The following is a 217,708-nucleotide window of genomic DNA, read 5'->3' as shown; positions in this document are numbered from 1 at the left end:
ATGGTCAATTTAGAGCCACCAATTAACCTAACCTGCATGTCTTTGGACTGTGGGGGAAACTGGAGCACCCGGACACGGTGAGAACATGAAAACTCCACACAGAAAGGCCCTCGTCGGCCGCTGGGCTCGAACCCAGGACCTTTTTGCTGTGAGGCGACAGTGCTAACCACTACGCCACCCTGAGATGAAGTTGACCAGACAAAACATGAAATATCATGGGTTCACACTCAGACTGTCTGCAATGAAATACAAGTCAAAGTAAATTTAGAAATCACTGCTTTCTTTTTTTTAGTCCCAACTTTTTTTTTTTTTTGTCTGGTTTGGAATTGTGTGCAACAACCAAAGTGCAGTCAGGGAAATAAACTCAGCAGCACTTCCAAAGAGACAACTTGTCATGTGAGTCACGTGATAACATGAGTGACAAACATGTGAGCAAATGAAAACGGTTCAGCCCGCCTCTTTTCTCCAGGGGGCGTGGTTTATACATGCTGTAACGATTGTGTTTTTTAAAAAAGTGCTACAGTGTGTGTCACATGGTGACAGATGTGATGCAGGGGTGTTTCATTTAAAGTGAGTGAGTTAGTAATGTGTATCAGTCTAATGGTGATGTAGTGAATTACTGTAGGATATGAAAACGAAGCCATTGTTCTTGTTGTCAAGGAAGGAAGGAAGGTTGGGTGGGTTGCCATGTCCGCTGAAAAAGCACTCTTAAGCAATTTTGGAATGATTTCAAGTTGAAGGGAAAAGTCTGAGCTCTTATATTCCCCTTGATCAACACACTGTGGTTGATGATATCGGATCATTTCCTGAATCCAGTCAGTCAGCAGTAGAAGCAGGGACTGTTTCACTCCTCTGCTGGGTTTGAGAGGAAATACTGTAAACAATGAGAAGTCTCTTACAGTTAACATCAACTTTGGACTTTCAGAGAGATGTTGTTTCGAGACTTTCAGCAAACGAAGAGGCAGGAAGAAGCCAGAGAGGTGAGTGTGTGATGTTTTGGTGGTAAAAGTTGATCAGAAAAGTGTCACAGTGCTGTAAGATTCCTGACAGCTCAACACACAGGGACAGACCTGAATTTCCCAAGTGTTGAAGCTTTCTTTCCTTTAATGAAACACAGTTCCCAGCACATCATGCTTTCTCAAAGTGTTGACTCGTGAAAGAAGCAAACAACAACAAAACCAGAAGGGCTTTGGGTAGAGTGGATACCTTCACCAAGCCACATGTTATTGATTGATTTTTTTATTTAGTAAATTCAATGTAAATACATGGATGACACAAAGTGAAAACACTTATTTCCATTGTGGTCCATAAAATCAAGTGACAAAATGAAGGGAAAATAGAGAATGTAAGATAAGAAATAACATGAGGAGTATAAATAAATATAAGTAAATATGATATAAAAAGAGGGGGCGGCACGGTGGTGTAGTGGTTAGCGCTGTCGCCACACAGCAAGAAGGTCCTGGTTCGAGCCCGGTAGCCGGCGAGGGCCTTTCTGTGTGGAGTTTGCATGTTCTCCCCGTGTCCGCGTGGGTTTCCTCCGGGTGCTCCGGTTTCCCCCACAGTCCAAAGACATGCAGGTTAGGTTAACTGGTGACTCTAAATTGACCGTAGGTGTGAATGTGAGTGTGAATGGTTGTCTGTGTCTATGTGTCAGCCCTGTGATGACCTGGCGACTTGTCCAGGGTGTACCCCGCCTTTCGCCCGTAGTCAGCTGAGATAGGCTCCAGCTTGCCTGCGACCCTGTAGAACAGGATAAAGTAGCTACAGATAATGAGATGAGATGATATAAAAAGAGGGGGAGGCATGATGGTGTAGTGGTTAGCACTGTCGCCGCACAGCAAGAAGGTCCTGGATTCAAGCCCAGCGGCCGGCAAGGGCCTTTCTGTGCGGAGTTTGCATGTTCTCACCGTGTCTAGGGGGGTTTCCTCCGGGTGCTCCGGTTTCCCCTACAGTCCAAAGACATGCAGGTTAGGTTAACTGATGACTCTAAATTGACCGTAGGTGTGAATGGTTGTCTGTGTCTATGTGTCAGCCCTGTGATGACCTGGTGACTTGTCCAGGGTGTACCCTGCCTTTCGCCCGTAGTCAGCTGGGATAGGCTGCAGCTTGCCTGCGACCCTGTAGAACAGGATAAAGCGGCTAGAGATAATGAGATGAGATTATATAAAAAGAGGGGGCGGCACGGTGGTGTAGTGGTTAGCGCTGTCGCCACACAGCAAGAAGGTCCTGGGTTCGAGCCCAGTAGCCGGCGAGGGCCTTTCTGTGCGGAGTTTGCATGTTCTCCCCGTGTCCATGTGGGTTTCCTCCGGGTGCTCCAGTTTCCCCTACAGTCCAAAGACATGCAGGTTAGGTTAACTGATGACTCTAAATTGACCGTAGGTGTGAATGGTTGTTTGTCTCTGTGTCAGCCCTGCGATAACCTGGTGACTTGTCCAGGGTGTACCCCGCCTCTTGCCCATAGTCAGCTGGAATAGGCTCCAGCTTGCCTGCGACCTGTAGAACAGGATAAGCGGCTACAGATAATAGATGGATGGATATAGAAAGATAATACTGTACAAAAGTACTGAGTGCAGTACACTAAGTACTACACATCAACATCAAAATCAAATCACTTGAACCTAGGACAATACTAAAGTTGGACAACAAATTTCATGAAATTCCGTTCATTACTTTTTGAGTTACGTTTGGAACGGATAAAAAAAATCCTGGATGAACAAGAAGCTTTTATTTGTCACATGCACACTTAAGCACACAGTGAAATTCATTCTCTGCATTTAACCCATCTGAAGCAGTGAACACGGAAACACACCCGCACCCAGAGCTGTGGGCAGCCATACTACAGCACCCGGGGGGCAGTTAGGGGTTAGAGGTACCTTGCTGAAGGGCACTTCAGCCCAAAGCCACCCCATGTTAACCTAACGACATGTCTTTGAACTGTGGGGGAAACCGGAGCACCCGGAGGAAACCCATGCAGACACGGGGAGAACATGCAAACTCCACATAGAAAGGCCCCTGTCGGCCACTGGGTGCGAATCCAGAACCTTCTTGCTGTGAGGCGACAGTGCTAACCACTACACCACCATGCCACCCACATCCATATCAGGATTTGCATCAAAATCTAATCACTTGTTCCTTGACCCATAGATCACCTTTTACTCAAAACTTTATCACTACCTTTTGAGTGACGTTGGAAACAAATGGAGGCGAAAACAACAAAGTTGGTGGAAGTAAAAAAAAAAAAGTTATATTATATAGACACACACATTTTACTGGGAAATACACCACTTGTATTTTTCATACAAGCTACATCCAGGACCTGGAGAACCAAAACCATGACATAAATCTCTATATGTCGCTCATGAGGAAGTTGTTGAATTGTTTTGATAAATTTGGGTACTTTTTGTTTGTGAATGTGTCGAAATAATAAAAAGAAAAATCACATGTTGGCTTGAAGATATGAAGTTTATCTTCTTGTGTTGGAAACTTGCATATTTATCAGTTATTCCACAAAATCGAGTCATACATGAGCTGATAGCTGACATCCTGAGTAGGACTTTAAACTGCAACTGGTGGTGAGTTTCAGGTCCAGGAGGACTTGAGTATTGGGAAAAGTGGAGTTACCCCATAATCACCATTGCTCCCAGGCTGTTCTGACCCGGAGTGGTAGCACCTGCCTGGGTTCCAGCTATGGGTTAAATAGTATGTCACCAATAAGGCGCTGGCAGCAGGGCGCTTTTCAGTGCAATGTGGCAGATGAACCCAACAGGGTCAATGGCGCACCACCAGATGGCATGTGGAAGAGCCGCTCAAATGGCCAACGGATGGCATCACTCGGCAAGTCAGTTGTCACTGTGGGGCAACTTCCATACCCCTCAGGTCTGTGGCACTTTTGTGCACCACTTGGCATCAGGTCTGGAGGTCCAGAGAGGCAACACGATGGGGGCACGACATCATTTGTCTTACCTTACTGTGCAAGGTGCTTCTCTAGGAGAGGAGAATAGTATGCAAGAGCTCATGAAGCCAGACATACCATGGTGGCTCGGCCGGGCTGATTGTGCTGCTGCTGTAGACGGCTCTGTCGCAGGCCTCGTGGCCCATCTGCGTTTCTGTGCATCCTAATGAAGCAGTCATCATTGCTAGTGATGGACAGCCAACGACGATGATGATACTTGAAGTGCGCAGTGCTGAGTCAGCTATAAGCCTTGTATGACGAGATTGAGTAGAATAACACTTTTATTGTAACCACATTCACTGGATTTTGAGAAACAGAGCATTTTTATTTTTTGCAAATTCAATAAATAAAAACTTTACACAAAATGTCAGACAAAATCATTTCCACTTAGAATGTAAACAAACCAGCGAAATGACAGTAGCAATTTGTGAAAAATGCTATAATTTTGAAAAATAGAAAAGATATGTTCTTCCCATCAAATACTTTCATTCCATATACAGGTGCTGGTCATATAATTAGAATATCATGAAAAAGTTGATTTCTTTCAGTAATTCCATTCAAAAAGTGAAACTTGTATAATGTATACATTCATTACACACAGACTGATATATTTCAAGTGTTTATTTCTTTTAATTTTGATTATAACTGACAGCTAATGAAAACCCCAAATTCAGTATCTCAGAAAATTAGAATATTACTTAAGACCAATACAAAAAAAGGATTTTTAGAAATGTTGGTCAATTGAAAAGTATGAACATGAAAAGTATGAGCATGTACAGCACTCAGTACTTAGTTGGGGCTCCTTTTGCCTGAATTACTGCAGCAATGCGGCGTGGCATGGAGTCGATCAGTCTGTGGCACTGCTCAGGTGTAATGAGAGCCCAGGTTGCTCTGATAGTGGCCTTCAGCTCTTCTGGATTGTTGGGTCTGGCATATCGCATCTTCCTCTTCACAATACCCCATAGATTTTCTATGGGGTTAAGGTCAGGCGAGTTTGCTGCCCAATTAAGAACAGGGATACCATGGTCCTTAAACCAGGTACTGGTAGCTTTGGCACTGTGTGCAGGTGCCAAGCCCTGTTGGAAAATGAAATCTGCATCTCCATAAAGTTGGTCAGCAGCAGGAAGCATGAAGTGCTCTAAAACTTCCTGGTAGACGGCTGCGTTGACCTTGGACTTCAGAAAACACAGTGGACCAACACCAGCAGATGACATGGCACCCCAAACCATCACTGACTGTAGAAACTTTACACTGGACCTCAAGCAATGTGGATTCTGTGCCTCTCCTCTCTTCCTCCAGACTCTGGGACCTTGATTTCCAAAGGAAATGCAAAATTTACTTTCATCAGAGAACATAACTTTGGACCACTCAGCAGCAGTCCAGTCCTTTTTGTCTTTAGCCCAGGCGAGACGCTTCTGACGCTGTCTCTTGTTCAAGAGTGGCTTGACACAAGGAATGTGACAGCTGAAACCCATGTCTTGCACATGTCTGTGCGTGGTGGTTCTTGAAGCACTGACTCCAGCTGCAGTCCACTCTTTGTGAATCTCCCCCACATTTTTGAATGGGTTTTGTTTCACAATCCTCTCCAGGGTGTGGTTATCCCTATTGCTTGTACACTTTTTTTTTTTTCTACCACATCTTTTCCTTCCCTTCACCTCTCTATTAATGTGCTTGGACACAGAGCTCTGTGAACAGCCAGCCTCTTTAGCAATGACCTTTTGTGTCTTGCCCTCCTTGTGCAAGGTGTCAATGGTTGTCTTTTGGACAACCGTCAAGTCAGCAGTCTTCCCCATGATTGTGTCGCCTACAGAACGAGACTGAGGCTACATCCACACGACAACGGCAACGAGATGTTATTTTAAAAAATATTGCGTCCACATGGGCAACGATCAGTAAAATATCAGGTCCATATGGCAACGCAACGCTTGCTGAAAACGATGCAATACACATGCCACACCTCTAGGGGCACTGTAAGACGGTCCCTTCGGAGACACCAGAACAATAGAAGAAGTAAGGACGCATGCGCATAAACTATTATGCGCGAGACTTCATATTAGCCACAAAGTCAGAAAAATCTGTTCGTAAAATTACATTATAATGACCAAATACAATGAAAAGTATTTTTCCAGTCTCACCTGTGAAAGGTAATCCCATGTGATCTCGTTTGGACGGTAAACCTGTTGGTACAGTTAAACGCAGCACATGAATGAGGCATCTTTATTCTCCGCTTTGACCCATCCAATATGGCGGCGAGGATGACGTATGATTCTACGCGGAAGGCGGCGTCTTTAATGGTCCGGAATAAATTGAATGCTACACGTTGATGGATTAATTTGTTCTTCTACGCCCTTTTTGAGGAATGTATTGTAGGACTTAAACCAACATCTGAAGAGGTGAGATCGCTCCTTTTTTTCCCCTATTTTTGCTGGCGGGATTGACTCTGCCCTAAGGGCTGTTCTCTCTCTCTCTCTCTCTCTCTCTCTCTCTCTGCACCATTGCACAATAAATATTCACAGTGAAAATATTTTGTAAGCGCGTTTCATGAACCAAGTTATAGGATTTGTTGACAACTCGCATCGAGTTCGTTACACTTCTACCTGGCGTGAAGCACTCACAGTCATGTGGTTGTAACGTCATCGTAAACAAATCCGTTCTACTCATCCAGACCACTTCGCAACGGCAACGTTGCCAGATCTTTCCACTCTGGAGCCCGTTCTCAAAAGATTGCGTTTTGGGGCACCCAAAACGCCAGTGCCGTGTGGACGCCAGGCCGAAACGATAAACAATTGTATCGGATTCACCTGAATCCGTTGCCGTGTGGACAGGGCCTGAGAGACCATTTAAAGGCCTTTGCAGGGGTTTTGAGTTAATTAGCTGATTAGAGTGCGGCACCAGGTGTCTTCAATATTGAACCTTTTCACAATTTTCTAATTTTCTGAGATACTGAATTTGGGGTTTTCATTAGTTGTCTGTTATAATCATCAAAATTAAAAGAAATAAACACTTGAAATATATCAGTCTGTGTGGAATGAATGAATATAATATACAAGTTTCACTTTTTGAATGGAATTACTGAAATAAATCAACTTTTTCATGATATTCTAATTATATGACCAGCGTGTGTGTGTGCGTGTGTGTGTATACACTACCGTTCAAAAGTTTGGGGTCACTTTGAAATGTCCTTATTTTTGAAAGAAAAGCACTGTTCTTTTCAATGAAGATCACTTTAAACTAATCCGAAATCCACTCTATACATTGCTAATGTGGTAAATGACTATTCTAGCTGCAAATGTCTGGTTTTTGGTGCAATATCTCCATAGGTGTATAGAGGCCCATTTCCAGCACCTATCACTCCAGTGTTCTAATGGTACAATGTGTTTGCTCATTGCCTCAGAAGGCTAATGGATGATTAGAAAACCCTTGTGCAATCATGTTAGCACAGCTGAAAACAGTTGAGCTCTTTAGAGAAGCTATAAAACTGACCTTCCTTTGAGCAGATTGAGTTTCTGGAGCATCACATTTGTGGGGTCGATTAAATGCTCAAAATGGCCAGAAAAAATGTCTTGACTATATTTTCTATTCATTTTACAACTTATGGTGGGAAATAAAAGTGTGACTTTTCATGGAAAACACAAAATTGTCTGGGTGACCCCAAACTTTTGAACGGTGTGTGTGTGTATGTGTGTGTGCATGCATATATATATATATATATATATATATATATATATATATATATATATATATATATATATATATGTATGTGTGTGTGTGTATGCGTATGTATGTATGTATGTATGTATGTATGTGGTTTTTTTTTTTTTTGGCAGTTACTTTGGCAGCAACTTAAAGGTGCATTACCACCACCGACTGGGCTGTTTCTTTTAAATACTTGATGATGATTTTTTTGGGCTTTTTTTTTCGGGTAGAGTTATTATTTCGTCCTCAGTTGGTTCAGCAACACGCTCTGCCATTTTATTTTTCTCTACTCACAGTATATGAGCTGATAGCTTAGTAGTAGAGTAGCCAATCAGAGTGCGCGATTGCTCATATACAGTGAATGTGGATAGAATATCCATCTATCCATTATCTGTAGCCGCTTATCCTGTCCTACAGGGTCGCAGGCAAGCTGGAGCCTATCCCAGCTGACTATGGGCGAGAGGCGGGGTACACCCCAGACAAGTCACCAGGTCATCGCGGGGCTGACACATAGACACAGACAACCATTCACACTTGCGGTCAATTTAGAGCCACCAATTAGCCGAACCTGCATGTCTTTGGACTGTGGGGGAAACCGGAGCACCCGGAGGAAACCCACGTGGAGAGCATGCGAACTCCACACAGAAAGGCCCTTGTCGGCTGCTGGGCTCAAACCTAGGACCTTCTTGCTGTGAGGTGACAGTGCTAACCACTACGCCACCATGCTGCCCTGTGGATAGAATAATTCCTGATATTTCACTCTGAGGTCACTCCCTGTGTTTTCCCACTGACTAGACGCATGTTGTCAAAATGGCAAACGATTCAAAATTAAAACTTGTGTATTTTTATTTATTTTATTTTTTGGAGGGGGAATGTGTCCATATAATATAAAGAACCTTACACAGTGGTGCGAAGATGTGTTTATCTTCTTGTGTTTTGAAAAATATTTAATTTGTTCACTTAGCACACTCGTGAAATATACATTCACCACTCAAAGATAATCTTTATATCTTTACGCCACCGTGTAATATCCTGTATTTATTTTTTTCGCGGTCCAGTTTCCATCAAATCCTGCACTCTGATTGGCTGGCAAGCGGGTCAGTATCCTACGATACGGGCCCCAGTTACGGACCCCGGTTACGGACCTCTGGCGACTCGCTAGTTCACAACAACAACAAACATAGTATAATTTTTTGTCAACATTTATCTTTTTTTTTTTATAAGATTTATTTATAAGATTATCAAAAATCTTATTAATTTTTGCCAGCATTTCTCAGGAGAATAGCATTAATTTTACAGCATGGATAGCGATAACGGCAGTCTTCACAGCGAAAGCGAGTTTTACTACCCTGAGGAAGAAGAAATAAAAGAAAACATTTCAGGAGAAAGCTAAAAACCTCTAACTTGCTAACGCCAAGCAAAAACATGACTGAATCCTGAATGACTCCTATTTGTATAAATAGGGGACTACATAGGCGGCAAAATGTAGTTTTTTTTTTTTTTTCCCTGCCATGGAAGTGCACTTGTATACCAAGGAGGAAGCAATTTGCATTACAGCTGTGAATGAGAATTCAAAATGGTGGCTCAGTTTTCCCTTTCGGGCGCTCTCGTTTTCTGTTAGAATTTGGTAAAGAAGAAAAATGAATATATTATTTACCAGCTTAAGGTCGGTCTGTATGGTGAAATACCGTGACCTCGGCCTTGAATACTGACCTCGGCCCAGAGGGCCTCGCTCAGTACTTTCAAGATCTCGGTCACAGTATTTCACGATATGGACCTCCCAGCTGGTAAATAACATATTCATTAGGGTAAGACTTTTAGGCCTTTACTTTCATCCTCATTTACATGTCTCAAGCATTATTAAAGCATAGTATACATACTTATTGATGACATCAATAAATCACATTTAAATAACACAATGTTTAAAAATCTTACCCAAATCCATCAACGTAGTCTAATGTTATGTGAAAAATTGTGTTACAGCAGTAAGAACAGGAACGGGTTTCAGTAAGTTTTCAGTAAGTTCATCTGCAAACTTTTCTAAAATTCAGTACAACCCAATTAAGAAATAATTACAACAGAGCTGAAATGTAACATTTTATCATTTATTACATCTGATAGATTAGATTAGATAAAACTTTATTGATCGCGGGAGGATTAAAAAGTCAACATTAACATTAATCTGTAAAATGATATGAACACAGTAGACAGAGTAAAAATCTCTGCATGCAGTAGTTTTGCTGAGTAACATGCTAATATTTCCCAGTCTGCCTTATTTTCCTGGTTCTTCAGACGTTTCATAAAAACATTATTTAAACGGAGATGTGTTTCATGCATCCGTTTTTGCCTTCATAATTTGGGACCTCATGATTCAGCTAAAGGATTAGGAGAACATGATTGAAAATCATTAAACTATAATGTATGTACTAATCTCATTTCCAGACAAGTTGGGATGTTTTCCAAAATGCAGTAAAAACACAAATCTGTGATTTGGTTAATTTACGCAAACCTTTATTTAACTGACAAAAGTACAAAGAAAAGATTTTCGCTGACCGCCAATATTTATTAGTTTGGTCCTGTGTTTCCTTTCCTTCGCAACATAATGTCTTTTCTTCTCGCTTTCCATTATTGTAGTCAGTCTTTCACGTTTCATTCGCACACTTATCTCATCTCATTATCTCTAGCCGCTTTATCCTGTTCTACAGGGTCGCAGGCAAGCTGGAGCCTATCCCAGCTGACTACGGGCGAAAGGCGGGGTACACCCTGGACAAGTCGCCAGGTCATCACAGGGCTGACACATAGACACAGACAACCATTCACACTCACACCTACGGTCAATTTAGAGTCACCAGTTAACCTAACCTGCATGTCTTTGGACTGTGGGGGAAACCGGAGCACCCGGAGGAAACCCATGCGGACACGGTGAGAACATGCAAACTCCGCACAGAAAGGCCGTCGCTGGCCAGGGGGTTCGAACCCGGACCTTCTTGCTGTGAGGTGACAGCGCTAACCACTACACCACCGTGCCGCCCATTCGCACACTCATGTCCTCTATTTTTCTCTCCTGCTTCAAATTTGTATCCCACAATGTCTTGCATGAACGGGGAAAGCCCACCACATGATGCATGATGTAGTATCTTGTATTGGGTCATGGTGAAGCAGGAAAAAATAGTGGAGAATTTAGGGCCACGTGGCCGTAAATTCATTAATTATTCTGTTAAAAAAAACTAATAAAATTGGAAGTCTGTGATTTGAATTCAGTAGCTTTCAGTCCACTAAACAAAAATAATTGGGTGTTGGGGAAAAATTCTTTTTATGACCTTAACTTAAAAAATCTGAAAGGCAGTCTACCTTTAAACAGCTTCAGTGTAATTGTTAGTAACAAAAGTTTTGACTTGCACTTATCAGGCAAGAAAATAAATGCTACTGTGTTTAAATGTTTAATTGTCCCATTTTACCTGAATTCGCCTAATTCATGATTCATAAAGCATATATGAAAGATGATGTGTTTTTTTTTCTTCTTTTCTTTTTGCCCATTTTGTGCTGTAAAGAGAATGTGCAGGTTGCTGATGCTCAAATTCTTAACATTGAGAGAGATGAAGGTGTTGTGTACTGCTGGACAGTAAGTATCTTTTTTTTCCATAAAATAATTTGAATTACAATCATGTGTTTCCACAAATAAGCAGAACATACCGTCAGGGGAAAAAGAAAATGCACCCTCCTTCAATGTGTGGTCCTCACCAACTTCTATAAACAAACAGATAACCTTAGGTGACAACAATAGAACACAAAACATTTCTATATGTAGTCCTTTTTTTTTTTTTTTTCCCTTTCCAAAAAGTAAACTCCCATTTAGAAACCAGGTAGGGGGAAAATAAGTATATGCTATAATTCAGTAACCTGTAGAACCACCTTCAGCAACAATAATTTAAAGTAAACATTCATTTACGTACAGCTCTTTTAAGATCCCACCTCAGCATCTCAATGGGGTTGAGATCTGGACTTGGCCATTCCTACATCTTGATTTTTTTTTTTTTTTTCTTGAGCCATTCAGATGTTGATTTGCTGGTGTGTTGGGATCACTGTCCTGTTGCATGAAATGTTTTTAGCCTAGCTGAAGCTGCTGGACAGATGGCCTCGTATTTGTTTTAAGAATATTCTGCTGTAAAGTGGAATTCATCATTGTTTCAATGAATGCAAGCTTCCCAGGTCCTTGTGGCCGCAGAACAACTCCAAATCATCACCTGTCCACCACCATGCTTCACAGTTAGTACAAGGTGTTTGTAGTGATATCAGGCTTGTCGTATTCGAGTCCGACTTGTGCCCTAATTTTAAAGACTTGTGACTTGACTTGGACTTGAGCACTGATTACTCAGGTTTGGGCTTGTGCGCTAACTGCATTCATAAATTGGAGGCGAGGACTCTGATTTTTTTTCTTAATTTTTTTGTAACATGCCATAATAATTTGGCATAAGATATGTATATCTACATTAACTTTTATACTAATTCCGTGCAAGAGAACACACATTCACCTGTTCATACGTCATGTTCAGGAACAAACTAACGTTAATGGTGCTAAAATGCCTGGAGAGAACGTCCCTAGGATTGTCCGCTTTGCTTATACAGGCTTCTCGTGCAGTGGGAAAAAATGCACTGCTATGAGTTCCATATGGAGAAGAACTATCGAGGAGACGACGGGGACGACCTCGAACTTCAATCATTATTTGGCAAGACTCCACCCAGAGAAGGAAGTGACACGCTATGTTCATTGGTCTGTTGATAGTGGGCAGGGCTTGCTGAGCGATGAACAAGCTTTTTATCTGTAGCCTATTAACTAAAATGGGGCAGTCGAGCAGTAACGTTAGTCCAACACAGTAGCAGAGACGGTTTCACATAAAGGCAGCAACAGCCACCGTCACATGGTTCGGTTGGAGTCTTGTTCTCGGACTTAACTCGGATCAACAGTGGACTCGACTCGAAATTTTCTTTAACGACTTGGACTTGACTCGGACTTGAACACTGGGGACTCAAGACTGGACTCGGACTCTAAGGCCCTGTTTACATTATTTCGAATCAGCGGATCATCAGATTAACGTTTTTAAAATGATTCACGTACACACACAAAATTTCTGTGCCCGCAACAAAACCGTTCCCCGTGCACACAGCAACGCCAATACACGGATACGCTAATCACATGACAATTAGACGGCACGTCACATGATCCCAGTGCATATCGGGCATGCGCAAGTCACTCACCACTTGCAAGCACATAAAGTGTGTGAGAGATTGAGTGAGTGAGCGAGTGAGAGAGAGAGTGAGCAAGAGAGTGAGAGAGAGGAGAGAGAAAGAGAGAGCAAGCGAGCGAGAGAGTGTGAGAGAGTGAGCGAGCATAAGAATCAAAATTTGAAGTTCTTTATGGAAATCAGGGACGCCGTGTCATTGGGACTAAAGAGGAGAAGGTTTTTCAGCAGTTGCGTCACATGACCAACGTGGCATGACCAATGCCAGCGAATCAGGAAGGTGGATGTCACAGTGACGTTGTCCAATGACGACGTCAGCTAGAGCTCAGCACTGCGTATCCTCGTTCCTCAATGTTTACACAGCACCGGATCACATACGAACTGGGTTGAATACGTGGGCCCTGGCGGATTCAAACTGTTCCGCCTGTGGAGTCGTTTCCCGGCGTTTTAATGTGCATGGACAGTGCATCCGCAACGACAACGATACGGATACGGTCTAATGTACACACCACCTAAGTTTAGTGACTCGACTACAACACTGGGTGATATACTGTGTTTGGTTTTTGCATGATAGTGTGCATAATGACCAAACATCTCATCAGTCCAAAGGGTTTTTTTGTTTTTGTTTTGTTTTAAATTTATTAATTAATTTAGTTATTTTTTTTTAATAGTTTGTTCAGATGCAATTTTGCAAACCTAAGTTATGCTCCATATTCTTTTTGGAGAGAAGGGGCTTTTTCCTAGCCATCTTTCTGTGAAAGCCATACTTGTTCAGTCTTTTTTGACTCTGCTTTCATGAATATAAACATTTAATGTGCTTACAGAGGCCTGTAGGTGACATGATGCAGCTCTTGGGTTATTCTTTATACAACCCCGATTCGAAAAAAGTTGGGACAAACTACAAATTGTAAATAAAAATGGAATGCAATGATGTGGAAGTTTCAAAATTCCATATTTTATTCAGAAGTGAACATAGATGACATATCAAATGTTTAAACTGAGAAAATTTATCATTTAAAGAGAAAAATTAGGTGATTTTTAAATTTCATGACAACACATCTCAAAAAAGTTGGGACAAGGCCATGTTTACCATTGTGAGACATCCCCTTTTCTCTTTACAACAGTCTGTAAACGTCTGGGGACTGAGGAGACAAGTTGCTCAAGTTTAGGGATAGGAATGTTAACCCATTCTTTTTTTTTTTTAGATTTTTTTTGGGCTTTTTTTCACCTTTATTGGATAGGACAATGTAGAGACAGGAAATGAGTGGGAGAGAGAGACGGGGAGGGATCGGGAAATGACCTCGGGTCGGAATCGAACCCGGGTCCCCGGATTTATGGTATGGCGCCTTATCCACCTGAGCCATGGCGCCTTATCCACCTGAGCCACGACGCCCCCATGCTCTAGAACCTGGATATACCTTTCAGCATTGATGGTGTCTTTCCAGATGTGTAAGCTGCCCATGCCACACGCACTAATGAAACCCCATACCATCAGAGATGCAGGCTTCTGAACTGAGCGCTGATAACAACTTGGGTCGTCCTTCTCCTCTTTAGTCCGAATGACACGGCGTCCCTGATTTCCATAAAGAACTTCAAATTTTGATTCGTCTGACCACAGAACAGTTTTCCACTTTGCCACAGTCCATTTTAAATGAGCCTTGGCCCAGAGAAGACGTCTGCGCTTCTGGATCATGTTTAGATACGGCTTCTTCTTTGAACTATAGAGTTTTAGTTGGCAACGGCGGATGGCACGGTGAATTGTGTTCACAGATAATGTTCTCTGGAAATATTCCTGAGCCCATTTTGTGATTTCCAATACAGAAGCATGCCTGTATGTGATGCAGTGCCGTCTAAGGGCCCGAAGATCACGGACACCCAGTATGGTTTTCTGGCCTTGACCCTTACGTACAGAGATTCTTCCAGATTCTCTGAATCTTTTGATGATATTATGCACTGTAGATGATGATATGTTCAAACTCTTTGCAATTTTACACTGTCGAACTCCTTTCTGATATTGCTCCACTATTTGTCGGCGCAGAATTAGGGGGATTGGTGATCCTCTTCCCATCTTTACTTCTGAGAGCCACTGCCACTCCAAGATGCTCTTTTTACACCCAGTCATGTTAATGACCTATTGCCAATTGACCTAATGAGTTGCAATTTGGTCCTCCAGCTGTTCCTTTTTTGTACCTTTAACTTTTCCAGCCTCTTATTGCCTCTGTCCCAACTTTTTTGAGATGTGTTGCTGTCATGAAATTTCAAATGAGCCAATATTTGGCATGAAATTTCAGAATGTCTCACTTTCGACATTTGATATGTTGTCTATGTTCTATTGTGAATATCAGTTTTTGAGATTTGTAAATTATTGCGTTCTGTTTTTATTTACAATTTGTACTTTGTTCCAACTTTTTTGGAATCGGGGTTGTAGCTCTGAACATTAAACGCTCTGACCTTGGGCTGAATTTGCTGGAGTGCCCACCTTTGGGAAGATTGGCAACTGTCTTGAAGGCTGTCCATTTGTAAACAAGCCTTCTCACTGTAGAATGGAGATGGCCTTATAACCCTTCCCAGATTGATGTGCAGCAACAATTGCTTCTCTGAGGTTATGGCTAATGTCCTTTCTTCTTGACATGATGTAGACACAAACCTGAGTGCTCCAGAACACCAAACTGCCAAAAGTTCTACTAGTCACACTTCTTGATGATGAACTAATGTTGTGCATTTCATTAATAACACCTGATTGCTAATTATGGTTGTGTAAGTAGGAAGGATGTACTTATTTCTCCCACATGGTTTCTGAATAATTGCTTACTTTTTAGGAAAATTACAACATATATTAAAATATGTTGAAGTGTTTTTTTGTTTGTTTGTTTTTTTAAAGTGTTATCTGAGGTTATTTGTTTGGTTCTCACCAACTTCCATAAACAATCAGCTGTTATTTAGACCCTGATAAATAAGAATTGAAGGACTTGAAGGGTGTACTTTCTTTTTCCCATAACTGTAAGTGAGAGAAGCTTGGACACCGATAAGGTGTGTTGATGCCACTAATAGTGTTTCAAATGTATTTCACAGGGAGACACCAGGAACACCAGAATCGGCAAATATGACCCTCATACCAAACAGAATAAGGTACATTGGATGTTTTGGCCTATGGGACACACATAAAGCTGACTAAGGCATTTTTTATGACTTGAAGTAAAAGTCCTGGAGGAATTTCTTTATGCGCACAAATAAAGATGGTTAACACGTTCAATGAAAACTTGGATAAATAAGTGTAGAAATACATTTTGCAGATTTTCCAGTTAAGCGTACTGCATGATTTAAGTGTTAACAATCTTGTCATGCTTTGTTGAATGGATAAAATACTGAGCAGGCCAAATTGACATCAAGTTGCAAGCGGGAAAGCTCCAAGTGACTTGGAAAGAGGGTTCATTACTGGGGCAAAGATATCAGGAGCTTAAAGCATGAAGACTGTTCAGCCAGGGCGGCACGGTGGTGTAGTGGTTAGCACTGTTGCCTCACAGCAAGAAGGTCCTGGGTTCAAGCCCAGCAGCCGACGAGGGCCTTTCTGTGTGGAGTTTGCATGTTCTCCCCGTGTCCATGTGGGTTTCCTCTGGGTGCTCCAGTATCCCCCCACAGTCCAAAGACATGCAGGTTAGGCTAATTGGTGGCTCTAAATTGACCGTAGGTGTGAATGTGAATTGTTGTTTGTCTCTATTGTCAGCCCTGTGATGACCTGGCGACTTGTCCAGGGTGTACCCCGGCTCTCGTCGCCTCTCAGTCAGCTGGGATAGGCTCCAGCTTGCCTGCGAACCTGTAGGACAGGATAAGCAGCTACAGATAATGGATGGATGGATGGATGGACTGTTCAGCCAACTAGCAAGAATGTCAATTCAAAACATGATCAGCTTGTTGGGTGGGGGGGGGGGGAGTCTGTCAACGGCTATGTAGATACGGATCTTAGGGATCATATAAGAGGGTTGTAGTGCATAAACCTCCTTATTAGAAAAACAAATACACATTTGAGTGTTTGGTGGTGCAATAACTATAGCCAGTGGTCTACAGAGATGTGGAAATAATCACATGATCAAATGAGTCATCCTGCACCATAATCTTGATATGTGGGAAGTGCTTGTATGACACACACACTAAGCGAATGGTACAGGCTTGACCCCTACAGTAAGGAAATGTGATGGCTCTCTTATTCTGTGGGAGGCATTTTACTGGTATGATCTGTCTCTTTTCAGGAAAGGGCCACTGAAAATCAGTATACAATCCCCTCTATGTATTGAACCCGAAAAAGAAAATTCAAAAGAATTTGCCTTGTTATACACTAAAGACATTTGTATTTGAGATGAAGGATCAGAATTTCAGCTTTCATTTCCTGTTATTTACATGTAGATGTGTTAAACAACTTAGAACATGGCACCTTTTGTTTGAACTCGCCCATTTTTCAAGTGATCAAAAATATTGAAACATGACTGACAGGTATTTCTTAATGCCCAGGTTTGATTGATCTGATTGTTTAAACAATTAATAGGTCTATATGTCTACTCTTGGTTTGAACCCTGGGTTTTATCTGTGACACGAGCGATTGCTCTAAGACAACGAGGGAGGCTCAGCCTCCTCTAAAAATGATGAACATCGTGTAGGATGAATTGCGCTAGGCTTATGTTATAGCCGACCTTATAACATTGCTATTTCAGATCCAGAATCATAGAAATATATGTGCTCAACCAACTACAGTGCGAAATCATTCCGTTATAACTTTCCCCAGTTCGCCTAATGTGTGCGTGAGTTTTTCCCCCTCGTGACACCGCGATGCAGCCCAGCCTCAGTGGACTTCAATGGCATTTGGGAGCTATGTGCTTTCAATATCAAAATGCAAGACGATTATTGGACAAATACTGCGAAAACGCCCGCCCACGGACTCCCAGCCTCAGTGGACTTCAATGGCATTTGGGAGCTATGCGCTTTTCAATATCAAAATGCAAGACGGTTATTGGACAAATACTGCGAAAACGTCCGCCCCACGGACTCCCAGCCTCACAGTGGGAGGGACATGGCAAAGCTTTCCACGGGGAGATTGGTGATTGGTGAAAGCGGCCGGATATTTTCTTTGATTGACAGCTCGTTTCAAATATAGACAGGCAGCGGTGAATTTCAGTTCAGTCCCATGCGGATTCGCAAGTGCTGTGGTGTATTGTAAGAGATCAGCTTACATTTCGATTTCATTCATTACATATGGTTTCTACCAGCTTTTTTAGTTTGTATATATTTTCATTGTAAATAAAGTGTAAATATAGTGTTGTCAAGTTTGCTATCTTAGTTCCAGAAATTTCGTTTATTTGAGTGACTGAACTTGAACTTGAGGGGGCTAGTCAGCTAGCAAGAAAGCTGCGCACGGATGCCAAGCATTGCTGATTTAATTTTGGCGAAGCCATTTGTCAGTCTTCCTTTCAAGGAAAAAATTAAAATTAAAGAGCAGGGTAGACCAACGCTTCAAATTGACTTGGTGAAAAAGGTAGGGAATAATACTCGTTCCTTTCAGCTCTCCTGGTACGAGAAAGTGAATTGGCTAACAGCAAGTGACCCACATCAACAACAGTAAATAGGCTACTTTAGTAATATGTCATGGATGGACCAAAAATATAGAATCTATTTAAAATGTTTATGCTGAGTATATTATATTGGAATATATATTTTTCTGGATATGAATTAAACACAGCTACAATTTGGAAAACAATTTTAAACAAAAACACAGCCGAGAACATTTCACACTACAGACCTGGATTAAAAGTGAAGGGTTATCAAAATTGTCAATAAAACATTTCTCAGCCAAAATAAGTAAAATATAGGGAAAGTGTCATTGAATGAAATGTGTGGCACCCAGCTCTATGTTTGGCTCCCCAAGGTCAGTGCTTGTGCCTATTCCAGAACACTCTGCTGTTACTGCTGAGGTTCCTGACAAAGAGCTGCTTTCAATAATGATCAATTTTTAAACAACATGCCACAATTTTAAAATATAAAATGTTAAAATATACCCCCCAACACCACCATCATGTATATTGGACAGTAGGCTAATGGGCCAAAAGAACCTGTTATTTCACAGTTTGTGACCCTGCCAACAATCAGCCAGATCAGAGGCAAGAGTACGGGCAAAATTTATGTGTTTTTTCTTTTAAAATCTGGAAATATCGTAACCGACCACCCTCCCCTGTTTGAAAGACTACCAGCCGCCACTGATCTGTGAATATTGCATTTGTTGTTAAAGGATAAACCAACATGTAGACCAGAGAACTGTCTATGGGAGAAAAGCAAGCCATTTCGAAGCTGAGAAAAGAGGGAAAATCCATCAGAGAAATGCATTACACAAGCATTGAGCATAGCAAATACAACAATTTTGAATGTCCTGGAAAAGAAAGAAACCATTGGTGCACTAACAACCAGACACTGAACTGGTTGGCCATGGAAACGGCAGCAGTTGATGACACAGTGTGAGAGCTGTGGAGAGAACCTCCCCCACCACCACCACTATCCCCCCCCCCCCCCCCCCCCCCCCCCCCCAAAAAAAAAAAAAAGTCAGTGACATCACCAACAACCTCCACAGGGCAGGGATAAAGGTATCACAATCCACTAGTTGAAGAAGACTTGGAGAAATATAGAGGCCATACCACAAGATGCAAACCACTCCTCAGCAGTAAGAATCAGAAGGCCAGATTGGAATTCACAAAGAAATACAGAGATGAGCCACAAATTAACTTCTGCCAAAGTGTGGAGAAAGAAAGTATCTGCTCTTGATCCAGAACAGATGAGCTCATGGGTCAAGCAAGGTGGAGGTAGTGTCATGGCTTGGGTTTGCATGGTTGCTTCTGGACCAGGTTCACTAATCTTTATTGATGATGGAACTCATGATGGTAGCAGCAGAATGAATTCAGAAGTCTCCAGAAACATTGTCTGACAATTTACAGAGAAATGCATCCAATCTAATTGGGAGGAACTCCATCATGCAACAAGTCAATGACCCAAAACGCACTACCAACACAAGGGGGGGAGAGACAGCGGAAGGTTTTAGACTGGCCAAGTCAATCACTATACCTGAACCCAACAGAGCAGCATTTTACCTCCTGAAGAGGAGGAGACTGAAGGGAGAAACCCCCCAAAACAAACAACTCCTCAAAGAAGCTGCACTACAAGCCTGGAAAATCATCACAAAATAAGAATGTAATAGTTTGATGTCAGTGAGTCACTGATGTGATGCAATTATTGCAAGCAAGGAATATACAACCAAATATTTAACAATTATTATTCCATGAAATCGAGTCATACATGAGTAGATAGCCGATAAGGCGCATAGTGTAGTGACGAGATTGAGTGAAATAATAGTTTTATTCTATCTACATTCACTGGGTTTTGAGAAACGGAGGATTTTTGTTTTTTTTTTGCACATTTGATAAATAAAAACTTTCTACAAAATGTCTGACAAAATCATTTCTGCTTAGGCGGACTTCTTAAAAACTTATTGATGGCTGCACGAATTGACTAGTGTTGTTGAGTTTTGCTCTCAAGTTTCCATCAATGAAGATTTATAACCTCAACAAAACTGACCTTCATGTTAAAACTGTTAATGTTATAATCATGTTGTCTGTTGTTGCCTAAATGAGGATGGGTTCCCTTTTGAGTCTGGTTCCTCTCGAGGTTTCTTCCTCATGTCATCTGAGGGAGTTTTCCTTGCCACCATCACCACAAGCTTGCTCATTGGGGATAGATTAGGGATAAAATTAGCTCATGTTTAAAGTCATTCAAATTCTGTAAAGCTGCTTTGCAACAATGTCTATTGTGAATGCTATAAAGTGTTGTCTTGCTGTCGGGCTGAGGTATTGAATAGCTTTAGACGTTTATTTAATTCTTCCTTGGACATTTCCGTTCTGTAATTTTCAAACTTTGAGCTTTTGAACCAGTCTAAAAAATTCAATAAATTTTAATGCTTAAAGATGAAGAATGTAAACAAACGGGCGAAATGACAGGAGCAATTTGTGAAAAATGCTATAATAATAATTCTTGAAAAATAAATTAAAAAAAGATAATGTTCTTACCGGGGCAGCACGGTGGTGTAGTGGTTAGCGCTGTCACCTCACAGCAAGAAGGTCCGGGTTCGAGCCCCGCGGCCGGTGAGGGCCTTTCTGTGCGGAGTTTGCATGTTCTCCCCGTGTCCGCGTGGGTTTCCTCCAGGTGCTCCGGTTTCCTCCACAGTTCAAAGATATGCAGGTTAGGTTAACTGGACGACTCTAAATTGACCGTAGGTGTGAATGTGAGTGTGAATGGTTGTTGTGTCTATGTGTCAGCCCTGCGATGACCTGGCGACTTGTCCAGGGTGTACCCTGCCTTTCGCCTGTAGTCGGCTGGGATAGGCTCCAGTTTGACTGTGACCCTGTAGAACAGGATAAAGTGGCTAGAGATAATGAGATGAGATGTTCTTACCATCAAATACTTTCATTCCATATTTAATTACTTTTTTTGGGTTTTGTTTTCGAGTAGAGTTTTTATTTCATCCTCGGTTGATTCAGTAACACGCGCCACCATTTTGTTTTTCTCCACTCATGGTACATAAGCTGATATCCTAGTAGTAGAGGAGCAATCACACGCTCTGATTGGCTAATATCCAGTGAATGTGGACAGAATAATAATTATTTACTTTAATTGAATGAAGGGAATCTGTTTCAGTACAGTGCCAGAAACTTGTAGAATCTTTGCCAAGGGACACTGAAGCTGTTCGTGCTGGAAGAAGACATTACAAAGGCACTTTGTTATTGTTTCTTTTCACCCATCTTTAGTTCCTCTACATGCAAAAGTCTATAAATACAATAAATTTACAAAACAAAATTTTTTTACAAACTCTTGCACATTTGCAAAATGACTCATTTTTCTTAAAACGTTTCATTATAATATTCTTGTTAATGACTGTGTCAACATCAGTGACCAAACTTGAGTAATTTAATGTAGTATATCATGGAAATATGTTGCAAAAATGAAAGCTAAATACTGCATTGTGTTACTTATTGCTGTATTTTTCTCCCTTTTCACAGCTACTGTACACTTTTGACAAGCAAGTGTATATAAGCAGCTGCTCTCTGAACAGAGAAGAAACACTGCTGGGTAGGTTTCTCACTCTCAAGCGAATTATCTGCTTAGTGGATGAAACTTAATGGCTGCTCTGAAGCTCATTATGTGTTACAGCAGAATGTCTATTTGATTTACATAGCTTCACTATTAAAAATGTTAAATACGGTCTGTTATAAATTATTATCCATACAGGACACTTTTTCGATGGAATAAAAACGTGTTCTATTCCCTTCTAGCGGGTTTCATTCATTTGGTTTGATAGCATCCAATATTATCATATCGCTTATCCTACGCGTATTACATCACTCTACCCAATGGAGAATGAGTATGGTAACATGATGTCACATGTCAGGGCTGATGCGAATATTCAGTGAGAGAGTTTTTCTGCTGTGCATGCGCACAAGCATTTCTTTGTTCACTGGGAAAGAGAGAGACACATTGAACACCTGAAAGGCTCCCAAAACTTCATTAGATATTCTTCACGTATATTTCCAAGCAGTGTTGAACTGTTTACTATTAGAGCTGGGACTTGAGCTCAGCCAAAACTTAGCCAGACACACCAAAAAAGCAACAGGACAAAGAATTTTGTAAGGGATTAGCGGCAGGCTGCCAGGTCGCTCCATTGTGTGTAGTTGTCGATGTTGATTAATACTTAAGTCTAAGGTGAAAAACACTCTGGTGAGTGTGCGTGGAAGAAGAGTCTGGAGACAGAAATCTTAGTTTCTCAGTTGTTATCCTGTGCTACTTGTTCTAAATAACACTGGCTTGACCACTTTATTAGCATTCGCTAACACTACTGATGAACACTACACCAGCTGGAGGGTGATTTCACTGCTGCACTGACTATGCTGACTTGCGGTTAAGCTTGCGTTGGCCTTCGAGAATGCTGATATGAAGGAGTGTGTATGTATTATAATAATAATAATAATAACTAGCGGCCTTGACGGGCCCTCGCACGTGTGGTTCTTGCATGTGTGGGTTCGCAACCCAGGACATTCCAGTATGTGTGTATGCATAAATATTCATATGAGTGTGCACAGAATTGTATATGTTATATCATCAGACTCACGATATCCAGTATTTTGTGAAGTTACAATAAGTGATATGTGATTGTAATGCAGTTTAATGAGGTGTAGTGTTTTGTTTTCATCACAGTGGGTTACAGGTCACAAGCCTGAAACTCGTAGGCTACGTTCACACTGCAGGCTGAAGTGACTCAAATCCGATCTTTTCGCCCATATGTGACCTGTATCCGATCTTTTATTGACAATATGAACGACACAGATCCGATTTTTTCAAATCCGACCCAGGCCGTTTGGATATGTGGTCCTAATTCCTATCCCTATCCGCTCTTTTCATATGCGACTTCAGTCTGAACCGCCAGGTCGCATTCATCCGACTTACACGTCATCAACAAGCCACAAACGTCACTATTCTGCGCTGAAGTAGGCGGCGGGTCTCTCAAAAAAAGTTACAACAACATGGCGCATAATCACGGGCGCAGATAGAGGGGGGGACGCGTGGGATTCGTCCCACCCAGATTTAAATTCACCTCGTTCGGTCCCCCCCACTTATAGGGAGGAAAAAACGTCTATGCTGTCTTTCTTTGTATAAGGCAAACCTCACGGAAAAATCAAAAGACTAATTACCATTCGGTTTATTGAGGTGCACAGCAGTGTATACATAGTTGCAACAACTCACATAAAACAAAACAAAGACTGATATTCGGTTGGTTGAGCTGCGCAGACTGCACAGGTTGCGAGCTCAAGCTTGGTTGCTATGGTTACTAACAAGTTTGACAGGCATATCGGGGTTGGTTTGCTGGCAGCTTTGTCCCCCCCCAGTTTTTTGTCCCCTCCAGTTCAAAAAACGTATCTGCGCCCCTGCGCATGACATCAATGCGAGGGAACGCTTCGGGCTGTGAAGGTTCTGAATCTTCTCAATGGAAGGACGCAGAGGTTAGGGAGCTGATTTCCATTTGGGGGGATGCAGCTATTCAAGCTAGATTGGATGGGTCATACCGCAACCGGGCGGTTTTACTTCCGTAAACACTGGCCATGCTCACTGCATGTGACGTCGTCGTATCCTGCAATGCGCATGCGGAACACTTTTAGGTCGCTTTTCGTTCATACTGAGGATCACATACAAGTCGCATATATTTGTTAATGTGAACGACCTCACAAAAAAATCGGATTTCACAAAAAAATCGGAATTGAGCATTAAGCCTTGCAGTGTGAACGTAGCGATATTGTCACACCACATTTTGTTTAGGACATGCCCAGGCATGTGACTTGTAACTGTGTGTGTGTGTGCGCGCATGCAGTGTTTTCATATGTCTGCAACAAAATGCACAATGATGGCAGGTCACTATTATTGTGTGTGTGTGTGTGTGTGTGTGTGTGTGTGTGTGTGTGTGTGTGTGTGTGTGTCTGTTTGTCAGAGGGAGAGGGGGGGGGTGAAAGACAGTGTGCTCATAGATGTTGCGTGTGCATGTGAGTGCGTACTTGTGAGAGAGAGAGTGTGTGTGTGTACATAAATATGCATATGACTGTGTGTGTGTATGAGTGTGCACAGAATTGTATATGTTATATCATCAGACTCATGATATCCAATATTTTGTAAAGTTACAATATGTGATATGTGATTTGTAATGCAGTTTAATGAAGTGTAGTGTTTTGTTTTCACCACAGTGGGTTACAGGTCACAAGCCTGAAACTCATATTGTGACACCACATTTTGTTTAGGACATGCCCAGGCCTGTTATGTTTGTAAAGAGATTTAATGAATCAGAATCAGAATCATATTACAAGATATCAGATTCAACATTCAGCAATATCTTGGCGTATTATATGTTATAATATTTCAACATATTACAACATATCAAAAATCCCTTCGCAATTCAACTTCAGTAATATCTTGGCATCTTGTTTGCCAAGTTTGACATGAATCTGATGAACCGTCTAGGAGGAGTATGTTAAAAATAACCATGTGTCATCATCACTCCAAATGGCCTTATGATATCATCACTCCAAAGTTCTACCCATTCATTTCAATGGGAAATGGAAAAAGGGACGCTATGAAGTCCCTGGGCCATGCTCGGGGCCAAACGTCTGTGGCTGAGTAGCGGTGACAATGACTGATGTGTGTATCAAATTTCATGAGTTTTCGTGCATGGGAAATGCCTCAAATAAGGCCAAATGCAACAGAATAATAATAATAATCCTTCGAAAAACAATAGGGTCTTCTCACCGTACGGTGCTCGGGCCCTAAATAATATTGGCTGGCTTTTTTTCATGGTATGTCAGATATATTTCATTCAGCTACTCATCTTTGACTCATTCAGTCTCATGCTAGCTGAATGGAATATATCTGCTATACCACAAAAAAAGCCAGCCAATATTATTTAAATATACAATTTTACCTTTATTTGTTGGCAGATGTATTTAAACCAAGTGACTTTCATGTAGTGGAAAAATAGCAGAAATGACACATGATAAATGGCCTTGACTCTGAAAAGACTAGCTCCCAATTGTAAATGCAGCTGTACAGGCGAGTTTCATTAGATTAACTGCCAACTAACTTTATTTAGTTTTAGAAAAAAGGTCTGACTTCGTACTTTGTGAGATTTTAAAACCACAATTAACAAAGTTCCAAAAAGGCCACATTGTGGGTCCTCATCTTGCAGATGCATCAGTCACAAATTAATGTTTCAAGGTGAATGGTTGAAAGTAATGGCCAAATGGCATTAGCAAAGCAGAACAGTCAAAGTCCCTCTCACTTCAGAATCTGGTCTTCCCAGGCAGTCTCCTGTCCCAGTACTAACCAACTCTTTAAGGTGTATGGGTGCGGCACAAATCTCTGTAACCACGAGAGTTTGACTCCCCACTCATATCTATATTGCAGCATGCCTTGCCAGATGGTAATAGGCACCATTTTTATGATGGTCTTTGGTATGACCCGACCGCAAGTAGAACTCATGATCTCCTGGTCGAGAGGTGGGCACACTAACCACTAGGCCAACTCATGGTCAAAGCAGAACAGTGGTCTCCCAAAAATAAATGAGAAACATTCTGATCCAGTCTCTATAAAAGCTATGTGGTGTGAGTCACAAGCCTGAAATTCCATGAATGGTGGCCATTTGGAAACATTTTGTAACAAAGGCCAATGCCTTTGTAAAGAGTGGAAAGGTCCAAAGAGCACCAAAGGACTGTTCTGATTATATTTACAACCCCGATTCCAAAAAAGTTGGGACAAAGTACAAACTGTAAATAAAAACCGAATGCAATGATGTGGAAGTTTCAAAATTCCATATTTTATTCAGAATAGAACATAGATGACATATCAAATGTTTAAACTGAGAAAATGTATCATTTAAAGAGAAAAATTAGGTGATTTTTAAATTTCATGACAACAACACATCTCAAAAAAAAAGTTGGGACAAGGCCATGTTTACCACTGTGAGACATCCCCTTTTCTCTTTACAACAGTCTGTAAACGTCTGGGGACTGAGGAGACAAGTTGCTCAAGTTTAGGGATAGGCATGTTAACCCATTCATGTCTAATGTAGGATTCTAGTTGCTCAGCTGTCTTAGGTCTTTTTTGTCGTATCTTCCGTTTTATGATGCGCCAAATGTTTTCTATGGGTGAAAGATCTGGACTGCAGGCTGGCCAGTTCAGTATCCGGACCCTTCTTCTACGGAGACATGATGCTGTAATTGATGCAGTATGTGGTTTGGCATTGTCATGTTGGAAAATGCAAGGTCTTCCCTGAAAGAGACGTCGTCTGGATGGGAGCATATGTTGCTGTAGAACCTGGATATACCGTACCTTTCAGCATTGATGGTGTCTTTCCAGATGTGTAAGCTGCCCATGCCACACGCACTAATGCAACCCCATACCATCAGAGATGCAGGCTTCTGAACTGAGCACTGATAACAACTTGGGTCGTCCTTCTCCTCTTTAGTCCGAATGACACGGCGTCCCTGATTTCCATAAAGAACTTCAAATTTTGATTCGTCTGACCACAGAACAGTTTTCCACTTTGCCACAGTCCATTTTAAATGAGCCTTGGCCCAGAGAAGACGTCTGCGCTTCTGGATCATGTTTAGATACGGCTTCTTCTTTGAACTATAGAGTTTTAGCTGGCAACGGCGGATGTCACGGTGAATTGTGTTCACAGATAATGTTCTCTGGAAATATTCCTGAGCCCATTTTGTGATTTCCAATACAGAAGCATGCCTGTATGTGATGCAGTGCCGTCTAAGGGCCCGAAGATCACGGGCACCCAGTATGGTTTTCCGGCCTTGACCCTTACGCACAGAGATTCTTCCAGATTCTCTGAATCTTTTGATGATATTATGCACTGTAGATGATGATATGTTCAAACTCTTTGCAATTTTACACTGTCGAACTCCTTTCTGATATTGCTCCACTATTTGTCGGCACAGAATTAGGGGGATTGGTGATCCTCTTCCCATCTTTACTTCTGAGAGCTGTTGCCACTCCAAGATGCTCTTTTTATACCCAGTCATGTTAATGACCTATTGCCAATTGACCTAATGAGTTGCAATTTGGTCCTCCAGCTGTTCCTTTTTTGTACCTTTAACTTTTCCAGCCTCTTATTGCCCCTGTCCCAACTTTTTTGAGATGTGTTGCTGTCATGAAATTTCAAATGAGCCAATATTTGGCATGAAATTTCAAAATGTCTCACTTTCGACATTTGATATGTTGTCTATGTTCTATTGTGAATACAATAGCAGTTTTTGAGATTTGTAAATTATTGCATTCTGTTTTTATTTACAATTTGTACTTTGTCCCAACTTTTTTGGAATCGGGGTTGTACATATATAAGAGAAATATCATCTTGTAATATGTTCTCACTCACTTTTAGTAACTGCTTTATCCTGGTCAGGGCCGTGGTGAATCCAGAGCCCACCCCAAGAAATTCTGAGCCTGAGGTGGGAATACACTGCGAACTGGCCTAGTGGTTAGTGTGTCTGCCTCTTGACCGGGAGATCGCGAGTTCTACTCGCAGTCAAGGCATCCCAAAGACCATCATAAAAATGGTACCTACTGCAGTCTGTCAAGGTATGCTGCAATACAGGTGCAAGTGGGGAGTCAAACTCTTGCGGTTACCAGAGAACTAGCCCCTCACTGTAATCCTAGCTGTATAATAGGCGAGAGGCTGAGGGCTATAGAAGCAGAGATTGGCGCCGCCCAGTGCGCCTTAAGGACTTGGTTAGTACTGGCTCAGGAGACTGCCTGGGAAGACCAGGTCCTGGCACAGGAGGAACTTTGACTTTTGAAGTGGGAATACACCCAACAGAGGTGGTCAAAGCAGATGAGTTCAAATACCTGGGGTCAGCTGTACACAGTAATGGCAAGTGAAGAAGAGAGTGCAAGCAGGTTGGAATGGATGGAGGAGAGAGTCAGGAGAGATCTGGGACAGAAGGTTGCCTGTAGGAGTGAAAGGGAAAATGTACAAGACAGTAGTAAGGTCAGCTATGTTGTATGGTTTGGAGACCGAGGCACTGACAGAGTTGAAGATGCTGAGATTTTCACTGGGAGTGACAAAATTGGACAGGTTTAGAAATGAGAATATTAGAGGAACAGCACATGTCTTGGAGAGAAAGTGAGAGAGGTGAGATTGAGATGGTTTGGACACGTACAGAGGAGAGATCCAGGGTACACTGGGAAAAGAATGCTGGATATGGAGTTGCCAGGTAGAAGGAAAAGAGGAAGACCAAAGATGAGATTTATGGATGTGGTGAAGGAGGACACGAGGATGGCTGGTGCTGCATAAAAAGATACGGAGGACAGGAGGAGATGGAGGGACATTATCTGCTGTGGTGACCCCTAACTGGAATAGCTGAAAAAAGAAGAGGTGGGAAATACACCCACATATGGACAGTTTATCTTAGCCAGTCTACCTACTGCCATATTTTTTGGCAGGTAGGAGGAAATCAGAGGAACCCACATGGACATGGAGAGAACATGCACACAAGCTTCACACAAACAGTTATCCTAGCTCAGGATTGAACCAGGGACCCTGGAGCTGTAGCTCAGGATTGAACCAGGGACCATGGAGCTGTAGCTCAGGATTGAACCAGGGACCATGGAGCTGTGAGGCAGCAACACTAGCTGCTGTGCCACCATACTGCCCATGCATGCTACTAAAGTTATAGCCCCTGCTTAAAGCCATGCTTCAGTATTTGTGCTTGGTCAGCTAATGTCTAGCCCCTTTGGAGGTCAAGGATGGACACCAGTGATGTGCCAGCTGTTTTGGCCCTGATGCCTTAGTTTATGGTATTAATTATTCAGAGCTGATAAAATGGTTTAAGGCAGGGGTTTTCAAAGTGTGGGAGAGTCAGCCCCCCCTCAGAGAGCATAAAAACAACAGCACCCCCCCCTACAATTTTTGTTGTTGCTATACTTCATGTTCCATTCGTATTTAAAAAAAATGGTTGTTGTACACATTTAAATTTTTTTCTTTTACACATTTTAAACAAATGAGCTTTTTTTAAAACATCTTTTTTTACACATTTTAAACATCTGTGCTTTTTTAAAACCTCTTTTTTTGCACGTTTTAAACATCTATGCTTTTTAAAACATCTTTTTTACACATTTTAAACATCTCATAGCATCGTTAGCCAGCACCTCTTGGCAGACAACACACTGTGGCAGTGGAGCATCTTCAGATCCAGTCCATGAAAATCCAAACTTTAAATAATCATGGTCATACTTCCTTCTTTTTTTGCTTGGCCCAGAGTCTGTCTCCTCACTCACTGTAGCTTTAGGTACTAAAAATTGATCCATTCTGTTTCTGGCAAAGGCTAGCTGAAGTTCGCTAAATGTCCGCAATAGTAACTTATTCTGGTTTATTTTTCCTCACGTTGCGCCCCCCCCGAAGAACTCTGGCGCCCCCTTGGGGAGGCGTGCCCCACACTTTGAAAAGCCCTGGTTTAAGGCATTGTAAAAGCATTCTGTATTGATGGCCACCTTGGCTGGGGATTTCTCAGCTGAACGTGAACTGACAGCTGCAGCAGTATCTACGAGTGAGCTGGGTTTGGCCTTTACTAACCACAGGCAACTGGCAGGCTCCAAACAGTCCATACTTCAATGGGGAAAGCATTCAGCTGTGCCACACTTGAGCTCTGTGTGTGCTTACAAGTGGCTTGGATTGGCTATATACATGTCATTGTCACTAACAGCACAGCATCGGTGGCTAACCAGATGCAGTGCTGTGTTCAAGCACACGATGGCAAAACCAGACTCTCACCCTTGAGAGGCAACCTGGCTTATTGACTAGGCACCCATATACAGTTCCCACCACAATTTTTGGCCCCACTTTATAGAGATTTGTAAAAAGGGTTAGAAAAAAAATCCACCTTTTAGTGAAGTTGCTTCATCTCATACTGAAAAAATGAGAAAAACCCAACCTTTAATTGAAATCAGTTTATTTAGAGAAAAACAAATCCTGCATCAAGAAATAATTATTTTCAACAAAAACACATGCCACTATTATCAGCACCCCTGCGTTTAATACTTTGTACAAACTCCCTTTGCCAATAAAATGGTACTGAGTCTTTCTCCTATAACATTTTATAAGGTTGGCGATACAGAGCAGGGCATCTGAGACCATTCCTCTTCATACAATCTCTCCAGATCAGTGGTGGGCAATTATTTTTTCCATGGGGCCACATGAGAAACAGAAAATTTTGTGGAGGGCCGGACCAAAAGGCTGAACTAAATTCTGCATAATATTAATTGTATTTCTTTATATAAAGCAATAAATAACATTGTTTTTACAAGCTGCTAAGACTGGTAAGAGTATGGAATAAACGAGGTTGCCTTACAAAAAATGTCATTTATTCAATCAAATTTCCCAAAACAATGGTTAACAAAATGTGAACGTTTGTACCACTTTTTTTTTCAGTCACATTCACCCCAAAACACAATAAAGACATCACAATATTGTCTTTCTACTCCAAATATCAAGCAAGATACATCATATTATAATAATGATGCCCACATTTGTAGTCTAATCACCTCATTTGGTGTTTTTCAGTTTTTTATTTGTTCAGTGAGAGAAATCTAGTTTCTGTTGGTCTTTAACGAGTGCATCAAAGTCAGGTTGAATGTCTGAGGTGGAGATGCGAAGCACAGCTGACAGATGATCATCAGTCGATTTGGTGTAGGTATCAGATCTACAGATCGGCTCGGGCTCCGGCGCCCCTGCTGGTGACGTCACATTATGTTTTTGGCTGGACCGTTTGAAGGATGACGTACAAGTTTGTGGTTGGTCTGGACAAATTACAGAAGTAGTTATCGCGGGCTTAGGTTTCGTGGGATTTCATGTCATGCTCATGTCGCGCGCATTGCGTTTTTGTTGAACACAACTTCAAAATAAAAGCAATGCACATTCAGTCCATGCATGAGGTAAAATTAGAAAATATGTTTATTTTGTAATTTCTACTTAACCTTACGCGGGCCGGTCAGAATGAACCAAAGGGCCGGATGCGGCCCGCAGGCTCTAAAATGCCCAGGTCTGCTCCAGATCATCCAGGGTCCTCGGCCCTCTCTTGTGCTCTCTCCTCTTCAGCTCAGCCCACAGGGTTTCAATGGGGTTCAGGTCAGGGGACTGAGATGGCCATGGCAGAAGCTTGATTCTGTGCTCAGTTAACCATATTTTTGTTGATTTTGGACATATGCTTCAGATCATTGTCCGGGTGGTCCAGTGATGATCCAGTTTAGTTTCATGGTAGAGGAGCCAGATTCTGATTTAAAATGTTCTGGTATTTCATGGAGTCCATGATGCCATGGACCCTAACAAGGTTTCCAGGGCCTTTGGAGGAAAAAACAGCCCCATCACAGACCCTCCACCATATTTTACAGTTGGGATCGGGTTCTTTTCATTATAGCCATCCTGTTTTTTTTACACCAAACCCACCTTGAGTGTTTATTGCCAAAAATTAAATTTTTGTTACATCGGGCCATAGAACACCGTTTCAGTCAAAGTTGGAGTAGCAGTTCAGAAACTTTAGGTGCTTACATTTGTGGTTAACTGACAGAAAAGGATTTTTTTCTGTCAGACCTTCCAAATAATCTGTTTGCATTGAGATGGAGTCTGATGGTGGATTTGGGGACTGGGAAACCCCAAGATTTTATTTCTTCTAGTAATTCACCAACAGTGATCCTTGGGGATTTTTTTTTTTTGTCTTTCTTACCCTCCTCCTCACTGTACATGGAGACAAAATAACCTTGGTTCCTCTTCCAGGCAAGTTTGTAACAGGTTCTAATTGGTGTCCACATTTTTATTATTGCCCTAACAGTAGAAATGGACATTTTTCAGGCATGTAACTATCTTTTTTTTTATAACGATTCCCTGACTTATGAAGGTCAACACACTTCTTCCTCATTTGGTTTGTGTGTTCTCTGATCTTTCCCATGTTGATGGATGATTTTAAAGGGAATTTGGCCTCTGTGTCCTCTCATATTTGTGTCCCAGTTAATCAGGAAGTCATAGATTACAGCTTGAAAGTTCCTACACACTCCAATCAACTCAAACATATACAATTTAAATGGGAAACATAACGTGCTTCAGTTACGTTGTGTTCACTGTAATTTCCAGGGATGCCAATAACCATGACGTGTTTTAGTTGAAAATAATTTTCTTCATGATGGATTTGTTTTTGTCTGAAAAAATTTATTACAGTTAAAGGTTGAATTTTTCTGTTTTTTTTTTCAGTATGAGATGAAGCAACTTCACCAAAAGGTGGATCATTTTTCCCCCTCACTAATCTTTCCAAGGGGTGCCAATAATTGTGCAGGGCACTTGTATGAGTCCTAAATGGACAAATACCAAACTCCTGACATTCGTCTGACTTAACCATGGGTGATGACTAAACTACAGGGGTATAACTGAAATTCTGCCATCAGCAGAGGCTTTGAAACCTGGCAAAATTTCAACCCCATTGAGAAACCATCTATCCCAGGGTAGTTATTTTCCCTGGACAGAAGCACAATCAGAGAGATGGATCACATGGTCAGAACAAGGGATTCTGTTCCACACGCTTCCATAAGGACAGTGGTCTTTGTTTACATTTATGGCATTTGGCAGATGCCCTTATCCAGAATGACTTATATCATTTTATACAACTGGACAGTTGAGAGTTAAGAACCTGCTCAAGGGCCCAGCTTGGTGGTGCTAGGATTTGAACTCATGACCTTCTGATCAGTAGTTTTAACCACTGAGCTACCACTAAGCTTGTTTTTGAGGTTTTTTTTTTTTTAATGCCCGTCTGTTAGACAGTCACATCACTTTGTCTGTGTGATTCACCCTTTGTGCCCTCATTGCTCTGGAATGCTGTTCCCTTCAGGCTTGCTTTTTCAGTAATTGGGCATCATGAGTCATGGTTGACTCTCCACGCTTTCTCTCCAAGGGAGAGCCATAATACTTGAATAGACTTTGAGTTCCAACTCTCTGAAAGTAGGGTCCCCCGAAAAAAAACCCCAGCACCTTTTGACACCTTATGTGACGGAGTTACATAAATTACCAGGACAGCAGGAGATTCTCTGTCTTACATGGAGCCTCTACTAATGGGCTCACCAACAGTGAACCTCACAGATGCCCCTTTTCCACCAAAGCAGTTCCAGGGCTGGTTCGGGGCCAGTGCTTAGTTTGGAACCGGGTTTTCTGTTTCCACTGACAAAGAACTGGCTCTGGGGCCAGAAAAAACAGTTCCAGGCTAGCACCAACTCTCTGCTGGGCCAGAGGAAAGAACTGCTTATGTCAGCGGTGGGGGGGGTGGAGTTGTTAAGACCAACAACAATAGCAAGACCGTGAAAGGTCGCCATTTTTAAGCAATGAGAAGCAGCAGCTGTACAAACGCAAAGTCAGCCACTATTATTGTTGTTGCTGCTTCTTCTTCTCTGTGTTGTTGTTGCTTCGATGTTCGCGCCAAGGTTTATGCAAACGCAGCGACATAACTGATGTATACAGCGACGTAATGACGTGGCTCCCCTTAGCACCCCGAGCTATGGAAAAGCAAACTGGTTCTCAGCTGGCTCCCAAGTTGAGCAAGTTGTGAACCAGCACCAGCACTGACCCCGAACCAGCCCTGGAACTGATTTGGTGGAAAAGGGGTAAGAGAGTGACCTATTGGATCAGCACCATGGCAAGTCTATATATGAAGAAGATTGGTGATGCAGCACATCTGGGAAATTTTGTCCAAACTCACCTTTTTGTTAACGCCGATCCCTTGGGGATAAGATGCAGTGACTCACAAATGACCTAGCAGTCTATTGGATGCATTTCCACACCTTTCCTCAGGTAGACCATTTTATACTTGCATTACATCTCTCTGAAGGCAGACTCGTTGTCACAGGTGAGGGTAAAGGTGTGGTTTTGTCTTGGAAAAGATGGTCAAATATCCCACCACGAACCACCATGAACTTCACTGAATTCACAACCTTTTATTCATATGCAAAGAACCTTCACTGCTCAGCTGCTGCTCACAGGTTACGGTTTATTTGCCGAGATCTCTGTATTGTACCTCTACCGTATATTGATGTATTCTTGGTAATGTAATACCTAGTAGTAATAACACATGTCTGTGTTTTCATCAGCTGTGAGTCTGACATGGTCAATGCAGGGAGGAGAGGATCATTTTAAACCAGGTATTTAACATTATCTCAAACCACCACACACACATTGCAGAAATGCACACACAGAATATATACTTACAAGCACAAAAATAATCATAGTCTTGCACTTTTCTAATGAAGTTGTAATTAATGATAACTTTTACATTTCTTACATTGCATTACTGGCATTTAGCAGACACTCTTATCCAGAATGACATACAACATACCCAGAGCAGTTGGGGGTTCAGTGCTTTGCTCAAGGGCACTTCAGCGATTCCTGCTGGTCCAGGGAAGGTCAAACTGGTGACCTTTTGGTCCCAAAGCTGCTTCTCTAACTGTTAGACCATGGCTTCCCTGTAGCCCTGAATTGAAAGTAAATTAAGTACATTAAAAGAAGACGACACAACAACTGTTCAATGGTTCCTTCTATAGTTCAGGGTCTCTAGCTTTCTAAAACCTTCTTCAGGAATTACTAAGTTGTAGGTCAAGGTGAGACACAAGTTTTAACCAATCCATTACAGAATGGATACATTCGGTATAACATGAGCAGTTCATATCAACATGAATGTTGACGTCTCCAAGTAAAATCATAGCAGGCCTTCGGGATGAGGCCAAGGTTAGAAGATCATTAAATTTGTACAGAAGTGTAAACACAAACTGAATTAACAGCTTTAAGATATTCTTAACGTATCCTAAAAGTTTATGAAATTTTAAATATTCAGTGTATTTAGTTATAACTTTTTAAGAATTCTTATAGTATAACTTTAGGTGACTTTCCATGACTTCTTAAAGATAACAGAATGCTGTTAAAAAGAACATTTAAGATGTCACTTAAAGTTACTAGATTTAACATTTAAATGTACTGTCTTAGTCACTACTACTTGGAAGAATACCAATAAGAGGTCTTAAAGCTAGATGGCCTTTCGATTTCATAAAATCAGTGAAATTTAGTTCCCTCTGAAATTTGGTCATTGTGATATATGTTTATTTCTGTAATATCTCACAAAATATCAGGTCATTCTGTCAAAAGTCCTTCCTGCACCACATGGTGCATTAGGCGGAGCCGATCTCTGTTTCTGTAGCCCTCGGCCTCTCACCTATTACATAGCTAGGGTTACAGTGGTGGGCTAGTCCTCTGGCAACCACGAGAGTTTGCTCTGTGGCTGGAAAGTTATTTAATTTGAGGGGATTCCCGAACAAATAATGTACTTGAAATTGCTCGCTTCGTGCAGTCAAGCAGACAGAGGAAGTCCGTGTGTGCGTGCGAAGGTTTACCTTGACCGTGCACTGGCAGTTACATCATTCTGTTGCTAAACGAACAGCTGATCACACCAAGGTGCTTGCTGACCGCTGATATTTATTAGTTTGGTCCTGCGTTTCCTTTCCTTCGCAACATCAAGCCTTTTCTTCTTGCTTTCCGTTACTGTCGTCGGTCTTTCACGTTACATTCGCACAATCATATCCTCCATTTTTCTCTCCTGTTTCAGATTTGTATCCCACAATGCTTTGCATGAATGGGGAAAACCCACCATGCGATGCATGATGTAGTATCTTGAATTGGGTCATGGTGAAGCAGGAAAAAATAGCAGAGAATTTAGGGCCATGTGGCCCTAAATTCATTAATTGTTCTATTTAAAAAAAAAAACCTAATAAAATTGGAAGTCTGTGATTTGAATTCAGTAGTTTTTGGTCCACTGAACAAAAACCTAATAAAATTGGAAGTCTGTGATTTGAATTCAGTAGCTTTTGGTCCACTGAACAAAAATAATTGGGTGTTGGGAAATTTTTTTTTTTTTTTATGACCTAGGCTTGAAAAATCTGAAAGGCAGTCTACCTTTTAAAGTTACTAGTATATTATTTAATGAATTTAAAAAAGTTCAGTCAAGGTACTTAAATTTACCACTAAATTTAAGGGCAGGCCTTAAAGGTAACTGAAATACACTACTGAATTTAAGACTTCTTTAAGGTTTAGGTTAAATTCATATTTTCACCTAGTGAACCTCTGCATGATATTAAGAGGATCCATAAGAGGGTAACTGATCCAACATACACAGTTGGGGAAGCGGATTATAGTTTATTCCATGAGCCAACATGTGCTTGTGGTGAAGAGTAGTCCATACAGTGTAGTAAGCAGGATCCCACTGTATAGTGATCATACCTTGGTCACCATGAAATGCCAGTTGTACCACAAAGCTAAAACATGACCGAGCCGGAGTATCAGTGTTTTAAGTTTTTATGTTCAATTATTGAGTATATGATCTATATTGGTTCATGGTATACAACATACAAGGGGCTCAAGTTGGTCTGGCTGGGGGGGTGGGGGGTTAGGCTCAAATATTCATTCGGTGTCCAAAATCAGCAAAGAATCTACACAAAAAGCAAAAGGAGACAATAAAGAAAATAGGAAAAGTCAGGGAAAAGGAGAAGTGGCAGCCAAATGAACATAGCATACTCTTGAATGGACATAATATTTAATGGTATTTAGCAGGTGCTCTTATCCAGAGCAACATACAACATACCCAAAGCAGCCTGGAGAGCAGTTGGGGGTTAGGTGCCTTGCTCAAAGGCACTTCAGCCATTCCTGCTGGTCCAGGGAATCGAACCAGCAACCTTTTGGTCCAAAAGCTGCTTCTCTAACCATTAGGGCATGGGTTCCTCATACACTGAGATGAACAACAATTCACACTCACGTTTACATCTATATAGTCTGGCTGTTAAGCAACAAAAAACCCTGGAAATGTTTGTTTTGTGATAGAAGCATGAAATTTCACACACTACAGTGGTGCTTGAAAGTTTGTGAACCCTTTAGAATTTTCTATATTTCAGCATAAATATGACCTAAAACATCATTAGATTTCCACACAAGTCCTAAAAGTAGATAAAGAGAACCCAGTTAAAAAATTATACAAAAATATTGTACTTGGTCATTTATTTATTGAAGAAAATGAACAAATATTACATATCTGTGAGTGGCAAAACTATGTGAACCTTTGCTTTCAGTATCTGGTGTGACCCCCTTGTGCAGCAATAACTGCAACTAAAGGTTTCCAGTAACTGTTGATCAGTCCTGCACACTGGCTTGGAGGAATTTTAGCCCATTCCTCCGTACAGAACATCTTTGACTCTGGGATGTTGGTGGGCTTCCTCACATGAACTGCTCGCTTCAGGTCCTTCCACAACATTTCGATTGGATTAAGGCCAGGACTTTGACTTGGCCATTCCAAAATATTAACTTTATTCTTCTTTAACCATTCTCTGGTAGAATGACTTGTGTGCTTAGGGTCGTTGTCTTGCTGCATGACCCACTTTCTCTTGAGATTCAGTTCATGGACAGATGTCCTGACAGTTTCCTTTAGAATTCGCTGGTATAATTCAGGACTCATTGTTCCATCAATGATGGCAAGCCGTCCTGGCCCAGATGCAGCAAAACAGGCCGAAACCATGATACTACCACCACCATGCTTCACAGATGGGATAAGGTTCTTATGCTGGAATGCAGTGTTTTCCTTTCTCCAAGCATAATGCTTTTCATTAAAACCAAAAAGTTCTATTTTGGTCTCATCCGTCCACAGAACATTTTTTCAGTAGCCTTCTGGCTTGTCCACATGATCTTTAGTAAACTGCAGACGAGCAGCAATGTTCTTTTTGGGGAGCAGTGGCTTTCTCCTTGCAACCCTGCCATGCACACCACTGTTGTTCATGAGTCCACTGATGGTGGACTCATGAACATTAGCCAATGTGAGAGAGGCCTTCAGTTGCTTAGAAGTTACTTTGGGGTCCTTTGTGACCTCGCCGACTATTACACGCCTTGCTCTTGGAGTGATCATTGTTGGTCGACCACTCCTGGGGAGGGTAACAATGGTCTTGAATTTCCTCCATTTGTACACAATCTGTCTGACTGTGGATTGGTGGAGTCCAAACTCTTTAGAGATGGTTTTGTAACCTTTTCCAGCCTGATGAGCATCAACAACGCTTTTTCTGAGGTCCTCAGAAATTTCCTTTGTTCGTGCCATGATACACTTCCACAAACATGTGTTGTGAAGATCAGACTTTGATAGATCCCTGTTCTTTAAATAAAACAGGGTGCCCACTCACACCTGATTGTCATCCCACTGATGGAAAACACCTGACTCTAATTTCACCTTCAAATTAATTGCTAATCCTAGAGATTCACATACTTTTGCCACTCACAGATATGTAATATTGGATCATTTTCCTCAATAAATAAATGACCAAGTATAATATTTTTGTCTCATTTGTTTAACTGGATTCTCTTTATCTACTTTTAGGACTTTTGTGAAAATCTGATGTTTTAGGTCGTATTTATGCAGAAATATAGAAAATTCTAAAGGATTCACAAACTTTCAAGTACCACTGTAGCTCAAGTTGATGCATATAATAATTCTAGATATGGGGGCATTTGATTCATTGTGGTTGCAAGAAAGGGTGTTCGGATCAGTGTAAATGTATGAAGGCTAATCTTCAGCGTACAGCGTTATGCTTCTGTGGCTGGGATTGTAATTAGTAATGATGAGAGGTATTTTTTTTTTCAATATTTTATCATCACATGATCATATGAATCCATATTAACAGCTAAAACTTTGACCTGCACAAATGTTCTTCTGGCAGCTTTTTTTTAAATTTACTTAATACTATATCCCTATGTCATGTGACTAATCACGCGATTTCTTTCAAGAACAAGAAATTCTCTATTTGTGAGGTAGACATTCAATCAGTTTCATTTTTTATCAGCAATTTTATAAAAATACCTTGAAAACAAAAGAAAATTCGTTTGGCCTCGTTTCCATGTTGGGTCAATTTTGCGCGTGCGTATTCCAGGGTTTAGAAGCCGAATTTGAAATGCCCCCATATCTAGAATTATTTCATAGATTAACTTGAGCTAGTGTGCCAAATTTCATGCTTCTATCACAAAGTGAACAATTTCTCACCTTAACAGCCCAACTATTATGGGAAATTTGGAGGAGAAGAATAGTCAAGTCAACTTTGTCAAATATGCTATACATGCTCGACATACAGCACAGATGAAATTTCAGTCCTCTCTGACCCACGGTGCAAACAGGCAATGCAATAAATAAAAATAGAATAATTGAAAAAACAAACAGTATAAACAGTATAAACACTGTAGATAAGAACTAGACATAGACAATATAAACTGTAAAACACTCTAGATAAGAACTAGACAGACTAAACACTCATAAACAAACGATATAAACAATATAAACACTAGATAAGAACTACACATGGACTAAACACACACACGTAAATTGGTGCAAATAAACAGTCAAGGGCACTTGAGGTATAGCAGGTAAACATGAAATAAGCAGTATAAACAATAAACTAATGGCTGTTAAGGCGAGGTAGTACGGAATAGTGCAAATGAGCGAGGTAAAGTGAAATGTGCAGTCCCTGAGTTCAGTGTGTTAATGAAGGTGTGTGTGTATGTATGTGTTTGGGGGGGGACTGTGAGGGTGACATGTATTGTAGTTCTGTCATGCCCAGTTAAAGATGTTCAGCATCCCCAGGCGCTGTAGCATAGCCGCCCACTGCTCTGGGTATGTGTGTGTGCTCATTGTTCACTTGTGTGTGCACACGCCTGTGTTCACTGCTTCAGATGGGTTAAATACAGAGGAGGAATTTTGCTGTGCTTGAGTGTGCATATGATTAAAAAAAAAAAAGCAAACAAACAACAACAACTTGTGACAGTAGTTTCCACTGAGTGTGTATATCCTGTTATGACACTAAATCTATACCTCAATCTTTTTTCCTCCCATTTTCTCCTAGTTTCAAAATACCTGACTCTCCTTTTAGAAATCCATCCAATTAACAACACTAAGGTTATAAAAGCTGTGGATTGCAAGGTCAAAGTTCAGGTAGGCTGCAGTCATTTTACTAATTACACTAGAGCAGTTAACATGTGATAAATCTTTTTATTCAGGTGACAAATTAAAGAAAAATAACGACAATATAAAATTTAAAGTGTAAGGCCACCATGAGCTGTCGGTGCAGCTTTAGTGTGCTTTGGCATTGACTTTACAAGCCTGTAGAAGTGCACTGGAGGAATGAGCTCCATTCTTTCAAAAGATATTCCTTCAGCTGTTGTTTTGATGATGGTGGTGGAGAGCCCTGTCTAACACGCAGGGATGGAGAATAAAATAAGTCTTTATTGTCATTGTCACTTTTCCAAAGGTACAATGAAATTGAAGGTGCTGTTGACTCATTATGAGTTATAGAAAGAAAAAAGAAAAAAAGAAGGGGGGGGAAGGGGAGAGCAAATAAAGTATGTATAAATAAATACATAAATAGTAAAGTATACAGAGTTGCACTGGTAAAATGGTATAAACAGAATATAAACAAATCTATTGTATGGTTCTATATGTACATGGATTGCACTGATAAGAAAATATATACATCTATCTATACTGTGTGTGTGTATGTAATATATATATATATATATATCACACACACACACACACACACACACACACCACCACCACTATGTCCGGTTGGTTAGCCAGGATCTGTTTGTCAGTCTGGAAGCTGAAGTCCCACAGAACCTTGGCCCTGTTGTATGGCCCATTGGGACTTGGGTACTTCTATTCCATACTGGTTGCAGATGTTCCTGTATACTATCCCAGCCACTTGGTTGTGCCTCTCCATGTACGCTGATCCAGCTAGCATTTTGCACCCTGCTACTATGCGCTGGACTGTTTCAGGGGCTTCTTTGCACAGTCTGCATCTTGGGTCTGATCTACTCTGGTAGATCCTGGCCTCTATGGCTCTTGTGCTTATGGCCTGTTCTTGTGCTGCCATGATTAGTGCCTCTGTGCTGTCTGTCAGTCCTGCATTATCCAGCCACTGGTAGGATTTCTTGATATCAGCCACTTCCTCTATCTGACGGTGGTACATGCCATGTAGGGGTTTGTCTCTCCAGGTTGTCTGTTCCTCCTCCTCCTCTGCACTCTCATCAGGGTTCTGCTGCCTGAGACATTCACTTAGCAGTTCATCCTTTGGGGCCATCTTTCTGATGTATTCTCGGATTTTCGATGTTTCATCCTGGACCGTGGTCTTGATGCTCACTAGCCCTCGGCCTCCCTCTTTCCGCTTAGTGTATAGTCTCAGGGTGCTGGACTTGGGGTGGAACCCTCCATGCATGGTGAGGAGCTTTCTAGTCTTGATATCTGTGGCTTCTATCTCTTCCTTTGGCCAGTTTATGATACCAGCGGGGTATCTGATGACTGGTAGTGCATACATGTTGATGGCTCGGACCTTGTTCTTACCATTTCAGCTAACTTTTCAGGACCTGCCTTACTCTCTGGAGGTATTTGGCTGTGGTTGACTTCCTTGTGGCCTCTTCATGGTTTCCATTAGCCTGTGGGATGTCAAGGTACTTGTAGCTGTCTTGGATATCACCTATGTTGCCCTCTGGTAGGTCAATCCCCTCAGTCCGGATCATCTTGCCTCTCTTTGAGACCATCCGGCCACACTTGTCCAATCCGAATGACATCCCTATGTCATCGCTGTAGATCCGGGTGGTGTGGATCAGCGAGTCTATTTCTTGCTCGTTCCTGGCATACAGCTTGATGTCATCCATGTAGAGCAGGTGGCTGATTGTTGCCCCACTACGGAATCGGTACCCGTAGCCGCTCTTCGTGATGATCCGACTGAGGGGGTTCAGGCCTATGCAGAACAGCAGTGGTGATGGCGCATCTCCTTGGTATATGCCGCACTTGATGTTGACTTGGGCAATGGGTTTTGAGTTGGCCTCTAGGGTTGTCTTCCACATTTCCATTGAGTTCTGGATGAAGGTCCTTAGGTTCCTGTTGATCTTATACAGTTCCAGACATTCCAGTATCCATATGTGTGGCATTGAGTCGTAGGCTTTCTTGTAGTCAATCGAGGCAGTGCACAGGTTGGTCTGTCTCTTCTTACAGTCTCGGGCGACTGTTCTATCGACCAGTAGCTGGTGCTTGGCTCCTCTGGTGTTACTGCCAATTCCTTTCTGTGCCTCGCTCATGTATTGAGCCACATGCTTATTCATTTTTGCCGCAATGATGCCTGACAGGGCCTTCCATGTTGTGCAGAGACAGGTAATTGGCCGGTAGTTGGATGGGATGGGTCCCTTCTGGGGGTCCTTCATGATTAGGACTGTCCTGCCTTGGGTTAGCCATTCTGGGTGGGTCCCATCCCTCAGCAGCTGGTTCATCTGTGCTGCTAGGTATTCATGGAGTGCAGTTAGCTTCTTCAGCCAGTACGTATGGATCATATCGGGGCCTGGTGCTGTCCAGCTCTTCATCTTTGACACTCTTTCTTGGACGTCTGCCATTGAGATGGTTACTGGTTCTTGTTGTGGTCAGCTCTTAGGTCCACTAACCATTGGGCATCGGTGTTGTGTGATGCCTTTCTTTCCCATATGTCTTTCCAGTATTTTTCCACCTCAGCTCTTGGTGGGTCTGACCGGTTGTTGTTCCCCTGCCACTGAGAGTACACCTTGGCTGGTTCAGTGGAGAACAGCTTGTTTATTCTCCTGGCCTCTCCCTCCTTGGTGTATCTCTTCAAACGGGTGGCCAGAGCTGTTAGTCGCTGTTTGGCAGTTTCGAGTGCCTCTGGTATGGAGAGTGAGTTGTACTTCCTGGGTGCCCCTTTATTCACCATGTTCCCTTTCTGTAGTTCTAATCGTCTCTTCCATGGTGGATACTGTTTGTTATGTCCCGAGCCCACCTTGTGTCCAAGCATCTCCATGATTACTGTTGCTGTACTGTGTATCAGCTTGTTGGTCTCAGTGATGGTTCTTGTGGAGATTGTCTTCAGAGCAGCATTCACATCTACTAGTAGATCTTCTGAAGGTACTTGGCAACTCAGCTTCGGTATTCGTCGGGGGCTCCAGGTTTCCAGTTGGGTCACGATCTTCCTTCTCAGGTCAGCAGCTCTTGTGTTGAGGCTGTTGGGGCTTGGTACCCAATCTCTGGTTGTGGGGGATGATGATGACCTGTCTTCCTTGCCGTAGCATCATTGTTGTATTTCATTAATCTCTAGTTGTGATAGTAGATTTCGAATACAGATGTTGGAACACTGGGCTAATAGCTGTTTCTTTGTTAGCCTTGATTGTGGGTTTCGAAGTATCCAATGGTCCCACATTCACTGCATGTATCCCCTCTCTCTGGGATGGCTTGTATAGTAGCATTCCAGCAAATCCGTATTTTCTGTCCTCGTCCATTGATGTCTTGTTCCAGTAGCCCATTTCTCATCAGTTTGCCCTGGTTCCCTAGCAACTGACGCAGACCTTGTTGACCCGGGCGACGTCTGAGCCGGTATGACTCTATTAGTTATGTCTTCACTCATTCCTGAGGTAGGCTGATATAGGCCTAAGGACCCTTACTGGATGATGTTTTTTGCCCCGACCGAGATTCGAACCCCGATCTCCCGCGTCGTAGTCAGTGAGCATTACCACTGTACTATCCAGCTGATTATTTATATATATGTGTGTGTGCATACACACACACGTGATTTATTTCAGTAATTCCATTCAAAAAGTGAAACTTGTATATTATATTCATTCATTACACGCAGACTGATATATTTCAAATGTTTATTTCTTTTAATTTTGATGATTATAACTGACAACTAATGAAAATCCCAAATTCAGTATCTCAGAAAATTAGAATATTACTTAAGACCAATACAAAAAAAGGATTTTTAGAAATGTTGGCCAACTGAAAAGTATGAACATGAAAAGTATGAGCATGTACAGCACTCAATACTTAGTTGGGGCTCCTTTTGCCTGAATTACTGCAGCAATGCGGCGTGGCATGGAGTCGATCAGTCTGTGGCACTGCTCAGGTGTTATGAGAGCCCAGGTCGCTCTGATAGTGGCCTTCAGCTCTTCTGCATTGTTGGGTCTGGTGTATCGCATCTTCCTCTTCACAATACCCCATAGATTTTCTATGGGGTTAAGGTCAGGCGAGTTTGCTGGCCAATTAAGAACAGGGATACCATGGTCCTTAAACCAGGTACTGGTAGCTTTGGCACTGTGTGCAGGTGCCAAGTCCTGTTGGAAAATGAAATCTGCATCTCCATAAAGTTGGTCAGCAGCAGGAAGCATGAAGTGCTCTAAAACTTCCTGGTAGACGGCTGCGTTGACCTTGGACCTCAGAAAACACAGTGGACCAACACCAGCAGATGACATGGCACCTCAACCCATCACTGACTGTAGAAACTTTACACTGGACCTCAAGCAATGTGGATTCTGTGCCTCTCCTCTCTTCCTCCAGACTCTGGGACCTTGATTTCCAAAGGAAATGCAAAATTTACTTTCATCATAGAACATAACTTTGGGCCACTCAGCAGCAGTCCAGTCCTTTTTGTCTTTAGCCCAGGTGAGATGCTTCTGACGCTGTCTCTTGTTCAAGAGTGGCTTGACACAAGGAATGCGACAGCTGAAACCCATGTCTTGCATACGTCTGTGCGTGGTGGTTCTTGAAGCACTGACTCCAGCTGCAGTCCACTCTTTGTGAATCTCCCCCACATTTTTGAATGGGTTTTGTTTCACAATCCTCTCCAGGGTGCGGTTATCCCTATTGCTTGTCCACTTTTTTCTACCACATCTTTTCCTTCCCTTTGCCTCTCTATTAATGTGCTTGGACACAGAGCCCTGTGAACAGCCAGCCTCTTTAGCAATGACCTTTTGTGTCTTGCCCTCCTTGTACAAGGTGTCAATGGCCGTCTTTTGGACAACCGTCAAGTCAGCAGTCTTCCCCATGATTGTGTCGCCTACAGAATGAGACTGAGAGACCATTTAAAAGCCTTTGCAGGGGTTTTGAGTTAATTAGCTGATTAGAGTGCGGCACCAGGTGTCTTCAATATTGAACCTTTTCACAATATTCTAATTTTCTGAGATACTGAATTTGGGATTTTCATTAGTTGTCAGTTATAATCATCAAAATTAAAAGAAATAAACACTTGAAATATATCAGTCTGTGTGTAATGAATGAATATAATATACAAGTTTCACTTTTTGAATGGAATTACTGAAATAAATCAACTTTTTCATGATATTCTAATTATATGACCAGCGTGTGTGTACACACACACACACACACACACACACACACACATATATATATATATATATATATATATATATATATATATATATATATATAAATAAATAAGTTGGGACAAAGTACAAATTGTAAATAAAAACGGAATGCAATGATGTGGAAGTTTCAAAATTCCATATTTTATTCAGAATAGAACATAAATGACATATCAAATGTTTAAACTGAGAAAATGTATCATTTAAAGAGAAAAATTAGGTGATTTTTAAATTTCATGACAACAACACATCTCAAAAAAGTTGGGACAAGGCCATGTTTACCACTGTGAGACATCCCCTTTTCTCTTTACAACAGTCTGTAAACATCTGGGGACTGAGGAGACAAGTTGCTCAAGTTTAGGGATAGGAATGTTAACCCATTCTTGTCTAATGTAGGATTCTAGTTGCTCAACTGTCTTAGGTCTTTTTTGTCGTATCTTCTGTTTTATGATGCGCCAAATGTTTTCTATGGGTGAAAGATCTGGACTGCAGGCTGGCCAGTTCAGTACCCGGACCCTTCTTCTACACAGCCATGATGCTGTAATTGATGCAGTATGTGGTTTGGCATTGTCATGTTGGAAAATGCAAGGTCTTCCCTGAAAGAGACGTCGTCTGGATGGGAGCATATGTTGCTGTAGAACCTGGATATACCTTTCAGCATTGACGGTGTCTTTCCAGATGTGTAAGCTGCCCATGCCACACGCACTAATGCAACCCCATACCATCAGAGATGCAGGCTTCTGAACTGAGCACTGATGACAACTTGGGTCGTCCTTCTCCTCTTTAGTCCGAATGACACGGCGTCCCTGATTTCCATAAAGAACTTCAAATTTTGATTCGTCTGACCACAGAACAGTTTTCCACTTTGCCACAGTCCATTTTAAATGAGCCTTGGCCCAGAGAAGACGTCTGCGCTTCTGGATCATGTTTAGATACGGCTTCTTCTTTGAACTATAGAGTTTTAGCTGGCAACGGCGGATGGCATGGTGAATTGTGTTCACAGATAATGTTCTCTGGAAATATTCCTGAGCCCATTTTGTGATTTCCAATACAGAAGCCTGCCTGTATGTGATGCAGTGCCGTCTAAGGGCCCGAAGATCACGGGCACCCAGTATGGTTTTCCGGCCTTGACCCTTACGCACAGAGATTCTTCCAGATTCTCTGAATCTTTTGATGATATTATGCACTGTAGATGGTGATATGTTCAAACTCTTTGCAATTTTACACTGTCGAACTCCTTTCTGATATTGCTCCACTATTTGTCGGCGCAGAATTGGGGGGATTGGTGATCCTCTTCCCATCTTTACTTCTGAGAGCCGCTGCCACTCCAAGATGCTCTTTTTATACCCAGTCATGTTAATGACCTATTGCCAATTGACCTAATGAGTTGCAATTTGGTCCTCCAGCTGTTCCTTTTTTGTACCTTTAACATTTCCAGCCTCTTATTGCCCCTGTCCCAACTTTTTTGAGATGTGTTGCTGTCATGAAATTTCAAATGAGCCAATATTTGGCATGAAATTTCAAAATGTCTCACTTTCGACATTTTGATATGTTGTCTATGTTCTATTGTGAATACAATATCAGTTTTTGAGATTTGTAAATTATTGCATTCCTTTTTTATTTACAATTTGTACTTTGTCCCAACTTTTTTGGAATCGGGGTTGTGTGTGTGTGTGTATATCTCTCTCTCTCTCTCTCTCTCTATCTATCTATCTATCTAGACAGACAGAGACAGACAGACAGACACACGCGTGCGCGTGCACACACACACACACACACACACACACACACACACACACACACACACACACACAGACAGACTTAGGTCCATATATATTTGGACACTGACACAAATTTAGTTTTTTTACCTGTTCACTGAAACATATTCAAGTTATAGTTATATAATGGACATGGACATAAAGTCCAGACTTTCAGCTTTCATTTGAGGGTATCCACATTAAAATTGGATGAACGGTTTAGGAGTTTCAGCTCCTTAACATGTGCCACCCTGTTTTTAAAGGGACCAAAAGTAATTGGACAATTGACTCAAAGGCTATTTCATGGGCAGGTGTGGGCAATTCCTTCGTTATGTCATTCTCAATTAAGCAGATAAAAGGCCTGGAGTTGATTTGAAGTGTGGTGCTTGCATTTGGATGATTTTGCTGTGAAGAAAACATGCGGTCAAAGGAGCTCTCCATGCAGGTGAAACAAGCCATCCTTAAGCTGCGAAAACAGAAAAAACCCATCTGAGAAATTGCTACAATATTAGGAGTGGCAAAATCTACAGTTTGGTACATCCTGAGGAAGAAAGAAAGCACTGGTGAACTCATCAATGCAAAAAGACCTGGACGCCCACAGAAGACAACAGTGGTGGATGATTGCAGAATAATTTCCATGGTGAAGAGAAGCCCCTTCACAACAGCCAACCAAGTGAACAACACACTCCAGGAGGTAGGCGTATCAATATCCAAATCTACCATAAAGAGAAGACTGCATGAAAGTAAATACAGAGGGTTCACTGCACGGTGCAAGCCACTCATAAGCCTCAAGAATAAAAAGGCTAGATTGGACTTTGCTAAAAAACATCTAAAAAAAAGCCAGCACAGTTCTGGAAGAACATTCTTTGGACAGATTAAACCATGATCAACCTCTACCAGAATGATGGAAAGAAAAAAAGTATGGTGAAGGCGTGGTACAGCTCATGATCCAAAGCATACCACATCATCTGTAAAACACGGCGGAGGCAGTGTGATGGCTTGGGCATGCATGGCTGCCAGTGGCACTGGGTCACTAGTGTTTATCGATGATGTGACACAGGACAGAAGCAGCCGGATGAATTCTGAGGTATTCAGAGACATACTGTGTGTTCAAATGCAGCCAAACTGATTGGTCGGCGTTTCATAATACAGATGGACAATGACCCAAAACATAAAGCCAAAGCAACCCAGGAGTTTATTAAAGCGAAGAAGTGGAATATTCTTGAATGGCCAAGTCAGTCACCTGATCTCAACCCAATTGAGCATGCATTTCACTTGTTAAAGACTAAACTTCAGACAGAAAGGCCCACAAACAAACAGCAACTGAAAACCGCTGCAGTAAAGGCCTGGCAGAGCATTAAAAAGGAGGAAACACAGCGTCTGGTGATGTCCATGAGTTCAAGACTTCAGGCAGTCATTGCCAACAAAGGGTTTTCAACCAAGTATTAGAAATGAACATTTTATTTAGAATTATTTAATTTGTCCAATTACTTTTGAGCCCCTGAAATGAAGGGATTGTGTTTAAAAATGCTTTAGTTCCTCACATTTTTATGCAATCATATTGTTCAACCCACTGAATTAAAGCTGAAAGTCTGAACTTCAACTGCATCTGAATTGTTTTGTTCAAAATTCATTGTGGTAATGTACAGAACCACAATTAGAAAAATGTCTCTGTCCAAATATTTATGGACCTAACTGTATATGTATGTATGCATGTGTGTGTATGTATGTGTATATGTATGTATGTGTGTATATGTATATATATATATATATATATATATATATATATATATATATATATATATATATATATATATATATATGTATGTGCGTGTGTGTGTATAATGTGTGCATATGTATATATGTGTGTGTATATGTATATATGTGTGTATAATACAATACACACACACACACACGCGCACGCACACACACACACACACACACACCTATATATTGCACATTTGAGTTTAAAACCATGATTGCTTTGGGATAGAAACTGTTTTTTAGGCGGTTTGTCCTGGTTTTCATTGCTTTGTATCGCTTACCTGATGGCAAAAGCTGGAAGAGACAATGACCGGGGTGTGAAGAGTCTTTTAAAATGTCCATTGCTTTCCTGCTGTATCTGGAGGTGTAAATCTGTTCCAGGGTGGGGAGGGGGCAGCCTATTGTTTTCTCTGCTGCCCTAACGACCCTGTGGAGCGCCTTCTTCTCTGAGGATGTGCAGCTGCCGTACCAAACACACAGTCCGTATGTGAGCACACTCTCTATTGAGTAGTGATAGAAGGCCCAGAGCAGATTTTGGGGGGGACAGTTCTTTCTGCGGATTCTCAGAAAGTACAGTCTCTGCTGCGCCTTCTTCAGCAGCTCCTTGGCGTTGGCACTCCAGTTTAGGTCGTTCTCCAGCTCGATGCCGAGAAACCTGAACACTGGAACCCTCTCCACACAGACCCCATTGATGATGAGTGGCTGGATGTCAGCTTTGTTTTTCCTAAAGTCAGTAACCAGCTCCTTTGTTTTGGTGGTATTGAGGAGCAGATTGTTGACTTTGCACCACTCTGACAGCCGCTCCATCTCATCCCTGTATGCTAGATCACCCTCCTCGCCCGAGATAAGTCCGACCACGGTCGTGTCATCTGTGAACTTTACACGTCGTTGCATTGTACTGTGTTTCATTGTACTGTGTTGCTATATTTAAGTATTAGTTTGGCATATTTATACTTAAATATTATTAAAATTGAATCCTTGTACTCTTATTGACTTGCATTTCCAGGAGGGGAAAAAAGTATATTCCTTACATTTATATTTAGAGTATTAGTACAAATCAGAAAGGTCTCATCTTGCTGATGCTGTGTATCAGGGATGTCCAAACTTTTGAGAGTGTAGGTTCTCTTTTCAAATAATTAGAAGTCACACCGGACTGCAGAGTGGGACTTGAGGATAAGCACCCTGGTTCTACTTCTTCAGTAAAATATTTAAACATGCTGGAGTGAACAAAGATTTGTGTAAAATTAGGCATGGTCATTTTATACTAACATTAACTGGCTATAATTAACTAATTTAGTCTGTTTTCTTCGTTAATTTCGGGTTAGACTAGCAGTGATTACAGTTGCTAATATCATTAGCGAAAAAGTACGTCAAATTCTAGTTAATTAACAATTATTCGCTGAAGGCAAAGTGAAAATCGGTGATTTATTATCCATACAGGACACTTTTTTTTTTTTTTTTATTCCGATGGAATAAAAACTTGTTCTATTCCCTTCTAGCGGGTTCCGTTCACTTAGTTCGATAGCATGCAATATTATTAGCATATCGCTTATCCTATGTGTATTATGCCATTGTACCCAATGGAAAATGAGCGTTGAATACGGTTTACAATATTGCATGGTTGTCAAGACAACATAACGTCACACATCGGCGCCAATGAGAATATCCAATGAAAGTTTTCTGCTGCACATGCGCAGAAGCATTTCTTTGTTCGCCGGGAAAGAGAAAGACGTGTTGAACGCCCGAAAGGCTACCAAAACTTTATTAGATGTTCTTTATGTATATTTACAAGAGAAAAACGTACCAATGGTTATCGAAAAACTGGAAAAGAGACATGTTGGTGATGTAAAACTTCCCCGCTAGCGAGTGACTGTGACAATTTGTAAACAAACATGGCCGCCAGGTTTGCTTTGTTAAATATGGAAGATTTTGAGAGAATTTTGAAAGAGGAAGACGTGTTGAACACCTGAAAGGAATATATATATATATATATATAATGTGTATGTGTGTGTGAGTAGTAGTAGTAATAATAGCTGGCTTTTTTTGTGGTATATCAGATATATTACATTCAGCTAGCATGATATTGAACTCGTCTTTGGTTCGTTCAGTGTCATGCTAGCTGAATAGAATACATCTGATGTACCACTCAACTCCAGCCAATATTATTTAAATAATACCTGAGACGAAGTCAAGGTCATTATTCACCAATATTCACTGAGCATGGGGTGGATAATTGTTTTAGTATACAGTGTCTTGCAAAAGTATTCATCCCCCTTGGTGTTTGTCCTGTTTTGTCGCATTACAAGCTGGAATTAAAATGGATTTTTGAAGGGTTGGCACCATTTGATTTACACAACATGCCGACCACTTTAAAGGTGAAAAATGGTGTTTTATTGTGACAGAAACAATAATTAAGATGAAAAAAACAGAAATCTGGAGTGTGCATGGGTATTCACCCCCCAAAGTTGATTCTTTTGTAGAGCCACCTTTTGCTGCAATTACAGCTGCAAGTATCTTGGGGCATGTCTCTATTAGCTTAGCACATCTAGCCACTAGGATTTTTGCCCATTCCTCAAGGCAAAACCGCTCCAACTCCTTCAAGTTAGATGGGCTGCATTGGTGTACAGCAATCTTCAAGTTATGCCACAGATTCTCAATTGGAATGAGGTCTGGGCTTTAACTAGGCCATTCCAAGACATTTAAATGTTTCCCTTTAAACCACTCCAGTGGAGCTTTAGCAGTATGTTTAGAGTCATTGTCCTGCTGGAATGTGAACCTTCGTCCCAGTCTCAAACCTCTGGCCGGCTCAAACAGCTTTTCCTCCAGAATTGCCCTGCATTTAATGCCATCCATCTTTCCTTCAGTCCTGACCAGCTTTCCTGTCCCTGCAGATGAAAAATATCCTCATAGCATGATACTGCCACCACCATGCTTCACTGTAGGAATGGTGTTCTCAGGGTGTTGGGTTTGTGCCACACATGGCATTTCCCATGACGGCCAAAAATGTCAATTCTAGTCTCATTTGACCAGAGAATCTTCTTCCATGTGTTTGGGGAGTCTGCCACATGCTATTGGTCAAACTCCAAACGTGTTTTCTTAAGCAATGACTTTTTTCTGGCCACTCTTCCATCAAGCCCCACTCTGTGGAGTGTACGACTTAAAATGGTCCTATGGACAGATACTCCCATCTCCGCTCTGGATCTCTGCAGCTCCTTCAGTGTTATCTTTGGTGTCTTTGTTGCATCTCTGATCAATGCCCTCCTTGCCCGGTCTGTGAGTTTTGGTGGGCGGCCTTCTCTTGTCAGGTTTGTAGTGGTGCCATATTCTTTCCATTTTGCTATAATGGATTTAATGGTGCTCCCTGGGATATTCAAAGTTTGGGATATTTTTTATAACCCAACCCTGATCTATACTTTACTTTTCCACAACTTTGTCTCTGACCTGTTTGGAGGCTCCTTGGTTTTCATGTTGCTTGCTTAGTAGTATTGCAGAGTCAGGGTCCTTCCAGAACAGGTTGATTTATTCAGACATCATGTGACAGGTCATGTGACACTTTGCACACAGGTGGATCTTAACCAACCAATTCTGTGACTTATGAAGTGAATTGGTTGGAGCAGCTCTTATTTAGGGGTTTCATATGAAAGGGGGTGAATACCTATGCACACTCCAGATTTCTGTTTTTTTTTTCATCTTAATTATTGTTTGTGTCACAATTAAAAAAAAGCCCAACAATTTGTACCTTTTAAAGTGGTAGGCATCTTATGTAAATCAAATGGTGCTAACCCCCCAAAAAATCCATTTAAATTCCAGCTTGTAACGCGACAAAACAGGACAAACACCAAGGTGGATGGGAGCCTAGGAATTAAGTGCAATTAAAAAGAAAAAGTTTTTCATTGTAGGTATTGTATTTAAAACTGTATGGATGTGCCAGAAGCCAACATAAAACCCTACGTGCAGGGCATTCTCAGTCAAAAGGGATTAATGATCCAAAAGTGGAGTTTGGTCCATTAACACGAGAATTTATTGCAATGTTTGTGTACAGAAAACAAGCAAGTTATTAAAACCAAGAAGTGGATATAGAAACCACTCAATGGGATTAGATCCTTACACGCTAAGAAAGAAGGATTTTTCCTCGGAGTTGGAAAATTATCCATCCGTTGAGTTCCCCGACATCTCAAACTACCTGGTGCTGCAGACATCGTTCTACACAGACACACAGATGAAAATCTGGAGGAGCATGGAGGCGTATAACTTTTTATGTGTGGCTGGGTTAAAGATCTGGGGATCAGAACATAAGATAGATGGTGGTAGATGGATCTAAGTGCAGGAAGAGTGTTTATTAGCAGGTGTGATATTTACAAAAACGAACGCAAAACAGAAATCAGAATCATAAAGCAGAGTATTTAAACAGCGTTATAAACATGGCTAGAAACAAACGTAACCGTGATAATGATGATACTTTGCAACACCTCCGTGAAAACAACTTCTGTATCTGTGCATGATGATTGCACTCAAATCAGTATCAGGTGTTTCCCATAACAACTGGGTCCCAAGAACGCACACGACGCACTCCGTGAGCGTGTGTGGCCGCTCGAGCTGTGTCAGACCCAATCACGTGAAGGTGTGACAGTGAAGTGTTTGCCTGCTGTGTGACCACAACTTTTAGCTCACGTGTATATCGCCACCAAAATGCCTCATTTACATTGATAACCCATCGCAAAGCATCGCGAGCTGTAGTGTGACTGTAGCTTAATGAAGCGGATGTGATGTCAGATGCAACCCAGCAATTGTACCCTACTACAAATAAAAATTAGCTTCAACTTGGGGAAAAAAAAATTGCGGCCCACTAGATGGCGGCCTGGTGGTTGAGAAACACTGCTTTAAACTCTTCAGTGCCCTTGTTCCCTAAGGATAGGACAGTTTTACTTGGAAGAAACTCCCTGCAAGATCGGCAGGTTTCATCATAGGACAGCAGTGACCTTTCCTTTTAAGGGAACCATTGTTTTTTCCTTTAATTTGTCACCTTATCTGTACATCTGTGTAACGTGAAGAAGTAGACTTCTTATGTAGAGGTAGATGAATTTATTTTTCAGATATACAATTTCAAAATATTAAGGTTCGAAGTACCAAGTGTATATTGAAAGTCTTTTCACTGTTATTGCAGTATAGGGAGGTACTGATGAGATACTTTTTTCATTTTCTTTAGTTTCTGTATCCTCATTTGTCACGGAGCACCATGCTGGAAAACCATTTGTTGGTGGCAGCAGAAGATGGCTGTATGTATTGGAGTTGTGTATGACCCCTGGCAAAAACTATGGAATCACTACTCTTGGAGGATGTTCATTCAGCTGTTTTACTTTGTAGCAAAAAAATAAACCACAGATATGACACAAAATAATTTTATTTAACAGCTGCACATTCTGGCTTTTGTAAAATATACCTAAAAAAAAAGAAATGAAATTGTTGTAATTAATGGCACTTTTTTTTTAAGCTCAAGTAGAGGAAAAAATTATGGAATCACTCAATGATGAGGGGAAAAAATGATGGAATCGCCCTATAACTTAGATTTCAAAAACTGCACAAGCTTGAATATGCAAATTAGTCTGCAGTTAAAGGAGAACTGAAGTCATTTTTGAACTTGCTTTATTTCTTAATTAACGTGTTATTTAATTACGTTTTAGTAACCTTATATAGTGACTTGTATTGGCAACTAATTGCAATTAAATATTATACTTATCGGCCTAGGGCGGCACGGTGGTGTAGTGGTTAGCGCTGTCGCCTCACAGCAAGAAGGTCCTGGGTTCGAGCCCCGGGGCCGGCGAGGGCCTTTCTGTGCGGAGTTTGCATGTTCTCCCCGTGTCCGCGTAGGTTTCCTCCGGGTGCTCCGGTTTCCCCCACAGTCCAAAGACATGCAGGTTAGGTTAACTGGTGACTCTAAATTGACCGTAGGTGTGAGTGTGAATGGTTGTCTGTGTCTATGTGTCAGCCCTGTGATGACCTGGCGACTTGTCCAGGATGTACCCCGCCTTTCGCCCGTAGTCAGCTGGGATAGGCTCCAGCTTGCCTGCGACCCTGTAGAACAGGATAAAGCGGCTAGAGATAATGAGATGAGACTTATCGGCCTATTTGCTTTTTAGCCATGTTGAATTTAGATTGTTTGGTCCACGGCAGGCGTCGCTTATCCGCGCGATCTTCACGAGACTTGTGCGAGACTTCGAAACATGAAGTGTCAGCCAGGTGTCAGTGCCGCCATTTTGAAAACTGTTTTTCAAACGAAATATTGCACAAAAACAAGTTTAAATGACTATTACTGCCTACTTTTTTCAAACTTTCCTGATTGCTATCAAAACAAACAAAACTTCCAGCTTGATTACATCAGCATTTGATAACATTGGCAGATGTCGGTCACTTTGATTTCCACTGTACGTTTTACTTCCGTCCTATGATGTCTCGCACAGGTCTCAGCGAATCTCGTTTACAGCCATTGCTTTGACATATGGACTGATATATTACAGAGCATATTTCAAACACTCATAACTTGCTATAGCAGTGACAAAACAGTGATAAAAAATGCATTCCTATATTTAATAAAATGAGAGAAATAGAATTTTGATGATAAAAAAATTTGCCTTCGGTTCTTCTTTAAAAGCGCATTCTTGTAGACCTTAACGAACTGTTGCCCCTGGCTCATTGATAGGAAACATGGTCCCAACAAGAGAACTGTCAGTTGAAAGGATTATAAAACTTCTTAAAGAAGGTAATTCAACATGGAGTGTGGCAAAAGATGTTGGTTGTTTCCCAGTCAGCTATGTCTAAAATTTGGAGCAAGTACAAACAAAATGGGAAGTTTGTAAAAGGGAAACATACAGGTACACCAAAGAAGATCTCAAAGTGTCAGGACAGGAAACTCAAAGCAGTATGCCTTGAAAATAGAAAATGCACAACAAAAGAAATGAAAAACAAATGGGCAGAAACAGGAATCGATGTTTGTGACCAAACTGGAAGAAATTGGCTGAAGGAAATGGGATTTACATACAGAAAAGCCGAACGTAAACCATCGTTAACACCGAAACAAAAGAAAACAAGGTTCCAGTGGCCTAAGGAGAAGCAGTCATGGACTGTGGATGAAAGTGATATTCAGTGATGAATCATGAATCTGCATTGGCCGAGGAGATGATGCTGGAACTTTTGTTTGGTGTCGTTCCAATGAAACATATAAAGATGACTGCCTGAAGAAAACATGCAAATTTCCACAGTCAGTGATTATATGGGATTGCATGTCCGGTAAAGGACCTGGGGAGATGGCAGTCATTACCTCTACAGTAAATGCACAGGTGTACATTGAAATTTTGGACACTTTTCTGATTCCATCAATCGAAAGTACTTTTGGTGGTGATCAGAGGTGGACAAAGTACCCAACTTCATTACTTAAGTCAAAGTACAGATCCCACTGGTCACATGTTACTCCGACATAAGTGAAAGTTGTCCAGTCAAATTTTTACTTAAGTTAAAGTACTGAAGTACTTGCTTGTAAAAATACTTAAGTATTAAAAGTATATTTTCTGTCAATGCATCGTTGTATTATTGCCACAACGCTTACAAAACCTAATGCCGTTACCAAAGACAGAAATGTGAATTCACAAAATGTCAAGTTTATTTGTATTGCGCTTTTAACAATAAACGTCGTAAAGCAGCTTTACAGAATTTGAACGACTTAAAACATGAGCTAATTTTATCCCTAATCTATCCCCAGTGAGCAAGCCTGTGGCAATGGTGGCAAGGAAAAACTCCCTCAGACAACATGAGGAAGAAACCTCGAGAGGAACCAGACTCAAAAGGGAACCCATCCTCATTTGGGCAACAACAGACAACATGACTATAACATTAACAGTTTTAACATGAAGTCAGTTTCGTTGATGTTATAAACTCTTCATTGATGGAAACTTGAGTGCAAAACTGTTCATGACAACTGCAGTCCCTAAAGTTAGTAAGTCAACTGTAGTCCTCAGCCATAAAAGCATTACTGTAAGTGTCCAGAGTGTCCTCCAGGTGTGACTTTCAACTGTCCACATGCGGCCGTCCTCCACAGGAGTGATGCGATGAGACTCCAACCAGACATGGCACCAGGATGGATCAGGCAGGTCTGAGGAGCAGAAGAGGTCAGCATCTCGATCCCAGGACCAACATGTAACTCAGAGGGACAGATTTGGGGGGGGAGAGAAAACACAGGTTGTTAGGTATGCCCAGTGTCACCTGAATAAGTAGGAACAGTATACATATTGCGCTGAGTACAAGCAGGGACTCCGGCAACTAACTATGACAGCATAATTAAAAGGGGAGAGGCCAGAAGGTAACACAGGCATGAGGGAGCCCCGGGACATAAAGCAGCCAGCCATTACACCGTCAACAAACTCGAGTGAGCAAGTGAGTGGGGGACTGACAGCATCCATACATCCCAGTTTACCAAAACACTCTGTCTGAGGACCCTCCAGATCTACACCTTTACCTCATAAACACCATTAACAAAAGGCTTGACTAAACAGAGATGCTAAGTCTAGACTAAACAGCCTAGACTTAAACGCTGAGACTGTGTCTGATTCCCGAACATTACTTGGAAGGCTGTTCCATAACTGTGGGGCTTTGTAAGAAAAGGCTCTGCCCCCTGATGTAGCCTTCACTATACGAGGTACCAGCAGATAGCCTGCACCTTTTGATCTAAGTAGGCATGGTGGGTCATTGAGGAGCAGAAGTTCACTCAGGTACTGTGGTGCAAGACCATTCAGTGCTTTAAAGGTCAATGGTAGTATTTTATAATCGATACGAAATTTGATTGGGAGCCGATGCAGTATGGATAAGACAGGGGTGATGTGGTCATATTTTCTAGTTCTAGTAAGGACTCTTGCTGCTGCATTTTGAACTAACTGGAGCTTGTTTATGCACTTATTGGAACATCCAGACAGTAAGGCATTACAATAATCCAACCTGGAGGTAACGAAAGCATGAACTATTTTTTCCGCATCATGTAGTGACATTAAATTTCTTATCTTAGCAATATTTCTGAGATGAAAGAAAGCTATCTGGGTGATGTTATCAATGTGAGTTTCAAATGAAAGACTGGGGTCAATAATCACCCCGAGGTCTTTTACTGCTGCATGTGAAGAAACAGAAAGGCCATCCAGAGTTACTGTGTAATCAGAAAACTTACTTCTAGCTGCATGTGGTCCTAGTACAAGTACTTCAGTCTTATCAGAGTTAAGCAGAAGGAAGTTAATAAGCATCCAGTGTCTAATGTCCTTCACACATTCCTCAATTCTATTAAGCTGGTGTCTCTCATCAGGTTTTGCAGAAACATACAACTGTGTGTCATCAGCATAACAGTGGAAACTAATATAATGTTTACGAATAATATCACCCAGAAGTAATATATATATATATATATATAAAGAAAAAAGCAGTGGGCCCAAGACAGAACCTTGTGGAACACCAAACTTTACCTCAGTATGTCTAGAAAAATCGCCATTTACATCAACATACTGATAGCGATCAGTTAAATAAGACCTGAGCCAGGAGAGGGCCGTTCCCTTAACTCCCACAACATTTTCTAGTCTGTCCAGAAGAATGGAATGATCAATGGTATCAAATGCTGCACTAAGGTCAAGCAACACAAGCAGCGAGACACAGCCCTGATCAGACGCCAACAGTAGGTCGTTTACTACTTTAACCAGAGCTGTCTCTGTGCTATGATGAGGTCTAAATCCTGACTGATACATTTCATGGATGTTATTCCTATGTAAATATGAGCATAACTGCTGTGCCACAGCTTTTTCAAGGATCTTAGAGATAAAGGGGAGGTTTGATATTGGCCGATATTGGACAGCTGACAGGGCTCAAGGTCAGGTTTTTTAATCAGGGGTTTGTTAACTGCTAGTGTAAAGGATTTGGGTACATAGCCAATCGTAAGAGAAGAATTTATTATTTTTCGAAGCGGTTCAATTACTTCAGGTATTATCTGTTTGAACAGACGTGTAGGTAAGGGATCTAGTACGCAAGTTGAGGCTTTTGATGCCGAGATTAATGAAAGTAATTCAGTTTCTCTAAGGGGAGTAAAACATTCTAATTGTTGATCTGATACAGTTATATTGTTAACTACAGGTTCACTTACATTGTCTGACCTTAAATTAGTAGTTTGAATTTTTTGTCGGATATTCTCAATTTTGTCATTAAAAAATTCATGAAGTCGTTGCTACTACATACTGCAGGTGTGCATGTGTCTATAGTGGACTTATTCCTGGTTCATTTTGCTACAGTATTAAATAGGAATCTAGGATTATTTTTGTTATCTTCTATTAGGGAGGAGAGATACAGTATGTTGATCTCGCAGCACTAAGAGCTTTTTTATACTTCAGGAAGCTCTCCTTCCACGCTAATTTGAACGCGACCGATTTTGTTTGACGCCATTTACGTTCCAATTTTTGAGTGGTCTGTTTTTAAAGTGCAAGTGTCATCATTATACCAGGGTGCTATTTTTTTTGTCTCTGACCATTTTCCTTTTAAGAGGAGCTACGTTATCTAAAGTATGGCAGAACGTTGACTGTAAGCATTCAGTTGCCTGATCAAGTTCTGCAGGGGCTGACAGTGACCCAAAGTTGATAACTCTGGGAGATCATTTATAAAGCTCTGTGCAGTAGTTGACGTGAATGCGCGTTTAATACAGTAGCATGGTGAGGTGCATATATTATTACTCAGACATAGTTTGAATGAGATGAGATAATGATCTGAGATAACTTCACACTGTGGAAGTATGACTATATTGTCTACGTTTAACCTGAATGTTAGTATTAGATCGAGGGTGTGACCACCATTATGGGTCAGTCCTATGACATTCTGATTAATCCCTACTGAATCTAAAATGGACACAAACGCTGTTTTTAAAGGGTCTTCTGAGTTATCGAAGTGAATATTAAAATCTCCGACAACTAAAGCCTTGTCTAAGGAAATAACCAGATCTGAGATAAAATCTGCAAATTCAGAAAGAAACTCAGAATATGGCCCCGGGGGCCTGTAAATAATAAGTAACGGAATTAACTGGGTAGACCTATTTTTCGAGGCCACATACATTATATGAGTATGAAGAACTTCAAATGTATTAAATTTATAACCAGGTTTTTGTGTTACAACTAGATAATCATTATAAATAACCGTGACGCCTCCTCCTCTGCCAGTTTGACGAGGCTGGTGTATATAACTGTATCTAGGAGGACTAGCTTCATTTAATACTATATATTCATTTGGCTTAATCCATGTTTCAGTTCAACAAAGTACATTAAACTCCTGATCAGTAATAAGGTCATTAACCATTAGCGCTTTAGATGTAAGAGATCTTATATTTAATAACCCCACCTTTAGATCAAAGGTGCTGGCAGCGGCTGTAGAGTCAGTATGATCTAATTTTATATTGATTAGGTTACTGGAACAAACTCTCTGAATATTTCTACCTTTTTGTTGAGCTCGGGGAACAGACACAGTCTCGATGTAGTGGACCCTGAGTGACGACTCTGCAGCTAGCAGACAGTCGGTTTAGCCTGTTCATCTGCTCCCTGGCCTTCGCTCTGGATTGTCAGAAATTAGCTAGGCCTGTTCTGAGACTATGACCTATGCTGCAGGAAATGAGAGTAGCACCTTCCCGAGTGAGATGGATACCGTCCCGCCCTAACAGGTCAGCAGTGCCCTCAAAATTAGCCCAATTATCTATAAAGCCCACACTGTTTTCAGAGCATCACCTGGACAGCCAGCAGTTCAGTGACCATAACCTGCTGTCAGCTACATCGCCACGCCGCATTGGGATGGGGCCAGAGCATACTACAGCATTGGACATCGCCTTCGCTAATTTAAACACCTCTACAAAGTTACTCTTGGTAACCTCAGACTGACGAAGGCGGATATCATTAGCTCCTGCATGGATAACTATCTTTGAGAACCTGTGCTTGCCTAGGACCCAAAGATTACCTTCTGATGAACGCATGCTGTGCCATCATGGTGGTTTAACGTTAAGCTAGCTAGTCAGTGAGGCTCCACCTGACATGCTAGCAAGCTCTTTTCAGACTCGAAATCATATTGGGTAGCTAATGCTACTAGAAAAGAAAGATTTCTACATTCTGCTTATTTGGCAAGATTATGCTAAAATATATATTTCTGAAAGGACTTCAGATAAGTTAACGTTATTCATGTTAACGTAGCTGTCTTTACATGCTAACTAACAGTGTCCAAGTTAACTAGCTATGTGTTAACGTTAGATGTGGACAAGGCTACGGCAACTCGTCAGGCAAATCCATAGAAAGTAATTTGACTAACCAGACTGCACAGCTATTGCCACATTATTGCTAGCTCTAAAAGCACAGACACCTTTGTTGCAAGCTTTCTCTTGGAATAAAATGTTTATATCCCTCAATATGCTTCTGCAGGTTGGATGGCGAGGTTTTGTAGACTGTGATGTAGTTCGTTTTTGGCAAACAAAGCAAACATTTAAAACGAAATGAATCTTTATTCCTTTCAGAAAACTGAAACATGGGTTCATGGGCCATGAGTGCATGCATTCTCCAGAAGAACCGCCTCCTTCCATTCTGCCATCAACTGATCGTGTTCAAATAATGCTGCTGAGAAATCAGTGAACTTGATTTTATGCAGTCTATGGACGTGACGTGACCCTAGTGATTACTGACAGGCTGTCCCACTGTCACCTGCGAAAAAACAATCACATTTTAGAAAAGAAAAAACATCCACTTTCAAAGCTGCCTCATAGTAACGAGGAATGAGGACCTTGATAGAAATGTAGTGGAGTGAAAAGTACGATATTTGCCTTTCAAATGTAGTGAAGTTAAAGTCATAAGTTTCCAAAAATAATAATACTCAAGTGAAGTACAGATACTCAGTGTATTTAAGTACAGCACTCAAGTAAATGTATTTTGTTACTGTCTACCTAGCCCTGCGATGACCTAGCAACTTGTCCAGGGTGTAACCCGCCTCTCGCCCATAGTCAGCTGGGATAAGCTCCAGCTTGCCTGCGACCCTGTACAGGATAAGCGGCTACAGATAATGGATGGATGGGTACTGTTCACCTCTGGTGATGATGAAGTCATTTTTCAGGATGATCATGCATCTTGCCACAGAGCAAAGAGCATTAAAACTTTTCTTCAGGAAAGACATATCAACTCAGTGACATGGCCAGCAAACAGTCCGGATCTCAATCCAATTGAACATTTAATGGTGGAAATTGAAAAAAATGGTCCATGACGCGGCTCCATCCTGCGAAGCTGATCTGTCAACTACTGTACAAGAAAGTTGGAACCTGACGGATAAAGAATGTTGATTTTCATTAGTGAAGTCCACGCCTCAAAGAATTTAAGCTGTCATAAAAGACCGAGGAGGTGCAACAAAGTACTAATTGTGATTGATTTTATTTATTTATTTTGGTTCATGAGTCCACAATTGTTTTCCTCATCATTGAGTGATTCCATCATTTTTTCCCCTCAAATTCATCTTAAAAAAAAAAAGTGCCATTAATTACAATGATTTCATTTAATTTTTTGAGGTATATTTTACAAAGCCAGAATGTTCATCTGTTAAATAAAATAATTTTGTCATATCTGTGATTTTTTTTTTCTACAAAGTAAAACATCTGAATGAACATCCTCCAAGAGTAGTGATTCCATATATATATATATATATATATATATATATATATATATATATATATATATATATATATATATATTTTTTTTTTGGCCAGGGGTTGTATTTGTAACATATTCCCATGTGCTTTAGCTTGTCTGTTTATTAATATTTTATTGTAGCTTTGGAGCCTTTATTATATTTTCAAATGTTCCTCAGACCTACATAATGCTTCCAACTTATTCACATGGTAAAGCTAATGGTTAAGGATCTTAAGTTTACTGTTGTGAAATACTTTGTTTTACCTACATACACAGGTTTTAAGCCATCGTTTAATCAAACGTATTGATTTTTACTTTTTGTCTAGATATTGACCAGTACCACATCCTGCTGGGGAGGCAGGAAGGCTGTAAAGTTGTGAGTCTTTGTACTGCATGCACCACATATTGTAAAATGCAGTATACACTGTATGACCAAAAGTATACGGACACCTGACCATCTAATCCATATGTGCCTATTCTAAAATCATGAGCATTAACAAAGTGTTGGTACCCCCTTTGTTGTAATAACAACCTGTGATCTTTTGCGAAGGCTTTCCACTAGATTTTTGTGCCGTGGCTGTGGGAATTTGTGTTCATTCAGCTACAAGAGCATTCATGAGGTCGGGTGAGAAGGTCTGGGGTGCAGTCAGCGTTCCAATTCATTCCAAAGGTGTTCAATGGGGTTAGGGTTGAGGTCAGGGCTCCGTGCCAGACACTCGACTTCTTCCATTCCAACCTTGTCTTCATAGAGTTTGCTTTGTGTGCAGGGGCATTGTCATGCTGGAACAGGTTTGGGCCTCTTAGTTCCAGTGAAGGGAAATTGTAATGTTGCAGCATACAGAAACATTCGATACAATTGTGTGCTTCCAACTTTGTGGTAACAGTTTGCAGAAGAACTACATATGGGTATGATGGTCAGGGGTGCACATACTTTTTGCCATATGGTGTATATTACAAAATAATGTAGTCGGGGAAAGCCAACACAATTGTAACTATTGTTTTTTACTCAGTGCACATGTGCAACTTCTACTTATTATTAGTTTTTAACTTGTATATAATAGTACATCACTTCAGTTTGTCCATTTAAAAAAAACATTAGTAGTGAAAGCTGGAAGCACTGAGACAGAAAAGATGCACCCACTAATTTCCACCTAGGCGAGAATAACTTGCAATTGATGTCGAGCACGTAAATACATGATTATTATTTTTTAGTCATAGACTTATAGTTAAACCATATTAGTATAAATACACAGGCGATTATAGGAAATCACATGCACTGATTGGTTGAGAAATTCGGACTATGTCTCAATAATCACCTCGAGCGAGTCGGCAGAATGGCAGCCAATTGCTTTGTCACCGTAAGGAAGAATTATAAATTATAAAAGAAAATGCTGTTCCTAAAAGCACTAAAGATGCTATGAAGTTTGGTCTAAAGCTATTCAAAGGTAAAGTGGAATTGTGATTTAGTTTATCGATTTCAAAATAAAGTATTTTATGTGACTCGGTGTAGGTAAATGGCACAAGCCTGCTCCACGCCGTTATTACATTTGCATGCCGCTATTGAAGTTTGAAATAAATTTTTATTTTTAATATCTCATCTCATTATCTGTAGCCACTTTATCCTGTTCTACAGGGTCGCAGGCAAGCTGGAGCCTATCCCAGCTGACTACGGGCGAAAGGCGGGGTACACCCTGGACAAGTCGCCAGGTCATCACAGGGCTGACACATAGACACAGACAACCATTCACACTCACATTCACACCTACGGTCAATTTAGAGTCACCAGTTAACCTAACCTGCTTGTCTTTGGACTGTGGGGGAAACCGGAGCACCCGGAGGAAACCCACGCGGACACGGGGAGAACATGCAAACTCCACACAGAAAGGCCCTCGCCGGCCACGGGGCTCGAACCCGGACCTTCTTGCTGTGAGGCGACAGTGCTAACCACTACACCACCGCCAAAACAATTATATATTTAAAAAATAATAATAAAATTTCTGAGTGGCACGGTGGTGTAGTGGTTAACACTGTCGCCTCACAGCAAGAAGGTCCGGGTTCGAGCCCCGTGGCCGGCGAGGGCCTTTCTGTGCAGAGTTTGCATGTTCTCCCCGTGTCCGCATGGGTTTCCTCTGGGTGCTCCGGTTTCCCCCACAGTCCAAAGACATGCAGGTTAGGTTAACTGGTGACTCTAAATTGACCGTAGGTGTGAATGTGAGTGTGAATGGTTGTCTGTGTCTATGTGTCAGCCCTGTGATGACCTGGCGACTTGTCCAGGGTGTACCCCGCCTTTCGCCCGTAGTCAGCTGGGATAGGCTCCAGCTTGCCTGCGACCCTGCACAAGATAAGCGGTTACAAATAATGGATGGATGGATAAAATTTCTCAGTTTCACCATTTCATATGTTGTCTTTGTCCTATTTTGAGCGAAATTTCAGATCTCCACGATTTGTAAATCTTCACATTCTGTTTTTATTTATGTTTTACACAGCGTCCCAACTTTTTTTTTTTTTTGGAATCGGGGTTGTAAATCATTTGTTAAATTCAAAACAAAAAATGTGGACGTTGTGCTAGCTTTCCCCTTCTAACAGTTTAAAAAATACATTTCCGACAAGTTCTTCATCTGCTCTGCAAGCAGTGTTTCTGATGTTTGCTCTGTGGGGTAAAGCCAAATTTACTACTTAAATCTCATTCGAAGCATTTTGAACTTGTTTTCACCTCCTACAGTATAAAACGCAGGCAATTGAGAAACGAATGTATTAAAGCATTTAATGCGTTGCACGTTATGTGAACACGAAATTTTTCTCTAAAGCAATCCAGTTGAGAGAGGCTTTTATTTGACATATGGTATTCTGGTTGCTGAGAGTGTTGATTTTTGATGTAACAGGTGATGCAGAATACAGAGCAGCTGACGAAAGACCGAGTGACCGATGAGTTCTGCTGGGTTCAGTGGGACTCGGACACCCAGAGACTCTTCTATCTCACAAGCAGGGTCAGAATTCCCATTATTGCTACTTCTCTTTTAAAGCCATAGTCTTCGGAGTAAAGCTGCTGTGGCAGTTCTTCGTACAGAAATGAGAAATAGGCATATAAAGAGCTCATTTGGCACTAGAGTTATGAAGCATGGTAAACAATGGGCCTCATTTATTACGCTGGATATGGAGATTTAATCGGTCGTAAATCATTTGTAGGAGCATTTCCACAGAGAATATGGTATTCATAAAAATTCCCTAATTTCAGAAAATGTTTGTGTCATACTTGTGCTCCTGAGTGTGTGTAACTTTATACATAAGAAGACCAGACTAATATAAACCTCAGTTGAACGAATCATATAAATTATGACGAGTTGCTGCTCTTTTATATACAGATTACGCGGTTAAGTTTAGGTTGCCAAGACGCTTCTAAACAAGCAAACAAACCTAATCAATTCTCTGTGTGATGTGCTTGGTATCCGTGATCAACGGGGTACCAGGTGTTTTTTTTTTTTTTTTCCCCCCCTTCATTCTTATGTCAGACCATTTTCTTTTCACTTAATTCTAACAAACCTTTTCCAAAATTGGCTCCAGTTTTCGGCCTTTCGGATACTGTTACGCTGATAAGTGATAGATTTTTATGAGCATAGCTGTGAGTCAAAATACCTTTTAAGAATCAATTTTTGCCAGACACGCTGTCATTTCAGCTGCTTGAACTTTGCCTTTTACGGAGTTTTGTGGGCGTCACCAAATTAAAATCAGCATTTCCAAAACTTTTTTTAAATATGGCAGATTTTTTTTTTTTTTTGTACACTTTGGCTTACAGCCCTGTGATGACCTGGCGACTTGTCCAGGGTGTACCCCGCCTTTCGCCCGTAGTCAGCTGGGATAGGCTCCAGCTTGCCTGCGACCCTGTAGAAGGATAAAGCGGCTAGAGATAATGAGATGAGATGAGACTTTGGCTTACACGTATATTTACGCCCATCTTGAACAAAAAATATCGATAAATGAGGCCCAATGGATGGATTTAACCAAGACTTTATGCACTTGGCTGTACTTCAGTGTACTAATAGCTTCCCACATCAGAATGATTTTTATTTCTGCTGCTCCCACTGTGTATTTGTGAGAAAGGTTTTAAGGTCAGAACTCTTACATTCCTCACATTTTCACCTGTACCACCTTACAGTAAGAGCACAGTGACTTTTGAAGCGTGAACCCAAACCATTCTTTTCCATATCAATGCTTTTACTTGCATTACTGATATTGCATTTATCAAGAACATGGCATTCTTAATATCATCTCTATTATTTGTCCTCAGTCCTTTATTTTCTGAATATTCTCGGCGCTTCTGCTACATTGACATTGTGACTGTGTTGTGGGTTTTTTTCTTTCTTTCCGATTTTAGGAGAAATATGTGCTCAAGTGCGTACAGTTTTTCCCTGATCACAATTTTGAGACTCTGGTAAATATATTGATCATTGTCAGTTCTTTAGTGTTGCATCATGTGTACTGACAGATAAGAGAGATGTTTGAAGTCTGTTGTCTTTTTTTTTTTGTATGACAGTTTGAACTCCCGTTGGATTTACCCAGTAATCCGTTCACCTCTGTGAGGTAAGCAGCCCATTAGTTCATTTTAGTTCAAGTGGTATAGCTTAATAATTATGGAAGTGTATTGCTGCCACACCAGAAAAAATAAATAAAAATCAGTATCATGAAATAACGTGAAAAATTTATTATAATAGATTTTTCCTGTTATACCAATATATTTTCACGTTATTATGTGAAACATTTCACGTTATAATGTGATAACTTTAAACTCATGTTTGAATCTGTGGCTTGAATTAGGTGTGTGGGGAATAAACTGGGTGATGTGGCTCATTTACATGATTTAATCAAGTTCATGCTTGGGTTGAACTGCGGTAAAGTTGGAAATAATATATTCACAGATTCAAACTTCCCGGATCAATAACTCTGAAGGGAAACGTTGTTGAAATGCACTAGATGCCTCTTTCCTATTGTACCAAGGTAGATAACGAGCTACAACCTCCTTTTAATCAAAACGAGTCGTTCTCTAAGCTGGACTAATAACACTGGTCTCTGTGTGCAGCTGGCTTTGAGACGAATGCACAGGGACCATCTAAAAAGGGCAAGACTGAAAAGAGATGCTCCGAAAATATTCAGTAATTTCACCCTTATTCACTGCAGTGTCACCAAAATCACTGCACACATCAACAGTCTCCTGTTTGTGATACTACAGCAGTTATTTTGGAAAATGTGCTTTTGCCTAATTTTGGGAAATTTTTATTGGGAAAAATGTTCAATAACTTTACTGTTGTACACTGTAGTGTCACCAAAATCACTAACAGGAGACTGTTGATGTGTGCAGTGATTTTGGTGACACTGCGATGAATAAGGATGGAGTTATTGAATATTTTCATAGCATCTCTTTTCAGTCTTGAACTTTTTAGACAGTCCCTGCTTAAGAGTTACTGATTCAGGAAGTTTGAATCTGTGAATATATTTCCAACTGAAATAGAACTTGATTAAATCATGTAAATGAGCGACGCGACCCAGTTTATTCTCCACGGGACCTAGTTTACAGTGGGGCAAAAAAGTATTTAGTCAGCCACCAATTGTGCAAGTTCTCCCACTTAAAAAGATGAGAGAGGCCTGTAATTTTCATCATAGGTACACTTCAACTATGAGAGACAGAATGGGGGAAAGAATCCAGGAAATCACATTGTAGGATTTTTAATGAATTAATTGGTAAATTCCTCGGTAAAATAAGTATTTGGTCACCTACAAACAAGCAAGATTTCTGGCTCTCACAGACCTGTAACAACTTCTTTAAGAGGCTCCTCTGTCCTCCACTCGTTACCTGTATTAATGGCACCTGTTTGAACTCGTTATCAGTATAAAAGACACCTGTCCACAACCTCAAACAGTCACACTCCAAACTCCACTATGGCCAAGACCAAAGAGCTGTCAAAGGACACCAGAAACAAACTTGTAGACCTGCACCAGGCTGGGAAGACTGAATCTGCAATAGGTAAGCAGCTTGGTGTGAAGAAATCAACTGTGGGAGCAATTATTAGAAAATGGAAGACATACAAGACCACTGATAATCTCCCTCGATCTGGGGCTCCACGCAAGATCTCACCCCGTGGGGTCAAAATGATCACAAGAACGGTGAGCAAAGATCCCAGAACCACACGGGGGGACCAAGTGAATGACCTGCAGAGAGCTGGGACCAAAGTAACAAAGGCTACCATCAGTAACACACTACGCCGCCAGGGACTCAAATCCTGCAGTGCCAGACGTGTCCCCCTGCTTAAGCCAGTACATGTTCAGGCCCGTCTGAAGTTTGCTAGAGAGCATTTGGATGATCCAGAAGAGGATTGGGAGAATGTCATATGGTCAGATGAAACCAAAATAGAACTTTTTGGTAAAAACTCAACTTGTCGTGTTTGGAGGAGAAAGAATGCTGAGTTGCATCCAAAGAACACCATACCTACTGTGAAGCATGGGGGTGGAAATATCATGCTTTGGGGCTGTTTTTCTGCAAAGGGACCAGGACGACTGAGCCGTGTAAAGGAAAGAATGAATGGGGCCATGTATCGTGAGATTTTGAGTGAAAACCTCCTTCCATCAGCAAGGGCATTGAAGATGAAACGTGGCTGGGTCTTTCAGCATGACAATGATCCCAAACACACCGCCCGGGCAACGGAGTAGTGGCTTCGTAAGAAGCATTTCAAGGTCCTGGAGTGGCCTAGCCAGTCTCCAGATCTCAACCCCATAGAAAATCTTTGGAGGGAGTTGAAAGTCCGTGTTGCCCAGCGACAGCCCCAAAACATCACTGCTCTAGAGGAGATCTGCATGGAGGAATGGGCCAAAATACCAGCAACAGTGTGTGAAAACCTTGTGAAGACTTACAGAAAATGTTTGACCTCTGTCATTGCCAACAAAGGGTATATAATAAAGTATTGAGATGAACTTTTGTTATTGACCAAATACTTATTTTCCACCATAATTTGCAAATAAATTCTTTAAAAATCAGACAATGTGATTTTCTGGATTTTTTTTTTTCTCATTTTGTCTCTCATAGTTGAGGTATACCTATGATGAAAATTACAGGCCTCTCTCATCTTTTTAAGTGGGAGAACTTGCACAATTGGTGACTGACTAAATACTTTTTTGCCCCACTGTATTCCCAATATGACCCAGTTTATTTCCCACGGGACCCGGTTTATTCCCCATGTAAGGGTGGCTGCCATGCCCATAACCATAGTAACCCTTTCACAGTACAGTTTGAACACACCAATCTCTGTACTCAACGCCATGTTCTATCTCCGCCCATTCTTCTGACTCCCTGTAATGGTATTGGATACAGAGGATACCGGATACCAAGTACGATGACATCACGACTGCTTTAAACCAGCGGTGGAACCGAAATTCTGCCTCTCTGGCAATGGATTCCCTCTCTGGTGGTGGATTCCACATGTGAAAGAGAGAAGCCAATGCATTGGTACTACAGAAGGACAAAGAACAAAAGAATGAGCTGTTGATACCGGACTTTAGCCAAAGTTCAATGTATTTGACCTTCGCAGAGCTGTATTAATAACTGAACCGGTTAGTTACTGCAATCCACGCAGTGTTTCAAAGAGAAAAGGCGACTGGATCCCTTTTCCCTTTTTCAACGTCGATGAATTATAAACAAGATTCCTTCTAGATCATCGGACAACCAATGGGACACCGAGGATCTTCTTCCTGGATCTGTGTTCCATGCTATCTTCGGAGAAGGCACACTTTCAATCGCTAACAAGAGCGATCACCCAAGTGAGGCTAGCATCTGGGCAAAAATTGTTAGTTTTACTTGTAGCTAGTTAATGTGAAGTGTTGTTTATTTGAATTCATTTATTATTTAAATGTATGCATTTTGATTCACATGAAGGTCGGTCTTAGACCGCGTGTTGTTGATTTACTTTGTTTACTATCTGTAGTTAGTTAGATTGTGCATGCGTTCTTTCTCTCTCTTTTTAACTCCGTTCGTCGTGCTGACCAGTTTGGGTTTAAGGCCTAGCTGAGACTAGTTTAAACCACAGATTCCTTTGTTCAATTTCGCGTGCTGTGCTGACTATCCCTCTTTTGGGTGCGGCCAGTGGTCGAGTTGTAAAATCAAACCAGGGGGGATGGTGAAATTTAGTCGCGTGTCGACCCATCGGTCAGTCCGTCAGTGACTACGTTTACATGCACGTCCAAATCGAGCTGCTGTTGGTAATCGAGCAAAGGGTCCCAGCAGGGGTGCCAGAGAAATCCAATCCTACATGCACAAGTGAAATCGGGCTATTGTGCAAGGTGCATTGTGCACCCGAGCCACACGTGGCGCTACACGCCCCATCATGTTGGTACACCTCCGGTTGTCGTCATGAAGAAGAGCTATAGTGTTGCCAGATACTGCTGACGTTTTCCAGCCCAAAACATGTTCAAATCCGCTAAAATGCACTTAAAACCCCCAATCTGGCAACACTGGCAGTTCCGTGTTCAAGCTGTTAGGCTTGCTCCAACAGACTATGCCTACAAACTGTCCGGCGCAGACCACTGTTTTGTAAGACAACTTATTTTGCACAATAATATTTTTCTAAAGTCCATTTTTTGCTTACAAAAAATATTTTTTTTGCTTACAATTTAACTTGTGTCTTAATAAACACACAAAAAGTTCAATTGTTTTGTTTTTATTGACATTCTTCAGATGTTGGACATATATACACACACAAATACAATGACTTGTTTATGTACACAATTCACAGCTATGCAACAGCTGTACAGATGTATTTGGTGATACAGTAAGTGAGCTAAATTTTAACAGTGCAAACAATGCCACAAAAAGAAAAGATTCATGCCGTTGTCATGATTCGTTGTCATGCCGACCGAGGCTGTTGTGTTTCCCGCTTGTGGTCTCGTCACTCGTCACTTCCGGAAGTAGCTCGACAACTAGCTCGATAGGGTATACATGCACAAAGTAGCTCGGCAGAAATCGCATAAACTAGGTCGTGTAGCTCGATTCCGAGAAATCAAGTTCGGTTCAATTTCAGCTGAGTTAAGGTGTATACATGGCATTTTGAACTTCGATTTCAGTCGAGCAACGGCAGAAATTCGATTCTCTCTATGTGCATGTAAACGTAGTGAGTGGGAAACTGGTTTGCTTTTAGGAGGGTGTGCACACAACGTAGGTCTGTGGACCTTGTTCATTTACCAGACATACAGTATTTTGTGCTGATAAAGTGTGTAGTACACACTGTGTACCCTTTTTATTGTTGTAAAAAACATAATACACTGGTATTTTACTGTAAAACATGCACAGTGTGGATGTCATGTGTCATATTTAGTCAGTCTCCTGGCTGACATACCTACCACATTCTCCATTAGGGTGAAATGCAGATGACAAATTTGAAGTGTAACTTCATAGTCATGGTAGGCTCCTTTTAAATCTCATCTCATTATCTCTAGCCGCTTTATCCTTCTACAGGGTCGCAGGCAAGCTGGAGCCTATCCCAGCTAACTACGGGCGAAAGGCGGGGTACACCCTGGACGAGTCGCCAGGTCATCACAGGGCTGACACATAGACACAGACAACCATTCACACTCACATTCACACCTACGGTCAATTTAGAGTCACCAGTTAACCTAACCTGCATGTCTTTGGACTGTGGGGGAAACCGGAGCACCCGGAGGAAACCCACGTGGGCACGGGGAGAACATGCAAACTCCGCACAGAAAGGCCCTCGCCGGCCACGGAGCTCGAACCCAGGACCTTCTTACTGTGAGGCGACAGCGCTAACCACTACACCACTGTGCCATCCTTTTAAATCGTTTGGTAAATAATTTATTAAAACCTCAGCAGGCAATGTAAATGAACAACTGAATCTTTTCATATCAAGTCAATAGAATTTTTATTCAAAGCTGAACATTGGGAACATTGAATTAAATACAGAGGTAGGTAGGTAACCAATAAGCTAAAACAAGCAACAGTAAATTGTAAATCTTCAGCTCTTCAGCTGTTGGTTCTCCTGCTTGCTCCTGCTCCTGTATTGTCTCACACTCGGGGTCCTCCAGCTCCTGTCGCACTGTGTTGCAGTTGCTGCTGACTGTCATCTGGAATAAAGAGCAGTGGATAAGATCATTTAATTAAATATAATTATAATGTTATTTCTGATTTATTTATTATCTGAACGAGGATTTGAGCTTTGAAAAATGACTGGATTCTTTCTGTAATGTTGATTCCCGCTGTTATCTCGGTCATGGGACACCTTAACGTTGACGGTTACCAAGGAGCTGCCTTGGATACTTTGATACTTTGCTTCGATACATAGCAGCACTTTGATACATACTGGATACAAGCTAGCAAAATGAGTTAAAAGCAGGCATCTTTGGAAAGTTTCTTTGGAAAGGGGAAAAGGCCCATTGAGGAGACAGAAGAAGAGCCTCTGACGAAGAAAAAGAAAGCTGCATTTTAGCAGACACTTTGTCGAGTCCTACACCAATCCTGCCCTGCCTTACATGTTGTGACCGGCTCTCTAATGAGGCAATGAAGCCTTCAAAACCGCTAGTGTCGTTTATTTTAGCCTTCCTGTCTTGAATAACACTTTTTGTTGCCTGAAGAATAGCAAACGAACATCCAGGCTGATTAAATTAATGGCCTTATACAAGAAATCAAAGCTAACATGAACCTGAGTAAGCTATCGATAGCTGGCTAGACTCCAAACTAACATTCATTATGATAGCTGTGTTGTTATCCGCCGCCCACAAATTAGGCTACATATCGGTAACTTTACAGCATGATAGTGGGCTCACAGAAAGTGTGACTGATATTCGTAACTCTTGACTTACCTCCTGAAATGTTTTTTCTTGCGATCTTAAATCTGAACTTGCTTAGGTCTTGCTGTCCACTCCGCTTGGCCATGATGCTGCAATCTGCTGCTGTCACTGACGCCGAATGAAATAAAAAATAACGGAACCCCAACTGAATGTCACCTCCTCAAACGCTTCGCTTGTGCATGCCCTCTCTCATGGTAGCTTATTGTATGCTCAGTTTCAGCAAAGCTACATGGAATGGCATTTCTAATTCCAATGTTAAATAGAAGTAATGTCCACATTTATTGATAAAATTGCTCAAGGGAAGGGAGGGGGGATGCCCGTTTTAGAGGGGGGATGATTTTGACCATTTTTTATTCCAGGGGGGATCCCTCCCCATCTCGAGTACAGGGTGCAGCTGCACTCCATTCGCATTCCACACACATGCCTACACACACACACACACACACACACACACACATATATATATATATATATATATATATATATATATATATATATATATATATATACACACACACTCACACATCTCACACCTTAAGGCTCACCGAGGCAGAGGTGGATACCTGCGCAAAGACATTATTTAGAGTGCCGTTGGGGGTGCGCATGTCCCAGCAGCACTTCTTCACCATGAGAGGGTGGGACTTGTATGTCCCACTTGTATGTCCAAGTTATCTGTGGAAGAGTGCTGGTCGTCTTGGGCTTTCCCTCGCCACCAGGTCTCTCACACACACGTGGTTTCCGTATCACATTTTAACATCCACTCACCCCTACACTGTAACGCTGGCTTATTACTTCTGATCACCATTAGTGCCTTAATTATCATACACCCTACTGATTCTTATTTGTATATATTGTATCACCATTTATATTGAATTATTCCTTGGCTGCTATCGTTGCTGTATCTGATCAGTATTAGTTCGCTAATTCATGCCAGCTATTTCAATAAATTATATCTTTGGAATAAACTGTGTCCTGTTTATTGTTACCATATTCACTGAGTGCCAACCTCTGTCAAGAAAAGTATTCTAATTGCCTTCACCCATTTGGTTGTATGAATGTTATAGGTCTAGAGTAAATGTATTACATTAGAGCTACAATACTCACTAAACTATAGCAACATCACCACCAAGTTATTCCAGTGATTTTAACAGTTTAGCTATAAACTATTAGACACTTGAATTAATGATTAATGAATTTATGAGACTGATTCCTTTTTATATGAGACTGATTTGATAAGCCTATTGCACCTACACCCACGGGACCCGGTTTATTCCCAATAGATCCAGTTTATTCCCCACACACCTCATTCATACCACAGATTCAAGCAGGAGTTTAAAGTTATCATAATGTGAAACGTTTCAGATAATAATGTGAAAAATATATTGTTATAACATGAAAAATTTATTGTTATAACAAACTTTTCACGTTATTACGTGATGGTGGTCCCCCCCCCCCCCCCCCCCCCATGTGGCAGCAATACACTTCCGTAAATAATACGTATTGTTACACACAAAAGTGCAATAATGGGCTATTTCCATGTTTTTGCTTTGTATAGGTTAATTAATTTTGGACATGTTCACTACCAAGAGAGGGAAAACGAGGGAATGAAACTGATAGTATTTACAGACAGAACTGGCAAGTCATTCAGTGAACTTTGCTTCACCTTGATGGTATTGAATGCTATATAGTTACACATTATTTAACAAAGTTAGTGACTGTTGTTTTTATATTCTTCACTCACTCGACCTGGGATAGAAATTAAGTTTCATCATTCATGTTGGCAATCAAAGTCCAAGTAATGCACAAGTATAGCAACGAATATGGATATTTGATCAGATATTTAATAGAGATGAAGATGAGCTTTATGAATCAAAACTGTAATAATCAGAATACAAAAATGACAATAAAATGGAACACTTTTTGAAATCCATAAAACAAATCCACATGCATATTAATGATGACTTCATTTGCAACTGTAGATTGTAGCAGGAAGGCGTCTTTTTATCTTTTATTTGAAATCATACAAAGCAAATAGCATTCTTCAAAAGTTTATATGAACTTATTTGTATTTTTTTCTCTCCACAGGTGTCATGTGTGTGTGCTATAGCTATCCTGTGCATGGTGTTGAGGATTACACTTACACTATTGCATTTGTGCACAGAGGTACAAGGAATGCAGACTACCTTCTTATTTCTAAATAAACTCACATTTGTTAATGTGATAACTATTATCTATGTTTTTTTTTTTTTTGGCATGCAGGTTTCAGTAAGACTTTCACTGTAGCACGTGAGCAAACCGTACAGCCAGGCAGCATGCCAAACCAACAGCCACTCTTCATCTATTTGGGTCAGTGCCTGAAACTGATGTTCATTCAGAAAGAAGCATTAAAAATTCAGTCTCTCACCTGCATTTGTAATTTCACAGTGTATTATCAATCAGTCAATCAGCCTTTTTTTTTCTGTTGAAGCATCATGATCGCTGAGATATTTCTCAAACTAAACACGCAATTTAAATTTGTTTCTTGTAGCACATTAAAAAAAAAAAGGTTGGGACGGTAAAGTATTTACCACTTTATAATGTTTCCATTCCTTCTCAGAACACTTAAAAGATGTTTAGGGACTGAAGACACCAAATGATGAAGTGTTTCAGGTGTTACTTTGTCCCATTCTTCCTGCAAACAGGTCTTAAGATGTACAACAGTACAGGGTCGTCGTCCTATTTTTCATTTCAAAATTCACCACGCGTTCTCTGCTGTGGACAGAGGGAACAGGCTCCCTCTCCTTCCACAGCCATGCCTTTGTAATGTATGTAGAATGTGGTTTTGCACTGTCTTGTTGAAATCTCCCTGGAAAAGATGTCGTCTTGAAGGCAGCATATGTTGCACCAGTATCTCGATGTACTTTTCTGCATTAATGCTGCCATCACAAAAGTGTAAATTACCTTTGCCAAGGGCTCTGACACAACCCCATATCATGAAACACCCTGGCTTTTGGACTTGTTCCTGGTAACAGTCTGGATGGTCCTTTTCGTCTTTGGTCTGGAGCACACGGCATCCATTTCTTCCAAAAAAAAGACCTGGAATACTGATTTATCTGACCACAGTACATGTTTTCGCTGTGTGATGGTCCATCCCAGATGCCTCAGAGCCCAGAAAAGTCGATGGCACTTCTTGACACAGTTAACATAAGGCTTCCTTTTGGCACAGTAAAGTTTTAACTGGTATTTGTGGATGTAACTCCATATTGTAGCCCTTGACAAAGGTTTGCCAAAGTAATCCCGAGCCCATGTGGTTATATCAGCTATAAATCAGTGATGGTTCTTGATGCAGTGCCGTCTGAGGGATTGGCGCTCATGGGTGTTCAGCTTGAGCTTGAACCCTTGTCCTTTACGCACTGAAATTCCTCCAGATTCCTTCAATCATTTAATGATATTATGCACCGTGGACAGTAACGAAGGACATTTACTTGAGTACTGTACTTAAGTACACTTTTTGAGTATCTGTACTTTACTTGAGTATTTTTTTGGAAACTTATAACTTTAACTTCACTACACTTGAAAGACAAATATCTTACTTTTCACCCCACTACATTTCTAGCAAGGTCCTCATTACTCGTTATTATGAAGCAGCTTTTAAAGTGGATGTTTTTTTCTTTTCTTTTCTAAAACATGAGTGGGGTTTTTTTTCTGTAGGTGACACTGAGACAGCCTGTTAGTAATCACTAGGGTCACGTCATGTCCATAGACTGGATAAACTCAAGTTCAATGATTTCTCTGCCCCATTATTTGAACATGATCAGTTGATGGCAGAATGGAAGGAGGCGGTTCTTCTGGAGAATGGACGCACTCATGGATATGCCTAGAACCCATGTTTCAGTTTTCTGAAAGGATTAAAGATTCATTTCATTTTAAATGTTTGCTTTGTTTGCCAAAACAAAGCAAAAACTAAGCACGGCCTACAAAAACTCGCCACCCAACCTGCGGGAGCGTATTGAGGCATGTAAATGTTTCATTCCAAGAGAAAGCTTGCAACGAAGTTGTCTGTGATTTAGAGCTAGCGATAATGTTGCAATAGCTGTGCCTTCTGGTGAGTCAAATGACTTTCTATGGATTTGCCTGCCAAATTGCCCTCGCCTTGTCCACGTCTAACGTTAACACTCTAGCTAGTTAACTTGGACACTATTAGATAGCATGTAAAAACAGAGTTACGCTAACATGAATAATGTTAACTTATCTGAAGTCCTTTCAGAAATATGCTTTAGCATAATCTTGCCAAATAAATATAATGTAGAAATCTTTCTTTTCTAGTAACGTTAGCTACCCAATATGATTTTGAGTTTGAAAGGTGTTTGCTAGCATGTCAAGTGGAGTTTCACTGACTAGCTAGCTTAACGTTAAACCACCATGATGCACAGCATGCGTTCATTTTGTAAATCCAGTCGGTTGCTTCAGAGTCATTAGGTTTTGTAAGCGTTGTGGCAATAATACAACAATGCGTTCACAGACAATGTACTATTAATACTTAAGTATTTTTAAAAGCAAGTACTTCAGTACTTTAACTTAAGTAAAAATCTGACTGTACAACTTTCACTTGCATTGGATTAACATTTGACCGATGGTACAGTGGTGCTTGAAAGTTTGTGAATCCTTTAGAGTTTTCTATATTTCTGCATAAATATGACCTAAAACACCAGATTTTCACACAAGTCCTAAAAGTAGATAAAGATAACCCAGTTAAACAAATGAGACAAAATGTTATACTTGGTAATTTATTTATTGAGGAAAATTATCCAATATTACATATCTGTGAGTGGCAAAAGTATGTGAACCTTTGTTTTCAGTATCTGGTGTGACCCCCTTGTGCAGCAGTAACTGCAGCTAAATGTTTCCGGTAACTGTTGATCAGTCCTGCACACCGGCTTGGAGGAATTTTAGCCCATTCCTCCATACAGAACAGCTTCAACTCTGGGATGTTGGTGGGTTTCCTTACATGAACTGCTCGCTTCAGGTCCTTCCACAACATTTGGATTGGATTAAGGTCAGGACTTTGACTTGGCCATTCCAAAACATTAACTTTATTCTTCTTTAACCATTCTTTGGTAGAACGACTTGTGTGCTTAGGGTCGTTGTCTTGCTACATGACCCACCTTCTCTTGAGATTCAGTTCATGGACAGATGTCCTGAAATTCTCCTTTAGAATTCGCTGGTGTAATTCAGAATTCATTGTTCCATCAACGATGGCAAGCCGTCCTGGCCCAGATGCAGCAAAACAGGCCCAAACCATGATACTACCACCACCATGTTTCACAGATTGGATAAGGTTTTTATGCTGGAATGCAGTGTTTTCCTTTCTCCAAACATAACGCTTCTCATTTAAACCAAAAAGTTCTATTTTGGTCTCATCCATCCACAAAACATTTTTCCAATAGCCTTCTGGCTTGTCCACGTGATCTTTAGCAAACTGCAGACGAGCAGCAATGTTCCTTTTGGAGAGCAGTGGCTTTCTCTTTGCAACCCTGCCATGCACACCATTGTTGTTCAGTGTTCTCCTGATGGTGGACTCATGAACATTAGCCAATGTGAGAGAGGCCTTCAGTTGCTTAGAAGTTACCCTGGGGTCCTTTGTGACCTCGCCGACTATTACACGCCTTGCTCTTGGAGTGATCTTTGTTGGTCAACCACTCCTGGGGAGGGTAACAATGGTCTTGAATTTCCTCCATTTGTACACAATCTGTCTGACTGTGGCTTGGTGGAGTCCAAACTCTTTCGAGATGGTTTTGTAACCTTTTCCAGCCTGATGAGCATCAACAACGTTTTTTCTGAGGTCCTCAGAAATCTCCTTTGTTCGTGCCATGATACACTTCCACAAACATGTGTTGTGAAGATCAGACTTTGATAGATCCCTGTTCTTTAAATAAAACAGGGTGCCCACTCACACCTGATTGTCATCCCATTGATTTGAAAACACCTGACTCTAATTTCACCTTCAAATTAACTGCTAATCCTAGAGGTTCACATACTTTTGCCACTCACAGGTATGTAATATTGGATAATTTTCCTCAATAAATAAATGGCCAAGTATAATATTTTTGTCTCATTTGTTTAACTGGGTTCTCTTTATCTACTTTTAGGACTTGTGTGAAAATCTGATAATGTTTTAGGTTATATTTATGCAGAAATATAGAAAATTCTAAAGGGCTCACAAACTTTCAAGCACCACTGTATATGTACTTTGACTTAAGTAATGAAGTTGGGTACTTTGTCCACCTCTGACTGTGAAATATAGAGGGTGAAATATCCAAATTCTATAGTATCTTTGTTTGAGGAACATTGTTTTTAAACAATACATTTCAATAATTTTCTCACACGTTTGTTGACGAACTGGAGATACTCGGCCCATCCTTACTCCTCAAAGACTAGGCCTTTCCTGGATACTGATTTTGTACCAAATCATGATTACCTGTTTCAAATCACATAATTATTGAATTGTTTTACCTCGTTACTAGACCTAAATTTTCCCCATCCCAACTTTTTTTTTCTTTTGGAATGTGTTGCAGGCCTGAAACGCAGGAATACCGGTAGATGTACAGTATCAGACAAAAGATTGGACACCTGTACTGATTCATAGGTTTTTCTATATTTTAACTCTTCTACACTGTCGAACAATACTGAAAATATCAAAACTATGAAATAACATATGGAACATGTATGAAATTATGTGGTAAACAAAAAACTGTTAAAAACAAAATGTTTCATATTTTAGATTCTTCAAAGTATCCAGCGTTTACCTTGATGACGCTTTGTACACTATTGGCATTGTCTTACCCAGCTTCATGAGGTAGTCACCTGGAATGCTTTTCAATTAATAGGTGTGCCTCATTAAAAGTTAATTACTGGAATGTCTTGCCTCCTTAAAGTGCTGATCACACGTTTTTGACATCTTTGGCAATGTTTTATAACATAAAAAGTAATTCCCGATGATCCATATATTAATTCACGAAGGCGCCTATTTTACAAGTTATGATAAAAAACGCGGCTATTTGGACAAATTTGACGGGGCTGCAGCACCCAGGAGACGAAAGAGGAGGAGGGGCTATATGACGTCAGCGAAAGAACCTTCCTCCTAACTTACCAGTTTGTTGTTGATGCGACAGGTGTTCAGTTTATCATTATTAGTATTTTTATTAGACATATATAGTTATTATGCCTTCGCATTGTGTTGCCGGCTTTTGCTCCAAAACCCACAAGGATGGGGTAAGTTTATTCAAGTTTCCCAGAGATCCCGAGCTGCATGCGAAGTGGGTGAAGCAAGTCAGGCGCACTCGTGACAAGTGGGAGCCCTCACCAACATCCGTCCTGTGCTCTGAACACTTCGATTTGGATTGTTTTGACACCCTTCCCAGCTTAAAAGAATCTCTTGGGTGTTCAGTTCAGCACAAACGTGTGTTACTACCATCAGCAGTGCCTACACAGTGTTGCCAGATTGGGAGGTTTCCCGCCCAGTTGAGCGGTTTCAAGTGCATTTTGTTGGGTTTTGAACATATTTTGGGCTGGAAAACATCAGCAGTAACTGGCAACAGATACTGCTGACGTTTTCCAGCCCAAAATATGTTCAAAACCCACCAAAATGCACTTGAAACCGCCCAACTGGGCGGGAAACCTCCCAATCTGGCAAGACTGCCAGTATTCCGGAGGGGGTCTACTAGTAGCTATGCCGGATCCAAAGACAGTCCTCCTGTCAGAACATGTGTTGTGAAACGACATAAGATAAAGGTACGTAGAGCTATAGATTCTACATGATAATCATAAATGTAATCATAAAGTCAGCGTGATATCAGTCATGTATTTGCTTGTGAAAGCTTGCGGCTTTCATGTAACTGCCGCCTAGCAACGAGAGGCAAAGGGTAAAGAGGGTAGGCTATCATAGATTCTATTCGGAAGAGATCAACACAATTCTAGACTCCCAGAAAAGGAAGAGCTAGCACTAGAGAGTTCACCGGCGTTTTCATGCGCCATTTCCATTGAGTAGACAGCCAGTGAACCGCAGCGTGTTCTTCCGCTGACGTCACAACATAGCCGCGAGCCACGGACCCAGTTTTCTTGCGCTGTGCAATTAAAAGTTGGATATTCGCGTAACAACAGCTTCTTTTCACGTAATTATAACAGAAATCTAACATGTTTGCCATGTTGTATAGTTTATTTAAGAAATTGCATAGAGTCATGTTCGTGTCATCAGCCCTTTAATGTGTTTGAGATCAAGCAGTAAATAGTAAATAATAAAAATACAGTAAATAGCTCTATTCCACAACTGTAGTAATCCATATTATGTCAAGAACCACTCAACTAAGTGAAGAGAAACGACGTCCATCGTTACTTTGACGTGAAATGACTTTTAATTAATAAAAATAAAGGAAAAAATAACATTTGAATTAAAGTGTGTCCAAGCTTTTGACTGGTACTGTATATTCACAAATGAAATGAAGTTGACCAGATGAAACATGAAATATCTTCTGTTCATACTCTCTGCAATGAACGTCAAAGTATACTTAGAAACCACTGCCTTTTTTTTTTTCCCCCCACTTTCAATACCACCCTGACTTTTCCTGATTTGGGGTTGTATAATATCTAAAACTCTCCCACAGGTCATTATGTTGTAGTTTATCTTGCTGGACACTTCCTTCATCTGATCAACTGCAGACAGCAAGACCTGCTCTGTCATAGCCTCTTCCTGTCAGGTGAGTAGCTCAGATTTCTGCTGATGGTGGCCACTGACACATGCACCTTCCAGGGAGAAACTAATCACTCGCTGAGAAAGTGACCGATTGATTGTATTACAATAAGGTAAATAAGAGCTGACTGTGTTTACTAAAAAGAAGCAAGTTCCTAAGTCACTGACTGAATGTAATTGTGCACTTCAAGTTCAGTTTTATTTGTATTGCAATTTTTATCCCCCGCTAGCTGAAAGGCCTGAAGGGGGATTATGTCGTAGCGATTTCCGTCCCTCCCTCCCTCCTGGGAAGGGTACTCACCTTCTGAAATCAACTCTTCTCACAATTTTTGGAGGAATTTCACAAAACTTGGCAGGATTCTTTGTTATATGTCAGTAATACACAAACTGTAATTGTGTTAAATTGGGTCACATTTTACCAGAGTTACAGCCCTTGATTAACAAAATTATACTTTGACAATTTCATGAGAGTGTTTTCCTTCTGAAATCAACTCCTCTCACAATTCGTGGAGGATTTTCACCAAATTTGGCAAAAGGCTTTTTTACATGTCATTAGTATGCATATTGTTATTTTGTTCAATTCAGTCGCATTTTACCAGAGTTACAGCCCTTGATTAACAACCTTGTACTTTCACAATTTCATGAAGGTGTGCTCGCCTTCTGACATCAACTCCTGTCTCAATTTTTGGACGAATTTCTTGAAGCTTGGCAAAAGGCCTTGTTATATGACGGTAATATGCATATTGCGATTTAATTTCATTTGTGAAAATTTTCCCAGAGTTTTGACCCTTGATAAACAATTTGCACTTTGACAGTTTCATGAGGGTGGACGTTCTTCTGAAATCAACTCCTCTCACAATTTGTGGAGGAATTTCACCAAACTTGGCAGAAGGCTTTGTTATATGACCATTATACGCATGTTGAAATTTCGTTTAATTTGGGCAAATTTTTTACCAGAGTAAAAGGTGTGCTTGCTTTCTGAAATCAACTCCCCTCACAATTTTTATCCCCCGCTGTCCGAAAGGCCCGAAGTGGTATGTTGTGGTGATGTCTGTCTGTCCATCCGTCCCAGGAAGGGTAGTCACATTGCTCAAATCAACTCCTCTCTCAATTTTTGGAGGAATTTCACGAAACTTGACCGGATTCTTTGTTATATGTCGGTAATACGCATATTGTAATTTCGTTCAATTCAGTCGTATTTTACCAGGGTTATGGCATAGTTGCCAGTGGGGGATATTGTGCTTTCAGAGCACTCTTGTAGCAATAGCTGTTGTCACAAAGTAGCAGCTTTACAGAAATCTGCATGTAGATTTGGCTCCCTAATGAGCAGGCCAGAGGTGATGGTGACATGCTGAAGGTCCATGTGGAAGAAACCTTGAGAGGAACCAGACTCAAAAGGGAAACAATCTGATTTGGGTGACACTGGATAGTGGGATTATAAAGCAATACAATATACAGGTGTTGAAGAGGGAAGGAAAAGAGCACCGAATGCATAAAGGTTGTTCACCATGAGCATTTTGTAAATAAAAGTCTTGGAACAAGTATTTATGATTACAGCAGAAGTTCTCTGAAGGTACAAGTCTCCAGTAACTATGTGAGATTATTTTGGAGAACTTGTACTTGCATAAAACCTTAAGATTATGTGCAACATTACAGACATTTAGCAGATGCTCTTATCCAGAACAGCCTGGGGTTAGGTGCCTTGCTCAAGCCATTCCTGCTGGTCCAGGGAATCGAACCAGCAACCTTTTGATCCCAAAGCTGCTTCTCTAACCATTAGGCCATGGCATCGTGTGTACTGGCTCTTGCTATACAGCTAACTACAGTCACTGGTATGACTTAAGATTCACTTGCATTAGAAAGGAGTCTACTATAACCAGAGCACTTTCAGCAGGTTCCTCAGTGATCATCTTACAGAGTGGAGCAAACCTATTGGACAACTCGGCATACTTTTGTTCCATTAAAGGCTGTATTAGCAAACATTTAAGACGCGATGGTTATTCTTGTAGCGAATGTACCTGTTTTGAATGTTTGTCAGTATACCGTATGTGTGGTAGTTCATGCCCTACATTATGCTTCTTGGCCTGCAGGTGCTGATGCCCATATGGATGCACTGGGAGTCAACAGTGTTTTAATGAACATTTCCAGTGACAAGCTGCTGGATGGGGGGATGGGCAGGATGTACACCATGGACCTCAACTATGATTTCCTGCTTCGGCTGCTTAGCCCTGATCGGCCCGAAGCACAACGTCTTGCTGCACTGCACTGTTTGCTGGTCCACCCTGAATCTAACCAGGACCTAGAAAAGGAGGTGAGAAGATGAGGGAGGGAAAGAAGCTCTGAATGCTTTTCAGTTTGTGAATTTAGTACGAGAAGCAAAGCGAATCAGTTTGGGTTTGTGTGGAATACTTATCTTTGGCTAGAGTTCCACTGTAAATGAGAGCTTTGCATGATACAAACTCACAAAGTATAACACTTTTGGGGGGGGGGGAGATGGTGTAAATTTTACAGTAATTTACTGTCAACTTGGATTGCCGGTAAAGTACTGTAATGTTCACAGTAAACACCTATAAAACATTTACAGGAACTTACTGTAATATCTCAGTTCTATGAAATAACACAACCCTGGATCCCTTGTTCATTTGGCTGATGAACTAAGTTGATGGTTAAGGGTCTTGCCTATCCATGACCACTCGGCGTGTTGGGATTTGAACACACAGCCTTCTCATTTGTGACTCAAAGTCTTAACCACTGATCCACCACCACAACAACACGATTAACTTGCACTGATTCCACTACTTCTGCAACTGAATTAACTCCACTAAAAGGTTGCATTGAATCAGTGCAAACTTGTTGAGCTCATTGTGTTGGCTCAGGGGTTAAGGTTTCAGTTCATAGATAAGAAGATTGCATGTAAAATCCCAGTACAACTAAACTGCATCGATTGAGTCCTCAGCTGTATCCTGCAGCAACCAAATGAGTAAATGTACTGGGTAGTGTGTTATTTTATACTAATGTAAGATATTACAGTTGCTTATTATAAATGTTTCACAATTTTCTGTAAATTATACAGTATATTCTTGGCAATCCAAATGTACAAAAGATCTGCCATGCATCTTTTGCACACTTTTCTGGCCACAAGCTTCAGGATCCTGAAGGGTGCAATCTGATTGGGTGTCCACACTTGGGCGTATATACACCTGCATGTGCAAGTTTCCAAGTTGGTGAACCAAGTTTTTTGTTTGCAGTAGTTAGTGGTGAGTAAACAAGATGGTGAAGAGGCTACAAGAAGAACTGTTGATGGAAGGTCTTTGCACTATTGATCAGATACCCCCTTTCTGTGAATGTAGACACTTCTTCTTGGGTACATTTAATGATGAAACCTATCAGATTGTCACAAAAGCTAGATGTCTGACTTCCAGCACGAAGGATTGGCTAGAGTGTAAACATTTTCCATGTGTGTGGTGAAAATGGGAAAGAGATCATGATGAGAATTTTAATTTGCGGTGCATTCCCTGTCCAGATCATCTACTGGATTAGTGAGAACATGATGAGCTTTAGTGCTTTCGATCAGATTCAGGAGTTTATTCTGGGTAAGTAGGAATGGGTGATGTGCGTGTGCGTGCTGTATGTAGAATTGAATGAACTAAGGCAGTGTAACCATATGAGTTCCTAACCAACCTTCTTTCAACATAGGTTCTCTATACAGGATGTGCTGTCAGCAGCCTCTCAGTCTGAATAAAGTGCTTCCATACTCCTCCGTGTTTGAGAAGAAGGTAATTTCAACATAGTCCTTTGATAAAGCACTACAAACAGAATATTCATTTATCATACAAACCTTTGGCCCTTAGATCCTACTCCTTTCTGTAATAAATTCTGACTGATTAAGTCCACTTGAACAAACATGGAATTTTATAGCAAATTGGATAAACAGGGATGTTGTCAGGTCATGGTTTATGGAATTTAATTTACGAGTTGTGTACCCCTGTACTACAGGAAACATCGTAATTAGTAAATAATATAATAAATCTGTTCTACTAAATATAGTGTCTTGCAAAGTATTCATCTCCCCTTGGTGTTTGTCCTGTTTTATTGCATTACAAGCTGGAATTAAAATGGATTTTTTTTGGGGGGGGGTAGCACCGTTTGATTTACACAACATGTCTACCACTTTAAAGGTGCATATTGTTTTCTATTGTGACACAAACAATAAGATAAAAAAAAACAGAAATCTGGAGTGTGCATAGATATTCATCCCTCAAAGTCAATACTTTTTGCTGCAATTACAGCTGCAAGTCTCTTGGGGTATGTCTCTATTAGCTTAGCACATCTAGCCACTGGGATTTTTGCCCATTCCTCAAGGCAAAACTGCTCCAATTCCTTCTGGTTAGATGGGTTGTGTTGGTGTACAACAATCTTCAAGTTATGCCACAGATTCTCAATCGGATTGAGGTCGGGGCTTTGATTAGGCCATTCCAAGACATTTTAAATGTTTCCCTTTAAACCATTCCAGTGTAGCTTTAGCAGTATGTTTAGGGTCATTGTCCTGCTGGAATGTGAACCTTCGTCCCAGTCTCAAACCTCTGGCTGACTCAAACAGGTTTTCCTCCAGAATTGCCCTGTATTTAGTGCCATCCATCTTTCCTTCAGTCCTGACCAGCTTTCCTGTCCCTGCAGATGAAAAATATCCCCACAGCATGATGCTGCCACCACCATGTTTCACTGTAGGAATGGTGTTCTCAGGGTGTTGGGTTTGTGCCACACATGGCATTTCCCATGACGGCCAAAAATGTCAATTCTAGTCTCATTTGACCAGAGAATCTTCTTTCATGTGTTTTGGGGACTCTACCACATGCTGTTGGGCAAACTCCAAATGTGTTTTCTTATTTTTTCTTTAAGCAATGATTTTTTTTCTGGCCATTCTTCCATAGAGCCCCACTCTGTGGATTGTATGGCTTAAAGTGGTCCTATGGACAGATACTCCCATCTCCGCTGTGGATCTTTGCAGCTCCTTCAGTGTTCTCTTTGGTGTCTTTGTTGCATCTCTGATTAATGCCCTCCTTGCCCGGTCTGTGAGTTTTGGTGGGTGGCCTTCTCTTGTCAGGTTTGTAGTGGTGCCATGTTCTTTCCATTTTGCTATAATGGATTTAATGGTGCTCCCTGGGATATTCAAAGTTTAGGATATTTTTTATAACCCAACCCTGATCTACAGTGGTGCTTGAAAGTTTGTGAACCCTTTAGAATTTTCTATATTTCTGCATAAATATGATCTAAAACAACATCAGATTTTCACACAAGTCCTAAAAGTAGATAAAGAGAACCCAGTTAAACAAATGAGACAAAAATATTATACTTGGCCATTTATTTATTGAGGAAAATGATCCAATATTACATATCTGTGAGTGGCAAAAGTATGTGAACCTCTAGGATTAGCAGTTAATTTGAAGGTGAAATTAGAGTCAGGTGTTTCCAATCAATGGGATGACAATCAGGTGTGAGTGGGCACCCTGTTTTATTTAAAGAACAGGGATCTATCAAAGTCTGATCTTCACAACACATGTTTGTGGAAGTGTATCATGGCACGAACAAAGGAGATTTCTGAGGACCTCAGAAAAAGCGTTATTGATGCTCATCAGGCTGGAAAAGGTTACAAAACCATCTCAAAAGAGTTTGGACTCCACCAATCCACAGTCAGACAGATTGTGTACAAATGGAGGAAATTCAAGACCATTGTTATCCTCCCCAGGAGTGGTCGACCAACAAAGATCACTCCAAGAGCAAGGCATGTAATAGTCGGCGAGGTCACAAAGGACCCCAGGGTAACTTCTAAGCAGCTGAAGGCCTCTCTCACATTGGCTAATGTTCATGAGTCCACCATCAGGAGAACACTGAACAACAATGGTGTGCATGGCAGGGTTGCAAGGAGAAAGCCACTGCTCTCCAAAAAGGACATTGCTGATCACCTGCAGTTTGCTAAAGATCACATGGACAAGCCAGAAGGCTATTGGAAAATGTTTTGTGGACGGATGAGACCAAAATAGAACTTTTTGGTTTAAATGAGAAGCGCTATGTTTGGATAAAAGAAAACACTGCATTCCAGCATAAGAACCTTATCCCATCTGTGAAACATGGTGGTGGTAGTATCATGCTTTGGGCCTGTTTTGCTTCATCTGGGCCAGGACGGCTTGCCATCATTGATGGAACAATGAATTCTGAATTATACCAGCGAATTCTAAAGGAAAATGTCAGGACATCTGTCCATGAACTGAATCTCAAGAGAAGGTGGGTCATGCAGCAAGACAACAACCCTAAGCACGCAAGTCATTCTACCAAAGAATGGTTAAAGAAGAATAAAGTTAATGTTTTGGAATGGCCAAGTCAAAGTCCTGACCTTAATCCAATGGAAATGTTGTGGAAGGACCTGAAGCGAGCAGTTCATGTGAGGAAACCCACCAACATCCCAGAGTTGAAGCTGTTCTGTACGGAGGAACGGGCTAAAATTCCTCCAAGCCGGTGTGCAGGACTGATCATCAGTTACCGCAAACGTTTAGTTGCAGTTATTGCTGCACAAAGGGGTCACACCAGATACTGAAAGCAAAGGGTCACATACTTTTGCCACTCACAGATATGTAATATTGGGTCATTTTCCTCACTAAATAAATGACCAAGTATAATATTTTTGTCTCATTTATTTAACTGCGTTCTCTTTATCTACTTTTAGGACTTGTGTGAAAATCTGATGATGTCTTCGATCATATTTATGCAGAAATATAGAAAATTCAAAAGGGTTCACAAACTTTCAAGCACCACTGTATACTTCTCCACAACTTTGTCTCGGACCTGTTTGGAGGCTCCTTGGTTCTCATGTTGCTTGCTTAGTAGTGTTGCAGAGTCAGGGTCCTTCCAGAACAGGTTGATTTATACAGACATCATGTGACAGGTCATGTGACACTTTGCACACAGGTGGATCTTAATCAACTAATTATGTGACTTATGAAGTGAATCGGTTGGAGCAGCTCTTATTTAGGGGTTTCATACGAAAGGGGGTGAATACCTATGCACACTCCAGATTTCTGTTTTTTCATCTTAATTATCATTTGTGTCAGTTTAAAAAAAAAAAAAAAACAACACAACAATTTGCACCTTTAAAGTTGTAGGCATGTTGTGTAAATCAAATGGTGCTAACCGTCCAAAAATCCATTTTAGTTCCAGTTTGTAATGTGACAAAACAGGACAAACAGCAAGGGGGATGAATACTTTTGCAAGACACTGTATCTACAGTGTATATCAGTAGAACATGAGTGTCAGAGTATGTAAGTTATTTTTGCTTCTGAAACAAGAAGCAAATACCGTAGCGGCTATGGGGAAGTGAAACAATTGTTGGAGGACATTTTTAAAAATGAAAGCAGAACAGAAAATGTTGATTTGCACGGGACATGTGTACATGGAGTACTCTGATTGTGTAACCTCTACAAAATGTCTAGAAAACTACTGACCCTACAAATGATAATGAATGGGCTGTGTTCTGCTGCAGGAGCTTCCTGTAGCGCTGACTGCTATCCCTGGTGTGAAGTGCACACCTGAGCTGCTTGCTCAGCCAACAATTAAAGGGAAGGTAACGAACAATTCTGTTTATTTCACTCAGGATTTTATAAGACTGTGGAATGTTAAAGTGACAAAGATTTGTTTAGGTGACACCTACAGAAATTTAAGCATTAAAGTTGTACTGCCTTTCAGATTTTAAGTGTAGGTCATAAAAAGAATTTTCCCCGACACCCAATTATTTTTGTTTAGTGGCCTGAAAGATACTGAATTCGAATCACAGACTTCCAATTTTATTAGTATTTTTTAAAATAGAATAATTAATGAATTTTGGGCCACATGGCCCTAAATTCTCCCCTATTTTTTCCTGCTTCACCATGACCCAATTCAAGATACTACGTCATGCATCACATGGTGGGTTTTTCCCATTTGTGCAAAGCACTGTGGGATACAAATTTGAGACAGGAGAGAACAATGGAGGATGTGAGTGAAACATGAAAGCCCGACTACAGTAATGTAACGTGAGAAGAAAAGATGTTATGTTGCGAAAGAAAGGAAATGCAGGACCAAACTAATAAATAGCGGCGCTCAGCGAGCACCTCGGTGTGATCAGCTGTTCGTTTAGCGACAGAATGATGGAACTGTCAGTGCACGGTCAAAGTAAACCTGTAGATGGCAGTAATGCATCTCTAGATGCCAGCTGCCGTAAAATCCAAAAGAAAAATAAGCAGGTAAACCTGCGCATGCGCACACGGACTTCCTCTGTCTGCTTGTCTGTGCAATGTGAGTGATTTCATGTACATTATTTGCTCTGGAACCCCCTCAAATTAAATAACTTCCCAGCCACAGAATGGCCTGGGTTTTTTTTAGATATTACAGAAATAAACATGTATCACAATGACCAAATTTCAGAGGGAACTAAATTTCACTGATTTTATGAAATCAAAAGGCCGTCTAGCTTTAATCAGAGGTCATGCTCCGTAGGCAGTTCTATGGATGCAAATATAGTTTCAGTTCATTTAATAAACAATAACCAGGCAGATAAATAATCCGAAATAGTATCCACAAAACAGGCAAGAGTCAGGCCATTTGCAAACCAGTGGCGGCTGGTGGCCTTTCTAATAGGGGAAGCTCAGTTTTGGGTCTACGCACTAAAATTTTTCAATTATTTGCCAATTTGTTGTTATTTATATGTGAATTCTGCCATGTTCTACTCTGACTCTGCCAAGTACATGAACTTAAGTGTTCTTTGCTTTTCTCATGCCTTTTATGTGCCCTGTCAAAGTTGGCCAAATCTCCAAAACCCAGTTTTGACCAAATAATACATGCCTGGGATGGTCTCATTAAGACACAAGGACAACAGTACATTCTTTTGGTCAAAGCCCTCCCAGTTAATCAGTTTACTTTGTCATACAAAGACAGCTGAAATGAGCGATTGTGTCTCTCCGACTTTTGAATTAAATTGATCTTGGGCAGGGGCGGCACGGTGGTGTAGTGGTTAGCACTGTCGCCTCACAGCAAGAAGGTCCAGGTTCGAGCGCCGTGGCCGGCGAGGGCCTTTCTGTGTGGAGTTTGCATGTTCTCCCCGTGTCCGCGTGGGTTTCCTCCGGGTGCTCCGGTTTCCCCCACAGTCCAAAGACATGCAGGTTAGGTTAACTGGTGACTCTAAATTGACCGTAGGTGTGAATGTGAGTGTGAATGGTTGTCTGTGTCTATGTGTCAGCCCTGTGATGACCTGGCGACTTGTCCAGGGTGTACCCCGCCTTTCGCCCGTAGTCAGCTGGGATAGGCTCCAGCTTGCCTGCGACCCTGTAGAAGGATAAAGCGGCTAGAGATAATGAGATGAGATGATCTTGGGCATTGATCCACCCTGTTGTTTAATTTTGAGCCTCTCCTTGTAAGGAAGAGCATCAGATGTCTTCTCGAAAATCAGGTCAGCAACATTAGCTAGCTGGCTAGATTTCCTCTTAAAATAAACAGCCTTTACTGAACCGAAACGAAAGCAAGTAACAAACTCTCAAACTGTATTTACAGTTTTATTTACAGTATATACAAATGGAAATAGGAACTGTATATTAGTAGGAAAAGAACGAGACTAGCTGATGGACTAAGCTTGAACCTCTTCGATGCGACATATAATTTTAAAACGCTGTCAGTCACATGCCATTCAAAAGAGATTTGAGAGTTCCTCCAATCATCATACAGAAGCCCAGCGTCCAGGCTTACTGTCACCGACTGTCCGTAGACCCCCAGTGAACCCGGGTGTCTGGAAATTACGTTTTAAAAGCATATTGTCCAATAAATGTCTAGCTTTGCTGCACTAAGATCAAAGCACATCTCGTAGTGGCATTAAACTACAGAGACGCTGAGCATCACTGGGTTTTTAGTAGGTCGTGCTTCCACAGGCTTCTTGTGTTATCAAATTATGACGACCAGCGAAAAATAACTGCTGAAGGAACTAGCCGTAAAGCTAAGCATTTTCTAGCACAAAATATTGATTTGGAATAAGACAGTTAAGTAGTGTAAATACATATTGAACAGACAAACCTTTTCGTGACATTTTACAGGAAGCTGGGCTTCCCTTGTAGTCTTAGAGCAGAGTTGCCTCTGCTACAAACAGTCATTCATATCGGAGATGATCCAGAACACTAGAAACCGGGATGTAGCAAAAGATCAGTGTGTGCGACTATTATTGTGAACAGGTCCGTGTACTTGGAAGTTTGGTGAACTTGAACGTGACAGCTGTTGGGATTTGTATTTTGTGGTTGCCATGTTTGTGTGCTGTGATGAATCTTGGAGTCCAGAGCAGACTCCGGGGCAGATGTGACAATAGAGAGGAAGTACAAAGACGTGGAGGCTTTTACACTTCCCTTTTGAGATTATGATAATCAAATTAGCAAACGGATCATTTTAAAAAATATTTCGTTTTTTTATAGGGAACTGACTATGTAAGTGAGGTAAAGTGGTTACGAAATATGATGTATGACTATGAAATGAAGTTGATTCTGCTCCAGCTCACTTTCATTCAACTTTATTTTGAGATAGATACACAATCATTTCAGGAAATTCCACACAGCACAAATCTGTGACTCGCTTATTGTTATCTTCCTGTTGAATCTAAAACCATAATCTTGTGTTAGTAGTGTGATGTATTGATAGATACTGATTAAACAAATATAGCCCAGGTCTGAATTACTTTACTTCATGTACGCTTGCCCATGATTAATGCGGTCTCGTAATAAGAGATCCTATTTAGTCTGCACAGCTTGGCATGCTCGATTTAACCATTTCTTTTACTGATTGAAACCCGACCTCCCCTGGGGTCAGGAGGTCAAGCAGCGGATTGTTTACATAGGTGTCAGGAAAGGGTGAGTGATGGGGAGTCCATCCAGGGCACATTTTCAGACCTTCCCTACCCTTAGGGGTCAAAGGGCAAAACAGTCCCCCCCCCCCCCCCCCCCCCACACACACACACATCACTCTGAAAACTCTGCTGCCAATTCCTGCTTATAACTTTTGTGTGTCTGCTTTCAATCACTAATTACTAACATCTTGACTGCTCCCTAGTCCTAATTCTTTCAGTAGACGGCAGCCAGACGTGATGTAATATTACTAAATTTCAACACGGACCGTGTTGGTTCATTGAATTACCTATTTACTTGCTCCCCTAAAACAGGGACCACCCCCAACGACTATTTACATGCACTAGTGGGTACCCCCAGTTCTTCAGTGCTTTTCCTTCATAATGCATGACCGCTTCCAATTACTAGATGTTGATAGCTTATCAGGCCCAGCTGTTCTGCAGTTTTAAACAGGCAACAACCCAAGTCCTAATTACTTTGCTGGGAAAATCCAGGCCAAAGTACTGGATTGGCATGGCAGTAAGTAAATAGGAGTTGGGAGGATAATCAGACCTTGCATAGGTCCCTATGGGAGTAAAAGGATTAATCCTCTTGTATATTTCAGTATGTTTAATCACTGTACTGTAGTCAGTACTCAGCTTGTGTCAGACTTAACATTGTTTTGTTTTTGTGTGGAAAAGGCCAGGAGTCTGCAGGGCTACTGGAATGAGCTACAGTGGATTATCGAAAGGACGAAATATTTTGAGACCGTGCCTAACCCCCGATACCGGTTCTCCCAGATCAAGAGAGACAGGATCAAACTACAAGCAGCACTGGTGAGGGGAGAAAATGTACAATCTTATACTGTCATTACTTTTCCTCTGGGAGCTCACACTGTACATACAAATGTGACTGGGCTGTGTTCTTAAAATATCTGTCGAGGTACAGTGTTGTGTTTCAAGGATTCTCATGCCTGGATGCTATGTGCAAGGACCCTATTGGAGCCATAAGGATTTTTTTTTCCTTCATGACTTGACCATTTTTGAGGTGTTTCCTATGGGCAAAAACTCATGAAATTTGGCACACACGTCAAGTCAAGTCAATTTATTTGTATAGCCCTTTTAACAATAGATATTGTTGCAAAAGAGCTTTTATAGAAAAAGTGTGTATATGTATATATATAATACAGTGGTATGCAAAAGTTTGGGCACCCCTGGTCAAAATTGCTGTTACTGTGAACAGTTAAGCAAGTTGAAGATGAAATGATCTCCAAAAGGCATAAAGTTAAAGATGACTCATTCCCTTTATATTTTAAGCAAAAACAATTTTTTTATTTTTATTTTCATCTTTTACATTTTCAAAATGACAAAAAAGGAAAAGGGCCCGAAGCAAAAGTTTGGGCACCCTGCATGGTTAGTACCTAGTAACACCCCCTTTGGCAAGTATCACAGCTTGTAAACACTTTTTTTTTTTTTTTTAGCCAGCTAATAATCTTTCAGTTCTTACCTGGGGGATTTTCACACATTCGTCCTTGCAAAAGGCTTCCAGTTCTACAAGTTTCTTGGGCTGTCTTGCATGCACTGCTCTTTTGAGATCTATCCACAGATTTTCAATGATGTTTAGGTCAGGGGACTGTGAGGGCCAGGGCAAAACCTTCAGCTTGGGCCTCTTGAGGTATTCCATTGTAGATTTTGAGGTGTGTTTTGGATCATCGTCTTATTGTAGGACCCATCCTCTTTTTAACTTCAACTTTTTTTTACAGATGGTGTGATGTTTGCTTCCAGAATTTGCTGGTATTTATTCGAATCCATGCTTCCCTCAACCAGTGAAATGTGCCCTGTGCCACTGGCTGCAACACAGCCCCAAAGCATGATCGATCCACACCCATGCTTCAGAGTTGGAGAGGTGTTCTTTTCCTGGAATTTGGCATCCTTTTTTCTCCAAACATACCTTTGCACATTGTGGCCAAAAAGTTCTATTTCGATTTCATCAGTCCACAGGACTTGTTTCCAAAATGCATCAGGCTTATTTAGATGTTCATTTGCAAACTTCAGACGCTGAATTTTGTGGCTAGGACGCAGGAACAGTTTTCTTCTGATGACTGTCCCATGAAGGTCATATTTGTTCAGGTGTCGCTGCATAGTAGAACAGTGCACCACCACTCCAGGGTCTGCTAAATCTTTCTCAAGGTCTTTTGCAGGCAAACAAGGTTTTTTATTTGCCTTTCTAGCAATCCAACGAGCAGTTCTTCCAGAAAGTTTTCTTCATCTTCCAGACCTCACCTTGATCTCCACTGTTTCTGTTAACTGCCATTTCTTAATAACATTACGATCTGAGGAAACAGCTACCTGAAAACACTTTGCTACGTTCTTGTAGCCTTCTCCTGCTTTGTGAGCATCAATTATTTTATTATTCAGAATGCGAGGGAGTTGCTTAGAGGAGCCCATGGCTGTTGATTTTAGGGACAAGTTTGAGGAGTCAGAGAATTTATACAGCTTTGAAATCTGCATCATCTGACCTTTCCTAACAAAGAATTTGAACAAGCCACAGCTCAATAAGCTAATTAAGGTCTGGAACCTTGGTAAAAGTTACCCGAGAACTCAAATGCATTGGGGTGCCCAAACTTTCGCATGGTGTTCCTTTTCTTTTTTCACTCTCCAATTGTACAAAACAAAAATAATACACAAATCTTGCAGAAAACAATGAAAAGAAATGTCATCTTTACCTTTATGCCTTTTGGTGATCAGTTCATCTTCTGCTCACTTAACTATTCACAGTAACAGACATTTTCAGTAAGGGTCCCCAAACTTTTGCATGCAACTGTATATATGAACTCAAATTTATCCTTAATGAGGAAGCCTGAGGCGAGAGTGGAAAAGAAACTCCCTGAGACATTTCTAGGCTTTTCTGTTTGAACACTGCTTTTGTTTGTAAGATAGTAACCATGTTTTCTGTGAATAATAAGGAGTCATAATGTGGTTGTAGAATTCGGAGAAAAAGAAATCCTCTAACTACCTGCAACAGCTTGAGGAAAACACCAAAAAGTAAGTGGACTCTCTCTCTCTCTCTCTCTCTCTCTCTCTCTCTCTCCCCCCCCCCAGCTGCATATGTCTGAAACTACTGAAGAACATGTGTCTCTATCCATGCATAACAAATAACAAAAACATTATTTTTAATGTAATTAACTTCCTGCATTAAAGCTAGATGGCCTTTTGATTTCATAAAATCGGTGAAATTTAGTTCCCTCTGAAATTTGGTCATTGTATGATAAGTTTATTTCTGTAATATCTCAGAAAAAAACCCCAGGCCATTCTGGGGAGTTATTTAATTTTGAGGGGATTCCCGAGCAAATAATGTGCATGAAATCGCTCGCTTTGTGCAGTCAAGCAGACAGAGGAAGTCTGGTGTGCGCATACACCTTCTTCTTTTCCTTCTTCTTTTGGGTTTTACGGCAGCTGGCATCCAGTGTTGCATTACTGCCATCTACAGGTTTACCTTGACTGTGCACTGACCATTCCATCATTCTGTCGCTAAAGAAAGAAAGAAAGCACAACTTTATTCATCACACACCTGCATTTAACCCATCTGAAGCAGTGAAAACACACGTGAGCAATGAGCACATACACATACCCAGTGCAGCGGGCAGCCATGCTAACAGCGCCCGGGGAGCAATTGGGAGTTAGGTGCCTCACTCAAGGGCACTTCAGCCCAAGGCCGTCCCATATTAACCTAACCGCATGTCTTTGGACTGTGGGGGAAACCGGAGCACCCGGAGGAAACGGGGAGAACATGCAAACTCCACGCAGAAAGGCCCTTGCCAGCCGCTGGGCTCAAACCCAGAACCTTCTTGCTGTGAGCCGACCATGCTAACCACTACACCACTGTGCCGCCCAGCTGATCACACCCATACATGTCAACCTATACGGAATGCCCGTATTTTATACGGATTTGATTCAATAAACGTAGTATATGGGCATACAAATAAAGTTATACGGATTCTTTAAAAAAAACTTCAATATTTATTTAGAGCTATAATCAATTCCCACGATGATAAAAGAGCGCATAACATTTATAAACGTACTGTACACCACAGAAAGCACAGACAGCCAGTAAAGAGTCTTATGAAATCGCGCGTTATCTTATGGTAGCGAGACTTCGTTCCACTTTTGATCATGCGCACACCGCATTGCGAGAATCCCGCCAACCGTGAAGTAACATTTTGTTTGAAAAGCGTATTTCCACCTGAGCGACTTTCAATAGCGACTGAAAAGATTCTGAATGGGCACTCCGGCAAAGAAATTCAAAACACAATACAGCGGTAGGTTTCTCCCTGAATGGAAGGACCTTTTCAATGGCATAATCCAACCGGCAGCCTCCAAAAACGACGAATACGCACACTGCACACTGTGTGTGCGTGACATCAAAGTTGCAGCATCGGGAGTGTATGATGTGAAAGAACATTTCAAATCGAAACTACATCAGCAGAATGCAAGCCAAAGGCAAAATCAGCCACTGATGACAGTATTTGCGCGCTCAAAGACTGATATGCCAACAACTGGAAAAGACAGAAAACACAAGGTAGTGGGTGTTTTAGTTCAAGTTAGGCAGTGCTCTGTTTACCCCACAGTAATGCTGACTGTGAGAGAGTTTTCTCTCAAGTCAGGAAGATGCACACAGAGAGCAGAAAGAACCTGAATGCAGACACACTGACCTGGCCTACTGCAGTGTAAGATCAACACAGCTAGACACTTGCTGTGACATGCAGCCTAGTGTGAGGTATTGGTGCAGAGTGCTAAAAAAGCTGTCATGGAGTACAATTCAGAACATTAGAGTGACACTTTGTGTTTTTGTCAAACATTGGAGCTTTGTATTCATTCTGAAGGTTTATTGTTATTAATATTGAATAAAAAGTAACTGGGATATATCATTGTTAATTATTATTCAAATTTTAGGTAAATTATTTTAATTTGCATCTTATAAGGATTTTATAAGGGAAATAAGGATTTTGGAGGTTGGTTATACAGGTTCGATTGACCAAAGGTTGACATGTACCGTATGCACACCAAGGTGCTCGATGACCGCCGATATTTATTAGTTTGGTCCTGCGTTGCCTTTCCTTTGCAACAGAACATCTTTTCTTCTCGCTTTCCGTTACTGTAGTCAGTCTTTCACGTTTCATTCGCGTCCTCCATTTCCCTTTCATGTTTCAAATTTGTATCCCACAATGCCTTGCATGAATGGGGAAAGCCCACCATGTGATGCATGACGTAGTATCTTGTTTTGTGTCATGGTGAAGCAGGAAAAAATAGCAGAGAATTTTGGGCAACAGGGCCCTAAATTCATTAATTCTTCTATAAAAAAAACTAATAAAATTTGAAGTCTGGGATTCAAATTCAGTAGCTTTCGGTCCACGAAAGAAGAAAAATTGGGTGTCAGGGAAAATTCTTTTTATGACCTAAACTTGAAAAATCTGAAAGGCAGTCTAGTTTTAAACCTCTTCTAATCTACATTAAGTACTGTTGTCCTAAAGTTTCTATTATTCACTTGTTCCCTAGAGTTCTGTCTATGGTTGATACATGGCATTTGGGTAAGTAAAACGGGGTAAGGCTGTGATTTAATACTTGACATGTAGGAAAAATAGCCACACACAGACACACACAAAATATTTTTTTTTCCTAAGGAAACGTTCTTAACTTTGTTCCAATGTTTCAGGGTGAAATATTTCAGCTCCTCTGGGAACAGTTTTCTTTTTCTGCATAATGAATCAAGCATGTAATAAACAAAGAGGACAAGTTCATAGATAGTAGAGGAATGGTGGAGTTTGGAAAGTCCTCAAATTCACCCTTTTGTTTTTCTCCCTCCATGTTATGCAATGAGAGGTGGAGTTTCTGTCTGATCACGGTTAAATCCTATTGCTGTAACGATTACAAGTGAAATTCACTTATGAAGAACATATTGGGAATAAACCTTCAAAAATAAACAAACACTGAATTACCAGTGACCTCTGACTCTCTCTGTGGTCGACAGATAAGAGAGCGGTTCCTCTCTTTCAGGAGGTGGACCAGCCGCAGAGGGCGCTAGTAGGCCTGGTAAGTTCCAGGTTTCCCCCAAAACTTGTGATTTTCTATGACTTTCTGTTTAATCCCAGTTATTGACACCTGATGGCTGATGATTATGACTGATTTTTGTTTATCTTGGTCCGTTGTGTTAGGTTTGTTGTAGAGGAAGGTAGATTTCAGGTCACAGCTGCTCTCTTGGTGCATTATCTCATCCGAAGGAATTGCAAAAAAGGCCCAAATAAGAATTTTGGTATCCAGTTATTTAGCACACAAGTCTCTTAGTGCAAGTTCTAAAGTCTCCTAGCACGACTCTCTCTTCTTTAGCACAACTCTGGATTATGGTCACAATAATCGAAAAAAAGTACTCCTCTTGATGTAGGAAGGGGTTTATTATGATTGCTTAGGGACTGGAAACAGGAATTTCTGCTGCTGTGCATGTTAAGGATCAGTTGTTGGTCCCTGAAACGTGGACTGAAAATCTGATTCTTTGGTGTCTTTGAATATTTGTAGTTCAGTCATAACAGACCTTGACTTGTGGGCACCTTCATAGATGACTTCAGTCACTTCTGATCATATCGCAAATTCAACTGACTGTCAATAATTACGCGTTTGCCGAATTAATTAACTGGCAGATTATGTCTTTTGCCCTGCTTGACGTGTTTTGCCAACTAAGAGCGGAATCCTGTCCTACAGGGTGCTACAGAGGTGGGGTACACCCTGGACAAGTCGCCAGGTCATCGCAGGGCTAACACATAGACACAGACAACCATTCACGCTCACATTCACACCTACAGTCAATTTAGAGCCACCAATTAACCTAACCTGCATGCCTTTGGACTGCGGGGGAAACCAGAGCACCCGGAGGGAACCCACGCGGACACGGGGAGAACATGCAAACTCCACACAGAAAGGCCCTCGCTGGCCGCTGGGCTCGTACCCAGGACCTTCTTGCTGCGAGGTGACAGTGCTCTTATTTATCTTTATTCATAATAAAGACAACATGTGTTTTTAGCACTGTGTCCGAAATTGCTCACCCATTCACTCCTCCCTACTCCCTATATGGGGAATTACTGTATAGAGGACTATATAATAAGCTCATTGGTAAAATGAAAAAACACTTTCGGACACTAGTCCGTCGTGCCGGTATTTACATCGTTACTGTTGCACAATTAAAACGTGCCAGATCAGTCGGCTGGTGGGTTTTCAAAATAATAAATACATGCATGTGTTATTGTAATAAATCCATATTATACTGAGCGCATTTCCCACATTAATCAATACAGAGTAGCTGCATATTTCAGTTCTGTTTAAATCAAGGCTGAATACTTTCTTCTTTGCCGCTGCCTTTTATTAAATCAAATTTGAGACTTTTTTAATTTGATTTCTTTCAGCATGACCGCAATGCATGATGGGATATATTGCTTGGTTAGTGACCATCGGTTGTACACTACTTTTCGTGATGCATTGTGGGATACTTTGAGTGCACTATATAGGGTGTAAATAATCGTCACTAAGGTTTCGGACAGCACTACAAAATGGCGTCCTCACTATATAGTGCCCTGTATAGTGAGTAGGGAGTGATTTCAGACACAGGGAAAGTGTTCTTGGATCTCTTGCTAAAGAACTTAGAGTTGTGCTAAGAGACTTTAGAACTCGTGCTAAAAGACTTTGGATTTGTGCTAAAATACTTTTGTGCTAAATAACCGTAAACCAGAATTTTTCTTCACTTAATTGTTAAAGGGGCAGTATTTTTCTTTTATAATTGTATATCCTACACACATGGTTCCTCTTTATTATGCTATTTTGTAATGCAGTATCATGACTCAGCATTGTTCATAATGGTTATATCTACATAAACTGCTGTATTTCCATTATACTTATGTTACAAGGGTGGAGACACTTGAATTTAACATTTTAAATAATATTGGCTGGCGTTGAGTGGTCTATCAGATATATTCCATTCAGCTAGCATATCATCATGCCAAAAAAGCCAGCCAATATTATTATTATTATTATTATTATTATTATTATTATTATTATACATACAGATTCCTTTCAGGTGTTCAACGCGTCTTTCAAAATTCTCTCAAAATCTTCTGTATTTAACGAAGCAAACCTGGCGGCCATGTTTGTTTACAAATTGTCACTGGCGCTCGCTAGCGCGGAAGTTTTACATCTCCAATGTGTGACATTATGTTGTCTTGACAACCATGCAATATTGTAAGCCATATTCAACGCTCATTCTCCATTGGGTAGAGTGACATAATACACGTAGGATAAGCGATATGCTAACAATATTGCATGCTATCAAACCAAATGAATGAAACCCGCTAGAAGGGAATAGAACACGTTTTTATTCCATCGAAAAAGTATCCTGTATGTATAATAATTATTAATAATGATGATTGGGTTTCTCTTGGTCAGATGGTGGATAAACTACGGGAGCACCTGAACAAATACCTACCACAGCTGGGGAAGAAAAAGATTGACATGCTGGTGGTGAACTACGTGGCAAATCTGGTGTGTGTTCTCATGTCTCACAGGAAAATCCTTGTTAGGTTTTTAGCCAAGTGTTCATTGCTATTTAAAAAAAAAAGCAAGGCTTTAAATAAATGAAATGGCAGCAGCTTAAAATAAATAGATACTATACTATAAATTCGTCTATTTATAAAGAAATAGGGTGACTTGTTTACTTGATGGCAGTGGTGTCCGTTTCATTTCAGCTTTGGGTGACGCGCTGCTTATAGGCAGCTAACCCTAATCTAAAAGCCTGTGGATGTCCTCCAGGTTTTATAATACAGAAGTTAAATTTGTCATCCTGATTGGTTAGAAGGCGTTTTCTTTTCTTTCTTTTTTTATTGAGTTCTTATTTGAGCAGACAAGTTGTTTGAATGAAATTTTTTTTCATGTCAGTAATAAAAGTGTAAAGACTAGTTTTTATACTGTACTGATGCTCAGATCGCAAATAAGTCTTAAAAATTATCTACAAAGAAGTCAGTTGTTCAGCATAAACTGTCTGTATACCAAAGATGCTAATGTTGCTCAATAAAAATCCGAGCAGGATTTTTATTGAACAACATTAGCATCTTTGGTGTAATGTAGGTGAACAGGAACTACAACGTTTTGCAAACATTGCACAACATTAACTATAATTGGATAAAAATTATTTTAAAAATAAAAATTATAAATGACAATTATAATTATATAAATTATATGTGAAAAGAATTGATGGCATTGGCCAATTTGGGATGTTCAGAACAGGATGTATTAATAATAATAAATAATAATAATACAATCTTGTAAACTGTTCCTCTCCATACATTTAAAATATAGAGCATAAATTATTTCCCATTTGAAAAGGGGGTTAAAGTAGCAGAGAAACAGGAAGTCTTTTCCCACTGGAGGTTTTTTTTTTTTTTTGCTGTACTTTCTAGATTATAAGTTTAATAAGTTGAGGGGAAAATATATGGACACATAATCGCACATTAAACAGGAAACTGTCACTGTGACATTTTTTCCCAAGTAACAGCCAGATATCTCTGCTGAAACAGAGCGAATAGGATGTGTTTTTGCTGAGGAGGCTTCCTGTTATTGACGGGCAGAAAGAGCATGAGGATGTGAGAAGTCCGGCTTGTTCTGTACGTACATGTGCATGATTGGTACAGTTGCGTCAAATGCTTACTTCATAATGAGCATGAATGCCATGGCAATATTGGGCTGTCAATGATTCAATGATTTCCTTAAAATGTTCATTTTCTGTGAAAGAGTGATTGTAAAACATGTATCTCTAATATAGATAGATAGATAGATAGATAGATAGATAGATAGATAGATAGATAGATAGATAGATAGATAGATAGATAGATATAAAATTTGGTGCACAAGTTTAATAATATTTGGTTAAATGCCCCTTTAGAAAGTTTCACCATGACCAGGTCGCTATCAACGAAGTTTTGGCAGAATTCTGGTTTGATATTTGTCCACTCTTCTTTCCAGAACTGGTAGAGTTAAATTAAATTAGTGTGTTTCCTGGCACAGACCCGACTTTTAAGCACAATCCAGATATTTTCAATAGGGTTGAGTCAGGACTTGGAAAAAGCTTTCAAAAAAGTCAGGACTTTCAAAAGCTTAATGCTAGCTTGCTTTATCCATTGCACAACTAGCTTTGAAGTTTTTGGGGTGATGTTCCTGTTGGAACACCCAGTTGTGTCCATGTTTCAATGATCTAGCTGATGGTTTGAAATTATGTTGAAGAATTCTGAAGGGCTCCTCCTCTTTCATTATTCCATCCACTTTGTTTTAACCATGCTTAAAAGTTGGTAGTGTTCTTGGGGTTGAATGCCTCACCTTTACTGCTCCAAACATTCCTCTGGTCATTGTGGTCAGACGATACAATCTTTCACTCATCTGACCATAAAACTTTCCACCAGAAGGCTTTTCCTTTGTCCATGTGATCTGCTGCAAACTTTAGTCGAGCTTAAAGGTGTAGATTTTGGAGCAGTGGCTTGCATTTTTTGAATGGCAGCCTCTCAATCCATTGTGATATAAAACTCCTTTAAATGTAGACAGTGTTCCAGCAGCTTTCAGTTCATGGCAAGGTTGCATCTTGGTAGTTCCTGGGTTGTTCCTGACAATCCAAACCAATTTCCTCTCAACCAAGGGTCAGTTTGGATCTTCTTCTAGCAAAGTGACTTGCAACTTGTACTTCCACACAATTGTTTGAACTGATGATCTTGGAATCTACAGTTGTTTAGAAATGGCTCCAGAAGACATTACTGAGTTGTGTCTATGATCCTCTTTCTCAGATCTGCACTGAGCTCCTTGGACTTTCCCATTGTACTGTGTGTTGGTCAGTTCAGTGAGTGGCAAGTTAAACATTTTGGAACTTTTAGCAGCATTGAATTAATGATCTAAGTGGATGTATGTAAATTCTTGACCCTGTATTAATTTCATAAAACCCAAAATAAATTAATACTTGTACACCAAATTATTGTTCTTTTTTTCTATTAAAGATGTATTTTGTACAATCATTCTGCCACAGAAAAAGAACAGTTAAAAAAAAATCACCTAAAGCCCAACACTGCCATGATGTTCCTGTCCCTCATGAGTGAGTAAACTTCTGACTGCAGTTGTGCTGAATATATGGAGACGTTTTGGACATGTGAAATCAGGAATAGATTATTTCATAGTTTTATTTTGTGTGAATTAATTTTACCATGCGAGACAAAATGTTTGCTATTTGTATTGTAGTGTGTGGATATATATAGTATCAAAGTCCTTCCCACGCCATGTGGCGCATAGGGTGGCACTGATCTCTGTTTCCATAGCCCTCGGCCTCTCGCCTATTACACTGCTAGGGTTACAATGGGGGGCTGGTCCTCTGGTAACCGCGAGAGTTTGACTCCCCATTCGCATCTGTATTGCAGCGTGCCTTGCCAGATGGCAGTAGGTACCATTTTTATGACGGTCTTTGGTATGACCCGACCGTGAGTAGAACTCGCGATCTCCCGATCGATAGGCGGACACACTAACCACTAGGCCACTAGCCGGGGTGTGTGTGTGTGTGTGTAGTATATATTCTGTATCTATTGTGTTTATAGTGAAATTTATCGAATATGTAAAAAGTACAAAGGAGAACTAGAAGTTTAAAGTTCATGGATCAACTTTTGATGTTGGCTTGAGAGAGGCAAGAGAGGTAAAGATGATAAAAGAAACCATTTTCCAGTGTTTTGTTGTCATTTAACAATTAAACATGTAACATTAAAAGACTCAAAGCTAGGTTAAAATGTTAAAACCTTGCTAGCATTTTCAAATTGGTGGATAGGTGGTTGCTATGCTAACCTAGATGGTTGCTTAGCTAAGCCACGTGGTTGCTAGGGTGTTACTAGGTTATCATGTTCTAGTTGCTCGCTAGGTGGTTGCTGTGATAACATGGTTGGTTGCTAGGGTGTTGCTAGGTGGTTAGTAAGCTGTCCCAGCTGGTTGCTTGGATGCAGGCTTGCAGTACTCTGACTCGTGCCCTAATTTTAAGGACTCGTGTCTTGACTTGGACTTGAGCACTGATGACTCGGATTCGTACGTTAACTGCATTCAGACTTGTAAATTGGAGACGAGGACTCAGATTTTTTCTTTATTTTTGTAACGTGCCATAATAATTTTGCATAAGATATTTATATTTCTATCTACATTAATTTTATACTAATTTTGTGCAAGAGAATGCACATTCACTTGTTCATACATCATGTTCAGGAACAAACTAACGTTAATGGTGCTAAAATGCCTGGAGAGAACGTCCCTAGGATTGTTCGCTTTGCTTATACAGACTTCTTGTGCAGTGGGGAAAAAATGCACTGCTAGGTGTTCCATACATAGAAGAACTATCGAGGAGACGACGGGGACAACCTCGACTTTGATCGTCATTTGGCAAGACTCCACTCAGAGAAGGAAGTGACACGCTATGTTCATTGCTCTGTTGATAGCGGGGCTTGCTGACAGGTGAACTAGCTAGTGTTAACCCTCTCTCGTGTTATTTGTCCTGTTGATAGTGGGGCTTGTGTCGGACTCGACTCAAAATTTTCTTTAATGTCTTGGACTTGACTCGGACTTGAACATTAGGGACTCGAGACTGGACTCGGACTCGAGATTTAGTGACTTAACTACAACACTGTTTGGATGTTACTAGGAGGCTGCTATAATGTTCCACTTGGTTGCTAGTGTATTGCTCGGTGGTTGCTATGCTAACCCAGTTGGTTGTTGGTGTATTACAGACCTCCCAAGTGCTCAGACCCACAAAATGATATCCAAACCAGCTGACCAGCCGAGACGTGAAAAAAATCCGCACCCGAAACATCTAAAGCGTAATGTCAGTGACCTGTCAGGATTTATCTAAACGTAAACTTGCCGATAAGTCAGCCCTGTCAATAGCTGCCAACAGCCTATAAACACGCCATCCGAGGTGATTAACACTGGACAAGTCTTGCAGTGACTGCTGTTAGCAGATAACAAATTATACACAAACAATGGACCATGTCTTTATGATTTTCTCCAGATCCAGGACGAGTTTTAGAGCAATAAGAGGCAAAGAAGCAATGTTTTGCGATATAATATATGAATCCACAAGGGTTTATGGCTTTTTCACATAAAAGTCTTTTTGCACAAATCTAAAGTAATTTCACACAAGTTCTAAGAACATTTAATCCTTATTATAAATGCGTGTTGATCATGTTTAAAGATGTTTGATGGATTTTTAAATGGAAGTTGTTGAGATTCTGATCGAATACGAACGATTTGTATTTTGCCACTCAGCCCTTTCTGATGAAACCCGTATGTGAGTCACCAATCTCCCTCCAAACAGTTAACACAGTACACCAGTTCAGCTACAGTCCACTTCCAGGTTTGTAATGTGTATATGACAAATAAAGGCTTCTAATTCTAAAAATCTAATCAGAAATTTTCTGTAACTTTTGTGACTTACTGGCAACAAAATCCATGAATCAGCAGACTTCGCAATTATGAAGTGTAAATCTCACTCAGCTAGATAATGCATACTCAGCACTGACACAGATACTAGTAAACAGTGTCCGTTGTCATAACAACATGATTCTTGCTGTCTAAAAATTATTGCTTTTCTCAGCGAATAAAACAAACAAAGCATATCACATAAAAATACAAGGAAAATTTTAATTTTTTGGGAGGAAAACCCCCCCCCCCCCCCCCCCCCCCCCCCCAGAGAGGCCAGCGATGGAGTTTATAGGCAGCAAAATGCTCCTAAAGTCTGGGTGAGTGTGCCCACTGTTTACTTTTGTGTGTTCATGTTCACTGCTTCAATGATCGGGCTTATTTTTATACCCAAACGCTTGACACTCGGGCATCTTCAGGATTGTTTACAACAATTGTGCGAAATTGCTTTAGATTTGTCGAAATGACCAGATACCCCTCAACCTCCAACATCACTTCAGAAACAGACCAGCATTTGGAAGTTGGAAACTTGGGACCTATGGTATTGCTAGGTGGTTGTTCTGGTATTTCTACGAGGTGTCAGTATGATTGCAGGTGGTCTGTTAGCAGTGTTGTATGGTAGTTGAGTTACTAAACCTCGAGTCCAAGTCCAGTCTCGAGTCCCCAGTGTCCAAGTCATTAAAGAAAATTTTTAGTCGAGTCCGAGTCGGGTCCGACACAAGCCCCGCCCACTATCAACAGGGCAAGTAACATGAGAGAGGGTTAACACGAGCTAGTTCATCGCTCAGCAAACAAGCCCCACTATCAACACAGCAATGAATATAGCATGCCAGTTCCTTCTCTGGGTGGAGTCTCGCCAAATGACGATTGAAGTTCAACGTTGTCCCCGTCGTCTCCTTGATAGTGCTTCTACATATGGAACACATAGCAGTGCATTTTTTTCCCCACTGCACGAGAAGTCTGTATAAGCAAAGCGGACAATCCTAGGGACGTTCTCTCCAGGCATTTTAGCGCCATTAACATTAGTTTGTTCCTGAACATGACGTATGAACAGGTGAATGCGCATTCTCTTGCATGAAATTAGGATAAAAATTAATGTAGATATAAATATGCCAAATTAGTATGGCATGTTACAAAAAGTAAAGAAAAAATCCGAGTCTGAATGCAGTTAATGCGCGAGTCTGAGTCATCAGTGCTCAAGTCTAAGTCAAGTCACGAGTCCTTAAAGTTAGGGCACGAGTCGGACTTGAGTACTACAAGCCTGGTTGTTAGGTTGTAGTTTACTAAGGAACTCGGCTGGTTGCTATGGTTTGGTTAGGTGGATCAGTGTAGTTTTAATTGTATTCAGTGTATTTTAACTAAGAAAGGATCAAATCATGTCAAAGCAGGGCCAACTGAACATTTCTCTTTTATTCCTATAGGAAAAACTAGGAAAGTATTGCTATGTGGAAACCATAATTCTGTTCTTTCCCAAAAGCATAAGTGCCCTATTCTCATATAGAAGCTACAATTGTGAGGAAATTTCAAAAATGGCAACCCATGAATATGGTACAGTTTAACAAAAAAAAAAGGAAGACAATTATGAAGAAAAGTGTTGTTTACTGTCAAGCAACATAAACCTACAACAGGGGCTTTATCTGATATAAATGGACACGCATACGCAGTGGGTTTCAAAAGTCTAAGAACACTTCTGAAAATGTTTTTCTTTTGCAGTCTTTTCTAATTTAATACACCAGTTGTCATTACAAGTTATATTTTTCCAACAATTTGAGTGATTAAATAGGATCTGTGAAATATTTATACGAATTTCAGAGTTGCTTAGTATTTGGTTCGTCCCCTTTTTTCTTTAATGACTGTACACTCAAGCTGCATGGACTCGGAAAACAAAGTACATTATTGTACCTTTAGAGGTACAATAATGTACTTTGTTTTCTGGGAAAATTGGCACAGTGGCTTGTCACTGGAGCAGGACCTTCGAAGGTACTTATTTCTACCCTTTTTATATACTTCTTGGGAACATGTATGTACCTTTTTGGCCCTAAAAAGGTACACATATGGCCCTTTTCCACTACCCTTTTTCAGCTCACTTCAGCTCGCTTCAGCTCACTTCAGCCTGACACGGCTCGCGTTTCGACTACCAAAAAACAGCACGACTCAGTTCGCTTCAGCCCTGCTTAGCCCCTAAAACTCGCACGGTTTTGGAGTGGGGCTGAAGCGAGCCAAACCGAGCCGAGTGAGGCTGGGGGCGTGAGCAGACACTCCCCTGTGCACTGATTGGTGGGGAGGAGTGTCCTCACATGCCCACACACGCCCCGCGAGCACGCTGGGATCTGTAAACACCGCAAACCCGGAAGAATAATAATTACGAATTACGAGAATTTCTGAAGCATTATGCGCCTCGCCTCATCTATACGCTCTTGCCAGTATCTGCTGGCGTTGTCGGTGACAACAAGCCACAGCACCAAGACCAGCAACACTAACGACTCCATGTCCTCCATGTTTATTGTTTATTATTCGGGTCGTGAGACTACCGCTTAAAAGCTCACTGATGTCACTGTTTGCGCTGCTTAACGACATCACGTGACGTCCACCCACTTTCGCTAACTCCACCCAATGTGTCCACCCACTTCCAGCCAGCACGGTTCAGCGCGGTTGTAGTCGAAATGCAACTCCAACAGCCCCGCTCAGCTCGACTCAGCACGGCACGGCTCAGCCCAACTCAGCCGCGTTTGTAGTGGAAAAGCGGCAATAGTTGCCTTGAAGTCCAGTAATGTGCCCTAGTGGGTACATTTAGTGTAGATTGTACCTTGGGGGACAGAAATGGACTCCTGCTGTACCCCTGTTTCTGACCTTAAAACCTTGTGATCCATTTTAGATCAAGTCGTCTGATCACACACTTCAGTAGAAGAGATTAGACATGAGGAAACTGAGCTTTTGGACAAAACAGTTAGCAAATGTGTGATATTGACCATGTTTACATTTATATAGGGACCTAGAAACAATGCAGCATCCTAAGTATTAAATATGTTGAAATCGTAAAACTTTATTTATTTCCAATTTTAAATGGGGAAAAAAAAATCTCAAACTTTTGGACCTGACTGTATGTGGAAAAACATATTACTTACTATGTTATGAAACCAGTTTCTAAAACCTGGGCGAGTAAGAGCATACAGTACTATGAGTATGAATAAAGTGAGAAATAATGCTTTCCTGCTTGTCAAAGTAAGAGACGATTAAGAGCTTCTTTATAATGCTAACTTTCTAATGATGAGTGTGTGTTTTTGCATAGCTGGAGCTGCTCAGATACATGCTGGAGACTCTGTGGTTGAAGCTGAACTTGGGTCACACTGTGCTTTCCCTGTGAGTGGTGATGTATAAAGAGCATTTATGATACCGTTTGTATTCTATGAGGGATATCAAAGCTGCACGCCGTCACTATGTTGTAAACTAACTTCAAGGTCTTTCGAATAGCCATCTGGAGTCAGGAGCATAAGAGTGTGTAACAGGGATGTACATATCCCCGAGGAAGTCGGTGTTAGCCTGGTTAGCAACTAGCAAGTGGATGAGAATTGGCCAGGAGAGACAAAGACTAACTTAAATCTCAAAATCAAAGACAAACTTGAAAGAAAGTTTTTCAGTCCCTGCTTTAAATACCAGGTGTCACAATCACATAAATTCACAAACGGGATCAGCTACCAAACTCCTCTTTTAAATATTTAGCTAAATGGTTAACATTATCCTCACTAACTAGTCACGTAAATGATAAGGCATTGGAACGGTGGAAGTCAAGCGGACGTATTGTTTGTTTTATTTACATTATTGCATGTTATACACTGCCTGGCCAAAAAAAGTTGCGCACACTAATATTTCATTTGCATCACCTTTAGCATTGATTATCGCACACATTCGCCCTGGCATTGTTTCAGCAACCTTATACAACATCACAACATTTTATTTCCATCCAGAGTTGCATTACTTTTTCACTGAGATCTTGTATTGATGGCAGGAGAGTCGAACCCCTCTGTCAAGTCTTCTCCAGCACATCCCAAAGACCTTCAATGGGGTTAAGGTCGGGACTCTGTGGTGGCCAATTCATGTATGAAAATGATTCCTCATGCTTCCTGAACTACATTTCACAATCTGAGCCCTAATTTTATGCTCGTGCCATAAGGAAAGAAAAAAAATCCATTGATATCCTGGATAACCTGGTTGGTCATTCAGTACATTCAGGTCATCAGCTGACTTTATTTTATTGCCACATGAGGTTGCTGAGCCTCGATCTGACCAACTGAAGCAATTGCAGATCATAACACTGCCTCCAGAGGCTTGTACAGTGGCCACTATGCATGATGGGTGCATCACTTCATGAGCTTCCCTTCTTAGCCTGACACACCCATTGCTCTGGAAGTCGGATAAATCTGGACTTATCAAACCACATGACCTTTTTCCATTGCTCCAGAGTCCAATCTTGATGCTCCCTAGCAAATTGAAGCCTTTCTTCTGATTAGTCTCACGAACAAGTGGTTTCCTTATGGCCACACAGCTGATTGTCTCACCCAATCCTGTGAGTTCTCGTCACATTGAGTGTGGAAATGCTCTTAATTTCACTATTAAACTTAGCTGTGAGTTCTACTGTTGGTTGATTTATTTTTTATTTTTTAAACAATTCAACTTCAAGTATTCAAATGATCTCTGATCATAGTCAGTCAAGGTATTTTTTTTTGTCCCCCCCCCCCCCCCCCCCCGACATTTTTTCCACGAAGTTGACAGTTCACCACTATCGTTCCAGGTTTTAATAATGCGTTGGATAGTTCTTAACCCAATTCCAGTCATTTCACAATCTCCTTAGTTACTTTCTTTGCTTGATGCAGGCCAATAATTTGACCTTCTGAAACACAATAACATCTTTTCCACAATTACAAGATACAAAGGTGCTTGAAAGTTTGTGAACCCTTTAGAATATTCTATATTTCTGCATAAATATGACCTAAAACATCATCAGATTTTCACACAAGTCCTAAAGAGAAGCCAGTTAAACAAATGAGACAAAAATATTATACTTGGTAATTTATTTACTGAGGAAAATGATCCAATATTACATATCTGTGAGTGGCAAAAGTATGTGAACCTTTGCTTTCAGTATCTGGTGTGACCCCCTTGTGCAGCAATAACTGCAACTAAACGTTTCCGGTAATTGTTGATCAGTCCTGCACACCGGCTTGGAGGAATTTTAGCCCATTCCTTCGTATAGAACAACTTCACCTCTGGGACGTTGGTGGATTTCCTCACATGAACTGCTCGCTTCAGGTCCTTCCACAACATTTGGATTGGATTAAGGTCAGGACTTTGACTTGGCCATTCCAAAAACATGAACTTTATTCTTCTTTAACCATTCTTTGGTAGAATGACTTGTGTGCTTAGGGTCGTTGTCTTGCTGCATGACCCACCTTCTCTTGAGATTCAGTTCATGGACAGATGCCCTGACATTTTCCTTTAGAATTCGCTGGTATCATTCAGAATTCATTGTTCCATCAATGATGGCAAGCCGTCCTGGCCCAGATGCAGCAAAACAGGCCCAAACCATGATACTACCACCACCTTGTTTCACAGATGGGATAAGGCTCTTATGCTGGGATGCAGTGTTTTTCCTTTCTCCAAACATAACGCTTCTCATTTAAACCAAAAAGTTCTATTTTGGTCTCATCCGTCCACAAAACATTTTTCCAATAGCCTTCTGGCTTGTCCATGTGATCTTTAGCAAACTGCAGACGAGTAGCAATGTTCTTTTTGGAGAGCAGTGGCTTTCTCCTTGCAATCCTGCCATGCACACCATTGTTGTTCAGTGTTCTCCTGATGGTGGACTCATAAACATTAACATGAGCCAATGTGGGAGAGGACTTCAGTTGCTTAGAAGTTACCCTGGGGTCCTCGCCGACTATTACACGCCTTGCTCTTGGAGTGATCTTTGTTGGTCGACCACTCCCGGGGAGGGTAACAATGGTCTTGAATTTCTTCCATTTGTACACAATCTGTCTGACTGTGGATTGGTGGAGTCCAAACTCTTTAGAGATGGTTGTGTAACCTTTTCCAGCCTGATGAGCATCAACAACGCTTTTTCTGAGGTCCTCAGAAATCTCCTTTGTTCGTGCCATGATACACTTCCACAAATGTATTGTGAAGATCAGACTTTGATAGATCCCTGTTCTTTAAATAAAACAGGGTGCCCACTCACACCTGATTGTCATCCCATTGATTGAAAACACCTGACTCTAATTTCACCTTCAAATTAACTGCTAATCCTAGAGGTTCACATACTTTTGCCACTCACAGATATGTAATATTGGATCATTTTCCTCAATAAATAAATGACCAAGTATAATATTTTTGTCTCATTTGTTTAACTGGGTTCTTTTTATCTACTTTTAGGACTTGTGTGAAAATCTGATGATGTTTTAGGTCTTATTTATGCAGAAATATAGAAAATTCTAAAGGGTTCACAAACTTTCAAGCACCACTGTATGTCTTCTGACATGTTTGTTTAAGAAACGAGAAGCTACTCACTGCATCAATTAGGGTTAAAATAATTGTTGCCTGGTGAAACATAATCACTGCAGTAATTATCCAATCAAAGGCTCTTAAGTATTTTCTTATTTAAATCCAAACAGTGACTTTTGTTTGTGCTCTCTAGTAAACAGCAAGGCAGCTCGGAGGAGTGGACGATGTTTCATACGATGTGTCGGATTCTGGAAGCAGTCGAAGGACTCGGTCTTCCTCTCCCACCTGGTGAGAGGAAACCTCCCATTTCAGTCCTCACGCTCCCAATTTATTTCACTCTTCTTCACATTTTAGACAAAAATTATACCTGTTAATGGAGATAAATGCTGGTATGTGATGTGTTTGTGGAAATATCTAGGTTATTCTACACTTTTGAGTGTACTAGCTGTACGTTGTCTACCTCACTACACGTTCTTGCTGTATGTGGACAATGGCTTTCTCCACCTCACTGAACCTTTTGTGTCGCGCCTTATGACAGGTGATGATTACTACTACTACTACTATACATGCAAACAGAATACAGTACATCCACAGTCATGTCATGAATAAATATAAAGGTTTTGGCAGAGAATCATGTGTCTTTCCTACTGAGACCCTGAGTCAGTGAACCAACTGAGCGTTTTGTTTTACTCATGAAAGAAAGAAAAACCACAGTTACCCCTGTACTCATTGTAAACACAGCAGATACGGAGTCACCGAGAAATAAGACTCTTAAAAAAAAAAAAAAAACTGTTTCAGCTCTCCCACCAGCGTGCCATGACATCAGGTTCTCTAGAAAGCATAGTGTTTGAAGGTTGACACTCAGATTAAATTAGGAGTTGGATTCTGCTTTCGTTTCAGACAACCATTAGGAAGTGCGCTTCAGGAGCAGGATGTGTTGCATGCAATCAGTAATTTACTAATGTCAAAAGAAAAGGCTGTATTTAGTTCCCTGTCCTTCTCTATAGTTCAGTTCAGCTCAGCTTGTTCTTCATTCTCTTTTGCAGATCTAGACAACAATAATGGCAATGAAGAACTGAAGTTCAGTGTCCTGAAAAGACTTCCTGAGGTAACGTGTACCCGCTAGCGTGTATCAGTTGCCCTCACTTTCATAAAATCTGATGCATTTTTGTTTGGGTGTTCCTTTTCACCAATAAAGACATCCTGTAAAATTTTTTGACCATATTCAAAAGTCTAATGGTGGCACCATGAGGTTCATTTTTTGCCAAAGAATGCTTATTTTATGTTTTCGCGTAAGGTTTGAATCACAATGTTGGACTCCATTTATTGATTTCTTGTGAGCCAGAGATCATGTTAAGAACCTTTGCAAGGGATTGAGAAGCATTAATGTGATTCATAATACATTTGTATTGTTTAAAAGTAGCTGAACAATGATTCAATGAACAGCTAAAACTCAAACTGTGCTTGATAATATATTTAGAATATGCACTAAAAATGTGGATCTGGGCGGCACGGTGGTGTAGTGGTTAGCGCTGTCGCCTCACAGCAAGAAGGTCCTGGGTTCGAGCCCCGGGGCCGGCGAGGGCCTTTCTGTGTGGAGTTTGCATGTTCTCCCCGTGTCCGCGTGGGTTTCCTCCGGGTGCTCCGGTTTCCCCCACAGTCCAAAGACATGCAGGTTAGGTTAACTGGTGACTCTAAATTGACCGTAGGTGTGAATGTGAGTGTGAATGGTTGTCTGTGTCTATGTGTCAGCCCTGTGATGACCTGGCGACTTGTCCAGGGTGTACCCCGCCTTTCGCCCGTAGTCAGCTGGGATAGGCTCCAGCTTGCCTGCGACCCTGTAGAAGGATAAAGCGGCTAGAGATAATGAGATGAGATGAAATGTGGATCTAAGATATTTGGTATACTCTATAAGGTGCCATAATGTTTCATGAAAAGTGATCGAAATTTTGTCATAAAAGTCATAAAATAGCAGCTTTTTCCAGAACTTTGAGCTCCTGGTGCCAACATTGAACTTTTGAATTTTGTCAAAATATTTCACCCAGTGTGTTTTCTTACCAAAAGGAACAGAAAAACAAAAATGCATCATGATCGGAGGAACTTTTCATTTTTAGGGGGCAACTGATGCACCCTAGTACCCGCCTATATTTCTCTGTGACAGTAAAGATCTCATCTCATCATCTGCAGCCGCTTTATCCTGTTCTACAGGGTCGCAGGCAAGCTGGAGCCTATCCCAGCTGACTACGGGTGAAAGGCGGGGTACACCCTGGACAAGTCGCCAGGTCATCACAGGGCTGACACATAGACACAGACAACCATTCACACTCACATTCACACCTACGGTCAATTTAGAGTCACCAGTTAACCTAACCTGCATGTCTTTGGACGAAACCGGAGGACCCGGAGGAAACCCACGCGGACACGGGGAGAACATGCAAACTCCACACAGAAAGGCCCTCGCCGGCCACGGGGCCTGAACCCGGACCTTCTTGCTGTGAGGCGACAGCGCTAACCACTACACCACCGTGCCACCCGACAGTAAAGATCTGCCATTTAATACGTTTATACCAGTGATGGATCTAATGATATTAAATCATTAAATTATTCCACAAAATCGAGTCGTACACGAGCTGATAGCTGATGAGGCACGTAGCCCCGAGTCAGCTATAAGGCATGTACGACGAAATTGAGTGGAATGACTTTTTTTTTTTTTAATTCTATCCACATTCAATGGATTTTGAGAAACAGAACATTTTTTATTTTTTGCAAATTCGATAAATTTGCAAAATAATAAACTTTGTACAAAACTTCCGACAAAATAATTTCCTCTGAGGCGGACTTCTTAAAAACCTGACTTTAGTGTTGTTTTTATTTTGTACAAAGTGTCGTCTTGCTGTTGTGCCGAGTTATAGAATAGCTTTAGACATTTATTTAATTCTTCCTTGGACATTTCAGTTCTGTAATTTTCAAACTTCTTTGAGCTTTTGAACCAGTCTAAAAAATTCAACAAATTTGAATGCTTAAAGATGAAGAATGTAAACAAACCGGCGAAATGACAGGAGCAATTTGTGAAAAATGCGATGATGATAATTCTTGAAAAAATTTTTATTACTATTTGAATATTCTATATTCATTTCATATTTTGTTACTTTTTTTGTATTTTTTGGGGGGTTTGTTTTCAAGTACAGTTTTTATTTAATTCTCTGTTGGGTCAGCAACACGCTCCGTCATTTTGTTTTTCTCTACTCATGGTATATGAGCTGATAGCCTAGTAGTAGAGTAGCTAGTCAGAGCTTGCGATTGCTCATATCCAGTGAATGTGGATAGAATAGTCCTGGTCCACTAATCTGATTAGATGAGCAGCGTTCCAAGAGTGCTCATATTGAGTATAACTGCAGTGTGACATTTCACTATGTGTATCACTCTGCTTGTTTGTGTTCACCATGTAAAATTCCAGTTCGAAGCAATCGTCCCACTGAAACCATTATGACAGTTGAGTTAACATCATCAGTGGACAGTATATTTTTCATGAATATAATTACTGACTTAAAATATGAAAGCTAATCAGATGATGAAAAGGAAGAAGCGAAGCCGATTTCCCCAGATGCACCTTTTAACAGTAAATCAATGCGAGCTACCTACTCAGCTAGTCTATGTGCTAAAAAGTGAATGTGTTTTTTAGCTCATCCGACCACAGGTCAGGCTGGATGAGCTTATGCAATCACGCATCGTCTGTCCGTCTATAATGTACAAAAATCGCTACTCCTCCTACAGGAGTGATCAGATTTTGATCAAACGCCTATGGAATGTTCCCCAGGTTGGTATGTATAGAAGTTGTCAAGACAGTGGCGCCACCTGTCATATTTATTTAATATTTTATGGATGTTTAAAAATTTTGTGTGGCTCGTCACACCAAACACTACTGTTCGTAAACTGCAAGGACGTTTTCACTGAAACTCGCCCAGAAGACTCTAAAGACATATTCCAACAAGAATTGTTCATCAGGTGGTGCCACCTGCCATGGGTGTGGCTACACAGAGGTCGTATGCAGTTTCGCAAAAATCGCAACTCCCACAGGATTGATCGGATTTCAAACTCATACGCAACAACAGTGGCTGGGATGAGCTACAGCGTCACTGAGGCTGGGTTTTTTTTCAGTATCTATTTCCTTTCACTGAGCAAGTCATTTGGCCATATTTGTCTGAAATGTCACTTAGTTGATATTAATTTCTTATTTATAAAGGTAATAGCACACTCACAATCATGTGGTTATACTGAATATGGGCACAGCTGTGGTTACCTACAGCCAAATCACAGCCATGATGATATTCAGTATAACCTCACTCGTACTTAGTTTTTGTTTTTTTTTCTTTTTTATCAGACATCTAATTTTTGGGTTTGTTCCAAGTGCCCTTTTTTGAATGTTGAGCCCCTGCCCCTCCAAAGGTCTTTGCACGGCCCTGCTGTCCACCTCCAATTAAAAGACACTTCTTCATGTCTTAAAGTAATGATGGACTCTCATTTCTCTTTACTTAGTTGAGCAGTTCTTGACATATTACTACAGTTGTGGAATAGGGCTATTTTACTGTCTTTTTTTTATTATTTACTATTTACTGTTTGATCTCAAATGTATTAAGAAGTCAAGAAATTGCACTAATTAACTTTTGACGAGGCACATCTGTTAACTGAAAAGCCTTCCAGGTGACTACCTCATGAAGCTGGTTAAGATAATGCCGAGAGTGTGTAAAGCGTCATCAACGTAAACGCTGCCTACTTTGAAGAATCAAAAATATGAAACACATTTTGTTTGCCACATAACTCCATATATGTTCCAGATGTTATTTCACAGTTTTGATGTTTTCAGTATTGTTCTACATTGTAGAAAATAGCCAAAATAAAGTAAAACCTATGAATGAGAAGGTGTGTCCAAACTTCTGACTGGTACTGTAGATAAGAAGTTTACATACACAGACATGAATAGCATGGCAATATCGGCTTTCAGTGTTATTTTCTGTGGCAGAATGATTCGTACAATTTCTCCATGAAAAATAGTAAGGTATAAGTTGCCTTTTCCACACACGAACTAAATCAGCTAGATGTTGTTTTCTTCCCAGTCTCTCAGGTATAATGTGGCATAGTGTCTGTGCATATTTATTTACCTAATAAGATAAAAACGGTGTCACTGACTTACCTGATTCTGGAAATCGCAGGACAATACTCCGTTACAAATCGATGCTTGGATAGAGGTCAAATGGTCTGTGATTTTAAATCAAGATATTTACAGGAGGGCGGCACGGTGGTGTAGTGGTTAGCGCTGTCGCCTCACAGCAAGAAGGTCCGGGTTCGAGCCCCGTGGCCGGCGAGGGCCTTTCTGTGCGGAGTTTGCATGTCCTCCCCGTGTCCGCGTGGGTTTCCTCCGGGTGCTCCGGTTTCCCCCACAGTCCAAAGACATGCAGGTTAGGTTAACTGGTGACTCTAAATTGACCGTAGGTGTGAATGTGAGTGTGAATGGTTGTCTGTGTCTATGTGTCAGCCCTGTGATAACCTGGCGACTTGTCCAGGGTGTACCCCGCCTTTCGCCCGTAGTCAGCTGGGATAGGCTCCAGCTTGCCTGCGACCCTGTAGAACAGGATAAAGCGGCTAGAGATAATGAGATGAGATATTTACAGGACTGATGGATCGATATTGTTTCAGTGCCTGGCCCAGAGAGTGTGTCAGCTTTGGGATCATCCAGTTAGCTCAGCCTGCATCACCAGACAGTGTGTGAAAAGACTGTTGGAGAAATACACCAAGACCAAGGTGAGTGTAGAGATGCTCTGTCAGAAAGCCAATCCCATTTAATCCGTCTGGTCATGACAACATGTTTACACATATTTCAGTAGCCCAAAGAAATAGATTTTTAGCTAATGTGTGTGATATATTCTGATTCATATCTTTAGTATGATTTCTATATCAACACAAACACTTTGCCAAGAGCTTAGTTCTGTAATGTGCTCTGGAAATGTGACTGGTTAAGAGCTAAGCCTATTGTATACTTCACAGGCATCAGTGCAGTTGGACAGAGACAGATTGTTCTTCTGTCCTGAGTTTCTGCCATTAAACTCCCTTGTCGCTATTCTCTCAGACATGGAAGAGCAAGGTATTTGTTTAGAGAGATCTGGATGTTGGTATGGTGTGCTGGATGCTGTGCAGTAAATATAACTCAGCCTTACTGTATGTTTCTTGTGCTTTAGCGACAAATCCCTTTGAGGAACAGGAGAATGTGGATGCCCGGTTTGTGGAGGAAACTGCACTAAAACAAACTCTGATCGAGTTGGGTCTTGAGGACAAATGAATACAAGGGGAAGAATGTATGCTGGACATGAAGTACCAAAGAGACAAACTGACTGAGATAAAGTACATCACACTAAAATCCAGTGACTTATATTTTGGTGCGTTTAGCACACACACTGCACAGTCGTAACATGCAGTTTCATATCCATCACATTTATCTGGAAAGCAGAAGCATTTACATGGGTGGACGCACACGTGTGTTTGCGTGCATGCACACACATCACTGCTTGCTGACTTCACTGAAGGAAGTTATGGAGAAACTGTGTAATAGCTGCATGATCTTTCAGTGGAGAGAGAAAACTGTAATGATGTACGGTAACTGACAGATAACCAGATATCAGTTATCACTTATAACTGATTAAAGTCAGAAAGGATTTCTGTATCAGCTGTCAAATGTTTACACTGCTCTGTGTGTGTGTGTGAGATATATACACATACATAGATTTTATATATTTGTGTGTATGCATTTTTATTATTATATGGACACGAGTGTTTTACTGGCAAATACACCACTCGTATTTTTCATATGAGCTACATCCAGGACATGGAGAACCAAAACCGTGGCATAAATCTCTATATGTCACTCGCAAGGAAATTGATTAAATGTTTTCGAAAATTTGGGTACTTTTTGTTTGTGAATGTGTTTATATAATAAAAAGAAAAATCACACGTTGGCTTGAAGATATAAAGTTTATCTTCTCGTGTTGAAAATATTTTCACTTGTTGGCTATATATACTGTATAATATACACACACATTTCACCACTCGAAGATAAACTTCACATCCTTGCACAACCATGTAATATCCTCTCTCTCTCTCATGTGTGTGTGTGTGTACACACACTATTATTATTATTATTATTATTATTATTTAAGTGTGTGTGTGTTCTAAATAACTGAGAGTTTGGTTTCTCACTGTTGTCATTTCCTGCAATATTGGCATTGCAAAGATGAAAATGTCAGTGATTCTTATTCTTCTTATATTATTTGGTCAATTGTGTTCTTAAATTTCCTGTAACAGATTGAGATTACTATAAAATGCTGAGTGACTCTCTATATTTCTATGTAAATATTAAACTGAAGGAAGGTTCTAGTTACCACGGTGGTGTAGTGGTTAGCACTGTTACCTCACCGCAAGAAGGTTCTGGGTTCGAGCCCAATGGCCAACAGGGGCCTTTCTGTGTGGAGTTTGCATGTTCTCTCCGTGTCTGCATGGGTTTCCTCCAGGTGCTCCGGTTTCCCCCACAGTCCAAAGACATGCAGGTTAGGTTAACTGGTGACTCTAAATTGACCGTAGGTGTGAATGTGAGTGTGAATGGTTGTCTGTGTCTATGTGTCAGCCCTGTGATGACCTGGCGACTTGTCCAGGGTGTACCCCGCCTTTCGCCCATAGTCAGCTGGGATAGGCTCCAGCTTGCCTGCGACCCTGTAGAACAGGATAAACAGCTACAGATAATGGATGTCTCTTGTGAAACATGACTGTGATCTCAGCTTAATCCTGCATCAGGAGTAATGTAGGCTAATGGTGACCAACCAGTAGCTTGATATCCAATACCAGCCAAAAGTTTGGACATGCCTTCTAATTCAACGCTTTTTCTTTATTTTTATTAATTAAAAGACACTTCATGTCTTAAAGTAATGATGGATGTCATTTCTGTTTACTTAGTTGAGTGGCTCTTGACATAATATGGAGTACTACAGTTGTGGAATAGGGCTGTTTACTGTCTATTATTTACTATTTACTGTTTGATCTCAAACACATTAAGAAGGCAAGAAATTGCACTAATTAACTTTTGCCAAGGCACATTTGTTAATTGAAAAGCATTCCAGGTGACTACCTCATGAAGCTGGTTAAGATAATGCTGATAGTGTACAAAGCGTCATCAAGGTAAACAGTGGCTACTGTGAAGAACCTAAAATATGAATCATGTTTTGTTTTTTAAACACTTTTGTTTACCACATAATTCCATATATGTTCCATGTGTTATATCCTAGTTTTGATGTTTTCAGCATTGTTCTACAATGTCAAATTGTTAAAATACAGAAAACCCTCTGAATTAGTAGAGTAGGGGTGTACAAACTTTTGACTAGTACTGTATGTGAGCTGGAGATTAAGTAGATGAAGATTAATCTCACAGTGACCAGGTTGCAAGTCAAGCATCTACAGTGGTGCTTGAAAGTTTGTGAACCCTTTAGAATTTTCTATATTTCGGCATAAATATGACCTAAAACATCATCAGATTTTCACACAAGTCCTAAAAGTAGATAAAGAGAACCCAGTTAAACAAATGAGACAAAAATATTATACTTGGTCATTTATTTATTGAGGAAAATGATCCAATATTACATATCTGTGAGTGGCAAAAGTATGTGAACCTTTGCTTTCAGTATCTGGTGTGACCCCCTTGTGCAGCAAAAACGTTTGCGGTAACTGTTGATCAGTCCTGCACCCCGGCTTGGAGGAATTTTAGCCCATTCCTCCGTACAGAACAGCTTCAACTCTGGGATGTTGGTGGGTTTCCTCACATGAACTGCTCACTTCAGGTCCTTCCACAACATTTGGATTGGATTAAGGTCAGGACTTTGCCTTGGCCATTCCAAAACATTAACTTTATTCTTCTTTAACCATTCTTTGGTTGAACGACTTGTGTGCTTAGGGTCGTTGTCTTGCTGCATGACCCACCTTCTCTTGAGATTCAGTTCATGGACAAATGTCCTGACTTTTTTCTTTAGAATTCGCTGGTATAATTCAGAATTCATTGTTCCATCAATGATGGCAATCCGTCCTGGCCCAGATGCAGCAAAACAGGCCCAAACCATGATACTACCACCACCATGTTTCACAGATGGTATAAGGTTCTTGTGCTGGAATGCAGTGTTTTCCTTTCTCCAAATAACGCTTCTCAAAAACTTTTTTAAACTCTCTTCTTTTAAACCAAAAAGTTCTATTTTGATCTCATCCATCCACAAAACATTTTTCCAATAGCCTTCTGGCTTGTCCACGTGATCTTTAGCAAACTGCAGACGAGCAGCAATGTTCTTTTTGGAGAGCAGTGGCTTTCTCCTTGCAACCCTGCCATGCACACCATTGTTGTTCAGTGTTCTCCCGATGGTGGACTCATGAACATTGGCTAATGTGAGAGAGGCCTTCAGTTGCTTAGAAGTTACCCTGGGGTCCTTCGTGACCTCGTCGACTATTACACGCCTTGCTGTTGGAGTGATCCTTGTTGGTTGACCATTCCTGGGGAGGGTAACAATGGTCTTGAATTTCCTCCATTTGTACACAATCTGTCTGACTGTGGCTTGGTGGAGTCCAAACTCTTTAGAGACAGTTTTGTAACCTTTTCCAGCCTGATGAGCATCAACAATGCTTTTTCTGAGGTCCTCAGAAATCTCCTTTGTTCGTGCCATGATACACTTCCACAAACGTGTTGTGAAGATCAGACTTTGATAGATCGCTGTTCTTTAAATAAAACGGTGCCCACTCACACCTGATTGTCATCCCATTGACTTGAAAACACCTGACTCTAATTTCACCTTCAAATTAACTGCTAATCCTAGAGGTTAGGGCGGCACGGTGGTGTAGTGGTTAGCGTTGTCGCCTCACAGCAAGAAGGTCCGGGTTTGAGCCCCGTGGCTGACGAGGGCCTTTCTGTGCGGAGTTTGCATGTTCTCCCCGTGTCTGCGTGGGTTTCCTCCGGGTGCTCCGGTTTCCCCCACAGTCCAAAGACATGCAGGTTAGGTTAACTGGTGACTCTAAATTGACCGTAGGTGTGAATGTGAGTGAGAATGGTTGTCCGTGTCTATGTGTCAGCCCTGTGATGACCTGGCAACTTGTCCAGGGTGTACCCTGCCTTTCGCCTGTAGTCAGCTTGGATAGGCTCCAGCTTGCCTGCGACCCTGTAGAACAGGATAAAGCTGCTAGAGATGATGAGATGAGATCCTAGAGGTTCACATACTTTTGCCACTCACAGATATGTAATATTCGATAATTTTCCTCAATAAATGAATGACCAGGTATAATATTTTTCTCATTTGTTTAACTGCTCTTTATCTACCTTTAAGGACTTGTGTGAAAATCTGATGTTGTTTTAGGGCATATTTATGCAGAAATGTAGAAAATTTTAAAGGGTTCACAAACTTTCAAGCACCACTGTATCTGAGCTTCCTTATTAGGACACTGTCACAGTAATAGGAAATGGTACCGAGTCACCAGTAAAAACACATTTACTCTGAACATAGTCAAGGTAAAACTGGGGAGAGACACTGAGAGCATTTCTTATATTTCTCTGTATTTGCTTGAAACCTGCTCTGGATCTCCAGCTTTCTGAATTCCCTGAGTGAACTCTCACTTACAGCAAAGTTCCAGTGAAAGCCAGCCATAGCCGATACACATGCGGTAACTAATCAAAAGCATGTGTAACATTCTCTTCTGTGGAAAAAGACATTTCACTTGGAACAGTGGGAATAGATATTAACTTTTATTTTCACTTTTATTCTCGCTCATGTGTATAGATCTGGATATGAATGTAACATGGGGCTCTAGATCTCAAGGGGCTTGGGCTGAGGCTTGCGGATGTGGCGCATGTTGGTTCCAGGCTCACTTGGTTTGAAAGGTGCCAGGGCTCCGTAGGGTTTGGGCAGAGGTAGCGAGTCTTCAGCTGGGATGTAGCAATTGGGCCGCAAATCTGCTGTGGTGTAGACTCCGTTTGGAAGCTGACTCCATTCTTCCTCCTCAGTCATCTAACATAGACACACATGCATGTTTGAGAATACACAGCTGACAATAAAGCTCTCAATGCCCTAATATGGGCCACATTTTTATACGTGTGTACAATTTCTCCTTAATTTAGTTCTACTTACCCTTGGGCATTGATCATGTTGAAAAAATGCAGCAGCAGAGTGTAACACAATGCTCAGGCCTTAATAATTCTTTGACACACAGAAAGTTCGAGCTTATTCCTCAGTGATGTGAGGCACTAATGAGGGGAAAAATGGATAAACAGGAATAGAGTTTTGCTGTTCGTAGTTTTGGGACTAGAGGGTGGGGAGGAGGGGGAGAGAAAAGTTGGTTCAGTTCACCAAAAAACTCCTTTTCTTTTGTAAAAGGAAACTCCCTTTCTTTTGCTTTCACAAAAGTGTTGCCACTTTGTTTGGCCAAAACACATCAAATGTTCCTAGGATACACTAAACTGACATTGTTGAGCTTTGTGTTTATGCTCGGGCAGTTAAATCAAGTTCAACTTGAACCAACACACTGCTTCTATGACCTGAGCATAATACTAGCAGTGTCAACTGTTCCAAAGAACATGCTAGAAGATCTGCTGGTCCTACCGGTGGTCAGTGTGATTCCTGCCTTAATGTATATGAGTATACTTAAAAATCGGTGGACACTTCCCCCCCCCCGCTAACTGGTCACTACCATTGGGTGGTGTAGTGGTTAGCACTGTCGTCTCACAGCATGAAGGTTCCAGGTTTGGACCTCATGGTCGATGGGGCCTTTTTGTTAGGTACTCCGGTTTCCTCTCACAGTTCATAGACATGCAGGTTAGGTAAAATACCCAATGGGGTTACGCAAGACAGTGTGTACTTAGCACCAGCCCCAAGCCTGGATAGACTGGGGAGGGTTGCGTCAGGAAGGGCATCCAGTGTAAAACCTACCCCAAATCAAATATGCGGAACGGATCTGCTGTGGCAACCCCTAATGGAAGCAGCCGAAAGAAGAACTGGTCACTAACATGGTTTTACAATGGGTCTCATTTATCCATTTTCTCCTAAAGTTGTGTGTAAATGTTTTCATAAGCCACACCGAACAAAAAATTGTTCCCACAGTTACAAAAGTTTCTCAAACACTGGTTTCCCTCGTACTCATAGGCGTTGATGTTGATAAATGACAAATCACACACAAAATGCATGCACACCACAGCTCATTTGCATTTAGTCACGCCAATAAACTCCATAAAAGGTAAAGCTCATAGAAAGCTCAAAGTGTAAAATGAGGGCAAAACAGTGAAAAGAAATTTCTCAGAGGCAGAAGAGGAAGTTATTTTGACTCTCATCGGTAGCAACAAAAGTAGTATTTAGCAGCACACCAGCACTTAAAGCTGTACTGCCTTTCAGATTTTTCAAGTGTAGATCATAAAAAGAATTTTCCCCAACACCCAATTATTTTTGTTTAGTGGCCCGAAAGCTACTGAATTCGAATCACAGACTTCCAATTTTATTTGTTTTTTTAAAAATAGAACAATTAATGAATTTTGGGCCACGTGGCTCTAAATTCTCCGCTATTTTTTCCTGCTTCACCATGACCCAGTTCAAGATACTACGTTATGTATCATGTGGTGGGCTTTCCCTGGTCATACAAGGCATTGTGGGATACAAATTTGAAACAGGAGAGGAAAATGGAGGACGCGAATGAACCGTGAAAGACCGACTACAGTAACGGAAAGCGAGAAGAAAAGACGTTATGTTGCGAAGGAAAGGAAACGCAGGACCAAACTAATAAATATCAGCGGTCAGCGAGCACCTTGGTGTGATCAGCTGTTCATTTAGCAACAGAATGATGTAACATTCAGTGCACGGTCAAAGGTAAACCTATAGATGGCAGTAATGCAACACTGGATGCCAGCTGCCGTAAAATCCAAAAGAAGGTAAACCTGCGCATGCGCATACGGACTTCCTCTGTCTGCTCGACTGCGTGAAGTGAGTGATTTCATGCACATTATTTGCTTGGGAATCCCCTCAAATTAAATCACTTCCCAGCCACAGAATGGCCTGGGTTTTTTTTTTTCTTGTTTTTTTTTTAATCACAATGACCAAATTTCAGAAGGAACTAAATTTCACCGATTTTATGAAATCGAAAGGCCGTCTGCTTTTAAAGGATAAAATCTGGAGACAGATTCCAGAAAAGTGAATTACACTTCACACAGGTGTGTGTCTCAGGTGGATCTTCCCAGTGCCATGTTGGAAAAGCAGAAGTAAGGAAACCTGACTTATTCTGGAAGAAGCTTGACGATGGCAGGCAGTACATCAGGGACTGTACTGCACATTGTAGTACCTGATCAGTCACTTATCTCTCTTGGAATCGTGCCAGCATCAAGAAATCCCAGCAGTGACAAAAAAAAAAAAAAACACACAACATACTGTGGCAAAAGAATCGGACTTTTAAGTCCGCTTTAATCTTTAAGGAAAAAAAATCATACTGGCCTTTAAACAACTGTTTGTGTCGCATCCCAATTCTTCCAGAAGCCTAATTCTAGCTGAGCCATTATGAAGACTAGCCTGTCCTCTTTGTATGCACATTTCTTTTGTCTTCATTGAATGACAAGTCTTATTTGGTTTAAATGTATGGATTTGTATTAACTTGCTTTCTTTAATTATAAAGACTTCTTCATATCTAATAGTTATAGAATATACAAAAATATTTTGTATATTTTTGTATATTCTATAACTATTAGAATATGACAGTGACAAAACTTTTCTGCTGCACATGTGCACAATCATTTCTTTGTCAGCCGGGGAAGAGAGAAGCCGAGGCTAATCCAGTGCTAGGTTTAAGCACTAAATAAATAAACTGAAAACTGAAACTAAAGATGCGCTAAACACCCGAAAGGCTACCAAAACTTCATTATATATTCTTAACACATATTTACAAGAGAAAAACATACCAACGGACATAAAAAAAAACTGGAAAAGAGACACATCGGAGATGCAAAACTTCTGCACTAGTGAGTGACTCTGACAATTTGTAAACAAGCATGGTTGCGAGGTTTTCTTCATTAAAAGCGGAAGATTTTGAGAGAATTTTGGCTGCCTGGTCGCTCTGTTGTGTGGAGATATTGATGTTGATTTTAAAAGTAACTAAGTAAATTACACAGGGGGAAAAAAAAAAAATTGGCCTGATTGTGCTAGCATTGGCCTGCGCTAACACCACACCGGCTAGAAGGTAACTGGACTGCCGTGCTAACAGCACAAGTCATGGGTAAGCTTGCATTGGCCTTCGCTAATGCTACTGCTCAAGGCTACACCGGCTAGAAGGCAACTGGACTGCCGTGCTAACAGCAGCAAGTCACAGGTAAGCTCGTGTTGGCCTTCGAGAATGGTGATATGAAGAAAGTGTGTATGTATTATAATAATAATGGCTTTTTTGTGGTCTATCAGATATATTCTATTCAGCTAGCATGATACTGAACTCGTCTTTGACTCGTTCAGTATCATGCTAGCTGAATGGAATATATCTGAGATACCACTCGATATTATTTAATTATGTAAACTTGACTAATCTTAATATAAAATTGCAGTAACCCCTGCCAGTTATCTGATTCAGAGCTGATCTACATTAGTGAGTCTCATAACTAACGGTAATGTCGACTCAGGCTCTGTCCTGGGTACCTACCTGGCGTTTCTGCTGGACTCGCACTTGGCGCAGCCACTCCTGCTCTATGGTGTCAGAAGGTGCAAGTCCCATCTCCAGTCTTCTGTGGCACGAGTCAAACTCAAACTCCTTCTCACGAAGCTCCTGCTGCAGACACAGAGCCTGGGACTGACGCATGGCCAACTCAGACACTACAGCCATCTGCTTCTTAGTGCAGTCCTTAATGCGGGTCCGGAACTCATTAACCTGAGGGGATGCACAATCAGATGACACACCACCACTACAAACTGCAAACCTGTAGAAATCAGAAAATCAGTTAAAAAAAAAGACTGCTACAGTTTAACCTTCATGCTCTTATTGCTTCTAGCGAGCACTGAATGTACACAAGCTGATTTAATAGGAACCCCCATCCACATGCTCATTCATGGAATTTTTTAAATTAGACCATCATGCAGCTGCAGAACAATGCCTAAAAACCTACAGATACAGGACAAGAGCTTCAGTTAATGTTCATATCAAACATCAGAATGGGGAAAAGTGACCTAGTTGTGCTAGTGCCAGAAGGTTGGTTTGAGTATTTCAGAAGCTGCTGATGTGGGATTTTCACCCACAACAGACTGTTTACACAGAATGGTATGAAAAATAAAAAAAAACTCCCACTTCTCTGCATCACATGAAAGTAGCCCACAGTAACTCCACTCACTTGATTTTCTGTTGCTTTCCCATGACCCCCAGCCTCAAACAGACACCCTTTCTGGTGTCAAGATTTCTTTAAAAAAACAAGGGGGGGGGGGGGGGGGGGGGGGAGTCTGCCTTCTATTCATAATTATCTTTGTTCACGATCTGTTTTTTAGTGCAAGAAAATGTTTATTAAAATAATAATGAAAAAAAGGTTAATGGTATGGATGCACTGATATTTTGTGCCTTTGGCTGAAAGTAAGAAAAATGTGCGCATTTGGTTTTCGGCTGTATGAGTAATGATACTGAATGTCTGTTTTTGTTCTGCTCTGCTTATTTCTGAGCACAGTACAGTGCCAAAGAAAGAAAAAGAAAAACTGGACGAAGGAAAGAAAGAAAGAGAAAAAGAAAACCTGGAGGAAGGAAAGAAAGGAAAACTGGAGGAAGGAAAGAAAGAAAAACTGGAGGAAAGAAAGAGAAAGAAAAAGACTAGAGGAAGGAAAGAAAAACTGGAAGAAAGAGAAAAAGAGAACAATTGGAGGAAAGAAACTGGAGGAAGGAAAGAAAAACTGAATGAAAGAGAAAGAAAGAAAGAAAGAAAGAACTGGAGGAAGGAAGGAAAGAAAGAAAAACTGGAGGAAAGAAAGATAAAGAAAAAGACTAGAGGAAGGAAAGAAAAAACTGGAAGAAAAAAGAGAAAAATTGGGGGAAAGAAAAACTGTAGGAAAGAAAAATTGGAGGAAAGAAACTGGAGGAAAGAAAAACTGGAGGAAAGAAAGAAAAACAGAAAAACTGAAAGAAAGAAACTGGAGGAAGGAAAGAAAAAAACTGGAAGAAAGAAAAAACTGGAGGAAAGAAAAAACTGGAGGAAAGAAAAAAGAAAACAGGAAAACTGGAGGAAAGAAAGAAAAATTGAAGGAAAGAAAGAGAAAGAAAAAAGAAAAACTGGAGGAAAGAAAGAAAGACTGGAGGAAAGCAAAACTGGAGGAAAGAAAGAAAAAAAATTCTGATTCAGTTTGAAACCAAAGCGTGCTATGCAGATTAAATCTATTTTATATTACTTACCTTTAAAATAATAATAATTATTAATTGACTGATGTTGCTTCTATTTTGACTGGTACCGTATGTATTTTTGTAATTCTCTGCATGCTTACTTTCTTGGCCAGTCTGAGTGTGTCCTCTCTCCCGCTATCTGCCTTTGTACGAATGTGCTCAGACAGTCGGGTCACCTGCTCATAGATCAGCTCTTTCTCCAGCAGCTCAGCTTCTTTCGCTGCCAGCTGCACCTCCAGCTACATAAAGCACACTCAGTAACACGCACACAAATAACTGGCCACAGAAACAGTAAGTTAGAGCAAGACAGTTGAGTTTAACTGTCATACCTGTTCGAGCTTCTTGATGAGTTCAGGAGGAGACGGATCTTCACCACTCAGTTTACGCAATCGCCTCTCTGTAACTTGGTCTGCGAGAGTCTTCTCCAGGGATAAATTGTGTTCCTTCCACTCAGACAGCTAGAAAACAGCTGACACTATGAAAGGTCCATGAACCTAAAGTGCTGATCCATTTAATACTTAACAATTCCTACAGCAAATAGTGAGAAAATTAGATGGTATTTATCAGAGGTGGACAATTGCTGGGTTTCGGTCACGTGACTTTTCTTCGCAGTTTTACCGGAAGTGAAATAGCTGGCGGTCTAAACGGCTGCCGTAGTGCAAACAACTAGCGATAAGTTATCAGAGTACGCTCGTAATCTAGAAGCCACTGCTCGCTTTAGATATATTCAGAAGATTGATTGTGCAATGGAATCGACCCGTACAGTCTGGGAAAGAAGGATTTGTCATACGATCTCGAAAACTACCCTTCAGTCGAGTTCCCCGACATCTCGAACTATCTGGTGTTGCAGACGTCCTTCTACACCGCAAAACAGATGAAAGTGTGGAAGAGTATGGAGGCTTATGACTTTTTTGTATATGGCTGGGCAAAGGACCTCACTATCAAGTTGCTGCCGAATGAATCCTGGATTGTTTTTGCCCGTGTAAGGATTTTTTTTTTAAAGCTTTTCATTTACATCTTTACAACGAAGTGCTGCAAGTTGAAGTGTAAACAAACAACAGTTGGCTTGATTCTCACTTGTGTCGGCTCTTATCTCTCAGGTAAATCATTCATAAAGATCATCAGAAACCCCTTTAAAGACCTGGATCTTAGTTAAACAAGACGGAGAAGTGATCACGGCGCATTGTAACTGTACGGCTGGGGAAGAATTTTGTCGCGACCTTCACACATATGGACTTTGTGAGGAGTAAACAAAGAAACCGCTGGGGACTTTAGCGCTTCGTGACTAAAAAAAGTACCGTAAAATAACGACACATAGCAAGAAAAGCACTTGGAAAACACTAAGGCCAGAGCTGAGAGGGAGATACAAACCTTTCACCAAGTGATCATTGCAAACTCGAGCGTGCTTCGACTCGACTCCCTTCGATTTCAGTGAGAGGTTTGAAAGCCACCTTTCTCCACGTCTTTTTGTGAAATCCTGTGTTCGTTCACCCTTTTTTATTAGTTCACAGGGAACCCTGAAGAAACTTATCAGTTTCACGGTTTGATTGATCTGAACAACCTAAAACAACACAAGCGTAAGGCATTTTTCACGCGAGCAATGCGCCTTCTCCGTACAAACACTTTGTCAACTAAGCTTTGGTAGACCACCAGCTAACGTTTTGAATAACTAATGAGGCGGATGTGACGTCATGTGAAACCCAGCAATAATGAAGTACATTTACTTGAGTACTGTACTTAAGTACACTTTTTGGAAACTTATGACTTTAACTTCACTACATTTGAAAGACAAATATCGTACTTTTCACTCCACTACATTTCTGTCAAGGTCCTTGTTACTCATTGTTATGAAGCAGTTTTGAAAGTGGATGTTTTTTTTTCTTTTCTAAAACGTGATTGTTTTTTTCACAGGTGACACTGAGACAGTCGATCAGTAATCACTAGTCACGTCATGTCCAAAGACTGGATAAAATCAAGTTTACTGATTTCTCAGCAGCATTATTTCATACGATCAGATGATGGCAGAATGGAAGGAGGCGGTTCTTCTGGCGAATGCACGCACCCATGGATATACCTAGAACCCATGTTTCAGTTTTCTGAAAGGATTAAAGATGCATTTCGTTTTAAATGTTTGCTTTGTTTGCCTAAAACGGAGCACATCACGGCCTACAAATCCTCGCTGTCCAACCTGCGGAAGCATATTGAGGGATATAAACGTTTTATTCCAAGAGAAAGCTTGCAATGAAGTTGTCTGTGTTTTTAGAGCTAGCGATAACATTGCAATAGCTACCGGTATGCTGTCTAGTTAGTCAAATGACTTTCTATGAATTTGCCCACCAAGTTGCCATCGTCTTGTCCACGGCTAACGTTAATGCATAGCTAGTTAACTTGGACACTATTAGTTAGCATGTAAAAACGGAGTTACGCTAACATTAATAACGTTAACTTATCTGAAGTGCTTTCAGAAATATGTTTTAGCATAATCTTGCTAAATAAATAGAATGTAGAAATCTGTGTTTATCTTTGTGTAAAGGTGTTTATTCGACAGGTTCTACAAACTAGTCAGTAAATCCAGTTGGTTGCTTTAGAGGCATTAGGTTTTGTAAGCGTTGTGGCAATAATACAACAATGCGTTGACAGAAAATGTACTTTTAATACTTAAGTATTTTTAAAAGCAAATATTTCAGTACTTCAACTTAAGTAAAAAATTTGACTGTACAACTTTCACTTGTATCAGAGTAACGTTTGACCAGTGGGATCTGTGCTTTGACTTAAGTAATAAAGTTGGGTACTTTGTCCACCTCTGGTATTTATAATAATACTCACAATGCCAGACTGCTTTAGCTATAATCAGTATATTTGCTATTGATACTATGTGTTATTTGTTATCACCAGCTGTCCTTTTATTGCACTATAAGCAGATCAACCAGTGAGAGTTCCATTATTGAGAAAGGAAGGAACAGACTTCGCAATTCTCACTGGAGATTGCACACTAACTTTCGTCTTTGTAATCAATAACAATTCTGTTGTTTCTAGAGAGACTGCACTTCTTAGAGTAGCTGTTAGTCTTCTGGACTTGGAGCCCTTACCATTTTGATACTACTCGTTTGCTTGCATGCCATTAGCATTACTGGATCTGTCTGCCAGACAAACAAGCTGCAAGACCCATTTAACTCCGCCCACTGAGATTTTTAACAAGTTTGCACACAAAAGCAGTAGCGTGTCCAGTATACAGTAATCTTTTCTCTGTCTCTGTAAAGCTCAAAACCATGAGTCCAAAGAAAGAGATGAGAATTCCCTTTTTTCTTTTCTCTTTCTCCAACATTGTGTGACAACAAACACACTTGAACTTAAACCATAATCTCTGGTCTTTTGTGTGCTGTTCATTCCTTGTGGTCTACAGTTTTCACAATGGTGTAGAATGTGATCAATTAAGAGCTTGAAAAAGACCTTCAAAGAGAAATGAGTGGAATGTTGTCTCCTGGGTTTTCCCTAAAGGAAAAAAAACCTCTTTCAAAATAACTTCCAACAATTGGAGGCGGCCCAGGAGCTGGCAAGGAGCCTGAAGGAGAACATGAAGGACCTGGTGTTCTGGACTAGTAGTGATTCCCCAACACCGTCTAGGACCAAGGCAAAGCAGGCAGTGTCTCCTGACTAAATTAATAGCTCATGACAACATTAACACTATGTTTACACCAAACACGGCAAGAGCATCAGAATGACCAGAAGTCATTCATTTTCAATGTGAACGAGTGGCTCTCAGCGGCAAGAAGGCTGGCAGTGCGTCTTGGGCAGTGGAGGCGTCAGAATAAAGTTGAAGTTGAGTTGATCGGAATTTAGAAGTGCTCTGCTCAAAAGAATCCTAGAGAACACAATCGTGTAAATTTTGGTTCCATTCAAACCGTTCCCAAGTAGCCTGATAATTAATTGTGGTGGCAGGTTTCCCCATTAATTTTGATGTGTCCCTCTTTCCAGACAGGGATACAAATTTAAAAAACAAAAACAAAGCTTGGACCAAGATGTCGGAAACTGTAGGGGTTTCAAGTGAATTGCATAATACAGTGTCTTGCAAAAGTATTCATCCCCTTTGGTGTTTGTCCTGTTTTGTTGCAAGCTGGAATTAAAAGGGATTTGGGGGGTTAGCACCATTTGATTTACACAACATGCCTACCACTTTAAAGGTGCAAATTGTTGTTTTATTGTGACACAAATATCATAAGTCACATAATTAGTTGATTAAGATCCACCTGTATGCAATCAATGTGTCACATGATCTGTCACATGATGTCTGTATAAATCAACCTGTTCTGGAAGGACCCTGACTCTGCAACACTACTAAGCAAGCAACATGAAAACCAAGGAGCCTCCAAACAGGTCACAGACAAAGTTGTGAAGTATAGATCAGGGTTGGGTTATAAAAAAATATCCCAAACTTTGAATATCCCAGGGAGCGCCATTAAATCCATTATAGCAAAATGGAAGGAATATGGCACCACTACAAACCTGACAAGAGAAGGCCGCCCACCAAAACTCACAGACCGGGCAAGGAGGGCATTAAACAGAGATGCAACAAACATTAGGGGGTGAATACTTATGCACACTCCAGATTTCTGTTTTTTTTTTCATCTTAATTATTGTTTGTGTCACAATAAAACAACAATTTTCACCTTTAAAGCTGTAGGCATGTTGTGTAAATCAAATGGTGCCAACCCTCCAAAAATCCATTTTAATTCCAGCTTGTAATGCGACAAAACAGGACAAACACCAAGGGGGATGAATACTTTTGCAAGACACTGTATATTTTATGAAAATAGGAGGGACTTGTATGCTAAGGAGTGCCATAAAGGAGTGCCACAGCATGCAAAAGAGTGTTATTTACTTACATGTGACTTGAATGATGCTGTTGAATGGAAGGTGTTATAAGACGAGAGGTTTATGTTGGATATGTTACCGTAAAATGAAAGCAGTTGTGGGTTTTTTTGTTTTTTTTTGTGCAACATGGCAAAAACAAGTAAAAACAAAACATCTACCTGGTCTCCCTAATGGTATTGTTAACTAATTTGTCAAAAAAAAATATTTTATTTAAATGATTTGCATTTTTAAGGTATAAGATACTGGTTGATATGTATTTGCAGCCCTTTTAAATAAAGTTCATGAGATGAATCATTCTGAATGACCTTGTAGCCACCTATTTCATCTACGTCACAGATGTAGCACTTTTTCAAACTGCTGAAAAAGTTAATGCTGGCTAAAACAGAAAGGTGTCAGCCAGGGGCGGTCCTGGGGGCGGTCCGACCGGGCAGCCGCCCGGGGCAGCATCGTGGGGGGCGACACGAGCGCGGGCGCGAAAAAAAAAAAAACTGTCCCAAAAAAAAAAAAAAGGTCCCCCAAAAAATCCCCCCGAAAAAAAAACCTAGGTGTGTGTGTGTGTGTGTGTGTGTGTGTGAGTGAACATTTTGGAGGGGGAAGCCCAATACCAAAGTTGCGCAGGTGACGTCATCATAACAAGAGGCGTCAATACCTGAAGTTGGTCAGTTCTTGTAGCTCAATTGTAATTAAGGGTTTGCAGCAGTGTTAGACACACACACAAGTGTAACATGCAGCAAAAGCCATCATGCGTCACGTTTGCTGTGGGCACAAAACCCCGTATAATTTAAATAACAAACCAAATATGGTGCCGCAATGCATAGGGGACAAACTCAAGATGCCTCTCAAATGTGCAGACCACATTACATTACATTGAGCAAACGCTTTTGTGTGTGCGTGTGCACGCAAGAAAGAGGAGAGAACAGAAAAGCAGAACAATCCAAACAACTTCAAAACGGCTGTACGTTTGATTGCGTGTATGAACCGAATGAATTCCCAAGATTATTGTGGTCGTGGTGGTCAATTGGTCAAGCTGAAATGGTTCAGTCTCACCTCTCGCGTTAGGTCAGGGGTGGCCAACCAGTTGGAGACCAAGAGCCACATTTTTTACTGTATTACCGCAAAGAGCCACATCATACACATGGGCACATGAACATCACCCATCCCTTCCTCTCTCTCTCTCTCACACACACACACACACACACACACACACACACACACACACACACACACACACACACACACCTCTGCTCAGCCAGATTAATAGTAAATGTCACACACCAACATATTTACTCCTACAGTACTAAGACCACAGGCTGAGGCCAGTCATTTTTAACAATGAACATTGTGTGCACTTACTATGCATGCTACTTAGTGGGACTCATGGCATTACCAAAAGAAAGCCACACCATACACATGACCACACATGAACATCGCCCCCCCCCCCCCCCCCCCCCGCTCTCTCTCTCACAGACACACACGCACATGCTCACGCACCTCTGCTCAGCCAGATTAATAGTAAATGTCACACGCCAACATGAGAGAAATTTACTCCTTCAGTCAGTACTAATACCACAGGCCAGTCATTTACAGCAATCAATATTGTGTGCACTTACTATGCATGTTGCTTAGTGGGACTTCTGACATTCCTTGCCTTGAACAATCCTCTTCAAATCTGGCTTGTATTCCGTCGTTGCCACTCGAAGCAGTTCTTTCACATGGGTTTCAGTCAGAACAGAACGATGCTTTGACTTCACATGTTTCATGGTAGAGAACACAGACTCGCAGATGTATGTTGACCCAAACATTGACAGTATCTTAAGCGCAGCCCGTTTCACATTCGGGTATTTTTCCAATGGCACACTTTTCCAAAACTCAATGGTGCCTTCCCTCAAAACAGGTTTCAGTTGGTCTTCCTCACGAAGATCGATCATCTCCAACTCAGCCGCAGCCTCATCTGTAACAAGTGGGGCTTTCAAACAGTCCATCTCCGCATTGAATGGGTCGACGAGGACCGTAACCTGTGGCCTTTTCAGTTGTATATCACGGAACCGGGTTACAAAGCTTTCATGCAGGTTTTCAGTTAGTGTTGCATATCTGGCTCCTTGCTTATTCAGAGAGGCGGGAAGCTTTGAAATGAGCTAATGACGACTGACATATAAGGCAGAATGGATTGCCATTACGTTCAACAAAAAAGTATAAACTCTCCCACTCTGTTAAAAATGTCCTATGTTTGTCTTCATATTTTCGTTTTGCTGTGCATTTTTTCATTGCCATTTTGAGAGGCTACTTGACACAAGATACACCTTGCCCAAAAACTTAGCGATTATCTCACGCACATGCGCATTTGACATGACCTGAAAATACCGTAATGTACCCAAGCAAAGCGAAGATGCATTTGACGAAAATACCATACTGAACTCAAGCAAAGCGCATACGCACATAAAAAAAAACACAAACTTCGATATGAACGTAAGGCTGCTGGGCCATAGAAGGTTCACGCTGCACGCTGCATGCTGCACGCTACACGCGTGTAAAGAAAAGTGGACAAACGTAGCATGACTTGCTCTGGGCCATAGAACGGCGTTCACGTTGCACGCTGCACACTTCACGCGTAAAGCGAGAAATGAACATGCACACTTTTTTCTAGGCGTGAAGATGGAAATTCCAGTCAATGCATGCGGTCACCGCCGCGCCAGCCAATCAGAACGGGTCTAGGGAGATAACTCTATGCTTTCAGGGGAAAACTTCAGAAAAAATATAATTGAATGGTATAATTGAAAAATAGTTCTTCATCGGGATTGTCAAGCAGATTATAGAATGTTCGGTGAAATTCACCACGGGTTTCTCTCAGAAGGAAGTGTTCTCGGCTCCAAATTCTGTTCCTTTTTCTCTTCCTCTGTCTCAGTAAAAGCAGAATGAGGCAATCGTCGTCATCCGAAGAGTCCATATTGTTGGTTACTCGGTCAAAGTAGAACAGACGCAACACGTGAACATCCAAGCATGAAGTTTAATGGCCCAGGGTCCGGTTCTTCACGTGAACGTGTAGCGTGCAGCATGCAGTGTGCAGCGTGAACCTTCTATGGCCCAGCAGCCTAAGAGCCGCATGACACCGGGCAAAGAGCCGCATGCGGCTCGCGAGCCGCGGGTTGGCCACCCAAGCGTTAGGTGATCACCACTACACACTGACGGTGAGTTTGTGTTGGGGGAAGACAGGGGGAATCATTCAGGAGGAGGTCGAATGACAAATAAACGGAGTCGTACTCGGAGATAGATCTAATGGATAGGAAAAGGTCAAAGCCATCAGGTGCCCAATTCCGAAAGAGGAGGAGGAGAAACGAGCAAAAGAAAAAGGTATACTTATGAATCAATTTCAGTGAGTGACATGAATTAGTGCCCTAATTAGCCTTATATTATTGATGCTTGCTAATGGCCCTGTCACACTATAGCGTTTTGTTCGACGTTTGGTTGCGTTTTTAAAAATTTGAGAAACGCCGGGGAACGTCGACGTTCTTCAAATTAAGTTTCTAGGTCAACGATGTTGTAACGTTCTTGTAACGCTTGGGTAACGCTCAGCCAACGTTCCCTCAGTGTCAGGCGACGTTTGTGGTCCAAAATAGCAGCAAAACCTAGCGTTCTCATAGCGTCCACAGCGCTTTGATAGCGTTATCATAGCGTTTGGGTAGCGTCTGCCTTGCGTCCAGGTAATATTCTCGACGTTTGTCCAGCGTCTAGCTGACGTTCCCAACGTTTCCACAGCGTCTGCCTAGCGTTCCTGTAGCGTTTGAGTAACGCGTGGAGCGTTTGTGTGACGTTCCTGTTACGTTTCGCCAACCTGCGGCTGGACGCGCAGTATAAAAGGGGGGGCTTTTGGCCAGAGTGCATCACTTCCAGTTCAACCACCGCGCAGTCAACATCGCAAACGGAACGAAACAAAAAGAAGTATGCCTCCCAAGAGCAAGAGGGCCAGCAGCAGAGGTCGGGGCAGCAGCAGGGGCCAACGAGCAGCATCCTCTCCCAGCCAGGAGGTTGTTTCCATCACTGCAGAGGTCCATCCCCCTCCTGTTGAAAGCGAGGCTGACAGCCAGCCAGCAGGCAGCCAGCAGCAGAAGCAGCCGAAGAACAAGAGGGCAACATTCACCCCCTCCAGGTCCCAGTCGCCATCTCCAGCCTCTCCAGGGTCTCCAGGGTCTAGCTGCTCCTCCTCCTCCTCCAGAAGCTTGTCAGCAGCCTCCTCACAGGACAGAGGCAAGAGGAAGAAGAGCGACAGGATAAATTACAGCCTCTCTGAATCTGATGAGGCCATCATGGTCGAGTGGTTACAAGAGAACCGGACATTGTGGGACTCTAAGCTCCAGGCTTACCACAAGATCACAAACAAGGAGAAGTTGTGGGAGGCCCAGGCAGAGAAGATGCAGAAGACAGTGAAGCACTTGAAGGGCTGGTTCCGGTCACTGCGGGATAAGAACACCAGACTCATGAAACACAAGAGCGGTGACGGTGCCCCAAGAAGAACAGAGAGGGACGAGTGGGTGCTCAACAACTTCAGGTTCCTGCAGGAGGTAATGCGACACAGACCGGAGCCAGCCAAGCCCATCCTACCCAGCAGAGCCTCAGCTGCAGCAACTGTCCAGGAGGATTTACCGGTATCTGGACCTTCTATCACGGAGTGTACTGCCATACCTTCCAGATCTTCCACACCTGCCACAGCAGCCTCCAGCAGCAGCAGTTCCAAGAGGCCCAGACGATCTGGACAGGATGAGGATACCACCACCGAGGATGACGTGTTGGCTACCCTGCAGGAGAAGGTCAAGGAGTCAGAGGCTATACTCAAGGGTTTGTTCCAGCCTCCAGCAGTGACCCCTGAGTCGACCTTTGCGAACTACGTGAGGGACAGCCTTCTCACAATGTCGAGCCGGAAGTTCAAGAAGGCCAGGGCCAGCATCAACATGATCCTCACGCGGCTGATGGATGAAGACACTGAAGAGGAAGAGGAGGACCTGCCTACCTTCTCAGCTACATGTCGGTCAGCCCCCCCTCCTGGCATCACAACCACCAGGCAAGCCCAGAGCGACATGTTTCAGCCGGACCCTAGCCAGTGGCATGACAACCCGCCCACTGGCACTCCTTGGCAGTCACAGACCAGGGAGTGGATGGCCAGATACCACCAGCAGCAGCCTCACTCATCCTTCCAGCAGCCTCACTCGTCCTTCCAGCAGCCTCACTCGTCCTTCCAGCAGCCTCACTCGTCCTTCCAGCAGCCTCACTCGTCCTTCCAGCAGCCTCACTCCTACTACCAGCCACAAAGGTTCTTCCAGCAACAGAGTAGGAACTCTCCCATCTTCCACACGCTGACAGCACCAGCCACCACCCATGCCTCCGTCTCTACGGCCATCAGCTCTGCAAGACACACCATGGACCAGAGCAACCAAGGCAGCAGCTCTCCAGCCCTGGTTGTCACTTGTGCCGCCACGGACGTTACCGTGTTCCCCACCGGAGTGTCTACAGCAGCCAGTGTCAGCGACTTGTTCAGCACCCTGGACAGTCCAGGTCCAGTTGCCACCCCGTCCACGGCTACCTCTCTGAATGACACGCTCAACACTCCACAGCCACCAGTGGACCCAGAGACTGACTCTTAGAACTTTTTGTTTAGGAATCTGTAAATAAATGTTGTACATAGTTTGAACTTTGCCTGGTTCTTGCGTGAAACTTTCAAGTTCTTGTTTTTAATATTGTACCCCCCCAAAAAATAATGAAAAAAAAAAAAAATAAAATAAGTAAAATAAAAAATATAAAATAAAATAAAAGATAAAATAAAAAATAAAAAGTAAAATAAAAAGTAAAATATATTTTTTATTTTATATTTTTCTTTTATTGTATATGTTTTATTTTATTTTATATTTTTCTTTTATTGTATATGTTTTATTTTATTTTATATTTTTCTTTTATTTTATGTTTTATTTTATTTTATATTTTTCTTTTATTTTATATGTTTTATTTTATGTTATTTTTTATTTTATTTTTTATTTTAAAATAAAAAAAAATAAAAAGTAAAATATAAAATAAAATAAAAAATATAATAAAAAAATACAAAATCCAAAAAAAATAAATAAAGTTAAAAAAAATGAAAAAGAATAAAACAATACAAAATAAAACTATGACATTTATTAATACTGTTTTATACGTTTGGTTACGTGAAAAGGGGTCGACCGGGAACTCAGTAAAATAAATAATTGAAAAAGAGATCATGCCTAGAACAGATTGGCTAAAAAAGTAGGGCGATCAGTAAAAATAATTACTTCGAAATGACACACACAATTACTTTTATTATTACTGTTATCGACAAATAAGTCATTGTAAGTTACACATACAATATTTCAGTTTCTAAAAGTTGTGTCTACCAAAAAGTATAGTCTATATTAAGTCCATTCTGCATTGCAACACTAGGGTCCAGGTCTACACCATCCTGTCCTGCCAGTCCAGTGCCCCAGCTGAGGAGTTGACCCAGTGCTTGATGAGGTTCTTCTGCTTCTTGGCTTCCTTGGTCGCAGTGTTGGGGCCTGCAACAACCTGTGTGTCTTCCATATTGAAGCCATCTCTCCAGGCACCAGGCACAAAGTCTTCTTCTGGACCTTCTGGCTGGTCCAGCTGTTGGTTCTGCAGCATTGGATATCTGACCCTCATCAAGTTGTGAAGGACCAAGCAGGTCTTCACTATCAGCTTCACAGTCTCTGGCTTATGCTGCATAGTGCCAAGAATCACCTGGAACCTGTTGGCAAGGATCCCAAAGGCGTTCTCCACGACCCTCCTGGCTCTCGACAGTCTGTAATTGAAAATGCGCTCCTCCTGTGATAGACCACGGAGACTGTAGGGCTTCATCATGTAGGCTCTCAGGGCAAAGGCGTCATCTCCAATGAAGAAGTATGGAACATCTGTAGTGTCTTGTGGGAGAGGTATAGGCTGTGGAAACCCAAGCAGGTCTTCTTCAGCTCCATGTTTCAGCTCACTGGAGTTGTAGATCTGGGCATCGGATGCTGATCCCAGGCCTCCAAGATCTGCCCACAGGAACTTGTAGTCAGAATCCACAAGGGCCAGCAACACGATGGAATAGAACCCCTTGTAGTTGTAATACAAGGAGCCACTCTCTGCAGGACACCTAATGGCCACATGCTTGCCATCTAGTGCTCCCAGGACATGGGGGAAGTTCCACCTCTGATAGAATCTGTCAGCAACTTCCTTCCACTCTTCTGGCGTACTGGGGCAGGTCAGCATCTCATCCAGGTACTCGTCCAGTATGGCATGGCAAACCTCTCTGACCACCAGTGACTGTGTGTTGTGAGGTACTCTCCAGGCAAACTTCTGCGAAGCATAGCTGTCACCAGAGGCAAGGTGTCGCAAAGTCAGGGCCAGCTTCATACCAGGGTCGAGGGCCGGTCTAAAGCGAGTGTCCTTCTTGGTGATCCTGGGACCAACTCTCTGTCTCAGCTCATCAAACATCACTGCTGGCATGCGCAGGAAGTTGTGGAAGGAGGCTTGGTCTTCAGCTCGGAGTTCAGCCATCAGCTTGTCATAAACACCAAACTGTGGTCGCCTTCCTATCCAGGGTCTCACCCAGCTCTTTCTCCCTCTCCTCTTCCTTTTCTTCTTTGACTCTGCCTTGGACATCTTAACCTGGTGCAATGCCAACTGCAGGAGGTTGTTGTGATGCATGAGAGCAGCAACAGCATACTGGTGTTTCTCTTGGTCTGTCATTGTTCTGAAGTCTTCACTCTGTGAAAGTTCCAACAGGACTGTCGGTGGCCTCTGCAAGCCCCTTTAAATATATTTCTGGCAAGTGCCTGCCAAATGCTCCTGAACGCTACCAGTAGGTTACAGGCGCGTTACAAGGATGCTACATGAACGTTACACAGATGCTGGAAAAATTCAGAACGCTGACAGACGTTAGAAAGATGTTGAAAGAGCGTTACATGAGCGTTAAGAACGCTCGGCGAACACTGACGAACGCTGAAAAACGTTGGCGACACGCTGGACAGACGTTCGATGGACGTTACACAGGCGTTAGGCAAGCGTTACCCAAGCGCTAGGCACGCGCTGGACACTCGACCCTGATGGGCCGGCATCCGCCTAGCGTCCAGGGAACATCCTGACTTTCGAGTAACGTTTGAGTAACGCCCGCAAACTTTCGTGTAACGTTCCTCTAACGTGTAAGTAGCGTTTTGATAGAACGTCCTGAATTTTTGTGCACACCCAAAACTATTTTTCACCCTCAGCGTTCGCCGACGTCCCTCGACGTTCCCCAACGTTTGCCGACGCTCGTCTAACTTTCTTGTAACTTTTTTCTAACGTTCTCGACGTTCCTCTGCGTTTCGCAACACGTTACTCGAACGCTGGTGAGAACGTCGTAGTGTGACAGGGCACTAAGTCGGATGACCTGGCCTGGCCTGCCCCCAACACGAAATTAATTTCAGCATAACGATTAGGCTTTGCAACAAAACGTTTAAAGTTATTGCTGTTATTGCCTTGGGTTAACGTTGGGCTCTGTATTAGCCAACAGAATGTTAACAGCTTTACATGGTCATTTAAACATTTCTCGTCGTGTGTTGTACGTCGCGGACATGGCCCGTTATAAATTTGCTGTTACCAGAATTGGCAATGATCAAGTCATAATGTATTACTTAAGACTCTGTGTAATGTCATAGTAGTGTAGCCTGTCACTGTAGCTCAGGCAGAGAGGAGCTTCTCGAAGCTAAAACTGATCAAGACTTACCTAAGGTCAACAATGTCACAGGAACGGTTCAGTGGCCTTGCTGTGATCAGCATAAACCACGCCTTAGGGGAACAAATCTCATACGAAGACACTGTGGAAGAATTTGCATCCAGGAAGGCCAGAAAATCCAACTTTTAGGTTGTGCTTTCACTCTTGCATCCTGAATATAATTGCCACTTAAATGTATATAGACTGTTTTCCTCATACTTCTTTTGCACGTCTTGTTATTTATGACAAATTATAGTGGTTTGCCATTTTTGCCACTTTAAAGAGTGTTAACTTCTTCATTTCATACACAAGTGTTTATTTCTTCTTGTGTACAGTAATATGTATAGGATTTACCTCTTCTCTGTCGTTAGTTCATTTATTTATGATACATGATTGCGTTTTACCATTTTCACCACTTTAATGTATAGTATTTTTAGATCTTTTGTCACTTCATGTTATTCTGTAATTGTGATTGTTTAACTGTTTAGCTTCTTTTGTTATTTATATGGTGCGACTTTAATGGAGGTTTAAGTCTTCTTGTTAATAATAATGGTGAATGGTACTCTATGATAATTCATTGTGCACTCTGTTGGTAAAACTAACTGACTTGTGCAATATTTTGACCATCGGGTGGTGCTGTGGTGCAGTTGTGCTTTCTTAAATAGCTGTGGATAGCTGTAATGCGAAGTCATTGAGTCTTTTTGTTTATTGTTTATCTTTTATTGTTTATCTCTGTATTTTTTATTGCACTAGTCATTAAAACTGGAAATTTGTTCTTGAAAATAGCTGTTGTGAGTTTGTGTATGGGGTCGTGTGTGTGTTCTGGACGAAGTTAGTGTTTTCTTAGGTGGTGGGTGGGAGGTGGTTGTCGGGTTGGGCCGGGGGGGCGCCAGCAGGGGGTTTCACCCGGGGAGTAAATCACTCTAGGATCGCCACTGGTGTCAGCTTTAACTTTTTCAGCAGTTTGCGCTACAATAGCTCTTCTGTAGGATTGGACCATATGGGCTAGCATTCGTGCCCCGTGCGAATCAGTGAGCCTTCGACACCCATGACCTTGTTGCTGGTTCACCGGTTGTTCTTCCTTGGACCACTTTTGGTCAGTACTAACCCCTGCATACTGGAAACACCCCACAAAATGTGTCATTTTGGAGATGCTCAGACCCAGTCATCTAGCTTTCACAATTTGGCCCTTGTCAAAGTCGCTCAGATCCTTACACTTGCCCATTTTTCCTGCTTCCAACATGTCAACTTCAAGAACTGACTGTTCTCTTGCTGCCTAATATATCCCACCCCTTGACAGGTGCCATTGTAATGAGATAATCAATGTCATTCACTTCACCTGTCAGTGGTTTTAGTGTTATGGTTGATCGGTGTAAACATGTCAATACTGAAAAGCCCCAAAATTTTTGGTTAGTGACATAAATGTTTTGACTTTAATTGCTTCAGTTATCTCAAGGGCAGCACGGTGTTGTAGTGGTTAGCGCTGTCGCCTCACAGCAAGAAGGTCCGGGTTCGAGCCCCATGGCCGGTGAGGGCCTTTCTGTGCGGAGTTTGCATGTTCTCCCTGTGTCCGCGTGGGTTTCCTCCGGGTGCTCCGGTTTCCCCGACAGTCCAAAGACATGCAGGTTAGGTTAACTGGTGACTCTAAATTGACCGTAGGTGTGAATGTGAGTGTGAATGGTTGTCTGTGTCTATGTGTCAGCCCTGTGATGACCTGGCGACTTGTCCAGGGTGTACCCCGCCTTTCGCCCGTAGTCAGCTGGGATAGGCTCCAGCTTGCCTGCGACCCTGTAGAACAGGATAAAGCGGCTACAGATAATGAGATGAGATGAGTTATCTCAAGACATTCACATAAGAGAAAAACATGAAGCATTTTTGAGTACCTGAATCTGCAGTAAGGCACGTTCATCCTCCAGGGATCTCTTGCAAGGCACCTGTTTTTTCGTCAAGTTGATTTGCCTTTGCTCTTCATTAATTAACATCTTCAGAGAGCAGATCTCCTCTTCCAGAGCCTGTATGTGTAGCGTCCCCTCACAGATCAGACTCTCCTGTACATTTATCTTTGCATAGAAGACACACATCTCTTCTTCTCTCTCCAGGAGTTGCACACCCCTATCAGCCACACACATATGCCGAAACTCAACAGACATATAAGGAGAAAAAGGTATCAGAACATCCACAAACATAACAATCGATTGTTTGTTCAGAATGATTGGCTAAACAGTAAACAGCCCAACACTATAACTTACAGTAAGCATGTTACACCATGGGGCAGTTTTAGAGAGAAAGACTGTGAGTGTACCATTGTTTGTGCTCATTTTTGTTTTGTGAAGCTTCATGTAAAAAATGGAACAAACTAACAGAACATATTTAAATAATACTGGTTAGCATTGAGTGGTCTATGAGGTATAGTATTCCATTCAGCTAGTATGATATTGAACAAGTTGAAGATGAGTAGCTGAATGTATATACCATGAAAAAGAGACAGCCAATATTTATTATTATTATTATTATTATTATACATACACATTCCTTTTTGGTGTTCAACGCAGCTTTCTCATTCAAAATTCTCTCAAAATCTTCCGTATTTAATGAAACAAACCTGGCAGCCATGTTTGTTTGCAAATTGTCACGGTCACTTGCTAGCGCAGAATTTTTACATCTCCGACGTGTGACATATTGTCTTGACAACCATGCAATATCATTAACCATATTCAACGCTCATTCTCCACTGGGTAGAGTAACATAATACATATAGGATAAGCGATATGTTAACAATATTGCATGCTATCAAACCAAATGAATGAAACCTGCTAGAAGGGAATAGAACACGTTTTTATTCCATCGAAAAAGTGTCCTGTATGTATAATAATGGTGACTATTTAATTGCCAGTGCTGTACTGTGGGCCCACCGTTCATTGCGACTCTGGACAGAAACATCATGGCTTTTGCGCATGTGCAGCAGGTCTTGTTCCTGGGCATTGATCACTTGTCCGAGTTTAATAATCTTATGTTTCTGTTCGTCACTTTTGTGCTGCATCTCGTGAAGCATCCAGGTCACCTTGCATATGTCATTCTTCAAGCTATCCCTGATTGTGTTGCTGTGTACATACTTAAGATGAGACTTCTGCAGCAGTCTGTAACAGAAACAGCTGTGATGACTGCATTGACCAATAACAATGAGTGCACTGGCAATGTTGAGTTAAAGTTAATAGCAAAGCTGCTTTCCAAGCAGTTGACCCATGCTCATTTCCCTGCCAGTGCCTTAGGGCAGTGGTACCACAGCAAGTGATAAGGTTCTGTGGTGATTCCAGACTAATGCTGTTGTCCCTTTGAACAAAGACCTTTAATCTGCAGCTTCTCCAGTTGGAGATCCCCTCTTTCTTCCAGCTAGGATGTGCAAACACCATGAGTTGGCCTAGTGGTTAGTGTGTCTGCCTCTCGACCGGGAGATTGCAAGTTCTACTCGTGGTTGTGTCATACCAAAAACCATCATAAAAATGGTACCTACTGCCGTCTGTCAAGGCACGCTGCAATACAGATGTGAGTAGGGAAGTCAAACTCTTGCGGTTACCAGAGGACTAGCCCTCTACTGTAATCCTAGCTGTATAGAGAGCGTGCACACGAGGTCACGTGATATTTGTTTATCTGCCATCTTGGACGGCATGGCCGCACATAGAACTTAGACGAACCTGTTCTAATTATCAAGTTTGTGGGAGTAGATCTTTCGAGAATGGTTATATCTTGTTCAGCATTTGGTTGTGCCAAAAGGAGGGCCTGTCATTTTATAGATTCCCCGCAGACGAGGAGAGACGCGCAAAATGGGTGTCCGCTGTGCAAAGAGAAAACTGGTACCCCAGTTCTACCAGCCGAATTTGTAGTGAACACTTCATATCAGGTAGGTGTAATCTTCTAATACGTTTATATCTGATATTGAATAATAATTCTGCACAGATAAAGATAGCAGTGATTTGTGATATTTCTTTTTCAGACAAAAACATACATATTACAACCCTGTCATTATCTGGAACTGAGTTTAGATTTCGAACATTCTTACGATAAAACGTCCTGCATAGTCTCTTTATGATAAACGTCTTAATGCCACTTACCCGTGAGGTTATCAAGTAGACATTCTTCTTCGGAACCTTCCAGAGGTATAGTTGGGATACCCATCCCGCAACAAAATATTTATAAGCTTCCAGGCTCTTGTAAGCTTTGAGGGCTTTGCCAGTGTAACACGATTCACGATTAACAAGAAAATTGTAAATGTCATGGTAGGCCAGATCGGGCAAATCGCCGGCACCGCAGCTCCGAATTTCCCTGAACAAGGATTGCGGCAAGTTGTACGGATCTGCAATCCCCAACCTGGAACACTTTTCCACGTAACGCTGCCTCACGTCACCTTCAAGATGCTGAACAAACTTAGACAAGTTATCGCACGATGTACATGGGGTATTTTCCGAATTTTCTTGGGGATTACTCCCTGGATCCATTACGCTCGCGCAAGGTAAACAATCCTAAAGCCGTCCAATATGGCGGAGTAAACATGGACAGGTCACGTGACTGCACATCCTCTATAGGCCAGAAGCCAAGGGCTATGGAAATGGAGATCGGTGCCACACCCACGTGCCTCAAAAGAGCTGGTTAGTACAGGGACAGGAGACTGCCTGGGAAGACCAGATCCTGGTGTGGAAGGGACTTTGACTTTTGACTTTGAGGATATGCAAACCCCCCCATATCCATAACTGCTTATCCTGTGCAGGGTCATGGGCAAGCTGGAGCCTATCCCCAGCTGACTATGGGCAAGAGGCAGGGTACACCCTGGACAAGTCACCAGGCCATCGCTGGGCTTATGACACATAGAGACAAACAACCATTCACACTCACACCTACGGTCAATTTAGAGCCACCAATTAGCCTAACCTGCATGTCTTTGGACTGTGGGGGAAACCGGAGCACCCAGAGGAAACCCACACAGACAAGGGGAGAACATGCAAACTCCACACAGAAAGGCCCCTGTCGGCCACTGGGCTCGAACCCAGAACCTTCTTGCTGTGAGGCGACAGTGCTAACCACTACACCACCGTGCCACCCTCCTCCTCTAGTTCCCCTTGGGAATTATTAAAGTACTTTCAACAATTAATAATATGTAAACAAACTGAACAACACTGTGCAAGTGAGAATCTTAGATGTCCAATGATAGGATAAACTTTTTACAACATTAAAAATGTAACACAATTGTAAAAAGTACATACACTTAATCTATGGATCAGTTATTTCAGATACTGTTTTTGTCTTCAGACCTGTCTTTTTTTGTTGTTTCACTGTGCAGAATGTCAATCTCATTCTTCAGAATTGTGAACTTCTCCTTCAGCTTGGACGTGCGCTGGGTTGCGATCTGTAGCAGGTTTACACATTTGTTTCGCTCTGCCTTGGTGGTATCATACAGCTTGGCGAAAACACACAGTCTGGCCACAGCAAAGGCAAATTACAAATCACCATGAGCACTTATAAACTAACTGCCAGATTTTGGCACTGTTCAAAAGAATGGACAAAAATGATTGCATAAAATATACCTTACACACAATGATTTAGGTTCTTTCCTCAAACTACTTGCCTTTCCTCCAACAAAAATGAATACACCCCAGATGGAACACCAGTCCATCACCACAGCATTGCAGTCAAACACATACACAAATACATACACCTAGGGGCAATATTTTAGACATGCAATGACATGGTTTTTGGACAGCTAGAAAAAACTTTCATGAAAACAGAGGATAATGTGAAAGTCCACACAGATAGTAGCTGCAGCTCAGGATCACACGAGGGACCTGAAACTGTACCAGTATGCTGTGCCATCATGCAAATAATATTTTTCTTCTCCCAAATGCATCTGCAAATGTACTGACTTCTCAAAAGAATGCTTAAAGTATACATGAAATGGCTTGAAAACTATGATTTGATTGCATATGATTTGGTGGTTTGGGGATCTTATCAAGGCTCTTCTATGTCCCAGGATATTTTAGTCCAAAACCTGGTTGCAATTTAGACTTATAGTACCACGTGAAATTTGGACACACCTTCTAATTCAATGTTTTTTCTTTATTTTTATTAAGTAAAAGTCTCTTCATGTCTTAAAGTAATGATGGATGTCATTACTCTGTACATAGTTGAGCGGTTCTTGACATAATATGGATTACTACAGTTGTGGAACAGGGTTATTTACTGCATTTTTATTATTTACTATTTACTGTTTGATCTCAAATGTATTACGAAGTCAAGAAATTGCACTAATTAACTTTTGACAAGGCACAACTGTTAATTGAAAAGCATTCCGGGTGACTACCTCATGAAGCTGGTTAAGACAATGCCAGTAGTGTGCAAAGCATCATCAAGGTAAACGCTAGCTACTTTGAAGAATCTAGAATATGAAATACATGTTTTTTAAACAAATTTTTGTTTACCACACAATTCCATATATATTCCATGTATTATATCATAGTTCTGATGCCTTCAGTATTGTTCTACAATGTAGAAAATAGTCAAAATACAGAAAAACCTATGAATGAGTAGAGTAAGGGTGTCCAAACTTTTGACTGGTACTGTAGATAGTTACTTAGATATTGATGAGTCATACAACAATATAATTATTACAAACATACATCAAAATCAATACCAAAACACCTCCAGGAACACAACATTCTGTATCAGCCATCTCAGTCTCTGAATTTGAACCTGTGGCCTGATTTGGAGAGATCAGCCCAACTGTGCATACAGTATCTTGCAAAAGTATTCATCCCCCTTGCTGTGAACTTTCTGGCCATCATGGGAAATGCTATGTGTGGCGCAAACCCAACACTTCCCATCACCCTGAGAACACCATTCCTGCAGTGAAGCATGGTGGTGGCAGCATCATGCTGTGGGGATGTTTTTCATCTGCAGGGACAGGAAAGCTGGTCAGGATTGAAGGAAAGATGGATGGCACTAAATACAGGGCAGTTCTAGAGAAAAACCTGTTTGAGTCAGCCAGAGGTTTGAGATTGGGATGAAGGTTCACGTTCCAGCAGGACAATGACCCTAAACATACTGCTAAAGCTACACTAGAGTGGTTTAAAGGGAAACATGTAAATGTCTTGGAATGGCCTAGTCAAAGCCCAGACCTCAATCCAACTGAGAATCTGTGGCATAACTTGAAGATTGCTGGACACCAATGCAACCCATCTAACTTGAAGGAACTGGAGTAGTTTTGCCTTGAGGAATGGACAAAAATCCCAGTGGCTAGATGTGCTAAGCTAATAGAGACATACCCCAAGAGACTTGCAGCTGTAATTGCAGCAAAAGGTGGCTCTACAAAGTATTAACTTTGGGGGGCGAATACCTACGCACACTCCAGATTTGTGTTTTTTCATCTTAATTATTGTTTGTGTCACAATAAAACAACAATTGGTACCTTTAAAGTTGTAGGCATGTTGTGTAAATCAAATGGTGCTAACCCTCCAAAAATCCATTTTAATTCCAGCTTGTAATGCAACAAAACAGGACAAACACCAAGGGGGATGAATACTTTTGCAAGACACTGTACACACATAAGATGGAGCTCTGCATGGAGAAACAGTTCAAGATCCCTCTAAGCATCAGTGCTGTTTTCTTATTTTTTTCTCGGGACTGCTTCATCAGATATTAACTGGTCAGATGCAAATAATTTTGAGAGCAATGTTTTGCAGGAGAAAGTGTACTCCATACAGTAAATATGTCAAGCTCATATGTCAACAGTAAATATGTTCAAGCTCATATGATTCATATACAAAAGTTCTGGCATTTCCTGTACTGTACATTAAAAATGGGTAGAATTTATATGATTAATAAAAAGCGTATTGAATATACTGTATAACAAAATTCAAATAATAAAACTACTGGTAATGTGTAGTATGAAATGGAAAAACATATGTGATTATCAGTGACAATTCTTCCTTTTTATGCACAGCAGAAAAGTTATATACTGAACTTTTCTTGCCAACACAAAGGGAATTTGTACCTTGACTGGATCTCCTGGTATTGTTTCTTGTGCTCCAGGATCTGTAGCCGTTTTCCTCGGATGTCCTGCTTGATCTGGTTGCATCTCATCTGTAAGGAGGTCTTCAGTCAGCACATGTGATATCTCATGATATATGAAGAGGAATCGAGCAGCTTAATTTTCGGTGGCAGGATAATAAATCATATTACAAAATGTAAAGAAACTCAAAGGAATTATTGCTGTAAAGCAGTACTGTTGCTGCCTCAGAGCTATTGCAGTGTGAAATACGCTGGGAACTGATTGGTAAGGTTAATGGCGGAATTCTCAAATCTGATTGGTCAGTACATGTGGATTAATTTCTATAATAGGTCCATGCATCACGGTGGTGTAGTGGTTAGCGCTGTCGCCTCACAGCAAGAAGGTCCAGGTTTGAGCCCCATGGCCGGCGAGGGCCTTTCTGTGCGGAGTTTGCATGTTCTCCCCGTGTCCGCGTGGGTTTCCTCCGGGTGCTCCGGTTTCCCCCACAGTCCAAAGACATGCAGGTTAGGTTAACTGGTGACTCTAAATTGACCGTAGGTGTGAATGTGAGTGTGAATGGTTGTCTGTGTCTATGTGTCAGCCCTGTGATGACCTGGCGACTTGTCCAGGGTGTACCCCGCCTTTCGCCCGTAGTCAGCTGGGATAGGCTCCAGCTTGCCTGCGACCCTGTAGAACAGGAAATAATGAGGTGAGATGAGATAATGAGGTGAGATGAGATGAGGTCCATGCATCACGGTGGCATAGTGGTTAGCGCTGTCGCCTCACAGCAAGAAGGTCCGGGTTCGAGCCCCGTGGCCGGCAAGGGCCTTTCTGTGTGGAGTTTGTATGTTCTCCCCTTGTCCGCGCGGGTTTCCCCCACAGTCCAAAGACATGCAGGTTAGGTTAACTGGTGACTCTAAATTGACCGTAGGTGTGAATGTGAGTGTGAATGGTTGTCTGTGTGTATCAGTGCGTTTACATGCACATAGAGAAAATCGAATTTCTGCCGTTGCTCGACTGAAATCGAAGCTCTAAATGCCATGGAAACACCTTAGCTCGGCTGAAATTGAACCGAACTTGATTTCTCGTAATCGAGCTACACGACCTAGATTATGCAATTTTTGCCGAGCTACTTAGTGCATGTAAACCCTATCGAGCTACGTAGTCGAGCTACTTACTTCAGCACTGCCCCTTCCGGAAGTGACGAGTGACGAGACCACAAGCGGGAAACACGACAGCCTCGGTCGGCATGACAACAGTAGTAGCGAGCAGCAGAAGAGGTCAGGAGGAACAAACGAAGAAGAGAAAATGGCGAGCAGAAATGTGCACTTCTGGAGCAATGAGGAGACAGAGTTCATGCTCATTCAGCTTAAGGAGTTGAATATATTAAAATTCATGGACGGGAGAAAAACGCGCAATGGAAAACACGGAACTGATAACTTTGTTTACACTTTTGAATAGCTCTTCTTCATGACGACAACCAGAAGTGTACCAACACGATGGGGCGTGTAGCGCCACCTGTGGCTCGGGTGCACAATGTACCTCACACAATAGCTCGATTTCCTTGTGTGCATGTAGGATTGGATTTCTCTGGCACCCCTGCTGGGACCCTTTGCTCGATTACCAACAGCAGCTCGATTTGGATGTGCATGTAAACGTACTGTATGTGTCAGCCCTGTGATGACCTGGTGACTTGTCCAGGGTGTACCCTGCCTTTCGCCTGTAGTCAGCTGGGATAGGTTCCAGCTCGCCTGCGACCCTGTAGAACAGGATAAAGTGGCTAGAGATAATGAGATGAGGTCCATGCATATACAGTAAGTAGGCTGTAATTCAAACACTAGTATTGAGTTTAATTTGTGTATTCTGATACATTTGTGCTTTTGGTTTCTTGATAACATTACATGTTGCAGTTTTTAGTCTTATTAACTGTAAGAGAGAACAATAAGGCTTTTAAGGGGACTGTTTATAGCTGCTATCATGTAAATGAATATAGGAGAAACCTGTTCCAGCATGACAATGCACCTATGCACAAAGCAAGCTCTATGAAGACATGGTGTGTTAAGGTTGGAATGGAAAAAATCGAGTGTCCTGCACAAAGCCCTGAGTTCAACTTCACTGAACACCTTTGGGATGAACTGGAACATCGACTGCACCCCAGATTTCCTCACCCAACATCACCTGACCTCACTAATGCTCCTGTAGCTGAATGGTTACAAATACCCACAGCCACGCCCCAAAATATAGTGGAAAGCCTTCACAGAATTTCTGATATAAATATCTGATATTAAACAATAGCAAATCATTAAAACCCTTGAAGTGCAAAATCACCAAATCACTGAAAATTTACTGAAGTACATCACAGACTATATGCCACTTTTTTGACTGCTTATTGTTCTAAGAGCTGTTTCTATCCTGTCCATGTTGTTATAATCAGAATCAGAATCACTTTATTATAATTTATTATAAGCATAATAAGGCACTATACCTGAGCTTTGAGCAGCTCTCGGCTCTTCTGATCTCTCTCGTCTGCTTTAATGCGGGTTAGGGCATGAAGGTGGTGCAACTTCTCATGGTGGCGATTGCACTCTCTTATCAGAGCCTGTTTCTGCTCTATACACTGCTCAACCACCTGAGCTTCTACACCCGTGACAGACTGCTGCTCAGACAATTCAAGCAGAAATGGATGCACACATACATATTTATACTTTTGTACACTATAAGATTCAGTATGCCAAAAGATTACCTCCTGGACCACTTTCAGTTTCAGGTTGTCTACTTCTGTTTGCAGATCTTGGATTTTCTCAAGCAAGTCATCATCCTTAGGCATTATATCCCTCTGAAAGGAAACAATTATATTTATCAGTGGCATATTTAGAAACTAAGGAAGCACCAACACTACTTTGACAGTTTTCACAGCGCACTGATTTTGCACTGACTATTTGGACCATAGGAAACTATAATTACATACACCATTAGAAGAAAATGGACCTTGGTTCTAAATGGTTCTGCTTTATGGTGTTAAAGGTCTAAATCTAAACTTTTCCCTAAGAATATAGATGTTTCTATTTGGTATCTACATTGGATCTAAGTGTAATGGTGGAGGCAGGGGTGTGGTTGAGTGCCAGTTTGTGAATGGAGGGTGGAGCCGGGAAAAGTGAGTGGTAAGGAGCTACAACTGTGTGAGATTTCTCTAAACTCGAACCTCTTTTTCTCTAAGCTAAGCGAGCCAAAAGTTTGTTACAGGTTAGGATTAGGAGTTGTTGTAGGCATAGCATTATTAGCTCATTCGGCCAATAGGCGATGAGCTTATGCCATCATGTGCTGTCTGTCGTCCATCCATTGTTGTCCGTCCATTGTTGTCCGTCCATTGTCGTCCACATTTCACAAAAATCACTTCTCTCTCAATTCTTCACTGATTTTTATTCTTTTTGGCAGAAAGGTTGGTCTGCCTGGGGTGCATATAGCTTCTACCCAAATCTGCATAATTGCAATTAATAATGAAGATATGGAGTAATTAAGCCCTAACGAGTGGTTTCCACACAAATCGCTTCTCCCTCAAATCTTCACCGATTTTGATTCTTTCTGGCATGAAGGTAGGGGTACCTAGTGTGCATATAACTTCTACCCAGATTTGCTTAATTACAATTATTAATGAAGTTATGGACTAATTAAGCCTTAATGAGCAGTTCAACAAAAGTCGCTTCTTCTCGGTCAACTTCTCGCCGTTTTGGATTCTTTCTGGCAGGTAGGTATTCCTAGGGTGTATATAGCATCTGTATATAGCTTGCAACATTTATTGCACCAGATGGCCCACTTTAGATTGTTCATTCTGGACTAGATGGGGTCGGAGTGAGCTACGCCATCATTGATAGTCTCATTTATTGTATACTATGGTAAAACATTACAATTCTTATTTTTAATTTTTATTTAGTGTCCTACTCTAAGTCCCCCTGTCTAATCTATCACTTTTACGCTTTTGCACAGTGGAAATGACAGCGCATTTCACCCATAAAAATGATATAAGGTTCATCTTTCAGTTTTTAACATCTAATTTATCATTATTTTTTAAAATGGGTGGTTTATGCCGGAATCACACGTCATGATATTTTTGTCTTTCACGACAGTCACCATGTCAGACTAGGCAATCATGGTGCCACAAATTATTGCCGTGGCTTAGTAGGAGACTGGCAACACTACAAGTTTGACCCTGACCAATCATCGTTCATGTCCTTGCATGTTGTCAGGGAGGAGGGTCAAGAAATTGTCAATCATGGCCATCAAGGAACATGTTGTTGGAGTTGTCAAACTAGATGAGAAAATATCAAAAATTCTGACATGCTAGACTTTTCATTGGGGTATTGTTGGGTGTCCCAGACACCACCTCTCTGTTCTTTGATTATATCAGGCTAAAAGGCCTGTTCATTGTTCCAATGTTCATATTCATGCCCGACGCTGGAAATTTGTTAATCACTACAAAATCATGTCAAAATCAGGCTGAATTTGTGTAGTCTGATCCTGATATTAGGTTCAACTGAAAAACTTATGCTCCAAGAGCACTACTCAGGAAAAAATGGCAGTTTTGAAAGCATGGCCAACACTCAGGTAATTTAAATAATCTGAAGGCACCACCTGGAAAATGCGAAGTAATCACCTAATCCAAACTGCATCTGTCTAAACACACACAACTTTCCCCAAATATCTCCTCAAGACCTTGAGTCCCCAAATGTTGTGAATTAATTTTTCACTCGAAAAGTTTTGGTGTATACTACAGTGAGACCAACGCAGTTTGTAATTGTCAAGTGGCATGTGACTGCCTAGACTTTCCTTTACCAAAAAATTATGTTGTTGATGAAAGATTTCACAGAATTAAACTTCCTGTTCTATAATTGTACATGTATGCCTCTGACACACATCCCTCTCTCACTTCCCTTTAATTACTTAAACATTTTTTATCTTTTCTGATCTGATCTTTTTTATATACCCATAGATATATGAGGTTATAGTTATAATACTTGGCAGGTTTTACAATGCTGAGTTAACGGTGAATGCCTGTCATTATCTTGGACAGTCATGAATCATTTGATAATACTTTGATTTCCAAATTTCATAACACAATTTACTTAACTACAAGTGACACTGTTTCAGTCAGTCAGTGAATCTTTTCCCAATGCAGAAAAACCCAGTGTAGCTTAGTGTTGTAGTCGAATCACTAAACCTCGAATCCGAGTCCAGTCTCGAGTCCCCAGTGTTCAAGTCCAAGTCATTAAAAAAAATTTCAAGTCAAGTCCGAGTTGACTATTGAGCTGAGTCGAGTCTGGAAACAAGACTCCAACTGCACCATTTGATGGTGGCTGTTTTAGCACCATTAACATTAGTTTGTTCCTCAGCATAACGTATAAACAGGTGACTGCATTCTCTTTGTCAGGGAGTGTTAAGTATTCTGTCAGAGATGGTTGGGAGACAGATGCAAGTGCAGAAGGTGAGTTTATTAATACAAGTGAAGACAGGTAAATGATCCAGAACAGCAGGCAAAACAGTGAAACAGGCAATAGGTCAAGCAAGGCACAGACAGGCTATTGTAGACTAGGCAGAATCAAAGACAAGAAACAAGAAATCAGCGATCAGGAAACCAAACAAGGAAATAAGGCTCAGTAATGTGCCAGCAACACAACTCAATACTTCGCAAAGTGAGTGTGTTTTCACAGTTTTTATATAGGCGCACTGATTGCGCCTTAATCCTGTGCAGGTGCGAGTCATTTACGGAGCGCGCAAGAGTCAGCTTGGTGCATGCGCTGTCCGGAGCGCACCCGAGAGTCTATCTGATGCACGCACCAAGGTGCGCAGGTGTGACATTCTTGCACGAAATTAGTACAAAAATGAATGTAGATATAAATATCTTATGCCAAATTATTATGGCATGTTACAAAAAATAAAGAAAAAAATCAGTCCTCATCTCCAATTTACAAATCTGAATGCAGTTAATGCATAAGTCCGAGTCATCAGTGCTCAAGTCCAAGTCAAGTCACGAGTCCTAAAAATTAGGGCATGAGTCGGGCTCAAGTCCGAGTCCTGGACTCAAGTGCTACGAGCCTGGTGTAGCTTTTGTTGTTAGTATAGTTGTTGGTTGTTTGATAATGAGTTGAGTCACCACACTCATGGGTGTAGAAGTAGCAGTGCAGACTAACCTGTGTCTTTGTTTTGTTGTAGAGCTCCTGAGTGTGGAGCAAGGCATCTTTAGACAATTTGTGCTGTAGGAGCATGTTTTTTAACAGATGCTGAAGCCGGTCCTTCTCTCGCACCTTCTTAACAAGGCTGTCATGAAGGGTCTTTCTCTCCTCCATGATGTTGGTTAGGCTGATTTCCAGCAGTCCCCTGAGTTTGAGAGAGATTATTAAAAATACAATCAGCATAATCTTTGATTGCAAGCTGGCCTAGTGGTTAGCGTGTCTGCCTCTCAACTAAGAGATCACGAGTTCTACTCATGGCCGAGTCATACCAAAGACCATCATAAAAATGGTACCTACTGCCATCTGGCAAGGCATGTTGAAATACAGATGTGAGTGGGGAGTCAAACTCTTACAGTTACCAGAGGGTCATGGCCAACCTGGAGCCTATCCCAGCTGACTATGGGCGAGAGGAGGGGTACACCCTGGACAAGTCGCCAGATCATCGCAGGGCTAACACATAGACACAGACAACCATTCACACTCACATTCACACCTACGGTCAATTTAGAGCCATCAATTAGCCTAACCTGCATATCTTTGTACTGTGGGGGAAACCGGAGCACCCAGAGGAAACCCACGCAGACAAGGGGAGAACATGCAAACTCCGCACAGAAAGGCCCTCGCCGGCCACGGGGCTCGAACCCGGACCTTCTTGCTGTGAGGCAAGTGTTAACCACTACACCACCATGCCGGCCTTTTATTTCTCATGGTGTATCGAATTCAATATTAACAGACAGTAAAGTGTCCATTATTTAACTTTAATCAACAAATAAGTCAAAATTTCATTATTAAATGATTCTAGTTGACTTATAACAGTAATCCAACCTACTACCCAGCACCTGCCAAAACTAGCATACCTCATTATTCCTGACTATATCTTCATATATCTTCTCTCTCACTAGTGACTAGTAACTGCTTTACTCTCATCAGGGTCACGGCGGATCCAGAGCCAATTACGGGAACGCTGAATGTGAGGAGGGAATACACCCTGGATGGGACACTAGTCTATTGCGAGGCATCTTGCATATCTACTGGATACATACTTAATCTAATGTGGTGTAACCACCATCCTGATCAGGGTTGCAGTGGTTCTGGAGCCTATCCTGGGAATACTGGGTGCACAGTAGGAGAATATACACCAGATGAGATGGCAGTCCACTGCTGGACACCCATTCACACACTCATTCATACCTAGGGGAGATTTACCATAGCCAATCTGCCCAGCTACATGTTTTTGGACAGGTTAAAAAAAACCCAGAGAATTCAGAGGAAACACATGGGCACATGAAGAGAACATGCAAAGAAACTCTACATAGACAGTAAAGCGAGCTCAGAATTGAACCCCACCTCTGGATATAGTACCATCAGTAAGATGAATTCAATAAACATTATTTCTGCAGTCAGTGTGTAATTTGCACTTCTGTTTATCATCCAGTTGTTCAGGCCATTTTCCATCCATCCATCCATCCATCCATCCATCCATCCATCCATCCATCCATCCATCCATCTTCTTCTGCTTATCCAAAGTTGGGTCGTGGTGGTATCAGGCTAAGCAGGGTATTTCAGGTGTCCCTCTCCCCAGCAATGCTTTCCAGTTCCTCCTGGGGGATCCCAAGGTGCTCCTAGGCCAGATGAGATATGTAATCTCTCCAGCGTGTTCTGGGTCTACCTTGAAGCCTCCTCCCAGTTGGACATGCCCGAAAAACCTCCAAAGGAAAGCGCCCAGGAGGCATCCTAATCAGATGCCCAAACCACCTCAGCTGACTCCTTTCAACATGAAGGAGCAGTGGCTCTACTCCAAGATCCCTCTAGATGTCTGAACTCCTCACCCTATCTCTAAGGGTGAGCCCAGCCACCCTATGGAGAAAGCTAATTTCAGCCGTTTGTATCCGCGATCTCATCTTTTCGGTCACTACCCAAAGCTCATGACCATAGGTGAGGGTTGGAACATCGATTGATTGGTAAATTGAAAGCTTTGCCTTCCGGCTCAGCTCCCTCTTCACCACAACGGACCAGTACAACACCCGCATTACCGCTGATGCCACCCCAATCTGCCTATCAATCTCACACTTCATTTTAAAGGCCATTTTAAAGTCTCTAATAAGTCAGTGCAATGAGACTCGTGTCATAATTGTGAAGATGTTTTGTCACTTCTTTGAGGGACTTCATCTGTTCCTAACTGCATTGTAGAACTTTAAGAGAATTATAAACAATGCTCCCTCTAATTAAATAATATTGGCTGGCTTTTTTCGTGATGTATCAAATATATTCCATTCAGCTAACATGATACTGAGCGAGTTGAAGACGAGTTCAATATCATGCTAGCTGAATGGAATATATCTGATATACCACAAAAAATCCAGCCAATCTTATTATTATTATTATACATACACATTCCTTTCAGGTGTTCAACGCATCTTTTTTTTTCAAAATTCTCTCAAAATCTTCCATATTTAACGAAGCAAACCTGGCAGCCATGTTTGTTTATAAATTGTCCCAGTCGCTCGCTAGCGCATTAGTTTTACATCTCCGATGTGTGAAGTCATGTTGTCTTGACAACCATGCAATATCGTAAACCATATTGAACGCTTATTCTCCACTGGGTAGAGTGATGTAATACACGTAGGATAAGCGATATGCTAACAAAATTGCATGCTATCAAACCAAATGAATGAAACCTGCTAGAAGGGAATAGAATACATGTTTTTATTCCATGGAAAAAGTGTCCTGGATGGATGATAATTGTTTTTGTTGAACAGAATCTATTTCTATTGGGCTGACCCTTCTGCGATTTGAGCAGAAATACCCCAATTTTTTCCCTGCATGGTTGGCGTTAGCTGGCTGGTCTTGCTGTTATGAGAGTCAAATGTAACCCTGGCTGCTCTGAACTGCACTGTATTCATCTGTCAGTTACTCCAAATGACTAATACATTATATTCAGATTTTATTTATTGTTAAATAAGTGCACAACTGCACACAGCTTAGAGGGAACTATAATTATAACTGAAATGCATTCACTTTTACCCATTACGACTAAACATTTCCATGTAAATGACTGAAAAATATTTACTATTAACGATTTTAGATGATCTCCACCTTTGTTCAAGGAGGACAGCCTCCTCGTCCTTGGTCATCTCCTGTTCTTTGAGTAGCAGGTTCCTCTCTCTCTCAGCGACCTCCATTTGGGCCCTGCAGCCTTTGAGCTCCTTCATCACGCTCCTGTATTCTTCATCCAGCTGCTTGCAGCCCACCTGTGTCTGCTTCACCTCCTTTGCCAGCTCCAGCAGCTGCCTCTCGAGTGCAGCCTTATGCTTCTGTACATTCCTGGTACACACACACACACACACACACACACACACACACACACACACACACACACACACACACACACAGATGTTACAGTCTACCCAGTACATTATGTAAGCACTCTTTGAAGTTTTTTTCCATCACCAGCTGCTATGAGATATGGAGAGGATTGTGCTTTGCACCCATTCAAAATATTTTACTAATACAGACAACATTAAAGCTTAATCATTCTTATGAACATTAAAAAAAACTAAAAACATTCTCCTTCCAGGCAGCACGGTGGTGTAGTGGTTAGCACTGTCGCCTCACAGCAAGAAGGTCCGGGTTCGAGCCCCGTGGCCGGCGAGGGCCTTTCTGTGCGGAGTTTGCATGTTCTCCCCGTGTCCGCGTAGGTTTCCTCCGGGTGCTCAGGTTTCCCCCACAGTCCAAAGACATGCAGGTTAGGTTAACTGGTGACTCTAAATTGACCGTAGGTGTGAATGTGAGTGTGAATGGTTGTCTGTGTCTATGTGTCAGCCCTGTGATGACCTGGCGACTTGTCCAGGGTGTACCCCGCCTTTCGCCCGTAGTCAGCTGGGATAGGCCCCAGCTTGCCTGCGACCCTGTAGGACAGGATAAAGTGGCTAGAGATAATGAGATGAGATGAGATGAGATTCTCCTTCCAAGACAATATTATTCACATCTTGAAATATGAATAACTGGCTGATGTATGAAATATATATTTACAGCAGGCAACTTGTATCATATTGCATCAACTTGTTTTAATGCAAAGATGTGGTCCCCATGTGATTCAGTTTTGTGTAAAGTGATAGCTTTGAGGGAAAGTTTTGAGGACTGGGGACACATCTCCTACCTCTGGACATGATAGTCACTGGGAAGTATGGACAGGCAAAGACAATTTGACAGAAATGTTCAGTCTATAAAGAAATCCAATTATTAATGTTTTCATGAGCCATAAAAAAATGTAGATATCATGAGGGCATGGTTCCAGATATTTCCAATACAATTTATTCATGATTGCCTCCTAAATGTAGGAATATCCTAAACAATCCTTTATTCTTAAAGTCCAAATTAATAAAATTTAAAGATTTGGTGGAATTCCAAACAGCACAATTTCTTTACAAAGCCAGGAATAATTTATTACCAAGCCACTTACAGAAAATGTTTCAGGATAGAGAGGGAGGGTATAAATTAAGGGAAATGTCAAACTTTAAGATCCAAAGATGTCGAACTACAATGAAAAGATTATGTATATCAAATAATGGAGTAAAGCTATGGAACAGACTGAGTGTGGAGCTGAAACAATGTCCAAACATCAAGCAGTTTAAAAACAAATACAAACAAATGATTTTTACAAAATACTGGGAGGAAGGGGCTTGAGGGGGAATCTGGATGTTCTCAGGATGGGGCTTGCCGCTCTGTATTATTTATTATTATTAATTGTTGTTGTTATTTTGGTTGTTATTTGTACTATTATTATCAATTTGTATCATACTGATATATACTGATGTTATTTTAGTGGTTATTTTTATTATTATTATTAGTAGTAGTAGTAGTAGTATTATACTGATATATATATATATATATGTCATGTTGTTATTTTGTTGTTATTTTTATTATTAGTATCATTCGGATATTCACATGAAATAATAATTGGTATCATACCAGTATATGATCATATGGAAATAGAGTGCGGGGGTAGGAGTTAGTAAGTTTTTACTTCTTCCTACTCCTTTTCGAACATGTTAAAGTTAATTTCAATGATTATTATTAGTTAATTATTAGTAAAATTAGTCGTTTATATATATATATATATATATATATATATATATATATATATATATATATATATATATATATTTTTTTTTTTTTTTCTTTGATTATGGTTATTTAGTTTGTTTGGTTTTGTTTTGATTTTACTGTTCACACGTTTGAAATAAAGATTTCAATTTCAATTCAATATTGCAACTCTTTAGAGCAGTAACACATTTTGAATCATTAAACACTTCCTTTATAATTGATATCACAGAATTGTTATACGAGTTTAACCATGTGAGCTCCATTTCAACCAGTGATTATGGTACTTACTTCATTTTGCAATTGATTCTCTCAATTTCTTTCCCCAGCTGACCAGGAATGGAGAGCAGCTGAGCCAGTTCAGCCTGGAGACAAATACAAAGAAGCCATCAAAGGTCACACGCTATGACTGAAAGGATGATAATAACACTCTCAGTGGCAAATGTAGCTCGCCTCTTTGCTCTTGATCATTTCCTTTTTGTCCTCCAGCTCCTGTTGCTCCTTCTGCAGCTGCGTATTGCATGACTTGATGCCCTCCGTTAATGTCCTAATCTCCTGATGCCTCTGAGTGATCTCCTTTTTCATCTTCTCACAGCTCTCCTTCAGAGCCATGGATCTCTCCTCCTGCTCCTCGAAACAAACACACTCATACATGCATACTTTTGTACAGTCTGCCAAATAATCTGAATCACATCGAGCACCTTCTTACACCTTCCATTTATGTGTACCTGAAAATCAATATATAGGTTACAAATGATCTTGTTTCTAGGCAGCACAGTGGTGCAGTGGTTAGCATAGCCCCCTCACAGCTAGAAAGTTCTGGGTTTGGACCTGTGCTGTCTCTGTACCTGTGTGGGTTTCTTCCTGGTATAGTAGGCTAGGACCTGGCTTAGACATGTATGCACATAATTTAGGAGAGGAGAACTCAACTGTTTTAGGCTAATTTGAACCCAAGGAATAACTTAGGATGTGTGCCAAAATCACTATCTGGAGCGAACAGCCTGAAAATTACCAATCCAAGATGGCCTCCGGTATTACGGTATTATTAGTGATGCAGTGCCTAATTATTATTATTATTATTATTATTGTGTGGGCGGCACGGTGGTGTAGTGGTTAGCGCTGTCGCCTCACAGCAAGAAGGTCCTGGGTTCGATCCCCATGGCCGGCGAGGGCCTTTCTGTGCGGAGTTTGCATGTTCTCCCCGTGTCCGCGTGGGTTTCCTCCGGGTGCTCCGGTTTCCCCCACAGTCCAAAGACATGCAGGTTAGGTTAACTGGTGACTCTAAATTGACCGTAGGTGTGAATGAGAGTGTGAATGGTTGTCTGTGTCTGTGTGTCAGCCCTGTGATGACCTGGCGACTTGTCCAGGGTGTACCCCGCCTTTCGCCCGTAGTCAACTGGGATAGGCTCCAGCTTGCCTGCGACCCTGTAGAAGGATAAAGCGGCTAGAGATAATGAGATGAGATGAGATTATTGTGTTACTCTTCATGTTCATGACCCTGGTTTATGTGACACAAACAGTAATAATGTGATGTTAAAAGTTGTATTGTTGGCTGTTAAACATTTAGGCTCTCAAGATACTGCTGCCTACTGAAGTAATAAGTTTTGTTTTGCATTTTTCAGTTTAAGTTAACATTCCATTGATCATAATAGTATGATTGAAAATACAATTTCTTTATATTAATCAAATGCTTGCTTTCTTATACTCTTCTACATTATGTGCATAGATCTCCCAATTCCATGATTTCATGTTTGAGGTAGGGTTATTCTATTTTTCTCATGTTTTCTGTGAAACTGCAATTTTGGCCAACTTTTGGTGTTTTTTTTTTTTTTTTACCTTGCCCTTGACCATAGCTTCTTCCCTTTTCCTTCAATCATGAAAATGATGTCATTAATGGATTCCCCATATCCAAAAACCGTTAAAATGAGGTATTGCACATACTTCTATGGTGAGTGGTTCAAAAATGTATATTTTCAATATGGCTACTGGCAGCCATCTTGGATTGGTAATTTTTGGCCTGTTCGCCCCAGATAGCAATTTTGGCACACAAGTTGTTCCTTGGGTTCAAATTAGCCTATAACAGTTGAGTTATCCTCTCCTAAATTATGTGCCTAGATCTCTAACCCAGGTCCTCTACAACCCTGATTCCAAAAAAGTTGGGACAAAGTACAAATTGTAAATAAAAACGGAATGCAATAATTTACAAATCTCAAAAACTGATATTGTATTCACAATAGAACATAGACAACATATCAAATGTAGAAAGTGAGACATTTTGAAATTTCATGCCAATTGTTGGCTCATTTGAAATTTCATCACAGCAACACATCTAAAAAAAGTTGGGACAGGGGCAATAAGAGGCTGGAAAAGTTCAAGGTACAAAAAAGGAACAGCTGGAGGACCAAATTGCAACTCATTAGGTCAATTGGCAATAGGTCATTAACATGACTGGGTATAAAAAGAGCATCTTGGAGTGGCAGCGGCTCTCAGAAGTAAAGATGGGAAGAGGATCACCAATCCCCCTAATTCTGCACCAACAAATAGTGGAGCAATATCAGAAAGGAGTTCGACAGTGTAAAATTGCAAAGAGTTTGAACAGATCATCATCTACAGTGCATAATATCATCAAAAGATTCAGAGATTCTGGAAGAATCTCTGTGCGTAAGGGTCAAGGCCATACTGGGTGCCCATGATCTTCAGGCCCTTAGACGGCACTGCATCACATACAGGCATGCTTCTGTATTGGAAATCACAAAATGGGCTCAGGAATATTTCCAGAGAACATTATCTGTGAACACAATTCATCGTGCCATCCGCCGTTGCCAGCTAAAATTCTATAGTTCAAAGAAGAAGCCGTATCTAAACATGATCCAGAAGCGCAGACGTCTTCTCTGGGCCAAGGCTCATTTAAAATGGACTGTGGCAAAGTGGAAAACTGTTCTGTGGTCAGACAAATCAAAATTTGAAGTTCTTTATGGAAATCAGGGATGCCGTGTCATTCGGACTAAAGAGGAGAAGGACGACCCAAGTTGCTATCAGCGCTCAGTTCAGAAGCCTGCATCTCTGATGGTATGGGGTTGCATTAGTGCGTGTGGCATGGGCAGCTTACACATCTGGAAAGACACCATCAATGCTGAAAGGTATATCCAGGTTCTAGAGCAACATATGCTCCCATCCAGACGACGTCTTTTTCAGGGAAGACCTTGCATTTTCCAACATGACAATACCAAACCACATACTGCATCAATTACAGCATCATGGCTGCGTAGAAGAAGGGTCCAGGTACTGAACTGGCCAGCCTGCAGTCCAGATCTTTCACCCATAGAAAACATTTGGTGCATCATAAAACGGAAGATATGACAAAAAAGACCTAAGACAGTTGAGCAACTAGAATCCTACATTAGACAAGAATGGGTTAACATTCCTATCCCTAAACTTGAGCAACTTGTCTCCTCAGTCCCCAGATGTTTACAGACTGTTGTAAAGAGAAAAGGGGATGTCTCACAGTGGTAAACATGGCCTTGTCCCAACTTTTTTGAGATGTGTTGTTGTCATGAAATTTAAAATCACCTAATTTTTCTCTTTAAATGATACATTTTCTCAGTTTAAACATTTGATATGTCATCTATGTTCTATTCTGAATAAAATATGGAATTTTGAAACTTCCACATCATTGCATTCTGTTTTTATTTACAATTTGTACTTTGTGCCAACTTTTTTGGAATCGGGGTTGTACTATGGTGCTCTGGTTTCCTCCCACAGTCCAAGAACATGAAGATTCAGTCAACTGGCTACTCTAAATTTCCCATAGGTGTAAATGTGAGTGTGAATGGTTGTTCATCTCTGTGTGTGGGGACGCCATGGCCTAATGGTTAGAGGCGCATGGGTGGCGGGGAACCGTGGTCACTTGCCGTGACCAGCAAACGGCATTTATTTTTGGGTTTTGTTTTCCTTTTAACTCAATTCCCTAGAAACCACCAGGTCATTACAACACTCCTGATCCCAATTCCCATTAGACTCTCAAACTACAAACCTAGTCATATGACTCAGTCACACCTTCAAGTTCACCAGACTTCATGCACTCTTTATGAAATCTCTCCAGAGATTGTTCCCATGATATCATTAAGCCCCCCCCCATTCTTGTTTCTGGTTTTGACTTTGGCTTCTTTGTTGACAACCCTGTTAGCCTTTTTAACCCTCTTTCATCATCATTGGAGCATCCTCAGATGAACATCAAACATACCAACCACAGGATTAAGTACCTTGATGTGGTGGAGTGGCTTGCGTGCCCCTACAACCTGGAGAGCTATACTGGCAGGAAAGAACTCTCCTGGTAGGTCCAACCAAGCCAGTCAGGTCAAAGGGTAGGAGACTGATGAAAACTTAATCGCCTAGAGGAGTAAACCTCAATGACAAGAAAAAAAAAAAATCACACCTTTGGAATGCAGGGAGGTGTTGTGTTGGATATGCATGTACTGATAGTCTGGTATTATGGACGTCCACACAAGTCTGCTTGGCAGATGAACTAGAAACTGTCAACAGCAAGGACATAAAGCCTTCAATAGAAAGGAACTGCTTCATTCAGTATGTTTTGCAGCAGCTGATTGCATCTCTTCACACAACAGAAAAACACTAACCCTCTTTGGCCTTGTTTAATCCTGTTGGCAAATTGCCTGATCTTTGTATGTTATTTGACTACGATTTTGGATTTGCACTTTGGATTGCTTGTCAATTTTAAATAAACCACTTGCATCCTATCCAAATCACCCATCTAACAGAAGACTTTACCATACATGTATACAGCTGGTTTACTGCAGGCTCTTGTGGTAGAACAAGAACAATAACAGTTGGCAATAATTTACTCTATGCTATAACAATCAAGCCTCTCTCAACATGCTCACTGATCTCTCAATTTGCTTGGACGTTCTGCTCCACAACCAAAGAAGATAAGGGGCAGGAAAGCTCAAAGTTGAAGTAATCAGCAATTCAGAGTCCTTGTGGATTGGGCAGGTTGAACTTACTCAAGCAGATTATATTCACCACAAAAGGAAAGGTCTACGTTTCTCCTGCAGGGCATCCACACATCACGTAGCCCATGCCTAACACATCTACTCATTCCAACATGGTGAGGCTCACTCTACCTTTTTCCTTTTTCTTGAGAGTGGTGATCTGATATTTAGACACTTCCTAATTTGACACAAGAGCTACTTGGAGGAAATTATTGTCTTCAATGAAAGATTCAATCACTTTACACCCCCTTCTGTTTTCAAATGTTGGATTAGGAACCTGTTGAAAGAGCCACTATCACACATTCCACTCCAGATCTCAGTGTAGAAGCTAGGGTCATGTGTAATTGTCATTTGAATACAGTATCATGGGGTGGCACGGTGATGTAGTGGTTAGCACTGTCTCCTCATGGCAAGAAGGTTCTTGGTTTGAGCCCAGTGGCTGACGGGAGCCTTTCTGTGTGGAGTTTGCATGTTCTTCCCGTGTCTGCATGGGTTTCCTCCAGGTGCTCCGGTTTCCCCCACAGTCCAAAGACATGCAGGTTAGGCTAATTGGTGGCTCTAAATTGACCGTAGGTGTGAATGTGAGCGTAAATGGTTGTTTGTCTCTATGTGTCAGCCCTGCGATGACCTGGCGACTTATCCAGGGTGTACCCCACCTCTCGCCCATTGTCAGCTGGGATAGGCTCCAGCTTGCCCGTGACCCTGCACAGGATAAGCGGTTATGGATAATGGATGGATGGATACAGTATCATAGTTGTTAAAATATGTTAAGTTAGTTTTTGGCTATGTTCACGTTACCAGGCTGAAGTGACTCAAATCTGATTTTTTTGTTTGTTTGTTTGGTTTAATGTGACAGAGATCCGATTTTTTCACGGCTGTGTGAACACAGAAATCCAGTCTTTTCAAATCAGATTTGAGTCACTTTAGCTATGTTCAGAGTGTCAGTCCAAATCCTTTTTTTTTTGCATATCCAATCTGAGGCCATGTACACACGTAGCCGGGTATTTTTAAAACCAAACATTTTCCCCCCCCTCCGTTTATAAAAATGTTTTATCCACACCACCTCGTCTTCGAAAAAAATCCCTTCCACACATAACCGAACATCTGCGTTTTCAATCACATTCATAAGCATTCCAAACCTGTAGATGGCATTATTTCCCCAAATCCTACCCCCTAATCACATCAGAATAGCCCTCTGTTGGCGTCACTTCCGCCTAAACATAAAACATGGCGCCAAGCTCGTTCGTCTGGACAGACTCGGAGACAGGATTGCTTCTAAACACAATTTTGGAGTATAAACTTCAAAAGACACAAGAAAACGTTGATTGGGAATCTTGTCAGTAGTTGGGCTTCTAAAATTAAACATGTAAATAGCACCTGCACAATAATTAACGCTTTCAAGGCACTACTCCGATCCATTACTCTTTGTCCATGCTTAATCTGGCTTCTGCAGTAAACAAAGGTCGCACATTTAACGTCAGGGCAGATTTGTTGTCATTTTTTTGGTGCAGATTGTGACGTTCTAAAACGCAAAACTCCGGTTATCTCTGTCTACACGAAAAGGCATACACGGAGTTTTCAAAAATCTTCACTTTGCCCGGAGTTTTTTTAAATATTCGTTTTTGATGTGTTTTCATGTGGATGACAGGCCAAAACGTAGAAAAATATCTTCGATTTAGCAGATACCCAGCTACGTGTGGACGGGGTCTGAATCTGATCTTCCTGATTGCCTGTACACATTATATATTCCAAGTGATCAGATTCAATCCATGTGCCAATCCTCATTTCAGTCTTATTCACATTGGTTGGTATAGTAATAACTTTTCCCCTGGAAGTTGTAATGACACTGTACCAGAAAGCAGAAATAGTTGACATAAACAAACCAAAATTTACCACATGGCAATGTGGAGCTGCGACACAGGTTTTATAAAAAATAATGAGACTGTATCAGAGAGGTAGGAGGCTTGCCTGCTCCACTTTATTTCATGCACCACCAAGATAACATGCTTCTTGTATATGTGATGTAAACATGAACTTTACATGCCGTCAAAATTCACAGACTTAAAAAAAAAAAAAAAAATCCGAAATCTGATCAGAGCAGCCAGACCTAAAGCTACGTTCACATTATAAGTTTCATTGTTCAATTCTGATTTTTTTGCTCAGATCAGATGGTTGACATTCATAATTACAAGTGATTTGTATCTAACTATAGTGTGAACATATCTATCCTCTGAAGCAGCACGCATGTGCACATTGATACATTTTTGCACGAGTCATCTGCATCACCAGCAGCAAAAAACATACAACCCCGATTCCAAAAAAGTTGGGACAAAGTACAAATTGTAAATAAAAACAGCATGCAATAATTTACAAATCTCAAAAACTGATATTGTATTCACAATAGAACATAGACAACATATCAAATGTCGAATGAGACATTTTGAAATTTCATGCCAAATATTGGCTCATATGAAATTTCATGACAGCAACACATCTCAAAAAAGTTGGGACAGGGGCAATAAGAGGCTGGAAAAGATAAAGGTACAAAAAAGGAACAGCTGGAGGACCAAATTGCAACTCATTAGGTCAATTGGCAATAGGACATTAACATGACTGGGTATAAAAAGAGCATCTTGGAGTGGCAGCGGCTCTCAGAAGTAAAGATGGGAAGAGGATCACCAATCCCCCTAATTCTGCGCCAACAAATAGTGGAGCAATATCAGAAAGGAGTTCGACAGTGTAAAATTGCAAAGAGTTTGAACATATCATCATCTACAGTGCATAATATCATCAAAAGATTCAGAGAATCTGGAAGAATCTCTGTGCGTAAGGGTCAAGGCCGGAAAACCATACTGGGTGCCCGTGATCTTCGGGCCCTTAGACAGCACTGCATCACATTCAGGCATGCTTCTGTATTGGAAATCACAAAATGGGCTCAGGAATATTTCCAGAGAACATTATCTGTGAACACAATTCACCGTGCCATCCGCTGTTGCCAGCTAAAACTCTATAGTTCAAAGAAGAAGCTGTATCTAAACATGATCCAGAAGCGCAGATGTCTTCTCTGGGCCAAGGCTCATTTAAAATGGACTGTGGCAAAGTGGAAAACTGTTCTGTGGTCAGACAAATCAAAATTTGAAGCTCTTTATGGAAATCAGGGACGCTGTGTCATTCGGACTAAAGAGGAGAAGGACGGCCCAAGTTGTTATCAGCGCTCAGTTCAGAAGCCTGCATCTCTGATGGTATGGGGTTGCATTAGTGCGTGTGGCATGGGCAGCTTACACATCTGGAAAGACACCATCAATGCTGAAAGGTATATCCAGGTTCTAGAGCAACATATGCTCCCATCCAGATGACATCTCTTTCAGGGAAGACCTTGCATTTTCCAACATGACAATGCCAAACCACATACTGCATCAATTACAGCATCATGGCTGTGTAGAAGAAGGGTCCGGGTACTGAACTGGCCAGCCTGCAGTCCAGATCTTTCACCCATAGAAAACATTTGGCGCATCATAAAACGGAAGATACGACAAAAAAGACCTAAGACAGTTGAGCAACTAGAATCCTACATTAGACAAGAATGGGTTAACATTCCTGTCCCTAAACATGAGCAACTTGTCTCCTCAGTCCCCAGACGTTTACAGACTGTTGTAAAGAGAAAAGGGGATGTCTCACAGTGGTAAACATGGCCTTGTCCCAACTTTTTTGAGATGTGTTGTTGTCATGAAATTTAAAATCACCTAATTTTTCTCTTTAAATGATACATTTTCTCAGTTTAAACATTTGATATGTCATCTATGTTCTATTCTGAATAAAATATGGAATTTTGAAACTTCCACATCATTGCATTCTGTTTTTATTTACAATTTGTACTTTGTCCCAACTTTTTTGGAATCGGGGTTGTATTTGTGACATGACTTATGGTATTAAAACTGACTAAATGGACGTGCTAGTAGCTAATGTATGCATTGCATTTTGCTCTGGAGTATGGCAAACCGTTCATATGATCAGGTCAAGAAGTTGATAAAAGCCAGATGTCTAGCTTCTGCTGTTTTCTCAGCTATTGTAGCTCTCCTCTATTGTTGTTGTGCTGTGCTGCTGATTAAGTGTTAGGACTAGGACTGTTTTGGCCTCTAGAGGCCGCTGTTATTTCCTTTTCATGTCGTGTTTATTTTGGCCTCTAGAGGCCGCCACTGTTCCTGTGTCTTGTGTTTGTGTTAATTGCCTAATTATCTTCACCTGTGTCCTTAATTAGTTTGTCTATTTATACCCCTGAGTTCAGTCCTCTTGTCACGGAGTCTTTGTGCTGTTATGTTTATCTCCAGTTTCCTTTGTACTGTGTTTTTTTGATCTTCTTAGCTTTTGTATTTTTGCACTTTGCTTTTCTTTTGGATTACACTCTTTGGTTTTTTTTGTCTTTTGTTTTGCCCTGTATATAGTGTATATAGTTTAAATAAACCTTTTTGATTCTTTTTCTACTTCCGCCTCACGCCTCTGCATTTGAGTCATCCCCCTGGTGGCCTAGTGGGGGTTTGCTGGATCATCACACCAACGAACCAGGTTCGAATCCCAGCAAAACCCTAACAGAAAGACTCCGTCATGACCGACTCAGCAGAGGCTGCTTCAACTGTCTACCCGGCCAACCTTCAGGGAATTATGGCAGCTTTGACACGCTTCGGAGCAACCATGGACGCTCATGGACGTACGCTCACCAGCCAACGTGAGGCCCTCGCTCGCCACGAGGAACTGCTTCAGCAAATTGGGAAAACCCTGGCACAGCTGACATCTCTGCCTGCATCTCCTGCTCCTGATCCAGTTCCTGCTCCTGATCCAGCTCCCACTCCTGCTCCAGTGCCTCCTGCAATGCTGCCTTCTTCACCTCGCGAACCCAGCCTTCCTGCACCACAGAGGTATGACGGCAAGCACAGTGAGTGCCGAGAGTTCCTTACCCAGTGTCAACTCACCTTTGAGCTTCAGCCTACCACCTACACTACGGATCGCCGCAAGATTGCCTTTGTGATCACCTTATTAGCTGGTAAGGCGCGAGCCTGGGCTACTGCTATCTGGCAAAGACAGGGACCTGAGTGCTTTGATTTCCAGCTGTTTTCTGAAGAGATGCTTCGGGTCTTCGATCAGGCAGACATCAGTACCGACGCAGCCCGAAAGCTCATGTCCATCCGGCAAGGAGGAAGCGTCGCAGATTACGCCATCTCGTTCCGAACACTCGCAGCAGTAAGTGGATGGAACGAGACTGCCCTGGTGTCAGCCTTCCACCATGGTCTGTCTGACCCCATCAAGGACGGTCTGGCCTCTATTGGATGCCCAAGTGACCTCGAAACCCTCATCTCACATGCTATTCGTCTGGACAACAGGATGAGAGAACGCCACCAAGCCTTGAGCCCCCCCAGCCTCCCTACCTCTACCTGGAGACCGTCTACCTCCTTCAGTGACTGTCCAGAACCCATGCAAGTGGGTCGTACTCGCCTCTCCGCATCTGAGAGGGAGCGCAGAAGGAGAGACAAGTGCTGCATCTACTGTGGCAAGCCTGGTCACTTCCGAGCATCATGTCCCGAACTCTTGGGAAAAGGACCGCCCCGTCCAGCCGAGGGAGGGTTGTGACGGGGCCTACTCTCTCTCCCGGACTCCCTGGCCAAGGAATCTACATCCCGGTCTCCATCTCCTGGGGTGAGTCTGTCCACTCTTGTCAAGCTTTGATAGACTCAGGGGCGGCTGGGAACTTTATGGATATTCACTTCGCCCAAAGCATCAATATACCTACTGCACCTCTTGAAGTCCCTCTGTCTGTGTCTGCCCTCGATGGCCAAGCGTTAGGTGATGGAAGAGTCACTCAAGTTACTTCTCCAGTCTTCCTCCAGTCTCAAGGTCACAAGGAAGAAATATCCCTGCACCTGATTCCTTCACCTGAGTTCCCAGTTATTCTAGGCCTTCCTTGGCTTACTCGCCACAACCCTCGCATAGACTGGGTAACTAGCCAGGTTGTGGAATGGGGCCCTGCATGCCATGCCTCTTGTCTGCTCTCTAGCTCTCCTGTGTCTCCTGCCGAGCCCCCTGATCTCACCGAGTTATCTCAAGTTCCCACAGAGTACTGGGATCTCAAGGAGGTATTCAGCAAGAGCAGGGCCGCCGTTCTTCCTCCGCACCGGGCCTACGACTGTGCCATCGACTTGCTCCCTGGGACTACCCCTCCTCGTGGCAGACTGTTTTCACTCTCTCAGCCAGAACGCAAGGCCATGGAGGAATACCTCAAAGATGCCCTGGTCTCTGGGTTTATTCGACCCTCCACTTCACCTGCTGGAGCCGGCTTCTTCTTTGTCGGCAAGAAGGATGGGGGGCTCCGACCATGTATTGATTACAGGGGCCTGAATAAGATCACTGTGCGCAACCGATATCCCCTTCCGCTGATGTCCACAGCTTTCGACCTGCTCCAAGGCGCCACCGTCTTCACCAAGTTGGACCTACGGAACGCATACCACCTCATCCGTATCCGACAGGGAGACGAGTGGAAGACTGCCTTTAACACCCCGTCTGGGCACTACGAATACCAGGTGATGCCCTTCGGACTCACCAACGCACCAGCTGTTTTTCAGGCCCTAATCAACGACGTCTTAAGGGACATGATTAACCTATACGTTTTTGTCTACCTCGATGACATCCTTATCTTTTCCAAGACCGTGCAGGAGCACCGCCACCATGTCCGCCAGGTTCTCCAGAGGCTGCTACAGAACAATCTGTTCGCCAAGGCCCAGAAATGCGAATTTCATGTTCCCGAGGTCTCCTTTCTGGGATTTATTGTACGGACAGGCCAACTCCAAATGGACCCTGCCAAGACCCTGGCCGTCCGGGATTGGTCTACTCCCAAGTCCGTTAAGGAGGTTCAGCGGTTCTTAGGATTCGCTAACTTCTACCGCAAGTTCATCAGGAACTTCAGTTCTGTGGCAGCACCCATGTCAGACCTCACCAAAGGGACAGGTGGATCTTATGGCTGGTCTCCTCAGGCAGAAAAGGCGTTCAAAGACCTCAAGGACCGCTTCTGCACGGCACCCATTCTGGTTCTCCCGGACACCTCCCAACCATTCATCGTGGAGGTGGACGCCTCGGACAGTGGTGTCGGCGCGGTGCTCTCTCAACGTTCGGAAGGAAAGCTGCACCCCTGCGCTTACTTCTCCCACCGCCTGAGTCCTGCTGAGTCCCGGTACGATGTGGGGGATCGAGAACTGCTAGCGGTCAAACTGGCCCTTGAGGAGTGGAGGCACTGGCTGGAGGGAGCACAACATCCATTCCTGGTTTGGACTGACCACAAGAACCTGGAGTACCTCCAGCAAGCCAAGAGACTGAACCCTCGACAGGCTAGGTGGGCCCTGTTTTTCAGTCGATTTGACTTCACCCTCTCATACCGCCCCGGCTCCAAGAACACCAAACCTGACGCACTGTCCAGACTGTTCTCTGCCACTAACAGGGAGAATGAAGTCGGGCCTATTATCCCTGTGTCCCGGATTGTGGCCCCTGTCCGCTGGGGTATTGAGGAGGCTGTCCGACGAGCCCAACGCCAGGACCCCGGTCCTGGGACGGGGCCACCAGGCCTCTTGTACGTCCCACATCAAGCCCGGGCCAAGGTTCTCCAGTGGGGTCACTCTTCCCCTCTCACCGCCCACCCGGGAGCTCGGAGGACCCTGGACTTCCTGAAAAGACGCTTCTGGTGGCCTAACATGGAGCAGGAAGTAAGGTCATTTGTCCTGTCCTGTGAGGTTTGCACCAGAACCAAGAACCCACGACAGCGTCCCCAGGGTCTCCTGCATCCTCTGACCATTCCCCGGCGTCCCTGGTCCCACGTGGCAGTCGACTTTATCACGGGTCTCCCTGAGTCACAAGGTAACACGGTCATTTTGGTCTTAGTTGACAGATTCTCCAAGGCCTGCCGCTTCATACCACTGTGCAAACTCCCCTCTGCTCTTGAAACTGCGAAACTTTTGTTTAATCATGTCTTCCGAGTCTTTGGTCTTCCACAGGACATCGTCTCAGACCGAGGGCCCCAGTTCTCCTCCCGAGTGTGGCACGGGTTCTGCAAGGTCATCGGAGCCACTGCCAGCCTCTCCTCTGGGTTTCACCCACAGTCCAATGGTCAGACGGAGAGGCTCAACCAGGACCTGGAAACCACCCTGCGAGGCCTGGCTATGGATAACCCGACATCGTGGAGCACCTGGCTGCCATGGGCGGAGTACGCCCACAACACCCTGCAGTCATCGGCCACCAAGCTGTCGCCATTCCAGTGCCAATTCGGGTTCCAGCCACCTCTGTTCCCGGACCAGGAGGAGGACGCGGGGGTGCCCTCGGTCAACCAATATGTGAGACGGTGTCGCAAGACCTGGAGCAAGGTCAGGAAGACCCTCATACAGACCTCCAGAACCAACCAGACTCAGGCCAACCGCCATAGAAGACCTGCACACGCTTTCCGCCCTGGGCAGCGTGTTTGGCTGTCCACTAAGGACCTTCCACTGCGGGTGGAGAACCGCAAGCTTGCTCCTCGCTACATTGGCCCCTTCAAGGTGGTGCGCAGGGTGAACCCTGTCTCCTACCGGCTCCAGTTGCCCCGGACTCTGAGGATCAACCCCACTTTCCATGTTTCCCTGTTACGGCCCGTACTGACGTCTACGTATGCCCCTGCCCCTAGGAACCCCCCACCCCCCCGCATCTTCCAGGGGCAGACTGTGTTCACTGTGAATCGCCTGCTTGACTCCCGCCGGGTCCGCGGCGGGTTGCAATATCTGGTGGACTGGGAGGGCTATGGTCCTGAGGAGCGCTGCTGGGTTCCTGCTCGGGATGTCCTTGATAAAGAACTATGTCGGGACTTCCATTCGGCCCATCCGGATCGCCCTGGGAACGTCAGGAGACGCTCCTAGAGGGGGGGGTCCTGTTAGGACTAGGACTGTTTTGGCCTCTAGAGGCCGCTGTTATTTCCTTTTCATGTCGTGTTTATTTTGGCCTCTAGAGGCCGCCACTGTTCCTGTGTCTTGTGTTTGTGTTAATTGCCTAATTATCTTCACCTGTGTCCTTAATTAGTTTGTCTATTTATACCCCTGAGTTCAGTCCTCTTGTCACGGAGTCTTTGTGCTGTTATGTTTATCTCCAGTTTCCTTTGTACTGTGTTTTTTTGATCTTCTTAGCTTTTGTATTTTTGCACTTTGCTTTTCTTTTGGATTACACTCTTTGGTTTTTTTTGTCTTTTGTTTTGCCCTGTATATAGTGTATATAGTTTAAATAAACCTTTTTGATTCTTTTTCTACTTCCGCCTCACGCCTCTGCATTTGAGTCATCCCCCTGGTGGCCTAGTGGGGGTTTGCTGGATCATCACACCAACGAACCAGGTTCGAATCCCAGCAAAACCCTAACATTAAGACACTGTTTAGCACATGTGTATAGACAAAAAAATGTGACCATCCTCATTCATGTCACATAGCCACGAATCAGATATGTATCCGGTTTAAGACCACATATGAAAGTGATTCAAAACTGATTTGAAAAGATCATATTTCTATATCCACACAGCCCTGAAAACATCAGATCTGCATCACATTAAAGCAAAAAATCAGATTTGAGTCACTTCAGCCTGGTAATATGAACGTTCCCTATGTCACGTATCAGTGAACTGAGTTACTTTTACTTCGAAACCTAATTTGCTGCACTTGTGAACCTGTCATGGCTGTGTAAAGTCTCACAATAATGCATTAGATAATAGGTGTATCACTCAAAAACTGTAATGCTTTTCTAAATCATCCATCCATTATCCGTAACCACTTATCCTGTGCAGGGTTGCAGGCAAGCTGGAGCCTATCCCAGCTGACTATGGGCAAGTCGCCACCCTGGACAAGTCGCCAGATTATTGCAGAGTTGACACATAGAAACAACCAACCATTCACACTCACATTCACACCTACGGTCAAGTTAAAGCCACCAGTTAGCCTAACCTGCATGTCTTTGGACTGTGGGGGAAACCGAAGCACCCGGAGGAAACCCACGCAGATACGGGGAGAACATGCAAACCCCACACAGAAAGGCCCCTGTTGGCCACTGGGCTCAAACCCAGAACCTTCTTGCTGTGAGGCGACAGCGCTAACCACTACACCACCGTGCTGCCGTTTCTAAATCATCTTTTCAGTAATTTTTCAGTTGGTCTGTGGTATACTTACTGCAGACTTTGGTTGGCTTTCGACCTCTTTCTTGAGACAGATCTTTTCCTCCTGGAGGCTGAAAAGCAAAAATAATGACAGAACATTTTAACTCTTATGGACTACATCAGACTAGTGTAAAAACAGAATAGTGGTAGCATAGAATAATAGCGGAGCTCCTGCATGGGCAAAAGGCCCACGCGAGCGAAACTCCATAGGCATCGAGTGTGGATACATAAAGAAACCCATCGAGTTGTTTTCTAATGGTCTCGGTCCTGTGTGTGCGTGCCTGCCACCAAAGGAAACTCAACAACTAGTGAAGTGAGTAGTGAAGTGTGAAGTAGAGTAGTAGTCGGGACAGTAGAGTAGTGAGTAACTTGTTGCTGTTGTCGCCCGACGTTTTGTACAACATAAGGAAACAGTATAGTAACTATAATGGTAAAGAATTAAAACAAAAGAGGCTGGCTATGATATACAAAAATTCTACAACCCAGAAACAGATGGGTGCTCCGCTTTTAGGCAGTGCCTAAATCTATATATTAGAATTTATGGTGAGCTTGATTATATCTTGCATGCACACGTGCACGCATGCACACACACAGTTTTACAATTTTAATGCTATACATTTCAAATATATACAGTGTCTTGGATAATTATTCAACCCTTTTGCACTTTTCCACATTTTGTCATGTTACAACCTGGAACTGAAATGGACTTAATTGGGATAATAATAATAATAATAATAATAATAATAATAAAAGTCTTTCATCTACACAGAATCACACATAATACTGAAGTGGCAGGAAAAATCAATATAGTTTGCAAAATTGTTTACAAATAAAAAAGTTGTGATTGCACAAGTATTCACCCCCATTACTCCAAAACCCCTAAATTAGTTCTGCCACAACCAAAGTTGGCATCAAATCTCAGGTAATTCATCAATGCAGTCCACCTGCACAGTGGTGTAGTGGTTAGCACTGTTGCTTCACAGCAAGAAGGTTCTGGGTTCAAGCCCAGTGGCCAAAGGGGGCCTTTCTGTGTAGAGTTTGCATGTTCTCCGTGTGGGTTTCCTTCGGGTGCTCCGGTTTCCCCCACAGTCCAAAGACATGCAGGTTAGGCTAATTGGTGGCTCTAAATTGACCGTAGGTGTGAATGTGAGTGCAAATGGTTGTTTGTCTCTATGTGGCGGCCCTGCGATGATCTGGCAACTTGTCCAGGGTGTACCTGGCTTCTTGCCCATAGTCAGCTGGGATAGGCTCCAGCTTGCCCGCAACCCTGTACAGGATAAGTGGTTATGGATAATGGACGGCTAGATGGATGGATGGAGTCCACCTGTGTGCAATTAAAGTATCATGTAAACTCAATATAACTGGACCTGGAATATATATATGAGGACTGAGGTCCTATCAAAATAATTTGGGGCAAAGTTCTAGAAAAGTATCATTAAGGATTTGGTTTAAAATAAATCCCACACACAGCACCATTAAAGCCATTATTTAAAAAAATGGAAAGAATACAGACAAGAGGAGGCCATTCAACAAAAGCTAGTAACCTGTTTATTAAAAAACCAAAAGGGTAAAGTATAACTCTGAAAGAGTAGGAGAGATCCACAGCTCAGAAGGGAGAAGCTGTTCACAGGACAACCACAACCTGGGCTTTCTGGACAAATGGTGAGCCCTATGAAATGTTAATTGGGGTTTGCCAAAAGGCATGTTGGACAGTGAGCAAACACATGAAAAAGGTTCTCTGGTTTGATGAGACCAAAATTTATTTTTTAGTCCCTGACACAAAGAGCTACAGAACATTTTGCAGAAATCCAACACTGCTTATCTACTGTGAACACCATCCCCACAGTGAAGCATGCAGATAGTAGCATCATGTACAGAGTTAGGCCTTGGTCACACTATAGCTTGCGATGGATTTGCGAATACTTGGCAATGTAAAATTGGTAGCATCGCCACCAATCGTGCGATGGACGGTGAATATTTTCTGAGGTTCGCGAGTTGTTTTTTTGGTGTGTCTCCATTTCGTGAGTGGCCAAAAACGTGACGAAAAATTTCAATGCATGCATTGAAATCTGGTGATAATGTTTTTGTTTGTTAAACTAAACAGTGAATACTCACAGATGGGTTTGGGAATATTTCTAGAAGCTCAGGGAAACTTTGCCAAGCCTCTTGAGATGTATTTGTCTCGAATCCATATCCCGATGCTCATGTAAGCCTTGGCAATAAAGCAGCAAGCCATAGACTAACCTTCACCAAAACTTGAAAAACGCATTTACATTTGGCGATCCTTTGCCGAGATACGTAACTGGTTGGGTGAAGGGTTAATGAATTTTTGGCAAATGTTTGGCAACAGTGACGGTTAGCATTTGTGATTGTCGCTGATTGGTTGGCGCTGATGTCATGCATTGTTGAAATCTATTAAGCAAAACATCAGTGATCATTCTCCTGCCAGACGCCGATATGTACAAAACCCTCAAGCATGCCTTCTAGGAAAAACGCCAGGTCTCCTCAAAAAAAAAGGGCCAAGTGTTCACCTGCTGTGTGACTACAACTTTTAGCTCACCTGTACAAAGTAAACATCACCATGCATCACTACTAAAACGCTTCATTTTCATCGATAACCCATCGTAAAACATTGCGAGCTGTAATGTGACTGCAGCCTTACATATCACCTCTTGGTTACTCCTTAGTCCAATGTCAAGAAGTGATTGTTCCATATTATTTCCATTTTTACTAATGAATTTAATAGTGCTCCATGGGATGTTTAAAGTTTGGGAGTTTTTGGGTTTTTTTTTTTTAAAATCAAACCCTGATACTTTAACCCTTGACTTGTTTTGATAACTGCTGGTCTTCATGATGTCTGTCTAGGTATGTTCTCTAACAAACTCTGTGGACTTTTTTTAATACTAAAAATCACCTTATACTTTAATTGCACACAGGTGAACTCCATCTAATTATGTGATAACTACTTGCATCAGAACTAGAGCGACGGCTACAATTATCGACAGTTCATAATTATCAACACCTTTTCAGGTTTACCAATAAAAAACAATTTTACAAAGGTAAGTTTCAGTTCGGGCAGCACGGTGGTGTAGTGGTTAGCGCTGTCGCCTCACAGCAAGAAGGTCCGGGTTCGAGTCCCGTGGCCGGCGAGGGCCTTTCTGTGTGGAGTTTGTATGTTCTCCCCGTGTCCGCGTGGGTTTCCTCCGGGTGCCCCGGTTTCCCCCACAGTCCAAAGACATGCAGGTTAGGTTAACTGGTGACTCTAAATTGACCGTAGGTGTGAATGTGAGTGTGAATGGTTGTCTGTGTCTATGTGTCAGCCCTGTGATGACCTGACGACTTGTCCAGGGTGTACCCCGCCTTTCACCCGTAGTCAGCTGGGATAGGCTCCAGCTTGCCTGCGACCCTGTAGAAGGATAAAGCGGCTAGAGATAATGAGGTGAGATGAAGTTTCAGTTCCAACAGTTATTATTGGTTAATTAATCCACCGGAAGACCCGCCCCCTCGCCCTTTGATCTTGTCGTCTGATGACACAGCTCGTTACCTGAGATGGAATTTTTTTTTTAGCATGATCAGCAATTTGAGGAAAACCCGGACGTTATCATCGCAGGTAAGCATGGTGGAAAGATCCTGGACGTGTCTTTACTGATCAAATTCACCGATATTTCATGATCTCCTTGTCAAAACCTACTTTGTTTCTTACTCTTTCATTTGACAGTCGCCATTTTGTATCTAAACGCGCGTTTGAGAAGTCATGTGAGGTGTCGATAATAGTGATCACTTTAACCGGTGTCCACCATTATCGACACCCTGTGGAATGAAGTGGCATTTACAACTGTTATGGATCGATCTTTGTGTAACATTGTTGAAGTAGATAAAGTACTTTTAAAAAAAAAAGTGCTGTGATTTATAATCATTTTTTTCTGATCCATAACAGAATGAAGCTTATAGAATATTTGGAATCCGATTGCAATAAATAGAATTAGACCAGAATTAAAATCTTAACATATAAAAAATTACACACTTGAAATATTCAGATTTTTCTATTCCATTCAGAAAATATTTTCTTTTGCAGTTTGTTGTAAATATCGACCACATATTACAGTATCAGTAGACATTTTATATTTTTAGATGTAAATTTAAAATCTCAATAAAAAAAAAAATCAACCTTTGACCTGGATTTTCATGTGGTTACAATGTCAATTGCCTGTTGACATTTATTGGTAAACTACAAAACTAGAAATTAATACAAACAACGACGAATGATTAACGAAATGTAATCTACGAAAATACTTAGACAGTGGGTAGAAAGTGGAACAAAAAGATTTTCTGATAGGTTAAAATTATCAGTTCATTTGTTTACAAACATTAGAATTACTTCCTCATTTATATAAACACCAACATCGATATATTTATGTAAAAGATATTTTGTACTAAATATAAGTCTATGGAAAACAAATTTTAAATGAAAACTATGTTTTCTTAACTTAATACCACATACTGATTATTTTTTTAAAATAAATAATCATCTGGATGTCGATAATTGTGGAATGATGTCACGTGATCTGATACGCTAAGTAATTGGGAATCAACTCGGGTTTTTTTTCCAGTGGAAGTTTGAGTAATTATTCATGCACAATTTACGTATTGAAAGTCTTTTCTACTTTTGCAATGGCAAAAAATTGTTAAGGTGTCGATAATTGTAGCCGCCGCTCTAATTTAGTTCGGGTTTTACAGCAACGCATTGAAGAGTAAGAATTTTATTTGTAAATCAGTATGTCATTTTTTTTTTCTACCAACGTACTATTATAGGCTATTTTGCATCATGTTGCAGTCAACAGCACCTAAACTGAGGTCATGACCAAGATAAGATTGTATAAAGACCAAGACAAAGGCAGGGTGAGACTGAGTCAAGACCAGGACCAGACCAGTGCATGTGAAGGGGGCAGGGAGCTGTGACAGCCATTAACGCTAACAAAAATTCAAATTAGCAATGAGTCATGTTATTGGTTGCATTTGTTAGCAGGAAGTTTTACATCCAATCACAGTAACAATGTTAACAAATAAATCAGACAATGCACAGGCAATTTAGTGAAATCCACACAGTTGTGGTCTTGACTAGTATTGAAATAAAATCCAGAGTCCTTTATGTCTGAGACTGAGATAAGACCGCATAAAAATGTGATCAATTCCAAGACGAGACTTTCAACAAGTGGTCTCGAGACCAAGACCAATCTCAAGCACTACATTACATTACATTACAGGCATTTAGCAGATGCTCTTATCCAGAGTGACGTACAATGAGCACACACATACCCAGGGTCTGGGGAGCAGTTGGGGGTTAGGTGCCTTGCTCAAGGGCACTTCAGCAAGTCCAGGGAATTGAACTAGCAACCCTTTGGGCCCAAGGCTGTTTCTCTAACCTTCTCTCTGCTTCCCCTATGGGTCCAAGACTTGTCAAGAACACAACTGTGTGGATATCACTAAATTGCCAACACTAGATCCATGACATATGGATCCTCCCCCTCCAAGTTGTAAAAGATAGAAAAATTTAAGGCACTGAATAATAATGCAAGACTCTACAGTTTGTGTGAGTTTACCATCCAATACTAGAAAAGAAGAGACCATAAGGATTAAGACTCAGAAGAAAGCCTCGCACCACTCGAGTTTGTACTGCAGCTGGTGCTCTCTCTCCGCAGCCTCCAGGAGTTTGTTATGAAACTGTAAGAGCTGTTGTCTCATGCAGCTGCCATCCGTGTGCTGACCCTCACTGAACAGCTCGGCCTTCTCCAACTCTTGCTGCTGCTGCTTCACCTCTGCATGGAAACACTTCACCTCCTGTAGCAGTTTCAGCTCAGACTCCTGAGAGCTATAGGGGAAGGAAGCCTATTAAAGGGCAATTCCATGTAAATGTCAACCTCACCATGCAAAAATAAAGCAACATGTAATACATCAAAACCACTCCCAGAGATATCACCTAGGCCTGTATTTTACAGATGTGAATAAGTTGAACCAATTTGTCACAAGAATTGTTCCCTTCGCCTTAATGTCAGTCTTTCTTTCTTATAATGTAAAACCCAAGCTAAAATCAACTTTGATCATGTACAATTCTATATTATTGCCACAAGCCACAGAAATGTATGCTAAAATCCACAAAACAGCAAAACAATAGCCATCCTAAATATTATTTAAGAACTTTGATAGTTTTAGCTGATATTTAGAGAGTTTTTCAAAGGGTTATGGTGGTTAAATTGCTGATTTTCTAAACATATGCCATGTCTATTTCAGACGCGTCACATCCATAACGGAATTTCGTCACATCCATAACGCTGACTTTTCCTTCCGAAACTCTGCATGAAATACAAAATATTTTAAACGAAGATTTTTTAATATTCACCTTGGACCCCTCTATCAAATGGATATCTCCATTTCGACATTAGGTTTACAATTTCACAGAGTTTGATAAAAATGTACAGTCACCCAAGAAAAGTGATACTTTTTCTGTCACATCCATAACGCATCTTTTATTGGCATTTTCTGGCATGCCCTAGATGTACTATGGGAATTGTCCTTGTTCTATCACTTCTCCAGTATGGTACAGCCTTAAAATATGCAACACCTGTTTAAATACTGGGAGACAATAAAACATGCACTGGGTCATTTGTTGCCATTTTGAGTTCAAGTGTCACGTCCATAACGCTGGAATTGCTCTAAAAGCTGATATGTTGTATATTTCACCAGATTGTTACTTGTCTACTGATGCTGTCTGGATGGGCTGCAGCCAAACATTCGAGTTGTTGCACAGAACAGTATAAGTTGGGTCCGCTGAGTAAGTCCATTTTTATCGTATCAGCGGTTTCTTATAGAAATCACCACAAACCGATCTATTTCCTTAAGACAATCCTCACAGAAGAGCTGCAAATGAAAGACAGGTTCCAAGTGAGAGCACATCTTTTTCATTTCATATCGGCAAAGACTTTGTAACCTTTTGAAAACTGTTTACTTAAATTACCTAAACAATTCAATTAAATTTTATTTCAATACCACTTTTCGTCATGAACATTGGCGCAAAGCAGCTTTACAAAAATGTGGATATGGATGTAGATTCACATCCCTAATGAGCAAGAACACCCTGAGAGAACATAGGAAGAAACCTTGAGAGGAACCAGATGCAAAAGGGAACCCATCCTCATCTGAGTGACACCGGATAGTGCAATTATGAGTCATTACTCTTTCACAGCTGTATACTTTAAAGTTAAGTAGTGCAGCATGTGTAGAAAACAACAACAAACTTCAGTATGAGCCTCAGAGTTGTTTTCGGTATCATGAGAGTTTTTAGCTTTAATATCCAAGTTAACTGATCCACTGAACAATGAACAAGACTTGAGAGTAAACAGTAAGTGCGAACTTTAGGCGATCTAAATACACAAACACTATGATTTCTACTTGATTATACACAGAACATGCTGGGTGTGTTACATAAGAGCTAGTATAATGGAAGAGTTGCTGGAAAAAAAAAAAGATGTTACACACTAGCTGACGCAGCTCTTACCTTTTTAAGGTGTCATGCAGCAAACTGAGGCTGGACTTTAGTCGGGCCAATTTATCTCCACTGATCATGTCCACTAAGAAAAGCTGTGAAAGATTCAAAGGAAAACAAAAACACATTATAAAATGCATATGAATACAAGTGTGAATGTGGTTTATTTGAAAACTTCAAATCTCAAAAGGTGATCATGACTAGCCCGAAGGGAGGTCACCTCTGATACACGAGAAAAAAGGGAGCAAAGTAAATCCAAACTCCATCTCTGAATTTATTTTAAAGCAGTTTAGCTTGACAGGACATCCCACAGGAGAAAAAAAAAAAAACGGGTTGAATGGGGAAGCTATGGCCTTATGGTTAGAGAAGCAACTTTAGGACCAAAAGGTTACCTGTTTGATTCCCTGGACCAGCAGGAATGGCTGAAGTGCCCTTGAGCAAGGTACCTAACCCCCAACTGCTCCCCAGGCTGCTCTGGGTATGTTGTACATCACTCTGGATAAGAGCGTCTGCTAAATGCCATTAAAGTAAAAAAGTAAAGTAATGTGATGTAACTGTCGATCCAAAACCCTGGTTTTAGTATGTCCGTCTATTACTACATTCCTGCTGAATTACACAGATGTGTCATAAAACAAAACAAAACATCACGTTCCACAGTGACTGGTCTGCTGTTTGGTTATCATCATGTTTAGGGGTTCAAACCTATCAGGCACACTATACCAGTAGATATCAGTGGGGACTGCTGGTTGTGTCAGGTTTTATCTTGCCTGGAGGTTTTTGTGTTATTTTGAAATTCTGCAGTAGTTTTGTATTTCTATGCCATTTTAGAGAGATTTCCTGAAGCAGTTTTAGGTCATGTAGGGTTTACAGGAAATTATGATGAGCATGGAAAACTGGCTTTGAAGTAAAAGAGAGACACTGATGGACCGAATTATGGACTGTTTGGCTTGCATGTCCCAGTAGTGACTCAAAATATAAAAATTCTCTGACACATAACATGAAACTGGATGAGTAAGATCATAATCCTTGCAGGGTTCCAATATCCAAATACCAATTATAAACATAAGATTCATAATAGCTGTGCAAGTATCAATTTTATGGTCTATAAAACTGTCATTACCCAATAAGAACTTTGAAAGGGCAAAATGTAAAATATAAAAATCAAGCATAGAACATTTGTCATGTTGTGTACATACACAGTGTATATTTATATAAAACGTGAAATGGTATGAATGTAGGACTCTGTTATAATCTGAATTTTCTTTCCACACTCCTGGAGACTGGAAAGACGATCATGCTACCCACTTCTGCAGTTTTTAAGGGTTACATCACATTGGTAAAATGAACATCCATCCATTATCCGTAACCGCTTATCCTGTGCAGGGTCGCAGGCAAGCTGGAGCCTATCCCAGCTGACTACGGGCGAAAGGCGGGGTACACCCTGGACAAGTCAGCAGATCATTGCAGGGCTGACACATAGAGACAAACAACCATTCACACTCACATTCACACCTACGGTCAATTTAGAGCCACCAGTTAACCTAACGTGCATGTCTTTGGACTGTGGGGGAAACCGGAGCACCCGGAGGAAACCCACGCGGACACGGGGAGAACATGCAAACTTCACACAGAAAGGCCCCAGTTAGCCACTGGGCTCGAACCCAGGACCTTCTTGTCGTGAGGCAACAGTGCTAACCACTACAGTGAGCAACTTTTGACAAATTAGCATCTTATGAAACAACTATAAATGCAAATGCCAGTTTTATACCAAATTTGGTTAATCAAAATATAAAAAGATTTGCAGCTATTTCAGATCAGTTTTCAACATTGGACGAAGGGTCAGATGGTTGCACCACATGATATTTTGACTCTTCTAATTAACTGAATATGATGAATACAGGGCGGCACGGTGGTGTAGTGGTTAGCGCTGTCGCCTCACAGGAAGAAGGTCCGGGTTCAAGCCCCGTGGCCGGCGAGGGCCTTTCTGTGTGGAGTTTGCATGTTCTCTCCGTGTCCGCGTGGGTTTCCTCCGGGTGCTCCGGTTTCCCCCACAGTCCAAAGACATGCAGGTTAGGTTAACTGGTGACTCTAAATTGACCGTAGGTGTGAATGTGAGTGTGAATGGTTGTCTGTGTCTATGTGTCAGCCCTGTGATGACCTGGCGACTTGTCCAGGGTGTACCCCGCCTTTCGCCCGTAGTCAGCTGGGATAGGCTCCAGCTTGCCTGCGACCCTGTAGAACAGGATAAAGCGGCTAGAGATAATGAGATGAGATGAGATGAGATGAGATGATGAATACAAAAAAAAAACTGTAATAGATGGCATGGTGGTACAGTGGTCAGCACTTTCACCTCACAGCAAGAAGGGTCTGGGTTCGAGCCCAGTGGCTGACGAGGGCCTTTCTGTGTGGAGTTTGCATGTTCTCCTCATGTCTGTGTGGGTTTCCTCTGGGTGCTCTGGTTTCCCCCACAGTCCAAAGACATGTAGCCAGGTGAACTGGCTACTCTAAACTGTCCATAGGTATGAATGGTTGTTTCCGGTTTTGGAGGGTTGCGGCAGGAAGGGCATCGGGCATGAAACTATGCTCCAATAAATATGCCATATGGATCAATAGGGTCCATAATGGACCCTGACCTGGCAACAGTGCTGGACAAGGGAGGAGAAGATGATGACAAAAAAAGACTAAGACTTTAAATGTGTACAGTATACAGAGGCACCTGATATGGATTATATCTTATTATGTATTTAACACTTTTTTAAGGGGGGACAAAAAGATGGACAGAAAAATCCTGTGTCATCACCATTAAGACAGACTACTTTTGTTCCAGAAACACATGTAAACAGCACATTTTCTCTCTACCTGGTGGCAAAGTAAACATAATGCTGTAATATATAGAAGGCGAACAGCTAGAAATACTGGCATTCTTTCCTCTGTACTGTATCTGTGTAGCGAGGAAAAGGAGGAGATTTCCGACTAGCTTTTTTTTTCCATTTCAGCTTTTTCTAGTTCTTTCGCAATTGTACTGCCCCACCCGCATTCCCCTATCTTCCTCACTGCACTTGTATTTAAGTCGCAGCTGATACAAGCAGAGGCAGTTTCCCCCTTCTCTCTCTTACATAGCTCACAGCTTCTGGCTGCAGAATATCATGCGCCTGTGTGTGTGTATTGTGCTCATAGCTGCACATCTGGGATCTGAAATTGTGGTTTGTGGTTCTTCTGGCAGGGTGGAGAAGACATCGCCCTCTCAGAGCTGCTCCCAGGTGAAGCTGAAACCTGCTGGACAATGCGAAAATGAAGAGGAATGCCCCTACCAGATCACCCTTCCTCCTCTCACCATCGAGCTGCCCAAGCAGTTCCAGCTGCTGAAAAAAGCCATGTCGGAGCTGCAGAGCATGAAGGAGACAGTGAAGCAACTGAAGAGTGCCTGTCTAAGCTGCACCCTTCAAAGTGACAGTACAGGGACACAACACAGAGGAGACAATGATGGAACACCACCACCCAAAAATAAGAGTTCAAGCAATCCCATCAAAGAGATGAATGTGAAGATGACCAAGATGTCCACCAGCCTGAAGAACGCTCACACACAGATTAAAGACCTGCAGAAACAGGTGGAGCAACTCAGTGAAGTGAAGAAAGTGGGGACAATTTTGGACAACAAGGGAGACAACAAGAGCTGCTTGACCGAGTGCCCTTATTCAAACTCTCCAATACGTAAGTCTCACTATTTTACTAAGCTACCACACAAATGGCATAAAGTAAAACAAAATATTAAAAATTGATAGTATATCTTCCAAAAAACTTTAACTGGGCTATGCAAATTAATTTTTCCTTTTTAAACTTCAATTCTGGAAATTTCTTATTTTGAAATAATATAAGAAATGACTAAAAATAAAATCTAAAATAATATCTCAATGACTCAAAACAATACAGGGCAATAATAATAATAATAATAATAATAATAATAATAATAATAATAATAGGCCATAAATATGCCTAAGATTAATGATTTGATTTCCAATCTGACTTCCCCATCTTTATCTTATTTTAGACATCCTAGCACCTCGAGACTGCTCAGAATACAGTGTCATGAAGAAGAGTAAGAATGGAGTCTATAAGGTTACCCCTGATCCCAGAAATGGGACCTTTGAGGTTTTCTGTGACATGGAGTCCCATGGTGGTGGCTGGACTGTTGTGCAGCACCGAATCAACGGCAGTGTGAATTTCAACCGCACCTGGTCTGACTATAAGAATGGCTTTGGGGACATGCGTGGGGAGTTTTGGCTTGGAAATGACCGTATCCACCTGCTTACCAAAACCAAGGACATGATGCTGCGCATAGAGCTTGAGGACTTCCAGGGCGTACATGAGTATGCAAAGTACAACCATTTTTATGTATCAAATGAATTCCTTAAATACCGCTTGTCCATACGTGAATACTCAGGGACTGCTGGTAATGCCCTGCATACCAAGGACTACGACCATGATCAGATGTTTTTCACTACGTGGGACAGAGACAACGATAAGTACGATGCGGGAAGCTGTGGTGCTTACTACGGATCGGGCTGGTGGTTCAATTCCTGTATGTCAGCTAACCTCAATGGCAAATACTACTACAAGAGGTACACGGGGAAGCGAGATGGCATTTACTGGAGCACATGGCCCAATATGCCCAAGGAGCACTACCTGACCAACAGCAGGCAATCATTCAAAACGGTCAGGATGATGATCAGGCCAAAGAACTATGCTCCATAAGTTAATAAGAGGATTATTACAGAAAAGGACAATTAGATAATGAAACATTTATGTTTAAAATACAAGTTGTTCAGGACAATTTGTTTTAAAAAAATGAGAAATGCAAAAAAAAAAAAAAAACCCAGCAGTGTGCAAATGTTAAAAAAAAAAAAAATCAAAATTTAGGTAATTACTTCTTCCTCTGTCTAATACTGCCACCTAGGTGACCTGCAACGTAGACATTGCAGAGTACAAGAGAATAGCAACCACTAGGTTATGCCTTTCAGCTCACAATCTTGCTGTAGAGACTGGTTGATGGGCTAGAATTCCACGTGACGAACGATTATGCCCTTGTGGTGTAGTTCAAACTGAAGAACATATCCTTTGTAAATGCCCATTGACTGCAGATATCAGATCAGAGAATTCAGATATGAACTTTTCGAACATTCATTATTTAAAAAATAAAATAAAATTCTGATAAAGTAAGAGTGTGTAAAATATGTGCGAATTCCATGAAAAGGTATTAGTAGGCTTTCTCATGATCCCAGCGTTTTCTTTTGAGTAGTAGGGGCTAAGGTTATATCTTGCTGTCTAGCCTTAAATCCTATGAAATTCTACTGTTGTAGGTTCATATTTGTAGCCCTTGAGATGTTTTTGCTATTTTATTCGTGCTTATTTCCTCATCTTGGCTTGATTATTTTCTTTTTTTGGTAAAAGCTGTATTATTCATGTTTTTTGTCCGTCCTGCTCGCTCTACATATATTGGATATTATAGCAATAAACTAATCGAGTCTATTCTAATCTAGGTTAATAAATCTAGGTCTAATAGAACTTGCTACATTTCTTGTATCGCTCTCGGTAAAATCCCACATAGCCTTGATGATTTTTTTTAATCGGATACATATTCTATTACATAATATCACTCCAATACTAAAAAAAAAAATCTGTAACATTGAATAACAACAACGTGTCTTTTTTTTTACTACTGACACACTAATACATTAAGCATAAAAAAGTCATGTACAACAAATTTGTATAAAAACCTACTGTGCCTAAACCATTTTCACACTCTATATGTGGTAATTAAGTGCTTATTTAGAATTGACTTTGAAAAAAACAAAAAACAAAATGTTTTTGTGTTCATATTTACAGATTAACATTTTTTTTTCAGATGAACAAAAGCTGTGTGCAAACTCGAGCATTTCTGTATAGTTTTCTGTATATATTTTAACTTGGTTTTATAATTATTAATGTATATGCCAAGTTAAATTCAAATAGAAACTTATCATTGCTTTTATTAAACTTCATTTTCCAAAGAAACCAAAATAAAAAAAGTCATGATTGTATAAATGAAGCTGTGTAGTGTTTGTACACTATGACCCTCATTTTACACAAACATGGAAAAATAAAAATACACACACACACACACACACACACACACACACACACACACCGGTTATACCTTGTCACACTGTCTCACGTCACTTTTTTTTTTAACAAAAAAAAATTTGTGGGAAATGTAAATCCATCTTACAATTGATAACTGAAAGCTTAAGTTGCCAAAACAGATTAAAATCAAAGTGTGTTGTTGCTCATTGTCCTGCCTAGAAGAAGAAGACTTTGCCACATGCACACTCAAGCACAGTGAAATTCGTCCTCTGCGTATAACCCATCTGAAGCAGTGAACACACATGCAAGTGAGCAATGCGCACACACACATACCCAGAGCAGTGGGCAGCTATGCTACAGCGCCCAGGGAGCAGTTGGGGGTTAGGTGCTTTGCTCAAGGGCACTTCAGCCCAAGGCCGCTCCATGAATAGCTCATTTGGAAACATAGCTGTGATCTGTCGAGTATCAGTATCAGTGAGTACCAAAAAACATTTACTAATACTATACTTGTATTCGGTCTGAAAAAATGGTCTCGGTGGATTCCTCATAAATATGCTATTTGAAATGTTATTTATTCTGTTAGTGGTGTTATGTCTTTGTGTTAAACTTGACTCATATTTGTAAATGTAAGTCAGAAAGATTTTATTTCTCTATCCCTCCATCAACACTATACGGCCAAAAGTATGTGCACCCCTCACCATCACACCCATATGTGCTTTTGGTGCACCCTGTTCCAAATTTATTAACTTCTTTGCTGTTATAATAAACTCCACTCTTCTATAGGCTTTCCACTAGATTTTGGGCTACAAGAGCATTAGTGAGGTCAGGCACTGATGTTGGATGAGGAAGTCTGGGGTGCAGTTGGTGTTCCCATCCCACATGTCATCCCAAATGTGTTCAACAGGGTTAAAGTCAAGGCTCTGTGCAGGACACTCGAGTTCTTCCACTCCAACCTTAACACACAACGTCTTCATGGAGCTCGCTTTGTGAACAGGGGCATAGTCATGCTGGAACAGGTTTGGCTGTCTTAGTTCCAGTGAAAGGAAATTGCAACGCTACAGAATACAAAGACATTCTGTACAACTGTGTGATAAAAACTTTGTGAAAACAGTTTGGGGAAGAACCACATATGGGTGTGATGGTCAGGGGTGCGCATACTTTTGGCCATATAGACTATCAGCACTTTTAGAACACCACTTGTCCAATCAAATTAGTGCACCAGAACGATCTGTTGTATTATTTACATTTTGGCCCATATCTCACAGTGCTTCAAACAAAATTCCTGTTTGCACTGGTTCCTTGGGTTCTCCTAAATAATAAAACCTCGAGTTGCATGTAGCTTTTTGTGCCAATTTGCATACCATGAGAAGCTTAATTTTGCAAACTAGTCCTTGGATTCTAAGATTCTTGGTCTGTATTCACAAAATTGTTTATAAACCTCAATGATTATCAAAACAATGTGTGTGTGGTTGTTTGTTTGTTTGTTTTTTGTTAACAATATGGCCTCCACATGCCAATAAATTTTATGGAGCCAAAGTCGAATTTACTCAAACAGCTGGAACTCATGATTGGTTACATGGCTGAAAAAAGTTTAAAAAATGCATGAAAAAGGTTAAAGATGCCTTCAAAAAGGTGAAAAACAGTTACATGCATGAAACTTGAAAGGCATATACGGAAAAACAAATCTGAGCTTATATGCAAAGCCATGGTCATCTATAGAGGCAGAGTTCTGATAAGTGTTTCTCAGGAACCGTGAGTCCAAATGAGCTGAAATTTGGTATGTTGGATGTACATGCCAATCTATTTAATTCAGCTTAATTTTATTTCTATAGCACTTTTAACAATGGACATTGTCACAAAGAAAATTTCTGTTATAGCTATCCCTAATCAGCAAGTCAGAGGTGGTGGTGGATTAAGACTTTTTGAAAAGGTGTCAGTGTTGTAGTCGAGTGACTACACCTCGAGTCCGAGTCCAGTCTCGAGTTCCCAGTGTTCAAGTCCAAGTCATTAAAGAAAATTTCAAGTCGAGTCCGAGCCGAGTCCACTATTGAACCGAGTCGAATCCGAGAACAAGACTCCAACCTCACTATGTGACGGTGGCTGTTGCTGCCTTTACGTGAAAGTGTCCCTGCTACTGTGTTGGACTAACGTTACTGCTCGACTGCCCCATTTTAGTTAATAGGCTACAGATAAAAAGCTTGTTCATTGCTCAGCAAGCCCTGCCCACTATCAACAGGGCAAATAACATGAAAGAGGGTTAACACGAGCTAGTTCATCGCTCAGCAAGCCCCGCCCACTATCAACAGTGCAATGAACATAGCATGTCACTTCCTTCTCTGGGTGGAGTCTCGCCAAATGATGACTGAAGTTCGAGGTTGTCCCCGTCGTCTCCTCGATAGTTCTTCTGCATATGAAACACATAGCAGTGCATTTTTTTCCCCCACTGCACGAGAAGTCTGTATAAGCAAAGCGGACAATCCTAGGGACGTTCTCTCCAGGCATTTTAGCACCATTAACATTAGTTTGTTCCTGAACATGACGTATGAACAGGTGAATGTGCATTCTCTTGCACGAAATTAGTATAAAAATGAATGTAGATATAAATATAAATAACTTATGCCAAATTATTATGGCATATTACAAAAAGTAAAGAAAAAATCAGAGTCCTTGTCTCCAATTTACGAGTCTGAATGCAGTTAATGTACGAGTCCGAGTAATCAGTGCTCAAGTCCAAGTCAAGTCACAAGTCCTTAAAATTAGGGCACGAGTCGGACTCGAGTACTACAAGCCTGGTATGCGTTCACTTTTTGACTGGCAGTGTGTATAATAGTTTATTACAATTGTATTGCTATGAAATTAAAAGAGTTGGCTGAAGTCAGTTTGGCATCCAGTGTTACCTGAACATGCTGGTAAAATAACAGTAAGTACCAACTCATGTGTAAGCTGTGATTGGGGAAAGTCTTTACCTCCTCCAAGCACTGTAGGGCCAGACTGGTTGAAAGAGATCTGCTATATATGTCCTGTGGATCAACCTCAGGAGCTGATTCATCATCGATGGACTTCTCTGGCTGAATGTGACTCTGATTCTCATCACCGCCGGGTGTAGGAATGCTGCTCCCTTCTGACTGACTCATGATCTACATTCAGAAATGCAAATGAAAGTGAAAAATGTCAATTGCGTGTTGATAGCTTTGTTCATTTCAACTGCCGTGACTTTTTTTTTAACGTTACACAAGAGCTGCTGCTTAGCAGTTGCCAGTTGTTTGTTGTCTTTTTTTTATTACAGTTTCCTCTGACATGTCATTCTGTTTGTCATCTGGTTGGGTCGTGATACTTTTCATTTAGATGCGTCATAATATATCATGTCAATAATAGTTCAATATAATTAGGCTTTACTTAAGTCATGTTGCCAGATCATACAACACTAAGGTTTATAAAATACTAAATAATACGAATAAAGCCGTTTTTTATTCAAAAGCATAATCTGAGCACGTGTTTGTGATCACTAATGAACATGACTCACACTGTGCATAGGAAAGGGGTGGGGTTTTGATTAATACTGAATACCCATCTCATCTCATCATCTCTAGCCGCTTTATCCTGTTCTACAGGGTCGCAGGCAAGCTGGAGCCTATCCCAGCTGACTACGGGCGAAAGGCGGGGTACACCCTGGACAAGTCGCCAGGTCATCACAGGGCTGACACATAGACACAGACAACCATTCACACTCACATTCACACCTACGGTCAATTTAGAGTCACCAGTTAACCTAACCTGCATGTCTTTGGACTGTGGAGGAAACCGGAGCACCCGGAGGAAACCCACGCGGACACGGGGAGGACATGCAAACTCCGCACAGAAAGGCCCTCACCGGCCACGGGCCTCGAACCCGGACCTTCTTGCTGCAAGGCGACAGTGCTAACCACTACACCACCGTGCCGCCCCTACTGAATACCCATTTTGTAAATAATTGTAATTTGTAAACATTATAAATAATGCAAATTTTTGCACACTGTAACCCATACTCAGGATCAAACTGGAGTTGTGAAACAGCCAGGGACAAGTAATTCTGCATTTTTTTTTTTTTTACCTCGCCCACGATGGAGTAAGCGGGACAAGGTATTGTAATCAGTGCGGTTTGTTTGTTTGTTTATGTGTGTGTCTGTCTGTTAACAATCTAGCGTCTAGATGTTTGCACCAATTGACTTCAAATTGCTGGAAAGCTCAACCTTTCGGTTAAAATAACATTTTCCATTATAACTCAAAATCGGTTGCTGATAGACAGATGTTTAGTATTATGAGCATAGGAACTCCCATATGGCCTTTCATTAAGCACCATGATATTTGACCTTGAGTGACCTTGAAAGGTCAAACTCAAGGTCACGGATTTTCAGAGGGCTGTAACTTGAAAACGGTTGATGGTAGACAGATATTTACCACTATCAACTTATAGGAAGTGCCATATGGGCTTTCATTTGGCACCATGATCTTTGACCCTGAATGACTTTGAAATATCAAACTCAAGGTTATGGATTTTCATAGGTCTATAACCTGACAGCTGATGATTGAGAGATATTACCATTATCAACATATAGGTATAAAACAAGTGCTGCCGGGTGAGGTTTGTTTTGCCTGGCAACACTTTTGTTTTTTCGCACGTGCCCTGAATTAAGCCTGTGACTTACAACAACAACTCTCTGAGGAAAAAAGCAGGCCACTACACAGTTTTATGTAGAATATATTGATTTAAATATATTTTCTCTGTATGCACCATCTAACTTAGGTGGTGTTTACATTAGACCGTATCCGTATCGTTTTCGTTGCGGATGCACTGTCCGTGCACATTAAAACGCCGGGAAACGACTCCACAGGCGGAACAATTTGAATCCGCCAGGGCCCACGTATTCAACCCAGTACGTATCTGATCCGGTGCTGTGTAAACATTGAGGAACGAGGATATGCAGTGCTGAGCTCTAGCTGACGTCATCAATGGACAACGTCACTGTGACATCCACCTTCCTGATTCGCTGGCATTGGTCATGTGACGCGACTGCTGAAAAACGGCGCGGACTTCACTTCCTGCTATTTGTGTGTGTACGAATCGTTTTAAAAACGTTAATCTGATGATCCGCTGATTCGAAATAATGTAAACAGGGCCTTAGTGGTTCTGCCACTTGACTTTTCAGGCTCTTTTCAAATTAAACAGGCACCCATATCAATCTTTGTTTTTCAAAATCACACATGCATACTTTTTTTTTATCTAGATAAACTATACTATGATAACACATTTGAATGCCTTTCATGGGGTTACATTACAGGCATTTAGCTCTACTCCAGAGCAACATACAACATACCCAGAGCAGCAGTTGAGGGTTAGGTGCCTTACTCAAGGGCACTTTAGCCATTTCTGCTGGTCCAGGGAATTAAACTGGCAACCTTTTGGTCCCAAAGCTGCTTCTCTAACCATTAGGCCATGGCTTCCCCTTACCACCTAACATTCTAAACTGAACCAAACTAACTATGGCGCAAAATGACAATTATTTGTGTTAAACAGTTAATATATGTTAAATGGCTACTAACTTTGTCATTGTATCATTAAGGTCACTTGAGGTATTCTTTATAATATAAACACCCAGCCTATTTTTCTTAAAAGCATGCTAAAAGTCTTTTGTTGTTGGTATTGCCGCATCACACTTGAGAAAATCACAATTTATGGACAAATGTTTTTCAATGAGTTGAATAATTTTAAAACTAGCCTATTTTTCATACATTTTAGGACTGCACAGGTTTCAAAATAAAGCCAAACTTTTATTTATTTATTTAACCTCACCTGTGACGGAGTAAGCGGGGTGAGGTATTGTTATCAGTGCGGTTTGTACTGTATGTTTGTTTGTGTGTGTCTGCCTGTTAACAATCTAGCGTCTAGACGGTTGCACTGATCGACTTCAAATTTTCAGGATAGGTGGGCAATGGTCCGTAGATTACCTGATTAAATTTTGGGGGTAACCGGGTTGAGGTGAAGGTTAAGGTCACCGGAAAGGTCAACCTTTCAGTCAAAATATAATTTTCCATTATAAATAAAAAACGGTTGCCGATAGACTAATGTTTACTATTATGAGCGTATAGGAACTCCCATATGGCCTTTCATTTAGCACCATGATCTTTGACCTTGAAAGGTCAAACTTAAGGTCACGGATTTTCAGAGGGCTGTAACTGCAAAACGGTTGATGGTAGACAGATATTTACCATTATCAACTTATAGGAAGTGCCATATGGGCTTTCATTTGGCACCAAGATCTTTGACCTTGAGTGACCTTGAAAGGTCAAACTCAAGGTCATGGGTTTTCAAAGGGCTATAACTTTAAAATGGTTCATGACAGCCAGATATTTACCATTATCAACATATAAGAAGTCTCATACAGGCGTTCAGTTGCCGCCATGATCTTTGACCTTGAATGACTTTGAAATGTCAAACTCAAGGTTATGGATTTTCATAGGACTATAACCTGACAGCTGATGATTGAGAGATATTACCATTATCAACATATAGGTATAAAACAAGTGCTGCCGAGTGAGGTTTGTTTTGCCTGGCAACACTTGTTTTCAAATTGGACTTGACGAACTTAGCCTTTAATGACTTAATCTGCACATTTGGTCAGACATTAGTACCACCTGATTTGTTTGTGAGGCAAAAATGATGAAATTGAATTTTATTTTGATGCACTAAAATGTATAACTTAAAGAAGATGATGTAGATTATGTGATATAGATTGATATCACGTTTTTATTAAATGAATATATAGTGCAATATTGGACACTAAAAGTGTATGTCATGTCACTGGTACAGATACAGATGATGGCATTGGGCTAGACCCCTAAAACAAGCTGAGTGAAATTTCAGTGGTCTTTGGAGACTGAGAACAAGGTTGCTGTGTGTTATATACACAAGGAAACACTGGACAGTTTCAATGAAATGACTGAGCAAATTGTTGCATGGTAGGAGAACTGCCAATATAATTTTGGTTGTTTTGATAGTCACTTCATGGCAAACGTCAAATGTATTTCAAGTTGGTAGGCATTTTTAAAAACACTAAAGCCTGCTCCTTATTCAATTGATTCGTTTTTGTTTAATTCATTAAATACTTGTGTTGACAGAGCCTACCTCACAGGTTATTTTCCTTTCTTTTTAAATGATATTTAAAAATTACAGTTAAAAACCGACAGTCCTTGAAGAATTTGATCCTTGTGAGAAGTAGTGCTTGGGTATCTTCTCAGGTGTTGAGGTGCGGATGTGGGGAACGGTGTCTGCTCTGCCCCAATATGATGTATTTCTATATGCATACTTTCATATCCTTATTGATATTTAAAGTACATTTACTTAAGTACTGTACTTCAGTACAAACTCAAGGTCCATGTATTTTACTTGAGTATTTCCATTTTTTTTACATTTATTTCTATTCCAGTATATTACAGAGGCAAATATTATGCTTTTTACTCCATTACATTTGTCTGAAAGTTTTAGCCACTTTTCAGATAACAAATTTTTCATACCCTTCCTGTACAATGAAAACTGTCTATGTCCAAATGTGGTGATTTTGAATACTTGTGATAAACTGAAGGATTAAATGTTCCTTTATGGGTTGAGAAAATGGTCCTACTTCTGAAGCGAAATAAACTATTTAATAACCCTCTTGAATTAGCTGGAAAATGCATCGTCACAAAGCTTAAAACAGGGCTGGTTTTCTGAGCTCATGAAAAGATGACTTTTTAGAGTACGTGGTTCCTACAGGAGAGCGATGCGACAAATATATGATGATCTTATAGAATATGACACTTTGCTGTAGATTAAACTACCCAAAAGTATTTAAAGTAATTCAAATTAGCTCAAATTTAAACATTTACAGCAGTAAAATGCAAAATACACATTAATGCAGCAGTAATGTTAATCCAAAAACATCACATATAGAGGATATTACACGGTTGCACAAAAATATGAAGTTTATCTTTGAGTGGTGAACATATTCATGAGTGAACGAAGCAAACGAGTGAAAATATTTTCAACATGAGAAGATAAACTTCATATCTTCATGCCACAGTGTAATGTTCTTTATATTATATGAACACATTCACGAAAAAATTACACAAGTTAATCAAAAGAATTTTAATTTTGAACCAGTTCACTATTTTGATGATGCAGAGCAAGTCAGCGGGAAAACACTAGGAATGACATCATCGGAGTGAAATATCAGGAAATATGTCACTCAGATTCGTGATGCATTTTGAATGAAAAATGTGAGTTTTTCCACGCGAAAAGATACTCTTAATATCTTCATGCCAATGTATGATGTTTTTTTTTATTATATCGACACATTTGCAAACAAAACGTACTGAAATTTATCAAAACAATTCATCGATTTCCTCTCGAGTGACAGATAGAGATTTATGTCACAGTTTTGGTTCTCCATGTTCCAGATGTAGCTTGTACAAGTGTCTACATACACACACACATACACACAGTGGTGCTTGAAAGTTTGTGAACCCTTTAGAATTTTCTATATTTCTGCATAAATATGACCTAAAACATCATCAGATTTTCACACAAGTCCTAAAAGTAGATAAAGAGAACCCAGTTAAACAAATGAGACAAAAATATTATACTTGGTCATTTATTTATTGAGGAAAATGATCCAATATTACATATCTGTGAGTGGCAAAAGTATGGGAACCTTTGCTTTCAGTATCTGGTGTAGCAATACACCAACTTAACCCTTATTGTTGGTGTAGCAATACACCAACAATAAACCCTTGTGCAGCAATAACTGCAACTAAACGTTTGCGGTAACTGTTGATCAGTCCTGTACACCGGCTTGGAGGAATTTTAGCCCATTCCTCCGTACAGAACAGCTTCAACTCTGGGATGTTGGTGGGTTTCCTCACATGAACTGCTCACTTCAGGTCCTTCCACAACATTTCGATTGGATTAAGGTCAGGACTTTGACTTGGCCATTCCAAAACAGCTTTTTCTGAGGTCCTCAGAAATCTCTTATTCGTGCCATGATACACTTCCACAAACGTGTTGTGAAGATCAGACTTTGATAGATCCCTGTTCTTTAAATAAAACAGGGTGCCCACTCACACCTGATTGTCGTCCCATTGATTGAAAACACCTGACTCTAATTTCACCTTCAAACTAGAAAAGCACTCGGAGAGTACAGACCTCTGCCAAGAATCCTTTAAAAAATTCCAGGATCTAGACGGTGATCTGGATCACCGCCAAAATTTAATGGATTGTTACTTGTGCCCAGTCACACCTCTGGAAAAAAATTTCAGAGCAATCCGTTCATAACTTTTTCCGTAATGTTGCTAACAGACAAACCAACCAACAAACAAACAAACACTACCGAAAACATAACCTCCTTGGCGGAGGTAATTAACTGATAATCCTAGAGGTTCACATACTTTTGCCACTCACAGATATGTAATATTGAATTATATTCCTCAATAAATAAATGACCAAGTATAATATTTTTGTCTCATTTGTTTAACTGGGTTCTCTTTATCTACTTTTAGAACTTGTGTGAAAATCTGATGATGTTTTTGGTCATATTTATGCAGAAATATAGAAAATTCTCAAGGGTGCACAAACTTTCAAGCACCACTGTGTGTGTGTATGTATATATATATATATATATATATATATATATATATATATATATATATGAATATATGATTATTCCACAAAATAAAGTCATACGTGAGCTGATAGCCGATGAGGCACATAGCTATTTTGCCATTTTGTTTTTTTCTATTCACGGTATATTACGTAGCTCATATCCTAGTAGTAGAGTAGCCAATCAGAGCGCACGATTGCTCATATCCAGTGAATGTGGATATTATATTTATTTATTTATTCTATCCACATGACATGGGCATGCTCACTGGACATGGGCAATCGTGTGCTCTGATTGGCTACTCTACTACGAGGATATCAGCTCATATACCATGAGTAGAGAAAAGCAAAATGGCGGAACATGTTGCTGAACCAACCAAGGATGAAATAAAAACTGTACTTGAAAACAAAACCCCTAAAAAATACAAAAAAAAGCGCAACAAAATATGGAATGAAAGTATGATGGTACGAACATATCTTTTTTATTTTTCAAGAATTATTATTGTAGCATTTTTCACAAACTGCTACTGTCATTTCGCCACTTTGTTTACATTCTAAGCGGAAATTATTTTGTCAGAAGTTTTGTATAAAAGTTTTATTTATCGAATTTGCAAAAAATAAAAATGCTCTGTTTCTCAAAATCCAGTAAATGTGGATAGAATAAAACAGTTATTCCACTCAATCTCGTCATACATGGCCAACTTGGCGCTACGATTTTATATACAACACTGACAGGAACCATTTTATTGCACAATGAGTACTTTTACTTTTGATGCTTTAAGTACATTTTGTTGCTAATACTTGCATACTATTAATGTTTCAAATGTTTTTATTAGAGCACGTTCTTGTAATGTCAAACATTATCAAACACAGTGTACATCCATATAGAAATACGTGCACTGTGCAGCTAGGACATAGTGCCCTCTTTTTTTTTCCCAAAACATATAACAATGGAAAATAAAAGAGCAAATAAATGTAGGATACAGAATACAGATGAAGAAAAAAATAAACTACAACAAAAACAAAACTTGAGTAAATCCCCCCCACCCACACACACACCCTACCCAGCCGTACCCTTCCGCCTAATCACTACTTTGTTGTAATAAAGGGGAAAAATTAATTGCCACTACGAGGTGTGAGATACTGAATGAGAGGTGACCAAATTTTTTCAAATAATGGGAGTTTATCCATAAGAGTATATTTTATTCTCTCAAAGTGGAGAGTGTTCAAAAAGTTTGGGGTCACCCAGACAATTTTGTGTTTTCCATGAAAAGTCACACTTTTATTTACCACCATAAGTTGTAAAATGAATAGAAAATATAGTTGAGACATTTTTCTGGCCATTTTGAGCATTTAATCGACCCCACAAATGTGATGCTCCAGAAACTCAATCTGCTCAAAGGAAGGTCAGTTTTATAGTTTCTCTAAAGAGCTCAACTGTTTTCAGCTGTGCTAACATGATTGTACAAGGGTTTTCTAATCATCCATTAGCCTTCTGAGGCAATGAGCAAACACATTGTACCATTAGAACACTGGCGTGAGAGTTGCTGGAAATGGGCCTCTATACACCTACAGTGGGGCAAAAAAGTATTTAGTCAGTCACCAATTGTGCAAGTTCTCCCACTTAAAAAGATGAGAGGCCTGTAATTTTCATCATAGGTATACCTCAACTATGAGAGACAAAATGAGAAAAAAAATCCAGAAAATCACATTGTCTGATTTTTAAAGAATTTATTTGCAAATCATGGTGGAAAATAAGTATTTGGTCAATAACAAAAGTTCTTCTCAATACTTTGTTATATACCCTTTGTTGGCAATGACAGAGGTCAAACGTTTTCTGTAAGTATTCACAAGGTTTTCACACACTGTTGCTGGTATTTTGTCCCATTCCTCCATGCAGATCTCCTCTAGAGCAGTGATGTTTTGGGGCTGTCGCTGGGCAACATGGACTTTCAACTCCCTCCAAAGATTTTCTATGGGGTTGAGATCTGGAGACTGGCTAGACCACTCCAGGACCTTGAAATGCTTCTTACAAAGCCACTCCTTTGTTGCCCGGGCGGTGTGTTTGGGATCATTGTCATGCTGAAAGACCCAGCCACGTTTCATCTTCAATGCCCTTGCTGATGGAAGGAGGTTGTCACTCAAAATCTCACGATACATGGCCCCATTCATTCTTTCCTTTACACGGATCAGTCGTCCTGGTCCCTTTGCAGAAAAACAGCCCCAAAGCATGATGTTTCCACCCCCATGCTTCACAGTAGGTATGGTGTTCTTTGGATGCAACTCAGCATTCTTTCTCCTCCAAACACGACAAGTTGAGTTTTTACCAAAAAGTTCTATTTTGGTTTCATCTGACCATATGACATTCTCCCAATCCTCTTCTGGATCATCCAAATGCTCTCTAGCAAACTTCAGACTGGCCTGGACATGTACTGGCTTAAGCAGGGGGACACGTCTGGCACTGCAGAATTTGAGTCCCTGGTGGCGTAGTGTGTTACTGATGGTAGCCTTTGTTACTTTTGTCCCAGCTCTCTGCAGGTCATTCACTAGGTCCCCCTGTATGGTTCTGGGATTTTTGCTCACCGTTCTTGTGATCATTTTGACCCCACGGGGTGAGATCTTGCGTGGAGCCCCAGATCAAGGGAGATTATCAGTGGTCTTGTATGTCTTCCATTTTCTAATAATTGCTCCCACAGTTGATTTCTTCACACCAAGCTGCTTACCTATTGCAGATTCAGTCTTCCCAGCCTGGTGCAGGTCTACAATTTTGTTTCTGGTGTCCTTTGACAGCTCTTTGGTCTTGGCCATAGTGGAGTTTGGAGTGTGACTGTTTGAGGTTGTGGACAGGTGTCTTTTATACTGATAACGAGTTCAAACAGGTGCCATTAATACAGGTAACGAGTGGAGGACAGAGGAGCCTCTTAAAGAAGTTGTTACAGGTCTGTGAGAGCCAGAAATCTTGCTTGTTTGTAGGTGACCAAATACTTATTTTACCGAGGAATTTACCAATTAATTCATTAAAAATCCTACAAATGTGATTTCCTGGATTCTTTTCCCCCATTCCGTCTCTCATAGTTGAAGTGTACCTATGATGAAAATTACAGGCCTCGCTCATCTTTTTAAGTGGGAGAACTTGCACAATTGGTGGCTGACTAAACACTTTTTTGCCCCACTGTATGTAGATATTGCACCAAAAACCAGACATTTAGTAGAATTTAGCTAGAATAGTCATTTACCACATTAGCAATGTATAGAGTGTATTTCTGATTAGTTTAAAGTGATCTTCATTGAAAAGAACAGTGCTTTTCTTTCAAAAATAAGGACATTTCAAAGTGACCCCAAACTTTTGAACGGTAGTGTAGTAAGATCACTAAGCCACATCTTTGTGGTGGGTGCTTCTTTCTTTTTCCAATGTGACTTGCATACTATTAATGTAGAGTATTTTGAAAGTGTGGTGTCAGTACTTTTGCTTAAGTAAAGGATCTGAACACTTCTTCCACCACTGGCAGTTCCCTGTAGAAGTGTGCCAAGTCATTCACACAGACACAAATGGTGTTTGCACTAACCTACAGGATGGCTCTGGAAAACTGTGACTTGCTTTAGCTCAAAATGCTTCAGCTACAGAATTACATCTGAAATGATGGATCTCTAAGAACACAATTAATTTAATTAATGTATAGCTCAGCTGCTATAATACCAGTATTGTTTTCAAAATGTCTGTTCGAAATCTAATTATATGATGAAATTAACAGCTATTAAACATTTCTTAAAGAGAGCTGTCAATCATAAAGAGAACATTCTTATAGCTTGAGCTAATAAAGCTGATTTATCCAACCTGGTTACTCGTTTAAACTAGTCAGTGTTAGTAAACTCTGAAGTAAATAAGTGGCATGAACTTACCAATTAATTTCTCCGAGTATTAAAATCTCACTAATACATAAAACAAACAGCAAAACTACATATTTTATTGTGCATTTACTCTTAAATCGACTATTTTAATTACAATATTTAATTATAAATCATTTAATTATAATAGTCTGAACAAAGGGCCAACAAAGTTGAAATCTCAGCTGCTGTGTTGTTTAATGGTGTTTCCATAACAACCGTCCAAGCAGGGACATCCGGTACTGTAGCTACACATAATGATGACCAGAGGGCGCCCTTTTTCAGTCCTTACTCTGGATCAATGACTGTAGACACTTCTGAGCATTTGTACTGAGTAGTTTCACCATTTTGATAGCAGACATTTTACACCAGACATCATCATCATCATCATCATTATTATTATTATTATTACTATTATTACAAAACATACTTTTACATGCTGAAGCCTTTCTCCAGTTTTCTAATGAACCCCATTGTCATTCCCCTTCAGGAGTTCTTACAGACACAAGCCGAGTGTAGAGAATTAACCAGAAACGGAAGACTCTAATGGTTAAAGGCCATAGGCAAGGGTTGGAGGTGGAACGTAGAATATCAACTTTATTGTCTAGAAGAACAACCCAAAAAGCGAATTCAATCTTCTTAGTGTCTAATTTGCACCCTAAAATTCAGAGATGGGACCAAGTCACACATGTGCAAGTCTCAAGTAAGTCTCAAGTCTTAACCTTCAAGTCCCAAGTAAGTCCCAAGTCTTTTTTGTCTTGGGCAAGTCAAGTCAAGTCACAGGCTATGTCAAGTCAAGTCAAGTCAAGTCCTATAATAAGTCAAGTCAAGTCCAAGTCAAGTCACCTTAGGCGTATTGGCGTAATTTTAGCAGCAGAATATGAATTTAATACATTGAAAAGGCAATACATAAGTAAATGTCAGTAAACATCCCTGGCACATGTGCCCAACCTGTTAAATATTTGCATTTTAGATACTCATGTTCTGTAAAATACATAAAACAAAACAGTAATAATGTCACAAAGTTATTTATTGATGGCAAAATTGATTGCAAGATTGAAAGCCAACTAAGTTTCTCACATTGTCATCAGCCAACAAGAAAAATAAACAGAGAATTGGCATTTTGTTATGTGCGTAGTTAAAAGAGGGTAGGACGACACCTTGGGTTAACAGGCGCATGAGCTCCTCCAATCTCTAATCACGTCAGATGAGATGATTATTATTAATAAGATACACGTGGAGAAACCTGAAGTGACGTCGATGTATGTTTGCGCCAAAAAAAAAAAAACCCAAAGGATAGAGAAATGTGTCAGACATAATTTAGGTCTCAAAAAGAAGACCTGTTCGCCCGTGCAAAAGTGACATCATCTTACCCCATATGATAAGCTACAGAGGTGTGTGCAAAAGCGCTCTCTCGCTCTCTCCCTCTCCGAGGCTGCCTCAGCCTGTGCGGAGCGGGGACATATAGAACGACTTTGGCGCGGGAGTCTTGGTTCCCGCTATAATAGATTGTTACGAAAATAAATGTTAAATGAAATATGCATCCCGCGCATTCCTTTCCACAGGAACTTTGCTCACAACGTTTCGGTCGTGGCTAACGCACTGTCCTCCTTACCACAAGTGCAACGTTTCGGGAACAATACGGAAAGGACAGTGCGCGGGATTCATCTTTCCTTGAACAATTACCCAGAGACTTTTTAAATGACCTCACTGGGAAATATCCAATGCACCTGTTCAGTTACAGAGTTGTGCTCTCTAAATTGTAGTCATTCAGACCATTGTTTTGGCGGCCTGGTAACCTGACATGATGATATGATGTGAAATCTGTGAACACATCATGGCATGGGGTGTGCCGGTATATAGCCCACGCAGAGAGCGTGCCTGATGGACAGGGCGGTGACAACGCAACGGCAGTGCAATCAAAATTACTGAAGTATGTGCATATTACATTTTATTTTCATAATAAAAACACGATGGAAATAACACTCAAGTCACTCAAGTCATCGTGTGTCAAGTCAAGTCAAGTCCCGAGTCTTAAACTTCCAAGTCCGAGTCAAGTCTCAAGTATTTTCATGTTTTGTCAAGTCTAGTCACAAGTCATGAAAACAGTGACTCGAGTCCAAGTCCCCAAGTCCCCACCTCTGCTAAAACTGAATAAAACGGTTAAAATATACTGTTTTGCCCAATTTCCGAAAGCTTGTTTACATCTCACTTACTGTACAGTGGTGCTTGAAAGTTTATGAACCCTTTAGAATTTTCTATATTTCTGCATAAATATGGCCTAAAACATCATCAGATTTTCACACAAGTCCTAAAAGTAGATAAAGAGAACCCAGTTAAACAAATGAAACAAAAATATTATACTTGGTCATTTATTTATTGAGGAAAATGATCCAATATTACATATCTGTGAGTGGCAAAAGTATGTGAACCTTTGCTTTCAGTATCTGGTGTGACCCCCTTGTGCAGCAATAACTGCAACTAAATGTTTGCGGTAACTGTTGATCAGTCCTGCACACTGGCTTGGGGGAATTTTAGCCCGTTCCTCCGTACAGAACAGCTTCAACTCTGGGATGTTGGTGGGTTTCCTCACATGAACTGCTCGCTTCAGGTCCTTCCACAACATTTCGATTGGATTAAGGTCAGGACTTTGACTTGGCCATTCCAAAACATTAACTTTATTCTTCTTTAACCATTCTTTGGTAGAACGACTTGTGTGATTAGGGTCGTTGTCTTGCTGCAAGACCCACCTTCTCTTGAGATTCAGTTCATGGACAGATGTCCTGACATTTTCCTTTAGAATTCGCTGGTATAATTCAGAATTCATCGTTCCATCAATGATGGCAAGCCGTCCTGGCCCAGATGCAGCAAAACAGAACCAAACCATGATACTACCACCACCATGTTTCACAGATGGGATAAGGGTCTTATGCTGTAATGCAGTGTTTTCCTTTCTCCAAACATAAAGTTTCTCATTTAAACCAAAAAGTTCTATTTTGGTCTCATCCGTCCGCAAAACATTTTTCCAATAGCCTTCTGGCTTGTCCACGTGATCTTTAGCAAACTGCAGATGAACAGCAATGTTCTTTTTGGAGAGCAGTGGCTTTCTCCTTCCAACCCTGCCATGCACACCATTGTTGTTCAGTGTTCTCCTGATGGTGGACTCATGAACATTAACATTAGCCAATATGAGAAAGGCCTTCAGTTACTTAGAAGTTACCCTGGGGTCCTTTGTGACCTCGCTGACTATTACACGTCTTGCTCTTGGAGTGATCTTTGTTGGTCAACCACTCCTGGGGAGGCTAATAGTGGTCTTGAATTTCCACTATTTCTACACTATCTGTCTGACTGTGGATTGGTGGAGTCCAAACTCTTTAGAGATGGTTTTGTAACCTTTTCCAGCCTGATGAGCATCAACAATGCTTTTTCTGAGGTCCTCAGAAATCTCCTTTGTTCGTGCCATGATACACTTCCACAAACATGTTATGAAGCTCAGACTTTGATAGATCCCTCTTCTTTAAATAAAACAGGGTGCCCACTCACACCTGATTGTCATCCCATTGATTGAAAACACCTGACTCTGATTTCACCTTCAAATTAACTGCTAATCCTAGAGGTTCACATACTTTTGCCACTCACAGATATGTAATATTGGATCATTTTCCTCAATAAATAAATGACCAAGTATAATATTTTTGTCTCATTTGTTTAACTGGATTCTCTTTATCTACTTTTAGGACTTGTGTGAAAATCTGATGATGTTTTAGCTCATATTTATGCAGAAATGTAGAAAATTCTAAAGGGTTCACAAACTTTCAAGCACCACTGTACGCACACTTTCACAGCCAGGGGACAGTCGTTGTGACGTCATTCAAGCCAAACAGACTGGGAGCAGTTCTGTGTTTACCTGTGAACCGAGCACACGTGTACGGACTTTGGTCGTGAGAGGTTGTGTAAAATGTCTGAAAGCGATAGTGATTTTGAAGCAGGAACTTTCCAAATTGAATATCGAGAGGTGAAACCATATATGTATGAACCTATGGCCGTTGTGAAGCAATCGGTGAATGTGGCTCACTGGTTTGACCGTGCAGCCTCGGAATCGGACAGCGACTCGGCCGACTCTGATCGTGGTGACCCCGGACCTCAACAAGACTCGCGCCCAAACGATTTATCCTGGTAGTTATGACAAATTCTTACTTTTATCATACAGTAATACTAAATAAGAGCCCTTTTGAAGAATAATTAAACCGCCCTCCCTAGTGGATATAGGGAACGATTACTTGACTGTGCGCTGGTAGGCCACATTAGCCTGCCATCCGCAGCATTATACTATTTATAGCCAACTCTAAGCCAGGAAATATCCCTTTGTCTCATTTCCACAATGATTGTACAGGATCCCTCAGGTTCTTGACTTGTCAATTGCAAGCAAAAGTAAAAATGTTTACCTCCAACCTTCTCCTTTTTGCTTGAGCGTTGCTGCTCCATTTCTTCTTTGACTGCTTGATTTTGTTTCACGCGCACAATCCACTCTCTCCGCCTCGTTTCCTCTTTCGGAAAAAGCCACCCCTCTGGCTTCATGCGCACAATCCACTCTCTCCGCCTCGTCTCCTCTTTTGGAAAAAGCCAACCCTCTGGCTTGACACGCACAATCCACTCTCTCCGCCTCTTCTCTTTCAGAAAAAGCCAACCCACTCACTCCGCCTCTTCTCTTTTTTCGGAAAAAGCCAACCCACTCTCTCTGCCTCTTCTCCTCTTTCGGAAAAAGCCAACCCACTCTCTCTGCCTCTTCTCCTCTTTCGGAAAAAGCCAACCCACTCGCTCCACCACTTCTCCTTTTTTGGGAAAAAGCCAACCCTCTCGCTCCGCCTCTTCTCTTTTTTCGGAAAAAGCCAACCCACTCTCTCTGCCTCTTCTCCTCTTTCGGAAAAAGCCGACCCACTCACTCTGCCACTTCTCCTTTTTCAGAAAAAGCCAACCCTCTCACTCTGTCTCTTCTCCTTTTTCGGAAAAAGCCAACCCACTCACTCCGCCACTTCTCCTTTTTTCGGAAAAATACAACCCTCTCGCTCCGCCTCTTCTCTTTTTTCAGAAAAAGACAACCCACTCTCTCTGCCACTTCTCCTTTTTTGGAAAAAGCCAACCCTCTCGCTCCGTCTCTTCTCCTTTTTCGGAAAAAGCCAACCCACTCGCTCCGCCTCGTCTCCTTTTTTTGGAAAAAGCCAACCCACTCACTCCGCCTCTTCTCCTTTTTCGGAAAAAGCCAACCCGTTCACTCCGCCTCTTCTCCTTTTTTGGAAAAAGACAACCCTCTCGCTCCGCCGCTTCTCTTTTTTCGGAAAAAGACAACCCACTCTCTCTGCCACTTCTCCTTTTTCGGAAAAAGCCAACCCTCTCGCTCCGTCTCTTCTCCTTTTTCGGAAAAAGCCAACCCACTCGCTCCGCCACTTCTCCTTTTTTGGAAAAAGCCAACCCTCTCACTCCGTCTCTTCTCCTTTTTCGAAAAAAGCCAACCCACTCGCTCTGCCTCTTCTCCTTTTTTGGAAAAAGCCAACCCTCTCACTCCGCCTCATCTACTTTTTTTGGAAAAAGCCAACCCTCTCACTCTGTCTCTTCTTCTTTTTCGGAAAAAGCCAACCCACTCTCTCTACCTCTTCTCCTCTCTCGGAAAAAGGTAAAAACTTCTTCCTGAACCGGTTCCGTTGTTACAGTTCACTGCTCAACAATAAGGGATGGTTTTTTTTTTTGGAAATTCCCAAACGCACGTCTGCACTCAAGCCGAACAGCAATGTAAGTAAACGGAAGTGGACTCAACTCAAGTGGTTTGTTTGTCTTAAATGACGTCACGCTCCGAGTGGTCACAAAAATAGCCGAACAGAAATTCGCCGCAATCTGCACTAACTTATTTTAATTATTACTTATTAACAATACTTCTTGGGACCAGAAGGAAATTACAGAGGGTTTTTTTAACATATAAAGTTTCAAATGTGCATAAAATAAAAACGTTGCCTATGACCTTTAATATAATGTGGAACTGTTGTTGCAAGAAGCCTACTGTTTACTTTCTCATTTTCATGGCACTTCTTGGACTTCATGTTACACAAGGATGCCACTAATCAAAAGCGTTTTGCTACATCCCAAACCTTTTTTTTTTTTTTTTAATTTCCCCCGTTTTCAATGTGTTACCAGTGCTGATCCATTACTAGTATACTTGTGACATCCTGGTTGTTGTGGGCAACTGTGGTGGTTCATAAGGGTGGGTGAGACAGAGCCCCGGCACACATACAAGGTAGCACCCCTCCCCCACCTTGGACAATCAGACCATAATTCCATACTTCTCAGACCTATTCACAAATGAGTCTGACTGGTCATGAGATAGGTGAGAACTTGGCCACAAGGTGCCATATCTGCTCTACAAGACAGTTTTGACTGTACAGACTGGAACATGTTTAGGAAAGCTGCCACCTATGAACATTCAGTGGACCTGGAGGAGTATACAGCCTCAGTCAGTGCGTTTGCATGCACATAGAGAAAATCGAATTTCTGCCATTGCTCGACTGAAATCGAAGTTCTAAATGCCATGGAAACACCTTAGCTTGGCTGAAATTGAACCGAACTTGATTTCTCGTAATCGAGCTACGCTAGGGTTGCCACCTGTGTCTGACAAAAATCCTGGACATTTCAACCATCCAATCGACCTTTTTGCTTGTAAGCAACGGCGCCCTTCACACGTCTAACCCAAGACAAAAATCGCCCTTCTACGCTGAAATTGTATTGCTATAATTAGTAAAAATGACGCTTTTGCTAGTTATTTGTTTAGTTAATTGCTTTACATATTATAGCAGGTCTTCATTATTTTGGTTTATTTCCAACAGTTTTTGGTTGTGGACACCTGGGGGCAGTAGTGGGCACAGGTAAAAGGGGAATACATAATTAAGTTCTGTTTGTTTGCTTATGTGCAGAGGTGGAAAGAGTACTAAAATATTATACTCAAGTACAAGTACTGTTACTCTGATGAAATTTTACTTAAGTACAAGTAAAGTTACCAGACAAAAAATCTACTCAAGTAAAAGTAAAAAGTAGATCATTTAAAATGTACTTTGAGTAAAAGTAAAACGTTACTTTTAACAATGGGTGTTTTCTGCCTCCATTGTGTTGTGCAAAAATGGAAAAGAAGAGGAAACAAGGATATATGTACATCTCAACCCAGATGTTTTATTTAAAGGAAGTGAATCAAATTGAATGCTTAGGATAATGCTGCATTAAAACTGAGACAAACAAAAAAGGTCAATACACACAGTCATGTCGTTTACATCACCCTGACCACACACAAAGCATTGTACACGAAATATGAAAGTGAAATGTTGCACCGAAATCTCGTAGCTTGCCTGTGTGCACTGTGTGTTATTGAACAATTCAATTCAAACATTATTTGTTTTGCTTAGTATTCCTTTCTGGCCTGTTGGATGTAGAATGGTAGGAGGACTGATCACGTCAGGTTGGCGAGCTAACTTGCTTGCATGATTAGCCAACCGAATAACAGACTAGTTACCGTTATGTTACAGTACCAACAGGTTGCTACTTCAACATTAGCAATGCCATCCACTATTTTTGGAATATAACCAGCCTATTGTCGGTTTTACTATGGAAAGGAAACATTATGATCAGGGGCGCAGATATGTTTTTTGAACTGGGGGGGACAAAAAACTGGGGGGGACAAAGCTGCCAGCAAACCAACCCCAACCCCGATATGCCTGTCAAACTTGTTGTGGGTAACCATAGCAACCAAGCTCGAGCTCGCAACCTGTGCAGTCTGCGCAGCTCAACCAACCGAATATCAGTCTTTGTTTTGTTTTATGTGAGTTGTTGCAACTATGTATACACTGCTGTGCACCTCAATAAACCGAATGGCAATTAGTCTTTTGATTTTTCCGTGAGGTTTGCCTTATGCAAAGAAAGACAGCATAGACGTTTTTTCCTCCCTATAAGTGGGGGGGACCGAACGAGGTGAATTTAAATCTGGGTGGGACGAATCCCACCCGTCCCACCCTCTATCTGCGCCCGTGATTATGATGCCAATGACAATACTTACCTCAACATGCTTGCGCAGATTAGACGTCGAATTTTTGTATGCCGCAATGGTTGTCTTCTTGGGCACACATAATCTGCATTGCATAATGAAACTGTCACCCCTTTTCTCTATGAAGCTGAAGTGATCACGTATGTAGGGCCAGGGGTGCACTTCATTACTGGAAGAAATTGCGTTTTCTGCAGGGTCGTCCACCACAGGTTCCTCGGTCTCCTCCATGTCCGCAGGGGCGCTTTATCAACACCCGTGGCCCAGGGGCTAGGCCCCTCATAGGCTACCTGTCAACCCTACCCTTACCGTTGGCCAGGAAAACACTCTTATTTTATTTGCAATACGTGTCAAGCATTTACAGTGTAAGTGCGTAATTAGCCTAGAAGCCTACGATAGGTTACAGTTGGCTCAGTGTAGCTGCGCAAGGCCCACGCTCACATCGCTCAACACATCTGACCACAGAGGGAGAGAAGAACGCGCGCATTATCATTACAGAGCCGGTTCTGATTATTACCACGGACAGGACAGTGATACTGCGTAACTTTCACGCAGGGGCATGGCCAGAGATAACCACACAAGCGCGCATGCGCTAATATAGACCTATGTGTTGTAAACATAAAACACACACACCTACAGACAAGTCCTTTTAAAAAATAAAATACATAAAAATAGCTCGGTGGCATGAAAACAAACATTCACTGCAAGACAAGGTGCCCTAGAATCACCATCAGTTTTTAATATCTATATGGACTTTGTTGTCAGGATTGCACAGCATGAGATATCAAAACTGTACCCAGATACAGGCTTCAAGTTCAGATATTGCATTCCAAATGAGGTATCCACAAGAGAAATGCGTACGAAAGCACGAGCATCAGGACAGGGTTGCATAACAGAGATTCTATACGCAGATGATCAGGCCATACTCGCTGGATCCATCGAGGAGCTTCAGAATATTCATCAGTTGTATGATAAGACCTACACCCGCTTTGGTTTACAAATATCATATGTCAAAACAGAAACAATGGCTTTTAACGTCAATGAGGATATCAAATGTAAACCAAGTATCATTTCCCTTGGCGGCACTAATATTAAAAACGTCCGCACCTTTAAATATCTTGGTTATAATGTCAGCAACTGTGATGAATCCTCACACTTCCTGCATGCTAGGATAAGTGCTGCATTCATGAAATGGAATGAACTGAAACACGTTCTAACCGACCACCGAATACTACTAAAAACCCGTATAAAGTTCCTAGTGGCATGCGTTCGATCTCGTCTCCTGTACAGCACACAGGCATGGCAACTATCATCCAGTGAAATTCACAAAATTGAGGTAGTGTGGCACGGCTTCCTAAGGAAAATGATTAAAGGTGGATATCAGGGGCGATTCTAGCATCTGATCTTTGGGGGTGCTTAGCCCCCAGAGCTGACAGAGGCACCTGGCTTGAACGACAGTGTTTCCATGTTTATTCCGCGTTTATTTCCACGTTAGTTCCTCATCGGCGTGGAATCCAGTTTAAAAAAACACCATGTTGTAGCAAGCACTCGCGCGGACAGGCAACCCAATCAGAGGGGACGCAAGGAGGAGAGGTATTTTACTGGTCATAGAACTATCACGTAACAGGTGAATTCAAGAACACACACGCCTGCGCACACATTCATTGCACAGTGCGCAAGGGCACTTATTTCTGAAAATTACGTCCAAAAGCAGTGGTTTTGAGGGTGCTGAGCTAGGGGGTGCTGAGCTCGTTTTTGGGGGTGCTTGAGCACCCCCAAAAATAGGCTAAACACGCCCCTGGTGGATATAAACGAAAGAATGCCCCTGACCAAAAGAACACTACAAATGAAGATATAGACTGGAGCTACAAGATGTCCAATGCTGACCTCCGGAAACTGACAGGAACCCAGGATATAAAACTATCCTGCTACGTACAACAACTAAAATAGATTGCTCACGTTTGCCGGATGGGTAATAACCAAGTGCAAAAGCAGCTCCTGTTTGACAAAAATGGTTACAAATGGACGAAATGGGAAAATCTGCTGGGCATAGACACCCAACAGATAAGACGTATGATGATGGACAAATCAAACTTTGAGCAACTGCTGCAACTGCTACAGCAGAAGCACCCCTAGAGAGTTTAACTTTTGACAGGGGAACATGATGATGATGATGAAGGTACTTGGCTCGGCGGCCACATGAAACGTAAACACCATGGACAGCGGCCAAACTCATAACTCTACAGACCGAAATACACGAAACCAAGTCCTACTAGGGTCTATTTTACCGATCTATGTTCAAGCATCATGCAAGTCTTCCTTCTCCTTGAATAAGACCGTGCATTCAACTGCCTTTTTGACATGACTGCATCAAAATACCACTTGCAACAATATTTCACGCACTCCATCAAGAAAAAAGTTAAACATGATGAACACGGGCATACTGTTTTGAGCATATGATTTTTTAAAAAGAAACTAGCTACATCAAAGTCCTTCAATAAACCCATCCTTTAGCGCAAATGAGCTTAACCTAGTTCAAAGCATGACGCTAGCAGTAGCTGCATAAGGCAAAATCATGTGGGCCTTTCGTCAACAACAAGCCACGGCGGGCAAACATTAATAATCAAGTGTCCTTACCTTAAAACGTTGTCTTGACCACAGAACTTCTCAAGTATTTCACTTAAATCCACACGGGTTAACAACACACCCAACACAGCTAGCGAGAAATGTGGATCTGCGCTAGCTTTGTATTGCTATTCCCCTCAGTATGCTTACTCTGTCTGCTGCCCGAACTGTGAAAATTATAGGCTACAATCTTTTCATTAATTTCTTCAGTAGATGCCGTTTTAGACATTTTATTATCCCCATCGAAATATGCTATTATACTAACAGGATTATAACTCAAATCACACGACACGTATTCAAATCACAACTGATTTATTTTACTGTTGGACAGATCATAGCGTATCTAGCCTAGCTGCACATAGCCTAGCTGCTGGTAGGCTGATAACTGATAAGTAGCTGATATTCTGAACAGATTGGTGATCCTTACCTTAAAAAAGTCTGTGACTTTAGGCAACGATTCTATCATTACCTGCATCTCTCTCTTTTTTCCTTTTATGCGCCCCGCTAACATGTGAATGCTTCATCTTTCAAAGCCTCTAAATTTGTGTCTCAGTAGTCTGCAGTCTGCAGTCTTTGGCGCGCTTTCGTGCGTGACATTACATTTTGTTCCATTTTATTCTGGTACAGTTGTGGGTGTTCGTTTCGCGAACCACATCCACCATGTCTCTTACAGCAGGCTACTGTGCGCTCATTTATTTCTAACCTTATTTCTATCCATACATTAATGTAGGCCCACGATTCCGACAGTTTATTACAACCCCGATTCCAAAAAAGTTGGGACAAAGTACAAATTGTAAATAAAAACAGAATGCAAGAATTTACAAATCTCAAAAACTGACATTGTATTCACAATAGAACATAGACAACATATCAAACGTCGAAAGTGAGACATTTTGAAATTTAATGCCAAATATTGCCTCATTTGAAATTTCATGACAGCAACACATCTCAAAAAAGTTGGGACAGGGGCAATAAGAGGCTGGAAAAGTTAAAGGTACAAAAAAGGAACAGCTGGAGGACCAAATTGCAACTCATTAGGTCAATTGGCAATAGGTCAATAACATGACTGGGTATAAAAAAAAGCATCTTGGAGTGGCAGCGGCTCTCAGAAGTAAAGATGGGAAGAGGATCACCAATCCCCCCAATTCTGCGCCGACATATAGTGGAGCAATATCAGAAAGGAGTTTGACAGTGTAAAATTACAAAGAATTTGAACATATCATCATCTACAGTGCATAATATCATTAAAAGATTCAGAGAATCTGGAAGAATCTCTGTGCATAAGGGTCAAGGCCAGAAAACCATACTGGGTGCCCGTGATCTTCGGGCCCTTAGACGGCACTGCATCACATACAGGCATGCTTCTGTATTGGAAATCACAAAATGGGCTCAGGAATATTTCCAGAGAACATTATCTGTGAACACAATTCACCGTGCCATCCGCCGTTGCCAGCTAAAACTCTATAGTTCAAAGAAGAAGCCATATCTAAACATGATCCAGAAGCGCAGACGTCTTCTCTGGGCCAAGGCTCATTTAAAATGGACTGTGGCAAAGTGGGAAACTGTTCTGTGGTCAGATGAATCAAAATTTGAAGTTCTTTATGGAAATCAGGGACGCCGTGTCATTCGGACTAAAGAGAAGAAGGACGACCCAAGTTGTTATCAGCGCTCAGTTCAGAAGCCTGCATCTCTGATGGTATGGGGTT

At 41.4% G+C, this 217,708-nt stretch overlaps 3 protein-coding genes across 4 annotated transcripts; 2 read left to right on the top strand and 1 right to left on the bottom strand.

Moving 5' to 3' along the window:
* Window positions 1–558: 558 nt before the first annotated feature.
* gsap (gamma-secretase activating protein) lies at window positions 559–120,463 on the top strand. The gene is made up of 31 exons (XM_060914273.1): window positions 559–980; window positions 11,200–11,270; window positions 15,961–16,017; window positions 21,975–22,044; window positions 34,639–34,689; window positions 40,459–40,547; window positions 54,497–54,566; window positions 63,326–63,375; window positions 65,882–65,986; window positions 67,372–67,428; window positions 67,531–67,577; window positions 75,397–75,476; window positions 75,927–76,004; window positions 76,101–76,187; window positions 82,481–82,573; window positions 84,657–84,877; window positions 86,090–86,159; window positions 86,263–86,342; window positions 90,101–90,181; window positions 94,151–94,285; window positions 96,435–96,493; window positions 99,005–99,036; window positions 99,477–99,538; window positions 101,933–102,028; window positions 110,256–110,326; window positions 113,655–113,749; window positions 113,880–113,999; window positions 114,508–114,569; window positions 119,156–119,260; window positions 119,504–119,600; window positions 119,695–120,463. The coding sequence occupies exons 1-31, from the start codon at window positions 884–886 to the stop codon at window positions 119,793–119,795; spliced, it is 2,589 nt and encodes an 862-aa protein (XP_060770256.1). The 5' UTR covers window positions 559–883; the 3' UTR covers window positions 119,796–120,463.
* On the bottom strand, window positions 72,929–194,882 carry ccdc146 (coiled-coil domain containing 146). Of its 2 annotated transcripts, XM_060914275.1 has the most exons (18): window positions 194,715–194,882; window positions 185,641–185,723; window positions 183,748–183,957; window positions 178,102–178,159; window positions 163,338–163,514; window positions 163,176–163,249; window positions 160,878–161,105; window positions 157,740–157,926; window positions 154,298–154,390; window positions 154,040–154,210; window positions 151,558–151,646; window positions 148,823–148,987; window positions 146,432–146,656; window positions 145,403–145,631; window positions 130,228–130,356; window positions 130,000–130,137; window positions 128,189–128,413; window positions 124,261–124,536 (listed from the first exon to the last, which is right to left on the bottom strand). In XM_060914275.1, the coding sequence occupies exons 1-18, from the start codon at window positions 194,880–194,882 to the stop codon at window positions 124,336–124,338; spliced, it is 2,850 nt and encodes a 949-aa protein (XP_060770258.1). In that variant the 3' UTR covers window positions 124,261–124,335. The 2 variants fall into 2 exon arrangements, with proteins under 2 accessions (XP_060770257.1, XP_060770258.1); XM_060914274.1 differs by lacking the exons at window positions 124,261–124,536; window positions 178,102–178,159; window positions 183,748–183,957; window positions 185,641–185,723; window positions 194,715–194,882 and adding an exon at window positions 72,929–73,118 and having other exon boundaries at window positions 163,338–163,532.
* fgl2a (fibrinogen-like 2a) lies at window positions 188,695–191,709 on the top strand. Its single transcript, XM_060914272.1, has 2 exons — window positions 188,695–189,339; window positions 189,677–191,709. The coding sequence occupies exons 1-2, from the start codon at window positions 188,775–188,777 to the stop codon at window positions 190,378–190,380; spliced, it is 1,269 nt and encodes a 422-aa protein (XP_060770255.1). The 5' UTR covers window positions 188,695–188,774; the 3' UTR covers window positions 190,381–191,709.
* Window positions 194,883–217,708: the final 22,826 nt, after the last annotated feature.

This window comes from Neoarius graeffei, chromosome 2 (genome assembly GCF_027579695.1).
Source record: "Neoarius graeffei isolate fNeoGra1 chromosome 2, fNeoGra1.pri, whole genome shotgun sequence".
Classification (NCBI taxonomy): Eukaryota; Metazoa; Chordata; class Actinopteri; order Siluriformes; family Ariidae; genus Neoarius; species Neoarius graeffei.
This window is presented reverse-complemented; position numbering and strand designations above follow the sequence as displayed.

Bases quoted from the DNA above. Each gene is read 5' to 3' on its own strand.
- gsap (XM_060914273.1), top strand. From the start codon at position 884: ATGAGAAGTCTCTTACAGTTAACATCAACTTTGGACTTTCAGAGAGAT. The intron at 67,429-67,530 runs GTAAATATATTG...TTTGTATGACAG, and splicing joins ATCACAATTTTGAGACTCTG to TTTGAACTCCCGTTGGATTT. The intron at 99,539-101,932 runs GTAAGTTCCAGG...TCTCTTGGTCAG, and splicing joins AGAGGGCGCTAGTAGGCCTG to ATGGTGGATAAACTACGGGA.
- ccdc146 (XM_060914275.1), bottom strand. From the start codon at position 194,882: ATGAGTCAGTCAGAAGGGAGCAGCATTCCTACACCCGGCGGTGATGAG. The intron at 183,958-185,640 runs GTAAGAGCTGCG...CTTCCCCTATAG, and splicing joins CTGCATGACACCTTAAAAAG to CTCTCAGGAGTCTGAGCTGA. The intron at 124,537-128,188 runs GTAGGTACCCAG...TGTCTATGTTAG, and splicing joins GAGTCCAGCAGAAACGCCAG to ATGACTGAGGAGGAAGAATG.
- fgl2a (XM_060914272.1), top strand. From the start codon at position 188,775: ATGCGCCTGTGTGTGTGTATTGTGCTCATAGCTGCACATCTGGGATCT. The intron at 189,340-189,676 runs GTAAGTCTCACT...ATCTTATTTTAG, and splicing joins TTATTCAAACTCTCCAATAC to ACATCCTAGCACCTCGAGAC.